Genomic DNA, 264,737 nt, shown 5'->3' with positions numbered 1-264,737 from the left:
ACTATACAATCGACAGCTCGAGTAAAAGCGAATAATGTCAAGTCTAGAGTTCTCCCTGCAAAGCGAGTAGGTCGTGATTCGATTCCATTTTTGGTTTCGTATGGTAAGTCTTCAGTGAAGGTTTTACTTGGACGGGATTGAAGTAATTTGAGACTGAAGTAAGCTGATATGAAGGTTGAAAGATAGCGAGTGAGCCTAGATAATCTTACATCAGCTTGGAGATTCGAGTATGGATGTCACTGCCACAACGATCTAGATTGGAGGTGGAAATGGAGAGGATATCATGTATAGCATTCAATGCTGAGCCCATTCTTCCTCTCACTTCAAGTTGGCGAAACCCATTTTACATTACAGAATCCAACAAACCTTAGCTGGGTGATCACAGATAGATTTCCCAATGGCCTCTCAAATAATTCCCGTAGAGGAATCTAGACCGGCAGTCAGCATCATCCTCGTCGCTCACCATGACCAACTCTCACGTGCCTGTAATAAAGTACTACCTCCAACCAGCGCCGCACAAAATGTTGGGAATCTTTGTATTTCTAAACCTCCTTTCAAAATCCCGACTAATGAAGTCCAGAAATAACCTTCACCATCGGGTCTTGGGTCAATATTTTTGCGATGTCGACTCAAATGAACCAGAAAAAGGGTCAACAGTCTTGGTCCTGCGCTTGATGCATAACCTAAGATGTAAGCTCGAAATAGCGGCCGTAGTATTATCGGAGTTGCTGTATCCAGACTTTGATATGGCTTCCCCAATGGTAATTTTTGCATTTTGTAGTCAATGGTCTTTGGGCATCAAAATCTCTACCTGTGTAACTGTCCAAGATCAGCATTCCTGTCCCAAGAAGCAGACACTAAATCTGCAATCGCTGCAGAGGAATGAATTATATCGTCATATGATGTAAACAAGGTTCAGCGAGAGCACAAATTAGAAGACATATGGTTAGCCTTGCGATGTCTCGTCAAAAGAGGTATTTACCGACATGACAAGGTGACATTATAACTGCATGTTACTTGTATGCAGATGGGCCGACTCGATAATAATACATATGTAGAGGGGCTCGAGGGGGGGAAATCATACCTAGCTCAATTGAATGAATTAACCCTGTTGAGGGGGGCGTATATCCGTTTTAGGTATTTACCCCCGGAATGATGATTTGATGAAAATGCGGAGGAAGATGGAGAAGGTAAAATCCCCGTGCCGCAGATATTTTGACCTCGGCGCGAAAAGATTCAGGGAATTTGATGAAGGAACAACGAAAGACAAAGGTACAAAGGAAGTAAAAATCAAGGTTGCACAACTATGGTGAAGATTGGATGACTGATTGACACGTTAAATCGTGGTGATGATAAGATGTTGGGATATCTTGATTGTTTCACTGCAGGACTGAATGAAGTATGCAATTTGATGCATTCGTTGACTTGCTTGCCGGCTTCCTTGGTACCGAATGTGAAAGCCAGGATGAAGAACGCCACGGTGAGAAATATGCAACGTTTATGTGCAGAAACAGTATTGATACCGAGATTGGAATTTGGGAAGCCGACACGGCTCAATACTTGACACCGGCTCGGAAATGGCAAAGATGGAGATTGAAGTGGACCTAGGTATAAGTTTTCGTTCAAGGGGGAGGGAGGAGGTGAGGTTAGGATTCAATTCCTGCAAGTAATGATGATCAATTCGCAAACAGAGTCATGTTTGTTGTACAAAAAGAAGGCGAATGGGGGGAGGGGTCATTGATGCAGGTACGTATACGATGATGGGAAAAGTGGTGATGGATTATCGATGCTGGTGGGTAGAGGTAGGGGGAGTACTGGGAATGTGCGATATGCAATGGGTGATGGGTGATGGGTGATGGGTGATGTGAGATGTGAGATGTGAGATGTGAGACGAGGTACTTTGTAGAGTCGTCGACTGATGGTGATGAATAGGTTAGTGCTGCGTGTATAAGATTCGTAGGCTCGTGAGTACTAGTGAAGTATGTTGAAGTAGTACTGGTGGTGCACTGTAAGATAAGATGATACGTTCTCTCTTCCTTTGTCGATTCAGTATGTAAATAGTAGTACTAGGTCAGTATCAGGTCAGTATCAGGTCAATACTAGGTCAATACTAGGTAGGTGTTAATGAGAATGTCTCATACTCTCTCTCTCTAGCTTCTCACATCTACAGTCACGCGTCTTTTTCATTGATTCATAGGTCCGGGATGTCTTGTTATTTTCATCACACTTCACTTCCACTTCACATCTCACTTATATTTCACACCTCACACCTCACACCTCACACCTCACACCTCACACCTCACACCTCACACCTCACACCTCACACCTCACACCTCACTCACATTTTACCTTAATTCGACTGGGCCCCCGATTGCTTGCCTTCATCATTGGTGTGGACGGCATATCCCGATACCCATTACCACCACACGCACTGCCTACCTAGGTACACAATCCATATGTATATGTATCATGTACTGAGTAATGAACGAGATAAATAAAGAATCTTTCATCACATCACATCACATCACACCACATATTAACCAGAGGCTTGCGAGCGTGCCTCGAGCGTGCCCAGGTAAAACGGCCCCACACCATATTAGTGTACGTTGAAAAAAGACCGAGCGTAGGTGGGAAAGGAAGGAAGAAGAGAAAAGAGTAGAAAAGAGTAATCCGAGTGTGAAATAAATTGACATGTGATTGTTCCATGACCCTTCTCTCCAATCACGCGTCAAGAGTTAAGACTCTGTACAATAATCCCATCATGATCCGACCTACAGTAGCTCTAGTGAAGTGTAATCCCATGAACATCCAAATGAAATGATCATCAACGCTAAGGAGAACTAAGAAATTCAATTACATGATACAGAGCAAGTCGAGCCTCGAATGGCTAGCTAGTAGCTACCGAGGGAGGATACGATAGTAGCAGCTATACGTACACTGTACACAGGAACATTCGTAGAATACTCGTTCAAGTAGTCCTAAATCTTCCGAAGGGTCAAGCCTCACTTGTCTTGTCTATTTACCTTACCATGCATGCCCTGCTAGCTAGCTACCTATGTCTTTATTACTATGCCTTGCCGTGTCATCCTACCCGTTGCTCATTCTCTCTTTGGCTTGGTTTGACCTGACCTGACCTGACTTGACTTGACTTGACTTGACTTGACTTGACCTGACTTGACCTGACTTGACTTGACTTGACTTCACTTCACTTCAACGGTAACAATCCCCTCACATTGAATCCGCGTGGCCCACATGGAAAGTCTCGGAAACAAGATTCTACTCCAAGAAGGATATCTCTCCTCTCTCCTCTCTCCTCTCTCCCAAGGAAATTCAAGCCGAGAATGCGAGATCTCTTTCGTGGACCCTTTCTTTTCCTTACCCCAAAGAGAAACCTTGAAAGGATTAGCCCCCCCGGAGCCCCCCTCATACGTACCTAGTACATGCCTCCATACCTCCATACCTACACCTACCTACTAGGTACCTAAGCTTGCCATCAAAAAATTGATTATTGGTCGCTTCCCCACCACAAGGCCAATGAGGAAAGCTTTCCCAACACTCTTACTTACTTACTTACTTACTCACTTACTTACTCTCTCTCACTCTCACTCACACTCTCTTCAAATATCTTTCTTTGATTCGAGATAATACATACATTCATTCGTTCATTCAATTTAATGTTCCTCAAAACATTTACTCCTTCTTCCTTTCGAATAAGGATCATGGAGGAGTAAGAAAAGTCTTCGACCTTTGTTAACCCACGTATATTATTTTTTTCCGATCTCTCTCAAACAACTTGCATCCTATCTACGAATAGTACCTGTCTGGAGGAGGTAAATAAATAAATAAATACTAGGTATCACATCACACGGAATACATGATTGTGCTATCGCTCACACAGCTATCTAATAACGCCGAATCGCAAAAAAATCCATCATTTTGTACATACGTATTTGATGCTTGAATCCTCGATACTCAATGGTCAATATTCTATATCCTCAATCAATTCCCTTGGGATCCCTTCTCACGAATCTTCTTCTTCGATTAATTTCTTTTGGCACTCATGCTTGCGATTCAACGTCTTAATATGGGTTCGTCGAAGCCACCCGATCTTGATATGCCATTTGGCTGTAAGTATCTCTTTATATTCCTCAATATTTACCTTGGTACAAAACACACGTACTAATATAATGCATCAGACGCATTTGATTCAAATTCCACTTTTCCTTTCCCTTCACCTACCGCTCCAGCACCAGGTCCTCCCTTACTCGATGACAGCGAATCCAACCTTCTCGATACTTTCTTCGACGGAGTAAGCTCTGATCATTTTAATTACGACTTCTTCCCAAATACACAAGATGGAGGGGAGCTGGGAGGAGGGTGGGAAGAATTACCCCCGGCATTTATGGGAACGAGGGTTACTTTTGATCAACAACCTCAACTTTCGAATTCAATGTCCTTGAATTTCGGCGATAGGAATACCGGAATGCACCCACCACTATCTCAAGCACCTTTGTCACATTTGCCACCTTCGACTGAATCCGCAGATGTCCTAGCAGCTGCTACCGTGTTACAAAATGGGTCAAGTGCTCGATCGCATAGTTTAAGCAGTGAAACTCTATTTGGAAATCATGGCTTACCATCCCATCCGGGAAATCATCACATCAGACCACAATCCATGTCGCATTATCCTACCCCAATATCAGGACTCGATAGACCTCGAGATGGATTCATGCGCGATACGTTATATACCGAAATGATGTTTGGACCGAATCATGCCGGCCCGGATCTTATGAGAAGACCAAAACCCGTTCCTCAAAAAGTCGACATAAGATGGGGTTCTGATGCAGGATTTGGATCACCACAAGGATTTGTTCCACCACCAAATGCAGCAAAAGCCGAGGAAGCGGAACGACAAAGATTACAGGCATTCGATGGATTTATTGGGGCAGCTCTATGTGCGGAAAGTAGTGCGGAAAACACGAGACCGAACAGTCCGACAATGCAAAAGAGTATACCACCGCAACGACGGCAAAGCGCGGGAGTTGTCAAGGAAGAAGACACGGAGCCACCAAAGAAGCGACGGAAGAGTAAATTTAGTCCCGTTGAAGATGTGGGAGAAGACGATGAGGAACCACAGCCTAAATTGGACGGTAGGAAAAAGCGGAAATCCGTAGTGAAACTTAGTGGAAGTTCTCCAGGACCATCGGAAGCAGGTCACAAACGACGAAAATCTACTTCGGCTGCGGCGAAATCTACCCGAGAGAATTTAACAGAAGATCAAAAGAGAGAGAATCATATCAAGAGTGAACAAAAACGAAGGACTTTAATTCGAGAAGGATTTGAGGACTTAGGGGAACTGGTACCAGGGCTCAGAGGTGGTGGGTTCAGTAAGAGTGCGATCTTGGTAATGACGGCCGATTGGTTAGAGGAGTTAATGCAAGGAAATGAAGCTCTTCGGAATAAGATCGATGCTGCGAAAGGTAGATGAGATTGAAGGACAAGTTATTGATCACTGTTCTTGCGCATGATCATTCCCACAATAAAATCCTGGAAAGGGGCCATCAAATTTCGGCAGAAAACTGGTGCGAATACCTGGAGTGAAAATGGGAGAGGGCATGAAGTGTCCATGGAGTTTGGCGCTTGGTTCTATGGGCGGAATTCAGAGACCGTACGCAAGAGTACCTCCAAGTCTCTCTAGCATATAGGGTCTGAGGCTCAATAAAGATACCACGTGGAAATGATGAAAATATCATACCAGATCTGCAATCATCTTGTGGAAAAGGAAATGAATGTAATTGGTGGTAAGGACTACCTGGCTGGTTATCAATGAGGGAATAAGTACATACTGCACTGTAGCAGTATAGCAATGAATTATAAAATTTTAGACCAGACTAGATTGAAGTTTAAACGAATACACTCCCATTGATCATACTCTATAAGGAGACTCGAATTAAGCAGAGTCCGCCTCATCTGTTTAAAAATTCTGAGATTTTCGAGCTTACCTGCAGTATGTTCTATTAATTGAACCTTGAATCGCACTACACCAACTCGAGCCTTTCTCTCGCCAAAAGATCTCTCGCTCCCACTTGTCAAAATCCAATTTCCTGCTATCACGTTAATCCAAGTATCTATCCTCTTTCAATCTCAGCTCGTCGTCATGATCTTCTCTGTGGCATTTACATACGGATAGTAAACTATCGAGATACACCTAAAATCCTGCATGGATGGATTTTCCTCCTATATGGATATCTCGGGAGATATATCAGATGGTATCTGTGGTGGAAGAATAATCTTGTTTTTTGTATGATTGATGGAGATGAAGATCATGTGGGTGTTTTTTGATTTCGATTTTGATTTCGATGTTGGTCTGGATATTGGTCTGAATGGACTCTTTACTCTTTGTACTGGATGGGTTGGTGTGGATTGATATTGGATAGTTATGGGGTTGGGAGATGGGAGGTGATGGGGGATGGGGTGAGCTGGGGGATGGATGGTGTGATGGATACCTACGTGAAGGTTGTGTATGGAGATTGATATCCTAATACATCTGATGAGATCTTATGGTAGATACTGTATCGTATCAGTTCCTTATATGCGTCGAATATCGTTGAGCAAGATTTTCACCGGAGGGAGACGTTGATGATGGATTTTTGTATGTATGTTTGTATAGATAGATAGTAGACTATCTATGATTGATATTCTTCATGGTCTGCACGATGCTGGGGGGGAGGGGTGAAAGGTAAACAAGAAGGGATGGATGATTTTTGTTTGTGGATTTTCTGTCTTGTTATATTTTCCCGAAAGAAGGTATGCAATGTCTTTCTTACTGTATCTAAGAGCTTGTTCTGTTACTCCCTTTCCCCTGATATGTCTCCCTCTGGGTGATGGTTCCGCGGCGGATCTTCTTAATGTACATACTCACTTTCAATGTGAGATTTTCTCTGTGACATTGCGATTACCATAGCTTGATATATATCCACAGATCATAGTTATCCGTCCGTTTCAGTCGCAGATGCAGATACAGTACTAATCCCAAAGATTGCAACAGCAACGGCAAAGAAAGTTTGTCTTTTTGCTGCCTTGACCGGGAAGTTAACAAATATCAAGACCTTCCTTTCACAGTGAGTTCCTCGAATTAGGGGACTCTCAAGAAATTCAATTGATAGTTCCTCGGGCTCCCTTGCGGAAAGTTGAATGTGATGAAATCGTTCGACGCCAAAATGCGTCTCGGCATGAATATTATTTTGAACCTTTGGTTGAAGGAGTAGACACATGATAATAGCAATAGCGATAGCAATAGCGATACGAATAGCAATGACATCATATCCGCTAAATCGATGTTTCTCATCCTCTTCTTCTGAGTCCTCACTATCTCCAGGAATGGAAGCTACAAACCCCTGAGTTCTTCTGCCTTCTATCTTCCATCTCTTTATTTCCTTTCCCTTCTAAATCTTCACCTTGAATAGCATCTTTCTCTCCATCTCTCTCTCTCTCTCTCTCTACTCATACGTCTAGATTACCCGCATCCTGCGGAATGTTCATGATCTTAATCTTGCTAGCATGCGAACAAACGACTCATCGAATGCGCACACTCGACTAGAGGTTCCGTCGACCTTGCAACTTCTGTAATGTTCAATTGATGCATCATGGTATTTAGCAATTGACGACTGACTTTGTGGAGGATCGTGAACTCTGTCACTATTCATCAGTCTTATAGGTTTCAATCCCCAGTATCCGAGCAAATGATATTACAGATCTTCCAGTTAAGGGTTTTAAGGAAACATCGCATGGGTTCAATGGCAAGTAGATGTATCGATCAGTATTGAAAATCCAGATAATTCGACTAGAAGCGAGTTGCAATTTTTCTGGTTGAGGATCGGAGTTCGGTCAACTTATTCGGATCTCTTGTTTACTGCAGAAGCAAGTAATGAGATGGGTCTGGTTAAGATTTGAGGATTGTGATGTAGGAATGTAGGAGTAGGGTATGTGTCGCGGATCATCAAGCCTGCAGTGATGGAAGCAGCGGCGGAAACCCCCAAGGGTTATTCACATGTATGCTATCACCAAATTGACAGTGAGAATATTGACAGACAATTTTCCATTCGGCCCATAACACGATCGAGCTATCTTCCCAATTATAGCTATCTAAATGATCTCATGCGATCTCTTCGGTACGCAATGAGTAATTCGCCTAACCTTACGAGTACGTATCATACAAAATCAATAAACGTCACATCACCACAATTATTTACCATACTCCACTTTATTCCCCTTACTAATCTTCCCACATCAACCAATCATATTCGAGGCTCTCCACCAACCCCTCCGAATGGCCGACTTATCAATATCAATATCCATATCCCGAAATACACTCCTACCTCCAAAACTTTCCTTCTTCCTCGCCTTCAAAGTTTATATTTGAATTGAATTGCAATCCCTCCCAAGCCGCAACAATGGTTCTAGTCCACATCGTTCTCTTTGAATTCAAACCCAACACTCACAAAGATCAAATCGACGAAGTATGATAATTTCCTCCTTCCCTTCCCTTCCCTTCCCTTCCTGATGCGCCTACCCTACCCTACCCTACCCAAGTAACATGGTCACACATCCCATCTCCTCTCCTCATAATATCAACTCACTAACGAAACAAAAAACAAAAGCTATGCAAACACATGCTCTCTCTCTCAACTCTCTGCATACATCCGGAATCCCGTAAACCATATATCCTAGAAGCGTCTGGGGGGAGGGATAATTCGCCAGAGGGCCATCAAGTAGTGTTACACCCTGCTTCTTATATCATCCCATCTCGTTCCATCTTCCCCATCGTCATAATCACCATTATATACCTACAATTCCGCCCTTCTTCCTAACATCCTTTGTCTCCCTCGTCTAACGTTATAATTTCCTACTCTATCTCCTCCCCTCTCCTTTCCTTTCCTTTCCTTTCCCTTCCCTTCCTTTCCTTCTTCATCTCACTCCGCATTCCCAATTATCATCAAAGTACCACACAACTAACTTATAATACTCTTCCCTCAAGGGCGGTTTCTCTCACGGCTTTGTGTTTCATTTCGCATCCACTGCCGATCGAGATTACTATGTGAATGAAGATCCAGCACATCAAGAATTTGTCAAGAAAGCGGGAGGGATAGTGCAGAATGTTAGAGTTGTTGATTATGAGATGGGTGCTTTCTAGAGAGCAGAGTTGGGGTTGTGGAAGTTGAGTGATAGATTGTGTAGGATCGGGGGTCTAGGGATGATGGTAATGAAAACGTGACATGAATACCAATAATTTAAATGGAAAAAACGAGACGCTGGAGATTAACAGTGCTAAGGCTATTAAAAGCGAGAAACATGTGACAGACTAAAATTCATTACTGTCATGAAACTTTGTTTGCATTAAGTATCGGTATGCTGTACAACTATATGCAAAGTCTATCCTGCCTGTGAGGTATCGCTGTCCCTAATTGCCAATCCGAAAAAGTATGCCACCGGAGCGTGCTTATATGCAGGCCGGTTCCCTACAACGCCAACTAAACGCCATCCAATGCATGTCCATGCTTATGCTCATTATATCCCAAATTCTAATACTGTCGTATCTATCGTATCATCAATTATAAACCCTTGGAAGCTTTCTTTTCTGCTTCTCGTGCTGCTGATTCGTCTTTTGTCATAAATGATTCACCGCATCCACAGGATTTGTCTGTGCATTGTTAGTCGGTATACTCAAGAGATGAGATGACATTGAATGAAAGGTGTAGTGAAACTTACCGATATTTGGATTGTCGAAAACGAACTTTGCGCTTAGCCTATCCTCGACCCAATCCATTGTGCTACCAATAATCTTGAGCTGTGCGGTTGGATCAATGAGAACTTTAACACCATCCTGCTCATGGACGATATCGCTGAGAGCACCTTTCTCAACATATTTCAGGTCGTATGCCGAACCACTACATCCACGGGCTGCGACACTGATCTTGATAAGTTTGGCTTCAGGTTGGTTGCTCAGATCGCGCAAAACTTCGACGGCTCGTGGGGTGAGAGTGATGGTTTTCTTGAGAGGAACAAAGTTGAACTGTCGCCTCTTCTTTACAGGCTTTGACTTTTGGGCTTCCGCTTCGGTGACAGCGATCGAAGGTGGTCGAGTATCGTGAACTTGTGGAATGCCTCCGGTGATGGATGTTTCCGGAAGAGTGGCTTCGCGGGCTGGTGGTGGTGGCGGAGGGGTAGAGAGAGTATATGTTTGCCAGGTACTGGTTTGCATCTTGCGTTTTGCCTCAGCGCCTGTGACTCGAGAAGATGAGAATTGACGAATGATGTGTGAACATTGTCGAAGAGGGGCCGATGGTTGTGATGAGGCAAATCTGAAGATGATGGGCGCTGATGATGTCAGAGGAGCAACCGCTCTTTGAAAAGACATCTTGAAGGAAGATTTGAATATCGAGGTATTGAAGTCAAAGTATTAGGTTGAAGAATGATATATTAAAGGTTTTGAGATGTTATGTTATGGGTTGTTAATCACATTTGTAGTATTCTTAGAATCCTTCAAGTTCCTACCTAGCTTGTTCTTAGAAATCATGGGCTCACACAAAGTTCAGTTCGGCTCAGGTCGGGTCGGATCATAATTTTACCGAACCAATGGTATTGGATCTATTGTAAGCAATTCAAAGACAGTACAGATGAATCACAAATGATACACATTCATGTGGAATGACAAAGATTCACTGAAGCTGACAAACACAAGAACATTGTGAGGTATTGGGAGGAAAATTCGACTTCTACCAGCACATCTAATGAATCTACGATGTAAAGGAAGGGTCCTTCACTCAAAAACCAGGTCTTCCCAAAGAAAGTCTAAACGTCCAATCACAAACCACAAAGTTTATCGGAAGTACGCTATACCTCTTTACGATTAGTGCTGTACACTTATCGGCCGCCGGCTAAGGAAGCTACCACATAACCCATAACCCATTCCTAAATCTGGGGCTTTATGACTACGTAAGGAGGTAAGGCCAGAGCACATCCATAATAAATTTAATTAAAGATATTCCATCATTTGCGACATAAGGAAAAATCACCTCGAACCATTCATATTCTACAGTCTCTCCTTTTCTCCCCTTTGAATTGAGGATATATCAATTGCTGCCATGAAGTATGGAGCCATCTCCTCTTACTCAACAAGCTCGTCCTAAAGTATTCCAACAAAAGATTGTAGAGTTGTACGAGGCTCTATTCAAGGTGGGTTCGGACTGATGTTCCGCATTTCATATAGTGCTGTGTCGCATGATGCTTATACTGATGAACAAGTAGGATGAAGACGACCCTGACAAATCGGAAGGGTTTTGGAAGGAATTCTTCTTGTTGCGACCGAATAAAGCCACCTTGCAAACTATTCTAAATCAATTTAGTGCCGACGATTTGCTGCATCTTCAGGTATGAGGCAAGTCGGGGAAGTACATATAAGCTAATACTGACTATGGTAGCTACAAACTCGACAACTGTTTTCAAGGGCAGTAGGATGTATAAAGGCAGGAATTCATCCAGCAGATGCACATGCGCTTGATGTATGATAATGTCCCTTGGTTTGTTTGACAAGGCTGACAATCTTAGACCATTACAGCCTTCTTAGCAGCCGTCTTGTCAAAGAAATACACAAACCCAAGTTCGGATATAATAAGTGTTCTTGCAGGCTTAGATCATGTAGATGCAATATTTACAGATTTTGTTGCAGCATTAGATGTCACAATTCGAACGGGGAGGAATTGTAGGTACACCATTCAGAAGCAGAGAGAACATCACTGACGATCGTTACCCAGTGGATATACGTCGCAAAGCTATTGAAGCAGCATTATCAGTGACTTCAGGCGCATATCAAACCAGTTTACTTTCTTATTTCACGCATCGAGATCTTTTCCCTTCTCTTATGAAAGTATGATATCCCTTTCCGCGCAGCCTAATCAAACTGACGTCTGTAGTTTATTCAAGATTCAGATACCACTTCACTCACATTCGAACCATTTACTCTCCTAGGACTTTTAGTTAATTACAACAAATTCGAATTTCAAAACCCTTACAGATTACGACTTGATGATTTTGTTAATGAAGGAACTATACAAAAGATAATTCGCTCGGTGGGCCATACTTGCACGACATCCAGGGCTAAATATATTGCGATTCAAGATGATATACCGGAAGTATGGTCAATTGGGAGTACTTTGAGTATGATAGGGTTGGGAGCAATTGCTCCAGGTTCTAAACCAGCGACCCCAGCACTTGATCCAGATGCTGCAAAGGAAATGTTCTCGAAATTGTAGGTTATGGCGGAGCTTGTGTTAAATCATACTAATAGTTTCATAGACCTGGCAGCGAAGCAGCTGTTTTATTAGCTACGTACGACTTTGCGCACGCGAACAAGCTATTTTGCTTTAATTTGGTATCAATACCCGTGGAGAAAGGAGTCGAACACCCCCTTAGTGCCTATCTATCATATACCTCATACATACTTCAACATGCGCATCTATCCTCTCGAACCGGATTTTATGCGCGCACCAACCTCATCGTTCTCCGAATATTGATTGAAGATCAAGTACTATGCAAAAAGATATGCAGCGAGGAAAGTAAAATGCCAGTCCGATTATGTCGACAAAGACAGCCATTTCTACCTTTGGTTCGCGCTGATAGAATATTTGCTGCCTATATGCTGGATGTCGCGATTGATGGTATAAATCACAACCTCCGAAAGAGACTAGATGTGGATCTCTATATTCTATGTGTGGGAATTATCTTACGAATAATCTCACACCTTTCACGATCTCGGACACGCCTCACGTACCACTGGTCTGAGCTGTTCCGATCCCTACTTGCACTTGTGAGATTCCTTACCACTTATACAACGGACTTAAAGAATCTTCTAAACATTGAAATACTTCTTGATGACGTGGTCAACCTCATTGCATTATCATTATCCGCCGGAGAAGCATTCCTGCCCAGTCCTGCTGCATACGACGACCTGTTTTATAAATTGGTAGAAACTGGGGAGGTACTGGTAAAATTTCGAGATAACTACAATCTTGGGAAACGACCGAAGAGTTCGATAGATACATTGATCAGTGTCACTACGCACTATAATCAATTACTTACGGATGGATCAACTGGAAAGAGGAAACATCTTACGAGTGTACAAGTTGCGGGGGTAATCAAGCAAGGATATGAAACGTTGAGTATTCAAGCCAAAGAGGGACTGGATGGGTGGGAAAGATATAGAGAAGCGGATGAGAAGACCTTCTTGAAGAAGATGGCTAGGACTGCCGTGGCAGATGTCAAAGTTCTTGTTAGTGAAATTTAATCTCGAGGAAAGATACCACGGATTGTATATTAATTCAACGATTTACCATGTGTATACCCATGTACTTTTAATTCTAAAAACCTTGGTGGAATGATACCTTCAATTAAACTTTCTGACCACCCAAACTCAGACCTGCCCCATAACAGGCATGCATATGTATAACATGCAAAGTAGCTGACTGCATCTTTTCATGATCCTTCTAGACGCCCAATGCCGTGGTGGATAGTATGAATAGGTCAAACCAATCCACAATTTATGGCACAGCGCTAAACGAGGGGGCACTTCAAACCAATGAGATCTGATGTTGAGGTTCAAAGATGGAAACATGGTGAATTGATTGGTTAATTTGACTTTTGAGGGTTTCTTGCATCGGTACTCGTATTCATGGTAAATTGAAATATCCGACGTCTATTACTACCTGCTAGGAAGCATACTCTGCTTAGTTGTGTAACAATCAAGTGGTTGGATGTTGCTGGGCTTGACTACCGGTGGGGTTTCATGCAATATTGTTCTAGCGTCTCCAGGCTAAAAGTAAAGGGTCACGAGTTCTGATTTGTCGCTTTGGACAACCCCTCCTCTTATCTTTTTTGTCTTCACTGGATATCGTTGCATCCTCTGAAAATTTGAAGACTCAACTAAATATATTCATCATATGCATTGTATGAAGAGGTTTGAGGATACGAAAGATACGAAAGAGAGAGGCCTTTGTTGTGGTCTAAGATCTTCCCTGAATGATGTCTCTGATTTCCTTTGGACTTCAGGTTAATATGGTCGGTCTTTCGGTGGCGGAGTTTCTGGTTTGCAAAGTCGTGACTTCACACGATAAATGATGGATTACAGCAAGAGATTTCGAGAGGGAACACCGTGGGTATCTGTATTGATATTACTGGTATAGTATTTTACGAATGGAGAAGGAACATTCTGCCATCAGAGGGGTAACTTTTTAATAAGAAAAATGGCTTCAAAGTATGCACCGCTTCTCACCATTTTTGTTCATCACAGCATAGACAACTCCATTCTATTGAGATATATGATCAAGATCCATCATTTTGGAATTCGAGAATATCCATACGCTACAAATCAATAACACCAGTATCAACCTTCATCAACAATAACGAAACCGAAGCTTTACGGGGAAAGAAGAAGATCTGGGCAGTCAACAGATACCAATCCTTTTGAAGTATCACAAGAACTGGAACAAACATCTCACCATAACTGTATCCACCAGAGTTAATTTGGAATCTATTATTCTTACCTAATTTCTTCTTCCAAATCTTCACTGTTGAATCAGTCATACAGCGAACTATCAATCTACTGGTCATTAGACGTTTGACGAGGAGAGGCGCCTAATTCACCCCATTCAACCCCCCTCATTTAGGATCACGCTTCTACCAAGGAAAACACAACCACGGAGGACGAACCAGATATCAAACATCACTCTTCGAAATCTTCAGCGGATCAACGAATGACCATAATAACTAATCTTATTGTGAATCTGAAACAAAGTATTATTCGTCGTTGTTCTTTGTTTCAACTTCTTGATTCTCAAGATAGTTTGTTTGGTTAATACTCGTGGTACTCGTGAGTTGTATGCTTTCTTTGTGTCTTCTTGTGTTAAGTATACGTTCTCGCCAAATTGCTCATTCTTCCCCTCCTTACTCTCTCCCCTTTGCCCAGATCAAAGATTATTCACTTTACATTTTCCTTCTTCTCTCTTGTCATTACAATAATAAAATTAATTTCTCGCTTCGGACATCTTCGGAATTCAACAATAGAAACAATAGAGCAAGGTTCTCTATTGTGACTCTTCAATACATTCATTAATTATTCACAATATCATTCTTCACCACAACCTCAAGGTTCTGTAGTCTAGTCGACTTTCGTACTTCCTACAACATATTCAAACGCTCCCAAGAGACTTTATACTTTCTTTTTAACATCTCGAACTCTACTTTTACTCAAACATCAACTCAACCATCAGCCTACATAGATTGCATAGACTACACTACACCACTACAAACTCCTAATACGAACTTTTACCCTGGAGGTAAATTGATACAAGATAGATAGCTAAAGATGGATGCTTTTAAAGGCTACATAGCTTCTCAGAAGATCCAACATTCTCACGCCCCTTCCAACGATTCTTCCATAAACAGCGGCCACGAGATGCACCCTTACGGTGTCAATCGAAATATAAATGCTGCACCTGCCGATGACTACTATACACCATACCTCGGTCTTCGAGCACGCTTATCACAGATATGGATCAATAGATGGACAATTCTTTTACTACTCATTATCGTCCGGCTCCTCATCTCTTTAGGGGGTATCAAAGGAGATATCGCATCAGCCAAGACAGAAGCTTTATCAGCCTGTAGTAGTGTTGAGAATGTCGGAAGTGCTATGGCTTCTATGCCACATTATCTCTCTCAAGGTGTTAATAGTATGGCTGCTGCTGGTATCACAAAAGCTGTTAATGGTATGATGCAAATGCTCTACATGAGCCTCACTGGTGTCGAAGAAATCGTTCTATTCGTCATTCATATGATGACCTCAACATACATGTGTCTCATCACCTTGGCTATCAATGGTAGTCTCCAAGTCGCTATGCAAATGATTGAAGATGTTGGTGCTTTCATGAACAAGTCTATCGATACCATCACCGGCGATATGTCATCTGGGCTCAAATCATTCGAAGATGATTTAAATGCCTTCTTATCAAAGATTAATATCGGTGGTGTCTTTGGAAGCAGTACTTCACCGCCAACAATCGACTTGAGTAGTGAGATCAGCAAACTCAACTCCATTCAAATTGATCCTACGACTATGGATGCCGATCTCGTCAAACTCAACGCGTCCCTTCCAACATTCGAACAAGTCCAAAACTTCACCGATAACATTATCAAACTTCCATTCGAAGAGGTGAAGAGACTCGTGAATGAATCAATGATTGCTTATAAGTTTGATGATTCAGTCTTTCCAGTTCCTCAAAAAAAAGTCCTGACATTTTGCTCCGACAACACGGCCATCCAAGACTTTTTTATCGGTCTTGTCAAAACCCTTGAGAACGTCAAGAAAATTATGCTTATTGTTCTTATTATCGCTGCTGTTCTCGTCTGTATTCTCATGGCCTTCCGCGAAATCTGGGGTTGGCGCATTATGCAAAGACAAGCCGCCTTGCTCAAAATTCGAAACTATACCAATGACTTAGATGTTCTCTACCAGACTCAGCGTCCTTATACTTCACAGTTCGGTCTCAAACTTTCAACAAGATTCAAGAGCGAAAAGAATAAAATCTTGGCAAGATGGTTCATCGCATATGCTACATCTCTCCCAGCACTTTTCGTTTTGGCTCTTGGATTAGCGGGCCTTTTTACGTGCCTCTGTCAATTTCTTATCTTGAAAACCCTCGAGAGAGAAATTCCGGCACTCGCAGCAGAAGTTGGAGACTTTGCGGAACATGTCGTCAAAGCTTTGAACAACGCGTCGGAATCTTGGGCTTTAGGGGCCAACTCTGTCATCAATAATACCAACACAGAGATCAATAAAGATATTTTTGGATGGGTCAATACAACAACAGGAGCTATCAATGAGACCTTGAATGTTTTCACTGATGAGATGACCAATGCTCTCAATGTCACATTTGGTGGTACTATCCTCTATAAACCTATCATGGGTGTCTTTGAATGTTTGGTTGGACTTAAAATTGCGGGTATTGAGAAGGGTCTTACATGGGTTAGTGACCACGCTCATGTAGAATTCCCCGAATTCCAACCAGACGTCTTTTCACTCGGTGCAGCTGCCTCTCTCACAAATTCAACGGCAGACGACAATTTCCTCGCCAACCCTGCTACGAGCACCACAGATGAAATTACAGACGCAGTGATCAAGGTGGGAAAGAAATTGGAAGCGGTTATAAGAAAAGAAGCTCTCATTTCTACCGCACTCGTTGTTCTCTATTTAACCATCGTTCTCATCGGGTTAATCCGTGTGATAATTGGCATGTGTGGAAGAGATAAATCGCGCGCGGAAGGTGGCTCAGCACCAACTTCACTCTATCGCAATACCGATGTCGAAGCTCCTAACCAACATCTGCCGGAGATCTCACGGGAGAAGTTCGGTGCCAGTGGAAACGATGGTTGGCATCAAGAACATATGAGGGCAGGTGGGGATTCGATAACGCGAATGCCGTTTGGAGGAGGTGATGGTGCTTCGGATGATCTTCCGTATAATGGTGCCCCGGCGCCAACATACGAAGCATCAATTGCGCCGACAGAGCGATTGGGAGTGGTTCCTGCAGGAAGAGTTAATACGAATCGCGGACCATGGGTCAGAGATGAGAAGTCTCGAGAATTGTGGGAGGCTGATGATGTGCAGATGAGAGCTACAAGTAGTTATGGGCATTTGGAAGGGGGAGATGAGAAATCATCCGGATGGGGGGTCCCGCCGAGAAGAATCTGAAAGCTGGGTCTTTCTTTCGAGTGGGAAACGACTTTATGATTGATTGATAGATAGGTATGATTATTACATACATAAGCACATAGGCATAGCATGTGGATTTAATGGACACAAATTAGAGAAACGATGGGTTTATTCAATAGGAAAGGAAGGCATGGCGAAATAACACGTTTAGAGATTTGTATAGAGTAATTTTAATTTCGCCGGATATTACACATCCATACATAGATGTATTTTAATTGAGAAATTCTTTTGTGATACTTAATCTCTGAGGAAAGCTGGGAAGTAATCAGGTACAGTATGTATATGTTATATCATTCGACGATTTACTCTCATGCCCCCCAAAATCCATGTTCTATTACAAAATCTATTCATTCAAGAATAGATTCTATGAAAAAAGGGTAGGATCTATAGTAGGAGGATAAATTTTAGCTCCTTTAGACTAGATTCTATAATAAGAGAATAGATTCTATAGGTATCCTACGTCTTTTCCTTGAAATATTCTTTTTGTAATGAAATAGAATCTATCTATAATCTATACTATAGAATCGAGGGGGACGTAAAAATAAATAACCTCTCGATTTTAGGGCGTGAGAATACTGTATTGTATATTAGGTTATCTCACGTATCTCAATTTTGGGGAGGGGGGGGGGATGTTGATTTTAAGTCGTCGTCGTTGTTGTACTGTAGTCGTATCGGAGAAATATGTGTTATTCTAGGAAATGTATTTTCTTCTGCGATATTATATATATACATCGCCGCCATCCATGACACAAACACAATTGTTGATGGAGTAGAGTAGATCTCTTTCACACCACTTAAACGGTCATTCATTCCACGAATTCTTGCTTCGTAGATCGATTGATCGATCGATGAATAAATAAACATAGCTAGGTACCTAGATACTCACATACATATTCCATTTCTTTCTCCTTTCTCCTATACAATCCGAAGCACAGCGAAAAAACCTTACGCATCACTAGGTAGATTTTGCGGATTTTCTATATGATATATACATCTGTGTTTCATTTTTCGAGACCCAAGACTCGAGAATCGAGAACCGAGAATCGGATTTGTATATCCGTAGGTATGTTATATTTTCCTAAGCTTAATTATATCAGATAATATCAAGAAAAGAATTGAGAAAAAAGAGAAGATTAAAAGGAGAAAAGAAGCTTCATTCCTAGTCTTTCAGTTCTAAAGTCTTATTAGAGATTCAATTTAGTGATGTTGAAACTATCTCACATGTTTCGAAACACTGGCGAGTTCTCTCATGTCGAAGTTTAGTATTGGGTAATGTTTATTTGTTTATACATTTATTCATGTATTCATGGAGATGTAGGGTATGCATTGAATTGTACAACTGCAATTGTAATTGTAATTGCAACGATTATGATTATGATTGTGATTATGATGATGATTATAATCCAATTTGATTAGGTAGTTTATCTAACAGGCAAAACCAAACATTTCTATCAATCAGAAGTTCATCTTTACCTTCGGTCCTCTCTATCACGAAATATCGAAAAAGACGGGAAAAACAATCATGTCCAAAAACTTTCGCATACAATTCTATAACATAAGATATGATGATTGAATGAATCTAAAATGAATAAATAAACAAACAAATGAAATGGTATCGCTAATAATACTCTAACACTCTAATGTAACTGCAATCTATGATACTAGTACATACATACATACGTATATATATGTTGAACAAGAGTATGCATCTACCGTGGCAAATGCTCTCGAACTCCTGTTGCCGTCATTCCATCTGTAGAACTCCCTAAAAGGTAGATATGTATGAAAGTCTGCCTTTACCCAAAGGAAAATCGTGAACCCAAGGACAAAAGAAATGGTATCATGTTTATGATTTGTCAAGTCTCTCCATCAACTCATCCACCCTCTCACTCCCTCGTAAAGACCTTCCCACTCTCCATTTCAATATCACTTCCATTGCTCACCCTCTTCAATTGTTCCATTCCTTCGTGCTTACTTCTGAACTTAAAGTTTGCTTCGGACCACGCTCCTTTCATGGCAACTCCCGGATGTAATATCGTCAGTGCCGCAACGGCAAGAGTAATCATCACACCTTCCAAGATCATGAATTCGACCTCATGTCCAATGAAGAGAGGGCCATTGAAACCGCCCGATAATTCTATACATCGGTAGATGGAACGAATGAGGATAGTGATTGTCGCGATGCAAAGTCCGCCGAGGAAAGATTTAAAGAAAGTGGAAGAAACGAGATCGATGTAGCGAGGATTCCAAGATCCATGTGAGCGGCGAACTCTCCATGCGAACTCAGTGCCGAGGATGGCGAAGAGAATAAGAGAAAAGACTTGGAAAACGAGACCTGCTAACATGATATTTTTGCCTAAATCTTTATCGTCGAGTGTATCGGCAGTTGAAGCGATGGCGCCACCAGCGGCTTGGAGCACGAGGGAGATGAGATCACAGGTACAGAAGATAATGGTGTATGTTGCTGGTCTGAAGCGAGAGATTTCTTGGCCGTAAATAATAACGATTCGAGACAGACAGAGGTAGACTCCTGCGGTGAGGAAGGCAGGGGCGATGGTTAGACAGATGAGATACATTAGGAAGTAATCGTGTTCGAAAGGATAGTTATAAATGAGAACTCTGGCAATATAACCGAGGATTTCGGTGACCTAATGGACGAGAAAGTTAGTCTCATAATCTTAAACTTCGTTTGCATTCATATTCACTCCTGATTAAACCGTGGGGTGGAAATTGAGAGGGTAGAACATACCAATCCGAGAATGATAGCAACCATATACCCCCATGTTTTGAATTTGATCCCTAGAGCCAACTGTCCAATAGCGAATACCGCGAATAAAGCGGCGTATATGGTATTTCCAACTACGGTTGGCCGATACTCGAAAGCTGACAAGGAAAGATCACAAGTTTCAAGTGTACACAAACTTGGATCCATGAGTAAAGTCGCATTGCCGTAACCACCATTATGTCCATCCGAATGAGTTAAATTTGACATCCGAGTTAAATTCGACATTTGAGTTGAATTTGAAATATAAGTTAAATTCGACATTTTGATGTCGGTTGTGAAGCGAGGACTAAGGAAGGGAGAGAAGCAATAATAGTTACTTTGAACTGGAGAACCAATGAGAATGGAAAGAGAGGAGAGTGTTTAGAGAGATGATTGCAGCTTGACATGTTGAACTTGAGAGGCATCCAGTGACCTTTAATATTTCCAACACCAGGCAGTGCAAATTTGTAGATAATGTAGATGTCGGCATTGCGGAGTATTTTGAGTGCGAGGTATACGACAACAACACGGACATGCCAATGATATCAGCAAAGAGGCTTATGTCAGCTATGAGGTAAGCAAATTGATAACTGCGATTGGCTCAATCGTAGAATTGATTACAGACTATACGACTTGGCTCTCCAAGATCCATTTTTTTAAGGTTAAATCCTTTATGAAGCTATTTCGTTTCTTCATGTCAACGAAGATAGATAGATCGTAGGGTATGATTGGTAGGGATCGTATAATGCAAGGCTGAATTGATACACTTGCAGGAAGATTTGGAACAATGTGAAGCGCCATCAGGAACGATGATAAAATTGCTACCAAGATGTTATATTTAGAATGGAAGAATCGAATTTGAAAATCAAAAGCACTTGCTTTTTGTTTTGCTATCTGACTTGGCCTTATCATTGATAGATAACCTTGCTGCCGCGGAAGCCACTCGTAACTGGACCCAACTCTGGACATTACGTCAAAAGGATCCCTGGTGTGTTGTGGTTGTGGTTGTGCTTACACACAACACAGGAACACAGGCAACACAGGCCTCTTCCAAAGAGCGAAAGGGCGAATTGCATCAATTTTGGTCATTTCTTTCTGTATTGCTGACCAAGCAAAACTAATCGCTAGTGCCATAAATGCAGATGCTTTTCACCAGGTCGCTCCGCATAGTTCGGACGAGGCAATGCCATGAAAATGTAAATGCGTTTCTAAACGACCTCTCCTCATAGTTCGGACGAGGCAATGCCATGAAAATGTAAATGCGTTTCTAAACGACCTCTCCTCATACTTCGGACGAGGCAATGCCATGAAAATGTAAATGCGTTTCTAAACGACCTCTCCTCATAGTTCGGACGAGGCAATGCCATGAAAATGTAAATGCGTTTCTAAACGACCTCTCCTCATACTTCGGACGAGGCAAAACAAATTTCCAGGCAGCAATTGTATGTCAAACACAGCAGACGATCATGGGTTTGAAAGAGTCCAAATTCAAACATATATCTTGCCTCTCCGTCAAATGAAATCGGGTGTGGGAGTCAAGAGATTACCGCTGCTCGCGCATGCCATGAATATTGATTGACACAGATACAATTAAAACGGTTGGTTATCTCCTCATCTCTTGTGTACCCTATCTGAAATGGATTGTGGGAGATCCAACGAGATATCAATTGACGTTAAATCTGGAACGGGAAGAGCAACAAATTCTTGGAGAAAGAAAGATCGACGCTCATTAAGTCGAATTCAGTTTGAGGTGTGGTTGGTCGCAAAAGATAGGCGAACGAGAGGTGAGTCGGCCGCCATTAGGTGTGTACAGTTTTGGCTGGCTGAGACGATAATTATCATTGACTCGTCCTGTGGTGGAAGTTTCCAATATGGATGATGGCGGCCTGTTAACACGATGAACTACCTGCACTTTGGTCTGTCACTCCAAGAGAGCACTGTCTAATGAATTGGGATAGCGCAAGCTGCCATCAACTGGAAACTAGGTCCCAATAAATTGTTACTACCAATCACGGCCTCCAATGATTTCCTGTTGAGGCACAGAGCTAGGAAGAAGAGTGTTGTGCAGTGTGAGCAGTCAAAAAAGGAGAAGAGGAGGCAGGACGATATATATTTATTATTGTTGCCATCAGTACCTAGGTAGGTAGTGTACAGAAATGCAATGCAACGAATGTAATGTGATATAATATGGAAAGAGCTTTCTAGTCGACGATAAGGTAAAGACTGTACTACACCTAGCTTCATATAGCTACCTAGTAAGCTTCACTTCATACAGCAGTCAAGCAATCAAGCAATGAAGTGGCAGACTTTAAACATTGTTGAGGCATTCAAAAGGGATTCAGATCAGAGCATTCAAGCATTCAAGCATTCAAGCATTCATTCACACATTCACACATTCACCGACTTCACCGACTTTCCCAATACAATCAAGATTAAGGTAATGCAACGACATGATTAAGAAAATGGTTAAAGCTTATCGCACGTGATGATAATCAACCCTTACTAACAAGTGAAAATCTAGTGGTCCGATTTCGCTCTTCACAACAGGTGGAGTGTAAAAACTGTAGCATCTTTTATGCATCTTTTATGCATTATGTATGTTGTGTATCTGCATAACCCCACACACCTCCCAATTCACTAACAAAAAAGAAAAAGAAGAGCGTCAGAGTCAGAGTCATACCTCCTCATTCGAAAGATTTTCCTTGGAAAACATAAATACCTTCTTGTTCATGAGAAATTTTCTTTCTTCTCTCTCTTGTTTGAATCAATTCACTCTGTTATCACATCAATTGAACATTATCAATCTTGGTTTTTCATCTACACATAATTCTTCTATTGTCTAACCATATTCTATCCATCTTAAGAAGAAGAAGAAGAAGAAGAAGAATTCAATTCCTTTGAAAGAACCAACAACAAACACAATTCTACAGTTTTTTCTTTCCTCACCAACCTCAATCAATCGCCACAAAAACTCCTCAACAACGTCACAATGTGTCCTTCCTGTGAGCCAGAGCAGGCTTTAGAAACTATTGCCGCTCATGCTAATGGCAATGGCACTACTACTTCTAATGGATCAAACGGTAGTGCGCATACCTCTCAGTCTCCAATGTCGATGCCAACACTAACTTATCAATTCTAGCTCACCCAGGATACACAGCCATTGAGACCAAGAAGAACCCACATCCAGCCAAGAGAGATAACCCATATCAACCCGTCGGCGATTTCCTCAGCAATATCTCGAGTTTCAAGATCATCGAAAGTACTCTAAGAGAAGGTGAACAATTCGCCAACGCTTTCTTTGATACCGAGAAGAAGATCGAGATTGCCAAGGCATTGGATGATTTCGGTGTCGACTACGTGAGTCAACTGTCATTTATAAAATTCTCTTGAGTATACTATACTAACACAAAATTCGCAGATCGAATTGACTTCACCAGCTGCTTCAGAACAATCGAGAGCTGATTGTGAAGCTATTTGCAAGTTGGGATTGAAGGCTAAGGTTGGTACTAGTCTCTGCACACTGAAATTCATACTAACTCTCATAGATTCTTACTCACATCAGATGTCATATGGATGATGCAAGAATCGCAGTACAAACTGGTGTTGATGGAGTGTAAGTTTGATTATTCCCCCGCAGAATTATCACCTCTAACATGTCTCAGTGATGTCGTTATCGGTACCTCTTCGTATCTTATGGAACACTCCCACGGAAAGGATATGACCTACATCAAGAACACCGCTATTGAAGTTATCGAATTCGTCAAGTCACACGGCATTGAAATCAGATTCTCTTCCGAAGATTCTTTCCGATCCAACCTCGTCGATCTCCTATCAATTTACTCCACTGTTGACAAGATTGGTGTTAACCGTGTTGGTATTGCTGATACCGTTGGATGCGCTTCACCAAGACAAGTTTACGATTTGATCAGAACCCTTCGTGGTGTCGTTAGCTGTGATATCGAAACACATTTCCACAATGATACTGGTTGCGCTATCGCAAACGCATACTGCGCTTTGGAGGCTGGTGCTACTCACATCGATACCTCCGTTTTGGGTATCGGTGAGAGAAACGGTATCACCCCTCTCGGTGGATTGATGGCTCGTATGATTGTCGCAGACCGTGAATATGTCATGGGCAAGTACAAGCTCCACAAGCTCAAGGATATTGAAGATTTGGTCGCACAAGCTGTTGAGGTTAACATTCCGTTCAACAACTACATCACTGGTTTCAGTGCTTTCACCCACAAGGCTGGTATTCACGCCAAGGCTATCCTCAACAACCCATCTACCTACGAAATCATCAACCCAGCCGATTTCGGTATGACCAGATATGTTCACTTCGCATCCAGACTTACTGGATGGAACGCTATCAAGTCTCGTGCCAACCAATTGAACATCGAGATGTCTGATGAGCAATACAAGGAGTGTACCGCCAAGATCAAGGCCCTTGCCGATATCCGATCTATCGCAGTTGATGATGCCGATTCTATTATTCGTGCTTTCCACAGACAAACCAAGACTGGTAAGGCTGTTGAGCTTTTGCCAAATATGACTGAAGAGGAGAAGGTTTTGTTGGCCAAGAAGGAAGCTGAGATTGCTGGTGTTCCCGAGAAGCGCAAGTTGGATGAGGTCGCCGAAAGTCAAGCTAAGAAGGCTAGAAATGACGTTTCCGCATAAATGAAGAGAGGATAAGATGACATCTAATTTGAACCACATCTAGTCTGTTAGGGGGTAGCTGAATTCTTCCCAGACAAGATGGATCTAAAGGAAAGTAGTTGAAATCTTCCTAGATCTCGGTCCAAAGATGATTGAAATCTTCCTCATGGACACTTCATTTATCGAAACAAAATGGCGGGCTGAAAAGTTGCTTGTGCTATTTGATATTTCTTTCCTTTTTTAAGTTGATGATTTGGACGGCCTTTGAAAAGACTCCGCGGGATACACAATCTTTGCGATCTTTGCTTTGGGTTTGATGGATATTCAGTTGTAGTATTACATCATACAGTTGGTATGAATTGAGGAAGGCACATTGCTTTCTTCGATAGTTGGCGGAAAATACAATTCTATGGAATTACATGGATTTTGATGAAATTGTGACTGAGTTATCATGGTGATTATTTCTTTGTGACATGATGTGAAGTGCGAAATCAAGTAAGCAGCTGAAAGATTAGATCTTGAGGTCACCATCGTGTTGCGCGTTTGATGGCCCAGAAACCATTTCCTGCATATTCGAGCGGTATCAAGACTGTAATCATCTCTATCAAGTCTGGAAAGATTTCATTGAAAAATTAATCCATTCATTCATTGGTTTCAATTATTAGCCACCCTAAAACATGATCACCCCATTTCATCACATCGTAGCAAAGTTTCATACCCGATCCGTCCAATTCTTCCGTCCCCACAAATTATTCTTGTTGTTCGATATAAACCCTTCAGCCCCTACAAGACAGCAACGACACCCAAAACCGCACCCATCAATCCTCCCACCATCTGAACACCCATAGTAGGCGCCGCATTTGTTGTAACCGAAGCGGGTGAACTTGTAGATGAAGATGCGGATGCAGATGCCGAGCTTCGTGCTGAAGAAACAGCTGCACTGGCCGAGCTGGACGCCGAAGAGATGACTGAACTGACTGAGCTCGATGCGGAAGAAATCGCTGAACTGATTGCTCCTCCGGGATTCGACGACTTTAATGCAGTACCGGTCGCGCTTGCAGTAGACGATACGCTGGTGTTGGTGAGAATGCTCACAACGCCACCTGGATTGCTAGAGCTTAATGCACTTCCTGTCGCGCTTACATCTGCCGTTGTGGAGCTTGCGAGACCGCCCGGATTCTCAGATGTGATGGCTTGGGTGGTAACGCTTCCCGTGATTGCGGTAGCAGGGGCGCTGAATGATGAGCATAGAGCGAAGCCTACGCTCGCGGCAGACGCGAGTTCGTCGACGTTACACGCGGAGATGAGACAGGGTGTTACGGCGGTTTGGATGGCGGCTTGCGCGGTGCCGCATTGGCAGGCTTGGTCGGTGGCGCCACAGCCGGCGACGGAGATGGCGCTTTGGAGACAGGAGACCTGGTGGGTGGGTTAATGTGGAGGGAAATATATCTATGGAGGGGGGGATGGAAAGTGTAGAGGGAGAGGGAGCGAAAGGAGAGAAGATAGAATAGATGATGAGTAGTGAATTTGGATGGAGAGGGGAGAGGCGTAGCAAATGAAACTTACAGCGCAAGCAGGTTCAGCACCGAAATTCTGTGCAGAGACAGCGATGAAAGTACCTGCGATGGAGAAAGCGGCCGAGAATTTCATCTTGATAATAATCTTATTGTACTGAAATTTCGATCGTTCTTTCGATAGTTCTTTTTGTTATCTTGTGATAGATTGTTTATTGGGATATCTCTTCAATCAATCGATCTCGAAGAATCCAACCTGTTGCGTTACCTCTCAAATCAATGACTTGATCCAAACAACAGTGAATGAATAGATATCGAAACGCGCAAACGACAATCAAGAAATAATCACAAAGACCAAATTGAACATTTCCCACAAGACGATAGCGATAGGGACCTTTTTAACTGTCCAAACACGAAAGCTACCCTAGCCTAGCACGCCTCACTGCGGGGAAAGGTGATGAACAGGGAAGCACTTGCCGTTCCATCATCATGCAGGTTTTATATATAGATTGACGATGTTCTTGGATGGAATAGGAAGCTCGAATTAGGTTTTGTGGTTGGAGGTCCGGCTATTGTTTCTAGGGTATGTATTTTTGAGGGGTTTTTTATTTGATAGGTTGGGATGGGTTGGGCTAGGAAGGTTAGGTAGTTGGGTATTGGATTTTGGGAGGACTGTGCGATTGGGAGATGGAGTGTTATTAGTGATTTATCGGGAATAGGTACTTACGAAGTTATTTTGTGGAAAGCCACGAGTATTCTGGATTGTTGGGATGGGTATTGAAGAGGGATTGATTCGTTACTGTGAGGTACGAGGAAGCTACGAGAAAGGTACGATCGATGTCTTTTGATATTGATATTGATATTGATATCTTGGCAATCTTTCCCGGAGAATCCACTCATAAACCAGCGGAATTCATTAACACACGTGACACGATACAGTACGAGTACAGTACGGTACGGTAGGTACATCGATGCCCCGCCCCAGAGATCCCCATCCAGTCACAGCAAGTAAATAGATACCTGGGTATTTCAGCGCAGGACCCATCACGATCAACATGATCTCTCCAGTAACCTTATCAAGCACGCGTTTTCTTGATCCGATTCCTCTACTACGTGTCTCCTATTCCATTCAACCTTCCTCTCTTGAAATGGCTCCCATCAATAAAGAAGAAAAACTTGAAACCTTAAAACATGCACCTCCTCAAGATGGTAATTCGGGCCAGCTATCTTGGCGGAGTCTGTGATTCACACGTGGCGTTGTTCGGTGTGCACCCAGCCATCTTTTGGTGTTGGCAATCTTACACTATCGTGTTTGCTTGCGATGGTATGGTATGCAGAGATGGTGAGGAAAGATGGTGAAATGGTGGCAGGTGAGGGGGGTTTTAATTCGTCGTTCGTGTTTGCGTTCCGGATGATGATTGGTGGGTATGGGTAGATCCTTGGATATTCTACTGGTAGGTATAAATCAATTTCTTAAATGCTCTGAATTCACAAGTAGTTATTTGCTGAAACTTGGAAAGTGCAAGAAAGTGTAAAATAATGAGGTGATGTGGATACATATATATGAATGCGACAAGTTGTCGTGAGATTTAGAGATTACGATATTTCAATCAGATTCAATTGCTCAAATGACACCGAATAACTTCAATATTTCAGAACTTTGGGTGGTCAGATTCAATTCAGATTGTTAGACGCAATCCAAGAAAAGATCCGGCTAGAATACCACCGCTATGAGGTGGACAATAGTGCGGATTCGATTTTGTCCATTCTAACGATCTAAGTTAATGTAACTAATAAATCGTCGCTTTCCATCAAATCTATTTTCGGGACCTTAGCAATCGAGTAGTACTCATCCTAATATCAACATCAACCAGTACTGCCCTGCATCATCATGTGATGTTAATGGAGAGCACAGCCTCCCTAAGCACATCTGACCTCTTGACGTCGTAAGCAGATGTTGTTGGTGATTTCTGCGCAGCTTTGTTCTTTCTTGGCATCTAGCTCCGTGGCTATCTCTGGCTCTTGCTTCTATGATATCGCTGCTTTCTTCCTCGACAACATGTCTCTCATCCTTCCCGCTCTGAAGCTCAACGACCGGTACGCATTCTTCTGACTCTTTTCTTCCGTGTATTCATCCCCATCAAGTTCGATAGAAGGAATAGGAATATCTGGATCTAACACCATCTATCCCAAGTTCATAGTATCTTCTTCGCCTGGACCAATATTCATTCCTGGCGAGCAAGTCTCCTCATCAGTCTCAATAGAGGCAATAGCAATATCTGGATCACTTATTTCCTCACCACACCCAACTCCACACCCCTTTCCTTTCTTACACTCATACCCACTCTCAAGCAACAAAACTCCCCAGATTCCTCCCCTTCGACATATAAACACCCCCTCCCTCTGGCTCTCCAAACATTCACATCCCACCAAACATCGAAAATTACATCCACACTGCTCACATCCCCCACACACTTCCCCTGCACAAACCCTCCGTCTATACCAAAGCCCCTATACCTCCCAGGAAATCTCATCCTTTCCGCAAACGCAAAACCATATGCTCGTCTCATATCTTCATAAGCACAAAGACGTATGTATTAGCTATAATTTCCCTCTACACTTTGAAATCATACAAGTAACAGTAATGGGTACACATACTTTCGCGCCATAGAGATTTATCTGCGACGTACATTAAGAATGCTCCGTACGCAGCCGCACCAGCATAGTGTCTCGCAAGGTGAGTGTGTCTGGAGTTCCACATCTTGTTATATTGATGCGTTGCTATGCTTTGGCTTTGGGATTCCAAGGTCCAGTGAGGACGCCAGTTGTATTGTGGATGGTAGTGAAGGGTTTGGGTTCGCTTTTTGAGGGGTTGGGTTTAGGGTTTTTGGATATGGTGTGTGATAGTTGCTTTGCTTTATAGGCTTGTGATGTTTGTTGTTCCGTTTTTGAGAGAGGAGAGCTGGTGAGATTTATTTATCTTTTATTCTATACGCGTTAAAGTCTTGATATCTCGAGGAAACAAACGAAAAGGTCAGAAGTTTTGGATGAGGATACCCTTTATATCTTCAATTTCCGAATACCTGTTTGATGTTGCAAGAGGTTATCGGTGAATGTTTCCGAGCTCGAGTTTCTAACTTCAATTCACTTGGTCCAGTTGTCCATATATATTCTCTCGATCCGAGATGAATGCCCCCAAAGAACTCACACGCTCCGAATGATTCATCTTGCATGATAGCTGGATAAAAATTCCAGTGAAAGTGAGATCTGTCGTTCAGAAGATTCTTTTCTGGAACCATCGCTTTATGCGTCAAGGTGTCTGTAGCAAACTTTTCACTACCGTAAGCCACGTTTCAACAGCATAATATCGGTGAAAATTATCCAAGAACTAGTACCTCTTCCTTTCATATTTGTTGTCAATCTGGATACAAACAAAGTCGGTCAAAAATTGATGACATGCGTCTTTTTGTCTATATATACTTTTGTAGAGACCAGACAAATACTTGAATAATCTTGCAGACGAAGGAATATTATTAGTGATAGAGCTATTTAAAGTGATTAATTAACAAGACTTCTCAACGCTTGTTTATGACAGCGATATTACCACTTTCCTAGCAGAAACCCCTTTCCTTTGTACTTCTATTCCCTTTTCTACAGATTCCAAACCATTCCCAACAACCATAGCCTCAGGAGCGGCAGCAAAAACACCTTTCTCCAACGCTTTCGAAAGAAAATCCCCAAAAATTGCCTTGCCTATGTCATTCATTGCCACAGTTGAGCCTTCAACGAATGCGCTGTCAATTCCTCTGACAATCTTCTTAATTTGGTTAGTAATTATCCAAGGAACGAATGTACAGATAACTTTCGGAAGTATGAATCTTTTTGGTAGTGGAAATGGTACGGGATAAGTCATCATAGAAAGGAACTTCCTCCCTTTACACTTATTGAGAATATCCATGCATGCATCGGCAGATCCTTGTCCTATGGAAATTGCACCGGCGGTAGTCTTGCCGTTAAATGCATTTATAATATCAGCAATGGCAGTCTTGCTGTTGTAATCAAAGACTTGACTTGCACCAAGTTTCTTTAAAAGGTCGAAGTTTCTGGGAGATGATGTAGAAAAGACATCGTAACCTGCTGCGACGGCTAATCTAAGGCTTATTGTTAATATGATATCATTAAGGGAATGAGGGGGATAACAAAGGCAGGATTGAAACTTACTGTATAGCGTTGACGCCAACACTGGTTGAACCACCCCAAATAAGTACAGTCTCTCCCGTTGATTTTGGCGACAAAGATGGCAATCCTAGCGCCAACTGGTCCTTTTGGAAAAGCCCTGCAGCTGCGGTAGAAAGTGCCAAAGGTATTACACAAGCTTGTTCATAAGATAGTGTATGAGGAATGTGCGAAGTCATATTATCCAAAAGGACAGTATAGAGTTGAAAACCACTTTGCGTCAGGACATTGGATGATTCCGTGAGACCCATTGCCATACCTGCAACACGATCTCCAACCTTAAATCGTGTAACTTCGGGGCCAATTTCAACCACTTCTCCCGACACATCATATCCAGGAATGCATGGATATTTCACCCACGGAAATATAAAGCTGCCCATATCTTGCTTAATCCAATCTACCGGGTTCACGGCAACAGCTCCGTTTTTCACGACAATTTCATTCTTCAAAGGTCGAGTATAAGGCGCAGGTCTCACCTCCAGCTTGCCAGACAGTTCCAACCATAATGCGGAATTTGAGGGGGGATTCATTGAGGAAGACATGCTAGTGGGACGTCTGAGCGAGGAGAGGACCTAAAGTTTCTGGATGTGATGGATGCCGATTTTGACGGAGATGATGGGTATAAATCTGCGACTGAGTACCTAGTATCAAGGGCTGATTGATTTGAGAAAGAGATGTGCTAAGAACTGATTGCCTATCCTCAAAACAAGCATACAATGAAAGATACTTATACCCATTCTTTACCATCGCTGCGGACTCCCAACCATCAACATGAGTGGAGAATTCCATTCCATTTTGTCCGATTCTCCACCCAAATTACAACTTCTGTGTGAAATCCTTCAGACATCGTTGGCAGATAATGTTATCATTCTATCACAAAGCGAGATGAAGTTAGTATGTGTAGAAAGCGAGAGCGAAATGCGAAGAACGTGTGTGGGGACATTTTAAAGTTTTAGTGGAACTAGATTGAGGGCTGGATTACTATGATTTGATTGGTTCAATGGCCAAAATAGCTTAGGGTAGAATTGTAATTGCGAATGAAGGTTAGCGTCCCATGACTTATCCGAAGCTTACTAGGTATTTGTTTATCCGACTCCGAAGAATGCATATGGGAGACCGCCAGACTGGGAAAAACGTGAGAGAATCCACCTTCGACTTCAAGATCTTCTGGTACCTTGTCGAGCTTTTTTATATGTTATGCAGATCTGGAATTTATCGAATATTATTGAAATTCGATGCTGGTCGTAGAATACCATTACGGCTTGCCTGGTTGACGATTGACCTAATATGAACTTTAACCCCTTTCATTCCCTTATCACCGTGTGACTCGTCCAAACAAGCTACTATCTCGCAGGATATCCATAGGCAGCATATCGCGAACAGCCCATGCTCCTCCTTCTCTTTCCAGAACTTACACTGTCTCTTGGGTCATTCAATAGAGTCTCTATCTTTCAGGGCCTTACGCTTGATAAATCTTCAATTACTCTAGAGCCATGACAATACCCTCCTCAATCTCCGGAAAAGTCACGCACCGGAAGATAAGACCACATAAAAAATCACGTAGTGGTTGTGGAAACTGTAAGTTGAGAAAAGTCAAGGTATGTCCAAATTCTTGTCCCATCTCAAGGGAATATGTTTAACTGGTCGCCTGCAGTGCGATGAGGATAGACCCAAGTGTAAACGGTGTACAGAATTTAATGTTCTCTGCAATTACGACAACCAAACTTCAGCACTTCAACTACTTGAGAAGTCTTTTACCTTCGAGACTCTCCAGCACAGACTTCCCTATTCATTAAATCAAACAGTCCCAAGCTTTATTAGTTCGCGGCTGAAGACTCCCGGAAAGATTGACGTATACGATTTGAGCGACCAAGAACATTTGGAGTTATTGAACAAATTTCAAACGAGAACTGTTTACTCTATAACAACGAGTAGGAACCTTCAAATATATCAAAATGAGTTTATCAAGCTATCGTGTCTGGTGTGTTGAAACATAAAATTTCCACTGATCTTCTGCTGACCCACTACAGCATCCATACTTGATGCACGCTCTACTCACATTTACGCTAATGCATGACCGACACATCTCTATTGAGCACAGTATAAGAATGTCTTCTCGGGAATCTTTTCATTGGTGTCAAAGTGTATCATTATTCAGCAAAAAATTGGCATCCGGATCAATCGAATCTTCATCAGAACGCGATGCTTTATGGGCAACTTCCGTTCTTCTTGGTATAATTGCATTTTGCAATATTGAAGCAGCGAGTCCAGAAGAAGCTTGGCCTTTGAAACCACCTTCATCTCTAGATCTGAATTGGTTAACGATGAGCTATGGGAAGTCTGAAATTTGGAAATTGGGTCTGGACCAAAATGCGAGCGCATTTAAGACATTGATGGCGCCGTCTTTTGAAACGATATCACAATCCTCGCACATTCGTCTTGAGACATTGCCCCAAGCTTTCGTCATCCTTTTGAATTTGCATCCCAGTTCCGGATCACATGATAACCCCTATCATCTTGCTGCAACTTTATTATCGGATATCATCGATCTTGATGATCCCATTACCGTAATTCTGAAGTTTTGGACCTTTATCAGCAGTATGCATCCGCAATACAAAAGATTACTCTTACAAAAAGAACCTCGCGCTCTCTTGTTGCAAGCTTATTGGTTTGGGAAAGTTTGTCAATTTCCACATTGGTGGATTTGGAGGCGTGTATCACTGGAATGTCAGGCTATCTGCATATATTTGGAAACTTTCCACAGATATGAGTCGGATATTCAGACACTGCTGGTCTACCCAAAGATGATGTCTGGGCTGAATTATTACTGAATTATGAGTTGAGGTGGCTTCACTAATCTATTTTTAGAGATTCTGAGAGTCATCCTGACTGTGTTTGTGACGCATAGATGTCGATGGTCATGTGCTAACTATTAATTAATATTCTTCAAACACCACGATAGCATTTCATCAACTTCACTGTCTTTCCCATCGTGACTGTCTTTTCTCTTCCTCCAACAAAATTTTGCAATTCCCTCTTCACAATATTGTCTGCAAGTCAGGGCGCATCCGAAACCACTCGATTTTGAATGCTGTTTTTCTTCTCGATCTACTTGAAGACTACCAAGTGAGGCTTTATGGATATTTTGTGTCTAGGGAAACTTGCTATCTCGGAAATTCCTTTGCCCATAATTTTGAGATTGGATATCAACGAATTATCTTCAATTCGCATTTTTATATCGATAACTACTTAATAACGGCGAAGCGCAAAACCAGAAGGAGGCAGAGTATTCTAGAGCGGCCTTATTGCTCATCGAACTCCATTACCTTCTAGCAATTTTCCTTCGATTCATACAACCAGTCGTCAGTCATTCGAAATAGAGTCACTTGTCCTTGTTTCCCCCATGCGCTTTTCATGATGAAGGCCGATATCTTTTATCTTCGCTAAGTGTAAGGGGGCCAAAGTCGATCTCTTGGGACAACACCTCTATCATTTTTCTTTTCGAGGCACCTTGCTCTCTTTCTGTTGTTTCCTATTCTCTCTGACGTTTCGTTGTTTCTCCTTGTTCCCTCTTTGTCCTCTTATCTTTGACCCTTTAAAGTCTTACCCTCGACTAAAGTTAATATCATCACCAACATCACGCCATCACACCTGAAGACGCCAAAGCCCAAGCTGTTAATACGAATATTCTGCATCCACATTCAATTCGAGATCTTAGAAAACCTTGTCCACAACAATGTGTTTCAATCCAGGCAAAGCTTCAAAAGGCAGCTGCAATAATTCAGTCACTTCTAACCCAACTCCTGTTCTTCGACATGAAATTAGTGGCTGGGTGTGTTGTTGTTGTGGCCTAGATAACGGAGGAGATTGTGTTTGGTGTGCGAGATGTACTCATTATACAGTCAATTGTGTTTCTTGCTTTTCCTATTAAGTAACCCTCAGTATTGGGTGCTTGAAATGGAGAGTTCGAGGTAACAACGACTGACAGTTTTAGTGCAGGATCACTAATCAGTTGGTCTAATGAAATTTCAGTTTAAATCAATTTAATAAACTTTAAAATACTTATGAGTTCTCGAACGATATAACGTGTTTTATCATTATGTGGGCCATATCATTATGTGAGCCATTTTCACCTTAATTATTATCTCTTTATTTTAATATATGATTTATTAATAATTTATTATGAAAACGATTAATAAAGAAGCACAAATCATTTTAGTTATTAAAACTATTTAAAAAAACAAAAAATTAAGCATTCAAAAAACTACTAAACTATATAATATTCCACATACAATAATTCAATATAGAATAGATGGTTTTATTTCTTATATAGAATATTAACACAAAATCTATAAAATTACAAAATTGAAAAAAGAAAATGATTATTTAATATATAATTGATATAGATAATAAAGAGTTTCTATCTAAATTTAAAAATATAAAAAATATAATAAATCATATTCTCAAATCGAAAAATACAAAATATATTGAAAAGCTTTAAATATATCAATTTGTAAAATATTAAATCGAATTAAAAATACATTTTAATTGTATTTATAATTTTCAAAAAGTTTTTTACAAAAATTCTAAGTTTATTAAAAAATGATTTTGATTAATTTCGAATATATAAGCAAAATATAATATTCTCGACTATAATTTCTATAATTTTAATAAAACAAACTTTATAATAAATATAATATACCCCGAAATAATAGTAATTAATACTAAACGGAATGATAAAAGCAAGGTAATATAATTAGATAATAAAGAATGAGCTACAGTAATTATATATAGTAATAAAAAAAATGAAATTATATCTCCATTTTTAATAATTTAAGAATAGATTTATTTTTCTAATTAGTATATCAAAACTGATTTTTCTATGGATTAGGTTATTAAACCTATATCTAATAGATAAACAAATAATAAAATAGATTTAGAATAATTGAAATATTTTAATAAATATATTAAAAATCGAAAAAAGAGTAAATATCGAATATTAATATTAAATAAATATAAAAACTATAAATTAAGAGTTTTTCAATGTCACGGCGCCAACTATATGTTCTGTAGTTGCCTTCGTGCCTCAGGCATAGACCACTAGCATGCCCTATCTCTTATAAGTAGAAACTTACTTTTCCATAGCTCTTCTATCCTTATATATAATATAAATCTTTACCTATATTCTAATAATTTATATCATTTTTATAAAACTATTATAGCTTTATTTTAATTAAATTCCTATCAAAATCATAATTCAATTATATTAATCATATTTATTACTAATCTATTGTATATTCTAGTTATTATTATTCAGAAATTCTATAAGATTATTTTATAATTACAAAAGTATTCTGAAGATAGCTGATTAAATATTTATATTTGATCTATTTTCTATAGTTTCTTTTTTAAATTATATTCTCAATTCTATTAAAACTAATATCTTTTTATTTATAAATTTATTTAAAGATTATTGAATTAAAGAATATAATTAAAATATTGAAAATTATTATTTATAATAATTTATAAGTTTTATTTTATTAAAAATATTTTATTATTTTTAAAAAGTTTAGTAATAATAAATAAGATATTACAAAATATTAAAATTAATATATAATATTCTATAGTATAATTAATTATTATTTAATTATAAATTACAAAAATAATTGAAATTCTAAAAGATTATATTCCTTATCAATTTATTTTTTGACTTTATTTATACAAATAATCAGATATATTTCAATATAATTACTAATAACCTTATATAATTCCAATCTTTAGTTTCTAAATAATATATTATAATAAGCATTTAATATGAATTAATAAATAATATCAAACTCTTAATCTTTAGATAAGATCCTATAGATTATAATAAATATAAAATGAAAAAAATTCTATTTAATAATTTTATTACTAAATTCAAAATAGCTTACTATTAAATACAAGAAAACCATTAAATAATAAGTTATTAATCTCAAGTTTAAGATTTCATAAGAATTAATTGATATTTTGATTAATTATTTCAATAAACTCTTTTATTATATTGATTTATAAATAATTTAATAATAAAGTATTTATAATAATTTAAAAGAAAGATTTATCTTAATAATTAATAAAAGAATTAAGATATTAATTTTAATTATAAATAACCAAAATCTTATAATAGAAAGTAGACTATTATTATATTTTTTTTTATATCTGATTTCTTTAATAATCTTATGTAATTAAATACTATTTAATAAAATCAATATCCCCTATTTTATTATATTTAAGAATAATATATTAATCTTAGTCTCTATCTTTATTATAAGAAGTCTAATTATATTAAAAGTAATTATAAGAAAAAAGAATTAATAATATAAAATATAATATTAATATAAAATATACTTCTTATATTAATTATTTCTTAATAATTAATTAATATCAAAGCCCCAAATTCTATTATAATACTATTATTCTCTTATACCAGAATTCGTTTCTATCTATTAATCACTTTTTAGTTATATTATTATATTATATCTTTTCGATTCCCTTTAATCTTATTAAAAGATTAATCTAAAAGAATATATTAAGGAATTTATTTATTTGGAAAAGAATAAAAACTTAATTCTTTAATTAAATATATTAAAAGATTAATCTTAATTTATAATTACAAATCAAGGTTTTTTTATGGGAAATTTATCTTTAAAAATTAAAAGATATTAATCTAAGGGATTTTTATTATTTAGATTAATAATATAATAAATTCTTCTAAAAATCTTAATAAAAAATCTTCTTAATTTAAATAATTTTTTCCTTTATTATTATAGCAGTAATAGAGTTATAAGTATAGTTATTAATAAAAAAGTTTTTCGAAGCTTTAATATACTATAAATTATTTTCCCTATACGTTTTATTACGTTATTTCTAATTAATAAAAAACTTTTTATATTTTAGTTTTTAATATATATTTCTACTATATAAATTAATAATTATAAAGAAATTATTTATTCTATATTATTATGTTATTTAATTATAAAGTTCTATAATCTTAATGTTCTATAGCTTTTAATAGTATAATTTCTATTATTAATAATTAGTGATAATATTCAAATTTTATATTTATATATTGCTTAAGGTAATACTATTCTCTTAATTCTATAGTAATTATTATTTTTAATATAATTAATAATCAAAAGATAACTTTATTAAAAAATAATAAAATTATATTAATTAATTTTAAATCATTTTTATAAAAACTTATTTCAAAATTAGTTTTTATAAAGAAAATTATTAATAAAAGCTTTGAAAACACTTTGTTATTACTTTGAAATTAATCCACAATTCTTAAATCTATTAAGATTCCAAATATTCAAAAAAACTTTAATATTATTAATCTCAAAGTATTATTGAATTAAATCTATATTATATTTGTTATATTAATAGCAAAGCAAATATTTAGATTAAAATAATCCTAAATTAATTAATTTTAAAACCAATTTTAACTTAAATAATTACTAATTTTAGAATATATAGAAAATTATTATAAAACCAAAATATTCTATTTCTATTATATATATTAATATTACTAAATTCTTTAAACAAATTATTTAATATTCTATAAAATATTCAATTTAAAATGTAGAATATAAAGTTCTTTATAACTAATAGTTTTATATAATTCTGTAAGAATTAAAATACTTATATTATAAAAATATTCTAAAATAAATTAAATAGAATTTGTAAACTATATTATATAGTTATAAAAAATACTATTTAATATATTATAATTTAATAAATAATAATATCAATAAATTTATAAAAAAAACAAATTAATCTATTCCTTTTATAATAAAGATTTAAGATAAACTATTTTCTTAGCTTTATAATCTATATTCAGAATTTCTATTTTTTTTTATTAATAAACTTTTATTATATATTTCTAGAATTATAAGATTGAAATTATATTAAATAAAGAATTATTATATAATAAAGACTATTCAATATTCCTAATTAAATTTTAAATTATTTATAAATAATTAATAATAATTTAAATAAGGAATTTATTTAGAAATCTTATTCTCAATTAATTATTTTATTTCTTTTAATAATTAAATCTGAAGGAAGTATTTGAATTTATTAAAATTATTAAAAACTAAATAATATTATTATTAAAAACTAAGTATTTTTTATTAGTAATTAAAAAAACTCTTAATATTCTTTATTATATTAAAATCTATATTAAACTTGATATTATTACTATCTTCAATAAATTATGAATTATAAAAAATTATAAATAGAAAATTACTTTTATTATTTATTTTAATTTATTCCAATTATTAATAATATCTTTTTAAATTTTATAATATACTATCTTATTCCGAATTATATCAATTATATCCTTTTTGATTTTTTTAAATAAGAGTTACATAATATATTTGAATAATATTCTTATTTATTCTAAAAATATTATAAAGTTACAAAAAAATATATTTATAAAATAATTTAATAATTAATTAATATTAAATTATAAATTGATATTAATAAATATAAATTTGAAATAAAAAAAATTAAGTATTTCAATTTGATTATTATTTTAGGAAATATAAAAATAAATCCGGAAAAAATTAATATTATATTCAATTAGAAATTACTAATTAAGCTTAAAGATTTTTAATATTTCTTTAGTTTTATTAATTTTTATTAATATTTCATTCATAATTTTTCTAAGATTATAGAATCCTTTAATTATTTTTAAAAAAGAAAAAGATATAGAATTAAATCTTTAATTAAAAAGATATCTTTAAAATATTGAAAATTGTTTTCTTTTTTATTTTAATTCTATTATATGTTGATTATATTATTATATAATTATAAAAATTGATATTTTTAATCAAATTATAAAAGATATTCTTTTATAATATAATAATACAAAAATACCTATATTTGATAATATATTTCTTATCAAAATATAATATTATTAAATATAATTATAAAATTTATAATAAAAACTCTTAATTATTATAAAATCATTAAAAAAATAGAAACTGGAATTATATTGAAATTCAAAGCTATTCGAAATTATGATTAATTATAAGAATCTTAAATACTTTATATTAATAAAATATTAAATTAATAATAAATTAAATAAACTAAATTTTTATTTAGATTTAATTTTTATATTATATATCGATTTAATTATAAAGTTATTTATTTCAATATTTTAAATTATAAAATAGAAAATTGCTTAATATATATCAATTCTAATAATAATTGAATTAAAAACTGCTTATAAATAATCCTTTTAGAAAAGTATTTGATACTATTATATTCAAAGATATTATTTAATAAATAAATAATGATTTAGATCTAATTATAATCCTAATAAAGATAATTATTCTTAATACTAATAAGCCAATTAATAACCTTATTAACAAAATATATGAATTATCTAAATTGATTATTATTATATATATAATACTTAGAAATCTCTTTATTTATTATTAATTATTAAGAATTCGAAAAGATTTTTAAATAATCTTATAAAATTATAAATTAATAAATAATAAGATCTTTTATTATAATTATCTTTTTATTCCCTCTTTCATTAAACTTTATATATAGATTATATACTGAATATATATACAATTAAATTAACTAAATATTCTAATTATATCAAAACTATTAATCTTATTTCCTATATATATTAATAACTTAATATATCAAGAAAAATTAAAATATTTATATAAGTTTATTAATTCTATTTTCAAATAAAAGCTTTTTATTTCATTATACTCAGATTCTTTAAATTATTATTAATATTATTTTATTCCTAATCTGATATCTCTATTAATTATATTATACTGTTATTAATTAGTAAATATTATAAAAAAAAATATTAATATATTATTATAATTATCTATTATTTAATCAAAATGCAATACTTTATATTAATTATAAAACTATTTATAAAAAAGTTTATAGATTGATTTATTAAAAAGATCTATTACTTACATAATATATTCAATAATATTATATTCAATAAAAACTTATAATTTATTTCTGAATTTTGGAAATATTTATTTAAATATTTATTAATTACTTTAAAATAATCTTCCTTATTCTACCCCAAATCTGATAATTAAATAAAAAGAATTAATGTTATAATTAAATAATATCTTTATATCTTTATAAACTTTTATTAGAATAATTAGTTTGATTAATTTCTATTCATAGAATTTGTATTAAATAATATTATATCAAAAACTATCAATATATTCTATTCTTTATTAATTATAATTTCCACCCATATTTTAATATTAAACTATCCATATCTATTCTATTAAATCTATTATATTAAAGAAAATAAAAGTTTCTTAAAATTAATAAGATTACAAATCGATTTAATCTCATTTTAATTAAATTAAAAGTATTTATAGTTTAATTAATTCAAAAATATAAAAATTATATTAATAAATTTATATTATTATTTTTTTATATAAAAAAAAATAATAAAATATAAATAAATATAAAAAATATAAAAACTAATTATTTAATAAAAAAAAAATAATAACAAATAAAATAGTTTTTATAAAATTCTTAAAATTTGTAAATATACCTATCTATTCAATTTTTAATTAGTTTTAAGATCTTTTTATATTTTATATTTATTATTCAATTACTTTATAATTTATTAGAATTATTAGATTAGGATATTATTAATATTATTAAATTATATAAAAATCAAGGTCAAATTCTTAAAAAGAATAATAAAATATATAAAGAAATTGAATAATAAGAATTCAAAGAAATTCTCAATTATTATAATAAAAATAGATTTTATTATTAAATCAAATAAAAATACTATTTAATATTTTAATAATTTATTAAAAATCTTTATAATTAGGAAAATATAATTATTGTCTTTTATTTAATAAATCCAAATAAATTAGAATTATTAATTTAAATAGATTTCAAAAAATCTATTATTTCTAATTTTATTAATTCTTTATTAATATTTATATTAAATATATTAAATATATTCTTGAAATAAAATTGAAATAGATCTAAAAAACTTTATTAATTAATTATTGTTTTTAAAAAGATTTATTTTAATTTAATAATAGAAATTAGAGTATTTTGATTATAATTATAAATTGATTATTTTGAGTAAAAAGTATTATTATAATACTAACTATATATTCTATAATTATCTTTATACCTTAAGTATAGATTATTAGCGTACTCTATCTCTTATAAGTAGGGCCTCACTCTTTCATAGCTCTTCTATCCTTATAGTACAATATAAGTCTTTACTCGTACCCTGACATTCAAATATATTATAAAAAAAACGATATTGTATATTTATGTTTATTAATATATTCAAATCATTTAATTCAATTATTTAATATAAATTATTTTAATATTTTAAAATGTTTATATAATATTTAAATTGATAGATTTATTAAAATATATATTAATTATATTTCAAAGGTTGAATTCTTTATAGCTTTTAAAACTATATATAAAGAATTAATTATTTTTTAGAATATAAAATTAGGATTTCGAGAAATAGATTTAATTCTATTTAATTTTGAAATTGTATTTTCGAAATTAGATATTCGAATTCGTATACCCATTCCCCATTTCCTCTCTTTTAATCTAAATCAATAGATCTTTCAAATCTTTTGTAATCCAATTAAAGTTTTTTTTTAATTAATATTAATAAAATCTCGAATAATTCATCATTAATCAAGTTTCTTTATATTTATATTTGAGATTATATTAGTTTTAATTAAAGGTATAAAGAGATTAGCTTATAAGAATATATTTTTGAATATAGAGATTTGTATATTTCAAATAACAAATAAAATATTAAATAAACATTAATACATAAAAAAACTTAATTATATTAAGGAGAAGTGTTTATTGAATAAAAGACTTTTGATATATTATTTTAATAAAAGATTAATATTCAAATTCGATATAATAAGTATTAAAAAAAAGGAATTTTAATAGAAAAGTATTTTTTAGTTGATGTTATAGTAAATATGGAAAGCTAGATTATAATTTAAGAATCTATTAAAATGATATAATAAATCCTAGATTATAAGATTCTTAATAGTTTTAATTAATTAATTCAATTGTTATTGAATAATATAGATTTAAAGATATGAATTGGGGTGAAAATGGTTTACATAATGATATGGCCCACATGATGATAAAACACGTTATACTAATCTTCGTCTTCTTTTTGTCATATGCCAATACCCCACACTTTTTCCTACCCACTCTCGAGCTACTTATTAGTAGGAACCCCCGCTATTTTGTACACAAATAAATAATCCAAGCCCAATACCTATCCATAATTCCTTGCTAACTCCCAACTTCAAGGTTGGAGCGAACATTTGCATGGCTGGACCGAAGTGGAACCTAAAGTCATGCCATGCATTTTGAGGTCCGGCCGACGATTTGTTTCTTTGACTCTGACATTAGCTTGCTCCGCCCGGCAACGAACGAACTGCATTTCTACTTCTCATACGATCAATCGAACAAATATACCGAGAATTGTACCGATTCGTTTCTTCGGGACAGTATACGAATCCAGCTACAGTCAGCTTTGCATATGTTCAGACTTGGTCGGTTAAGCATGAGCGAATCAAGATGACTGCTCAGTCTTTGATCACGTGTGGATACTTGGATACCTTGTCCCTATGTTGTACCATGTGAAGTGTACAGTCACGTCAAGGCGATGACGATAATGCGGCGTAGCTTGATCTCGGCGTTTTTGAACACACAAATTAGATCTCACATTCTTCATCTTCGATCGTTCGATAAGCCTTACCGCCACTTTTGATTCTTTTGGATTAGATCAAATAACATGGAATCGCTGGAATAAATTCCCCACAACGGCGACAAAATACAAGCGAAGAGATGAAGGATTATTCTGGTGAGATGAAGTGACAGGTGACATAGACGTCGTACGGTGAGCCATGTTTGAACACAAATGGCAATTTTGCTGGGGTATGGAGAAAATATGTGGAGATCTTGGAGAAATTGGAGAAGTTGGTTGGGGTTTTGACCTCCATGGGGTAGACAGAAAGACATGGATTGGATGTGACGATCTCTACCTCATTGAGTCGTTTAACATGAAGTAGTTTCGCGATTCGGTGAAGGATTCTTCCGCCACCGGTTCTTCGAAATATCATCACGCACACACACGCAAACGGGAACGGCGTCGTAGCCTCGTAGCATTGTTCATCGCACAGCAGTGGAATACTAGAACACATGCCGATCATCTTGACAAATTATTGTTTCCGCCCGAAAACTTTTTAGAATCAAAACTTTCCCTCCACATCCCCAGATTATATGTCCTAGTTCAAGCCCTCGTTACTTGAGAGTCAATACGAGTCTTGGTCTTCGAGTTTTTTGGAATGATATGTTGATCTATTTCCTGAAATTTTGGCCAAGGAAGGCAATTTTCCTCGCGCTCACGTATGATCCTTGTATACACATGTATCTTGTACCGTGGGGTTGCGGTAAGCTTCTGGGGGCTGACGGGCGGGGCGCGCGCCAAATCTATGTGAAATCGCCCTAGCTCAGCCTAGTCAATGTAACATATTCCTTCATTGGCTCGTTGCATGCCGCTTTCCCCATTTCCTTGAAACCTACCTTGAAATCCCAAGCCCGATAGACTGAATAACTAAGGTACTTTTCAAAGTCTTCTGCTCGGTCGTCCCGACCCTGGCTTGATGATCCTGTGCAAGGTCTTGTAACTAGCTGGTCGATTAGTCGACTGGAACATCTTTCTACCTAGTTCGAGCCTAGCATCATATGTCTATGGTGCATTCGCATATCCATGCGCATCTGTAGTGAAGTATTTCTCCACAATAGCATGCGACAAGGGTGTAACCTGGGTACAGGTAGCTACAACTCTGAGATGGAGGGGAAAGTTGGATGATCCTAAATCCAACGGGCAGTGAGATTATAAGGCTTATGATTTCCACCGTTTCTTGGATTTTTCTTCTTCTTGCTTTTTTACTTCGCCCAGCTTTCTCCAAGTCTTTCTAATTGTCTTCTTCGTTTTCATCTTGCAAGATGGCGTCAACGAAGAACCAAATTGATAATGTCGACACTGTCGAGCATGCTCATCCATCTACTCATGTCGATTTGAATAATAATATTACTGCCAAGTAAGTTGTTATTTATCTTTGCTGAACTCTTGTGAGAGTATAACTCTTACTAATTCCCTATCTATAGAATCCAAAATCCTTTAGCAGGTTTATCAGAAGCTACCATCATTCGAGATGTAGGAGAATTTGCCCAAACCAACAACCTCAACCATATCCTTCCTTTACTAGAGAAAGGTGCTTTGATAGCATCCGATCCAGAAAACTTTGAAAACGTAGGGAGATTGAATGAGGATGAGAAAGTGGCTTTAAGATATGAAGCGGCGCATAGATGGAGCCATCCAACGACGCTTTACTTGACAATTATTACCTGTTCTATTGGTGCAGCTGTTCAAGGTTGGGATCAAACGGGTAGTAATGGAGCAAATCTTTCATTTCCACTAGAATTCGGGATTGGCCAAGGAGATAACCCAGATTCTCCAAATCATGATCGTGATAATTGGCTTGTTGGTTTGGTTAATGCAGCTCCATATATTGGATCTGCTTTCTTGTGAGTCGAGATTAGTTTTCGGTACAATGAATGATTATAACTGACGATTTATACAGTGGTTGTTGGATGAGTGATCCATTTAATGCTTGGTTCGGACGTCGCGGTACCATTTTCATCGCGGCTATCATTTGTATTTTTACTCCCATCGGAGGAGCTTTCGCCAAGTCTTGGGAAACACTTTTTGCCAGTCGTATAATTTTGGGACTTGGAATGGGTCTAAAGGGAAGCACAGTGCCAATCTTCGCTGCGGAGAACAGTCCAGCTATGATTCGAGGTGCATTGGTCATGTCATGGCAAATGTGGACTGCTTTTGGTATTTTCTTAGGATTTGTTGCAGTGAGTATTGATTGTTTCTTCAATAAAGTATCATCAGCTGACATTCATTCAGAACTTGGTCGTCATTGATACAGGCAAGATCGCATGGAGACTTCAGATTGGATCTGCATTCATTCCAGCTCTGCCTCTTGCAGTCTTAATCTATTTTTGCCCCGGTAAGTAAATGCAGTTCATGAATCTGCTCAATTAGCTAACGATTAATCTAGAATCTCCAAGATGGTTGATGAAACGAGGAGAATACCAGAAGGCCTACAAGTCCCTTTGCCGACTCCGCAAACACGATCTTTTCGCGGCTCGTGATCTCTACTTCATCGACTGTCAACTCAAAATCGAAGCAGCAATCGTTGGTAAAACCAACTACGTCAGTAGATTCGTTCAGTTATTCACCATTCCGCGTGTACGAAGAGCGACTCTTGCATCTTTCACCGTTATGATTGCTCAACAAATGTGTGGTATCAACATCATTGCATTCTATTCTTCGACCATTTTCAGACAGGCAGGTGCTTCCGAAAAGAATGCGTTGATTGCTAGTTTTGGATTCGGATTGGTGAATTTCGTATTTGCGTAAGTCCTTTCTCTTCCCTAATTCCATTGAGTGTTTTGCCCAATTTTTGAACAACCACATCAAGGTACTAATATCATTTATCTAGCTGGCCAGCCATTTGGACCATCGACACCTTTGGTCGACGTTCTCTACTTCTGTTCACCTTCCCACAAATGGCATAGTCTCTCCTCGTCGCTGGTCTATGCTTCCTCATCCCCGAAGGTTCCAAAGCGCATCTTGGACTCATCGCTACATTTATCTACATATTTGCTGCCTTTTATTCACCAGGAGAAGGACCCGTTCCTTTCACCTACTCAGCCGAGGTGTTCCCCTTATCACACAGAGAAGTTGGAATGGGCTGGGCAGTTGCAACATGTTTATTCTGGGCCGCCGTTCTATCGATTTCTTTCCCCAAGATCTTGGAAAGCTTCCATCCCGTCGGAGCATTTTCCTTTTACGCGTAAGTTTCCCACCCTCTTCACTCAAACTACACAATCCACTAACACCCAAAACAGCGGACTCAACGTCCTCGCGTTCTTCATGATCTTCCTCTTCGTCCCCGAAACCAAACAACGCACACTCGAAGAACTCGACTACATTTTCGCCATCCCCACGCGTACATTCATGAAATATCAAATCACCAAAACCCTCCCCTACTGGATTCAACGATATGTATTTTTCAACAAGAACGCAGTGCTAGAGCCCCTTTATCGTTTCGACGAGACGGCGGATTATAGAGCGCCCGACACGAAACTTACAGGACACCCAGAACAGATTGAGAAGGTGGAGAGGAGTAGTGAGGGAGAGAGCGCGGAGATCACATCGAGTGAGAAAAATTAATGATGTTAATGGGGAAAGGGAATGAAGGGCTATGATTGGTCGATAGCGTGTCTTCTATAGAAATAGAAAGATAGATAATGGAGGATAGAGATTCATAAATACATAAAGCTGGATCTATGAAACCTGTTCACTGCCCGCCTGCTTGATTCTGTGATGTGTATACTGCAAAGTGAATGTTTCAGCTCATCTTAATCGACGAAGTAATATTCATTCGAAAAGAGTCTGCAATTGCTTTCTATTACATCATTTCCTCATCAGCAAACAAACCATGTTTCCTGTCTCTACCACCTCTCCCCCTACTGACCGAGACATTTTATCGACAAATCCAACATCGAATTAACACGCCATTTCATGAGATCGCTCTGTATACAGGTAGGTACACTGACACATTGTTGAAATATTTCCTTCATTACTGCTACCAGAGCAACTAACTAATTCGCGTTGTTTCGTTTTCATAACCGCATAATGCATCTGTCGTATGCTTAATTATTCATTTGTTTGCCAACTCTCCCAAAAGACATCACAACTCAAACGCCCATATGTACCGCCAAAATGCATATCAACCGCCCAAAAGGGAAAAAAAACATGTGATGAACCATTTTTTCCGCAGCCAAACCATGTCCTGCAACAAATAAACATTGATCCTGAACCCTCTTCAGCCAGTCTCAGTCTCAACATCTGGTTGTCTACCACTCAAACTCGTCTTATTCTTCATTCTCCTTGCCACAAACTTCATCTCGTCCTTTGCGAAAACCAAATTCCTCATTGGCTTCCACTGCATAAGTCCCCTCTGCTTTCTATGCAAACCTTTTGAATTCTCCTTATAATTCTGATACTGTTTGATCGGATTACTGGAATGGCTCGATCCGTTGTTTCCCTCCGTCCCGCCGTTCTCAGTTGTTGATCTAGTCGTGGCATCATTCAAGCCTAAATCTGATTCCGCATCCGAGTCTGAGTCCGAAGATGTAGACGAAGTATTCGTATCTTCGCTCATATTTTCATTCAGGTTCGCTTCAACACAACCACCCTCTCCTCGTGGTCTTCGTACCATGCTAGCCTCATAATCAGCATCCTGATACTTCTGTCCGAAACCACCTTTATTGACGTACTGTGCAGGATCCTGACCAAAGGCTCCACTCCAATCTGTTCCATCCTGATCTAACCACTTAGCCTTTTCATCTTCATCGGCTTGACTAAGAACATCTCTTCCTTGAGTCAAAGACTGATCATGAAGTTGTTGAACAACTGGTGGAATCTCTTTCGTTACAACATCACCACGTACACCTTCGGAATGACATGCTTCCCAAGTTTCTTGAGTTTCTCGGGAATCATTGTCGGTGACAAATTTTTCGTGATCTTGATCCATACCAGCTTTAAATCTCCCCGAAAATCTGAGGCGGCCAATTTCCTCAATTTCCATGTCTGGAATTTCACGGAAGTTTTCCTCTGTGATGTAATTCTGGGTAAGTCTCATGCCCTTATCAGTTTTCCAGATCGGAATATCAATTTCTTCCGCCTTGTTGTCCTCCAATTTGTGGAGCCAGACTACTGCATAGGCATCTGCTCCACGCTTACCAGTGACGTGGAATTCGAAGACTACTGGTGAACGATAACGATACTTGACTGGAAGTCGAATGTTATTTTTCCCATCTTTCTTAGCAAGATCCCAGTATACACTATCACCTTCTTCAGTCTTTCGGCATTGAGTACGGTTAATCTTTCCTACACTCCCTCCAGTTCGAAGCTTCAGTTTGGAGTTGTTGGCATAGCCAGTAGCCGAAATCCTATCAGATGTGAATTCAAATGTTCCTACATCCCAGCCCAATTGTTGTGGTGGTAATCTGGTCTCGACACTCCTGAAAAGAACGGAGATTCTGACGCGACCGAAACCAATTCCACCATCCAGAGGATACCATCTTGTAACTTGAGAACTTGTTTGTAGAAGATCCGATAACTTCAAAGGGACAACTCCAAGAATTGGATCGTGTTGTCTCATACGTTGATCCCGAACTGTAATAGTAACAATTGCTGATCTCCAATCACGGATGAAACGTTCAGTACCTGCATTGAAGATAGGTTTTGAGCTAACAACTTTGGAACGTGTACGATATACCTTGTAGAGGTTAGTTATAATAAACCATAGCGGAAAACAATACATACCAACTCGTCATTATATAAAATCGTACAGTAACTGCTTGGCAACTTCTTATTTTCCTCTTCCTTGTTCTCACCTGCGTCCACTGCTGGTTCGAATTCCCTACCCTTGCGTTTGCCATCACTACCTTTGACGTTTTGTAATTCAAGGTTAACAATCTGATGAACGATGACACTGCACACACCACTTGGCCACAATGGATCGGGAGGAGTATGAACCGCAGCATCTTCTTCAGGAGTATCAAGACTTCCTTTTGGATCTTGTAATTCTTCCTTGTCTTGCAATTCCTTGGGAAGATTAACATCTTTTCCGTGGCTTCTCATTGCTGGTCTGAATTGTGGTTTGCCAAAATATCCAACTTCCCAATGAAGTTCACCAGGCATGGAACTATCAGAATCCATACCACGGAGTTTAGAAACTTGTGGATACATCTTTCCTGGGTGTTGAATCATTTTTTGCATGGAAAGTTCAACTTTACCAACAACATCATCAGAAGTTGATCGATCAGAATCCCAAAGTTCCATCGAAAGTTGCTCATCAGCTTTGATGAGATCAGGAGTGACGAGTAAGGCACACGTCTCTTCCCATATTGGGTTGAGATCATCCTGAATGACTCGAGTGCAGTACATTGGCTTTCCGTACTTGGAGAAGCTGACAGTGATGTAAGGATCACTGCCACCACCATCACTTCCACGTCTATCCTGTTTACTAAGGCCAGTAGCTTTATGAATTCGGATCCAGAGAACCCCGAGTGCTTCAACATCCTTTTGGATATCGTCACCTTTCAGTAATTTAGCCATATCTAAAGTCATAGATTTCGGAGCGACATATTCATTAGCGGCAGCACCAATGGCGTAATTGACAAAATTGGAGATAAGAGGAAGATTAAGGATGTTAATGCCAGTTTCAATCATTGGCACACATCCAGCTTGAACCTTTGGAAGTCCCATCAACGTGAATGTTAGTGCCTTCAAGAAGGGAGGCTCTGGTGAAAGTTGGAGACGTAATCGAACGGTTCCGACAAGACCTTGCAATTCAACAAAAATTGGGAGAGGACTGAATTGATTAGTAATATCATTTTATGGGAAGGAAATAACAACTTACACCCCGAAAAGTCCTTTCATACCAAGATAGAATACCAGTTGCATGTGCATATTTTTCGCCTTTCCGGAAGTTCCTCCTCCTGAAGGTTGAGCATGATATGCGAAAGAGCATTCCAAATTGTAATAATCTCCACCTTCTTCATCAGCAGCCAATTCTTGAGGATCTTTGTTCTTCTCGTTTTGTCGATGGATATCATCCTTCATTTCTTGAACATGACCATCAGGTAGGGCTCGCAAACTAAGAATTCGGAAAGGGTTTGTTCCCTGGTTGATTTCTGCGACTCTGACATTTTCAATGATACCAGGTACTGAAGCTTGCATAACATCTTCAAGGGTATCTGCAACAGACGCAAATAGATCGGGGTCAATCAGTCCCCACATAACGCCCAAAAGAGAATTCATCCATTCCACGGATTCCGGAATCAAATTTGCAGTTGCCTGAGAATATTAGCTCAAAGACTCAATTGTGAGAGGGTTATACCAACCATTTGACCCCTTTGTCTTTCACTCTCCCATTCCATAGCTCGGCCAGATCTTATGACCTCTTTTACCCAAAGAAATACACCCGATGCAACACATGCTCCTAAAGGAATAAGACCATATAGAGCCCCCCCAAATAGTTTCCCTAAAACCACAATACCCAAGAATATTCCTACGACAAGTAGCGTTGACCGTTTCTCCAAAGATTCATACATTGGTTCATAGCTGACCGAGGGTGTAGGGTGGAATAAGATATTTGTCTTTTCTCCATGGATTGGAACATCGGAAGTGCTTCCAGGTTCTACTGGATCTGGTGGCGCGGTGATATCCTGATTCTTTCTATATTCTTCACCGGATTGAGTAGCTTCTGTCTTGACTGGTGTGGATTTGTTAAGATTTGCATTTGGAACGGAAAGCTGTTGCCACAATTGTTAGTTACATATAAAAATCAATAAAGCTGATGGATGTAGCATACCTGTGGATTATCAACCGACTTCATGAAATCCGCATTAACATCCTCAATTTCCACATCTTTTCCAGTCGTTGGGTCGGTAACGATCTTCCTCGTCCCTTCAACTCCATGTGGTTGTCCTTGTGTGTGATCTGTCGCATCTCCTTGAACGCGTGATTGCAATTGTTCATTTATTTTTGCATCTCTATCTCTCTTATCCGAATCTAAGCTCTCCACGAATCGTTGAATGTTCGGAATTGGGTTGGAGCCGGAGTAATGTGCCCCGGGACCTTTCTTATGATCGTTCGACATCTTGATGAAGATGGAGGATTATTATTATTGAATTGAGTTCGAATGTTAAAGGCGGGAGGGAAAGCGGGGAAAGTATCTGCGGGACGAGTTCCTGATCGACCAAAATAGCAAACCACACTGCCGTTTCTGATCAACAAGAACTGCAATTGAAGATGTTCTTACTGCCTTCTTACTGCCTTGACAGTAAATTTGTTATGTTAGATTGTAAAAGAGAGAATTGGGTATTGACTATGAGTGTGAAGGATCATGAGAAAAGGAATGAAGAAGACAACAGAAGCTTAGAAGTCATTACCTGCCTAGCCATAGTAAAAATAATTGTTTTGAATTGATGTGGAATTGCATAACAAGGAAAAATGGCTAGGTCGGTAGGAAGTGATGTCATATTAAGGTAGCTTGAGAGCTTCACTGGAGACATTCTTCAGCCAAGCGTCAGCCACGCAATCACAAAGCGGCATTGTGTTATGTACATGTACAAAATTCTTGATTTTCTCTCTGGAATGAGCAGATATCATGAAACACGGCCGGTTGCTCTCTATGTTGTTGAAATTGATTGAGGCTCATAATTGCGACGATGATGCTCGAGAATTCTTGTGGTCGGGGAAAGTTCTCCGAACTGATGATCTACCTAGAGGCTGTCAGCTTACCTAAGCACATACTCTTACTTGACAGGGCCAAGATGAGGGGCACAACCTGTCTTGATACAGGGGATATACACAAAGCATACTCACCATGCGTAGGTAGGTGTCGATACCATGTAGCTATGTGGAGGTAGCTTCGACCTATAAATCTCTACCCAGTCACTATACTTTTCCCTGGTTGGTCTGCTGTCGGTCTGATCATTTGTGACCAATGGAGTATCTTGGAAGTTGGCTATCTATCTCTGGAGACATTCATTATATATGGACATTGTCCCTGATTGTGTCCTAGTATAGAATATCGGCATCAATATCAAAATCGACATCAGTTGTAAGGTTACAATACAACGACCTCCATTACTTCTTACGACACATTTATCAATCGCTTGATATGGGGCATACTCGTTTCATCAATTGCTGGAAATGTTCCCACGGCAACCTAGATAACTCTCCTCTCAATATCAATGAAGATGGTATGATAATTGACAACCAATCTTGTGACGCTGGTGCGGAAGTGGTGGACCTTAAAGACAGTATCATCGCTCCTGGCTTTATTGAATTGCAAATCAATGGTGCTTTGGGTTTCCATTTTGCAAATTATCTCGATCCTACCAGTTATCATGATGGTGTACAAAAGTTATCGCAATATCTCCCAAGCACAGGAGTGACTGCGTTCTACCCCACAGTACCTACCGTCCAACCTGATGTTTTTCATAACGTCCTACCATTTCTGAGACCATCCAATTCATCTACCGGGGCCAGCGTATTGGGTGCACACGTTGAAGGACCCTTCCTCACTCCGAGTAAGAAGGGTGCCCACAATGCCGGAAATCTGCTCATTCCCGAAACTTCGACTCTTGAAGATGTCTATGAAAGAAACAATCTCTTAAATGCGATTCGAATTGTGACAATGGCTCCAGAGCTACCAGGGGCATTGGAGCATATCCAAAAACTGAGAGAGGAATACACAATTTCAGTGAGTATGGGACATAGTGCGGCCACCTATGAGCAGGGGTTGAAGGGTATGGACGCCGGTGCATCTCTCTTGACTCACACCTTTAATGCTATGAATCCTTTGCATCATAGGGAGCCAGGCCTAGTTGGTAAGCTAAACTAAAGTTCGAGGGGTTTCCAACAGTCCGGCGTGCAGTCGAACGATCAGAAGCTCTCAATGTTTGGCAGCAATATAATTTCCAAAATGGATCTGTCGTTTTCAATTATTTGAAACCCCCAACTGGATCCAGACATTGAGAATCTTTGATTGTTAGGCTACAGCTGAGACTGAAGTATACCCTGGACTGAATTGGGCTGAAAACCGAGCTAAGCGTTCATAGGTCTAATATCTAGTCCAAAAGCTGGAGACCGATGGAAACCGTCTTTCTCATTAATTGCCGACTCTATTCAGTGAGTAAACTATTCAGCTCACATGCATTTGAACCTGAATCGAGATATGTGGTAGTTCAAATCTGTCGTCTTCAAACTCACTTTATTGCGTCAAATTTTTACTTCTCCATGGGGATAGTGGCAGCAAGATTTACGGCCAGGCTTTAAAATGCTAGATTATCCCGCCCTGCTCCTCGTCCTATCACATTTTTCTTTCTTTTCTTCCATCATCCCAATCATTTTTCTTTTTTCCTCCTGTGGCCTGCCTTCATGCTGACAACCAAAAGCCTTCATCCATCAATAGTATCCATGGCCTATCACGCCTCTCCAAAAAAGGCTATCTTAGTAACCGATTCCATCGAGCTTTCCGGTCTTCCAGATGGTATTTATCCTGGCCATTCCCAGATCCCGCATCCACAGCTCAAAGTAGGGAACAAAGTGACTATAGCTGGAACTGAAACCCTTGTTGGTACTTGTATTCCACTGGATCAGTGCGTCAGAAATCTGATGGAATGGGCAAACATACCAATCGAGAAGGCCGTGATGACAGTCACTGAAAACGTAGCAGCTCCGATGGGGTTGGTGGATAGAGGTGGCCTAGAATCCGGCTGCAGAGGGGATTTTGTGGTGATGGATAAACAAGGGTATGTAAAAGAGACTTGGGTGCTAGGAAAGAAGGTATGGAGCAGCAGTTGAAAACTCACAGCTCGAATGTTCAATACACGTAGAACCCAGGGTACTTTCGAAGTACTCATACAAATCCCTTCTTTCCCGTTGACAATTTTTATGATTTCTTTAACCATCTTCTAAGCCAATACTTTCTCTCAATAGCAAGTGTCAACCAACGGATTTCGTAGCATTTGCAAGTAAACTTTGATGGCTGGTGAATGATTAATTTCACTACGTCTACCACAATTATTCTAATTCTCGATTTAAACATTATCCTGAAGATAACAATTATCTTAAAAGTCTTGCTTGTTTGTGGAAATGGTTTCGTTTGTGATAGTAATCCTTAAGCTTCAACAGCCTATATCTTACGGATGACTCAGCATAATGGCACTAATCACACCCTTTGCAGCCCACTTGTCAAGGAAACATCAGACAGGGAAAAAGAATGAAAACATGAACCTTAATTCGGCCTTCAAGACTCAACAGTACCATTAACCAGCGCAACAACGAACCCGATCTAGACACATTGATCTGAAAGCCCACAAATACTCACTGTACCTTTTTCGACTCAAGCAATTAACCGTGTATTCTCGAAAGATTTTGCGGGTTCCAAACTTCCAAACACCCACTTCTTCCGCGAACAGACATCTTGTCAAAATTAATGCGATGAAATTCCAGGGGGTTCTTATTATCCGAAGATATCAGCCACTTATATTCTTGTGGAATGTCACTCATTTTGAATCGAGCTAGGTTTATTGAGAAATACATGTGCATTGTCATGTATCGAGAGCACTGCCAATTTTCTTCCAGATATGAAACGTTTTGCTCGCGACGTCCTTATCAAAATCAAGAAGATTCGTGTTGCACTGGGAGAATGTCATTCTTGCGCCCTCAGTCAATTTTGTCAGAATGATATAATGTCGATATAAGGTTAAGTATCGAAAGAGGTAGCCGAGTCCTCTCTCATAACGGCAAGGAGAAGTCTGAGATTCTTTAGTGGAGCATCCCACCAGCCCATGTGGATTCCGGCAATTCATAGGGATGACGAGTCCGATCGCTTGGCAATTAAGGGCATGCGACGACAACCCCGCTCTCCTCCAATGATACTTCAGAGTTTTGGGGGTTTATGCTTAAATGTTTAAGAGAGAAGCGAAACTAGATTTGTTCTACAACGTTGGCCTGTGGAATTGCATATGGAAATTTGTAAAAGCATACGACGCATTGGATGGTAAATTTACTTTACGTTGGATCTGCTTCGTGGATACAAGGGATTGTAGGGGCTAGAACTAGTGTTCCCTTGCGATTTGATCATCAGTATTGCAAAGAGTAAGACTTGGATTGATTAAGCCTCATTCATGATTCGAGTTCTACGACCTTGTTGTGGCATTCGTCTGATGGTATTTTTGGTACAGAATATTGCAAGTTGCTCATTTGCTTCATGGAAGAGGCCGGAAGCTGGATTGGATTTTGACTAAATTTTGAACAATAGATACCTTAGAGTACTCAAAGCATTGTTGACCCTCTTCCCTAGTCAGCTTTAGGACGGCAAATCGTAGTGGTACTTTACAAGCTTATAGTTAAGTCTCTTCCTACGGAGAATACTTGCGCGTCCTACCGTTATGACCAGGCTAGGGACCAAGGATTGATATTTGTTATACAGTCATATTCATTGGTTCTCCAGTGAGTTGCACTCCATTATGAAACCTTACGACATTTTTGATGGGGAATTCTCCATATCATAGTCCGTAATGAGTAAGAAGAACACTGTGAACGGTGCACGTTATTGGAAGTGGTTTGGGCCAATAATGAATGAGATGTTTCGAAACAAATGGATTGACTTCAACTGAAGCTTACGAAGTTCATTGCGAAGACAGCAGGGGCCTTATATTTGCCAAGACTGAATCTACCACTGACCTTGCTGGTGATGGTGGATGTCAGTGACATTCATGGTGACGACTTGCTAACACGATGGCGGTGTTGGTGAACGGAGAATACATTGTAGGGAGTATAGTTTCAAAATAAACAACTAATACTTTCAGGAACACAAATAGGTTCTCTACGTCTCTCTTTCTCATCACCATCATCCTCTTCATCTTCACTTCCACTTCACTCTTTAAATCTGAACTCAAAGCACTCTTTTGGATTTCCATTCTTAAACAGTCAAGATGGTTCAAATCTCCATACTAGCCATTGCTCTTTCGGCAGCTTGCCTTGCACCTGTTATTGCCCATCCTGGAGAACACCATGATCACCATGCTATCAAGCGAGAAATCATTGCTCGTGACCAAATGGCTTCCGCTGCCAAAAGATCTCTCGATTCTTGCTCTGGATCCTTGAAGCATCGTCAACTTAACGCACGATCCGTTGCTCGTCGCGCAGAAGCTGCTCGTTCTCTCCGTGCCAAGCGCGATATCAAGACCTGTAAGTAGCACCTACTAATTCCTAGGACTTTGATTCCATACGAAAAACTATACCATGCGACATCTTTACAGAAATATCAATACTAATATAATTCTACAGTGCCCAAGAAGTTCTGTCGTGACCTTGCCACCCTTGAAGTCTACGAAGCTATCAACCACAATCAAACCGGTGTTCTCGACTACAGCGTCAATACCCCAGAATCCACCATCTTTGCTGCTAACACCTCTTGCATTTTGACTCCTGCCAATACTGATGGTCCTTACTACGTTCTTGGCGAAACTATCCGACAAGACGTTACTGAAGGACAAGCTGGTGTCCCTCTCCATCTTGAGGTTCAATACATCGACATCACAACATGCGAGCCCGTTCCCGAGGTCTACGTCGATATTTGGAACGCTAACGCCACTGGTGTCTATGGTGGTATCAATGTCACCGGAAATGTCGCCGATGATGGCTACGATTCTACCTTCTTGAGAGGTATCCAAGCTACCGACTCTGATGGAGTCGCAACCTTCGATACTATCTTCCCAGGTCATTATGATGGACGTGCTACACATACCCATCTCCTCGCTCACTCCAACGTTACCGTCCTTGCAAACAACACTATCCAAGGAGGCGCCGTTACCCACATCGGCCAACTTTTCTGGAACGAAGTTCTCCGCAGCGCAGTCGAAGCCACATACCCATACAATACAAACACTCAAGCCGTTACTTCCAATGCTGACGATATGTGGTCCATCGTCCAAGCCGAGAACGACTTCGATCCTTTCCCAGAATTCATGTATTTGAGTGACGATATCACCGATGGATTATTGGCCTGGATTCAAATCGGTATCAACACCACTGCAGATTGGTCTGATGATGATTTTTATAGCGTCGCAGCCACCATCCAAGCTGATGGCGGACATGCTAGCACTTCCAGCTTCTCCGGCGGTGGAGGTGAGGGTGGTGAAGGTGGTAACGGTACAGCTCCAGGAAATGGAACGGCCCCACCTTCTCAAGGAATTAGCAGGTTTTAAGTTTACTGTTAAGTCGACCACCCTACTTTCAGGCCACCCCTGTTTTGGGTCACTCTTTTACACCAAAAGTCACTTTTTTGATTTATCAATATCTCTATCAATATTGAATATAATCTAATAAAAATTTATTTTTATATAATTTAAATCATTCTAAACTCATATTAAAATTTTTAGAATTTTAGGAATTTTTCTGGATTGAGATTTAGAGTTTCAAAATATCAATTTTTGAATTTGTATATGTCAAGATATAGATAAAGACTTATATTATATCATAAGAGTAGAAGAGCTATGGAAGAGTGAGGCCCTACTTATAAGAAGTAGGGCACGCTAGTGGTCTATGCCTGAGGCACGAAGGCAACTATAGAACATGTAGTTGGCGTCGTGATAATATGCTTTGTTTTATTATTGTTAGAGTGGGTACAAGATGACAACTAGTATGAATATAGGTATAGACCTAGAATAAGACTTTTCATTAATCTCCTTAAAACCTCTTTTGAAATTATATATATATAAAAATTCGTTAATATTGAAATAATATTAATTTAATATCAATTCTATATTGATATTTATAATAAAGCTCTTTTTCTTAAGATTTTATTTTAAAAACTTTTTAAAATTATTTAATAATCAATTATTATTATATTACTATATTTTCGAATATTATTAAATTCTATAGTAAAAGTTAATTATATAATATTTATATTCTTATTTTATAAGATTTAGTTTTTTTATTTTTTTTCAAAAAGAGTTATATTGTAATATAAAAGTATTAGAAATAATTTAATTTATAATTCGAAATTTGAAATTCTTGAAATTATAAATCGATTTTTGAAAATAATATACTTAAATTTATTTTTCTTTTTTTAATTTTTATTATTATTAGATTATTATTATTTTAATTTTATTATAATATTAAATAATTCTTTTTTTATTTTTTATTTCTTCTTTTCAAATTAATGACCTTTTATTTTTTGAAATAATTCAAAAACTCAGATTTGTATATAAATTATTAATATAAAAAAGTAAAAGATAATAAAATTATAAAATAGTTTTTTGTATATATTATTGAAAAGCTATTATAATATAATGTTATTTTTTTAAAAGAAAGAAAAGCTTTATATAATATTTTATAAAATATATTAAAAATTGAATGAGAATTGATTATTATTTTTAAATTATTAAAAAAACAATTGTAAATATTATTATAGGAAACAGATTATGTAACATATAAGACTTTATTATAATAAATAAAATATAGAATTATTATTATTATTAGAATTTAATAAAAAATATATATTTTGAAAAATATTTCAGTTAATAGATATTCTTTTTTTAATTCAAGATAAACTTTATTTAGTTCTGAAATTGATAATCTTATATAAATTTACAAATCAATTTCATTTTACTACTAATTTAATATTAAAAACTTATATAAACATTAATATGATTAATTAATTTTAATAATTTAAATTTATTAAGATGAAAAAAAAGAATAATTAAATATAATTCTTTAAAAGGCTCTTGTGTATCCTATTTTACTACTTAATTAGATTCTCTGATTCTAATAAATTAGACTGTGTTATTAATACATTATTTGCTTGATTTTCAAATAAAAAGACTAATTATAATAAAAATTAAGTTCTTAATTTTTAAAAAATAAATACAGATTTTATTTATTATTAAATTAAATATTAGGTTTTTATATAATAAATAAAGAAGTTTTGAAATATTAAACAAAAGTTACAAATTAATTCTATTATATAGAATCTTCAATTATAAATAAAATATGGAGTTTTTTGATATAAAAATTAAATTAATAAAAAATAAAATAAAAGGATTTGGCTTTATTAATTATATTAGTTTTTTATTAAGTAATAAAAAAAAGACTTAAAAAATAAAATTAGAGTAGAATCTTTAAGAAGATAAATAATTATATTATATAATAATTAATATTAAAAGAGAATTAAAAACATAACTCGAAAGAAAATTAGATAGTTTTAATAAAATATAATTATAATAAAAAGAAAAAGAATATTGAATTTTAACAGTTTAATTTATCATTAAATTTTAATTAAAATATAGTAAGTATATCTGATTGATTTACTTCTCATTTAACTTTTAAATTTTGAATTTGATTTATTATTTGAATTAATTAAATTTTGTAAAATCTAATTATAAAAAACAACATCTAAAAATCAAGATGAATTTTATAATAAATAAATTATTAAATTATATTTTAATATATTAATTAGATTATTTTTCCACTTTTCTAATAACTCTCATTTCAATAGAATTTTTTATTGAATAATTACTAAAGATATAGAATATTATATAATATGTTTAAGTGAATCTGATAATAGCAATTAAAGTAATTCCCTAATCGAGGGGAGAGGGAAGTATTCGACTCTGTAGTATAGATGTATCGCAGCCCTAGCTTTTAGAACCTCAAGTGATATTACAATAGTGTGAACTATAGTACTATATTATTGTCTTCACCATCCCCATGGTGATAGTGTTAATTTTTGGGAAACTCTCCCATTGCTTTCCTTTAATATGGCTAAATATGAAATGGACTAGATCAAGAAAATATGAAACTGCGTTCGGTGACTCATATGTAGCAGCGCTTCGGGAAGTTCATATTGAAGTACATAGCATTTGCTCTCCCTAACCTTTTCAGTCCACCATTAGCATCCCCCTTTCTTTATTTCCCCTCTCCCAGACCATGCTTTCCTCTTGCCCCTTATCCACTTCGATAATCACAGTCTCTGATTTCTCCTGCCACGCCTTCCTCATTCCACTGTCACAGCATACTATAGATCTAGATTATAAGACCAGGTTTATCATGTTCTTTACACAGCTCACATCCTCTTCAAATTTCTATGATTATCTTTCTTCTTTCTCGGCCGTATATGCGAATATCAAGTATGAAATCCTGATCCTCTTTTCGAATGAATACAAGTAGTGAATATGTGATTCAATAGAAAATTGCATTTGATCCAAACTTCCAGTAGTATGTATAGGTATAGATATTGAATGATTCTGGTAATGGAGTATGAAAAAAAAAATGTGGCAGAAAAAGATAAAAGTGTATGGTACCTAGGTAATAGTTTGAGTCTGATTGATTGTTTTTTAAAGAATCTTTACTGAGAAATAATTGGAATGAATCTGTTGAGCCACAGTCCTAAGTGGTTGTATAGCTTTCGGAAAACAAGTCACAGGACAAAGCACCTTGCCCTTGTCAAATCTCTCGGTTAATTTCTCGGTAACGAGAGTAGACAGTAGTAGGTATCTATATAGTTTCATGAAACGACCTACAACTCGACTCGAATTTACAACTCGCAACATCTTTCATCCAACTCTCTATTCCAACTTGCCTATCCAACCTTTGGAAATTTTGCAGAATTCACCATGACATCGACCAAAATTATTTTGTGGACAGGTATGCTGTTCGCTACCGCATTTGCTACAGCTACCATCTATAGCTTTCTCAGCAACTCCCACTATAAGATTCTCAGATATCTCCGATTCCCTACAACTTTTCTCTTTCCTGCAATACTTTACTTCAACATGGACTTCAACAATCAAGCCCTAATGGAATTCATGAAGAATATCTGGACTTTCTATCAAAATAATTCCCAATACTTTGATATTAAGAGAGTTGTGGAATTTTTGAAAGAATTACCTTTGTCATTTTGGATTATCGCAACATTTATGACTTGGGGTTGGATGTTCTCTAGCATGTTAACCACTCTCTCCAACGTGTATTTTCAACAAAACGATTGCGCTGTCCAGAGTACCTCTGCGATCCTCCATACTGTTAATCAAATCGTCACCAGCTTCCAAGCAGCCTTCCAGATAGTCTTCACCAGCCTCCAAGCAGCCTTCCAGATATTCTTCGCGGGCGTTACCGTTACTGTCTCTTCGCACTTCCCAATAATATGCTTATGTATATTGTTTTCTATGGGTATTGCTCTGTTAATTGCTAGTCTCTTGTTTTCGAAAGGCAAACAACAATGGGCTTTTGCATTAATCGCTGTTATCCTCGCCGCCCCAGTAAGTAGTTTGTTTTTATTTATTACTAAAATTGAGTCTGTGCTAATTTATTTGATGAACAGGGTTACATATATTTGGTCTATTGGATAATCAAGTCTCCAAAAGTTTGATAAGATTCAAGTCGAATATCTAAAACTTTCCTCGCGGTATTCCAACTCATATTTCGGTGTCGATAAGGTGTTGGTGGATTTAGGTATAAGTAAAGTAGTTTACTTGTTTGGTTGGGATGTAGAAAGTCATGGGTGAAAGATGGGTGGATGGCGCTGAATGTTTCTTCCAGAGGGATAATGAGATCTAGAGGAATTGTCCACAGTGGCGGAGTTACATACTTTAGTGAAGAGACATGATTGGGATCAGTACAGTATTCTGCATACTAGCTAGCACTCAAATACTACTTCCTCTTTCTTAGGGTACTATATCATCTCTACCAATCCTTTATGAACTTCTGCAAACTAAGTGAACTGGAGATACCATTGCATACCTACTACGACCTAAGGTAAATTCCCTCAAGGCTCTTCTCTATCATCTTCTCCATCCATTCTGATGCTAAAGGAGATAGAATATCACATGTCTTATCTAATGCCTACTAGGTTCTATCTACTTGTACCGTGATAGTATATTCTATCTTATTAAACTTCCCGCTTCTATTGTCGCAATTTGCCCTTGATAGGAAAAGAAAAAAATCAACATCTACTTTCGCCGACCGGTGGGCTTCAAGGGAAGACGCCTTTTTTGTGTATTCCTCGTTCTTGTATTTGTCTTTGTTTGTCAAGATTCCTATCCCGGCATCATTTTTTGTCTTCGTTACCTGTATTACGTTCCATATGGCTAATACAACTGCCGCTCCTGGGGAGGGAGACTCCGGCTCGTTCCGCCGAAGCTATTCGTGCAACTATTCAAAACCTTTTTAATCAATGGCAATGACTCGCGAGCGAGCTTGCTAGTATTCCAGATAACGGGCTAAAAGATTCTACTGTACTCGCAAAAATTATAACAGAAAAACAGGATTGCATCAACCACATCTGCGACGTTGCTAAAGCTGTAATCGAGAATCTTTATAGCACTATTATAGCACTCGAACTCCCTCGAGGGACAAATAGATACCCAACGCCGAGTAAACGAGTTCTTGGATATATAGAACCTGATTGTTGGAGGTGGCAGCAGTTCCCGTCGTCAAACCTCGAGGAACCCAGAATCCTTCAAGGGAGAAAAAATATCATCGATGATATGATAAGAATAGTATTGTGTCTGGAAGCAGGGACTGCAGCTCTGTTGGACAGTTGACTCACAAAGAAAGAAGTGTTTGCATTTGTCCTCCTTGATTGAAGGCTATGCGCAGATCGAAAGAATGAAAGATATTGACGATATTATTCAGGAAACATCAACCCGTACCATCACCAACTATTTCCTTAAGAAATTCGGCGACTTCCATATTTCCATCGACATCGAACGAGAGGCTGCCATCAAATTTGATAAGCTCAAGATGGTTAATACCCAATCCTTCTCCTTCCTTACACAGTTGGAGCATCTTGGTGCTGTTATCACTAAATTAGCCGGGAGATGGTAACGGCAATGAAACAAAAAATTCACACCCGAATTGCGTAGTTTTGTGCTCGGAGACTCAAACCCATGTGCTCTTGATGATCCAGAGGGTTGGAAGAAGAAGTTCTCTGCTTGGAATTAGAACATGCGAGAAAACGAACATCTAGCAGGATTATCTAAGATGACCAACGCTCACAATCAGACTCAGGCCTCTACACCGACCACCTCTACCCCAACACATTCAGGTCCTATGGATCTCGACGCTATCAAAATGCGAGAACAGCAATGGGAGGAGGAACGTCGTCTTGGCCTCTGCCACTACTGCAAGAAGGCGGGAAACTCGGTTTAAGAGTGCAGGGCCAAGAAAAATGCCGATGAACAGAGGGCTGCTAGAGTTTCCGGTCCTCAAGGCCGTGGTGCCGGTTGAGGTGCATTTGCCGGCCGTGGCTTACTGGCCACGGCCGGCGGATCCTAGACTCAGAATGAATTTCAAGAACGTGGCTCAGAGGGTATTACAACAACAACAACAACAACAACAACAACAACAACAACAACAACAACAACAACAACAGTCAGAATTACTAGTATTATCCCCACCAACAGTTGAATAGGTTTCAAGGTTATATCGAGAACGAGTCTCCTGTACCTTCCAACAACGCGTCAAACATCTCTTCCCACGCAGCATCAACGTCTCCAGTCAATGTAATGAGAACTCATGATGCGATATACAGTCTGATTACCTTAATAAAATGCTGTTGAACATCCTACTATTCCATAAACCGCATTCACTCTCTATAGCAGTCACTCTGACTCTCTTCAAGATACACCATGATAGGGTGTCAGACTTTTTAAAGCTTGTATTTTTGACTACAAGATCTTTACTTTTGATCCCAATATCCAGACAAACTGACAAAGAAATTTGGATTGAAAATACTTCAAACAATTGATTCCTTATAAACTAGTTGGTACATAGAGTCAAAGCTAGTACTAGCATACTACAGCCATCTTGGTCCACTTGACAATGATGGGCATGATGTGCAGAATATCCGCATAGTTTCCTCAGCAATTTTGTTAAGACATTCAGTCACCATGTTTCTCTAATCATTCATTAATGTGTTCCAAAATTAATATTAATAAAAAAAAGTAAAAAGAAAAATGTGCAAACTCCTCAAATTCTCCGAATCATTATCATAAGATATACTACCTTTTGCCCTAACTCTATCTTGTCTCCGTAATGATCAATGTGATACCTGGCTTCCGATTGCGAGCGATGCCGAATGAATGTTAAGACTAGGATTATTTAAGTCTGAGATCCGAGTATTTTGAGGTGCTCGATCAATTATTCGAGTCATTTGAACCATCTTTTCGTGAAGGCATTTCCGTTCCTTGGTATCCATTGCTTCCAAAACTATTGAAAATTGATCTTTCCATCCTTCCACAGAAGACTGATATTCATTAAATGAAGATTGATCAATTTTAGTTAAAGAATGTGAGGACGGGGTGATCTCATAACTCTAACGGAGATGAGGATCGAGAGGAGGGAGTGATATTGATGGGTGGCTCTGAGGGAGATGAGGAAGGATTTATCTTCGTGCATGGCTCTGAGGGGGATGAGGATTGAGATGATGATTGGCTTTTCACTGCTATAAATAATCAGTATAAATATAGTCCTGGAAGGAGAGAGAAATTACCATTTTTATTGTGTAATGTAAAGAGGGAACCCCTATTGACAAATTTACAATTGGTACAAGCTCCGGAGAATCTACCTGGCATAACAACACAGTTTTTAAATGTCCCCCTATCTTCCCTCCTACAATAAGAACAAGGCTCGATTGCCTCATCCCCACGCTCGTAAGCCAATGAAGCTGCCGTATGATGTTCACCATATTGCAGTTTGAGATAAGCAGCGCTTGATCGTAAAACGATTATACGCTGTATCTCTTTTTGCCGAAGTTTTCGTATTCCAGATGGTTCACGGGAGGGAGTACGCAAAAGCTCATGCCATCCTTCCTTTGTATATTCTTCGACTCTTCTCTGATGGAAATCTGCTGATCTTTCTGAACTAGATACTGGGAGTGTAGTTGGTAAGTTTGCGGAAGATGATGATATGCTCTTTGATGATGGTGAGGTTTCGAGATTATCCTTTTCAAATTGTTAATTCAAATCAAAAGAGTCATGTCATATGAGGTCACTATACCTGAACTTGCGACAGGTACGAGTAATCAATGGGCTCATTGATAATACCCACACTTTCTACCGTATTAGGCCATAGTACATCGTCCGGAGAACAACTGAGATTGAATGAAGCTTCTCGATTGCCTTGTGGGTGGGGTCAAATGCCACGGTTATCCTCATTAACATAGTCCTCAATACCCAATATCGGTATTTCAGGGAGACAGCAATCTTCTGAAGAATCGTATAACATAATCCAATTGAATTTGGATGGAACATGAAGAGACCAAGAGTGTGGGGGAAAGATTACCAGGTAATTGTAATTGTGAGAAATCTGTCTCCCTGTGTTTGCTTTGCTAAAGTTTATTGAAATACATAACTACCAATTCTCCTTCATTCTGTATTCTGGACCGTGCTTTTGTGCTTTAATAAGCGATCTAAAAGCTGTTCCTGTTTTCTCTCACGATAATCTAAAATCTCTACTCAAGAGAAGTTATCGAATTACTAGCTTGAGTTCTGACAAAATGAGCACCAGAGAATTCTTACTCGAAGACCCTGTAACAATACGCGGTCATCAGAAAGCCAGTGCCGGAATTGATGTCAGAAGTAAGCATAGCTTTGGTGTCTTCAATACATATTTCCAATTCTAACAACACACAGCCGATTATCACTACCCTTATGATGCTGCGATCCACACTCTCAATACTAATCAAATCTTCAATGTTATTCATAGTCCATAATACATTCCTATCGATGCTAACGATCCCGTATCGGCACATTCTCTTATCCTCCAATTACAGCAAGAGCCGGACTCTCTTTCGATGGAGGCAACGGAAACAAACTTGCCAGTCTCATCCGCTTTTACACATTCGATCACACCACGCCTTGCCTACTACGTCTCAACAGAATACAATAAACTACTTCAATAGCACTTAAAACAAAACCGAGAAATTTCATATCGTCTAATGAACCAGCAATATCGCAATAAGCAAACAAAAAAGATATACATTGGGGGGGGGGGTTGGAACCAGATTGTATCGAGCAGAGTGGTGGAATGATCTGTTAGCGAAGTAGAGTGATGACTTGAGGTATGGGGTAGTCCACTAAGTCTTGCTGTAGGACTCGGAGATGCATGATTATATTGGATAGAGGGGTAGGCTTGGTGGGGTATCCCAAATCGTATGGATACTTGTGTGGAGAAGGAGAAGGTTGGGGGTGAAGGGGACTGTTTTTAGGTAAGATTGGTCTATTCGGAATGTAGAGCTTTCCAGTTTGAGCTATCTCCATGACGAGTTTTATGAATCGGAATTGGGCTTGTAGGTAATAAGCAGTCAATTGAATAAAGAGAATAGGTAGAATTAAATTCTGTTGCAAATGAATTGTGATATTTCGTGAATAATGGAAGAATAAATATTGCTTGTGTAGTGAATCCATCCCTTTTGTCATCAAAATTAGGTGTAATCGGATCCGCTTTTCCCCAAATACCTTCAACCAATTACATCAAAAGGTAACAAAATCTACGTACCTTACCAATCAACCCTTCATTTCTGTTTGAGATCCCACATATGATCTATCAGTTAATTGTTCGTTCTTTACCAAAGCTACGGCTCCTTGATTGTCTCCACTCATATCAACAGTGGATCCGTTTTCTGCAACAAATTGTTTATCCCCAAGTATTTGAGCTAACCACTGGTCTTGTTTTGCTGCAATAGATTGGGCTATGTATTTTGACTCAGTTGTTGATATCGATACTGAGTTTTGCTTTCGACTCATCCAGAATACTGATCCCCCTCCCAAAATTGCATCTACTCCTGACGTGCTTTTTCTGTTGATTATATTGCTAGCATAATCCGCATCAGAATAAACTATTAGATTTCGAACTCCCACTGGTTCGAAACGTCATGTACAACTAATCGTCCTTCGTAAGTACTGTATGACTTTTCGCAATTGATGTATATGAAACCCCGCTGGTTCCTTTATATATTGGCTGAGCTTACTCAAGCCAAAGGATATGTCTAGCCTTGAGTATACCATTGTATAAATCAATTCTCCAATCATGCAATTATAATTGATAGGATCTGCTCACCTGTCATTCTCTTTGGCTGGTCGAAGCACCTCATAGCCACCCATTGGCGTTGATATAGGTCTGGAAGTTTCCTTCGTGAAGCCATGGCTGCTCAACACGTTCTCCAGATATTTTTCGTGATCGATGTACAGACTCCTGGTTCTTCTGTCTCTTATGATTCTCATGCCTAGAAGTTTCGAATTCTCAATCTCCCCCAGGTTCTTGGTGTTAAAGACAGAAGTGAACTGTTTGCTAAAGCACAGAATGTCATCTAGATTATGTGCTGCGCTCGGAAGGTCGTCAACGTACAATAATCCCATAATCCCACGCTCGGAGTGAGTAAATAAGCATGGATCCGCTAGGCTTTGTGCAGAACCCCATTTGATGAGCCATTTCTTTATAAGATCGCTCCAATCGCGTGCAGCTTGTTTCAACCTATATAAACTTCGAAGAACTTCGAGTATATGTCCCGGTTTCAAATTGACACCTCGTGGTGGAGAGACAAGGATTTTTTCTTTAAGCTCCGTCTCGGTGGGCGCATTCTTTATATCAAAATGATGTACTTCGAGGTCATGAGATGCCACTAGAGATAGAAATCGTCGAACAGTGGCCGATTGCGCTGTGGGTGCGAAGGTGTCGAAAAAATCCACACCGTATTTTTGCGTGAAGCCTCTTGCAATCAACCTGGCCTTGGAGCGTTCTAGTGACCCATCTATTTCCAGCTTCGTCGTGAATACCCATCCGTACTGACTAACCCATTTGTTCCATCGCTGTAGATTTGCCGCCATGTCTTGTTCTTTTCAAATATCTCGATCTCCCGTCTGATAGCAACCTGCTATTGTTCTCCTTAAATTGGACCGTTAATAGCTTTTTCGTAAGTCTTCGGCATCGGTAAATCTTTTGCTATTAGATTTGTGATGATTGTGTCTGAGATGAACGCATCATTGTCGCTCTGTTAATGTGTGAAGAACTGTTGGTCCAGTGCTAGATCTGTCATGATGGGGAGGGTTGCGCGCAAACGCTTGGCGTCCTGTGAATCCGATCCATTATCCTGCTCTCTCGACCTCTTTCCCGTCATTTCTCCAGTGTATTCTCCAAGTTCCATCGCACCTGTCGTAGCGTCCATTGGTTTGACATCAAGCGGTAGTAGTGTCATGTGTAAGATAACTACTTGTGGCGTGATTGCTGGCCGAGATGGCGTGGGCAGCTTCGGTGCTGACCCTTCATTATCTTCGGCGAGAATTGGTTCGGCTTCTGGTTCAACGGTTTCAATGGGCATTACATCCGTGGCCACATCGGGAGTCCTCCAGGGTCTTTCCACCGGTAGTCGATCTGCACCCCATATCCTTCCACAAAATCTCCCCTTGAGATAATGGAGCGCAGTTTCAAGTCAATCTTACCTCCTGGTGATCCTTCAAAGAACGTGCAATTGCTTATCTCTATCACCGCATATCTGTCAGGAGCGTATGACCACAATTGTTTGGTTATATAATCATTTTATCCAACAAATACGCTCATTCTTGGGCGACCCACCGGTTTATCTCGACGAGTACCACTAAAATAAGACACTGGGTCAACATGAGAGTAGCATTTTGATCCTCACATTTTGATATGCGCAATCGATGGTATTGTTCCAGTCTATGCTTCATGTGGTGATACCTGCTTCTTCTTTGCTTGTCTGTTCATATCTCGCCATTGATCATCCGGCACCTCTCCGCGTCTCTGTTTAACCTCGAACACATCCACCCAGGGTCCTATGCTTAAACTATTCCTCGTGTATGCATCTGCTTCTGCTGCATAGTCTCAGAATTCGACAGGCATAGCTGAGTCCTTAAGCATTGCTCGAATGTTTGATTGGGTGGTCTGAATTGCTCGTTCCGCTGTATCATTCTGATTCGAGGTATATATGTACGTGGACTGTCGCTGCGTGCCCAGTTTGTCCTACCACTCTTGTAATATCTTTTCGATCTCTGGAGGATTATCGGTCCGCGCCACGAATTTTGCCAAGGTGTACTAGGTACTTCTCCCTTCACTTCTCCAAACTTTCATTCTCTTCAATATAATACAATCAATTAATAGAATCTATTTTCCCCTATTTCTACATATCTCTACCCTTCAATGAATTTCCTTAAATTATAAACAAATTTCAATTAAATATCTTTTCTTTATTTCTATAACCCTTTAATTTTAATTTTGTTTTTATTTCTTTTAAATATTTCCTTATCTTATTTTTCTTTATATTTATTTTCATATTATCTTTTTTTTCTGTTCTTTCTGTTCTTTCTTTTCCTTTAATTTCGAATATTTTATTATTTTTTATTATTTTATTATTCTTATATTTAATCTTTAGTTCTTTTTTTATTATTAATTCTTTTAAAACCTTTTTATTTATTTTTATAATTGCATTCTATATTTTTATATCCTTTTATATTAATTTTCAATTTTTCTTGTAAATTCTCTTAAATTAAAAATATTTATAATGTTTTCTATTAGAATTTCAAGATTATTTTCGAAATTATTAAATTAGTATTAGAATTTATATCTTCATTAGATTTTCTAAAAAGAAAAAAGGGAGAGGTTTGAGGAAAAAACTCATTCTTCCAATTCCGTCGCTCTTTTCTATCTTTCCTCCTCTATGTAAAATCCTCCTCTGTTGCTTATCTTTTTCATTCGCTCTCTCCTTTATATTCATTTCTTTTCTTTTTATCATCATTCTTATTGTTTTAATACTTTTTTTATCTATCTATTAATATTTTTTAATAAAAATAAAATCATTTTTGATTTTTATATATAATATATATTAATAATTTGAAATAGATAATATATAAAATGTAATATTTGAATATTTGAGAATAGATGAAATGGGCTAATAATTTAAATATACAATAACTTTCTCTTATACCCTATTTATAGAAATAAGAATAAAAAAAGGTGTCTTTTCTCTTAATAATAATCTCAGATTCGATTTTGCAGATGTATTTTTCAATTACATAACCCTATTTAAAAAAAATTCTATTTTCTTTTTAATTTTTCTATTTTTTTTTAACTATATTTATAAAATTTATAATCACATATATTAATTCTTTTGCCTAAGAATTATAATAATAATAATATTTTTCTTAAAGCTAATTAATTTTATTGAAAATTATTTCAAAAGTAATGAATATATAAATAATATATATAAAAACTGGTTAATATGAGAGTTTTACTTATAAAATCAATTTGAAATTTGATTTTTAAATTAAAAATACCTTTTATTATTAAATTTAATTATTTGAATTATATTTTATAAATAATTTTATTTTAGGAAATAAAAATTAATAGAATAAAGATTTAGAGTATATTTGTTCTTCTTTTTAAATAAATAAGCTTTTAATATTATAAAATAATTTATTATATACAATTCTAAGTTTAATATATTTATAATTATTTATAGTATATATTTAGTTATAAAATAAATATAAATAAAGAAAGTTATAAAAAAAGATTAATAAGAAAATATATTAAAAAATAAGAGATATATACTATTTTTCAAATAATTTATAAGAAGTTTATAAGGTTTATATATGGAATAGAAGATCTAGAATTAGAATGATATCAAGGGTCAAGATATTAGCCCGGGATTAGCTAATTTAGTAATTATATGTAACAAAAGTATAACAAATATTGTAAATAAAAAATACTTTATTTTAAAACAAAAGTATATTTAGTTTTTATATTCTTCTTTAAATTTATATATAATTAATCCTCAAAAATTCTAAATAGTTTCTATTTGAAATTTTTCTATTTAATATTTATTTATTTTATTCTATTTCTTTTTCTAAGAAATAAATTAGATATTCAATCATTTTTTTTTTCTTTTTTATATTATTTTCTTTTATATAGAATTGTTAGAGTGGGTGCAAGGTGACGACTAGTATGAATATAGGTATAGCCTAGAATAAGACTTTTCATTAATCTTTTTAAAATCTCTTTTTTGAAACTATATATATATAAAAATTCTTTAATATTAAAATAATATTAATCTAATACTAGTTTTATATCAATATTTATAATAAAACTCTTTTCCCTAACTTTCATTCTTAAAAGCTTTTTAAAGCTATTTAATAATCAATTACTATTATATCGATATATTTTTAAAATATTATTAAATTCTATAATAAGAGTTAATTATATAATATTTATATTCTTATTTTATAAAATTTAACTTTTTTATAATTCTCAAAAAGAATTATATTATAATATAAAAATACTAAAAATAATTCAATTTATAATTTAAAACTTAAAACTCTAGAAAATTTTGAAAAATTCAAAAAAAAAAGAAATCAATTTGATAAAACAATAATTTATATTTAATAAAATTTTATTTCCCTTTTTTTAATCTTTCAATCTTAAAAGTTTGTTTATTTGAAAAATATATAAAATCTATAAAATCTATAATATTAAAATTTCAATAATATTTTATTATTATATAATATTTAAAATCCTGAAAATTCTTAAAATAATAAAGATTCGAAATATTAAAAAGAATTTGAAAATCTAGAAAATCCAGAAAATCTTGAAATAATAAAACTTTACTAACTTTTTATTAGATTTCCAAAAATATATATAATTTATAAAATTAGAATTCAATAATTATTTATTAATATATAGTATTCAAAAATCTAAGAATCCTAAAAAATAATAGAATTCTATAAACTTATTAAATAAATACTTTTAAAATCTGAAATTCTGAAAATTCTAAAAATAATTGAAAAATATAGAACTTTATTAGTTTTTTATTGAATTCTTGAAATCTAAAGGAAATTCTAAAAATAATTTAAAAATACAAAGTTTTATTAATTTTCCACCAAATTCTTGAAATCTAAGAGAAATCCTAAAAATAATCTGAAAATAATCTAAAATCCTGGAAATAGTTTATTTACATTTATTATAAGGTAAATAGCTTTAATAAATACTATTTTGTTTTTGATTAGATATAAACTATTTAATATAATATCAATTATTTACAATTAATTACAATTAGTAAATCTAATTATTCATAAAATAACTAATTAAATCCTTTTTTATATAAAAGATTTTTAAAGTATTATAAAGAAACTCTATCTTTTTAACAAGATTTATAAAATAATAAAAGTATTACTAATATCTCATAAATAATGTTTAGAATAGAATTTATTTTTTCAAAAGAACTTTTTTATTTTTTTCAATATTCTTTTTCTCTATTCAATTATTCTATTTTATTTCGAAATAGTATTGAAAATATATTATGGAGATATTTTATAAACATTTTAAAGGATTTATATTAAAGATTTTTCTTTTTTAGCTTTTAATTCAATTTAGTTTTAATAAATGAAATGGGATTATTTTAATATAAATAATATTAATTGTATACCAATAGTATATTTTAAGTATATTATAAATATATTGTGATCTTAATTAAAATAAGATCTCCAAAAGGATTATTTTCAAAGTTTTTTGAAGCTATTCCCAAAATCTAATTGCTAATTTATTCTAAAAAGATTGAATAAAAAGAATTGTTAGAATAAGTACAAAATAACAATTAATATAAATATAGATATAGCCTAGAATAAGACTTTTTATTAATCTCTTTAAAATCTCTTTTTTGAAGCTATATATATATATAAATTCTTCAGCATCAGAATAATATCTGCCCGATGCCGGTTCCATATCGATGCCCGTAACAAGAATTCGCTTTGGAATTAATTTTAGGGTTTATAGAATCCCTTATACAAAAGAGTAATAATAGGGATTCTGTATAGAATCTAGTATGGGTTTAAAATGTATAATATTAATAACTGGATATATTCTCATAAATTTGATGTCACGGAATTCACCGTCTTGTGCAACAACACGTGATTGAGCATGGCACTCCTATGAAGTGCTTATTCCTATAATCACCATATAGTCTTCTATTCATTTTATATATAAACCCTAATATCTAATTAAACGATTTTGTTACTCGATCAGGGTATATAAGATAGATATAATCCTTATAATTATATTACAAGTCAATCTAGTTTATTATTATTATATATATTTATTATATAATTAGAATAATCAATTGATATAACTATCCCTTTATAATAATTATAAGCTTAATTAATATTTAAACTATATATATATATATATATTTATATATATTTTTTGGCTTATTTGAAATTATTTATATATTTTTATATTTAATTTTACAAAACTTATTATATTTAAATTCAATTTCTTAAAGATTATCTATTTAATTATTCAAAGATATTAATCGAAATAATTTTTATATTTATAATATTTCTATATATCAAAAGGTATTTAAAAGGATATTAAATTATTTAATAATAAAATTATTTTGATTATTTTAATCAATTCTAAAGAATCCTTAAAAGATAGCAAAGATTTTTATTAAATAATTTCGATTTATAAGAAAAACTAATTTATCAAGAATTTATTCGAATTTATTGAAATCATGGATTTTATAAGAAAATATAATTTGAATAATAATACAAAATATATTAATAATCTCATTATGTATTAGAATTATTATAAACAGAATTTATAAGAAAATACTCTAATACCTTCTATATTTTCAAAAGTATTAATTACAAAATTGATTAAACCTATATTATATATTTTTCAAAATATATTAATAGAATATTTAGTTTTATAGAAAGAATATTATAACAAAAGAGATAAATATAATATTATATATAAATTATATTAGAATATTTATAAATAAATCAATAAAATAATAAATATATTTTATCTTATAGAAATTATTATTAAATATAAAAACTCCAAAGCATTATTATTCAAAATAATTATTCAAAAACTTTAGAATAAATTTATATCAATAATTATTATAATAAAATCTATTATCACTTAAAAATATTGAAATATTTTTTAATAAATAATTTTAAATTGAATTAATTCTATTAAATAATATAATAAATAAATTAAAGTTTATATAAATATAAAATCATATTATATTAAAGTTGAAAATAATTTAATAATTATTAATTTTCTATAAATTATAAATACATAAATACTCTCTATATAAATTAATATTATATTTATTTAAATTAAAACTAATAATTAACTTGAAATCCCTAATTACTTTTTAAAATAATTTAAGAATATATTTGATAATTTAATTTATTAAGATTATTAGTATCAAAAGAAAAGAATATTTTTTCTATAATAAATTCTCAATTGAAATCAATTCTATATAACTCATAAAAAAAATAAAAGAATAATTTAAAAAAGAATTATTTTAAAAAAAATAATAATTAATACTATTATTTTTATAAATCAAAGTCTAATTAAAAAAATAAAAAAACTAATTTTAAATATTATTTTAAAATATATTAATTAAAAAAGTTTATATTTATTAGAAAATATAACTCTAGAAACTTATTTTTATTAATAAAAAAGAAATATAATAATATATAAAAAAAAATCAAAAACAATTGATAATCAAATCTTTAAAAAATCTAACAATAAAAAAAATAAATCAATTCAAAAAATAGAATTTTTCAATTATTTAATTCTAAAAATCCAAAATCAAAAATAATAATCTATATTATTCAAGATCAATCTAATTATAGAATATATAATATATTTTCAGAATTATTTCATTTATTTTTTAATAATACCATATTTGATAATAATAATATTATATATTTAATTAATAATATCAATTTTTTTAATAAAAATAAATATTCATCTTTACTACTTTCTAATTATATTAAAACCAGAATTATAAAATTTCAAATTATTAAATAAAATATTCAAATAATCAAGAATATTTTATAAAAATTTTAGAATTCAAAAAATAATCTAATTCTATTTAATATTATTTATATTCCCGAATTTTATATCAATATTATTTTGAAAATAAGATTTATAGGAATAAAAATATAGTTTTTAAAAATAAATTCAATTTTATAAAAAAATAATTTTAAGAATAATTATATTATTATTTAATATATTTATAAAAAATAATTTCTTATTTTTAAAATATAAATCTCTTTTCTTTTATTCATTTTCTTTAAATTCTATATCTATTAATTTATATATTTTAATATATTCTATTCCTAATATAAAGATTAAAAGATTATTTTGCAAATCAAAGAATCTATTTAAATTATAGAAGAATTTTATAGAATTATAATATAAAAAATTAGAATATTTAAAAAAAGAAACTCTTAAATATCTTATCTTTATAATAAAAAATATAAAAATAAAAGGAATTATTAGAATTGAATATATAAATTATATTTATATTTATATAAAATAAATAATATTATAAGTTTCTAATAAATATCAATTATCTTATTTTTTATAAAATATAATAAGATTTATTCAACTTTTTATATATATATATCAAAATATTCTAACTCTTAATAATCAAAGATATATATAACAAAAAAATCTTTAGTTTTTTATTATATCAAAAAATATATTTTGAGATTTTTTAGATTATATAGTACTTTTTTATTTAAATATTTCGAAAATATAATCTTTTAATAATCTATATTAAATAAAATAATAATATCTTAATTATTAATATTATAAGAAATATTATATTTGAAAATTAAATAAATATAGAAAGTATAAAATTAAAGTTATTATTATCTAATATACATAAGTCAAATAATAAATTAAAATAAATGAAATAAAGATAATTATTAAATAGATTAAGATATGGATATTCTTGGGGATATTGGATTTATTATAAATGGAAATAATATAAGTTATAATTTATTTATATAATATCAATCCTCTTAAAACTCGATTATTTAAATTATTAAATAAAAATATAGAATATTTGATTTTATAAATATTTTCAATTATTTATTTTTTTAATTATAAATTATTTAATTATTAATTTATATTCAATTAAAATAGTATTTATTAATATAAATATAGAGTATATTTACTAATAAAAAACAAGAATTAAATATAAATAAAAAAATATATAAAACTAATTTTAAAGTAAAATATTGGATATTTTATAAAATATATATTCAAATTCAGTAATCTATTATATTTAAATTCCTAATCTAAATAAAATTATTATTATTTGAAATATTATTTTTTTTTAAAAAAAAACTTATAAAATAGATTTCTTAAATAAAATTATTAATATTTATATAAATTAAGAGTTATATAATTTATATTAGTTTTCGATATTCAGTAAATATTAATATTAACAGAATTATTATTAATTAAAAGAATAATATGATAATTTATAATATCTTATTATTCAAACTAATAATATTATTATATATATTATAAATATATCTCAAAAAGAATAAAATTTAAAAATATATTTAGAAAATAAAAACATATTAATAAATTTCAAAAATAATAGTATAACGTGGTTTATCAGCATGCGGGCCATATCATCATGTGGGCCACTTCGAAAATGCACCAAAATCGAGGTTTTTTTAATATTTATATTTTAATAACTAGTCATTATTTTTGAAAGGAAAAATCATGAAAAATCATAATAAAAATAGAATATTTATAATATTTAAGTTTCTTTTTTAAATAATTCATTTTAGCTCGTAATTATCACACTTTGCGTTACAAACTCTCTTTTTCTTTAATAACTTTGATAAAAATTGGAATTTTGGAAAAAAAATTAGATTTCTGAAATATTTGAAGAATAAGGTTTTATATGATAAATTTTTGAAAAATTCTATTGGCTAATAAAGAAAGTGCACGGTTACGCACAGACGAATTTTGTATACAAAATGAAGTGGCCCATATGATGATATGGCCCGCATGCTGATAAACCACGTTATATAAGATTTTATATTCTAAAAAAACCCTAAAAACAAAAGACCGAATTTCAACTCAAAAATGTATTAATCAAACAAAAAAGTTTATATATTCTACTCCAATAATATAGAATAATTATAATAATTAATTAGATAGTATAAAATATAAATATATTAATAATACTATTCAAATTATATACAAAAAATACAAAAGCAATTTAAATATTTATTTTATTAATATTATAAACTTATATACAATTGAGAAAATAATATTATTGGAAAGATTATCTTTTTTAATATATATAATCAATTAATTTAAAAAAAAATAAATCTTATTTCTTTTTAATTGAATATATAAAAAATAAAGAATAATAAAAATTAAGATTCTTTATTCAACTTCAATCTATTTAAATATTAATTTTTTAATTTTAATTAAATAATTTCTAATATCAACACATATATAAATTATTAATATTACACTTAATAATAAAAAAGATTAAAGAATAATTTGTTAAAATATAATTAGATATTTATTAATATATTTATTATAAATTTATCACAAAAAAATGATTTTTGTATTAAAAACTTTTATATTATATTTTAATTTAATTATTCAAATATGAATAAATAAAAGAAACAGTATTTATTTGTTATTATATATAATATAATTACTTTTATTATATAAATAAAAACTAGTTCATTTAATAATTTGAAAAAAGATTATTTGAAGAAATTATTAAAACTATATCTTTTAGAATTATTCAAATTATTATAATATTATTATTATTTTAAGGATTATTTTCTAAAAAAATAATTTAAATATAAATATAAAATTAAAATAAATAATCTAAAGAATTATAAAACCTAATATAAAATAAATATAGAAAATATATTAATTACTCCTATTCCATTATAATAAATATTTATATATAAATATAATAAACAAGGATTTTTTACAAAATATAAAATTAAATTAATTATTTATAATAATTTTCAAATTAAAGATATAATCGAATTAATATATATAGTTATATTTACAAAAAGATTATTTAGAATTATAATAATATTTATAATAAAATATAATTTGAAAACAAAATAATTTAATATTATAAATATATTTATTAATATTTACTAAAATCTATTAAATATATTTGTAATATACTACTTATTTAATAGATTCAAAAAATCAAATAAATATATAATATTTGATTATATATTATATAATCTCCAAAATTCCTTTATTATATAATTTAAAGATTTTAATAATATATTTAAGATCTAAATCTAAATTAATATAAGGAGGAATTTTATCTTTTTATTAATTCAAATTAAATTATTTTAATATTATTCTTTATCAATAATATACAAATTATATATTATTATAAGAATATTTTTATAATTAATAATATTATTTTTGATATTAAAACTATTTATAAATTGAAAATTCTAGATAATATAGAATAGTTTTTGAGTATTTGAATTATTTATAATTAAAAATTAGGAAAATTATAATTAATATATAATATATATATTAAAAAGATTATTAAAAAATTTAATTTCAATAATAATAATATATATATTTTATTATTAATTATAGAATTTATAAAACTTCATAAATAAACAATTATTATATTTATATAAATATATTAAAAAAAGATAGAATTAATACTATATACAACCATTATAATTAAAATAAATATAACATTTATAATATTATAATTTAATTATTTTTTAATTAATTTATTTCTGGATTATATAAAAGTAATTAATTATTATATAAAATATTTTTAGAATATAAAATATTATATAATTAAATATTATAAAGAATAGATTTTATAGCTTTTATTATTTTTAGATATCTTATTTATTAATAATAAGGAATCAAAAAAATCATTTCAAAAATTTGTAATCTCCTTGTTCAAAGAATTTATAATATAGAAGACTTTAAAATAAGATATAGTTATTATATTTATAATTAAAACTAAATTATTAGATATTAAGTATATATCAAAAAAAATATTAGTAATATTTTGATTTCTTAAAAAAATTAATTTTATAATTAAATAATTAGTTATAATCTTTTATAATAATTAATAAATAATTAAATTAATAATAAATAAGAATAAGAAAATTATTATTAAGTTAAAATATATTAATATATAGCATATATAATTATATTAGAAATATTTAAAAGATAGTTTTTATTTTATATATTTGTTTATAATAGAAATAATAATAAATGAATTAATAAAGAATTTATTATATTAAAAGTTTAATTATTTTATATTTTTATTTAATTTATAAAATATAAATATTAGAATTAATAAGATTATTTAATATATTTCTTTTTAAGATTTTTTCTTTTTATAGTAATTTCAAATTCAAATTGAAATAATTCAAGTTTTTGTTTTTTTTTATTAAATTTATTATTAAGATTATTATTATTATTTATATTAAATATAATCCTTTTCTTTTTATTCTTCAAAGTAATATAAATAAATTAAAATTTAATTTTAGGGTTTATAATAGGAATTCTTATATCAATCTTTATATATTTAATTATAGGAAATTAAGGGATAGAAGGAAATCTTTGTTTTTTAATTGGAGAGGGAGGTAATAACTTTTTTATTAAAGAAGAATATATAGATAATTGTAATAATCAAATATTGGGAGAAGAAAAAAGAAATACTTTATATTAATAATAGAAGAAAATCAAAATCGAAAAATTTACTATCCTTTTTTTTTATTATTAATATAATTAATATTGTAATATAAGTAGATTTTTTATTTGGAATAAACTTTTAAATATAATATTAATAGATTATAATAAAACAAAAAGTTTATTAATATAAGATATTTATTTATTTAAGTTATATAACAAAATCAGGATTTCAAAGCTTTATTAATTAAATAACTAAAGATTTCAAAAAAATTAGAAAAGATATATATAAATATATAATATATTTCTAATATTATAAAAAAAAGATTTATTTCTATTTAAAATATTTACCAGAATTCTTATAATAATCAAATAAAAGAGAGTAAATATATTTTATATATAATATTATATTCTGAATATTCTTATTTCTTAAATTATATCTAATAATTTTATATATATATTTATATTATATATTATAATTAAATGCTTATTTAATAATCGATTTAGGAATAGGTATAAAGTAATTAGAAGAAAAAGAAGGTGGAATTGATGAAGGGTTATTTTAATTATTATATAAAAGATTAGAAAGATTATTATTAATAAATTGATTATTATAATCTATAGAAATAATTATTGTACAATCTTTCTCATTATTAGACCAATAAGGTTCAATATATTTAATATATTTAATTCTTTTTAATAAATTATTATTATTTTTATATATATCAAAAGATAATTTTTATTTAAAAATCTGTTTTTTAAAATAAAATAATCAAATTCGAATAGGAGAATATAATTTACCCAAATCACATTAAAAACTGAATATATTATAATATATGCTATCTTTAAATAATATTTAAAACAATTTATTAATAATAGTTCTAAAAGATTTAAAGTTATAAAAGGATTTGATAGTATTATTTATATATATTAATCAAAAAATATAAAAGTATTTGATAATATAATGAAAATTTATATATTAAAAAAAAAGTTATTCTTTTTAAAAAACTTTCTAAAATAGAAGAAAATATAATAAAAGATTAAATAAAAATAAATTATTATAAATTTAAAAAATAGGAAATTATTCCTCTTTTATATCTAAAATCAATTTATCTTTATAATTAAAAACTTTTTATATTTATTAAATTCTATATAATTTTATTATTGCTATAAAACATTATATATATTTATTATTTGAATTAAAGATTATAAATATTCAATTAATATTATAATATATATAATTCTATATATAAGAAATTAATGAATTAAATTACTTATTTGAGGATCAATATTTATTTTATAATTATTTATATTTATATGATAATTTTTTTTATTTTTTTATAAAAACTTATATATTTTTATATATTTTTTATTCCTTTATTAAATAATATATTTATTAAATAAATAAAAAGTATAGTAATTATTTGGAAAAAGTATTTATTAATATTTATAATATATATTATTTATTAATTTTCCTTTATTTATTATATAGATTATTTAATATAATTATTATAATACCAATCGATTTGGGGAATATATTATGGAATTTATTGTTTTATATAATAATATATAATTAAATATAATATTTTTATAAAATGCTTATTTCTATAATTACTATATAGTTTTTTATTTATTTTATATATAAACTCTAATATTTAATTAAGCAATTTTATTGTTTGATTAGGGTATATAAGATAGATATAATCCTTATAATTATATTATAAGTCAATCTAGTTTATTATTATTATATATACCTATTATATAATTAGAGTAACCAATCGACATAGCTATCCCTTCGTGATATTTGAATAATTCAATTCAATAAGCTAAATATTCAATTCTTTCTAATATTTTAAATAAACTTATAAATTGCTATTTGATTTTTATATTTCTATTTATAATACCAGGTATATTATATTCTTGATATAATCTTAAAGAAATATAATCCCTAATTTTAAAAAGTATAGGTTTATATTATTAATTGAAATAGTATTTTATAAATATAATTATAAATTTAATAGTATTGATTATTTCAATTATCATTGACTTATAATTAGTATTATTAGTAAACTCTATTAGATATATTTCAACTATTTGTTCAATTATAAATTCGAATCTAGTTTTTTAAAATGATATTTCTAATAATTCTATAACTACTTTTATTATAATATTAAGAGGCTTTTTAATCCTAGATTTATATATTACTATAATAATAATAATATCTATAACGTGATTTATCATCGAGTGAATCATATCATCGAGTGGGCCATCATTTTTATATACAAAATTCGTTTGTGTGTAACTATGCATTTTCTTTATTTATTGATAAAAAATTTTAAAAATTAAAATTATAAAATTCAACTATATAAATACTACAAAAATCTCATTATTTATTAGAAATTCGAATTAATATAAGAATTATTATTAGGAATATTTTTTTGTAACGAAAATCGTAACAATTTTCACTTTTTTTAATATAAAATGGAAATATTTATATAAAAACTAGATTTTTAAAAAACTTATCTTTTATTATTATTTAATCTTTTTTTCTTTTTCTAAAATAATGATTAGTTATTAAAATACAAATATTCAAAAAGCCTTAATTTTGATGTATTTTGAAGTGGCCCACTCGATGATATAGTCTACTCGATGATAAATCACGTTATCTTAAAATATTGAATTTAATAATACTATAAATAAATGAGATAGAGTTATTAATTATTATAAAATATTATTTAGAATATTAAAATAATATGAGAATATAATCTTAATAATCTAATTAATTTGTTTATTATTCCTATCTATTTAAGGATATTAAATTGTATTGAATAATAACTTAATATTTCAATAAATCTATAAGTCGATCACCCTACTTTCAGGCCACCCTGTTACGGGAGCTGCCTCTAGGGTCACGTGGAAGTGTCTAGAGATCTCTCGAAATGATTTAGACTAGACTTCAAATAGGAATTCAATAAGATTATAACTATTTGCAATTCTTATAACTATAATATAAAACTAATAATTATCTTAAATACAAAGCTTTACATTGTAATAAACCCATTCCCTTATATAAATCTTCATTTCTTAAAATCGATCGATAAATTGATTGACTTGATAAATCGATTGGCTTTCAATTATATAACATTTATCCTGTGATTCCTAATAAGGCTATTGTTTATTTAACCTATATCTACTAACTAACCTATACTTATTAAATAAATGGCGATTGCTATCCAACCTATGCTTACTAAATAATCTGTAACTATTGAATATTTTATACCTACTATAAAGTAAATGCCAACAAAAGATAGATAACGTGGTTTATCAGCATATGGCTCATATCAGTATGTGGCCCACCCCTTTTTACATACAAAATTCGTTTATATATAACCATGCACTTTCTTTATTTAATAATAAAATTTTATAAAATTATAAAATTTGAATATTTGATTATATAAATATTGTAATAATTAAATCATTTATTGGAAATTAGAATTATTATAATAGTTATTATAAGAATAATATTTTTGTAACGGATATCATAACAATTTCCACTTTTTTTGAAATATAATAGAAATTTTTATATTAAAATTGAATTATTAAGAGACTGCTTTTTTATAATTATTTAATACTCTTTTTATCTTCCAAAATAATAATTGATTATTAAAATAAGAATATTGAAAAAGGTCTAATTTTGGTGTGTTTTCAAATAGCCCACATGCTGATATGGGCCACATGCTGATAAACTACGTTACCTATCTTTTAATTACTAATAACTTATCTAATTACTACTATCTCTAATCACCCTCTAATCCTTCTATCCCTACAGTACTGTTTTCGTAGGTTCTGATACTAAGGCCTGAGGTTTATCTTATAATCCATGTTGCGGTGCGGGTACCTCCGTAACACACCCCTGTTTTGGGTCACTCTTTTATACCAAAAGTCACTTTTTTGATTTATCAATATCTCTATCAATATTGAATATAATCTAATAAAAACTTATTTTTATATAATTTAAATCATTTTAAACTTATATTAGAATTTTTAGAATTTTAGGATTTTTCTGGATTGAGATTTAGAGTTTCAAGATATCGATTTTCGAATTTATATGGAAATCACATACAAATTTAAAACTTTTATATAATCATTAATAACTTTTTAATAACAATAATTAAAAGAAAATTGTATATATTTCTGAAGATTCAAAATCTGAACCTATATAGAAATTCAATTTTTTTTAAAAAAAATGAATAGATATAAAGATATAATATACAGTGAGTTTAGAATAGTATAAATAATCCCTGCAATTTTGAGGGTACTCTTTTAAATATTTATTTATAAGGAATTTTCTATTTTTTCAGAATTTTTCAAAGTAAGCATATTATAAATATATTATAAAACTTTACAATTTATTTTTATTTATTTTTTCTTAAAAGTTATTATAGATTTTATAGAATTTCAAATTTGTATGTGATTTTTATATAAATTGAAAATCGATATTTTGAAATTCTAAATCTCAATATAGAAAAATCCCAAACATTTGAAATTTTCAAAATAGATTTGGAATAGCTTGAATTTTATAAGTTTAAATTTTTATTAAATTATATTGTATATTAATAAAGATATTAATAAAGATATTAATAAAGATATTAATAAAGATATTAATAAAGATATTAATAAAGATATTAATAAAGATATTAATAAAGATATTAATAAAGATATTAATAAAGATATTAATAAAGATATTAATAAAGATATTAATAAAGATATTAATAAAGATATTAATAAATCAAAAAAGTGATTTTTGGTATAAAAGAGTGACCCAAAAAAGGGGTGGCTCAAAAAAGGGGTGGCCTAAAAAAGGGGTGGCCCAAAAAAGAGGTGGCCCAAAAAAGGGGTAGCCCAAAAGTGGGGTGTTCGACTTACTGTTTGTGTAAATAAGTTCAAGTAACTGCAGAGCTACTGCTGTTGGCTCACCGCATGTTAGATTATTCGTTTCGAATATACCTTTTTGGCCTACCTTGGCATCTATCAAGAACGGATAATTATATGTTTTAAAAGTGATGATTTGGTGATGATTATGGTAAATACTGAAGCGGCTACTAATCTAAATGCCAAGATTGAGCCCCTTCGTGATGATTATTTTGGCGAGGCCACGAAACACTCATTTGATCATACAACTTCGTATTTGTTTCGAAGTTTCATTCAAAGTACTGTTTTTTCAATAAATTAAGGTGACGCTTGTCTTTTTCTTCGAGGTAAATAATAATTACGATTGAATCTTCATTTTTCCTGTTGTCAATTTATTGAAAATGGTGGAAAAGCACCTGACATTTATTTTAAATCATTTTTCAATCCTATGAATATCTCATGTTTATACTCTGTCTCGCCATATATATACAATAATTGAATGAGTAAGTTATATAAAACGCTAATTGATCTTACATATAGCTGGGATATCAAAATAAATAGATTTAATTAATTGATTTAGTTTGTTTTAATATTGTTTTTAAAACCCTATTTCAAATTAATTTTAGAAAATATCTTTAAAAATTATTATAAAAAAGCTCGTTTTTTATATTTTCTTTAAAATAAATATACTAAAAAAATATAATATTCAAATTTATTAAAGTAAAAGAAGTTAGTTTATTATTATTTATTTTATTATTAATATCCTTAAATACTAAATCTATATTATTATTTATTATATTATTATTACTTTTTATATCTAAATATTAAAAAATGATTCAAAATTAATAAAAAAAGAGTATTATAAGATAATAATTATAGCAAATAAAATATATATAAGATTTTAATATAATTAAATACACTCAGATATTTCTTTATAATATTTTGGTATACTAGAGTTTACTATATTAATTTTAAAAGAGTATAATGTTTTTATTGATTAGAGCTCTTGTATATGAGGAAAAGTACAGTCGCTTTTTGATGTGTTTTATAATACTTAACATGGTTTATTAGTGAGTGGATTATATCAGTAAACAAATCATTTCGAAAATTATTTAAATTAAGCTTTTTAAAATATTAATATTTTAATAACTAATTATTATTTTCTTAAATAAAAGATTTTAAAAAATAATTAAAATCTAGATTTTTTATTAATTTAATTTTTATAAAATAATTTTATTATATCCTAAAAAGAAAAGGAAATTATTACAATTTTCATTACAAAAAATCTATTTTTATAATAACAACTTTATAAATTCAAATTTCTTAAAACTAATAAGATTTTTAATATTCTTATATATTGAAATATTTTATATTAAATTTTCAGAAAATTATATCTATAAATAAAGAAAGTGTATAATTATATACAAACGAATTTTATATATAAAATAAGTGATCCATTTATTGATATAAATCATTCACTGATAAACCACGTTATCCATTCAACCATCGTACTTGAGTGATATTTTCCGTTTCTTTGCTTCGAAAGGTTCGATGTCTTACTATTTGCTGCTGATCAATTCCATGGATTGTGTTATACTTTTATCACGTGTACTTACTAAACTAGCTTAGCTTAGATTAGCTAATCCTGAGCCAATATCTTGGCCCTTGGCACCATTCTAATTCTACATCTTTTCCACACTTAAACCTCACAGATTGCCTTCTAAACCGATCTTCATTGTTTACATGCGCCGATCTTTATTTCACTGTGGCTGCATTTTAACCATCATCTTGAACAAAACTTCAAACAATTAACATTAATCGTCTTCAAAAAGAAACCTCATAAGCTTGAAAGTTATCATGAAACTCACTAGCGCATACCAAGCTCTTTTCCTCGCGACGTCTTCCCTTTCGGCTCTCACCACCGCCACATCCACAACCCCCGCCGACCCAGCATCGACATGCTACACCTCTCCACTCCCTACCCTCTGTCCCTCGCTCTCTAATACCACGCGCTCTATCCCCTGGGGCACCCCTTCATTCCTCCTTCCAAACGGCACACTCTGCTGCGATTCTCTTACCCAAATACGCGCCGGTATTGATGACATAGACACGCAGCTCCTCAGCCTTCTAGCTCAAAGAGCGGCATATGTAAGAGAAGCGACGAGATTCAAAGCGACATTGGATACGGTGGATGTGCCGAGTAGAGATCAAGAAGTTATTGAAGGTGCCGTTGCCAAGGCTAATGAGACGGTACCGAGGTTGCCGGAGGTGATTGCGAGAAGTGTTTTTGAGGCGATTATTAATGGGAGTGTGCCGTTTGAGGAATGTGTTTGGGGGAGTTTTGAAGGGCTGGTGTAGAAGTGGTTTTGGTATGTGTGTGGTAGTGAATGTGGGTGTGGATGTCAAATTGGACAGAGATTAGAATGGAGACGAATCTAGGCTCACGAAGTTCGAATCCGTGGACCAACTACTTTGACATACCAATTTTTGCATGGGATTTACGCGGAGGGGTTAGGATATTTGTGATCTGAAGTTTTGGCAACTAGACGCTAGGATCTTTAAAGGAGATGAGCTGTAGGATTCAGCAGGTTGTAAGGGGCTGGGGGGTGTGGACATCCGTGGATTGTAGATTTCCAATATCAATTACCTCGCGCTATTAATCAAAAGTTCCATCAAAAATGAAGTATTCTTGAGAGGTTGAATGATAGCAAGAGAATTATAAAATGTTGGGTGAACAGACGCTAAAATTTAATGGCTTGGACCTCGATATATACGGTCATCATCTCCACTATCTACAAGCCTCTAAAGCCCATACTTCCTCATATGTACCCAAAAACATATTTGTAACACTAATCTTGGGTTTAGAAACTTCTACAAAATACAACTTCATCGAGCTCAAGAACATTATGGCATGTACTTTGTCAAACAGATGCAAGATGGAATAGACCCAATGCAAGCATATACTACCAGCATATGCTAGAGACCCAAGACCTATATCAAAGATCATGTCCATCATCTCAAGGACTGCCCCGTCATCGGGCCGTCGATTCGATCCTAAACAATGGTTTCTATTGTGTACAAGAAAACCATAGGACAAGTTTATGATTAAGAGAAGCTCATCGAATCACGTGGTGGATTCGAATCTTAAGTTTGTGGCTACAGCATTCATATTTTTGAACGACACGATGCTTGAGAACATCTAAAAGATCTGTGTCTTCAATCCGACTACGAAGCCAAATAGTATAACTTTACTAGAATCGTGATATCAGAGCAGATACCTTGCTGAGCACTGATGAATGCCTGGGGCTTCTGCTCAATGGCTATCAACAAGCGCTCTGTCTAACTTCAGTGATACGGCGGTATGATATGGTGTCTTGGCTTGGACCTTCTCCCTACTCTCCAGTAAGTATTAAAGAAATAAGCTCTGATTTTGCCCTCCAATCTAGGCAAGACAAGGCTGCTTAGTTTTCATAACCATGTATAGTAGGTTACATCGCTTAAAACATCAGGGATTCAAAAATACATGTATAACACAAACTTTCATGCATGAGCTTCGATGCTGGGGATGTTCTCAGAAAGTGTGAAACACTTTCCTGTAACACACAATGCTACTATGGCCATTGAGTTTGGAGTTCAATGTAGCTATGATAGTAATCTTGCGGAATTTTGTGCCTAGACCTTCGGCTATCTTCGGTTGACAGTCAGGAACAGATGGAAGAAATTCACTGGAGATAGCTTCGATGCGCATGTTTCAAGAGAATCAAGCAAAATATCCAAATGAATTTTTGGGCCAACACCTTTACTGATCTTTACTGGACTCTCAGAATGGGTATCGCCCGGAAGAAAAAGAAGGATTTTTTTACTTGGGTATTTTTTTGTACACAAAGCTCATAGTGCTTGGATAAATTTATCTTTTTTCAGGCTAGTCATTGGATTTTGAGCGATAGTCTATTGATGGATTATAAGGAAAATTCACGGAGGCTTAGTTCAATACTTCAGAAGACTTCTCTGGTATTTCTGTATGCCTTTGCTTTCTAATTACTATACCAAGAACTTTTCACTGAGTGCAATCCCAGACAGACCATTTATCAGCTTTAATATGCTTATTTTAGGTTGATTGGTGTATTGAGTACCGGAATCACTTGTACTCATGCATTTTTAATCTGAATAAAGTCGTTGCATCACTAGAGCAGCTCAACCAACAATCATCGCCCTACTTGGTGGCTGTCACATTGGCAGGCTTGCTATACAGATCAACACATAATTAATCGCAACTAATATGCAAACATGTTTCTTTTTAAAGGCTGACTAGGAAAAGATAAATAGTAAACCCATAACGTGACCAAAATAAGTCACAACATAAATGTATAACTTTGGGAAATGAAACCTAACAGAAGTGTGCCCTTTTTGTAGGACATGCTCACACATAAATGAACCACAGCCTGAATTACACAATTATAGGAAACACAAGTCAGTAGAAATCAACCACATGTTGTGAAGTTCAATCCAGACAGAATGATACAGCCATGGAAAATGAATTCTCACCGAGATCTAGTGATCATCGTCAAAAGAAGGAGCACCAAACTTCACAAAGCATCTTTGAAAGATCAAGGATGCTTGGATTAGATTATGAGCGTAAGTACGCCTCATATTTGGAATATGCCTTTCAAGGAGGATACTTCTCTTGAAGGAGCTAGCCTTAACATAGTAAAGAGTGCATGGGTACCTACCACTTGAATGCAGTGTAAGCAATAGTATTTCCCGTATTCCGTATACGGGTTAATTTAGTGGTATGTATCGAATTTTTTCGAAATACGTACGTATGTGGTACAGAATTCAATACCACTGAAAGTATTCAATATCATTTAATTATTCAATATCATTAGTAATATACTGAAATACTGAAATCCAATATAAAATATACATTCCTATTTGTATTAGGTGATAAGTTTCCATTTCTTATTTCAAATTGAATGAGAATCCCTTATTTCTAATCTAATTTGGATAGGAATGTATATTTTATATTGAATTCTAGTATTTCAGTATATTATTAGTATTCTTTAGTATATGAATATGTACAAGAGTAATATAACCTCCTTTCTATACATACTAGCTGCAATATCAATATGCTAATACGCGCTACAATTTCACTGTAGTATACTATTGCCTACACTGCTTGAATGACGCAAAAATTTAAGAAAAGGGTTGATACTCACCACGTCTTTCATCTTTCAAAGTCACATTCATTATATTTTTGGTATTCAATTGTATTAAATTGATCTGTTTGGGTTTTCTGTATTTCCCACTAGTCTTTCCTAAGATACATTGCTACTTTCAAGTACTTCTTTTACTTCATAATCTCCTGAACATGTTGTGCGAGATTCGGTGTTAAGAGTAACATGGTACTTCGTAATTGTTCGAGATTTTCATACAGTGGATTTCATTCGATATTATTGGCTATGTGAAGCTGACGATATGATATAAAAACCTTGATTCTCAAAGAGAACAGCCCTGTTGATTCAGCTAGCCACTGCTTAATTCTCAGTATCATAGTCGCTGTTCTCGTCCGTGATACTCTCATCTTCCTCAGGTTCCTCATCTTCATCCTCCTCGCTGGTCTCTTCGTCGACATTTTTGCTGTGCGCGTAGCCACATTCCCTATCATCGTTACCGTCATCGCTGTCCGATGATTCGTTACCCAGATACTTTTCTTGGCGATCAAGGGTGCCAGCTTCAACCATGATCTGCAACTTCAGACCCTCCCATTCCTCCTTATTCTGGTACAACCAGATTGGAAGATTGCGGACTTTCCTTGCTATATAATCCTCAAGTTTCGCTTTAGCATCTGCAACGCTTTGGTCTGCGTATGCTTCCGAGATCTTCTTAAAGGTTGGCAGAGCCTTGTAATTAGTCTGGATTCTGCGGCGTTTCTCCTGCAACATGTCCAACTTGGTATTTCCTTCTTTCCATTCAACGAGCTTGAGTTGGCGGTTCTCATTGATATCGCTCTTGGTTGTATAAATGGCAGTTTCTCTGAAACTCAAGCTCCAATTATAGATGTTGCTGAGTCTGTAGTAGGCCGGCCCAAGGACTGTAGATGGCGGGTTCGTGCGAACAGTCACTCACTGCAATTCTGACAACTTTAGCGGCTTGCATGACGTTGCACATGGTAATGAAAGCCTCATCGCTTCAATCCCCCTCGAGGATAGGGTAAATGCGATCAGCCAGTGGATCGAACCAAAGATTCTTGAGTGGTTTCAGTGGTCCTACATAGCCTCCGATTTGCGCAAGGGAAGCTACGTTGCGTCGCTCGTTGCGATATTGGTCCTTGAACCACTGTCTAGATTGTCGGCAAACGCGCAATTCTATGGAATATGGCTCATTACTCCATAGTTCAAAGCTTTCTCCAACCTTCTTACATGTGACTGTAACGTTTCGTGGTTCTACAACATCTGTATAGCTCCACATGAGATCCAATATTTCGTTCGGAAGATGAATAGGTGCTTTCCTAAAGATATCGGAGGCAGAATGTGGCGCAGATTGATTGTTGACCTGATATGGCGCATCCATATTTGTGATTTCCCTGTCAATTCCACCGGATGAATCCACCTGTTTATTGATTGATGATCTTGGGTTCTCCATTGTCGCGTTAGGTATTGTCACTTCGAAATTAAGCTTGAATCTAAAGTTAATGGTAGAAAGGATGGTTTGAAAACTTTGTAGTTGTAGAACTTTATCAGAATAGTATTGCGAGATAAGATTTATTAATTGAAGTCTTGAAAGTGTCCAGAATGATATTTTGGCAGAAGGGATAATCTAGCCTTTATAGAAAACTACCAGTGATTCATAGAATTGCCTGAATCATCTGCTCAACAGCGCGACAGCGCGAACTGTTCACGCTATCGCGCTATTAGTGAGGACCACAAGGTGTAAAACGCCGTACATACAGATATCTTGGTATTATCCTTATTATATACAGTATAAGCAAAGCTCTTTCTTTGTTCTTTCCCTGGTCACGAAGGGTCCACGTTCTCTTGTACTGCTATGCTTAGCTTTTGAATTCATTTGGTCACTTAGCATTTATGCTAACTGAGTTCCTTTTTAAGAGGAGATAAGGAATAGTGGTTTTGGCTGCGTGTTTAGGGGTGAGGATAGCGAAGATAGAGGAATTTCGTTGAATAGTTGATTTTTATGACCAGAAAAAGTTTCATTCTTGTATTATGGCGAGATTGATTTCAAATTCCATGTCTCACGTTTTTGATATTATAGCAATTTTACTTTACCCTGTACTCTTAGCGCTTATCTGTGAGCTTTTCAGAAATATTAAATGAGCTAGCTGTTCGAAATTACAATACATCTCCTGAGCTCATACATAGCAGAGAATGTATCTCAGCCCAACAAATAGTTTCTTGGTCGCACCTATATAAGAGAAGGTCTATGCATATCAAAATCTGGCCTCACAATGAGTAGTTTATCGATCAAGTTTCTAACAGATCCTGTTATTCAATTTTGTGTATTTCACGTCATCACACCTTGCTCTACGCTTTTCCCGGCTTATATAGCTAGGCATGGTGCATTTGACCAAGTCGCGTAATGTAATTTAGCTTCAGCCTTATTCATAAATCGAGGATGAACTGAAAGCTATAGAGAATTCTCTGTACGTGTATTGAATCGCCACCAACAATCATCTATAGATGGCCTTTGAATTTGATGCGCTATAGGAAATTTGTGATAATCGATGTGCCAATAAGCCTCAAAGCCCGAAAATTCCATTTTGACTGCAATGAGCGATGCAATGAATTCAAGATATTTATTATATGGATTTGTGTTACTATTCTACCTCGATTACCTAACCGGCGAAGTAGCTATCAATGTTTTAATCTTCGATGCCCTCGTCTGGCTCTGGCTCCTCGTCTTCATCCTCGCCACTGTCTCCATCATTCTCGTCGCCACTATTGCCATCTCCACCACCTTCATCTTGTGCGGCACCGGGCTGCTCATTCTCCCTACTCTTGGGATAGGTGTCGGCATTAGTCTGGAAAGCGGCTCTCTCGTTAATTTTGCGGGATTGTCATCACCATTCGCAAAAAATCAATTCGCAGGATCGAGCGAGCCCACTTTGACCATCGGTATCAAGTTAAAGTCACGTCTAATGCGCCCAGGTTCGAATAACCAGGTGGGTACCCCATCCTGCTTTGTTCTCGGGAGCCCTTCGCATTTTGCAACATCGTTTGCCGCATTTTACTTCTTCTCTGCGACCTGAAGTTTTCGGGTTGCAAGTCGAGCCTTCAATCTCTGGCCTTCGCGAGTTCTCTTTTCGCGATGACCCAGAGTGATCGCAGCTCCATTCCAATAGACAAATTTTATTCCTTGATGCACGTCAAGATCAATCTTTGTCGTGTACATCAATGTTTCTGTGAAAGTTAAGCTCCAGTTGTCGATACTAGACCACCAGTAGAAGGAAGCCCAAGGTCCTCGAGCATTGGTGTCTATGCCAAGCGTATGAGAGCAATCACTAACAGCGATGCGCTCGACTCCGATGGCTTTCACAGCCCAGTAGAAAAACTCAACGGCTTCTCTTGACCATTGTGACTCGTTGATTGGGCAGATTCGGTCACGTCTAGGATCAAGATAGAGCGATTTGACCTGAGTGTGAGGTCCCCTGTGCCCGCCTTTCTGCAAAAGCCTTGCTACGTTGTTTTCTGTGTTGACCCATTGTCTTGATCGCCGATGGATGCCCAATGCTGTGATATTGGATCTTGCTTCTGTACTAAAGATCTCGAAGCTGTTACCAACAAGTCTGCAGCTAACAGGGACGTCCCGACTCAATCCAGTATCTGCCATCTCCCAGATCCTTTCGAACAACTCTTGTGGGATATTTTCCATAGTAGTTCGATTAACTCTCATTTTTCCTTGAGATGTAGAAGACATAGAAACAATTTGAGTTGAGTTTTGAGACATGGCGGTCGATATTGATGTTGATTCTTGTTGCTGATTGATGGAAGGAAGGTGATCGATAGGAGGAAGATTCAATATTTAGGTGATCTGAGAAGGAAAATTAGTCTAATTGATTGCTACCACTGATAGATATCGAATTTTTTTATCAATATTTCGTGGAAGATTCAAGTAACAGTAAGATCTAAAGGAGAAGATGTTTTGGGAAGAGAATCTCAGCATTTCTGAAAACTACTTAAGCACTTTTCGCCCATCAAGACCGCGACCGCGCGAACATGCAAATAAATAAATGTTAATATCACGCCGTATTATAAGGTGATACGAAGTTATATTCATTACATACTTGCGCCAGATTGAGAATTCCGACTCCTGAGAATTAAGCGAGACGTTTCCTCAACCTGCGCAATTCGTTTCCCCGCATCAAATCTCACCGTGATGTGTAGTGCTACCTAATAACTTCATCTTTTACAAACAGAATTTACTGAGTGATACGAATCTTAACCGTTAATTTGAGCCTGTAGAATGAATACACATTTCTGATACAGTGACATACCTTTGAAAGTTCTGTTGGGGCCTAAGCTAGAAATAATGGACTGGTGCAGTCGCCAATTTTTACCGTCTATACCGCTTAGTAAGATGTGGTGCTACAGTATTAATTATTCACTTCTAAAGAAATTGATTGTGTGTAAATACGCTCGACCGTATTTCATGTGGCATAAATATGTTTATTTTTTCAAAATCAAATTGTTAACATTTTTTCAATACACAAATTCCTTCGAAAAACACATTTGTTATTGAAAATTTCGTTTCTCAATAATACCTCCTTTTGAAAAAATGACAAACCGAAGAAACCCCATTAAACGTTTACGACGAGCAGGACCAAGTGTTCAACACCCTCTACCAGATGTTATATCTAATGCGACACCAGCCCTTGAAGCTTCTACAAATTTGATGCAAGCAACTCCTAGTTCGACACAGAATGTTGGATACAATAGTTTACCAAATGCCACTGAGCAAATGTTGAGCGCTAATCTCCCGGCCCAATCTTCATCAATTCCGCCATATGGCCACGTCTTAGCCCCCGTCTCCTCTCGACGAGTAGTGCTAGATAAATGCACATCTTTCAGAACCCTTCCAAGAGAGGCCCAGCTCATGATTTGGGAAAAAGCCGTCGATCTAAGTCCGCGGAATGTTCCAGTTGGAATTATGCCACAATTAGGCCCAGGAGGATTCAAGTTTCGAACCGATATTCCAATTCCAGAGGGCTTCATGGCGTGTAAAGATTATTACGAGGCGGCCAGAAAACGCTACTGTCTATTGGATAACCGCCTGAAGGCTAACGACATGTTCACGGTGCAACATCTTTCACCTAACTTCTGGTTCGATCCCGCGATCGATAGATTTTGTCCCGTTCAGGAGTGGAACACTCACAACTTTAAAGTTGGTCTCAAACTTTTCTTCCAAATCCTTCAAGTTTCGAGGATTGCAATTAATGATTACGCGACCGATGATGCACACCATAATGGCGAGACATGGCAGAAATTTTTCCATAAGGAAGGAATCTCAAATTGGAGCCCATATGTCAAGGATATATTTTACTACATCACATATCAACGTTTGAATACAGATGTAGAACTCTCCTTCGTACCTAACGATGGAACTTCAGACGAGCAATGGGGATTCCATTTCCACAGATCCCATCAATTACACAAGCATTGGGACCAGATACTCGATGCTAAAAGAGGATACAGAAGGCTGGCCCGACTTCAGGCAGACCAGAAGTGGCAAGATAAATCGATAGAAAGAGAGGGTAAAGCAAGAGTCAAGCTCACTGATGTTCCTCAATGGCTTTTTGATGTTGAGAGCGATTGGTCAGTTGCACAACCCAGATTGATGATCGAGACACGTGCCTCTGAAACTCGCTTTCTCTCAGTTCTCAGCATGCCTATGCCACAATGGTAATAGTTACCAGCACAATAGCTTTGGTTGGACCTTTTTGATGTTGGTACTGTTGGATAATTTGAATCGGTATTACATGATTGATTCATATTCTGGAGATTGTGTTTCTCATACGCGGCTGGCTATACATAAGACCTGGTCGTTAAGCTCCATTACCATACAACTCTGTTTCCTCTAATCTTGGGTTTACTTGAGCTGAATATTGAGGATAGGATATTTTCAGAGCTTTTGAATGAGATTCTGCGAGTCCATCGAGACGGATATGGTATGGGAATATTTGGTTGGGGAATATAGCAGCGCATTACTCATGATATGGGAATTCATGCGGGAAAGTCCCAAGAAGGGAGTACTTCTGATTTAGTGTTGAAAAATTACAATGATAAAGACTCATTCAAGGCTTTTCTAGATTGAGAGTTACATAAGTGAAAAATTCGTCCGAGCAAATCGTACGAATATTGGTAATCGAAAACTGAAAATTCCGATCATACTGTGAAAATAACCTGGGTCTGTATCTGTTAAAGTTCAATATAGACTATAATAAGTATGGCGCGGTTAAGGTTGGCTTATTTCTTAGATTGTCTTACGGCGATTAGATGACTATGAACAGAGTACTTATAAGGGACATGCTTGAATCTTATTTTTAGTCTATAGAGCTATATATTCATATAATCTTCTTTTTAGACAAAGTAAATGTGCATCTCAACTGTTAAAAGTAAAGGCAAAACATCTCGTAACAAAAATGTGTTGAATAAGATATACTGGAAAGGGGTTATCAATAGCGATCAACTACTTCAATGAGGAGAAGCAGTGTAGGCAATAGTATACTACAGTAAAACTATGATATATATTAATATATTGATATTACAGCTAATATATTTAAAAAAAAAGGTTATATCATTTTTATATATATTTATATATCTAAAGAATACTAATGATATACTGATATATTGGGATTCAATATAAATTATTTATTTCATACCAAATTAGACTAGAAATAAGGGATCTTAATTCGATTTGAAATAAGGAATAGAGTTTTATTACTTAATATAAATAGAAATACATATTTTACATTGAATTTCAATATTTTAGTATATTACTAATAATATCGAAAGTTTAAATAATATTGAATATCTTTAGTAATATTGAATTTAATATTATATATAACGTGGTTTATTAGTTAGCGGATTATATTAGTAAATAAATCACTTATTTTATATACAAAATTCGTTTGTGCGTAATTGTATACTTTCTTTATTTATAAATATAATTTTCTGAAAATTTATTATAAAATATTTGAATATAAAATAATTTTAAAAATCTAATTGATTTTAAGAAATTAGAATTTATAAAATTGTTATTATAAAAATAGTTTTTTTGTAACAAAAATCGTAACAATTTCCTTTCTTTTTTAGAAAATAATGAAACTATTTTATAAAAATTAGATTAATAGAAAATCTATATTTTAAAAAGCTTGATTCAGATGGTTTTCGAAATAACCCGTTCATTGATATGATCTGCTCACTGATAAACCATGTTATATATATTTCGAAAAAAATCGATACGCACCACTAAACTAGCCCATATATGAAATACGGGAAATACTATTGCCTACACTGAGGAGAAGTCATGAAACTCCTCAGTTAAGAGACATGAGTTGCAAAATGGGTGTTATTTCCCCCACTTATAATAATTCTGTGCAATTGCAACTACACATTCCACACAAGCAAGTTTACACGTGAACTTTTGTATGAGTGACACAATACCCACATGTGATTGATGTCTGAGTCTATTCTGTTTTACATCAACATGAATGCAGAAAGCGCAAACTCTACCACACAGTTATTTTTGGAGATTTACGGATTGTCTTGATCACCAGGCTTTGATTTGGGATTATTGGATAAAAATAAGACTTGGTTTGCCCGTTTTCATCAGTCACATTAGTTCTTATATTAGTGGGTCGTCACTGCTTGTTGTATTTAGTCATACTTTTATTGAATAAATCACTATTAATCATTTGAAATTGATGTTATCTCTTTATGAAAATTCATGATAAGTTTACAAAATCACTTATTAATATCTTACTAATTAAGAGATATCTTGATGATTGATATGATTTTATTACGTATTTGAAAAGACAGTATCCGCATCTAAACGCTTGTCATTTCAAGTAGACAAACGCTTATAGACGACCTTGTCTTATCGGATAGATGGATTTTATATTATAAAATTATATTATTATATAATTATATAACGTGCTTTATCATCGAGTGGATCATATCATCGAGTGGGCCACTTCAAAATACGCTAAAAGTAATGCTTTTTTAATATTTTTATTTTAATAATCAATTATTATTTTGAAGAAAAAAAAGAATAAAAAATAATTAAAAAAAATAAGCTTTTTACAAATCTAATATTTATATAAGAATTCCTATTATTTTATATATAAAAAATGGAATTTGTTACGATTTTCGTTACAAAAGAAATATTTCTATAATAACTATTATAATAATTTGAATTTTTAATAAATAATTAGATTTTTATATTATTTATATAATTAAAATTAAAATTTTTAATTTTTAGAAAATTCTATCAATAAATAAAGAAAGTGTATGGTTATATACAAACGAATTTTATATATAAAAATGATGATTCACTCGATGATATAGTCCACTCGATGATAAACCACGTTAATAATATCTCTTATTAAATTGATTTATAATAAAATAGAATGAAATAAAATCAAATGAAAATATATATAAAAATTATTATTAAATTAATTAAAATTGATTAATTGTATTTTCTTTTTGTTATATAAAATGATTTTACAAGATTCAATTTAAATCGATTTTATTTATAAGTATAGAAAATACTAGAATTTCATTACAAACTATATAAACCTAGGCTATTCTTTAAAGAAAATCTATCAAAAGCAAGCAATTTCATTTCAATTCAACCTAGCTCTTATGAATTGATTTCAATTTAATTTTTATTATATATATTCGATTTATCTCTAAACCTAAACTAATTAGATCTTCCACTATTATTATGATAATAATTATTCTTATTATTATAAACTATAACCTCCAATACTCTTGATTGCCTTAAAAAAAACCAGAAATGCGTGGGACCTTAAAGATTCCACAGATTTGACTGTTCTTCACCCCTCACTTAGTATTACATTCTGACATTAACAGTATCAAATCACTGAGCTACCCCTTCATTACCATGTTTCCCAACCTCAGATACTCTCGAAGTCTCTATATTCACGATGATTAATTTCTAAAAAGGATAATTTACTTGTTTGCTAATAAATTCAAGAGCTCAATATGCATTGTGCTATACTTAGTCTCGAACGGAAAGAATTGTTACACACGTCACTCGGCCATTTCTCGAGAGATGAGTAAACTTTTCAGAAAGCGTGCCAAAATTCTCAGCTAATCATAGAGAGTACTATTCACTATGAAATTTCTTATTGTGTCAATTTGCTAGGTACCTAGCGATGAATCATTCGTCACAAAACTTCCCTTGTGTGATCCCTCATTTTCGCTAATTCGACAAATCAACGCGAGTCACAAACTTCCCCCGCACTGGCACATTATGAATTACTGGCATACAGACATGTTATGTTAAGATAAATATTTTATTTACTGATGATGTATCATGATAGAATTGCTAAAATAATACATTTCCGATGTTTCCCACCCCCAAACCCAAAGCCTAGGATTTCCCGAAATGATTTCCCGTCAATCCTCCAGCCCATCCTCTCCGCAAACAATCTATCTCCCAAAATTCGTGACAGAATTGGCAGGATTTACAACCATATCTCTTTGCTCTGGTCTAGTCCATTCTCCACGGCAGTCGAACAACCACTGTGGGCAAGCAGCAAGCTTGGCGCACTCAAGTCCGTACTTCTTGCTCTTCTCATCTTCAAGAAGCTGTTGCTTCAAGATCTTTTGAAGATTCCCAAAAGATGTGTTTTGTCGACGGGAAATCTCCATCTTCGACTTCATCATCTTGGGAGGAAATGCAGCCTTACGATCGAACTTAGTCAACTCAATGTCGTCATCAGGTTGAACCAAATATCGGGAGGTGTAGATTGTGACCTCTCTGATATTCTCGTGCATCCAAAAAGGAATCGTTAGGGTCGAGAATGAGCCCCATTTATCGCAAGGAATCGATGCGGATCTCTGGAATGCACAATCATTCAAAGCAATGCGTTCAACCTTCACATCAGACATCTTCTCGGCCAAAGCGTCGCACTGGTCATTGGTCATGGATGTCATAGGACAGATGAGATCAGTTGATGGGTTGATCCAGATTGATGAGACTGTTCCAGTACCCAATGTAGTAACAAGTGGGAATTCTGTTCGAGTGTCAAAGACGGGTAAATAGAACTTCATGGCAATAAATCTGGATTCGCTGTTTGCGTGAAGGACCCCCGGGATTGAATTGCGACTTCTGAAGGTGTAGAATGGTAAGTTGCCATGACCTTGAGAGAATTTTGCGTCCAAAACCCTATCTCTTGAGAAAACGGTGACAGTGCGCTCATCTCGGCAAGCTTCTTCCCAGATCATCAGTCGCAGTTCTTTTGGCAAGCGGGCAAATGGATGAAAGGTGCTCAAGTGTTGTTCCAAGAAGCCGAGAGACTTCTGTTGCGAGCTATTGAAGCCCTGTGAGGTTGTTCTAAACATGGTTCTATCTTGAAAGGTTGAAAGCTGTGGTTTTCTGATACGATGATGTGCGTTCGTAGCAAAGCTCGTGGACTTCGGATCTCAGGAATCTGGTTGGAAGATGAGGTTTGTGTGTGAAATCGAGTTTTATTTGAAGTGGATTTGATGTTCTTCTGGAAGTTGCGTTTGACTGATGTTGTAAAGAAGAGGGAGATAAAAATCAGAAATTGGAACGGGAAATTAAAAGGCTTTTAAGGGAATAGGGAGAAGCCAGACACAACCGAGCTAAGCGACTAAGACCGTAGCAAGAGAGCGCGGGTTATTGAACGTTGTATTGATAATCAGATGAGTCAAAAATACCGTAAATGAGTTGTTACATACTGGGTATGACAGCTCGCTTATCATTACGGTGCAACAGCGCTAGGAAGTCTGTAGAGGTGTAATTGTATGAATCTTTGAGTGTAGCTGATGCGCGAGTTTAAGGGGATCTAGGCATCCAGGCTAGTACTAGCGTAAGACGTGTTTTAAGAAAAATACCGAGTTTCGCCAAATCACATACAGATAACAATGTAGATTATTGGAATCTATCACAAAGTTGCAGATATAATTCATTAAGACCTAGGTACTTGAAGGTAGAAGATCTAGAGAGAAGAGTGATAACATCAATAATACAGTACTTACTAAAGTACATCTAACCTGGAGGTCTTAAAAGCTGCCCATGGCTCACCAAAAATTGCAGCCCCTAGATACCCTTTCCTTTCTCCCAGAAACCAAATAGAATTCTCGTGACCACTTGGATACCACGCATCCTTATTCCATTCCCACAAGACAATCCTCCGAACTTGCTTGTGAATCAGAATCAACCACAATGACCACTAAACAATTTTGATAGAAAATCATTGAGAACTCTGAGACTTTCCTATAATCCATGATTCTTGAACATAAACTTAGATTGAAACATGCGAGGATGTCCTCATTCTCGATTAAACAAGGCTGAAAAAGTGTCATTCATAAAAGACTCCCCCTCCAGAATTTCCAAACTCCTTACTAGATTTAATGCCATTGAAGCAAGAGCCTGCTCCTAGGTCTCTGCCAGTTGCTTGATTTTTCGAAGAGTTGTTCTGGAAATTCAAGTAACCTCTGTGCCTGGGTTCCTTCATTTCCCTTATCGTGATCCTTTCTGACTTGTAGTGAATGAGTTGCGGCGAGTCTCCTAGCCAAATTATTGGTACGTTTCATTGCATCACAGCAGTAAAATAATGCAACTTGTGACGAGCCATAGAATACGCTTATATCTGTCCCATGAAAACGCGCTATAGGTTGATCATGAAGCCAAAGACTTGTAGGCCCATTATCTCCATTGACCCAGTCAGCTTTATGGGAATCATTTCTTGGGCAGATGGCATAATTGAAATGCCCTCTGAAAATATTGAGAGGAGGTAAGATATCCATGGCAACCTTCCCTACCTTCAAATCTTTCAAGCATTCCACAAAATAACGATACAGTTTACCTACCGGGCAAACAATATCAGAGGTTGAATTTAGATAGATGCGATGGTTCTCTATCTCTGGTGAGTCAACCTTGTTGAAATCCCCCTGGATGGCGAAACCAGCTTTGTAATGACGTAAAGCTATCTCTCGAGCATTTGCATTGACGTGCATGATAGCTGGAACAGGTTCATTACTTCGAAAGCGAGAAGACCGCCTGAATTTTGAGGATCCGCTATCGGTTGCGACAGTATACCACGACTCGCCTATCCATACAAAACGTTTGTTATAACAGGCTCCCTCAAATATCATTGACTCAATATCTGCTGGGAATCGCCGACTGAAGCGAATATCCATATTGGTTGGGGTATCGTAGATTTTGAAAATCCCGTTGTTGGCAGACATATTGACAACGTTTGTAGATTTTTCCTTGGAGCTCATTGAATGCGCCTTTCGTCTCAACAGACCTGACCGAGATAGATAGATTGAATGTTGAAAATTTGAAGATCGATCCCAATTTTGATATCAAAAGAGTTCTATTTAAAAGAAAGTCAGTCAGTAGCAGCAAAGCGTTACAAACGGATTCAGGTGTGAATTATCAGTGGCAAGGAATTTGACTCACTTTATCACGTGTTTGAAATTTTATAGAAAGCTGGTGTGTTACCAATCAATGTGATCTTAATGGAGTCAAATAATTATCATCGAGTATGCGTCTTAATATTCATAAGATTTGCTATGAAAAACGAATTCAATCTTGTCATGATCTTTGTCGAGTTTATTTGAGGTAGAGATACAGTGATCTTTAAATAGCAAAATGACTTCATTTCGCTTGTATATAATGACGCTAGTGTCTCGCTAGTCTATTAACGATGTTTTGAATAGTACTTGGTGAATTTATATATTCAATAGGTAGGTAGCTGAACAAAACAAGTGGCTGTAATATATTCCACGTGATTCTCTAATCGACTTGAATTATTGATAGGAAGATTTGCTTCATGTGCCATTGTAGAACGCCAAGTTCTCGGTATCAGCAAGTCTCAATAATCAGCAACGTGATTATAAAATCTACTCAAATTTCGCAGCTACATATGTAATCGTTGCAATATGAGTGATTGTGCACGCATGAGCGCGCACTAGGGCACGAATTTATTGCATAGAGGTAGCTCTCGTAGCTCTGAACCTAGAATAGAACACGCCAAGACCTATTTTGAAGACTTCATAGTCAGTAATAACAAGATAATCATGCTTAAAAGCCTTAAATCCTAGCACTTTGAACATTCTCAATTTCATAGAGCTTCATATATTTTAATAAATGATAACATTCCTATGACAAACATAGGGGCTCATGATCTGACATTTCTATACTTTGTATCTGTGACGCGCACTAAAAATGTAACATCTGCAGGAGCTGATGAATTTAAGTCAAGGGATACCGTTAGGACTTAGGGTCATAAGATTATAGTATAATTAGTCAGTTATAATTACCACTGAAGTTGTCACTTTAATTTGTCTGTAAAGATTGAATGGTTCATTTATACGTTGATCACAAAGCATATTGTCACGGGATACATAAGGCACAAGATCCATGATGAATTAATTGGTACGATTCTATTGGAAGTCATCAGAATTAATGCAAAATTTATCTAGCTAAAATAATGTGAAATAAAAAGTAAACCCAGCGAAGAACAGAAAGTCTTCCTGCGATCAACCAAAGAACTAGGAGAATACTGAAACGATATCCATCACCCAGATTCCTACGCCCATGCACCTTTTCGTGAGATCTCAGAAATTGTATTGGAAGACCCTCATTTAGTATTGGAAAGAAGCGGCCACATCCCACAGAGTGCGCTTTTGCGACAACTCATAAAATTAGCCAGCAGTACCTACATCCCCCAGCGAGTACATTGTATCGCTCAGCAGTGTACTGACAGAACCAATATACAACATCCGCCCCAAAAGTCCTTCGTATCTCAAGCCTACAAGGCCGCACAGCGCATGAGCTCCGGTTGAGTCCATGTTTTCCGATTCTTATAGAGCCAGCTAGGCATGTGAACCAATCTTTCACCCGTCGTCTTATCCAACTCATTCTGAGCTCTTTGGAAAGAACTAAGATTCCCCATCAAATCTTCCAGTTCCTCGAATCTGCTATCCGCCTCCATAGAATGCATCATGACTTCCTCGGAGTCTTGTTCAAGATTGAGCTTGGTAGAATTGACGATTCTGAGGGGCTGACGATGGATATCGATGGGATGCAATGGGCTGTAAGCCATAATCTGGCGAAGATTATGATTCATCCACTTTGGAATGACGACAAACGTGTGCAAGTTGTCTGTTAGCTGGGAGCATTGAAACTCAAAAGCATCAATACATAAGCGTTCGATGTTGAAGCAGTTTATCATCTGGCTGAATTTCAAGAACTGGAAAACGGTCCAGATGGCATTGCCGTTGCGTACAGGGCAGATGATATCGATACTAGGCTTCAACCAGATACGTGGGAGTGGAGATGGAGTATCGGATGTTCGTGCATAGATGTCAAGCTTTTGTGATTCTCTTCGAGCTTCGTGACAGACTTGCATGATGGCAGGAGTCTCGGATGCAAATCGGAATTCGACGTTTTCGTTTTTTCGGTCGGTAGAGATGGGCCAAATGGGAACTGCTCTTGGTTCCAGAGATGAAAATTCATATATCTTGATTCGAAGTTCCAGTGGAAGGTCCTTGAACTTATGGAATGTATCTAGATGAGGTTTACGTGATTGCTCTTCGAGATCAATGGTTGAGGGGACGATTGAGTAGTTTGGTCGGGGAGGTAGAGGTGACTGCAGACATTCTTTCTTTGCCGGGGACTCTTGGGTGATGGGTGAATCAGGGAAGTCTTCTTGCAGCTCTTTTAGGAACGAAGAGATATCAGGGCCAGTGGCCGATGGTATTAAGCTTCTCTTGTGAGTTATAGCGCCTGCAGAGTGATTGAAGAACGAGTAAGACATATTTTGTGATGATGTTACTAGGGTTCGATAAGTGTAAGATTTAATGGTGAAACTGTTGTATTTCGATGGTGGAGAGATAAATAGTAAGTTGGTGTCAGTCGACTTTGATTTTGACAGAATGAGAATATGAAGTTGATTGGGGAGGGGGGGAAGCTCCCTTTAAGTAAGTGACCCAAAGCATTGAATACTTTTACTTACGGTCATGATTTGTCAGATTTACTTACGGTATCGCGAACTTCGAACGCGATGAGTTTATTTTGCATACTCATACAGCCATACGGCTTCTTAAGAACATGTATGCTTACCGTGAACATGTATCTAGGCACTAACAATTCTCGATCTGATTAAGATTGCTAAGCGAAGAGGCAACGGTGATTTTCAAGGTTCGCGTCATCTACGCGGTACTGTCTCTCCAAACTTGATCTTGTACGCAACCATATCTGCGGTCCTTTCCCGAGGAACGGCGAGCCACGCTAGAATATATATACAATACAGCCATATTCTTATAACAACCGTAAGTGTGAAGTAGAAAAAGGTATCTTGTGGAATAACGTAGCATTGAGAAGACTAGTCAATGATCGGAAATGCAAATTTAAGGAGTTTGTCGATTATGAAGGATTAAGCATCGCAATCTTTCTCGCCCAGCGAGATTATAATTGAGCATACATATTACCCCCGAAAGACTATCAAGACTTGCGTAGCCACAGCATTCATCGTCACATCTTTCGCCTACATAAGTCCTTTTCGGTCCGCTGACTCATCGAGACGTTTGCTCACAACAGAACAAGTAAAATAAAAAGCTTCATACCACGTTTCAATTTCTCCATGTGAATTTGTCATTTAAATAGCCTCACAAACGTTACGTCTTCTTCTTTAAATCGTGTAGATGGTCCTTCTAGCAGTGCCAACTATGCTGTCAAGAAGTGTTAGTATTATCGACTAGCTATCTGACTAACGAAGGACTATCTTGAAATAGACTAGGCCTAGAATATATCCAAACTTTCTCAAAACCCATCCAGCAGTCCCAATCATCCTAACTAACTTGCCTATAAACTTGCTCTCAATTAGAGAATAGTCATATCGAATCAGGAATATCATTTTTTTTTGGTTGTCCAGTCACAGTCCTTGTCCATATTTTGCTCTCAATTTTCTATCTTCCATAGTATGTAACCCGCTTGAACTTCCTAATATCTTTACATTCCAATTGTAGGCTGTCCAAAATTCAAAATGGTGGATGAGGCACTCGAGTTTCCAACCCTTGATTATGAATTGAAAACTCAGGACAGAACCTTTCGTATGAGTGGTAACATCTCTTGACCTAGTCGCAAATTATTTCGTGCACGTGTCAACTGAACTCAATGGAGCCCAGCCGGCATGAGTCCATATTTCGTTCTCGCTACTAGGATCACTCATCCTTCCATATGTTACCATCCGCCCCAGTTTCACTGTCGGCCTTTTCCAAGATCCAACAATGTGATTTTTGAATCTCTCAGGTACCGGTTTGTCTTCTACCAAAGCTCGTGTAACTTCATCATCATACCGTCTTTCGTCCTCCTCAATATCTGCAATATGTGCATCCAACGCCTGTTTCTCTTTATTACAAATTAAATCAACCCCAGTAATTGGCTCAAATTCAGTCGTTATATTCCTCGATTTGAGTCTATCGTAGAACACAAAAGGATCGTAAAAAATCAATATTTCATCGAAACGACGCCCTAGAGATTTTGATAATCCGGGGTCATAGTGATCAGCACGAAGGGCAACTTTATGCAACTTTGTGCCACATGGACGTTCTTCTGCATTAATCATGTTGCTGAAGGCACCATATCCATGTTGATTTGTCTGCAAAGCAACAATTCTGTCTCTATCCCAATTGACATATATTCTCGGCTCACTTGTAATGTTCATTCCATAATATGTTGGCATTTTGACTCCGAAATCCAATTTATAGAATTTGAGGCCGATGGTACGAGATTCTCGAGATACATGCAGAATTGAAGGTATGGCACTAAGAGTTACCCAGCGCGTCACCTGACAGGCGAACTGTCCACGTTCCTCTTCAAAATATCCGAGACGTCGGTACCAAATGTCAAGATTGCGTGGTTGATTGGCAACGAGTTCCCAGATTTGATTGCGTATTTCAATGGGTAGTTTGAGGAATCCAATGAAATTGATAGCGACGGGCTTAGGAACAGACGGAGTTTTAATGGCTTGATCCATAGTAAATTGAATATTGATAGATGTCTGATGTATAAGGCTAGCGGATCAAATGTGATTCCAAGGATTTGAATATAATGCGACGTTTCAAGAACACGATGTGTTTCGAGTCGATCCAGATATATAAAGCGCTCTACTACAAAACTGCAGCTTCAACTATTGAGAAGCCTGATCGACGTAAAATCGAATGAGAGTCTTAGATGATGTCGGCCCCCTGATGCATTGAAGGGCCCTTAGACAAGTGCGACCGAACGAAGTACTATCCTCCCACTTGCTTTGGTTATATGTCGAGTAAAAGAATGATCCTGTCAATTTCATAGTTTAGAGAAGAACGGTGCGTTCTCAAGCAGAAAACTAGGTAGCAGTGCCGAGAGGTGATGTCAAGATAGATATCGATAGCCGGGCTGACATACACACTTGACCAATCGGAGGTTCGGACGACGTAGAACCACTCATCGCTGACCCCACATTCACAACCTCCACTCTACAGCATCAAAGCCAACCAGTCTCGCCAATTCTTCATATAAACATGTTCCAGAACCCAAGCTAAGTCCTTCATTCTCAGCGCCTCTTATTCCTGATCGTCATTCATTCTCTTCCTATGGTATAAGACTCTCCCCTCATCTTCCTCAATTCTCAACTCCACCCATCCATGCAAGATCCCTCCCCCACCGAAAATCCATCATTTATCACCTCCTCATCTCTTCAAGCACTCTATCTCTCTCCCCAGATAAAAGCCAGAAAATCAACAAGAACGGGGTCCACTTCAACTCAGGATAAGCATCATCAATCTTCATCCCAAGAAAAATAAACACAGGCATCCAAACCACACCCCAAAGAAACGTCTTGAAAAGAAACATCCACCCCGAGAAGAAAAACGCAAAGATCGGCGACATCCAAACAAGCATCGGTGACATCCAAAGAAGCATTGTGTATAAGATGTGAAGCATCAGCAATATTATACATATAAACGTAAGGGGGCCCGTGGAATCAGAAAGCAGGGACATGATGGATAGTTGATGAGTGTATATTGATCGTGAAGTTGATGGGCAGGATGAGGTTGCAAAGTGGTGTTGATTAGATGAATGGGGGACACCAGTGACAAAATAATTTCTTTCAAGATTGTTGTTTTGCTGTGCCACAGAGATGCGTATGCATATATGCAGTACTACACTATTCACGTGATACCTCTCAGAATACCCTCTATCACCCTTGAAGCAGATCAAGTTGTAGATATCCAAGCATGCTGGTAATACAGTATGCGTAAATAATATGGCAAGATGTACAATACGTAAAAATACTTGAAAATTAATATTCATCTCTGGTTAACAGTTCCACAGACTGAAATATTTTCATAATGATATGTGTTAAGTTATTAATCTATCTACCCCCGCCCCCCATCCTCCAAAGCCAAAGCTAACCGGCAAAGGTCTTCGCCTAATCCCTCGTACTCTCCCTACCAAACTAAATGACCCGAGTAAATATTTCACTTCCACCTCTACCCCTATCCTCACCCCCAGCTTCCTTCCCCCTCCCCCTCCCTCCCCCTTTTTCCCCATCCAAAAAACACACCCTCACTCCACACTCTCCATCCACGTACAATTCTGACACCCCCCAACCCCACAATCCCAAACCTCAAACGGATCCTTCGAATACATAATCCCACTAAGCGAGTTCGGAATCGCATACATCAACAAGCTCAACCTGGGAGGCGTCCACAATTCCAAAACCTGCGTCTCGAGATGATGAAAAACCGGCAATCTAGCCAACAATGGATGAGTAGGCGGATCCATAAGACCCTTTTCAACATCATGGCGATCCTTCACCATTTTCGGAATGAGGTCTCGATATCTCATGATCGATCGATGGAGATCTGTAACTGCAACGCCGAGTGCGCATTGATCTGTCTTTTGGATGATATCCCAATCCACGGACGAGATGGTGTGGGGAAAGCCTCGAGATCCATCTGTGTATGGGGTTTCGTATTTTGCTCCTGAGTAGAGAGTGATTGATTTCAAGGCGTGAGGAGGACGCACGATGCTGGTTAGCCATTGATCGAAATAGGCTGGTCCGTTGATCTCAGTGAATAGCCCACCCCATTGTGGTTCGTCGAGTGCGATGCTCTGACACTGGACTTTGTGCATCGCGGCTACGAGCATAACTGTGATATCCCCGAAGAAGTCGCCGGCGGGACAAATGACATCGCAGTGGGGATTGATATAGAATCGGGGGACGAGACTGATGGAAAAGAATCTGAAGTTGTGTTCGGCTACGAGGGCTCTCTTGTAGTATCTCTTGGCTTCTAGTCTCGAGTCTCGGCAAACACTAAATAGTGTAGGAATGGGAGTATCGGATCGAAATCTGACAAGTTGTTTAGTTCCATCTTCTCCGGTGACTTGCTTGCTGAGAGAATGACATCCCTTTGCAGCCACGGGTATGTGGCGACGTTCAAAAGAAGCGAACTTCCACACCAAGCGTTGAAGCTCAAGGGGTAGTTCAGGAAATTTCGTGAAGGATTTGGGACCGCTGCGTGAAGATAACATGATATTGTTGATTGGTGTTTTGATGATGAGTATCGACAATGTGTTGGATTTCCGAAGTGGAAAAGATGACAAATTTATTCAAGTAGCTATTTCGTAGGAATTTTGTAGGTATTGCTTTGATTGTTTTGTATCGAACTGTGTTTCGATAGGGGACTAGAATTCCACGGAGGACTGTAGAACTTATATTAGCTAACTCATCAGTCGTCCATACAGCCAAGATGCCGTAAAACCTTTAACACGGCAGGGAAAAGCGAATCTCTGCTGTGTTAGCATCATCAAAACCGAATCATTTCATCCCACTTCATTCAAAGAAGGAGTTGCTGCCAGAATTGCCGTACACTGTGTCCAATTTGAAAAATACAACCCTAGAAATCCGAACCAAACTTCTCATCCATTTCCACCATATCGTACTAGAATCATCGCCATCGCCGTACCTCTATCAGTCTGTTGAAAATAGTTCCTGAGGAAGTTTTCGAGTACGGCGCCATCTACCACAAACAACACACCAAATCATGCCCCTAAAATCCAAACCCAAAGCCCGCGTTCCCATTACCCGTACCCCCCATTCCAACACCCCCAATCCAATCCCCCGCATTCAACCAATCAACTTGTCCCCACATCTCTTCCATGCCTATCCCTTCCAGTGATTCTAATCCCGTATTGAAATCTAAATTTGCCGTAAACTCATCACCAAAAACCGTCTGCCCGATGTGCGCAGGCTGCGGTATGAAATCAACACCTGCGTTGTCCCATACTTGTGATCCCTCAGCTCTTGTTCCATTTTCAATCCCTATGTTATTTGTAAATTCTTGAGTCTGAACTTGTGTTGGATCAATTGTTTTTTGAGCCATCTTGGAAAGATCTTCTTGGCTAGAGTTGCTTTTCTCCTTCTCCCTTTCCATTTCCCTATCAAAATCTCCCCCATCAAGAACCCACTTCAAAACGCGTCCTACCACCCCCCTCACCCTTCTCAACAATGCATAATTCCCATCCGTATCTCTCACCCAATCCAGAAACGCGCCAAAGAGTGTCAATTTCTGAATCGCTACACTTTTGGAAAACCTCGCCATTGTCTTCTCTTGAGTTCCCATCTTCCTTGTTTCAGAGCCAGAAGCAGAGGTGGAATTTCCACTCATTCTTTTTAGCAACTCCACACAGATTACACCTGCCGCTGGGATTCCATAGCTCGTAATAAACCAATCGAAACAAAATTCAAATCCAACCAACACATCCCTCTTCTCCCACATCATAATGACCTTTTCCAACATTTCCATTGCTGTATCTAGTACCCCCTGGAAATAATTCCCTTCTAGGTGATTTGCTACTGCAAGTCTATGTAATAAAAAAGTGTTTTGCAGCGCCTCAAATGACATGATTAATTGTACAAATAGTAATCTCCCTGTCGATCTTGGATTAAATTGAAACTGCGGTGGTCGATTCAGAGATAGGGAGGCATTACGAGAAAGAAGAGAATCTATGCGTTCACGACTAACCTCCACATCCACACCTAGAGCTCCCTCTAATATCTCTTCTTTGATCATGTAGAGTTGTAATTGAGCTCTATAGCAAGTACTACAATAAATTTCACCTTTCCGATTCCATCCTTGCTCATCGCATGCAGCTATTGCTTGTTGCATTTGGGCACGGGGAAGGAAAAGTTCTGTTTCCGAAAGATCGGAAGGCATTTGGAGACGGCAATAGAGGCGAGAAATACCAGGCGGTGTGCCGTTGAGAGCCGAGGAACATTTGTCCATGTAGTAAACTGTAGCGAATAATCGACGCTTGTATTCGGCGGCTGTAGTTAGGAGGTGTGGAGGGATATGGGGGAGACGGTGGAGTCCAATAGCACACGCTGATGTTACCATACTTCCATGTCGGTTGAGATTACTGTAACCTTAATGTTTAAGTGTTATGTTAGCTCATCTTCTGAAAAGGGTATGATCCTGATTGAGTACTTCGAATCGAAGAGAAAAGTAACGTACTCTCATCCCCCACCACTGCACTCTCCAACACATAAATAGACACCCGAAATGCAACCACAATCTCATTTACCGTATCCGTGCAATCACACATTTTCCCCATAACATCCGCACACTCGTTCATTCTCCAACTTGTTTGTCTTCTATTCCTTCCATGATTTTCCTCTTCTAGAAACAATGGATTCCCATCCACCAGACTCTGATATGCTCTTCCTATGAAGCAGAACAAAAGCCCCATAGATTCAAATCGAACTTTGGGCCCACAAAAGGTATCGAGCCATGCGATACCATCGTCCGGGGATGAGGGTAGCGGTGTTTCTTCATTTCTGAGCAATGTTTCGACGAAGGGTACAAACTTCTCCTTGCTACGAGGTTCAGCTAGGATTGAGCCAAATGTATCATAGATACTCGAAATTAAATACTTGATCATGAATTCGGGCAGGACTGAGAATTCGAGAAGATCGTGATACCGCTCTAGGAGTTTATTACAGCTCGAAAGTGACGGTATGTTCCAAAGTGCTTTGGTGATCATTTCACAACGAATTGTGTAAGACGTCGGTCTATTCCTTCCTAGCTTTGAGAAGGTTAAATTTCCAGAAGCAGAAATGAGACGATATATGGGGACTCACAAGCGGCGGACCAAAAGGCCACGAACTAGGATTTTTCCTTCCATCCTCTCCAATATCCAGCATTCCTTCTATTCCACCTACTAACGTATCCCTACTCATCCCACTCTGATCGCTTTCTTCACTCCCTCTTTCCGCGTCCAATTCCTTCCCTTCTCCATTCCCATCACCATTCCTAAAGACAGCCCCAAAACTTGTGGGCCCCCAGAACCGCCTACTCCTCTTGTAACTAGCCCCGTTCCAATTATTTTGCATCGATGGTTTTCCAGGCATTGAATTCATAGAGTTTGGAAACGAAGATTTATGTGATTGACGATTTGGGGTTGCCGACCTACATCCGCGTGAAGAAAGGTAGACATTGTTTGTGGGTTTTGTGACTTGAGGGGCCACCTCGGTTGTGAGTATACCAAGAGAATTGTTCTGGGGAGTGGTTGACTTGTAGATGTTGTGGGAGTGACTTGGATTTGTCGAGGGAGCTTCTATGCTCTCCCCGCCGCATTCTTCTCTCTCTACATCTCTCATGACCGCAGCATAGGCCAAACTATCCAACCCCCCTCTTTCCCTTTCTCCATTTCCATCAACGCGCTCCTCTCCACTCTCACCTCTCTCCTTAACTCGCTCTCCAACTCGCCTGCGTTTGACGTTTCCCCCATCTCCACTTTCTTCCCCGCCTTCCTCAGTTCTTCCTCTCTCCCCATCTACCCTCCCGCGACTCATAGGCGCGGGATGATACCAACACCTTCCCTCTAATCCCCTCTTCACACATCTTCCGCAATATGGCTGTTCATGCCCACAAGCCAATTTCCCAATCCTACACGGTTCACACGAAGGACGCTTGCCGTTTCTGCGCAGATTAGGTGCTGAAGACATATTCTTGTCTCTTATCGAGCAAAAAAGTCGAGTTCGTTAGAGAGATGTATCCCGGAGTATTATAAAACCGTAAATTCTTATCTCTCCGAATTCCGTCTCCATGCTCGTTGACCAAACCAATTCCAATAACAACGCGTGTGGATAAATCGTGTTTCCGCAAACCAGTAACTACACTGTGGTGGCTAATTCCTTTACTCTCACAACTCAATTCAATTCAATTCAATTCAATTCAATTCACAAAACAACCATACCGTCACAAAGTGCCAAGTTGAGTTGATTGAGTATGAAACACTCAATGGTGAAAACAGGGATTGAAAATCAAAGTAAGCTACATTCTCGGATGTTGCCTGCGTACGTGCACGTGCCAACACCATCCCAAATAGATTTGACCCTTGCGAGACGAGCCAGTCTACTGGGTTCATTGATACCAAGCAGTGGATGTTCAAGTAAACGTGCCAAAAAGAGTCAGTGATATGAAAAAGGAAGGCAGTGATAGAAAGCAGATTGTAGAAGGAATGAATATTGCAAGTTGACCGTAGTCAAGGGTCACCACATCACATCAGATCGTATCACAGTCATGTAATTACCCGTTTATTTTCGTATAATAATTTTTTATTGAGATTGGTATGATCAAACTACCTATGACTTCTCACTCACTCCGCATGGAGAAGTGGGTGAATAGATGGGTATTCATGTTTCCCCAATCATCCTTTCATTTTTACTTGATTCGCTGATCTGATGTTTCGTTTAATGACTCCTCTCCTAGCATTCATCTGATCAGATTTGATTTCCTTCGCTCGCCTGACCACTTGCATTCTTCACCAAATAACTCATTTCTTGCTTGCACATTCGCAAAACGAAACTATCCACCCCATCTCTGATATCATACAATTCATCCCAATCACCCCCCTCAATTATGATTTCCTTCCACCACCCCTTCCATCACTCGCCATAACAATGAATCAAAGTGCGCGAGGTAATCAAGCAGCTAAATCAAGGTCATCCTACCAAAAAAAAAAAAAGAGTAAATTGACCAACGATCGATCAAGTTTCATTATCAGCACGCATGAAAGCGGTACTAGCAGCATGTGTAAATCAAAAAGTAAAACTCAATTACTATCCTCCAATCCTTTCTCTCATCTCAAATTTTCCCCTAATTCCCGATGTCATGAATACTTTGAAGAATGCAGAAAGCATGTGCTCCATCGACTGATCCTATTTGAGTTTTCGAGGAAGTTCAAATACCAGATTCTCAAAGGTGGAAAACTCGAATAAAAATTATCAGTCGATGAATGAAAGGCATGATCTCAAACGGGATGTCAATGAGTTTGTGAAAATTTTGGTATTGTACAACGTGCCCGTAAGTGTGTAGGGGAAAGATAATGTACATGTGGAAAGGCCATTTTCTTAAGAGTTGTCGCAACAAATCCTGATATTTGGCAGTGAAGTACGAGCTCCCAAGTTCGCAACCAGGATGGAGGTCCATTCAAGATAAGATTACTCTTCTTCAGAATCTGAAGACTCATCACCACTTGATTCGTCTTGTGTATGTTGCTCGACGCTCTCAATGGGTTCTTGAGAAGCTGATCCTGGACCTTTCTTGAAATCTTGAACCTTTTCTCTGAGCAATGCAATTTTTCGTTCTTGCTCAGTTTTTGTCATAGGCTTATTCTTTTTCCTTGGAACAGGTTTTGTAATCGCACGAGGCTCTTCCTTTTTATCCTGATACTGCGCTTTAACATTGACGACAGTTTCTGGTGAATGGATGGCGACGCTATCATAAATCTTCCAGAGAAGATGTACTCGGAGTGATTCAATCTCCATTTCAATAGTACCATCTTCCTCAACCTAAATAACAAGGTTAGCCAATCTATAATTATTGAACATATAAATGTGTTACTTACCACCATCTCTGGATGAGCTTCTTTGACCAATTCCATGATTTCCGCAGTAATGTTATCAGGTAACTGGCCAATCCCTTGGGAAATCACTTCCTTCTCGAGAACTCCCAGGGATCGTTCTTTGCGAACTCCTCCAGATTTCTTTGGGGGACCAGTAGTGCTCTTTTTCGTTGGGTTGGCCTTTTTAGATGGTTTAGAGGGCTTTGATTTCTTGCTAGGTTTTTTGGCAATTGCCGCCGCCTTTTCTTTTTCGACAGTTTCTTGAATGAAAGTAAGAATTTTTCTCTGCAAGGCAATGGCATCTGGGGATTCCGGTTTGGATAGCATATCAATAAGCTTGGCTTGTTCGAAAAGCAGTCGGGCCGTAGCAGCACCCTGTAATGCTTCTTGCACGGGCTCTGGCTCATCTTCACTCTCCTCTTCCTCCTCGCTCTCTTCATCCCTATCGGGAGTCACAGCAACGGGTTGATGATCAGCGATCCATCGATCCTTCCTAGCTAGTAATCCATTGAATACCTCCTCAAACTGCTGACCCATGACACGGACGGGATTGCCTTCTGGATTGAACTTGTAACAATTGTGAAAAATGAGTTTCACGTCTTGTTCAAACTCCTTCGCTCTTGTGTAGGCGCCGTTTTGGAGCTTTTCAGAGACAGTGGAGATATCCATGGGCGATTTAATAACAGTAAAGTAATTGGGGATTTGCAATGCGACGGGGTCAACAGGATCCATGAAAGCATTAGAAAACGCCAAGTATTTTGGCTTCTTCAGCTCATTCAGCGTCTCTTCACACCACTTGAGCTCGACAGAATATTTCTTGCTCTTAGGTCTTGCGGAAGAGTAAGGTAAATCTTTGTTCTTTGGTGGATGGATTTCACGCTTTGGCCTGCCATCTTTTGTTGAGTCACGACGGATCAATGGTGTGCTGGTGACTGGATCAAGAGCAAACGTTGGGGCTGGAGCACTCATGGGCACAGCAGCGCCAGTAGATCCGCGAGATGGTCTTCTAGCAGTGGGAGTACGAGCAGCAGTATCAAGAGAAGGCGTTGGTCGCTTGGGTTTCTTGACTTGAGCTTTGGCAACATGGGCTGGTGGCTCTGGTGGTAGACTTCCCAGTTTAGTGATAATCGATGTCTTCACATCATTGGCAGCGGCCGTGATGGGATTATCAAGACCGTTGAAAGCAATGGCGTTTTCGTAGAGAAGCACGGCATCATCCTTGATAGCTTGAATCGAAGGGTATCCGCCACTTTTGATCTTCTTCTCCATGGTACTCAGATCAACCTCATTCTTGACTTTTTGTGCATAAGCATCTGCGAAGCCAGGCCAAAGAATTGCAACTGGAGCTCTGAAATTCTTTCCAGCAGCAGTCTTGATTACATTTTTGATGATTTTAATGATCTCTTTGGTCTCATGTTGCGTGATTGAGCGTGACATATTGCCATTAGAAGACGAAACACCATTTGTAGTTACTCCGTTCTGCGCAGGAGCTGGGGTCCCGACGTGCGAAGGGATTCGAGGCTCTTCACTTTCCTCAGTCTTGGTGCGTTTGGCCGATGGTTCTTCTTCGCCATCATCCTCTCGCTCACGAGCAACCTTTGTAACCTGTGGTTGTGCAGGCGCATCTGTCATATCAACATCACTTGTACCAAGGTTGGCAGCCGCGGATTCTTGAGTGGAGTTCGCAGTTGCTTGCTCCGGCTTTGGAGAGAGATCCATGTCAACAGAAGGTGGGGCATTGTTGGGAGATGATGGGGGTAGATCGGGTCGGGGCGCATCGAAGCTAAGGTTCATGCCGTCAACACTTTCGGCTTTCGTCTCTTGAGCTGGTGCAGAAGTCTTTCGTTCCAAACTCAATGACTCTGCCTTGTTCTCTGAAGCTGGCAATGAGGGTTGTCGTGTGGTTTCCGGTACTTGAGTAAGTGGAGATACTTCATCCCGCATATCGGACACAGGAGCGTCGACAATAGGTGGAACTGCGGTAGGTGCGAAAGTATCGTTTGCAGCCTCGGGCACTGAATCAGCTGGTGTAGGTAGATCGGATACAGTACGGTCTAGTTCATCGATTGCTTTTGGAGGTTCGTCGGAAACAGTTGTTGTATCCGAATCTTGAAGTTGAGATACGTTTTGACTCTCGGGAGAATCTTGCGCATGCGATTCAGCTACAGTGGACTGAGGAATGGAGTTGTTTATGGCATGCGATTCTACATTCAAGTCCCCATCTGACTTTAACGTAGAGGTGATTTCAGCAGATTCAGAATTGGTGACTTCGGGCGCGGGAGATTTTTTCAATTCAAGATCAGAGGTTGTTTGTTGTTCTTCAGTTTTGGTATCATCTCGAGTAGAAGATCTATAATTTTTCATTGATAAACATAAGTGTACAAAAAGATGAGAAAGAAAAAAAAGGAAACTGAATGAGGAAATTATGGTAGAGAAGACTTACCCGTTGATATTAAGATCCAAAGCCATCGTATCAGATGATGGAACGGGTATTGCCTTTTGCTCCAAAGCTACATCTTCTGAATGCTGGGTGGTCATGACGGCCATCAACAAACAGAGATCCTCTATTCACAGAGGTATTGCTTGCGACAAAATTGATGGAAAGATAGCTCTGGGCTAGTAATTGAAGTTGGAGAGACTGAAAGAAAAGCAATGCGACAAGATCGAATTTGTCGGTCTTTAAAATTGAAATGAATTCCGATAGTCTTAAGTTTTAGTTGTAAGATGGATGGATTTGTTGCGACAAGAGGGATTATTTAAGTTGGTTGAGGAAGACTGTTGAGTAAATCAGTTAGATTGCGCCCGAAAGACCACGCGACTTGAGGGTAGTGAATGAGCGAAAAAAGAAAAGTGTATTGACTTCAAAACTGAAGTGTACCCAGCAACAAAATAATATGGAATAATGTATGAAGCTATTCAGGTAAGGTGGCGGGATATGTGAATGGTCTCCCTAGACCTGCCTTTATTTTAATCCTCGGCGCAGCCTCGTCGATATGCGACAAAGAATCTGAATTGCAGCCTTGCGATTTCAAAGGTAAGGAAGGCTCAAAGGTTCAAGCAATATTTGGCCACTTGCACTCTTGGTTGATTTCCACCCCAAACAAAATGAATTGAATCTGTTGTTTGGAAAAGTACAATGGCGAAATGGGAATTATTTTGTCTTGTTGATGTGTGGGTGGGTAGGAAGCTGGAAGTTGTAGTTGCGAGCTCTCTCTTTTTGTGCTATTGTTTTGATAGACGACACGCGACTTTCATATGGAATTCAGAATTCCCTTTTTCTTTTGTTCGTTGAATTTCAATTGAAAGTATGGTGAAAGCAGTGAATCGTCAATTGTGATATGAATTGATTGATGATTGCGACGTAGAGATTGAAATTAGGTATATTGTAATCAATCCCGTTGTTGGAATGGGAATCGCATCAAATCGCACTGAGAGAGAGATTGAGAGAGTGGATGAGATGGAGCGCGACGCGATTTATCGTGAAAAGGTGCAACTAGCGAAAGAGACCTCCCCCCCAAAATCGAGATTGTAAACAAGGCCGACCTAGCGTGAACTAGTGGGTGTATGTAACTTCAAATACAGGTTATTGATAATTAAACCCCTGACCCGATGTAATAGTGCCGTATCGTATTGTGTGAGAGTTTTGATACGAATCTCTTCACTATCCAAAACGGTGTTGATGAATTGAATATTCGAAATGAATGAATGGATGGAACGATTAATAAGAGAAATGAATTCGTTTTCGTCGTTCCAAGTTAATCCGATGCGCGCAACCAACCACAAAGGATTAATGAAAATGGAATTTGATTACCCCCGGTCCTTCTCGGCAATAACGTTCTTCCTTTCCTTTTCCTTTCCTTTCCTTTCCTTTGCTTCACTCACTTCACGCCACAAAAAGAAAGTAAAGGGGAAAACGAGGAGGGAGGAGGGAGGAGGGAGGAGGGAGGAGGGAGGAGAGAGGAGAGAGGGGCGAAGAGAGAGCAGAGAGGGGCGAAGAGAGAGGAGAGAGGGGCGAAGAGAGAAGAGAAAAGAGAGAAGAGAGAATTATTAACCTTTTGCGATCGCTTTTATCCTTTTCTATGGTCGAAAAGAATATCAAGAAGTATATCCTCAAAATGTAAAATCAAACTTGGTAGTAAACAAAGAGGCGGGAGAAACGATTAAAATATGACAGAGTAAAACAATATAAAATAAAACACTCAAATCACAATAATACAAGTGAAGAATGAATTTATTTTTGGAGGTTAGTCGTGAGTGGGAGTGGATTGCGTTGTGTTCGTGGGTATGGAATCGATAAGGAAAATCGTTATCGTCTTTCTTCTTTCCTTCTTATTTTGATGATATAAGAATGGTCGCGATGAAGGTCATGTGTCGTAGTGAGCTGAGGTGTATTTTGAGTGAGGTTTTGGCTGATGATCGGGGGTGGTCGGTGCTCTCCAGTACTTTGGACGAATGAGAAGGCTGTCGCAAAATCAACCTTTAAAAAATTTGGTTGCAAGACGAGAACTTTCGGGGGGACATACGATTAACATATTTAAACGATAGCAAGTGATGACCATGAAACTAAACCTAATGCACCATTAGTAAACTTATTAACACCTTGTGCTTAATCTGCAGGCTGCCTCATACTACCCAATCACATCGTTTCATCAACTCCCTCAGCCCCACATGAAGTAAGGAAAGGGAAGGCTCGGCAAGGATGGTCAAAGGTTAAAATGGATCAATACACAAGAAGGATATTTATTGAACCAATCATCGTAACGTCAACAACAGGATTAAGCCACATTTCCATTCTCGGATCCACCTTATCTGGCCCGCATCAACACTTTTGGTGCTCAAGATAGCCACTCCACGTGATCAAGATTTATTTTTTCTATCTTGGGTAAAAAAAAATGTTTCTTGAAGTTTTGGTTTGATAGCTTCAATGGTAGAGATTATACCTCAACTCATTCAGCACCACCACCATTAGAAACTATATTGTATTGATTTCGTATAATCTCAATTGGGTCATCACGTCCAATTCACATTTGTCCTTTTCAATTAATCCTCTTTCGGAAGCTTGTTCATTGGTTGTCCGCCAATTCCTCAATTCGAAATAACCTACCTAGTTTTCGTCATATTCAAATTTCCACCCTCTTTCTTACATCGCACAACCAACAATCAAACAAAATGTCAACCAAGAGAAAGCTCCCGACCAAGCTTGGTCAACCAATGGTGAAGCAAGGTGTCAAATCGTTTGGAACTGGTCACCTGGATGAATCGAAAACCGTGGTATCAGGTGGAGGAGCTGCAAGCACGGTGAAGACGAATGGAGCGAAGAAGAACGAAGTGGTTGAAATATCCAGCGACGAGGAGGAACAAAGTGACGATGATATGGAGGAAGTCGAGGAGGATGGAAGTGATATCGAAGAAGATGGCAATGTCAACGCAGATGTGACAATGGGAGAGGAAGGAGCTGAGGCTGCCGAGGAAGATGGAGAACCAACATTCGGAGATCTTGTTCGAGCAAACGCCTTGGAACCTATCGATGTTGCTGCCGCTTTCGTAGATTCCAAATCTCAAACCCTTTCATACCCTCAAAATTCAATCCAGGCTCCTTCCGGCGCATCCCTCGGAACAGTTCTTACTCAAGCACTCAAGACAAACGATGTCGCCTTGTTGGAGTCCTGCTTGCATACTACGGATCTGAGTACGATTAGAGCTACCATTCAAAGACTCGATTCTCCTCTGGCCGCAATCCTACTACAAAAGTTGGCAGAAAGATTACACAGAAGACCTGGTAGAGCTGGTAGTCTTATGGTTTGGGTTCAATGGTCAATGATTACACATGGTGGTTACTTGGCAACTCAAAGAGGTCTCATCAAGAAGTTGTCCGAGGTAAATCGAGTTCTCGATGAGAGATCAAAGGCTTTACAACATCTTTTATCTTTGAAGGGCAAATTGGATATGTTGGACGCACAAATCGAATTACGAAGAGGCATGCAAAACCGATCAGGATTGGATAGCGAGGATAACGATGAGGGTGTCATTTACGTTGAGGGTCAAAGTGATGACGAGGAGGAAGTGATCGTGAATGGATTACCTCAAAGACTTGCCAAGAACGGAGACCTCGAAGATATCTCGGATTCTGAGATTGAAGAGGAAATGCTTAATGGTATGGTGGCAGAATCTGATGAAGAGGAAGAAGACAGCGAGGATGATTTAATAGATGATGAGGCTGAGGAAACCGATGCGGATTCTGGAGATGAGGATGAAGTTGATCACGATGATATTGACGAGCAAGGAGAAGATGATGAAAGTGATGATGCTGAACAAGGACCACCCCGATCCAAGATGCAAAAATTAACCGGCAATCGTTTCCAAAATAGAAGATAATCAAGAGAGTTTTGAATGTTCAATGCATCTTGGGCGTTTGCATGGTTTGGAGTTCTTTTACATGCTTTCTTTTTCTTTTTCTTAGGTGTGGTGTAGGGGATCTCAAAAAAGAAGACTTTTTTTTTGTTTTGTAGGAGGATATTCCCGTTTTTTTCATGGTATTGTATCTAACGGCTATGGATACGAGCATATAATATCTTGATTATATATGCTTTTTTCTTCGTAGGCGAATCGATAGATATTTGACTGAGCTTTGAGCTTGGATACATAGTAAGTACCTATCAATAGGAACAGATATCTATATGATGTGATAGAATTTGCATTTTGTAGTATTACCTAGCTAGTTTGGCTTTCCTTGTGAGTGAGCATGTAGATATGCTTTTGTGAGATTCAAGTTATTCGGATGTGTGTTGAAATGCTGCTGGTTTTCGTGCTTGTAGATATGAATACTAGGTATGTATATAGGTATTTATCACTTTTTCTTTGCACGATTATGTAGAATACAACACAGAGGAGGTTTACTCATACACTCACTATTTAGATAAATATATCACAGTACATCAGTGGGGTGCATGGACTGACAGGACCCTTTCCAATTTTAAATATTTTTTATATAAATTCATTCTTCAATTGTTTGAAACCAGAATTTGTATTTTGATTATTTTATCTCTATTCAAGAACCATAACGATTTTTGAAATGAATGATTCAATATATCAAAAGATATTTAAAAGTTCATTTTTGTACTGTCCCGTGAGTCCGTACACCCACTGGTGGTGTAGATACCCTATTGTAATGATAATTGTGATTTCTTCACGTGATGTAGCTTGGTTTATTAGTGTTGAATATCGAATATTTGGATATTGATTTGGAAATTGAGTCTTTATATTGAGTCTATATATTGAGTCTTTATGTTAAGTCTTGAAGTTGAGTCTGTGATACCTAAGTCAAGTCCTTAACTTAAGTCAAGTCTCACAATCGCGAATTAAATGCACGACACAAGTACCCACCTAGAGAGGGCAGGAAATAATTTTGATAGATCACATCACATGACCCAGATGAGAAGCACTACCTATTAAAACGAAACCTAGAATGCAGATCCAGAGCTGATGGGTTGGGATGGGATGGCATAGCATAGCATGGCATTTGGAACATGATGGGTTTCAACTTTTATCAGATTTTTACGAAGTAGTCGACTTGATGTGATTTGGTGTGATTTAGATACGCGCGGGAGGGGAGGAGGGGATGGCATGGCGTTTAGAAGGGTAGGGTAGGGTAGAGGGGAGGAGGATGGATGGATGTGTATTGGTTTATTTTTTGCATGCTTGTTTATATGTGCAGTGCAGTGCAGTGTAGTGTGGTTGGATATTTCTGTTCCATGTGTGTGCTTAGGTAGTCGCCGGTGAGGCTGTCAAGTTATTTATATCATGTTTCTCACACTTGATATGCTTCGTACTGTTAATGTTGGGGTACGGAAATCTACGGTCAAACAAAACGTACTTCTGAGCTGTACTTACTTTTATTATCATTATCATTGTCATATCACCAGCCATCGGGGTTTTCGGATGATTTCCAAGGTTTTATCATCCATCCATCAATCATGCCTTGCCATGCATCCGAACATTCAATTCCAGGTTTATTGTAGCAAACTTGCATATGTATTACCTAGTAGGAATTCAACTGAGTCAGTACTATGGAGTTGGTACCAGTAGGTATGTCCATGTTATTTATGTTCATTTCATTGCATCTCATCTCATACCTAGGTATTCATATTTATTTATTCATGGGCAAAGTACTGCCTACTCAACATAATGAGATATTCAACGACTATCACTCAATCAATCCATTCATTCTTTATTATCCATGGACTCAATCCCTCATTCCATTCCCTCCCTCACCCATGAATCGAGACCTTCCCTCGACCTTCCATCCCATCCATGCTTCATCTAATGATTATCCCTCTCCCACGCTGATTATTTTTAACTTTTGACCTTTTCCTTCCCACCACCACTAAACAAGGGGCAACATGATGAGGATCCGCTTAACCGTTGCACCAAGAGGAAAAAGCTTACGAGTCCTGGTTGCGTGTCGATGCAAGCTCATGGGCTATGCAGTCTCGCAGAGACACTCTCATTCTCGATTACGACCATGTCCCCCATACTTACTTTACTGTGCAAGAGGTGGTAGGGCTACAGAATTAAACTGGACTGGGAAGGAAGTGCTAAGATCTTACATTATCTTATGATTATGATTATTTCATTCCCCAGTCGCCAGGTCCCGCTGATTCGTACTTTGATCTCTCTTTGATTATCTTTTCTACTTTCGACTTTCTTTTTATATTGCTCTGCTCAATTTATTCTTTCTCTTTTCCTGTCAACGTCTCGTATCTTGAGGTCATAAGCAAGTTTTGTTCTTCGTATTTGTGGCTGCAATCTGTACTTTGCGATTATCATATACTCACTCATTCTTTTGGGGACACCGTTTACGATTGATGTTTCTTCATTCTTTTATTTATATTCAACGAAAAGAGAGAGAGCCTCTGAAAGTATATTTATTTATACACTTTGTTCATTGAACATTTAACAAAAAAGAGAAGGTGATAACACATCCGCTCTTGGCGTACGCAACGCCAGCATTCTTGGCAGCATCATAATCCTACCATTTTCAGGAACAAAGTTAACAAGGCTGAATTCTATCAGAAATACGAAAACTTTGTGTATTTACGAGTACTTGATTTCAGCCTTTTTGTATTTACTTTGGTTGCGATTGCGGTTGAAGGGGAAGGGAGGAGATTATTGAATTGACCCGGGTTTTTGGTGGTTTGACTCGCGACAATGCGCGCCTTTACGAGATTGGGTGCGTCGGTGTTTGCGATGGTTCTATCGTTAATGACCATCTTGGCTTTATTACCTCAATCGAGATACACCGAACACTTGAGGAAGATTGAGATAGGTGGGACGAGTATTAATGATGTGACGGATGGATTATGGGATTGGGCAAGTGGAGATGATGATGGAGGGGATGGAGAGGAAGGAGGTGTGAGATTGGTGGTTTTTGGAGATAGTTGGGTGGATGATACGATGGAAGAGAATGGGGATGGGAAGGGTAGAAGTTGGACGGAAGTTCTTTGTGAAGAGGTACGTTTTTTATTTTCTCTTTCTTCTGACTGTTGATTCATGGGTTTGACCGATTGAGGTTTGAGAATTGGCACATTTACTAATTGATTATTTTCAGCTCTCGTGTACTTCGAAAATCAATCTAGCAGTCTCTCAACCCGCATCTTCATACCCATCATCACCACCCACGGGTGCCTTTTCATCCAACAAAGTCTACCTTTCTTCCATCAAAAATACCGCAGGTCAAAATAATAATGAAACGAAAATAACCCACGAATCTATGCTCCCTGATCTTGAAGCTCAGGTAAAATCCTTTATCGCTCTGCCTCTGCCAAAAAAGAAACTTCGGGAAACAATCTTCGTCGTCTCATTCGGCACATGGGATGTATGGCACTACGCATCTCTCGATTATACCAAAGCTCAAGAGGCTCAAAAAAAAGCTGTCACAGAAATGTTCGCACAACTCGATAATTTATACGCACATCATAGGGAAATTTTGGGTGCTACTCATCTTGTCGAAATCCCACATAATAAATCGCATGTTGTGCCCAAACCACAATTCAGAATTGTCATCCAAAAGCTTTTCGATCCTACAATGTTGCCTGGTTGGATAAGTCAAAGACCTATTCCATTGAGACCTAGTTCTGTGGCGGAACACCAGAAGAATGCCGTTTCATTGGTGAGAGATTGGGATAATAGTGTGGAAAACTCTATCAAACCTTGGTTTGCTAGTACACCAGAAGCCACCACCACTTCTGAATGGGCTGAACCAGCACCAGCACCAGAAGAACCAGGATCTGGAGATGCGGTTCCAGAAACATTCGACCAGAACGAGGGACAGCAATCACAATCACAAGAAAAGCGAGAGTCGAAAGGCGTTGTTGAGGAAGAAGATAAACCGGAAATTCCTCCACCACAGAAAGACATCTATTACTATGATCTGAATAGATTTCTTACGGAAATCATTATTGAACATCAATTGGAAGATGAAGGATTATCTGATGCGAGTGGACTCGGCACAAAAGAAAGTCCATATGTTTCCGTATATGATCCTTGTGTACGAGCAGGAGATAACGGGGCAAGCAAGAAAAGAGCACCTGGGGAGAAGCGAAAGTCGGGGAAAATCAAAAATGGAAGTGAGAAGAGAGGAGAAATGAAAAACACAAAAACATTGCCAGATATTAATGGATTACTCGTCTGTGAACAACCGGATGAGTATCTTTTCTGGGATGATTTTAATATGGGAGGGCAGGCGAAGGAGACCGTGGGGAAGGAAATTGCAAAGATGGTTAGAGAGGGGAAGACGTTGAGGAGGAGTTGGGGAGATGGGACTGTGCCGGGGGTGTGAGTGAGCGTGACGTTGTGAGAAGGAAGAGGGGGAAGTTATATTTACGAATAAAGCATTTCTGGGGTTTGAAGTGGAAAGAAGCGTGCATTGCATAGCATGGCATGGGATGGAATGGCGTTTGGGTTTAGGTTTGTGATTGCAAAGGATACTGCGGAGTGGGTTTTATATTTGTACATACCTTTTTTGGGTCTTTGAATGTCGGGGCGTGGAGGGAGAGGGAAAGGGTGAGGGGCGGAGGTGGGTTCGGTTATATAGTCTTATGGGATCTATCTATACATACCCACGCGATTTTCTTTTGTGGATATAATGAATGTGGAGGGGGGCAGGAAATGATGTATATACCTGGGCATAGTTGGAAAGCGGGAATTAGAAATTAGAATTTTAGTTATGGTTATGTGTAAATGTCTGTGTGCTTGCTTGGTGCTGATGGTGATGGTGATATGGAATAATGAAAATTTGTGGTGGAATTTGTGGTGGAATTTGGGGGGAAATTTAGGCTAGATGGAGTGAAGGGTGTGAGAGAGGGTGTGAGAGAAAGAGTGAAAGTGAGATTGAGAATGAGATTAGGAAATTGTATTGTATGGATCTATTTGGGGGAGAATGGGGGGAGGTGGATGAGTGAGTGAGTGAGTGAGTGATGAATAGGGATGAAAATTAGAAGAGAGGGGTGGGTATCGTTGTGAGGACTCGGAAGTTAAAACTTGAAAGAGAAAGAGTGAAGGGAGAAAAGAGGAAGCATGATGGGTTGAAATAGAAAGATTGGGGACTGAAAGAAAGAATGAATGAATAAATGAATGAATAGATGTGCGATGGTTCTTGGGGAGTGTCGAGGGGTGAAGGATGACAAGATATAGGAGATGGTTATGGTTATGAGGAGGGGGATTGAGATATTGTGGGTGTGTTGGAGTGGGTATGTTGTATCTTGTGTCACTTGAGGATTGGAAATGGGGGGGGGAGTTGAGGATTGCATGTGTAGAAGAAGAATTGTATGGATGGGGATAGTTAGGGTTGTGTACTGGCATTGGTGTGATTCTTGAGTGTGAGGTGGGTCTCTGTGGTTGCGGTGGTGGGTTGAGAATTTGTTGGGTTTGATTTGAAGTGATTTGTGTTTGTGAGTGTTGTTTGGTTTTGTTGAATTGTTGTGAATTGGGTTGGTTGAGTCGAGCTGAGTCTTTTTTGCTTAATTTGAGTCGGGTTGGATTGATCCATTTTGTGGTGTGTCATGGGAGCGTTGAGGGAGAACTTGAGGGTTGAGGTAAAATCGCCTGCGAGAACAGAAGGAGGCGAAGGAAGAGGTGAGTATAGATAACTGAGGTTGTCTATTAGCTTAAGTTTGAACTAAGAATGAGTGGACAGTGGGTAGGTAGTTTGATAGGGGGTGAGGTAGAACGGTGAGATGAGAGGCCAGGAGATAGTACATAGGTGGACAGGAAAGTAGAGCTAACTTTCAAGTAGTGGAGAATAGAATTTGGAAGTAAAGAGCGTGTATTTGGTGTGTGTGCATTTGTCATTTGTAGAGAATGAAAGGTGAAGATTAGAAAGTTGAGATGCAGTGGAAGGAGTCAAGGAATTAGAAAGGAGGGAATGATTTAGAACTTGGGGAGTGAGAGGCATGAGGGATACTCATCGGCTATCTAGCAACCGTTGACTCACATATATCAATTTTGATGATTTTGATGTTGATTTTGTAATTTGTGTCAAGCGGGGATCTGTCTGTGCGGACGTAAGGCAAAAATTAGGGGAGTAAAGTTGAAGTGTAGGTTGCAATGAGAATTGAGAGGTAACAAGTACATGTAGATTCTTTATTGGGAATTGAAGAGTACTTTAGGATAGAAACTTCAAAGGAGATGAGCCAGATTGAGTGAGTGGAGGTGTAGGATGTATTTTGTTGTTCGTTTCCTAGAGTTAACTGATATTAGGTGCGTGATTTCGATGTTAATATATATGTTCGGGAATCGACGGGATTGAGACTTTATAATATTGACTGCCTGGTTATGAATATGTCCTGGAAATCGGTCGAGGGGTACTCAGTACTAGTATTCTTGGAATATGGAAGATCATGAGTGAAAATGTGTTTTTCGATCTCCTGGCATCGAAGTGGATCAGCCTGTATGGTAGAAATAAAGCATTAGAGTTGGATATCTACTTCTCCATAAAAATGCGAAAGACAGAGAGCATGGAAGTAAACCGGTTCAAGTGCGTCTCTAAAAAAGTTAGTTCTGGCTGGGTGGTCGAATAAAAAATACCTTTTGGAAAAGGGTGCGAGTTCAGGCTCGAGATTGATGATGATTCCTTTTGAGTTGCTTGGGGCCGCGAAATACTTTTCTTTGGAGGTGCATGAAACCAGTAAATTGAAAGTATATTGGAAGAAAAGAGAGTATCGCATGAATGATGCAATATGTATGCAAGTAACCGATGAGCTAGTTGCGTGGCGGTGTTGAATGCAGCTGCCCGTCAACATTATCAAATCAATGCATCTTTATCGTTCATTGACCATGTAATTATTATTCGTTTGTAACGGTATGATGCGGGGAAAATGGAAATGGAGTGACTGAGATGGCGATGTGAAGATATTATCACGTCTTGATATGTTCTTGATACTAAATTGGATAGGCTCACATCGCACGAATAACCTTATTATGTGATCTCTTCGTAGCATTTTTGTCGAGAAACAAGTGCTATGAGTTATAGTGAGAACCGAGACTGGATGTTACTGAATGAACTTGGGTTCCAATGGAGAAAGGCAATGTTTCACCCTCCAACCTGATCGTTTGCTCGCGGTCACAGAGCCTCTCAAGTCCCAAAACCTTCATCTTTACTGGATGTTGTGCAACATTTATATTTTCTAAGCCCCCGTTCAACTGGGGGCTGACGCTGTGAGAGGGTTGTCAACATAGCCTTGTCTGATGGCGATTGAAAAGCACGAGAACCTTTCTAGTCAAAATGCAACTTCTCGCATCTTGGAAAGATCTCGAAACATCAAGAACTCTCATTTAACCACAATACCATTTCGGCCATCATTATGGACCCTTTATCATTAGCGCGAGTATCTCTGGGCTGATAAGTGTCGTCAAGGATCTATCTGGAACTACTTATAAATATGTCAAAACTGCAAAAGGAGCCTCTGAGGAGATCAAGCAGCTTGCCGAACAGATGACAGTTCTGTTTGGTATTCTAAATAGCTTGAGCTTAGCGGCTTCACGATTCGATGACGAACCAAGGACTGCAACCATGCAACTCCAGCATCTCAGTGTCTGCCAACAACTTCTTAACAAGATACAAGTTCGGTTGGATAAGGCAAATCCAAATAACATTGATCAGACTAAAGACTAGGTCCGGTCAAAAAGCTTAAAAATTGAAAAAATCTCTCACGTGGCCATTCACTACAAGCGAAACAAAAGATCTCATCACCTTGATGGCAACTCAGAAATTGGCGTTGACTTTAGCATTGCAAGCGGACGGCATGAACGCATTACCTGATGCTCTTGGCAATCAAAGAACGCAAATGTCAAGATTGGACGATATAGATGCCAATATCTTAGCTATGCAAAAAGAACAGACGCTGAGAGCATTGAGTATGTGCACAGATTCCTCGGGCGTGTTCTTAATGGAGTTGTTCTTTGATAAGCTGATTGGCAATAAAGATAAACAGCAGAAGAAGATAATTCAGTGGATATCACCCCATGATCCAAGTCAAAGATATCACGAAGTTGCTGTGAAGCTTCGTCACCCTGAGAGCGGCCAAGTCAGTTACCCACATTCCATGTCAAAATTCATTCTTGAATGCTAAATATTAATAGTGGTTTTTTACTTGTCAGCCATTCAAAGAATGGATGGCATCAAAAGGTTTTAAACTGTGGCTCCATGGGATTCGTAAGTTGTCCTCTATATTCGTAGTATCGAGTGATTGTTCTCCCAATCTTGACTCTGAATAGCGGGAGCTGAAGAAACAGTGTTATCGTAAGTAGATCAAAACTGTTGTTGTATGAAAGATTGTTCTGAACTTAAATTAGAAGGTCCATTGTCACTTCCATCGCCACTAAGCTACACGGGCTCCGAGGTGACGAGTGTAAGATATCTCACAGATTTCTGGCCCCTTACAAGGAAGTAAAGCTGACAACGCACAGGCCTAGCATTCTTCTATTGTGACTATAATGACTCTAGGACTCATGATCCCTTGATTATGCTCGGCTCTTTGATCAAACAGCTCTCTCTCCAATCATCGTTGCCTCCTTAAACTCCAAAGTTTCTGGAAGCAACAATGTTCAGAAAAGTTTGGAGGGCAGGATGCTTTGAATTCAAACACCCCAGAACAGCTCTGCGATCTCATTAGAGATATGTCGAGCTGTGTTGACAATATCAACATAATCGTTGATGCTCTGGATGAATGCGGTGATGGACGATCGAAGGTTGTGGAGTTCCTGGTACAACTAGCCACCGACGAATATAACAATATCAGAGTCAATCTTACATTAAGAGAAGAATTCGATATCGAATGTTACCTGATTGATTTCAAAAAAGTGTCCGTTGCCGCAGATAAAAGCAATTTGAGGCTTTATGTTCACGCGGAATTGACAAGTCGCTTGAAAGATGAGAGCTTGATTGTTATAAGTGAGTCTCTTAGACAAGAAATTGCACATCGATTAGTAAATGATGCTGAAGGAATGTGTAAGTATCAATCATTCAAGCTTTCATTAGGAGATAATAAAGTGCTAATTTTTCTCTAGTCCGATGGGTAGTGTGCCAGTTTGATCACTTATGTGGACTGACCAACGATAAAGCAATCCGAGAAGCTTTGCAATCTCTACCTCCAACTCTATTCGAGACTTATGAGCGAATTCTCGACCGCGCTAATAGCAAAAGTGGCTATATCAAAAGGCTGTTGCGCCGTGTACTAGCATGGACAGTCTGCAGTCCTTACCCTTTATCTACAGAAGAGCTTCTAGAAGCTATAGCCATCAACCTGAACGATAAGACTCCGAGTCAAGATTCTATGGCTATTGAAATACATATACTAAAATGGTGTAGTAGCCTTTTTAGGAGTACCGGACAACCTGGCGAGACACAGATTGAATTAGCACATTTTACTGTGAAGGAGTTCCTTCTAGTAAAGGTCAAACCACAATCTGATGACGTTTGTGCTGAATATCGTATCTTCAAAGAATGGCATTATTCTCATCTCGCAAAAATCTGTTTAACCTAGCTTCTGTTTGACGATTTTAAAAAGCTTGGGATTTGCAACACACAGGAGGCGGTGGATGACGGGGATGAAAAACATCCGTTTTATTGCTATGCTTCGGAGCATTTTTATAAATATGCTATTGCTCATTAGAATGATGAGAGCTTGCTTCATTTACTCAAAGTCCTTTTCGACCCTACCAAAACGAATAACCTTCTTTGTTGGAGCCAAAAACTGATGTCCGGTCAAAAATTTGAGAATGAGAAAATTGAGTATATCTGGGATACGACACCATTGCATTTCACTGCTCTATTATCCTTGGATAAAGTGTGTCTTTGGCTGGTTGAAAATCCGGCATTTCGGGTGAAGGTTAATAGATTCAGCGGTATCGGTACCCCCCTCGCCTGCACACAGAGCTTATGCTTGATCGCGACCACTCGCTTTACATTGATCATCCTCGAGTTAATGACAACAAATACAAAGTTTTGGAATGTTTGCTGAAGTCGGGCTTGGTTGTTAACAATGTTCGAATCGATCCCAGGTGGGACTGGTCACCTCTAGCAATGGCTGTTCATGTCGATTGTGGCTGGGATTTGCTACTCAAGGAAGGGGTTATAATTGATGATACTTGCATGGAGCGTCTCGAGAATATTTGTCATGAAGAAGGGAACTTGGTACGCAGATTCATTGATGCAGCAACAGAAAATAATATATCAATAGACATAAAGCCAAGGTGAGTTTACTCTTTAATTTTGTTGGTTGCTCAGAGTGAGATCCGCCGCTGATCTCTCAGGTTTATCAAATTAGTACTCAGACAAGAAGGAACAAGTCACCGAGGATTGGAATTGCTTTCAGAATCAAATGATATGGATGACCTACCTCGTCGAGAAGTCGCATTGCAAAAAGCTTCCCTTTTTGGTCAGACCCAGATCGTGAAAGACATTCTTTCAGAGGAGGACCTTGACGTAAATTTCTGCGCTCCCGAAACCGATTATCTTACTACCATTAACAGTGCATCTACGAATGGTCACATAGATGTTGTGCGTATCCTGATAGATCACGGTGCTGCCTTGGAAGTCCATGATTCTAGATCAAATCCCAAAGGCATTCATCAGCTAGCCACTTTTATGATTGCATTAGTCAAAGGGCATATGGAAGTTGCAATGCTTCTTGAAGCAGCAGGAGCGGATATCAATAAACTAGTTGATTGTGGGACCTCAGCTCTTCATTATACGGCAATGTGCAGTGTTACAATGGTTGAGTATATACTTAATTCGCCTAAATTCCATCAAACCGTCTCCGTACGTTCCCTTGATAATTTTACGGTTCCCATAGCCGCAGTCATGCTTGGCGACATGGATAATATAAAATACGTTTTGAAAAGGTCGAATCTCTCTGATATACTTGCAAGATGTACAAACTCAGAACGTTCTGGCTATACCGCTCTTCATTTTGCAGTTTCTTACAACTTGCCACGAATTTTAATAGAAACCCTTATTCAATCTGGATTTGAGGTGAGCTTGGAGACTGATTCTAGATTCACACCTCTACACATAGCAGCAGCTTGCGATAACATTGAATTATTTCGAGCTATGATGTGGTTTACGGAACGAGAATTGTTACTAAACCCGTCTAGTGCTCGAAATCTTTTCCAATATACCTCAATTGTTAACCACGCTGCCTGTATACAGGATACTGTAAGCAAATGGTCTTCGCCTTCAATCCATCCATTAGACCACCCGACTGAGCCACGCCTATCAGTTTTACTATATATCATACACGAGCGCTGGAGTTACCCGCAACAGATGTTCCAGGCGCTTCAAATGTTTCTTTCTAGGCCTGGTATAAATTTAGAACCGAAAGATGCTGAAGGAAGATCCCCATTGGTTATTCTCTGTCAAGAGTTGGCGAAATCGGATAAACCCGATCAATGGGATAACTGGACTACCCTACACAACTCGATTAATCTCTTGATACGCCGTGGAGCAGATGTTTTGAGCCAAGATGCCAGAGGAAACACTGCACTTCACTATATGTGTGAAGTGGCATTTCTCCCGCATCACTTTGGGGCACTTCTCATTCTTCTGTATGAACCCACACCAATCTTACTATGTTTCAAACCAAACAACCATTCCATTGAATCATATAGATATAAAATACTGAACGCCAAGCTATAAGAAAGTTCTCCTTCTTTATCAACTCTGAGTAACGAGTTCATTTTACCGCTTGAACTACGGAAACGTCAAAGTTCCGGAAAACTTTCCAATCCGGCCTTGTTAAGCATTATTAATGATAATAATAAAACGGCACTACATATACTTTTCGACCGGTTGGATGATGACCTATACTCCCCTTCTATTGAAACCTTTTCTCTAGAGTTGTTGAGATTAGCCACCAAAGAAGACGTGAATAGCGCTCTACCTGATGGCCGGTCTCTTTTAAACATAAGTTTCGACAACGGATATGATGCACTAAGTCAGAAGTTTGTTGATATGGACATAGACGTCAGAGCTTGTGGAAAAATCTATGGAGTAGATCAATCTCCTCTTGAATTGCTTTGCATAGATTCATCAGAAAATCAAGAGCTGATTCGATCCATAATTTCTTGCCGAAGACCTGAGGGATTGTATGAATGCACAGACGACTCCTTGCTACATTTGGCCTGCTTATATGGGTCGATCGCTGTAACAGAAGAATTACTCTCTGCAGGATGGAGTACTGAAACAACAAATGAGAACAGATATACGCCTATTATTTTAGCTATTGTAGGAGGAGAAGAGAGTACTGTGGAGCTTTTTCTAGCATATGGAGCTCACCTTTCAAATGAGATGTATAGATTTGGAGACCTTGACCTACCATACCATCCACTCGAATTTGCTAAAAACGGCAACTATGTGCCGATTGGGCGATTCTAAAGGCTTGAGCGACTGGCTTCCAGAGGCCATTGAACACAGGGAGAAACGTTTTGAGGGAGGTTGGGTATCAGGTGTCACTTCTGATCCCAATGAACAAAGTTCTTATTCTGGCATATGGGACTCAAAGCCAATTCTCGGTACCAGCGTATTACATGTAGCAGCATACAGAGGCAATATTGAAGCTTTAGAATTTGGAATAGTTGAAAAACATCTCAAGGTTAATGCACGAGTTAGCCTTGGTCTAATACCACATTCTTTGCTATATTTGGCGACCAAGAGAGCGTAGTGAAGATGCTCCTTCAACATGGAGCTGATGCCAATGAATGCTACGGTCCAGTCAAAGTAATGCCATTACACGTTGCTGTAGCTGCGGAGAATGTTTCTGTTATTGAGATGCTCATGTCTCATGGAGCCGATCCCCATTTAGCCGATGCGGATGGATAGACTCCATATATGGTTGCATGGTTGAATTATGAAGATGATAGCATGGTTCAAGCGCTAGAGAACTCACTATCATCAGCTGGTAAGTGCTTTCAATATATAATCTGATTCAAGAGTTACATCTATGGCTCAAAGCTATTGTTAAGTAGCAAAAACTTGGCATTAATTCTTGCTGAACTCTAGTTAGCTCCCCTCCAGAGAGTTGTTGAAGAAAGTGAAGATATTATTGGCACAGATAATCGCATCCACATTGCTTCGGAGAGATTTATACTGTGTGACGATATTGATTATGTCAAAGCACTGTCCAAGAATGGATGGAACCCGGGAAGCACATGTAGTTGCGGGTGCACAATTCTTTTAGCGGTCCTCCATGACAGGCTCGTCGAACTTGCAGATCATTTCGTTGATGCTGGTGTAACAGTTAAAGGCGCTATAATGGAATCTTGCACCGCAACAACTATCACAGAGCTTTTACCTCCAGGGCTCCCACGACGAGGCAGTATAGTCGTTGAAACTCTTAAATCCCGACAATCTCTGGAAGGTTCCACATCTCTTGATCTTGCCACCGGTTTTGGAGACTCAAAACTTGTACAAAAGATCTTGAATAGAAGTCAACCCTCCAGTCCACAAATATTACGTGCATTGCATACGGCGGTATTGAATAGCCATGCAGGATGTGTTAGAATCCTTCTTCATCGGCTAGCTGTCCAAAGTCGTAACAAGAATTGCCTCGAGGCCGAGCATAGAGTGATCACTCACCCTGAGTATCTCTCGGCACCATTACTTTTTGCAGAGCACAATGGCAGTCTCAGACTTAGGCACGAGCCTCTAGCTACTGCACTAAACTTAGCGGCAAACTGTTCAAATGACTCCTTTCGGGTCATAAACGAGCTTCTCTCACATGGTACAAATCTAGAAGCTCGTGATCAATATGGAGACACAGCGCTTCATCATGCTTTGCTCAATGGAAATTTAAGAGTAGCTATGGCATTGATGTTTGCTGGCGCAAGCGTCAACTCTTTAAGCGGCGGAAAGCAAAGTCCAATCCAATTGGCCGTGACGCATTGTGCGCCAAATACAGTTGTCCTTTTGCACAAGTTTGGAGCAAGCCTAGAGACTGATCTGTACAACAGAGAAGATCTACTGTCAGTTGCTATTCAAAGATCTAGCCCTGAAATGGTACATACTTTGATGGGATTGGGTATGAATTTGAACATGGAAGACCATGCAGGAGTAACAGTCTTATTTACAGCTTTGAAGTATCTCGAAAAAGACTTCATTCTCGAACGTTTACCGGAAAGTGATGTTATTCGACATCCAAGGCTGGGCACGACGCTAAGCCAGGCGTCAGCCCAAAGCTTTTCAAAAATAGTCTCTGTGTATGTTTCTTGTTCTTATCAGTTATTGACAGTTACATTTGGCCCAGCGTTAAAGAACTAACAGTGAACTTTTAGTCTGCCCAGCCGCGAATTCAAGATTTCAGGAGACGTAGAACAATACGTGAACCACGCTGGAGAAGATGGCGCGCCGCTCTATTTAGCAGCAATGGGAAAGAAAATCAATTCAAGGGTGGAGTGTATGGAGCTTCTAATCCGCCATGGTGCTAAGATTAATCTTGTCAGTGAACCTCAGGGAACCCCCCTCATGGCCGCATGCTATTATGGTGCGTATGATTCCGTGGTGTGTTTATTGAAGCATGGGGCAAGTACCACATGTAAGAAGCTCAACGGAATCGAAAGCACTGCCATGCAGTCAACATACTTGCACAAGGATATAATGATATTGCTGCAAAACTTCAAAGATAACGGGACAAAGGCTTTAGAGGAGCCAAGAACAGTCATGAATGCAAATATTCCAATGCTTGAGTTGTGTATGTTGAGATTGGAGAATGATGAGAAGGAAGCGGAACGAGAAAATCACTTAAGTCTGTTTAAGGAGGCTTCCTCTCAGCCTTGGTGGACCGAAGATGTAGATACAGATGAGGACTAGGGATAAACTATCACATAGTTGATGTACTGAAGTTCTGTCACTTGTCGCTTTAAGACTTTTAATGTCATAACACTTATTCACCTGAGGAGAAGTTTTCTGGTCTTAGCTAGAATGCATTCTTCTATTTCAATCTCTTTCTGGAGTCATTATGTATTTAGAATCTATAGCATCATGTATCTAAATCTAGTCGATGACTTACCAAAAAGCCATCTTATCTATAAGAGCTCTGTGGCTTACTGACAACCTTCTGGCCGTCGACTGAATTCTTTTGATCAGCCGAAGATGAAGCGTTAAATTGATTGGCTGATTACTTCGATCATATACGGAAGATTAAAGCTTTGTATTTTGGTTTTGATGGAGTTTAAAAGAGAATTTCGAGGTCTATAATTAGTATTTGGCTAATTTTTGAAGATGATTGAATTGTAGGATGAGAGACTGTAGGTATGTAGTATAGTACTTCATGGTACTTCATGGTACTTCATGGTACTTCATACGGCTTTTTTAACTCAAAATGTTTTTCGAATCTTAAAATCACTAATCGATCTTTTGATATGGTGGGTTTATAACGAAAGGAGTGTAATTGAAAAAAAAAATTTATGTGAAAAGTGATGATCAATAAGAATCTAGAAGAAAATTAACAATAAATGATTTGATTTATATAGAAAAGAAAAATAAAAATAAAATTATAAAGAAATTAATTAAAATTAGTAATTAAGATACTTAATTAGAATAATCAATCAAAATAATCAACTAAAAGAATTATAAGATTAAAAAGATCGATGAAAAAAAGGGATTAGAATGACTAGAATGACTAGAATGACTAGAATGACTAGAATGACTAGAATGACTAGAATGACTAGAATGACTAGAATGACTAGAATGACTAGAATGACTAGAATGACTAGAATGACTAGAATTAAAAGAATTAAAAGAATTGTCATGTGGCAAGGACTAATTTGATCTTAATCTTTCTAGAATTCTATTGGTAAATTCTCATGTGACTCAGTCAGATACCGACTATGTGCAACATGTGTATTACTTTGATCGCTTCATGACTAGCGTAACAACAAGATAGTAAGGCTTGCGTACAGGGTTGACCTTGGCATCACGTCCCCAACCTTTTTTTTGTAACTACCTATGACTTGTCTTACCGTGATTGTTGTAGACGAGAATGCTTTTTCTCATGGGTTCTACAAAATGAATATAGAGGTTGGTATTACATCAACTTCCAGCTCATGATTCTAAATAGAGTACTTGGGAACCTATCCGACTTCGGTTCCTTGTGCAACCGAGTTTTCGGGCTCTTCCTCTGCGCCATTACAAATCTTGGAGCTTCACCGATAAACAACTCACTTTTGATTTTTATGCATGTCTTACTTAGATATGTAGTGCCACACCGGTTTTCTCCTTCTGGTAAAACCAACCGTTGGTATATCTTGAGTTTACTAAAGAAGATTGCTGAGCCTCAGCTATGACCATCGAGATTCTATCGCATCATGTTACTCCCCATCTTAATCTTGATGGGAACGGTGATTGTCATTTGATTGATACTCGATTTGTTAGCGGAGCTTCCCAGATGTTCTTGGTTCATAATTGAGGGCTATTGATTGTCAGTGATAACTGATAAATTGGTTGCCAGTCTAGCCGGATACCTACTGCGACATCTTTCACGAGTGGAACGACCAATTGCTATTGTAATTTTATTAAGCGAAGAAAGTCTTTCTATGATTCTTTTCCTTCCTAATTGCCGTTAAGAAAGCTTGTTCTTCACACTCAACTCTATTATATCTGCTGCAGAGCCGAAGGAAAATAGCAAACGCTCGTCGATAAACTTATCAGCTTACTACAAGGCGTTCACTTTCCACATTCTCTGGTTTGGATCTGTACAACGTCATAAAGCGGAGCTTCACGGGATCAATCAATGGACGAGAAATCGAGCCCAGGTAGTTCAAGTGTCTTTGATGTTCCTCTTTCCCCTCCTTTGACTCGAGCTCCTGATATCAGTCGCCGTCAAGGAGGCCAGGGCCGCGTTAGTTGTGGATACTACTATGGAGATTCCCAATCTCCTCTGTATATGGGAACAGACTCAACCTGTACAACTGCATATCCTCTGGGAATTGGGGGTTCCTGTATCTATAGTAGCAACATTCCAGTTTGTTCGCTTTATGGTGCTTGTGTAGACGACACTGGATGCACTGATGGGTGTACGCCCAGTGTAGGCAATAGTATTTCCCGTATTTCGTATACGGGCTAGTTTAGTAGTGCATATCGATTTTTTTTCGAAATATATACATACGTGATATTGAATTCGATATTATTAAAGATATTCAATATTATTTAAACTTTTGATATTGTTAGTAATATACTAAAATATTAGAATTCAATATATATCAATATTTTAATACGCGCCACAGTTTTATTGTAATATACTATTGCCTACACTGTGTACGCCCAATGTCAATTCTAATGTAAATGCTATCACAGTATCATTATCTTGGTAGGTTCTTTCACTGTTTGAAGTGGACGAAAGGGACTAATAGCTACATAGTTCCACAGACCACTGCCAAAGCTACTTGCTGTCTGATCAATCAAGCCCCAGTCTTGGCACTCAGACTTCATATACCTGCAACAGTACCTCGCAAACAGCACCAGTACTCATTTTTGCATCAGCACTAGACACTCCGATGAGCGTGCTAGCCAGAACGACATCAGTTTCCGACATATTGGTTACCTCATCGTTGAAATCTGGATTTATTGCAGCTTCAATATTTTCTGGTCCACGATCAACTTCAAGTCCTTCTACTTCATTGACTACCTCCTCATCAAGCTCTCGCTCCAATTCAACGCAAAGTACATCCCAACAAACAACAAACGTAGCGTCAAACCAAGTCAATTCTTCTCATAACAATACTGGCACAATAGTAGGCGGTACTATCGGAGGCCTTGCCGTAATAATTCTCACAATCTGGCTCTTCCGTAGACATAGAAAAAGACACGCTGTACTGTCAGAAACTGAACCGCGTTTTGATGTGAGAGATCCTAGTGATCACATGCACGAGTTAATGGAGAAGAGCGGAAATAGACCTGAGATCGGAGGAGAAATGCTCAGAGCGGAGATGGAAAGTCCAAGAATGAATATGGAACCGCCTGAGATAGAAAGTCCTACACTAAATAGAGAAAGGTTTGAGATGGGGGCGCAAGGATTATGATTGAAGGGTGGAGTAGGAAGATGAAACTATGCTTTTGCACAGGTGTACAGAGACAAGCCTCGTATCGTGTACCATTTTTGCCTCGAAGTTTGCGCTCATCACACTACTACTAGCACATCAGAAATTGAGATCCGCAAATCAAACATTGAATATTTGTGAGCAATCATTCAATAGATGCAAGGTCTGAAGTTCCTCATTTAGTCTAGTTTAACGGTAGCAAATGACTAAAAGGATTCTGGGGAGAATCGCCCCCGATCGTGTCATGTGGGAATACTGACAAGCTTTTAGAGAAACTTTGGCGACTGAGCATGCTGTGAACCTCGACTTGGAACTCTAGAACATGCAGGATGAAATTTTTGTGAAATTGCGATAGAATTGATGAACTAGAAAATATTTCAAATCCACTCTAGAGCCTTTTTGTCTCAATCAATTCTTCACACACACGTCCTTAGCTTGAGAGCTGCCATTTTACGGTATATTTATTTCACATCTCCATACTACTTTCATCGAACTAAAATTTACCATGTCGGAAAAAACCTCTACGGGGACCAGTATAGTCCAGACAATAGCGACTGCAACTTTGCATGAGCCATCGTACACTACTGTGACGTCAGTTAGCACCGTGATAGCCTCGAGCTATGTTTCATACATAAGCGCTGAAAGCGCATCTTCAATATATCTCTACATAAATGTCAGCAAGACAATAATTGCAGCATCCGACTCATCGTTTATCGAGCCACCTTTGTTAACGGCAATTGCCTCTCGTTCATTAATGCAAGAGACAGTAGCTATACCTTCATCGACTCAGAAATTCAATGATACGTCAGTTTCTCAGTCGTTGGTTCGAGAGACAGTGTCCATTCCATCACCAACTCAATCATCTATCGAAACCACTCATAAAAACACAACGGCAATTGTCGCAGGTGATTTGCGGGGGTTTATCTTTGTGGGTATGCTTCTCGCAGGTTACTACTTCCTTCGTGGTTATCAATTGAGACACCGAATCGCAACTAAAGCTAGAAATGACCAATTAATACTTCCTGAGAAAGATGACGGAAAGGATCCTGTTCATGAGATAACAGGAGAGGGAAAACTTGGGTATCCTCGCCAGGATATTGAGGGGAATAGTCTTTCTGGACTCGAACAAGGAGGTAGCGGAGAGCATCAGGAGCCAGTTGAGCTTTTAATTTCTTTCCCTCGCATCGGTACAAGCAACTGGTTGTGAAATCCTCTACGTCAAATTTGACTCGGTAAAAATGATTCTCATGTCCTCTATAAAGTTTTGCTTTATCCGACATTTCTGGGGCATCAAATTGCCATACTGCAAGCCCTCAGGGTCCCGCAACTATTCTGGTAGATGAATCCAGTTTATCCTTCAGATATTCCTACCTCCTTTCGGCTTTGCTACTCCATTTCAATTTATCTCATAGAACTTGACTCACTCTGTTTTACATTAAGCGTACGGTCTTGCTTACTATTCGGTGTCTCGTGTAGCATTCTATTGGATAAATAGATGTCTCCTTAAGCTCGAATGTGCGGTATCCACTTCATCTCGAGTCACATCAACAACACTGTACTTCCACTCGCCCTGCCAGCTAGCCTAGTATACTTTGCTTCTCAAGGAATCGTCTTCAGGGGGTTTTTTATTCGCATGCCATTTTGTCTGCTTTAGATCTCGACAACGATACCCCTCGCCTCCAACTAGAATAGATAATAAGTTTTGATTGCCAGGGTTAGACGATGAGAAACAATTTACTAGAGAGTTGACGCGAGGGATGGGATGAGCAATGGTAGACATTAGATTGACGGGTATCTATGTGCAGAATCTGCGGCGTAGAAGATGAGAAAGACTTCAAGTTTTGGTAGGCTTGTGTGATGATTTGAAGTTCATTTGCTACTGCTATTTACAACTAAATCTAAAAGACTTATAGACTTTCCTTCTAAGTGGGTTCGCTGTTCATGTAAAGGATCCGTGTCGATGGATGGATTGCACGCAGGTCACTAGCAATGATACATTACGTCAAACTATTAACAGATTTTAGCCGAACGGACTGATGAGACAATATTCTTAATAGAAGTTGATCACTCGAACTAAACTTTGTAGAACTGATAAGGAGACGTGGATCCCTACTTGTCTGTTCGATTTTGCCTTTTGAGAAAGATTCAAAGCATATTAAGAGATCAAGCTTAGGAATTCCAGTACCAGGTCATTGGATTTCGAGCCAAAGAATGCGCAGGAAGAGTGGGTTCTGCGCCAGCACTGCGGTTTTCTCTGCATTCGATACAGTAGAATTATCTTAGGCAATATCTTGAGAATGCTGAATGGTGAATTTCACTACTTTTCTATCCGTCGTATGATATGGAGCAGCGCTCTCAGACAACTTTCACTTGAATAGAGCGGCGAGGCTAAAAAGCTGTTCGCTTCGTCTTAGAAACCGAGTATTAGATCAAGCAAGATCAGACGATTGTTGATACTCAGTGACTGATTTTGATATCCAACAAATTGGTGAATTATTTAGATCAGAGTTTTCACTAAGCGGAACTTGAGTTTGCGGTTCAAGAATTTTTTTTGGCTCTTAACTCTCCCTGTATCCATCTTCAAACTTCTTGAAAGGTTAGCCCTGCGAAATGTTCTAGGAGGTTTTTGGCCAGTCTAGCTAACTGTTACAGATGGCGATTCGTTACTTATTCAGAAAGGCTTTTACTAGTACGGATCCTGATGGTGAAAGATTGTCTGATGGTCAGGATGCCAGTTCTGGGTATACATCTGTACCAGAGATTCCAACAGATATATTTGACCCAAACCAGTGCGGAATCAAACCATTAAGAAGACTCATCACAGTCACCCACACCTCAACAATTATCGTCCCCTCCTCAACGCTGGGTGTTGTACCGACGAAAACACCTATGAGATCAACGGTAACTCATATCGTATCATCTACCACTAGAACCTTGACTTCCATCGCACAACCCACAATACCACCCAGTGGAATAACTGCAATTGCTCTTAGTGAGATCTCTATTTGGAACTCAATTGCCGTAACCGCGACAGATCCAATATTGAAGGGTGCATTGAAATCGGCCATTAGCCAAGAGAGTCGCGCTGCCAACTTAACTCCCGGTGCTTACACTGCTGTTATCACAATCTCACCCGCGGAACAAACCGCTATAGACAAGGCAGATAAAGACAGCGCTCGTCATCTACATAACACCACTATAATCTTGAGTGTTTGTGCTGTTGTGCTATTCCTATTATGTATCTACATGCTCGGCTGGTACTTTCTGCGAAAGCATCGTCGACGAAGAGGAAGAAGAATGCCACCACTTACCGAATATATTCCTCCCAACTTGGGTTCTTTGGGCGGTCTAATGGCCGAGATGGGCCGGGAAAATGTTGTTGAGCGAGAGGTACACGACAGTAGAGCTGATGGGATTCATAGGGTTCCAAGGACTCCGAAGCCTCCAAGAGTTCATAGTACTTTGCAAGAACTAGAGATTCCAGAAGGGTTTGCAGAGCTACCTGGCTCTGTTCCAGAGATAGAATCAGTAAGACGTACGGGACTACAGCATGAAGGCGAGGGTGTAGCAAATTCAGAGAAGATTCTCTATGAAGTTTGAGAGAAAGATCCTAGTGATGGCTTTCAAACTTGATATTCGGATATTTTGGGGCTGAGGGTATAGAAGTTGCACTCAGGGATGTTGCAAATGTTATCTCATTTACTTTTGATACACTTTTGGTCTAGATATAGATCTTGAAAATACTCTAGGGATATGTAGACTCTGATGGGAGGTTAATTCAGATGAAATTTTTGCATTTCTCAACTAGGATAACAATTTTCTCAACCCTTTACACCTTTTTATGTGCATATATGATAATTTATATCAGTCATGACAGTTGCGGATGTGAAATGAGAGTCGTCAATAGATAAAGCTTAAAGATACATGTGCATGGTCTAATAAAGACTCCGTTTACTTCACTAACAGATCATACCTACTTACGGGATGCCTACATAACTTTTAAATTCAAGACTTCATTAAGTTCATCTTAGTGACGTGGAAACATCTTTGAAACCTCACCTTTGTAAACAAAATCGATAAGGTCGTCGAAACACATCCTATCACGATTGTAATGCAAACAGTGGGATTGAATTGATTGATAACGTACAGCTTAAAGTATCTTTTTTCCACCCACCTTCAACCCACCAAGGAAAGCATAGGCGTCCTTTTTATTCTCTACCATGCAAAGAGCAAGCCAAAGCTTGACAGTTGAGCCCAAAGCTTGATAGTTGAGCCCAAACCATCTAGTCTAAATACCTACCATCTTGCATGCAGCTTGCTCTTTAGCAAGGCTCTAGCAGACCTTCGTGATTGACAACAATTTTTCCTAGGATACTGACGATATTCATACTCTAGAGACGAATTCCCGATAGAGAGCTTCCATCGCTCGCGCACACTCATGGGGTATCTCAAATTCGTACACCGTTTGTCGTCAATCCAACGATTCTGACTCTTGGACCTCCAAGACGTCCTATTTTAGCCTTGCTCGCACCTTCGTCACGATGGAGCTTTTGGTATCGGATATCTGCCGCGTCGCAAAGTTCGATGAACTCTCCTAAACATCTCTCATAGCAGACACGATTTTCGTCTTTGTTTAGTTCCATCAATTCCCAGTGCTCATAAGATGTGCATTCTGTCGGACCACGGTTGATTCTAACGACGAATAGGACTTCTTCGATGGCGTCACATTCCCTAATCAAATCGTAGATAAATGCAAAGCGTTCCCACGAGTTCGCATCAGTTGCATCAAAAGCAATGCTGTGCGCAGGCTTAAAGATATCTCTCATGTTTCCAATGGCAGACATGAAACTGTAAGTTCCACCCGTTCTGGAACTCCGCATAATATACCATCTGTCATAATAGATCGTGTCTGCTCGGAGATTTGCATGGATGAGGAGCTCACCAATAGTAGGATCTTTTTTATTGTAAGTTCCTTGTATTGTATGAAAGTATTTTTGGGCTCCAAAAGAATGCCTGTAATATTTCAAAGCCTCTGTACGAGATTCATGATTAATTTGCAGCACACTGGCAACCGTGTTTATCGTTCGTAGATATAATTTTTCCTCGCCGTTTGAATCTAAAACAAACTCTTCTTGCAAGGCAACAACATGAGACATAAAGGCCATAGTTCTCCAGATTTTCAAGCGCAATTCTGCAGTGAGACGCGGAAAACAAGTAAATGTATCAAGTTTTTTGCCATTACCAACATTCAAAGAACCAGAAGACTTTTTTTGACTTGCAGACATCAAGCAACTATTGGTGGATGGTGCACGGTCGAAGAAGTCGCCCGCCGTCATCGCATATTCTGCCTCGTCGTGCAATGACAGATCAGCAATCTGATGTTCTCTTGTATATTTTTCGGGCCAGCTACAGATTCTTTCCAATTCAGAATCATCGGTGTAACGGACAGGCTTGGCTCGTTTCAACCTATCCCGAGAAGTTCGATAAAGAGGTATGTATATGCTTGACTAGACTCGTGAATGATTCGCATTGTAATTGCGGATTATGCCGTCGTTATCCATTGTATTGAAAGTAAAGGTTGATGATCGGAAAGAATGATGTGAACCAGGTGTGCAGGTTGCAGGTCGGGAAGCTGAGTTAAAGTCATGGGCTAAATAGCAGAGATTAAGTGGAACAAAAATGAAACTTTGGAGTGAATTTTCAATTGAAACTGAGTATCTATTAGACGAATCCATACTCTCATATTTGATTTCTATCTGTGAGAAACCGAATTTATATCATTAAATACATCTCAAAACATAATGGTAACATCATCTTGAGATTGGCAGAACAAGTATCATTAAAGAGTGAAGTCCATTTCATGATCCTGTTTTTTCTTACATACAAGATAATTTCTGTCATCTGGCTTTGTGATATCTAGTTTCTCTTTAAGGAACTGATCATTTCTCCACTGCATTAGTGTAGAAAAGCGACGAACAGTATTGTCGACATGTTGGTTCAAGGCTTCAGTATTAACCACAGCACACTTATTATCAGATTTTACCTCAAGTTATTCTCTCATTGCACAAAAGACCCCTCACTAACTATGATTCTCAGCTTCAGTCCTAGACCTGCTCCACACTGAAGGAAGATCACTTCGACTTGGGTAGAGACTATTCATACTTGGATAAAGCATCAACGTTGAATATAAGTACAAAGAATCTATATGATAAGCCAGGCATGGGAGACAGATTTTATAAAACTTAAGACAAGCGCCAACTCTGAACATAATGTGACACTTGTATCCGTTAACGTTTTTGGCTTTATGACCTTGGAAGTTCGTGCCACACAACCACTCATATTATTTCTATCCCGGAGAACCCCAGACCTTTTCTCTTTCCTCCTTCGGACCTATTTCCAACAAAAGCCCAATTATTTCACCCAGTGCGAATCTCTCAAGTACGATGACTCATAACATCCTGACTGCCCAGCCTGCCTTTTCTCCATGACAGATATCCAATAATGGTATGAAATATCTCTTCGCATGAACGGCCTGTGACTATAACGTTAATATTATAGGTTCCCCAAAAAGGCATCGCATAATAATCCTGGCTGTAATAAAAACTGTAAAATAGACTGTAAAATAGACTGTAACTGCTCTTCCAAAACCTATTTGGGTAGATAATTCTGCCCATCTTGCATAGCCATCGGTCGGGATACAAGTAGCGCCAAAAAACTCCTCGCATACATGATGTATATTTCGATCGATGAATGATTGTCGGTAGTTCGAGTAGACTAGATAAAAAATATTGAATACCGAGAACAATGCAAGCGGAAGACGCCTCCGCATGGAGTGAACAGTAAATTCACTGTCTGATTCCGACTTGGGGATGGAAGAGGCCGGACTATCATTGACTGAACCTGCGTTAAGGAATGGGAGTCTGATATATCTTCTAATTATCTTGTAGATGATAATTAATATAAGATTTACAGGAATGCCAACAAAAACGCTTACAATTAAGCTCCATGTCGCGGAAGGCACTTTTAGTCTATTTTGTCCAGGATATGCGGAGTCAAGGATACAGATTGAGCTCGTCTGAGTCCTGAAGATCTATCGAGTAAACTTATCTATGCAGTTCATCATAGATGTAAAAGAGACATCAATGGGAAATGGGTTGGTGAAGTTCATCGTAACGTTCGTTTGAGGCACTGGGATGACATTCAGTGTACGACAAGGCGATGATCGTGAAATCGAGGTATTGAGGTATTGGATGTCTTATAGATGAGTGAAGCAAAATTTTCAGAGTTCCTTTGATCATTTCCTACGGTGAGCATTTGTGCGAACGCTAATTTGTTGGTTTGGCTTGGTTTCCAAACTATGCACCTTCTTTGACTAAGCATGACTTCTAGTCAAAAGTCCGATTTACGAGCCACGTATCTGTTCGAGAATGTTTTATTGACTTGGGAACTATCCTGTTTAATTATGACCGGGAGCATCTTCGAGTCACACTATTGATGTCCACTGTCGTCGTCTTCGCTTAGTTATCTCATCCTCAGACCACACGGTGATTACATAATTTTTGGCCTTAATTTCGAGGCAGAGGCCTCCCGAAGGTTTATCACCGTAGGGTCTAAAACAATTTGGTTCCAGCTTTGATGAGAAAACCAATAATTCGTTATTTTTCGATTTTTTAATTAAAGATTATAAATCACTCGATAATTGTATCACTTTAGTATAGTTTCAATATATACAAATAGATTTTCTTATTATTTTGATATATTTTTTATTATAATAGTTTTATTCAATTATATATATATATATCGAAAATATATATTTTTGAAAACTAATATTTTGTAACAATAATTATTTCCTCTTTTTAATCTACCATTTCTATTTATTAATTTATATAACCATATATATCCTAAGAATCCTTTTGATTCTAGCAATCTCATTATATTATTTATATTTTCATTAGTATTATTTTTATTAAGAAATAAATGATTGAATGCTATTTTTTAATAATAATAATAGTATAATAATCCTTTGTTTTTATATAATATATTAAAATCGCTTTTGAATGTAAATAAAGTTTACTATATAAATTGTAAATAAATTGAAATAAAATTAAAATAAAAGTGAAATGTATATTCAATTATTAGTTTATAAAAAAAAAATTCTATTATATTCATTCTTATTAATTCCTAAAAACTTTTATTACTTCCTATTAGCTTCTATTTAACTTATTATTGAATTATATTATATTCTATAAACATTTATCAATTCATAAGGTTTCCTACAAACTTCTGTTATCTTCTATAGATTTCTATTATCTTCTAAAACCTTTTGCTATATCTTGGGAATTCCTGTCACTATATCTCCAAAACGGAGGAAAGGTAATGGACATTCTAAATAAGCTAAAGCTAAAAAGCTGAAGAATGATTATGAGATTGTATTAATTGTATCCAGTATGCTAACGGTATTGATAATTGAATTAGATAAATATATAAAACGAATTTATGAGGTTGAGTTGAAGAATATGTCTATAATAATTAAAGAAGGAGGAATAAAGAAATATATTGAAAAATAAGAAAAGTTTATTGAATTATATCTTAAAAGAATCCTTTGATTTCTAGATCCTATTGTTATTCGAAAACCTAAGTTTATACAAATTCGGATTTTGTATTATTTAATTTATAGGAAAAGTAATACTTTTTGTATTATTAAGATTAGATTTAGAAAGAGTTTGATATTTTATTTATACTCTATTTTGATAGAAAAGATTATTCTTTAAATAGTTCTATTAATAAAGCTTAAAAAGGAGTAATTTGAGAATATTAAAAAACTTTTTGGAATATTATTTTATTTTCTGAATTTTGAGTTATTAAAAAAGAAAGCTGAAATAATCAATCAAATTTGTTAATTAAAATATATATATATTCTTTTAAATTCTAAATAAGTAGTTTTATTTAAATTTAGGGATACATTTGTATCTCCTAAATTGCAGTTTAATATTAAACTTATAGTTATAGATAAATACCATTTTATCTTGTAATAAAAGGATTTTCGATCCAAGTTCATTATATTAAAATAATTATAATATCTTTTATCTCAAGAAATTATATGGTTTGAATATACTACTATTTTGAATACAAAAAGCTAAAAGGTAGTCTTAGATAATAAAGGATTTCAAAGATTAGACTCTCAATTATATCAAATATATATTATTTATATATCTATTAATCATTCAAATATTTTATTAATAATAATCTCTATTTTTTATAAATAAACTAAATCTTTAAAGTTTCTATATTATTTTTTAAATAATATTATAAATAAAAATAGAAATCCAATTCTAAAGAAAATTTCTAAGATTATAATATTCATAAACTTTAGGAATAAAATTAATATAATAAAAAACTATTTTCAAAACATTTTTTTAAAAAAAACGAAAGGCAAAATTATATTATATTTTATTGAAATAAAAAATAAAAGTTTTAATATTATAAATATTATTATTTCATTTTATTCGAAGATTAATATAAAGGATTAAACAATAAGATATAACAAATTTATAAAGATAATATTAATTATCTATATCACTATTATTATTATTATTCTTATTATAAGTATTAATATCTATAATATAGATCTGATTGTTTTTTAGAATATAAGAAAATAATTAATTATAAAAATATAATAAAAAATAGATTAAAAGAAAAGAGAATTAAAATATATCAATATAGTATATATATTCATTCTATATTATTATTTTGATTCCAATGGATTCTATCCTATAATACTAAAAGAATCTAATATTAATATAAATAAAACTCCTATTTCAATATAGAAAATAACAAAAAGACATTTTTTATTATCTTATCAAAAAGCGAAATAGTTTCAAGCTTTGCAAATTTTGAAAAATCAAATAGAAAATAAAGATTTAATAAATGAAAAAGAAATTAATATAAAAATTAATATTAAAAATGATATTATTAATAATAATATAATAAATTCCATTTTAAAGGGTAAGTATATTTAAACAAAAATTGAGATAATTTAAAGAGCTAATATTCTTCCTATTTGATTAATTATTTATAACAGTTTATATTATAGAAAAATATTCCTCAATTATTTTAAAGAAAATCTTTTATTAATAAAAGAGAAAAAAGAAATTGTTTTATCAAAAAAATATTATAATAAATATAATCCAAATCTTCTATCTATTCTATTTAAGTTATTGAATAAGGTTATATCAATATTCAAATCCTAAAAGAATATTTTGAGTATATTTATATTAAAAATATTAGAAAAATAGTATAAAATTAAAATATCAAAAGTAGTAATTAATTAATAATAATTTGTATTATCAAATAATTATTTTATAAAGAAAACTATATATTAGAAAATAATGAATTTATATTATTAATAATTATATATTGAATTATTTAATTAATAGAATAAATTGATTTTAGATTAATTATATAAAAAAGTCTTTAATTTTAAAATATAATAATATTTTAATAAATATAAAAATAAATTAATATTTCTATTTCAAGATTTCTATTTTGAAATTGAATATTTATATATAATATATAGGTAAATATTAATTGAAATAAAGAAAACAAGAGAAAAAATCAAATAATAAAAAAATACTTTAAAGAAAATATTAGGAGTAGTAATACTAACTTCAATGTGAGAATAATTGAATATAATCCATATAACTTTGGATAACACTCTTGTATACTAGATGCTCTAATAAAGCTAATTTAGGAAAAGAAATGAATCTAATATTTAATCTCAAGTTCAAATAATTCAATTAGATAATTCTTTAATATTAAATATAAGTATTAATACTCCTTATATTGAAAATAATTAACTTAAGATATCAATTATTCAATCTAAAGTAATAATATCTTTAATATCTATTTAAAATATAATATTCATATGAAATATAATGTTTATAAAAAGTATATTAAAATAAAAATAAGTATTAATATTATTACTATTTATATTCAAAGATTGAATTACTATATCAAATCTATTCTTATCTATTAACAAATTTGACTCTTTGATTTTCATATCTTTTTTGTTTAATAAATTTGGATCTATTCTTCCCACTTTTCTTTTATTTAGTTTATTTAATTCTTCTGGAAGTGTTAATCAAAATATAAATGATTTCTTAACTCAATTTTAGTAAAGATATAGATTTCCAATTTATTAAATAAAGGAATCTTAATCTAATAAAATAATACTAGAAATATAGCTAAATAATAAAATAATATTAGAAATATAATACTATAATAATAATAATAATAATAATAAAGTAATATTAGAAATACAAATTAAATTATAACCATTTTTGATATAATTTATTGAACTTTTGTTAACTCCTATCAACTCCTGTTAAATCATAAGCGAATAATAATTTAGTATTTTTTTGACAATAAACAAATGGAAAAAGCAATCAAAATAAATCAATCTTACACTATTATCCTATCTTAACCTATATAAAGCTATTAACTCTTATTAAATAAATACTAATTTATTTTATATATTATATAGAATATTGTATATTTGAAACCTAATTTATATACAAAATGTTGAATATAATAAAGAGGTTATTATAGCTATTACTGCTCAACTGGTAAAAGACTAAATATATAATAAATTTATTCATTCTCTATATTTGTATATCATCTCTCCTTCTTTTCCTATATTTATTTATTTGTTGAATACTGATATAGAAATATTGTAATTTATATATTCCTTGAATAATCAATAATATTATAATTATAACTAGAAATCCATCTTTTATATAATCATTTAGCTCTAATAAAACTTTATTAATTATTTTAAGTCAATAAAACTCTATTACATTATTTTCTATTAATAATTTATTATTCCATATACTAATTACTTTCTATATAATCACTCCTATATTATTAAATATATCCTCTGAATATTTTAATAATAGATTTGAATATAAAAGTGAAGATAATAAAAAATCTAATATTGAAAACGAAGAAAATAATGATTTATATATTTATAATATTAATGTTGTAAGTAATATTACTACTTAATACATATTAGATACTACTAATATTAGTAATAATATTATTACCGTATACCTATCAGAAGGAGCCGAAATGAAGTATATTTCTAAAAAGGCTTTTAAGAAAATATAGAAAAGCTATATAGTATATTATCTATGATCTTAAAGTAATATTAAATTCAAAGAACTATATTCATTAATATAATAATATAAATAATGGTATATAAATAATAATAATTAAAATAAAGCTATTTTGAATAAATAAAAAGATTTTAATTATATTACTTAGATTATAAAATTGGAAATTGAAAAGTAATTGCTAAAAAAGGAAAGATATGTTTTCTATTATGATTATGAATTTAAATGCTAGATTTATTTTAATCAAAATCTATAATAAATAATTTGCTCTAATTCAACCTATGCTCGTTATCACTAGGTTGCTTATAGAGGGGGATATAGCCTATCCACTTGTATATAGTACAAAAAAAATGCGGCTATCTTTTTTATATATACAAAATCGGTTGCTGCAGTTGAGCATAGTTTATAAAACTAATTGGTTTTGTGGAATAATATTAGTAGTTTTTTCCTTTTTTGAATATCAAAATAAAAATATTGATACTTAGTTATAATAATCTTTATTTACATTTAACTTACATCTATTATGATTATATAAATCATTATAATAATTTTCATTAATTATTTGATATAAAAAAATATTTCAATGAAAATATAACTATAGAATAGGATTAATTAAATAATATATTTTTATATTATATATTTTATAATTTAATATTTATTTTTTAAAAGATTTGATAGGAGCTAATAGGAATTGATAGGAGTTGATAGGAATTAATAAGAGTTAATATAAATTAATAGGAGGAGATAGAAGATAATAGGAGTTAATAAATTATCAAAAATTGAATTGATTAAGTATCAAATCAAATCAATAATAATAAATTTATATTAAATTATTTTAAAATTCTATATATATTATTATCAATTATATATTCAAGTATTTAAATAGAGTTTATTATAATATCTAAAAGTTCTAATGATATATGTAAAGTTTAAGCTAACTTTTTTATATTCTTAATAGGAATATTCTGAAGTCTTTTTTTCTTAATTATATATTGTTTATTGAATAATCTTATTTTTGTTTTCAGTATATTTTCTTTATTTTCCCAAATATCTTTAAATAAATAAATCCTTTTTTCGAAATCTACAAGCTTGAAATCGATTCTATTATTTTGAGCTAACCTTATAATTAAAGAAAGAATATTCTTTATAATACTATAGATTGTATATACTTTAAATATAGTTTTTCCGAATATATCCTCAATCTTTTTTTTAAGAATATATTAAAAGATGTTTATTAAATAAATATAATCAAATATCTTATTTATATTATAAATTAAATTTCTATAATATTGTATATCAATTTGATAATTAAGATTTATATACTTCTATATAAAATCAATAGCTTTATATATCCATAACTTTTTTAATCAATTAATAAAAAATGAAGTAAATATTCCATACTATAATTCGGGAGAATATACCTTTAGTATAAATAATTATTTATAATAAAGTATTTTTCTTTTATATTTAATTTAACTAATTCCTTAGAATAGAAGTATAAACAGATCTACCATTTAATGTATAATACTAATATTACCATATTTGATAGTTTTATTGATTATCATATATCTCTATTTCCTAAAATAAATAATATATAATAATAAAATTTGAATTAATTTCTTTACCTTTATTCTAATCTTTTTAAATAAAAGCTTTTTACTAAATCATTTTTATTACCTTAAAGAATTTAATTGATATTATATATTAAATAATTTCTTTAATAAATTCAATTATCTCTTTTATTTGATATATATTATTAATTATTCCAAAGCATTCCTATAATATATAATAAAATAATAATATAACTTTTATACTAAATATTTAAGATAATAAAGAATATATTTAATAATATTTGAGTAAATCTCTTTTCTATTTCTTTTATTTTAAATTTAGAAAATTAGCTTATATATAATAAAAACTAATTTCACTAAAAAAAAGCTTAAAATAAATATAAATTATAGTATCCTGAATTATTATAAATATATAAAATCATAAAATTAATTCAAACATTTATTCTCTATATTTATAAAGATTAATAAACTTGGATTACTAGACTTTAATAGCTTATATATAGACTATTATAAATTAATTACCATATACTAACTTGAAATTGATAGTATAATCAAATAATATGGATTCACTAAGTTCTAAAGGAGCTAATTATATTTTGAAGATATTATTATAAACTTCGTAAATCCTATCTATAGTTCCCTCATTTGTATAAATATTACTAAGCTATTAATACTTTATTTTATTAATAGGAATATATTTTATATAAAATATTTTAAGGTATAGATTAGTTTTCTGAAATATTAATTAAATAGTATTTTCTAATATATATTTAAATGTATTATATATAAAATAAATACTTATTTAATAAAAAAATAAATCTATTATAAGATCAATAGAATTAAGAATATTTCAAAAGTTTATAGGAATTATGGGATTGTGTATAGCTTATTTGAACCCTAAAGATGAAAGCTTTGAACAAAGAACAAATATAGTTATAATCAAATTCTTTATATCTTTGATATAACTAAAACTTTTATTTCTTTTAATCTCCTTAAAGTTAAAATTATCATAAATAATCATTATTTATAAGTAATTTCTTTATACTTTGATTTCCTTTTTAACTACAAAAACTATATATTTCATTTGATTATTATAATAATTATAACTATTACAAATTCCAAGACCAAAAAATACTTAAATATAACAATATTTGACTCCACAATTCATTAAATAGAAATTAAGTATATTATATAAATAATTTAATTAATATTTGAATCAAATATATGCTACTATACTAATAATTATATAGATTTATTGACCTTAGTTTTCCGTATTTGGTTCACTTAGATAATTAGAATAATAAAAATATTCGTTAATAATAAAAGTTGTAAGAATAAAAGACTAAATTAAAGCTTTTTTTTCTATTAATTAATTAATATTAAAAAGATTAATATTACAAAATTTATTTAAAAGAATATTTATATCAAAAGTTTGAAGTTTTGATTTAATAAGAAAAACAATGAATTCTTATTTTAATATATTTTTAAGATATTTTATGAAGATATTCTTATATATTGTACTTTCAATAAATATATAATTTAAAGCCTTTTTAAGCTTTAATTATTATATTTCAAAAATACCATTAATTTTATTATATATATTATTAAAAGCTCAACTTATTATAAACTTATTAAATAATATTTCCTTCTAGTTTATTATATTTAAAATATATTGAAATTTGAATTGAGATATTCTATTAATAGAAGTATTAGAAGTTTCAGGCTCAGAAACAATAGTTGAAAACCTAGGTGATGGACTAGATAGCCATAATGATGGTGGGCTGGATGGTAGTAATATACTAAATAGGCTTATTAGAGTATCAATTATCAAAATATTAATTATCTTAATTATTGTAAAAAAAGGTATAAACACTTACAAATTAATAAAAGATAATAGAAGTTAATAGAAATTAAAAAGAATTAAAAGAAATTAATAGAAATTATTAGAAAAAAGTAGAAAGAGATAGGAATTGATAAGAGTTAATAAGAATTAATAGAAGATATCTATTTCGAAATTTATTATAACTTTTTCTATTATATTTTAATAATAATAATCCAAATATTATTAATAATATTTAAATTTAGTTAATTAATATATTATTACTATACAGTTTTATAAAATACTAGAAAATCAAGGTTTTCAAATCATATATTTACTTTTTAAATAAATTGAATTTAAAGGATACAAATATACTTTTAAAGTTCTTTTATTAAAGGTTTCCAGTTCCTTATTAAAAATACAACTAAATATTCTCAAACTTTCAAAGAGATAAATGTTCCCCCCGATCCCTGATTGACTGAAAAAAATTCGATTATTAATAAGCCACAATATCATTATGAAAAGGATCAAGATATTATTTAGAATTCTAATTAAAAACGTTTTATCGACGAAGAGATTCTGAATATTGAGATAATCGCTTAGATAATTCCGAAAAGGAGAGCCTGGTTCACATGATACTACAGTGTCACATGATGTGGCTTTTCCGGATTATCTCTCAACCGAAAATGTAATTTCATGTGTTCCACCAATTCAAGAATAACACACAGCAGCCATCAGTATCATTAGCCACCATGTTGTGATAGGGTGATAGGCGCTCTTGTAGCACATCACGGAATTGAAAAGTTTGCATCTCCACATCTTTTGAACACGTCCATATGCTTGGGCGTACCGCTCTCGAGATATCATTCCAGGAAACGGGACAAACTTCTATCGAAAGATCATTCTTCATACCATCCAATGTATTCCATATCATGTGAATCAGAATTGACGGGTCTGGGAAGGAATTTTCGTTGGCGTTTCACGGTGTCCAAACCTGACACATCGATTTCTGTCATTTTATTTGCGCTATTTGTCGTCATTGCTATCTTGTTTATCATAGGGAAGCTTTGAAAGTTTGAAGTTTTATCAAGAATTCATTGTTTGTAATTATAGATCGACCAGCCAGGGGTTCGATTGAATGTTTCGAAGTTACATGTCCGTGATGAATTTATCAATCTCCGCCCGAAATACTCGGGACATTCATGTCTTTACTATCTTCTTTGTTCTTGTGACTATTTCCTTGAAAAATTTTACTCATTCCATCGGCCATCGTTGTCATAATGACAGGATCCCTTTTGTATCAAGTCTGCCAGTTCACATACTCGTTACTCGTCGTTAGGATCCTGATGCCGCCGTTATCAATTCCTCGACATCCTCCAGCTGTCAACTTCAACTAGGCCTAAACAGCAGAACTCACTGGGAACCTCGCGATACCATCTTCATGAAACCTGTCTGCTCCAAAAGCTCTAGTAAGCCTCTTGGGAGAAATCATACACGACTGCAACAGACCCCCACAAAATCTTGACTACTCTCAAGACACTATCCTAACGCGAAGATCTCTTCTAGCTGAGATTTGTCTCTAAAACAACGAATTCTATCTATATTAGACTGCGGATGGTGTGCGAAAGATTCTGTCATACGAATTTCTGGATGAATTCTGGAGACATAGCAAAATGGAAGATCTCACATAGATCTTGGCTTGATTTGTCCAATCCGACTACTACTGGTTCAACAAGTAATTACTTCCTAGAATACCTCCTTTAAAGTCGTATGTCTGACTATTTCGGATGCAGAAACGACTTCTTCAAAACCTGGCTAGACGTTAAGGGGAACATCACAATGAGAAGTGATACGAGGTGGACACAGAGCTTCCGAACTGACCCCTTAACTCGAACACCTCACGCCTCTCTTTTCCCCCGACAACATTATTTCAACAAGCAGAATTGACATACCTTCCAGCCTAGCTTCAAACTCAAAGCCTACAAATATTTAACCCTGTTTTCAACATCATAACCATCAACATACCTCACAAAAGCGCCGCATTCTTCTACTGCTCCTACGCTTTATCCTGTCAAAACACGACTAACTCTCTTCCCACGGCTTCTCGAGGCTCTCAGAACATATCCACAGAAGCTGGCATTCATTCATTCCAGGAGCAATTGCCAATAGAACAGCATCTGCGAAGCATTCCACGATATCATTGTCCCCGTCTTCTACCAAGTAGATCCATGCTTCACATGCAAACACATGTGAAGAAACGTAGTTATTGTTCCGCAGGGCGGATGCAGCGATAAGTCTACAGCCGGATATAGTGTTATATTACAGGGGCACGGTAACCTTGACACGACTATAAACAAGACTGGATCAATGGAGCACAATACGCATGGCACGCTTGGAGCGCGACTTGAAGGAGTAAAAAGAGATTCGATGAACAAATCGAGGATTTGGCAGTGGAATACCGCACGACGCACCTGGAACTCAAGACACAAGACTATCATGTTTCTAGGATAGCGCTACCATCAATCATCACGCCTTCGGCAATGCTACTATTTTAGAAGCCCTGAATCTCAATTATACGAATCCACAGACTGGAGATTTGTTCTCTCTAGGTATCTTACCTTCATACCATGCTTTCCCAATATATTCGCTTGATTCCTGTGATTTTCACTCATGAGTTTGATCGTCATTCTCTACTTGGGGTTTTGTTTCGCGTGTATGCTTCACCAGCAGTAAACATTTGCTCGGAGTGGTTTAGGTACATACGATGAAAAATAAATAGCGGGATTATTAAACTTAAATTCTTTCTCGTTCGTAGACAGTTGATTAGCGAGAGTTCAATTAGCTACCTAAGGAGTTAGATCACCATGAGCACCCAGTCAAACATAACCTGCCACTCATTCTTCGACGCTTTTTGTGTCTGTCTGTTTGTCTATCTATGCATAAGCTTTTCATTAATTTCCTCACCGAGGACGATATATATAGACATAGGATTTTAAATCCCGTGAGAAAGATAGCAACGCCCAACGCCACGCTCAAACACAAACCCGAACCCATGATTCCCGTTTCCATGTATGCAAGCTTCCCACCACAGTGCACAGTCGTACAGGTTTCCCATTCTGATAAACACACTCCACACCCATAAACATAACCACAACCACAACTAAACCTACTTAACTCTTGCCATGATCGTCTCCCCCCCTCTCTCCAAGTCTCCCATAACATTCCCCCACCTCTCCTTCACACCCTTAAGCATACTCCTATCAAAATCGTCTCTCGCTCTCAACACCGCCTCCACCCAGCCAAGCTGCAAATCCCAATATTCTCTCTTGAACCCCTCCACCACATCCTGCACCGCTCCCTTCTCACACTCTAGAATCTCGAGGAAACTTTGCGTTACCGCCCATTTACCTACGATGATATTCCTTACGTCTTCCGTGAGATATGTATTACTGTTGAAGAATTCAAAGGCTGTTGAGACATCATTGAAGATTTTGTCTTTGAATGGATCCGCCCTCTTGAACTTTGCACCTTTATTGCGGACGCAGCCGAGGTATTGAATGAGGAGTTCGATGGCGAGTTCTTCGATAAAGATATCTAGTAGGGACTGATGAAGGACATTCTTATAATCATTGATATATTCTTCAAATGTGACAATCATTTGCTTCATAGCTGTATTTGTATACCATTTTGGTGTGAAGAAATCCGGCATGACGGTTTTGAAATCGACGGCGAAGATCAAGGTTGCGAATTTAGATATGCAATGGGTACTTAGATCAACATATCCATCGTTTAGACTAGTAATCTCGACGTCTACTCGTTCGAGGTATGTAGTCGAAACGAGCGGTTCGAATTTTTGTCTAAAGCTTGTAAGGTATCCGAATCGTCCCTCATCTTCATTATCATCAATACAAGCGATTTGATCGTTAGCAGTAGCAACAAGCCAATCCTGTAAAGCTTGGAAACCCTCCAGTTCAGTAGTTGCATTGAAGTATTTCGCGGCTTCAATATCGAGCATCTCTTGCCATGTTTGTTGACGAGTCTTCAAACGCACGATCATGATATCAACCACCCCTTCAACGATATCCATTCTTTGACTAGCACCCGCAGCATCGATTTGTTCACGTAACATACGCCACATATCGACCAAGTTCTTCGTTCGAAAGTATCCATATTCATCCTGATCCAAATTCGAACCATCCACGTTCCTCCCATCGAAATCTTTCTTTTCTGTTGCGAAAATCCGATCAAGCCATTCATCCAAGTACTTGATAATGATCTGTTCGAAATTCCTGATCATTTCCTGTTCTCTTCCGTCTATAACATGCGGCTTCAATTCGTCCTTCTTAAACCCCAGCTTATTCATTTTCGTATAGTACTTTTCCGGCCAGTTCAATATCGCCAAATTATTCGCCTGGGTCGTCTCTTTATCGTCGATCATATCAATGAGAAAATCATGCATCAACTGATGGTAAATATTCCCGTATGTCTTGAGGATTTTCCATTTCTTGGGCATCAATGGTACCATTCCCTGTTTGACCGCATTCAAATCGTTGAAGAACCATCTCAAACCCTTCTCCAATTTCGAGGGGTCCTCCAGAAATGTCTGTTTGGTTCCTTCAATGTCCGCTTCGGCCTTAAGCTTAATAGCCATCAAAAACTTCTCTTTATACCCTCTCGTACTCTTCGCCCCATCCGTGATACTCTTAAATCTCGCCGCCATCTCCTTATGATCCTTCAACGCCTCCTGCAGTGCCATAACCCTCTTGTCACTCTTCTCCTCAGCCTCAATAACCACCGCCAATCTCACCACTAAGCTGCTATTTCCCTGCACAACCACTTCTATCAGATTCATAGCCACCTTCCCAATATGTTCGTCAAACCAATCAATCGTATCATCCAGCCTCGCAAAGTAATCCTCCAACGTGCCCTGCAATCCCGCATCATCAGCCCTCAATATCTGCTCCATAGCATCATCCCTAATATTCCTCAACTGCGTCAATTCATAATGAATCGCGAGCAAATTCCCCATATTATCTTCATCCGCATCATCCTCTCTCAAAAGCCCCTCCACCTTCGTTAACCTCTCATTGAAATCCACCAAATTCCTACGCATTGTTTCTACCGCCATGAAATTCCTATGCGTCTGGCTCACCAGATTAATGTTTGGAAAATCCTTAATCATATTCTGCGCCTCGGCGCATAGCTTATCAATCTTCATCATCTCATCTTTGATCAACTGAACCGTTCGTTGGCCATCGGTAATCCCATGCATACCCGCCTGAGTAACTTCGAGTTGTTCTTTCAGACCAGAACGCAGTTGCGAATCGACAGCGGATTTCTTGCGCGTGTATTCGAGCTTTAGGGCAGGAATTTTGTCGAGGTCGTCGGGATGGTGGAGGAGATCGGAGAGCTTGATGGAGGAGACATCCATGGTCATTTTTGCGGTGGTTTGGGAGCTACAGGAGCTCGAGAAAGAGGGGAGTAGGGGTTATGCGCGCAGATCTTATTCGAGGCCAGGTAGAAAAGTATAGCTCTCGCAGAGCTTTATTAGCAATTTTAAATTCCCAGGAAATGATTCATAGAGATCGAATCAAAAATATGTGAAATCAAAAGATAGTTCAATGGTGTATGAGGCATTACGTGCATAATCCCAAAACGAGGACTAGCGTGGCATGTAACGGTGGAAAGAATTCCCGACTCCCGAGAATCCTGGTTTGATATTTACGATTTATTTCTCTCAATTGAACTTTCGATGTACTGGCAACGGCGACATTTATAGTGCGGGACAAGCCATTGAATTCTGTGCTGATATTTACAAGGTGTGTTATCTAATTTAGTTCTTGATGCTTTTATGCGCACTACGATTTACAATTTCTACTCCTCGCTTTCACTTCCTTTCCCTCATTTCAGAACAACCCCTCTAACCTCTTTCACAGACACCCAAAACAACCACAACTACATACCCACCACCCACAATGTCCACCACTACCGCGGCCCCTCTCGCCCGCGCCATCCGTTCATCCAAACCTCTCCCCTCTACTCTCCACCAAATCAGCAAAAATGCACCCAAAGCCATCTCCCAAACCTCTCCATCTACCACTCCCTCCTCTTCATCCCCAACCAAAGTCTTCCACCAAAAGCCCTGGCAGAAATCTCCTCCTCCCAAACCAACATCCTATTTCCGCATTACTCTCACCCGATCTGCTATTGGACTCCCGAAGAAATCCTCGCGTGTATTGAAGTTCTTGGGATTGCATAAAAGAACGAGTAGTGTGTATCATCCTGTTTCTTCCGATATTGCAGGACAGATTATGAAGGTCAAAGAATTGGTTGAGGTAGAGGAGACAAAGGAGAGGAGGAGTAAGAGGCAAGAGAGGGAGAGCAGGAGGCCGGAGAGTGGGTTTGTTGTTGAGAAGGAGTTGGAAACGAGTGCGGTTTGAGGGGTTAGGGCAGAGGGAGGAGGGATGGAGTGCATGGGACTAGGAGTAGAGATAGCATGAAAGAGAATACAAAGGTAGATTAGAATGGAGGGCTGGGTGGAGACACTGGGAATCAATAGGGCGATACCATGTATAAATCTGTACATTCGATTTGGGGATGGGACATAGGTGGTCTGCATTATATGTGCGATTAAGTTTGGAATAATTTCCAATGCGTACGAGCAACCAGGGAGACTTTCAATGCAGAATAGATACGCATTACTCGCGATGACAAGCAGTCAAACTCAGCCCCGTCCACTCTCTCCCTTCTACGATAGACAGCTACATCAATCGTCCTCCACCCTCTACCCTCCACCTTTTCCCTCCCTGTAACTGACCTCACATTACCTGCCCAGTATCACCCTCACACACTTCGCTCAAGCCGCTCTCACATAGCTGGAGTTCTGGGTCTTTCTGTACACAAGACATACGCATGTACTATAAAAGCATATTTAGCTATTTGCCAAACAAAAAGCATATAAGGGTGGTGAGGATGTGAAATCGCACCTAAAATCTGAGAACTTCAATTCCAATATCAGTATCCTACAAATTTCAGATGAAATTCTCACATGTACCCTGGAATTGTGGACCGCTTTGTCTTCATCTTGAGTAAATTCGACATGCATATCACTGAGAGGATTTGCATGCACTGATTGATGTCCATACATCTGCAGGGCAAGTTCAAACACAACTAAAAAAGGCTGAGATGAGAAGTCATGTAATCTGTAATCCGTCATCGCAATGCTAAACTACCAGCTCAAGACCAAAGCCAAGGGTTGAACCCAACATAATCGAATATCTGCCATGCCAACAATACCGCCCATTAGAATCTACCATGATCCATCCATCAATCCATTTAAATCAGATTCCTTCACATGCTGCTCTCTTAATCTATCTAACTGTCCTGCCGCGCCAGATGCCGGTTCGTCAAAAACTTCCCTTCCCATTGCTATTGCAGAAACAAATAGCAGTGAAAGCAGAAACCTGCTAAACAATTTCCTTTCCTTCCCCAGATGCAACTTTCGATTGAATCTTCCCTTGATTCACTGTAACACAAGATTTATTTCTTCCCCTGAAAACAAAAGCCAGAAAAACAGCAAGCGCCATTCTCCATTCCATGCTATTATACATCTCCATATCCACCTATCCATTCACTTTTGCATGTTTGCACCTTTCCATCTCCCATGCTAAACATTACTCTCTAATTGGGGTTTCGAGCCTTGTCAACATATTCTGCGCCAGGTGTCTCGTATTCAGTGACAAAGTAATCTTTAGCATTCTTGCCGATCCAGTTGGTCAACTTGCTAAGTTCCTCTCGAAGACGATTAACAGATTGTAAATCCATATTGGTTTGAGCAATGAGTTCAGGCAGAGTGACTATATATCATCAGTGATGTATTTTTAAGGAATGAATGTCAGTCTTACCCAAAAGACGGCATAAGTGCTCAGCACCATAGGTATCACATGCAGAGCTATGTGGATATGAGTCATCATCCCATAATTCACGGAAGTCCATGTGCTGTTGACGTTCAAATCTATGTGTAATCGGTTAGAGACAAGTAGAGGTATCCTCAGAATGAACATACCTGTACAGAAGAATGCGAGGAAGGCATCTCTCGAAATACTCCTTCAAACCAGCGACAATCTCTTCCAGGATGTCCGCCTGGGCACTGCCAACAGGTCTTTTTGGTTTCTCAAATTCGAGCCAATCATTCAAGATTTGATCGACAGATTTATGGTGGGGTAATGGTACAAGTTGTTGATTCTTAGTGACATTCTCCCAGTCATCAACAAGAATTGCTTTGATATGATCGGGGATGACGAGGTTGATGGATGGTCGATTATGAAAGTTTTCCTCCTGTATATAGTTAAAATCACGTCTTTCCATGACAATATTTGAGTTCAAAATGCGTGGTAACATCTTGGTGGTTTTGATAAGACGTTCTCCTCTGACTTCAGAGGCACTTTTCGTTTCTTTTTCAAATTTCACTTTCTTCTCAATTTCTGCGCTAGCAGCTGTGCCATTGTTTTCTGGAGAAGCCTTTTGAGCGGTCTTTGAGACAGCCTTTCCAGCAGTCTTCTTCAGAGCAGATTTATCTAATCCATTATTAAGAATGAGCCTAGATTTCTTTGGGGGAGGCTTCATGATCTCTTCTATACGCTCTTCGCTGTATGATAGAGGAAAAAGTCTCTTTCGTTTTAGTTGTGGGGGAGGTAATTGATTTTCATCAAATAATCGACCAGCGATAGGATTGATTTGACCAGGCTCGTAATCTGCATACCACTGCCGCAAAGGTTTGGTGTCGGTACCCTTTTTGATGTGAGCTTGAAGCTTAGGATGAACTGGAGCCGCTTTCTCTTTTGGTTTGTAGACGTAGTTAGATTTATCTGGTCGATATGTTTCAGAATTTCGAATGGAGTTGTTGGAGATGAATTGGAAATCTTTGGGTGGTCTTGCATCCAGATTTGTTTTTGGGACCATGGAGTCGTTTTTGAGAAATTTATCAACATTCCAATGCTCGCTCTTAGGATTGGCCCAATCTGGGTTCTTTCCATTCATTATTGGCTTTGGTTTGGTAACCATTAAGTTGCCAGAATCAATGACTGAGCAATCATATGGTTGTGCTGGACATTTTTCTCTCGCACTTCTCCGTACATTAACTGGTGGTGCAGCCAAATTATTGACTGCCTTTACAACTGCCTTTGCGACCGCCTTGACCCTGGTCTTTGCCTGGGTCTTCTCTTTTACCTAAACAGTCATGAGTGATTGAATTATTGAAGGAGTGGAGGGCGACTTACATTGGTCACTTGCGGCTTCTGGATTTTATTTTGAGAGGATGAGATGCCGATTTTCTTCGCAAGACGAGTCGCACGAGCTTTAATAGCTGGTAGTATAGGAGGACCCATCTTTAAAGAGTTCTCGAGAGAGGTTTGAAGTAATATTTGAAGGATGATCTTGATGACTTTGTTGTTGTGATTGATTGAAGTTTGAGAAATTGAATATTTTGAAAGTGTGATTCAAAACGGCGCAGTAACAGAATTTTGTCAAATATTGGTAGCGATCGAAAGCAAAAGAAAAGCTTTGAATGCCCAGCAATCTGATATTTCTCTTATTGCGTTGTATTGAGGTCCTGAAATGATTGTATTGATGAGGAATCAATTTATATTGTTGTTTGGCGACAACTTTGACAATAAGAAGAAGAGAGAAGATGTTACGATTTTCCAAATTTGGCAAGCGAGAACCCAAAATTTGAGAGAAGGTCAAACTAACCATTCTGGAAATACTTCTCGTATCTCTTATACCACCTCTTGAGGTAAATTGATGCAATCATTGAACCCTCCAAAACCACCGTGAACATAAGGAAAAATGAATAAAACGATATGGGAGGAATGGAGGATGTCAGGATTTCAGAATCATAATATCAGTGTATCAGGAATCAAAGGAATTAATAGAAATGAATCAAACTTACTTGTTCCAAATCATAATCACGATTTCTTCTTGGACCACCTCTTCCACCTCCTTGAGCTGCCACACTGGCATGTCGTTCTTCACTACCACGACCTGAACCAAAGTCCGATCCATTTGTTCGTCCACCAATTTTCTTACCACCTGCTGAAGTTGCGGACTTAGGCTTCTGGCTCATTTTCTTCATCTCTTGATGAAGTTGAGCGGCGAGCTCTTTATTATCGTCATTAAACTTCATTACTCGATCTTGAGGTACCCAATCATCCCAGCTATTTTGGTTATCATGGTTAGATTCTGCTTGATTTCTTGTTCTGGGCAAATTGCCATCCAATTCTTTCAAAGTACGAATACGAGGTCGAAGTGATCGTGATGGCTTTGGAGGGGAAGTTTGGGACATGTTGATACAGAGAATGAAATTTGGGGGAAAGGGGGGGAATTGAGATCGAGTTGAATTTGGAAATGATTTTAGTTGTCTGAACTGTACGATACGATATGATATAATACGATATCATACGACACGATACAATAAAATACCATATCATACGATAGAACTCAACAAAGTATATCGTTATCAGTATCGGGAATGAAAGTTTTGAAGGTTGAATATGTTCCAAGACTTCTGCACTGGGGTTACAAGGAAGGTAGAAGGAGGTATACTCAACTGTTCAACTATCTCGCTACATATCATCCAGCTTTGGAAAGTAGCCCGAAGACGAGTAGAAGTGCGTTCTTTCTCTTTCTTCTCTCCAATCGTCTTTTTTCATCGAGATAATGAAACAGATGACCCAGGAGATTCCAAAAATTCTAATGAATTCAGATTTAAATTTAACTTACGTTGCTTTCCATCTATTTAGAAAAGATTATGTTAACACGTTTTCTCCTTACAAAAAGCTAATAGTATATAGGTACATATGTACATATATACCTAGGTAGCTATATATCGAGATTTAGAGAGAGTTTCTTACCCCTTATAATGAATCTTGCATTGCCAGCTAGAGCCATCTTCTGTTGGTCTCGTGTCTAAAACCTTGGCTTCATACAACAAATCATGATGAAAGCAAAGAACTTTTTCATCTTTCGCATAAGGAGCGACAGGTGGTCCAGATTTTGATGGTGCCATGATTTCCGGTCCGATCTAATAAAGGATTTTGATGAATGTAAAAAAGTATTAGATAAAGTGATTGGGTTGTAATGCTAATGAGGTATAAGATTTGACAGCAAAGCTATGTCTAAATACTACCAAAGTTTGGAAGTGAAGTTATTGGGGATTAGAAGATTGTCGTATGCAAATGATGATTATGTTGTTGAAGAAAGGGAGTTGGATAAGATTAGAAAATCCGTTTCCATTTCTGTCTGCATCTTAAGACAACCGAGAAGTAGCAAAGCAAGCGCGTCTTTGACAAAAAAGTACGTGTCACGCGTGTTTTTAATTTATGTACCCCAGGTTTATGTGATGTGTCAAGGTTCAATAATTCATCCATGTTCCTAAGTGACATCTTCCAGAAGAGTTTAGTTTTCTGAGGGCTTGAGTCTTTGAGTATAACCTCATTTTCGACTGTTTGCTTTCCCAATCCCGAGCTCTCTGGCCATTTTCATTGCAACAATACATCAATGCTTCTTACCCCTTGCCCCTCAATTGTATTCTACCAAAGTCCAGATCAACTCTCTACAATCTGCCACTAGAAACAAAATACTTCAACTCTCCTCAATTTCCCAATCATCGCAATGCCACCCACCGAACAAAAAATCCTCACCACCTTCCTCCTCCCTCCGTCCTCCCTCCCTCAGATCATCTCCCTCGCCTCCTTCACTCTCCTCTTCCCGCGCGCTGTCCAATCATCCCCTGCTATCCGAACTCTCTACCGGGACCTCCAGCATCAGCGCGCACAAATAATTGATAATGTCTCCACAGCAATCGAGCAAGAAGTACGAAGAGGAAGCGCGATGGAGAGAGCTGTTGTGAGGAGGAGGAGAGGAGATGAGAGAGTTATAGAGGATGATGAGGTGGGGGTGGAACGAGCTGTTAGTCATTTTATTTTCTCTTCTCTGCCTCTTCAGTGATTGCCATCCCCTCTACCTACCCATCTGCCTCCCATCCAAACACAACTAACGCCCCTAACACAACTTCAGCTTTCCAACTCGGTTCAAATATCCAACCTCCCATCTTCCCATCCTCACTCCCTCCATTCCATCCTCCCTCCTCTCGAAGCAGCAATCGAAGACCTCGAAGACGAAATCGCGCGACTAGATGCGGAAACCGAAGAATTATTAAACGAGATGAAGAATACAGTGGGGGGGTTGAGTGATCTTAGGTATGGACGGCTCGCGAATCCGGGGATAAGGGGACAAGTTTTGGAAGGTTTGGAGAGAGTCGAGGAGGCTGCTGCTGCGATAGCAGGTGGAAAGTGATTGGCATAAATGGGACATGGATTAATATTACCAGTGAAAAGTTCTGGAGGAGAAAGACAAGGCGATATAGTCAATGAGGGTAATGAAAGTCCGCAGCGTTTTAGGACGACCAGCGACGAGACACAAGGCTCGCGCATTGGGTATTGAGGATTCGGCATCAAACAGCCAAGTGCGTTCACACAGGCGCAAAGGTCGCAGTGATGCATCACTACCAAGAGTGAAGATGTACAGGTGGACACACGTTGGACGTTGCGATCTGTTTTCCCCTTCCTTAGAGTCTGCCTCCACGGCAGTGGCTCCCAGAGGGTCAGCGGAGCGTCATTCACAGGCACAGTAGACATGGAAAGGATTTAGCCAGGCGTAAGGTTTGACAATTATGATACCCATTTCTCCATTCATTAAATTTGCTTAGATAAGCTACGTAAATTGCATTTCGGCCACCCGTCGCTTTGAAAACATGCATAGTATATGAGAATTAGATCCCCCACTGCAGTCTTCCCCAAATTTATAATCATGACAAACATCTCTTAGTAGGTAACTCCATCTCCAGCTGGAGCAGCGCGTGGGCGAGCTCCAGCTGCTGCTGCAGGTCCTTGTGGACCGAGGGTTCGCTTGCTCCTAGAATTGTTATTAGCGAGCTGCGTAGAATCCAAAAGTGAGAGGGAACTTACATGATGGTTCTGCTAAAGAAAGAAATACCAATCATGAACATCCAACTGGGAACGACTCCGAAGAACCAAATTACGTATCCAACTGGAACTGCGGCACGGTATTGCGCAAGTTCACCATCAAAAGGGTGGAACCAACCCTCATAAGGTGCCTTCTTCTTGTACGATTTACTAGAGTGCAAATCCGTGAATGTAGTGACGGTTGTAGAAGTGGTGTTCAATGGAACTGTGATGATAGGAACTGGGGATCCTGGAGCTCCAACTTCCATAGTCCACAAGTGTGGTGGTCCTGCGCCCCACGAATTGCAAAGAACAGGTTGTTCGTCGCAATTCAACATTGCCATGTGAGGAGCTGTGGGGTCGACAGCGAAAAGGGCAGCGGATTCATTGAAGCCCTTTTCGATTTTGCCGCAAAGACCAAAACAGGTTTTGTTTCCGCCAGTAGCTAGAACCCACCATTCTTGTGGGAGCGACGACTCGGGAGTGACGCTTCCGCGGATAGTTTCTTGCCAGGTATCGAGGGTAAGATGGTGGATTTTTGCTTCGCCCACTTTAGCAGTTGCGGCTTCGAGGGGAGATTCGGAGGCTGGAGAGGGGATGTAGGATTGAAGTTTGCCGAACCAGTATTGAGCTTGAGCTTTAGCTTGGTCGAGAGGAGATTCTTGGGCCACAACCAGGAGGGGGAGGGCAAGGACGGAAACGGTAGGAATGCGCATTTTGACGATCTGTTATGGAATGAATGATTGAGGAGGGGTGAAAGCTGTCAGAATTGAGGGGGGTCAAGAGACTATATAAGCAGGTTTCTGATTAGGAAGCTTTCTGCGATTAGGCTGGAGATCTGCGCTGATTGGCAATAGCTGATTGAATGCGCCGCGATAACACTTTTCGCGAGTGAGCTGATCAATTTAAAGGTTGAATTTGAGGAAAGGAAAGATGAGATATATATGATGATATGAAATGGTGAATTTACAAAGATCTTAAATAAATATAACAGAATTTATGAATTTGCGGGATGATGAGGCCAGATGGTTTTTAATGGAAATATTAATATTAATGGATACCCTCGAGGTACCTGGAAGTACCCTTTCACTCAAAAGAAGCTCCACTGCATCTTCTCGAGGGGGATGGGACGGATGTGAAGGGGGGAAGAACCAATCAACAATTGGAATGACCCCAGCTTTGCTTACTTCGCTTACGACTAAACTCTTTCAGTATTAGTTCCTTTTAAAGTGGATGACATCTCTATCTCTATCGCTATTCGCTAGTTACGGTAAGCCTTACACTTTTGGTCTGATCGCTATCGATTATCAGAAACTTTTTTTTTATCAGAAGCCTTTTTTGATTTTTTATTGCGGCAGTGAAGGCGCAAAGAGTAATTAAGAAAGGTTTTTCACAATGTCTTTACAGGAAAAGCTCGACAAGATACGCTCGCCGAAGCTTCAAAATCAAAAGCAGGTATGTCTAAAGAATTGCGATTCTGGAAATGCCTCTGATGATATAGTCAAGTTTACTAACTGATATCAACGTCTAGACTGCAATTGTATTGTCTGCGGTTGAAGATACACTTAAAGATCAAAAAACAGAGGCCACTCCAACTGGATATTTCGCCGCATTATTGGCACTCTTAAGACAGGCTTGTCCTCAAGATGGAGAAGTTAATAAAGATTTAACAACTTCTGTTGTATATTTACTCGATATTATTACACCTTTTGCCCCGCAACCACTCCTCCGATCCAAGTTTACACAAATTCTCACAAATCTCGGTCCCGCCCTTATATTACCAGAAGCAGATGCTCCTCTTCTCAGACCTTCGATAGGATGTCTCGAATCATTATTACTCGCACAAGATTCTACGGCATGGGAATTGGAAGTCATGGCAATTGGGCCCAGAAGGGCGATTGCTGGATTATTAAATTTCGCTGTGGATCACAGACCTAAGATTCGAAAGCGTGCGCAAGAAGCATTGGCAAATGTTCTGAAGAATCCTCCACCCAGTCCTTCTCTCGATCATCCTGCGGCGGATATGTGTGCGGAAACTGCTTTGAGAAGTTTAAGTGATTTGGCGGCCCAATCGCATCAAGCTAGGAAACAGAGAAAGACCAGCGCAACTGCAGAACATGAACCTGCTTTGATTCACGCATTACAATTAGTTAAGACTGTTGCAGGAGCATCTGGAGGATGGCCAAGCAAGAAGATTGAGGCATTGTGCGAGGTCTTGTTGAATATTTCGAAATCGAGCAATGAATATTTGGCGATGACTTCGTTCGAAGTATTCGAGATGATATTTGAGGGTATGGCAAACGAAACCGCGACCTCGAAGTTACCTCGACTCTTAGAAGTGATCTCTGAATTAAGACCTTCTCAAAACGATTCTCAACTCTTACCTCCTTGGATTGCTGTGTTATCACGGGGTTATGATGTTTCTGCTCAATTGGAGCCAGAGGAGACTTTCGCAAAATTACCCGAACTTTTCACAATGATCTCTGGATTTATGTCATCTTCATCACACAGCATTCGCGTATCTGCATCTGAATGTTTGATTTCGTTAATGGCAAATTGTGTCCCAGATTCAGTTATTGCAGAGCCTTCGATTTTTGATGAGAAAGTCCTCGAGAAATTGGCAAAGTGTGCAATTGATCTCTTGAGTGTTAAGTATCAAGCTGCTTGGATGGAAACTTTCAATGTCATGGGTTCCATGTTTGACGCTTTGAGATGGAGAGCAGACCCAATTTTATCCGAAGTCGTTCGCGCAATTGGCGAGCTCAGAGGTAGCGAGTCTTTCGCTGGCAAAAAGGAAGCGGATGAAATCCTTGGAAAAGCTATCAGAGCTATGGGACCAGAGAGAGTTCTTAGCATTTTACCTCTTAACCTCATCAAACCAGTAGCTGGACAACCTGGACGCGCCTGGATGTTGCCCATTCTACGAGACTATGTCAGTAACACGAATCTTCAACATTTCCGAACCGAACTCGAGCCATTGAGCCAAGCAATGCTACAAAGAGTTAGCGATCACGGAGCTGTTGAAAAGACAATGGATATCAAGATCTTCGAAACTATTGTCAAACAGATCTGGGCCATTCTTCCTGGTTATTGCGATTTGCCATTGGATCTTACTGAAGCTTTTGATATCAAATTCGCGGAAATACTCGTCAACATTTTATATGGACAAGTTGATCTACGTTCAGATATTTGCAGAGCTCTCCAAACTTTGATTGAGTCTAACCAAGCAGTTATCGCCATCGAAGGAGAGGAAGACTTACTCCTGCAGAGCCGTGTTTCAAAGGCCGTTGCGCAAAAGAACATTGAGCACTTAGCTACTTTCGCCAGCAATATGCTTTCTGTTTTGTTCAACGTCTACAATGAAACATTACCACAATATAGAGGTTTCATTTTGCAATGTATCAACGCATTTCTTAGCATCACCCCTACCCAAGAACTTATTGAGACATTCGAACGGGTCAGTCAGGCATTAGGAACATCGCTCGCTGAAGCTGGTGCTCAAACTCAAGCAGAGAAGCAAAAGCAAAGACAGCAAAATGCGGCTAACAAGATGCCACCCACGAGTCACAGTCTTATGGATTTGGTTATTACAATCTCCATCTACTTACCAAGAGATAGTTTCAGCACTCTTTTCAATATGGCAGCTCTTATCATTGTCAAGGATGACGACCCTCAACTTCAGAAGAAGGCTTATAAGCTCATTCCTCGTCTTGCTGAGTCGGAAACTGGAAAGGCCGCTTTACAAGAACGTAGCACTGATCTTCAGGAACTCCTTTTGAACAGTTCCGAGAAGGTATCCACACCAGCAAAGCGTGATCGCCTTGCTGCTATTTCCGTCCTAATTCCTTTCCTCCCTACCGACTCTCTTCACTTTATCCCAGCTATCTTATCCGAGGTCGTCATCTCATGCAAGGAGACAAATGAGCGTGCTCGAACTACAGCCTTTGATCTCCTCATTCTGATGGGAGAGAAGATTGCTTCATCTTCCGGCGCCATTATCGACAATAGCAAGGTATCTCACATGCCCGACGATGCACCATCTGTAACTGCAACCCTCGAGGAATACTTCACCATGGTCAGCGCCGGTCTTGCCGGTAGCACACCTCACATGGTATCTGCGTCTATCACTGCTCTCACCCGTATCCTTTACAACTTCCGTGAATCTCTATCCCCTGAAACTGTTAGCGATCTCGTCCAAACTATGGACCTTTTCCTCACATCAAACAATCGTGAAATTGTCCGCAGTGTCCTTGGCTTTGTCAAAGTCTGTGTCATTTCTCTGCCTTCTTCTCTCGTGCTTCCACGTCTTGAAAGTCTCATTCCTAATCTCATGGTCTGGAGTCATGAGCATAAAGCTCATTTCAAGGCGAAGGTTAAGCACATTCTCGAACGTATGATTCGTCGTTTTGGTGTTGAGATTGTCAACAAGTATTGTCCGGAAGAAGACAAGAAGCTCATTACCAATATCCGCAAGACTCGTGAGAGAAGAAAGAGAAATAAGGATGCCGCCAAGGAAGCGGGCGAAGACAGTGACGAGGAGGAAACTGGTGGAAAGAGAAGAAACAGATTCGAGAATGAATATGATGAGGCTCTTCACGGAAGTGATTCGGAATCTTCTGGCTCTGATGTTTCAGATGATGAAGTCCTCGGCAAATCAAGAAAGAAGGGTGGTAAGAAGGCTGCTGGCGGTAACCAATATATCGTGGAAGATGATGATGAGCCACTTGATTTGCTTGACCGCAAAGCACTTGGTAGCATCTCAACCACCAAACCTGTAAAAGCGCGAACAATCACGAGAACAAAGGCAAAAGTGGACTTGGACGGAAAGTTATTGCTCGGAGGTAATGATAGCGATGATGATGATCAAATGGTTATCGATACTCCGGCAGAGGAAGATGGTGGTGTGGGCGCTTATGTTCATGCATTGAAGGGTAGAGATGCGCCGAAGAAGGGTAGAGGTGGAAGACTTAAGTTCAGTAACAGAAAGGGACAGGATGAGGATGATGAGATGGACGTTGATGAGGATGAGGTGAAGGCTGTTAAGAAGAGCATTGGTGGGGATAGGGAGAGGGGCAAGGGCGGAAGAGGAGGTGATAGAGGACGGGGTGGCAGGGGTGGTGGCAGAGGAGGCTTCAATGCTGGGAGGAGAGGTTTGGGTGAAGAGAAGAGATCGGGTGGGGGTGGTGGAGATCGTAGTGGAAGGGTTATGAAGAGTCCTAGGGGCAGAGGAAGGGGAAATGGTCATCCAAGGAGATAAACGGATCTTGAGTAGCATGATCAAGATAGGGAGATGAGGAAGAGTAATGACTTATAAAATAGCATTTGTTTGGAGTTATGGATATGGGATGAATCAAAATGGTCTTTATATACTCACGTGTTCAGTCAATAATTATGACTGCTTCCCTAAGTGTTGTTTGATAAGTTATTGTGAAAAAATCTACATTCGATACATTCAATGTGAAGGAGAACACAAAATCAAGCAGAACAAAACAGATAGTGAATAGCGAATCGACACGTCCCATGCTACCCCTATATAAACCTCTTGACCAGACTCGATCGTGTGAACGAATGCCTCGTCATATTCACTTTCTTCCACACTCGATGTCACGTCCAACAAGGTTAAAAATCCTCAGATCATCCGTGCCCTTTTATGTACGCGATTTAGTGTCTCGACGCGATTTTGCCTGTGTTCAATCGAAAATGCCTCGAAGAATTGACAACCCAATTCTCGGTCAAAATCTCCGGGACAATTTTTTGCAAGATCGTGCAATCTTCCTCTTTCGATTTCTGGTCTAAAAACTGTAGATCTGCAGAAAGCCCCATGTCTGTTTGTGTAACCAGACGTGCAACAAGAGGTTTTTGGAGTGCGAAGAAGCGAGGTGATTGGTTCGCAGAGCTGCATGGGTTGAGGGGAATGGAAAGTTGAAGGGCGGAGAACACCACGACCACAGCACAACAATAACACGTTACGGTTACGATATCAATATGGCAGAAGAAGGAAAGCGTAGGAGGACGAGGCCATCGAATTGGTGGGAGGTTCAGGATAATGAAAATGATAATGGGAATGGCGAAGTGGGTGTTAGCAGTCAAAGTACGCCAAACGCGCAAAGTCAAAGTCCAAATATAAATACAGTGGGTGGAGGAATTGCAAAGAAGAAGGCAAGACCTTGGGTTCCGGCGGGAACGAGTGTGTCTAGTGAGAAGAAGAGAGGAAGGTCTTCTTTAGGAACGGGTTCTGGGATTGCGAAACAAAACGCGGAGAACGATGAGGAGGAACAGGGTAATATTGAGTTCGAGGCTGAAGATGACAATTCAAGGACAAGAAGAGGAAGAAAAAATACGAATAATACAGGAGGAATGTTGAGTGGCCATAGCAATACTGATGTTGTTGAAACGGTAACTGCGGTCAGTTCCCTGGCGCCGCAGAAGAAGAGGGGTAGACCTGCTGTGGGAGTTGTTGATCGTGCAGCGAGTAATGGACCATCAAAAACCGCGGCGGCGGGAAGCCAAACAAAGGGTGAATCGAAGGTGTCTGAATCGAAGGCGTCGCATACGGGTGTAGAGGAAAGAAAGCGTGGAAGACCAGCGAATGGAAATATGGGTACTACAAACAATAGAGAGAGAGAGAGTAATGGGGATCATATTGAGCCCGAAAAGAGCAAGTCATCGCGATCACAAAAGCGCCATCAGGCAGAGCCAGGATCATCGGCACCAGGACGTACAATGAAGAAGGCCTCTAAGAATATCGAAGAAACGTCTGAGAAGCAATCGAAGCTATCGAAGTCGAAGAAGCATGTTAGAATATCAGATGTATCACAAACCAATGAACCGGAAGCTGGAAAGCCAAAACCCAAGAAAGCTGGACCTCCAGATAATTCCGAGTTCACAAGGAAGCGAAAGGATCCGAATACTGATGAACAGCAACCACAACAACAAACTAAACGTCGCCGTGTGGAAGATTCACAAGATAATCGGGCCGAGCAAGAACAGCCAGAGCCGCCTTCGTATCAACATCTAGCAGCTGTTACTCGGCGTGTGACGCACGAAACTATCAAGACGAAATGGGAACCTCTACGACCGGGATGCTTGAACAAAATTTCTGATATATTGATCGATGTACAAAGACCAGTCGTCTTACAGATTCGCGATGAACGTAAGAAGACTCAAGCCAGTACAGCGATACAAATGATAAGCCGTCGACTTTTGAATAGAGTTCGAAAGGGCATGCCATTTCCTAAAGGGACAAGAACCAATCCAGAAGACGATTTTGATTTTGAAAAGATACTGGATTACAATCGAGTTTTAGAGAATAAACTCACACCGATTTTGCATTCAAATGACCTTTTGGAGGCCGAATTGAGGAAAGAGGAAATATTACTTGAGAGTGAGGAGAGATATCTTGCAGAACTGGAGGCAAATGCAAAGGATGAAGCAACAAGTAGAAGACAAGCCGCTCGAAAATCTCACCCATTGCTTCAATTCGAGATTGATAGCACTCAAAAGGTGCTCAATGATAATATTGGTATAGATGAGAACGTAGCTACTTCCTCGATAACTCTCAACGTAAGTTTCTATTGTTTTTAAATCTCATACACAGCTAATATCTTTTCCAGGCCTCGAAATATGAAGATCTTGGAGGCATTGTTAAGAGTATAGATGGTCACGTGGACAGTATTAAGGGCAATTTACAACAGATTGACGGTATCACCGATGCTATGGCTAAGAGTAAAGCTTCTGTACAAGCTGCTCTCTTCACTCATCTCGATCTCGAACAGTACAATGACGTTGTTCTGGGTTAAAGACATAAAAACGGTTATTGATGCAAGACACAACGGTTTTGGTGGAAGGAAAGTGGGATTACATGTTTAAGTTTGGGAGGAACCTTCCACAAGAATATTTTTGTGTTGTGCGGCTTTTGATTTTATAGTTATTGTATTAGATACCCAAAATTCGCTCCTTCATCATTGATATGTAGGTAGTTATGATGATCTACAATTTATTTATTCTTTGTACCAAAGTATCTTTTAGACCTAGACCACCCTTGATCAACCTCGCTTCACGATGAAATTTGCAGCAGCTGCCGTCGCCCCGCGTTCTACACGTCAATTCAATAATCCCATTAACCCGAATCTTGCAACGCAAATTAACCCAAAATTTCAAATAAGTAATTTATTGCTATAACAATCAATTAATGCAAGGTAAATTGTGGACTCTTGTGTGATGGGTAGTGAATTGAGCTGACAAGCTGAAAGGATCCTTCTAATTCATAAATTTACCAACTGTCAAAAGCTTCGTTCACCCCTTCAATAACGACCAGCGCAACGTCGCAATCCAATGGAACCCTATGAAACTTAGGCTCTGATGCCATGGAACAAAATGGAGCCAACAATGGGCAGGATGCGAAGCCACCGGCATCATCTGCAGCTGCTGGCGCAAACAAGAGCCCGAAGAAGAGGCGTAAAGTAAATCATGGTATGCAGAAGTTTCCCAAGGGAACCAACGACTTCCAAATTTGAATTACATGATCTGAAACATTGGCTAATTGTAGAACGTCTTGTGCAGCTTGTGTATACTGTCGGCGATCTGTGAGTACTCGATTGGGTTATACTACCAGGGGGGTTGGACGGGTGTTTGCATACCGTTATGCGTGACATTGAAATGTCAGTGGCCAACAGCTAATTCGGTATTGTCCCTGAGCAGCACATGACATGCGATTTAGTACGACCTTGCGCGAGGTGTACAAAGCGTGGAATTGGACATCTCTGTCATGATGAGCCCCGCGAACCGGAGTCGTCCACGAAGAAGGCAGCGGCGAAAAGTCAGCAGCATCACCATAACAACAACGCTACAGCAGGAACAGCGGAGGAGCTGGGAGGGACACCGCCAGGTCTTAAGCTCGAGAATTCTCTTGACAATAGTCTAAATAACTCGTTCGTCACGGCAGAACAACAACAAGGTCAAGATCAAGTTCAGGAAAACAAATTGAGTCTTGGAGCACCAGCAATATCCCGCGGTGTCCCTCTTCAGTTGGTCCAGCCTACGCCGGTTTCTGGGATACAAGCGAATGCTCTCGATAGTAGCAGCAACAATCAATGTATGATGCTTTATATTCTCCTAGTTTTCCTTCTCATGTCTCCGAGATTACTCTGAAATATTGGGCACGTATTAATCCTTTTTCGTTATAGTTCTTGGGTATCCGAATGACTGGCTTGGGTCGCAAAACCAATTTCAAGATATGCATAACTACCATCCATCGTACATGTTCAACGCACCGGAAGTCACCAACGAGTACAATCTTCTAAACGATTTCCTCAATAATAGTCTTCTAGACGACGGAGCTCTAGGTACAGAAGACACATCAAATTTTTATCCTGATCAAGCTGGTTCAATGTTGTCAGGAGGCAATTCTAACACGCTCACATCAGGAGCGCAACAAGCTTCAAGTAGCGGTCCATCAACAGGACTGAATCCACCAGGAAATTCGATTACTAGACCAGCGAGCGTCATACCAATTGATAAAGCCCGCGAGTACTACCTTCAAGCGGCTGATCCCACTGGTAATGATGTCCCCGAGGTTAGAATGCAACTATTGTTAAGGGCAAAGTACGACGCCGGAATGCTGAAGCCTTTCAATTATGTTAAGGGGTATGCGAGACTTTCGGCTTATATGGATGGACATATGCAACCAGCTTCAAAGCAAAAAATACTCCGGCAATTGGATCGTTTTCGACCGAAATTCAGGGAAAAGGTGCAAGCATTGACAGATATTGAACTCATCTACGTGGAAATGTGGTTTGAAAGGAGTTTGATGGAATATGATCGAGTTTTTGCAAGTATGGCCATTCCAGCTTGTTGTTGGAGGAGAACGGGAGAGATTTTCAGGGGAAATAAGGAAATGGCCGAGTTAATACATGTTCCTATTGAGAAATTACGGGATGTAAGTTACTTTGAAGATTTTCATTCTCGTCCACACTCGCACTCAAACGTTCTTGGCAAAGACAAATATGGAAGATGCTGCAACTGTGGCTGGTTCTATCTTCCGAGTCCTATCCATTGTTCAAACGGCTGATAATTTTCTATGGATAGGGAAAAATAGCGCTCCACGAAATCCTGACGGAGGAATCGCTAGTCAATTATTGGGAGAAATTCGGAGCTATAGCTTTTGATTTGAATCAGAAAGCACTTTTGACGAGTTGTTCGTTAAAGAATCCGGACGATAAGAGTAAAGACCCAACGATTAAATGTTGCTTTTCGTTTAATGTGAGAAGGGATGATCATAAGATGTGAGTTTGGTTCTTTTTCTTCTTTGGGGGCCCTTGAGGTGGAGGGTAGAGGGGATAGGGATGTCAGCAAAAAGAAAATGTGGTTGAGATGGACAGTATTTCCAAGACCAAGGACTAACAATAAATTCAAACAGCCCATCTCTAATTGTTGGAAACTTCTTACCTCAAGATCCTATCAAGCGGTGATATAACTAAGTTATGTTATGGCAACATGAATGAAAGACGGAGAGTAAAGAAGTGGAAATGAAGATATTTCAACACTATTTGGTATTTATTAGATGAGAACGTACATAAGATGCATAACGTAGAGATTGGAATTGGAAATGCTATTTTGGAGAATGGGATAGGATTGGAACTGGAGGTACTTATTCTGGGAAATGGGAAGGACGTGAAGGGAAAGGGGGTGGGGATAGCAACGCAGAGGTTTCGTGGATTGATGGTTGATGGTTGGATCAAATGGACTTGATAAGCGGGCGGCGGGGAGTTCTGGAGGTGGGAATGTTCGGGTAAATAGTAGGTATGGTAAATTACCACCTACTATTGAGTACCTACCTAGAATGGATGTAAATCCACAGAGCAGAGCAAAGAAAAGCATTAAAAAGCTTCACCTTTCAACTTTTTATGAACAACTTTTTCTTAAAACAAACAAAATTATGTCATTAAGAGTGTCTCGAAATCGGAAAAGAATGCTGCCAAGTAGCGGTGCGGATGAATGACTGTACTGTTTTCTTTTCTACTTTTAATGAGGGAAGAGGATTGGTGATGTCTTTCTTCTCTTTTTGATTCTTTAGGTCTTTAAACAAATAAGGTGCTGTGGAGAGCAGTCCATCTAAGATTCCTCGAATAACATTCAAGAAATTTGAGACATTAAGAGAAGTCAGGAGAAGACGAAAACGAATAACCAGGGATTAAGAAGGCGGTACGAGAAGGGAGCACGAGAAGATATGATGGGTATGGCGGCAGATAAGAGGGCTGGGGCTGGTGTTGCACGGCAGGAGGGGGGCACTGGAGGGAATGGGAAAGGGATGGGGAAGGGGGGTAGTGAGGTGGATGGGATGGGGATCGAGAAGGTCAAGGTGAAGGACAAAAGGTTGAGGGGGTTATTTGGTGAGTTTTGTGTGCTTTTCTTTTATTCATTTTTGTTTTGCTCTGTTTGTGGATGGGGTGGAACTCAAGAAACTGGAGAGTTGAAAGGCTGAGGGGTGAGTATTAGGGTATGAAGATATTGAAATGGCCATTTTTTTCGATCGCAGCAAGCTATGGGGGTCTGGGGGCTTGCCTCCTAGAGAGGATTGATCTTCCTGATTATGTTAAGACGACGCTACGGAGGCTTCAGCGTCTGTGGGTGAAGGAGGTGGCGGCAGATTTTATACCTTTCGATTGATAGACGCTCCGCTGGCCCTCGGGGGGCCACTGCTGTGGGTGCAGTCTATTTGGAAGGAACACTCTCTTGCTTTTCTTTAATTTCAATTCTGACACACTAAACTCTAACTCACAGTATTCGTACAAAGACTCGAAAACGATCTCAATTCCTTAGATACAAGCCTCAGTCGGGATGTATTCAACTTCACGTTTACAACTATTGATGGAAATGGCACATTCAAAGAATTGGAGAACAGTATTGCTACATTTCCAACGAAATTAAATGCGAGTGCGAAGGATAAAGCACAGGAATTGGATGAGAAGGCGACGGGTATTTGGAATGTTGCGACGAGATTGAAGAGGAGTCTTCCTGCGGAGAATAATACAGATGAGGATGGAGGATCGAAGACTTGTGATAAAAGGAATGAGCTCAGAGCTGTGCTTGTTATGGTTAGAATGTTCGCTTTCCTGGTATTGGATTGTGCTAATGAGTGTGGGAATTCTGTCGCTCACATACAGGCTGGTGCTGATGGGGATAAAGAGAAAGAGGAAGGGGAGAAGTTCAGGGGAAACTTGTTAAGGTTGATGAGAGTGGGAATCAAGACGGGGAGAGACTGCTTGAGTATGTATGCCTGCCTTTGTTGATCTTCGAGGGAAAGAGCCAGACTGCGGATTATTGCTAATAAGTGCGAAATAGATGATCAGAAAATCGATTATGCCGTCAAAGTCTTGGAGAAACTTGCAGGTTATACGGGATATGGTGAAGAACTTCTACGTACATACGAATCATCTGGTATATCAGAAGAAAGGGCAGCCTGCGCAAGATTCACTGCTGAGTATTTTGTTCTTAGAACTTTATTGGTAAGATCATACAACTTCTGCATATCATCTGCTAACATATTGGATAGGCATGGCGACAGGATGATATGCAACTCGCTGAACATATGTTTAATAAATCTATGTCCTCCAAAGAACTTTTTGATCATGCTACCACCGAAAGTCTCTCAGATACTTTATATGAGATGGGAAAGGCACTATTTGAGAAGAAACAGCATGCGTTGTCTGTCAAATGGCTGGAGCGTGCTTATGAAGTTCTAAGTGGTGATGAGTTGGACAAATTGAGCGCCGATGCCACAGAATTGCGAATATCCATTATTCAAACACTGATCAAGGCACTCTTGGAGACTAAAACAACAGAATCGATACGACGTGCACGGGACTTGATTGACCTTCTCGAGTGCGAACTTGGAGATAAATTGGTAGTTCTGTTATTAAAACTAGAACTTCTGGTGGGAATTCCACACGAAACTTTTGATGGTTTGACATATAGTGCTATTCTCAATAAGATGATTCGAACTCTTGTTTTCAATCCGGCGAATTTGCGGTTGTTCATGTTTCATGTTAGAAAACTTCATGAAAAGGCGCCGAGTTTGGCATGTGGAGTTCTGGATGAGATGATTAGATTACGAGTTAAAGAGTTAGTAACTATGACAGAATGGTTAGAGAAGGCTCTTCTTACGAGAATCTGGATGGGAGTTAGTGGGAGAGAAATTGAAGAATTGTTTGTTGCTATTGATGGGTTTCTTACCATGATTGCGAAGAACATTGAGAAGTCGATCGGTGTCGAGGCTACTATGGCTGCTCATACGGTTTGTGACCTTATGGCCATTGAACAGACAAAGGACTAATTTGATATAGTTAATCTGGAAGAAGATAGAAGCGAACTATGGTCTAAAGCAGTATGAAGTAACTGAGAAATGGTGTCGTCTTGCAACTCATGGACTGTTTAAGATACCTGGAGAGGCCAACATGGCTAAGATATCTCGGTTTGTTCCCATTCTCTAATGAGTGTTCACATCTAATATATAGATAGGAAGCTTCTTCTCTGCTCTCTAAATCGAGGGGACATCAATTCCGCCCGCACTATCTTCGCCGCTATGTCCGATTCAGCAAAAGAAGAGCCTTTGACACGCTTTCTTATGTACAAAATAGCAATCAGAAGTGAGGAGGTCGAAATAGCAGCAGAATGTCTTGAAAAGGTTGCTTCGTGTTCCGAAGATACCTCCCTGCTTTTCGCTTGCGTTCTTGATGCACAGCAAGTTGGCAATAAGAATCATGTTCTAGATGCTCTTTGGTTGGTACTAGACAAGTGTGGATATGGTGCACAAGAGAGTGTGCGTCTTCCGTCGATTATTAGGATGATTATTGTTCTGCTTATTGGTATGATTGATTCCGAGAATACACCAAGTAGTTACGCCAGGGAGAACATTGAGAAATTGTGTACAATGTTCGAAAAAGGTAACATTTCTGCGCAAGACCTTTCAAAACGCTGTGCTGACCATGGAATCACAGCACTCAACGCCATTCAAAAATCCCTCAATCGAGATACATGGACAATCCTCGAACTCGAATGGTTTTCCCGAAACTCCTACAACCTATCCCTCAAATATCTTTCCGTTTGGGAACCCCAACAATCTCTTAGAATACTTGCTTGCTGTATCGGTTTTATTGATCGATATCCTCCTGATATCGGCGAAGATGCTCATGAAGACGTTACACTTCGAAAAATGTTCTGCAACTTCTGCGCTGCGACTATTTTCGTTTCTGTCGCAAGAGCCGAACAGAATGTTGAATCACAACTACAGTTCTATCTTAATTTGAGGAAACATGTAGCGAGTTTTGATCTCATTTTACAGGGAAAGCTGGAGAATTTGGAAGTGGAGATTACCGAGGATTTGTTGAAGAAATTGTCTGTTCTACTTTCGTTTGATTTTGAGGCCGCGTGTAGATTGAAAGATTGGGACGGACTTGGAGAGATTATATTCAAGGCAGATATTTGCAAGAGTATGAGTGTCTATGAATTGATGGCGGATTGTATCTTGTGTTGTGAGGCTCCTACTCAAGGTTCGTCCTTCTCGCTTCATTGTTATCTCCCCTTGCCCTCTGTTTCCCTTGCCGCTTTTTCTCCTATATTCAGCGGTATTTCTCTATAAATAAAACGCATATACTAACATATGTTTCTTTTTAATCACAGTCCTAATCATGACCCTCAAAAAAATCACCAACAAAACTTGGGAAATGGAAGAATTCGATACCATCAAACTGTCAAAATACATGCGTTGTTTATTCCAAGCAGCTATGGGATCGGACGATAAGATTGCAGAAGGACTTATCGATCAGGTTTGCATGCTTGCTGCTGATGCTGCCGAGGTACGTCTTTGAATTACTCCCTCTTCCCTTCTTCTCCTTCTTCACTCTGTGTCCTTTTCTCTTCCTGTTCTCTGCAGTCATCCAAACATCTTCTGTCACTTGCAACTCCCGTCTTGGGGTAGGAACCAACAAGTTAACCTCCACCCCAAACTCAGACACAAATCCCTTACCCGACCCAAGAACTCGATTGGCTAGCAACTAAATCCTTCAACCATGCCATCGATCTTTTCAGCACAGATCAAGATGAAGCGTGTAAACGATGGGCTAATAAATCAATACTAATTGCGGGATATTGCAATGATGCTGGAAGCTTGAAGAGGCATTTGATCCAGAAATTTGGGGGATTGAGTTTCGATTGTTAGTGTTTGCGTGGGTGATGCGATGGAGACAGCGTGGTTGTGCGATATGTTAGGTTGGCTCTATATAAGGTGCTGGAAGATCGATTATTGCACGGATGAAAGGTATTTCTTATGCTTTGCTAGGCATTTCGCTGTATATAGATCGATCACCTGCAGATTATCTGCTTACAAAACAGATTATTAGGAAATTCAAATAAGTAAGCTACAGACTGTTTGCAGATGATCTGCCTACCTGTTGGTTAACAAATAGTTGGCAGATTATCTGTAAAATGTTTATAGGTAATCTGTGAATAAATAAATAATCCGAAAGAATACCTACCTTTTTCTTCGAAATCTGAAGCTATTCCCGAAGTATAATGTGATTTAGCTTTGGTATTATAGATTAATGCTGGAATTATATTATATAAATATATAATATTAATGCATATAGATCATTTTAGAGGCCTCACAGATAGTGTGCAGTGTGAGTAGGACTTTCTGGATCTGCTGTAGAGTAAACTATCTGCAGATAATCTTCAGGTACGGATAATATCTGCGTAGACTATGTATACATACATACACAGAGAGAGAGATGCATACCTTATTCCGAGCCCGAATTAAATCGATGAAATTATTTTTTCTTGTAGTAATCAATTTCCCAACACGTAAGAGTACATATATAACTCGAAAGTCTTGCATGTGAGCAATTCTTCACCTCTCAAAAACTTCTTTGGACTTGTTGCTGGGAAGAAGCTACAATTATTTGAACAAATATATATGGTATACGAGTCACAGAAATTGGACGAACGATCACTGGATTGAGGAGAGAAAGAGTAGTAGAACAAGATAGGACGAGAAGTGACCAGCACATATAATAATTTCAAGTAGCTTCTTATGCCAGCCTCAAGAGAAATAAATAAAGGAGCGTCAAAATAGTTGACCTCCCAGCAGTCAACTTAGAATGCCCTCTACACCAGCTTTTAAGTTCCAAGATAAGCTCTACTTATCCTTGTCCCATCATCCACAATAACCCTTTTACAATCCGCGGAAACCCTTGATGGGGAATCTAAAGTTGACGTGATGACTTTCCGCGCCACTGAGTACCACAACCTTACTCTCTTTCGCCTTCTCGCTCGCTTCTAAACTTTCCCATCCCACGGCGGCTACGAAGACTTTTCCCTTTCCGTCAACATCATCTTTGGAAAGACCAGATGCAACTCCGGTACAGCCGTCTAGATCCTTGAACTTGGTGACTTGAGCGCGGAGATCGTCTTCGGAGGAGGCGCCTTGCTCAATGGTGAGCATTTGGACGAAGTGCGCGTCGATTACTTCTTTGGGAGCGTAAGGTTTGAATTCGATGATGATGAGGTTTGGGGGGGCGGTGAGGTTTGGTTTTACTTGGGCGAGCATTTCTTGGAAAGCGGGGGTTGCTGTTGTAGACAGTTAGATGGATTTTCATGGTTGAAATAAGTACCTAGTAAGAGTAGAACAATTGGGGAAAGTTACTTTGAAATTTAGTGAAAGCTTCAACAGATTCCCAACCGATAAGAAGTTCGAGTTTTTGTTGATCTTCGCTGTGGGGTCCCCAGCTTTTGTGCTTGTTAGAGATGCCTCATGAATGAATGGTGAAGAGAGGAGCATACCGAGTGCGAAGATAACCATCTTGAGTCTTCAATGTTTGAAGCATGAATTTGAGACCATCCTTCCATTCTTCAACTCCTCCGCTAACAGATAAGATAACTCTTTCAGTGATAGCCATTTTGAGATTTGCGGTTGTATGTGCTGATAATTATGAATTGAGAATTCTTTTAGAATTATGAATTGTTGAGATTGTGCCGGACAATTGTTTTGAGAGATGAGCTGAATGTGATGATATGATATTGTAAACCAGGTGGCTATTCGTCGTCCTTATATATTGTCTGCTGTCAACATACATGGATGTAAAATTTGAGCAAGCTCCATGAGCCCATGACAGAAATTCAACTAAAGGAGACGTTCGCAACTCATTGTTACAGCTAATTGATTTACAACATTGAAGCATTAAAGTGCAACCATATCCGAAAGTACTCACAGCACATCCGGCACGTGATTATAATCTTGCGAACGGTACACTGGAGCTTTTATTTACTCTTCCCATTGGCCAGCTCATACGGTAGGAATTTGAATAACGCCTCTAGATCAGCTATTGTAGGGAAGCTTGAATTGGAAAGGCTGTTTCATGAGATGCACGCTCGGGGTTCGGATACCATCGCTACTCGAAACAAAGATGTTTGCACTGATCGCGAGTGGGGCATTGCGATGCGATGTGACAGGTGGCAGATGTCAACCCTTTCAAGAGTTACTTCAGACGATCCTGTTGCTCTGAGTTCGCATCCTTTAAGCAAAACAGATTTGTGCGCACGGTATACGAGTCTGTAATGCGGTTCGCATCGCGCATGGATTATGCATTGAAAGTGGCTAACTTTGAGTCCGAAAGCTGAACGGCTGAGAGGTTTGAAATCATATTCCGGACATCCAGGGCACTATCGAAGTATCAAACACTCCGTTAGAGTTGCACTTGCATGTTTCTAGATTCACCAAAAGAATCGTACACCTCAATCATGACAACTTGACAAGGATGATAGCTATGTGAATATCAAAAGCCAACAGCTAAGCAAGTGATCAAGAAAAGTGTTCAAGTAAGAAAGCATAAGTATTTGTGGTAGTCCGTAAGCTTATTAAGATGGGGAAATACAGTTGAGATCATATAAGAAATGACTTCGAACTGAAAAATTTCTTGAAAATGCACACAATCACAACACGAAAGAACTACCCAGTATTGCAATGATGGGAATTGAATTGCCGATGTCGAGAATGTTATTTGAAGTATCTTATGATAACCGTCGACAGCAGCTTAACTGCTTAAAATGTGGTTGATAGTCACTGCTTGTTGAAGGAGAAAGATACAGTTGGAGGTTGGTTTTTCCTAGCCCCTGCATTCGAACGAGATGGAAATCACAAATGCCATAGCTGGAATTATGATTGTTAATGATCTCGTGTGATGATGGTCCAACATACAAGAAAGCGACATCTGTAAAATACAAGAATTCAACAAGCATAGATGTTGAATGATAGGTAAGTGCAGTGTTGATATTGCTGTCGTCGACGAAGTAAGGAAAAGATACCAAGTTTGAACCAATTGCATATGAGATTATGTAATAAACCATGACTAAGCACCTATCTCCAGGCGATATCCGAAGTTTGATGTTTTGGCTAAGCTTCAACCTCCGAGTGTTCAACCCCACTATCCACCGAAAGTTACTAAAGCATCCTCGCATATCAAGATTGAGTTACCCAACGAATGAAGGTAATGAGATGGTAAGCATCATTCGGGGTGATTCACTTACCTGCCAATTTTGGGGGAACAAGTCCTAATCCTGACATATTTATTGGGAACATCTTAGACAATGAATACTTGTACATAGGTGTACTTGCTTGGGAGATATTGCCACTTCATATCAATTCAACCCCGCCTTTACTCACTTGCTGAAACGTCCATAAGATTGGTCTAGAGTGTTAGTCTGATATCCCATCGGAGACCTCCATCGGCCTAAGTTGCAAGATAAGAAGCAAGCCCAATATATTATTATTTCCCTCTTGAAGAAAGATACATTCTTTGAATATTCTGTTCTTTTCCTTTTTGTTTTCTCCTTCCAATTATCTCACCTATTTAAGAGAACTAACTTTCAAGAAGCACTGAAAGATCCTTGTGGCAGGAAACATATCTTGAAAGGGGCGTTGGCGACCTATACTTCTAGATAATTAACCTTCGAGAGGTATCACTCTCACAACTCACAATGGCACCCATTGCTGTTTCCCCGAATTCCTCGCCGGAACCTGCAGTGTCTCTTGCCTCCAGACACTCCCTCTCTTCCGTAACAACCTCTTACGATGATACCCTTCGCTTCTATCTCAATGGCACACGAGTTGTCCTCGATAATATGGATCCCGAGATAACTCTTCTTGAATATCTTCGTGGAATCGGCCTCACAGGCACAAAGCTAGGATGTGCAGAAGGAGGATGTGGAGCTTGCACAGTTGTTGTTTCTCAATACAATCCAACCACTAAGAAAATATATCATGCAAGCGTGAACGCATGCTTAGCGCCACTGGTCAGTGTTGACGGAAAGCATGTTATAACAATAGAGGGAATTGGAAATACAAAGAGGCCGCATGCTACGCAAGAAAGAATTGCTAAAGGAAATGGTAGTCAGTGTGGATTCTGCACCCCAGGTATAGTTATGAGCTTGTATGCACTTTTACGGAATGATTCGAACCCTTCGGAGCATGATGTTGAAGAAGCCTTCGATGGAAACCTTTGTAGGTGTACGGGGTATCGTCCAATTCTGGATGCAGCTCAAACTTTCAGTTCTGGAGCTGCATGTGGGAAGTCTAAATCAAATGACGGAGGTGGATGTTGCATGGACAATGGCGGAGGTAGTGGTGGTTGCTGTAAGAACGAATTAAAGGATGATCAACCTATCAAACGCTTTACACCTCCTGGATTTATCGAATATAACCCGGACACTGAGCTCATATTTCCTCCATCACTTATGAGGCATGAATTCAAACCCCTAGCTTTTGGAAACAAGAAGAAGAAGTGGTATCGTCCTGTGACTATGGAACAGTTATTAGAGATAAAGAGCGTTTATCCATCGGCAAAAATTATTGGTGGAAGTACAGAAACGCAAATCGAGATTAAATTCAAGGCTATGCAATACACAGCTTCGGTTTTCGTCGGAGACATTCCTGAATTAAGACAATTTTCATTCAAGGATGACCATTTGGAGATCGGTGGTAATGTTATCCTCACGGATTTGGAGTCGATTGTCCAACAGGCAGAGAAACATTACGGACCCGAAAAGGGCCAAGTTTTCAAGTCAGTAGATCTATTTTTCTCAGAATTCTTCATATCTTTGTCTTTGATGCTTTCAAGTCCATCGTTGAATCTTCTTATATTTTTCTTTCGGGTGACGTGAGGATACACAAGCCTCAAACAACAAAACCAAGGTTGCATTTAGCAATTTTCTAAACTAACAATATCTACAGAGCCATCCATAAGCAGTTGAAATATTTCGCAGGCCGACAGATTAGAAATGTCGGTACCCCAGCAGGAAATTTAGCTACTGCTTCTCCTATCTCCGATCTCAATCCTGTATTTGTTGCATCAAACGCTATTCTAGTCGCAAGATCTCTGGATAAGGAGACAGAAATCCCCATGTCTGAATTCTTCAAAGGTTACAGATTGACCGCACTCGCTCCTGATGCAATTATTGCTAGCATTCGTATCCCAGTGACTCAAAAGGGAGAGTACTTAAGAGCATACAAGCAGTCGAAACGTAAGGATGATGATATTGCCATCGTCAATGCAGCTCTTAGGGTTGCCATCGACGATTCGCATATTGTGACTAGTGCAAGTCTAGTATACGGAGGAATGGCTCCGACCACAATCGCGGCTAGAAAGGCTGGTGCTTATTTGTTAGGCAAAAAGTTTTCAGATCCCGCGACTTTGGAAGGCACCATGAATGCTTTGGAAGAGGACTTCAATCTTAGTTTCAGCGTTCCTGGAGGAATGGCGACTTACCGCAAATCGCTTGCATTCGGCTTCTTCTATCGCTTCTACCATGAAATTTTATCCAGCTTCGAAATTAAAGATTTGGAAGTAGATGCAGAAGTTGTACCCGAGATTGAACGTATAATATCTTTCGGTAAAGAAGATAGAGAAGCCACTGTTGCCTACCAACAGAATGTTCTCGGGAAAGCAAGTCCACACGTAGCGGCCCTCAAGCAAACATGCGGAGAAGCACAATATACCGATGACATACCAGTCCAGAAGAACGAGTTATATGGATGCTTAGTTTTGTCAACGAAGGCACATGCTAAGATCATAAGCGTCAATTCAGATCCTGCAATGGATTTACCAGGTGTGGTTGACTATGTTGACCATACAGATATGCCAAGTCCAGAAGCCAACTTTTGGGGAGCACCAGTTTGTGATGAACCATTCTTTGCTGTTGATGAAGTATTTACAACAGGCCAACCGATTGGTATAGTTCTTGCTGATAGCGCAGCACATGCAAGTGCAGGAGCACGAGCTGTCAAAGTCGAGTATGAAGAGTTACCAGCAATTTTCACAATGGAAGAAGCCATCGAAAAGGAAAGTTTCTTTGATCATTACAGGTATATAAAGAAAGGAGAACCAGAGAAAGCATTTGAAGAGGCAGATCATGTCTTTACCGGTGTGTCTAGAATGGGTGGACAAGAGCACTTCTACCTGGAAACCAATGCCTGTGTGGCAATACCTAAAATCGAGGATGGAGAAATGGAAATCTGGTCTGGAACTCAAAATCCAACAGAAACGTAAGTAAAATCGGGATGCAGTAATATTCTTCAGCTAACAATCCATCAGCCAAACTTATGTAGCGCAAGTATGTGACGTTGCTGCAAATAAAGTTGTGAGTAAGGTCAAGAGACTTGGAGGTGGTTTTGGTGGAAAAGAGACTCGTTCCATACAATTGTGTGGCATTGTAGCTCTTGCAGCCAAAAAGACTGGTAAACCAGTCCGTTGCATGCTCAATCGTGATGAAGATATGATCACATCTGGCCAAAGACATCCTTTCTTATCTAGATGGAAAGTTGCGATCAATAAAGACGGCAAAATTCAAGCACTCGATTTGGATATGTTCTGCAATGGAGGGTGGACGCAAGATCTTTCTGGTGCTGTATTGGATCGATCATTATCACATTCTGATAACTGCTACATGATCCCCAATATTCATGTCCGAGGTCGTGTTTGCAAGACGAATACCATGTCAAATACTGCATTCCGAGGATTTGGTGGACCTCAAGGCTTATATATGGCGGAGTCATATATCGAAGAAGTCGCAGACCGTCTCGGTATGCCTGCAGAGAAGCTTAGAGAGATTAATTTCTACAAGGCAAACGAGCAAACTCATTTCAACCAAGCTCTTAAAGATTGGCATGTGCCATTGATGTATAAGCAGGTTCAGGAAGAATCGAATTATGCCGCAAGGCGAGAGGCAATCACCAAATTCAACGCAGAGCACAAGTGGAAAAAGAGAGGACTCGCGATTGTACCTACAAAGTTTGGTATCTCTTTCACAGCACTTTTCCTCAATCAAGCTGGGGCATTGGTTCATATCTATCACGACGGATCTGTTCTTGTGGCTCATGGTGGTACCGAAATGGGTCAAGGTCTTCATACGAAAATGATGATGGTTGCAGCTGAAGCACTTGGCGTCCCCTTGGATAATGTATTCATCTCGGAGACTGCCACTAATACGGTAGCTAATACCTCTTCTACTGCTGCATCAGCTTCTTCGGATCTGAATGGATATGCTATCTTTAATGCCTGCGCTCAAATCAATGAAAGACTTGCTCCATACAGAGAGAAGTTTGGCCCTGATGCCACAATGAAACAGCTAGCACATGCCGCCTACTTCGATCGTGTCAATCTTTCTGCGAATGGATTCTACAAGACTCCAGATATTGGTTATACATGGGGGCCTAATATCGGACAAATGTTCTTCTACTTCACCCAAGGAGTCACAGCCTCTGAAGTCGAGATTGATACTTTAACCGGTGATTGGACATGTCTACGTTCTGATATCAAAATGGATGTTGGTCGTTCTATTAATCCATCAATTGATTATGGACAAATTGAAGGTGCTTTCGTACAAGGAATGGGATTATTTACTACGGAAGAATCTCTCTGGTTCCGTGCAGGACCAATGGCTGGACAGCTTGCTACTCGTGGGCCGGGCGCATATAAAATCCCTGGATTTAGAGATATTCCTCAAGAGTTCAATGTGTCTCTGCTCAAAGGCGTAGAATGGGAAGATCTCAAAACTATTCAGAGGAGTAGAGGAGTGGGCGAACCACCACTTTTCATGGGAAGTGCAGTATTCTTTGCAATTAGAGATGCGTTGAAGGCTGCTAGGAAGGAATATGGTGTCGAGGCTGAAATTGAAGAGGATGTTAAGGGTGGCGGATTACTGGTATTGGAAAGTCCCGCAACACCAGAAAGGATTAGGGTTAGCTGTGCGGATCCGATTTTGAAGAGAGCGGAGGTGAAACCAAGAGAGGGAGAGAAGAGTTTCTTTATGAGTATTTAGTATGATATGATGATGGTCAAACAATCAGGATTACAGCAAAATTGGCTCTTGGTAGGAGTTTTGGGATTGTGCGATGATTTCTTGAATATATGCGGAGCATTTTTGTGGTTTAGCATGGTTGGGATATCAAATGTACAAATTCTAACTAACTTCTTTTTTTTGAGATATTTTTTATTTTTGCACATGAGAGAGAAATGCGAATTTAAAGAGTACAGGAATTATTCTCGTGCAGTTATGGACAATGGATTTTCCTCGCCTCCTCTGATATACGATCTATACCTGCCTGCTGAGAATTATAATTCAATTGTACCCCGTCATAAATAAAACTTTAGAACTGCTATCGAACGAACTGCAATAAGATGAACAATATTTCTTTGTTGGGTACAGAGATACCATCGAAGATATTTACAAAATAAAAATAGAGATGGCAAACAGTAAGGAATAAACCAAACAAGGTAGATAGGATGTCGATGTCTTCCGAATATGATGAGACAACACAAGTCCTTCAAGTACCTAGGTAGGTATGTATTTTTGGATATGTATGCATGATTTGGTAACCAATCAATTGATTTTATGCTCTTGTGACTACCTATCAGATAGGTAGATAGGTAGGTAGGTAGATCTAATTAATGATTGTTTGTTTGATATCAACAATTCGATCTACATCTTTGTATAGGTATGTACCTATGTATACACATGAATTGAGAATTGCTTTTTCTACGGCATAAAGTATATTTGTATTCGAATTGACAGAGAAGAGAAGAGTAGAGTAGAGTAGAGCAGGGGTGAATGAATACTTATAGATATCGTGTCTTGCCTTGCCTCGTCTCGTCTTACCTTGTTATGTTAATTCTCTCTCCTCTCTTCCTCCCTTCTTTTCTTCCTTCTTTTCTTCCTTTCTTCCTCTGTTCTTCTCGCATTCTTCCTTTATTCTTATTCTCATTCGCTTTTTCCCACCCTACACCTACCCAAACATCCTCATATCCAATTCAATTTCGACTCCACAATCGAAGGAATGGAATCCCCGTCACCCACTCATACACACGTCTTTCGAAATGATGACTTGTCAAGTATGGCATCCACAAGTTTGGTATCCACAAGTTCCCCGGGTGATCATTGATCTTCCGGTTCCCTCCATCATGGAAGGTATTTATTAGTTAGTATGTCAAAAGACCTATTTGGCTTCTAGAAGTTGGGTGGTTGGGGGTTCCAGGAGAAATAAATTGTTTGTCTGTGCGAGGTGAGACAAGATAGGATAGGACAGGCAGCATGTATACTAGACATGTACGTAGATATTTATAGGATGCGATATGCGGGTACCTAGATACTTCTGGGGAGTAAAATTTGTGTACAGTGGTTATTTATTATGGTGCGCTAGCTATAGCTACCTATGGGGTATACGGTGAGATGAGATGGGTATCTTGTTCTAGCTTTCAAGTTATCTATGGCATTCCACTCTCCCGGGTCCGTTTCCTCTTTATTCCTCCCTGCGTATGCCCACTCCTGCTCATACATAGTAATGATGGTAATGACAAGTCATCAATTCATTCCAAATGGTCCCACATCAGGATTGATACTTTCAATCCCCCTCCCAGTTGTGAAAGCGTTCATGAGCTGGCATTGCGAAAGCGGGCATCATCGCACCACATACATTACATATTTCCCGATGATCCATTTCCTCCTCCTCATCCTCTACATTCCAAAAATCTAGTTCGTCCACCGTATCTTGCGACCGAACTATATCTTCTGAGCCCATAGTATACTCTGTCTCAACGCGATCACTGGAAGGATGCTTCTTTGCAGGAAGCTGATTCCTATCTGCCACGAAATCAGGTGGGGTGTCTCTATCCTGCACCTTCCACTCTTTAAGCCTCGCTTCTTGTCCCTTGAACATGCTGCCTATATTTCTACCCACGCCGCCTGAAGATCCGTCTTCACTAGCTGCTTCGATCATATTCGTGACTCCGATATTGACCAGACTCAGGTTCCAATCCGCTTTCTGGGGATGTAATTTTCGAAACATGGGTATCAAAGATTCTTGGATGAGTCTTTCGACAATGCTATCTTTACCATCTTTTAAATTGAAAACGAAATTGGGTAGGGGTCCGGACCTGTAGATTCGATTGAAACTTCGGGCTCTGGTGCCATCCGCGTTCAAGGGTGGACGGGGACGGGTCGACAAACGGAGTGTTTTTGGATAAGCTATCCATCGTTTTGATGGTGTGTCAGATTTTTCATCGTCTTCAAGTAAGTCTTGATGCATTCTATTCAAGAGACTTGTTGCAAGCATTCGAAGCTCTCTTATTAGTTGTGGCATAGTATCAAGCTTGATATATGAGTCCTCGATTGAAATTTGGGATGGTACCTTTCGGATATCCTTCACATCCGAATCATCGCGACCATTGATCAGTGCCCAAGCCTTACCTCCGATACCTCTCTCTGCCCCAGATCCTCCAAGCACCTTTTCAAGTACCTCAGGACCAATTCCGGGGAAGAGACGAACATCACGGACTATGACAGATTCTTTGGTGCCTCCATAAATTAACCCACTTTCAAAATCGGCTGGACGCGAAAGAACATGGTTCCGAATACGTTGAGACATTTTGAACCCAATTCCAGGTATTTTGCCAATATCATGGCTATCAATGAATAACGTGACATTACTTTGTAGTCCATCATCACTGGGTAACACTTCATAAGGTGGGAGAAGAGTTGTTTGACCCTTTGGTTTGTGAAGGTTGCCTACCAATTTACTCAAAAGTTTGTTCGTGGATATACCAACTGTTGAAGTGTAGCCTTTTTCTTCTTCCAGGCTTAATCTTAGATGCTGGGCAAGATGTGAACCCAAAATCAACCGAGTAAGTAGTCCGATATCATTATTCGGCGACCCCGAATTCAGTGTATATTGAGGGGATGCTTCGCCGCACGGCTGCAAATCGGGATAGCCATGACCAGCAATCTTCGTCGCATCAAAGGCAAACCCCACGGTAGGATCATTACGGTCCATTTGAAGGAAGGAGTGGATCAAATCATTTGGATTGAGAAGTTTCTGATTATAGTCGACAATATCTGTGACGTCCATGAATACTTCATCAAATCCTAACCGTTCGACTTTTCCCGACCAACTGAACTTTTCCAAATTTTTATGTAACATTTTGGAGGCATCACGGAATCGACCCAGCTCTTCTCCCAAGACAATAACAACATCCGGACAGATTTTCTTGGCTTCGTGGATTAATTGTAATTTGCTCAAACCACGACGTCGAGCTTCATAATTGCATGTGACGATGATTTGTTTCTAAAGTGTTCACTTAGAACTCAGATATACATAGGTCTGTAGAGTTTGTACTATTTTGAGTTGGATATGGCAATCAGAGAAAGTCTTACCTGTTGTACAGCCTACTTATTACATCAGCCATGTCTCATAGATCAGAGGAAGGCAGAGAGAGAGAGAGGAAGTCAGATGTAAATATTTACCAAAGGCACTGATTTTAGAGCGGGATTCTCATTTTCAAAGACAGACGCGTAGAAACAGTCATAATCCTATAAACTCCGATTATCAGAATAGATACTTTTTGGAAGTGACGTGTTTGTTTACGAAATAGTGATGAATATAGAAATCCTAATGGGGCTGACTAACAAAATGTATGATTATCCTATGATCCTTTCTTGCCATTATGATTTATTATTAGCTCAGTGATATTTTGAGTTTGCTGGCGACGATGAGACAGGTGGATGTGAAGATTTTGGTCCCATTTTTTCTTTTGAAGTCAAATTATCGTATTGTATCGTATCGTATGGTATCGTATGGTATCGTGATATTGAACCTTACCTAGGTCCACGGGTAGTCTTTGTCTTGGTCCGAGTGAATAGAGTCTCATCCGAAAGAAGAATCTGGGAGGAAGAGAAGGTGCCAAGTTTGACAGCAAAGAGAAGGATTTGGATTGTTGTCAATGATACTCTACCTAGGTAGATCCATCCGTTTGGATATCAGGATGTATGGGTGTATAGTGTAAGTCGACGTCAAACACATCAAGTTATCATCGGATATACCTTTGCTTTGATCTAAAAATGTAAGACGGAGTGGAGCTTGTCGATAAGCAATAGTCAGTAGTCAGTACCTATGTATACCTTTAGTCGATAAGATTGACCCAGAGAGCCAGACTGCCAGAATCATAAGATGCCATTCTTAGAACTTTGTGCGGAAATTTGTTTCTAAGACACGTTCACACTGCACATGTCTAATCATATCTAAACATATCTAATGGTGGACTCAGAGTGGAGTTTGGAGATCATCTTGCTTTTCCAGAATTCTATTTTGAGATACATCTAAAAAGTCAGGCGTTTGATGTGGAGAGTTACCAAGAAAATACTTTCCACTGTAGGCGTACTCAGTGGGTACAGTACGAGTACGAAGTAAACTTTGCAGTATTATCGCCATCGCCGTCGCCATCGCCCCTTTTGCCTTCGTAACCCCTTCATCGCCCTCGCCACCAGAAAGTGGTTCTCGGAATTCTAAACTCAATACTTTCGAATACGATCAACCAGGGCAAATTAAAACATAGTTAATTTTATGTAACAATTGAATTGTATTCAAGTCAATAATGTGCTGAACCCAAGATTTTACCCCATAGATCTCATCCATTATTTGTTTCCAATCGTGTTGTTTCCTTGTCATTATCACCCATTCAATAAGCGATACTAACGCCAAAGAGCGTCTCAGCTATCGGTCTCTCAACAACAGATAAAGTTATTATTTCACAGGGCTACAAGGCTATTGTATTCTATTGATCTATCATGAAATATTGGTTGAAATAACATAAATAGCATATGGGATCAGTTACTTAAGGAGGACTAAAGGGGCGAAATCAATTATGAGAAGTCACGGTTGATATTGCAAGAATTCCTATAATAAGATCAAGCCACCACACTTACTGGTCCCATTCCCCTTGAAACAGCCAATCGTCTTGAATTGTCTTGATCTTCCAAGTCAAAAATCTATTCGCTCAAGCGGTGTGATATTCAAAAAGAACCCTTGCATAGGCGCCACTCACCCATGGACCCATCCACTCCGATAGTCCGAGATCCTAGATTCAGCCCAAATCTGCTACTCCATCTCCGTTCACTACTCCAATTTGCTAATCCAACCACTGCTACTACCTTGACTATCATAGAAACGTCCTACTCGAGTATTGCTGACCATCGCTCCGTAAACCAAGCTAAGGTAACTAGCTTCTCATACTTGTATTATTCAACCTCTCGGGAAATCCTTCCACGGCGCTTCAAGGAGCCACAACAACCATTGAATCCTTATATGGGTCTATGAGATGAGCCTAGTATGGTGGTTTGATGACCATCCCGAATGCTTGACAACCTGTAGTGCGTGGAAATCAATGAAATATTTCTATTTGCTTGGTTCAATTGTTCGAACCTGCACTGCAAGCCCCTCGTCACATCATTTCTATAAACATCGCGCCTATTCCCATACCTCACAAGCATAAGCATTTCAAACTTAATTAGCAGATGCATGACAGGTGATAAGACTGTGCTTAAACTCTAAACTCTCCCATCAGAACTTCTCCCCAGTTTTATTTTATTCATCTAATTCTTGGCCTAGGCAAAGGTCGATGGTGATATACATATAGCTGCGGCACGGTCACTGTTGGTTTCACCTGAGGGGCAGTTATTCATATCTTTTTTTTCTCTCTTCCTACTCATTTGTCTTACGCCTTACGAAATTACGAAATCATTTGACGAACTTTACGACTACGCCTTGTTATCGGTACATTAGATACATTATATCTAAGATACCTAGACCACCTGCGACTTTTTTGTGACCCAAATCATTGTCTCGACTCTTAAGACGAACACTCAACATTCAAATATATACTCTCGTACCACGGACCAGAATACAGTCAAGGAAGACTTTATTAAGAATCCTACCAAATCTCCGATTATGATGCTGGCACCTGTTCAAGAGTGCTCCTCTATAGTTATGTCTTTCCCTCCTCGGCATTCGTCACCACCAAAGAGACCGAAGTTGTCTTTACAGATCAAGACCCCATCTGCTCCACAAACCATTGGAAAATCCTCCACAGCGTTAAAATCAGACATCAATCCATCATCACCCACTGCATTTAATACACTTTCGAATGCATACGCAACAGCAATTGAAAATGCCTCGCCGCAAATATCAAAACCGGCAAGCCTTGAAGCTAGGCCTTCCTTGAGAATTCAACCCATGCCTTCACGACTTCAGACGACACGACTTCAAACAAATATAAAAGCAGAGGATGGATATATACATCCATCAGAGCGCACTGCGACTCCTGGGCCATTTGCGATATCATATCCTGATACCCCAACTTCGGCTCACCCTGATTCAGCTCACCCCAAAGATTCCCTAAACTTCACATTTACCCCGCCGCATTCAGCTGGCTCATCCGATAAAAAGATATTCACCTTTGCATCGCAAGCTTTTAATAGTGCATCGCCGCGAAGTATGAGACGACTTACGCCATATACACATCCCAAATCTCTTCATAGTATCCTTCGGAACTCACCACTTCCACCTCCAAGCGCCGTCGCACCTGCAACACCAAATACTGCAAGTCGACTCGCAACGCGATTGGCAAATAAAGGCACGAAGAAAGTAGAATACGATGACCCTTTGACTCAAACCATCACCACTAATAAATATGTAAAATCGCACATCGATCTTCTATCCGAAGACTCTCCTCATCCCGCCACAGATCCCGAATTCGCAACTTTAGACACCCTCGACACAACCATGCAATACACTGGCGATGAAACACGCGATGGAGGACAGACCCCGGGACCATTTGAAGAAATGCGAAGAAGAATGGCAGAGAGTGGATTAGAAACTCCCGGGTTACGAAAACGTAAGCGCAAGGACAAGAAGAGAAAGTGGAGATGGACAATAGGAGATGGAGAGGAAAGTGATGCGCAAACAACTCCTACGACTGCGTTGGAGAGAACTCCGATCACATCGATTTGGATGGGTGGAGAAACGACAAATGGGGATTCAACAATGTTTGGGAATGGAAATGAGAATGGGAACATTGAACAAGATACTGTTTCGAAAGATAGAAATAATATTTCATCGGATGAAACGATTAGGATGAGTCGAAAGAGAATTTCTTTGGGGAATTTTGAAGGAGGCAGAATAGATGAGGGTAATGATGATCGTGATAGGCGAACACAGTCCGTGGAACTATTTACCGATTCGGACATGTCAGAAGAGGGTAGTGAAAGACCTGGTACATCACATTCTCTCTAGTTTATAGTTATACGATAAATGATTTTATCACCTACAAAGGTTATTTTATAAGCATTCAGTATAAGCTCACCTGTCTTGATACATCAGACTGGTTACATGTACAGAGTATGAAGAAGTCGTATTGTTTGATATGACTTGGTAGATGACTCGACTATTCGACTCTACACATATGGACCGATGAGATAGAATAAGACGAGGTATAATTTCTAATTATATCAATTTATATCTAGTATTCTCTCATATTTATTAAATATATGGTTGATATTTGATAGAATAAGTTGTAAATACAAGCAAAATAATCACACACAATAAATGAATAAATAGTTGGTGTTTCTCAGACTCTTATCTGAAATACTTTTGGGTCGTACATCCATCAAGCACACTTTCTTACCACATTTTGCTTCAAATACCTACGTGAAATGAAAACAGGGAACAAAAAAGCCTTGCTAGTTACATATATCTTTCCATCTATCTCAATTCAATAGGTAACATCCCAACTTGGTCCATCCGACCTTGCTGGATGGTGGAATCGATATATACCTAGTCAGGTATTTATTACAATGTAAGGTTAACGCTTTCTATCTACTACCTGCTGAAATACTCGTTAATCTAGTTCTAAAGAATATTGATTTACAAGACACGATTTCAACCAACAATCTCTTTTTGCTCCTCTCTCTTAGCATTCTCCTAACTTAACGTTGTGATATTGCAATCCCATCGGTCGGTAGATCATAGGACAAGTGCTCACGAGATCAAGAAGTCATCTTGATCACTTCCGACCAATGAGGAAGAGCGATAATCACAAAACACGAGAGGAAACTTTTTTATAAACTTTGAGAGGTACTGTCGTTTGTCGTGAATATTTCTGGGAAAGAGAGAGAGTTTCCAGAGAGTTGCTTCGTGATGTTGGTGGGTGGGAGAGAGGATGAAGAGGAAAGGGTCATTTGGTGCTACATCTCAGGCGGGGAGGAGGATGTGAAAATATAAAGGGGGAGAGATGAGACGTTTCGTTTGGAGAAATCATTATCGCAGAGTTCTTGAGTATCCTCAAAGTTTTGGATTCTGGGAGATTCTCATCCTATTTGCCTTTTCGTTTTTGCTTCTGTTTTTCTTCTGCCTTCGTTTCTTCAATCTCTAGATGCTTGTGCACAAGCAAAATTCTCATAAGATCATTTATACTCTATCCTTAAGATCGATCACGTAGTCTTTTCGTACCCTATCATCATGTCCTACGATATAGAAGACGGTGCTCCCACCACCCTTAGCCTCTCCTCAATAAACAGCACCAGCACCAGCACCAGCACCAGCACCTCTCCCTCTCAATTCCTCGTCCCTAGTTCAGTCTCCCGCCACGCCAACTTCTCAACAAGCACCCATCAGTACCCCGACTCACCTACCCTTGGACCTGTCCCCGCCGTCATCAAATCCACCAATGGGAATCTCTTCTGGGCCGACGAATCCTGTGCTCGTCGCGTGGGACTCACTTGCGACGAAGCTCGTCTCTTCCTGCAATTGCAATCTGGTAATTACACTTACTCGGAGTATTCTCCCATGTTTCATGCTTTTGGAGAGGAGAAGAAGAATCTCCAGCGCAAACTCAGGGAATTGAAATGGTGGCAGGTGGAACGGAGAAAGGAGTGGGAGCAGAGAGTAGAGTGGTTGAGCAAGATGGAAGAACCGAGACTTTGGTTGCTTTATTTGATGGCGAGAAAAAGGAGAATTTTGTGGGTAGCTTGTAGAAGGGTTCTGGATAGATTGAGGTATAAGAGGGAGGAAAGGGAGGAAAGAAAGAGGAATTCTCAAATAGGAATTGAGGCTTTGAAAGAATCTACTACGGGGGAGAATTCAAGTTCATTGGATTCCGAAAACACGCAATCGGGTGATAGCGAGCAATCGGTAACTGAATTGACTACAGGTACACTCACTCAACTGGTTACCGCCCATCAGTCTAGCTCTCACCCAGCAAGCACACATTCTCATGAATCCTCCACACACTCTCATTCTCATTCCTGCTTACACAAACTCACCAGCAGAATGAGACAACCCGAGAAATCCCACCCCGACCCATCCTCCAATTCCTGTCCAATCTTCAGTCGTCCCTTATCCGCCACCACCTCCTCTCTCCAAGCCCTCACCACTCTCCTCCTTCCCCCTCAATCCCCCTACCTAGTCCTCGGCTACTTCCCCACCTCCTCTCTCGATCCCCACGAAACCTACATCTCCCTCTCCGACCCCGCTACTCTCTTCTCCTCTCTTCACCACGCAGAACGCTCTCTCCGGGGCGCTCGCCGCTTTTTCTCCCTCAAATCGCTCGCGGGGTTTGGTCTGTATAAATGCGATATTGAGCGCGGTGCGCATATGAAGATTGGGTTGCGGGAAGAGGAGAAAATGGTGTTGAGGAAGTTTTATGCGGCGTATAAGGTGAAGAGGAGGAGTATCCCGTGGTTTGGGAGGGGAGAGTGGGATGAGGATGTTGAGAGGGCGTGGTTGGGCTGGGTGGAGAAGAGTTTGAATGAAGGGAGTCAGAGGAAGGATGGGAAGGGGGATAGTGCAGAGAGGGCTAAAGGACCGTTGGAGGGGAGGTGGAGTTTGGAGTTGGTATATGATTGGTTAGTTGAGTCCTTTTTTCCTTCTTTGGTCTCTGCTTTTGATGGAAATCAAGATGAACATTATGATGTGATAAATACTAATATATGAGCAAATAAACAGGTGTCCATATCGACTCAGCGCTGTAGTCATCACTCCGCTCCTTCTCAGTCTCATAGTAGGAACCTGGTTTATGGCAGTAACCGGTGATGTGATCACAGCTTGGACATTGGCTTTGTACATTGTGACGGCGGCTGCGGCTATCGTTGCACTATTGGGTATTATTGGGAGTTTGAAGGATGTTTGAATTTTGATTTATACTGCGGGGATATCAATCTGATGTATATGTAATACATAACCTACTTTTTGGTTCTTGGATTGTTGTAATGGGAAACTTACATGGCTGGGGTTTGTATGGGGAGTATTTCATTTGGGAGATTTGTACTCGTAGACTCTAGAGTAATTATAATTAAGCATGCTTCCTCTCGCAGAATGGAATCCCCTCAACCTCATCTCAGAAGTTCAAAATGACATTCAAACACTTCCAAATCCTCACATACAATGAACCGAACACTTACCCAGATCCCACTCCAAATTGAGTTCCGAAACACAGCTTCTCTCGCACACATTCATCCACTTGGTGAATCCCATCATTTTCTCGAATCCATGTGGATTTAGAAATACCTAGTATTGTATTATAAAATAATAGTTGATACTCCACTGCTAAGAGGTTATACTCAATATCCTCTCCTCAACTTCTCTAACATCACCATCCCTCGAAAAGGCTATCGAAATCGTCGATATTACTCACCAGACTCCATGAGATTCCTCACAAATATGCAGATTCGAGAAGATAAATCGCCTTCGGTTAATAAGATTGTATACAATTCCCTAAGGATTATCAACCGAAAAAAGGAAAAGAAAAACTTGGAGATGATAATAACGATTAATTCTACCCTTTTCACGGAATAAGTTTTCATTCATTTCACTGCACTACACTCTCTCCCATGTTCGTTTTTCCTGTGTACTTCCCCCTCCCTTCACTCCAACCATGCCCTCGAATTTTTTAGAAAATCGAAATTAAAATCAAAAAATTATGTAACATCTCGCTTTCCTTCCAAAAGGAAAGGCATCTTATTGACTCTCCACCCAATTCTTCTTTCCCACATGGGGAAAAAGGTGCCGAAAATAAATTTCAAGTTACACTTAGCAAGTCCCAGTTTCGATCTGGGGACCTCCGGGTTATGAGCCCGGCGCGCTTCCACTGCGCCAACTTGCTTATTTGTGTTGCTTGATTTGATGAACGAGCATTAATTATTTCTGTATATAAATATTTTTTGTTGTGTGGGTGGAAAAGAGGAGTGGAGTGGGGTGGATGTTAGTCATAGATGCAGAGGCGGGACCGAGAGGAGGGGCATTTTCATTAGACGACTTTGGAATTAGATGAATGATTATTATGTAGATATTTGAGGGTTGGTGTAAATCTATAAGAGGGAAGAAGACTTTCCAGATGAATCTAAAAAGTGTTGAAATAAGGTAAGGAATCACAATACCAAATATAGCTTATTCAGAATTCATTTCTTTTACATCTATCATTCGCAACGACTGAGATATATCTCGTTATTACCACGCAAATCTCCCATCAACACTAACCTCACAATTCATACCTCATTTCCTTCCTACTCTAATCATACTTCCCACTCAACTTTACCAATCCCTCTTTCTCATTCTCCTCCTTACTCTTCCTTGACCAAGCCGGAGCTTCATCCTTTCCTTCATCTTCCTCTTTATCACCTTGCTCCTTCGTTTCATGCACCGTAGTTGGCGCATGTTCTGCCGGCGAATAAATCGTGTACAGAATCAATGGTTCTTTCCCTGTGTTTACAAATTGATGTTGAGTACCCGCTGGTACGACCATTAAATCTCCTTTTCGAACCTCTTGGTTTTTACCGTTGATGGTAGCGAGACCAGTGCCGGAAGTAAAGGTGAGAGCTTGGTCGACTGTGTGGACTTCGTCACCTATGTCACCGCCGACGGGGATGGTCATGAGCACGACTTGAGAGTAGAGGCCTGTGAACTTGGGAGCGTTAGTCTAGGGTTTGACGAGGCGATGATAGGGAGAGGATGAGGGAGAGAGTAAAAGGAGAGGAGCAGTATATTGCATTGAGATGGACGGCATATAGTTAGATGAAGCAATGTTATGGGAAAGAAGGAAATTCTGATGCACATACAAGTACTCTACGAAATTCATGGGAGGAAGCTGGAAGATCCGAGGTCATTTGAGGGAAATAGACCATATCATGAGAAGGGGGCGATGAATTGGGTTTCTTAGACGCCATGTTGCGACTTTGTGTACTTAACGGAGTTGGATTCTTGAATGAGGTTGATTTTCTATACGTGGAGAGTAGACGGGGAGTATATTTGGCGTTTTGACTTACTTTACCAAGTAAATTGCGGATGGTTGGTGAAAGCATGATGAATTAGAATAAGGGACTGAGATGAGGAGTTTTATATTGATCTTTGGAGGCAAATGGGTGATTTCTTTATGATGAAATTTGTAACCCTTGAGTTTGTCTGGATTCATCTCTGTGCTCGGTCTTGATGTCATTGAATGATATTAGTTCAACTGCCAGGTGGTTCACCCCTCTTTCCTTTGTAATCAACCTGCAGAGGAAGGGGGATATTCCTCATTTGACAGTATCGAATATAATGACATGATATGTTTGATACCAATAATCGGTGGTAAATCGGATATTTTCAGAAATTGAATCGTAAGGATAGATTTCATGCCTTAATCATTATTGTCTCAATATCCTAAGAGGATAGATACCTTGCTGTATTGCTGTACATCATGATGATGTCGTACATAGTAAACACATCCCGAGTGATACCGAATAATTTCCCCAGATTTCGGGCCCGGATTATCTTCCTCATTCAAATCCCGATCATGATCCGATCCTAGTCGATAATCTTTCTCACTCATTGATTCGATTTCATATCTACAGACAACTTTCCAATCACATAATGAATTCTATACCACGGATATCGAGAGCTCTGAGTAGCAAAAATGCTAATGGGATATGTACATCATGTGCGAAACCAAAACGAACAAACGCACCATTTTTCAAAACTTCAATAAGCAGAAGTATTTCCAATAATTCAACCCCTCGAGGAAATGTAGCACCAACGATGGAACAATTGAGAGCGCCATTCTCACAGAAGAATAGTTCGACTATGTACTATACCCTCAGTATCATTCTAGGAACTGTAGCCTTCTCATATGGTTCTGTGCCAATGTATAAAATGGTACATTTCATTACACGCCACTTTACTACTATCTAGCTAATGTATACTTCTTCAGATCTGCCAGACTACAGGATGGGGAGGGCAACCGATCAAAGCACCCGGACATGGCGGCAGTGGTGTAGAGGGAGAAGATCCATCGGAAAGACTCAGACCCGTCACTTCTGCAAAACGTATACGAGTAACCTTTAATGGCTCTGTTTCGGATGTTCTACCATGGAAGTTCACACCACAGCAGAGAGAAGTTCGGGTTTTACCAGGAGAAACGGCATTGGCATTTTATACTGCTACGAATAAATCTGATGAGGATATAATTGGGGTGGCAACTTATAGTGTGACGCCTGGACAAGTGGCTCCATATTTTAGCAAGATTCAATGTTTTTGTTTCGAGGAGCAAAGGTTGAATGCTGGGGAAACGGTTGATATGCCAGTATTCTTCTACATCGATCCAGATTTTGTTAATGATCCGAATATGAGAGGTATTGAGCAGGTTACTCTGAGTTATACATTTTTCAGTAAGTTATTTTCTAATTCAAATATGAGGGTTAGAAAGATATTAATATATCCAACAGAGGCTAGATATGATAAGAATGGGCACTTGAAAGCTATGCCTGTTGGTATGTAAAAGACGTATGGGATGTATTATATTTATTTGCATTGAGAGGAGTTAAAAGCTTTAGAGGTATATGGATTCGGGTTGTTTGTATTACTACGGTTTAAGTAGGTATTTGCTGTAGTTTTGACTACTTGGATATCTATTCAGCTGTTCTACGATGTATTACTATAGTACAAGTATCTACTATAGTTTAACTGTCTATTATCACCAACACTTCTCTCTTTCCTGCCTTTCTAATTCAGTTTGACATTCTGTTTCTCATCGTCCTTCCCCCTTCTAACTGATATTCTAGAACTACAGGTTGCCTCTTGCAATATATGTGATGAGCAGTGGCTGACCATACGTGATAATGAATTAGAGAAGCTTCGTGGAACAACGGATATCTAAATATAAATATGAAAGTAAATGTATCTCGATGATCCAGGTAGGTAGGTAGGTAGGTAGGTAGGTACTTATTACTGATCCATTCAAGATAGAATTGTACCTAATAAGTACTACCTACTCGGTACACAAGTAGTTGAAGAATGAAGAGATTCATTCACTAATTTATAAGCAGATTTATTAACCAGTTAAACACATTTAAACAACAAATCAAGCTTTGATTGAACCTCCACCACTACTCCCTACTAGCTACTTTATTAGCTCGCCCTTTCCTCGATTATATTGACTACAGTAACCTTAACCTTTCTACAATTTACTAACAAGCTGTTTGTTTATTTACTTTGGGGTTCGAGAAAGTATTCTTCTCTTCCTCAATATTGAAATTGATAACAGCAGCATCACTCTTCATATCCCGCTATCAGAATTCGTCTTCGATTTGGGATTCATTCTTCATTCTCAAGTAGGTCAGAAATTCCTATGTCTGCCTAGTTTCCGGGTGATTCAAGGCCTACGCTCACTCTCCACACAGCCAAGTAATCTTACCTTACCATTCACATAACGGTCACCTGATTATTGTCACTCAAAATTGTCATCCAAACGATGGCCACGAAAAAGGCTGGTGAGGCTGGTGCAAACATCCGTCTTGATGATGATGATGATGATGATCAGAAAACACATATTCCTCACATAACTCCTGCGCTATCTCGCTGTTCTTCTTCCTCTTCGAATACATCTTATAACATGGCTCACGCTCCAATTAGTGTGATTCAGGAAGCTGGTTCAGATCTATTCGAGGAGCGAAGTCATGTAGAATATTTGAAACCATTTGAGGAAGAGATTCTTAAAATGGTCTTTCCATTTGCAATCACCCCTGCAGTATCACCTATATCTCCGCCTTACAGCGACGAGGACTCATCCATTTTGAAGGATAGACTAGATTTGGTAGAGAAGAAGCATAAACCATTCATTACTACACCTCCAGAGATTATCATGGGAATTTTCAAGTATCTTAATCCTATCGATGCAGTTTGCTTCAGTCTCATGAAGTTTGTACTACCCAAAACTCATCGTATGATCATTCATTAACTGCTTTATATAGTAAATACATTCGCAATGTCTATCTGTCACATGGTCGTCATCAAATTCTTGATTTCAACCCACCTCTTGCGATGGGTCGACCGGAGAGTACATTTCCAGTCATACCTGGACCCCAACGTTCATGTCGTCACTGTTGTCCTGTCGCTTTCTTCCCAGCACATTGCGAATTGCATTTTCATCTCACAAGTTTCATGCCATCACATCTTACCTTTTGCGCTGGACAATGTCAAATGTTCACGGAGCGTGAAGAATCGGATCTGAATTATTGTGGAAGCTGTGGGAGAAATTACAGGAAACAGTTTGAGAGAGGCAGGAGAATGATCGATGTAAAGAGAGGAGATGGCCATACTTTTAAATGGTATGAGCAGCCAAGATTCGATCGGGAGAGTCGGGCGAGACAGGAACGTTGAGCAGCAAGAAGAGCGCAACAAGTACCTGCCTCTAACTCCTCGTAGAGTTAAAGCGACATTCGCCCTATAAACATAAAGAGAAACGCAACCTAGAGAAATGTAACGCACGCCAGATAATATTCTTACTCATATCGCCATTTCGTCGTTGTCTCAAGTCGATGTGGCGGATTGAAAGATTGGATTCGAATAGCTGGGTGATAGTACGCCGTGAGAATGTTACAACCGGATAGATTTTATTTACGAATACACGTATGACTATTATTTCGATGGAGTTTTGAGATGGTAAAATAGGATACAGTACTATACCATTCGAGTTCATGAGACGCATTTGAATTTTTACGGATTGGGATAACAGGTAAACAAACGGGATAGGGTAGGATATGACAGGATTCACGATACTTGCTTAAGGGTCCACGGAACGAATTTGCTTCATGGATGGAGTCCCGAGATGAGATGAGATGCAAAATGGGATTTTATGGTAGCGGGAAGTAAATGTTTTGAGGGATTTCGTTTGTAATTGGATGGTATTGCCTAGGTATGGATGGATTATGGTTATAGGTATGGTTGTGGACTTTTTTTTTTTTTTTATGGACATGATGGGATGGGATATTATGGTATGGCGTTGAAATGAAGTGTTGGTGAAGTGGAATGAAATGCTCGGGAGGTGGTGAAAAATTACCTAGGTCGGATTGTTGATGAACGTATGAATATTGGCTTGAGGTTACTTGATGAGATATTTATATAGAGTAAGGGAGAGTAAGGGTTTGAGGATAGAGAGGTCCTGACCTGGCTCTTGTTACCTAGTAGGATAGGTAGGTAGTTGAATGTTAATTTGATATTTGAATCGTAGGTGGATGATGAGATATTACAAGGATGTGTTTGTGTTTGTGTTTGTGTTTGTGTTTGTAGGGAGGAGAGGAGGAGAGGAGGGGAATTGCTTACTTGTAAGTGAGTGAGTGAGTGACTTACTAGGTGAGATTTGGGTGTTTTAAAAGTTTATTAGGGAGGATGGGATTTAGTGACGGGTGTAGGTATGGTGAATGTATGGTTTATGATTTTAGGGAAGAAGAGGAGAACGATGAAAGGGAAGGGCAAGGGGAGGATGTAGATTAAAGATTGTAGGTAAATATCTATCCTTTCTTCTTTCATCTGAATATTCCTATAAAAAAAGAATCGAATGAATATCCTCGCTATCATGATTAAAATAGATAGATGCGTGAGTAAAAGCATATATATCACAAAGCAAGAGCGAGTACAAAAGAGTTACTAATATGGGATAATATAATATTGAGTCCTCTTTGGGAGTACATGATCATTTTGTTGTGTGGAGATTATATATGCTATGCTATGCTACTATATGACTATGTTACTATTCCAACAGAAACGATACTCGCATACCGTTTCTGGATCCTTGAACAATATAGTATTAATGTAATGTAAATACATATCTTGGAGCATCGCTATGAACCTAACAATAGTGCTTTTCCCAATACTCCATACTCCTCATAAGCATCACGCATATACAATTTTTCCTTTATTCTCTCAGGTCATCGAATCCTTTTCGATTCTTGATAGCCTACTCATCCATAGCAACTCAAACAAATTTCTTCCTTTTGATATCCACTTGAGATTTACTTCTCTCAATAAAAAGGACTCTCTCCAGTACATTAACCACGAACCATTGAATAGCCAAAATGAAAATCCTCAAGATCAAATCACTCAATCCAAGTACAGGACGTTTACCTCGACTAAAGGTACTATCTTTGAACTCGAACGGAAGAGTAGCACCTAGATGATCCATTGCTACCTTGATTCCACTACTAAAGCCATCTTCGTGAAATCCGTATTTGGTCCATGCTCCACAGTAAGATATGTTTCTTGTGTTTTGAATTTCCGGAAGTTGGGATTGAGAGGTTATGGCACGTGTATTATAGAGTGGATGACGATACGTATATGTACTGTGAGTGAGTTCTGGTTTTGGTGGAAATAAAGGATTAAGTGTGACGAGGACATCGCCAAATTTGGAGGTCGGGATATGCTGCAGAATATTCATATTGTATGTTAGACAAACTTGGTCAACATTTCTAGATTTCGAGGTCGAAGAAGTAGAAGAAGCAGTAATATAATTCCAAGCGGACCAAGCCTCCCTACTTTGAGGCATGAGAGAAAGATCAGAGTGAAGGACAGCTGTATTTTTTGAGGTTTGAAATCCAGTAAGAATGCGACGTTCGGTGGATGTGGAAGAGGATCGGACTAAATTATATGCAACATCTCCATGAGTAGCGATTATGACGTGATCGAATATCTCCTCCTTGCCATTCTCGAGACATAAGCGTATACGATTATCATCATCATTGCGTATTGATTCGACGGGTGTAGAAAGGAAGATGTGATTTGGCGGAAAGCCTTTCATCACGGCATCGACGTAGGACTTCGCCCCATTCTTTACCGTTAACCAGTCAGGGCGAGCAGCAACGGTACTTAATAGATGATGATTCCACCTAAATTTGTTAGTAATGTTCAAATAAACTATGCCCTTAATTTCGACCTACATGAATCGGACCAAAGTGACGGCTGGGAATTCTAGAGAACACTTATCCGGACTTGTACTCCACACAGCTGCAGTCATTGGTATAAGATAATCATCTCGAAATGCATCCGAATATCCTTCCCTATCCAGATATTGACCTATGGTTTCTTGTTTCTCTGCATGATGAATGTTCTTTGAATTTCCATTTCCATTTCCATTCACATACCCGTTCACGTATTCCTCACTCTTCTCTTCCTCTTTCAATAAGTCCAAAGCAAATTGGTTGAAACGGATGATATCGAATATCATTCTCCACATCCTTAATGAAAAGAGATTCTTTCGTTGTGCGAATACTGATGACAGTGAGGTTCCTGACCATTCGAATAATCCCTTATCTCGAGAGACTCCAAAGGTCATTTCAGTACGTACGGTAGGAACATTGAGGGTATTCAGAAACGCTATGAAATTCGCTATAAAATGTTTGTCAGCCTATATGCTCTTGAATGTTATATGGCCATGGTTGTTTGATAGTTCGGACTGCAGTCCAACAATCAGATGCTTCCAAAGTCTCAATTTAATCAAGAGATCCAATTGATATGAAACACTGAGTCTATTCCGAATATTGTTGGCTTGCTTTCTGGCATTGAAAACTTGCATCCAATCTGCCAGTCAGGACTGTTTGTAAATCCTGCGTGTGGCGCGGGATTGGGCCAGTGAATAACTTACGATAAGTAGCAGTATTCAGGACTATAAACCCTGTATCGACAGGAGTTGTTTTGCCATTATGGGGATACTGGACGGTATTTGTATGACCTCCTAATCGATCCGCAGCTTCGTAAATGTATACATCGTGGTGCGTTCGATTTAAAGCCCAAAGAGCCCCAATTCCAGCACAACCACTTCCGATGATCGCGACTTTCTTTCTAGGAAATCGATCAGTTAGGCCGGCGGACATGATTATGAAGGAAGATACAAGATGGACACAGAAAGGAAAGAGATGGAGGGAAAAAATAGTCAACAATTAAAAAGATGTGAAAGAATGGAATATTCACATGTCAGTACTGAGCGGCTTCTCTTGGGTGGTGGCGGGGGTAGCTGCAGCTGAAGCAGTAGTGGTATTGGTATTGGAAATAGTGTGCTCGTAGCTTGGAGAACTAGTTGATGATGGCATCGTTTGAATGATTTCTTTTGTGAGTGTTCAATTGGGTGTTCAATTGACTTTTTGGTTGAAGTTTACGACACGAGTACGGAGTACTATTTGAGTGGTCTATGATAAGGTTCGATATGTAGAGAGAGAGATATAGATAGATAGATGTAGATATAGATGTAGATGTAGATGTAGATATAGATATAAACATAGACAGAGGGTTTAGGAAGGGAGAAGTAGAAGAATGATTTGTGATGGAACTTTGATGAAAAGACAAGTTGTTGTTAGTAGGGTAGATAGTCAAGTTTTTCTTTCCTTCCCTTTCTTCCTCTTCCTCTTCATCATTTTCAATCTTCTCTTCTAAGTTCTCTCTTCTCTCAAGCTAGTCCCCCTTCCTTCATCTGTGCTCAAGCTTCAGTTCATACGATTACGATGCTGAAACTTGGTGGGGATGGATGTGAAGATCAGAAAAATGTAGCAGGGGCTAAGGTTAAGCCAGGTACAAGGACGAGGGACGAGGGCAGATACGGAATAGCTCGATACTAGATCGAGACTATCTGAGATAGATAGTTAGGCACGTGATAGGTAGGCTTTTATCACTTGTAGCTTCGAAGGGCGAACCTCGGATGATCGGACTTTATTGACGCCGACGAGGGAACAGGAACAAGTAACAATTTTCAAGTACTGGTATGTATGTATCCCGTCGGAACTACCGGTATAAAATATCGTCGAGAACATCCCGATGGAACAAGGTTGACTATGACATATGGCACATGCATTGTATCACATGATCCCTGAGCCACATCTTCTTATCTGAGCCACAACTAAACTCCCCAAGGCTGACATTTATTAACCTGTGAACCTGGTAATGATGTTTTAAGACGTCCGCAACTTCCAGTTTCCCATTCCTTTCCCCTTCCTTGAATTGTCAATGCATTAGCAACAATAATCAAAACACAACTGTACATTATACATTATTCAAAAGACAAACTGTTGACCTATCATCTATCATAATTCCCCCCTCTCTATCCCATGGTTTTGTGATACATACATACTCTCATACTCTCATACTCTTTGACTTTGAACCGGGGAAGGAAGGAAGGAAGTATTGCGTTGCTTGCTCGGTGTTACATTACTGCATTACGACGCCATCAGAAGGCACCGATCATCAATAATTATTCTTTGAAATAATCCATATCTCCTTTTCAATACCCATCACATTCATACCCATTGATTCTATCACCTGCCGTTTTCAATCATGTCAAATCCTCTCGATACCGATGCAGGCTCGGAGCTCTTCAGCAGTTATGAAGCAGAGCTCAAACTCGTTCAAGCCGATTTAAATCAAAAGTTGGACCAAATCCCCGACCTTACTGGAGAACCTCGTAAAGCTGCCATAAGTCAAGCTGAGAGAGCATTAGAAGAGGCAAATGAATTGGTAGGCTCAAGAACAAAACGCTTGTTATCTAGTACTTACTCTTATCTAGCTTGATCAAATGCGACTCGAGAAACAAAATATCCCTTCTGCAACTCGTACCAAAGTTAACCAACGATTTCGAAATCATGAATCAGATGTGGATGTATCAAAGAGGAAACTGAAGACTTTACAAAACGACCGATCAGCTCTATTTGGCTCACGCTATTCCGATAATCCAAACGATGTCCAACTCGAACAAAGACAACAACTTCTATCAGGAACAGACAGATTAGACCGAAGCTCGCAGAGACTAAAGGCCAGTCAAGCATTAGCCAATGAGACGGAGGCTATTGGTGCTAGTACGCTCGCAGATTTACACAGACAGAGAGAGACCATTCAACATACACATGACACATTGATACAGAGCGAGGGGTTTGTTGATAGAAGCGTAAAAACGTTGAGGGGGATGTCTCGTAGGTAAATCGTCCCTTGCTCCACTCATAACTGCCGAGGATGTCACGCTGACCACCCTCCTTTAGGATGGCTACCAACCGGATAATCACCGTGGCCATTATAACAGTCTTAGTTCTTCTTATCATTGCTGTTATTGTTAGCAAGTTCAGATAGACTTCTTGCATTTGGACGGGGGCGTTCTTTGTTGCTTGGTTCTCAATTACACTTTGCCATAGGCTGATTTCTAATATAACTTTGTACTATTGGTTTACATAAAATGGTTCCAAATAGCAATTCGTGCAAGGGTAGGTTGATTGATTTTAGCCAGGTTTCCGATGAGGAATTCCTAGTGCAGTTCGGTAGCGGTCCGAGATACAATATCAATCGCGTGGTTCGGGCAAGTGCATGGCATGTAGTGAACCTCGCACCGGCGCGTTATGATGATACCTTCTTTGGCCACTTCCCAATCCATTCTTGCCAACTCATTTGCACATTGCTGCAGTCAGCGAGTTTGCCCTCTCTGTGCACATTCTTTCTACATATTATGCTGAGTCTCTATCATTGCCGGGTGAGGTGAATGCCGATGCAAATCTCCTCTGCATATCACGAGTCACAAACATATGATCTAATGAATACTGTGCAGTTAAGCATGTGCGGGCATCCATCCCAACTGTTCTGGGTGGTAACCAAATATCTGAGGATGAGAAACCATGGCACCACAGCTACATATGTATCCTTGTTTCATGTGGTCTATCTTACAAATTGGTATTGACAAAATGTCTTTACCCGTCAAATTTTGCTTGCTACCGGTGGTGTGTTGCACAGACAGGTCCCAAAGAAGCACCGATAAGACTCCTCGCAACCATCCATGCATTCATGAGTACTACACACTTACCAGCCAAGTACTTAGCCTACGCAAGTCACTTTAACTTCTTATGATGCTAGATTGACGTCGGAATACAACACGCCCTGTAAGCTACAACATTTACGCAAATTCCAATTGGGCTGCTCGTGGTAAAACGTGGAGATCTGTAAGTCATTTGGAAGCCCCGCTCTCTCTCCAAAAAAGGAAGGCCGCTAGCCCTTCGACAGGGGAAAATGTCGATGCTTCAATTTGTTGAGGCTGCTGTCCTCCATATAATGGTGACGATGCTTGAACATAGTGTACAATATGGTGTGCAATCATGGCTTTATATCTCCTCCGTTGCCATCACTCCGCATTCCCCAATTTTTCTGCATTGCCATGCTCAGATTTTGATCGTTTGTCATTGATTCAATCCTTCTTTGAACATGCTGTCCTCTGATATCAGTCGGTTTGACGTGGTAGCTATTCTTGGAACTTCGATTCTTATTTACTGCATCTTGGGCATTATATATCGTCTTTACTTCCACCCGTTATCCAAATTTCCGGGTCCTATATTGCCTGCAGTCACCCTCTGGTCGGAATTTTATCATGAATGTATCCAACCAGGCCAGTATTTCCTTAAGATTGCACAATGGCACGAAAAATATGGTATGTCAATTGGACAGTCGATACTTCAAAAGACCAAGTAACATCATATTTAATACTCTCCTTAGGTCCAATTATCCGGATCGGGCCAAATGAAATTCATATCAATGATCCCGATTACTACAATACCCTATTCTCTTATAGTGGCGTGAGAAACAAAGATCCATTTTACACAGCCCAGTTCAATACGCCAGATACTGAATTCGGAGCCGAGGATCACTATATACATCAAATGAGAAGGTCTGCACTCAATCCATTCTTCTCAAAAGCTTCGATTGAACGCCTTTCCCCTATGTTAACTTCTATGGTAAGCCTGCTCTCCACTAGAACTGTCGAATCTTGAGCATTCATCTCCTCCCAGTGGCTTTTTATATGATCTCATCTCACACCAATATTAAGTGCTCCGGATTAGTCTTAACATCTATATCTCTCTATAGGTCGAGAAGCTCTCATCACGCCTCGAAGAGTTCCGTAACACGAATCAACCGCTCATTATTCGCCTTCCCTTTCAATGCTACACGGCCGATATTGTTACACTTTACGCAACCAACCGTTGTTGGAAACATCTCGATGTACATCTCACCCTTCTCGTTTGGAAACACTTCTAATAGAATTCTGCAGAGTCCAGATTTCAATCCCTCATGGGCACAAACCTTTGTTGCTCTATCTGTCATATCAAAATGGGCCAAATTCCTTCCAAGTATTTATACCTTGATGGAACATACCCCGCGCTGGATACTGAACAAATTTGCTCCGAGCGTCATTCTCATGCTTGATCATAACAACGTACTTTCGTCTTTCCTCTATCTTTACTTCTGGCCCTCTCTCCTCGCTAAGTTGCAGCTAACACAAATCCTCTCAGAAAATTCGCACCCAAATCAGCGAAATCCTTTCTGGCACCATCCTCCCGGTCGATGCCCCAATCGATGGCTTCCCACGTACCATATTTCATAATTTTCTCTCCTCTTCTTTACCGGAAAGCGAAAAGAAGTTCTCTAATATGAGTCAGGAGGCTACCAATATCATTGGGGCGGGTACGGATACGACGGCTCATACGTTGATGATTTTGATATATTATCTAGCTAGTGACGCGGTGAGGTGTGAGAAGTTGAGGGAAGAATTGAGGGGTGCGGGATTGGAGAGGAGAGAGAATGGGGAGCCAAAGAACGTGGAACTGGGGATGGTGGAGAGATTGGTTTATCTGGTGAGTGTATTTGGGATCATGAATGAGAGACGTACGGGACTGACTCGAGATCTAGAATGCTTGTGCTCTTGAAGGATTACGGTGAGTTTGATTTCATACGCAACCTGAAGACGACTCGATAATAATGAATAAAAGTCTTTCTTACGGCGTCTCGAGTCGACTAGCTCGCATCGCACCCAACGAGAACTTACGATATGGGAAATGGGAAATCCCCGCCGGTGTAAGTTCTTATTTCTAACCTTCCTCCACTCTCTAACTTCTATCTAATACAACCCTCCTAACAGACACCCATCGGAATGAGCACAATGCTCCAACACCACAACGAACACATCTTCTCTTCCTCTCATCACTTTATCCCCGAACGATGGATTTTAGAAAATGGGAGTATAAACCACGCTCTTGAAAAATATCTTGTTTCTTTTTCGCGAGGCTCAAGAAGTTGTATAGGCCAGGTGTATGTATATCTTCTCTTCTTTTGAATTTCCTCCATAACACAACCTAACACAACCTCACCCAACCTCTCTATCCACATCCCTCCCTCCCCTCATCAATCAGCAGCAGAAAACCCCACAGATATTCTATTGCTTTATCCCATCTTTTGGTCCACAACCACTCGCTAACAAGCCCCACCCACCGCCGCACAGTCTCGCAAAAGCGGAAATTCACCTCGCGCTCGCAGTCGTCATATCGCGCTTCGATATCCGTCTCTACGATACGGATTTCGAGAGAGATGTTAGGGTGAAGAGGGATTATTTTTTGCCCCAGCCGGGATTGGATAGTAGGGGCGTGAGGGTTTTGTTGAGTTGAGGTGAGGTTTTGGGGAGAAGTCTTTTGAGGATTGGGATTGGGATTGCGGGTGAAGTTGTGAAGTTATGAGGTTATCGAAGTGGGAGGAGAGATATTGAGATGGCGTGGAATTGGAACTGGAACTTGATAGCTGGAAGTTGATAGCAAGACTGATAAACCCTTTCTGGCTGTGGGTATTTATTGTTTCTGTGGACTATCTCCTAAATCTGATGGTGTAAAATTGACAAGAATATCTATCTATCTATCAAGAGTCTTTTTTTATGACTGAGGAATTAACGCAGTGCAAATATACAATGAGATGGATTTTCATAGATATCCTATCCTAGCCAGATTACTCTATAGGGATTATGAGATTGCATTAACTACCTAGCTAGATCCATATCTATATCATTTCATGAGGATCAAGCGAATTGATATCTCCTATCATTTAACTTTCATTTCGTTTCATTTCATTTCATTCCATTTCATTCCATTCTTCTTCACTTACTCACTCACTACACCACACTGCATTAAATTTACCACAGTAAATAAACTACGAAACTCTTAAAATCTCCACCCACCATCATCGTCCATTCTCCTAGGAACCATACTTTATCTTCTCATCTCCTAAGATTTTTCCCTCGTTGAGATTATAGAACTGTGCCAAGGTTTGTCATTCAATTCCAGTTTCCTTTCTTTATATCCTTACTTCATTTTCCATTTCCCCAGCGAAGTCATTTTCCACTTTTTCCCTTTCCCTTCCCCTTTCCCTTTCCCTTTCCCGTTGCAGTTGCACTTCCCAACACACTCCCACCCCCCTCCCCCTCCCCCACAACATCCAGACCCCTACTCTTCCCCATCCCCTTTCCCTGCGCCACCACATTATCCGCCGCTTCCTGAACCGCTACCGCGAGATCGCTTTCATCACTCTCTTGCTCCTCCATTTTCTCCCTGTCTACTATCTCTCTCGAATTCGTATTCCCCCCCTCTTTATTCTCCTCTTTCTTTTCATCCCCTCCCAATCTCATCTCTTTATCAGAGACAAAACCAGCACCAGTAGAAAGCACAGGTGCTCCTACCGCAGGCGCGATCGTTTCCTCGCCGCTACTGAGAGGTTTGCGTCCGTAGACGATATACATGTTGCACCAATTGTGGACGCGAGGGTCTTTGAATTCGTTGCGGACGCCGGCGGCGAGGACTTGGTATCTGAGTTTAGGGGGGTGGTTAATTTGGGATGAGGGATTGTTTTGGGAGTTGGGGGATGTATAGAGGGTGGGTCGTGGGTCAGGAGGAAGGAGGAGAGAGACAGGAGATGAGGGGATGAAGTTGGGGTAAGGGAAAGTTGAAAGCGGGGAATAAAGGGAGTGGGTGAGTGTGAAGGAGAAAACTCACTCTTCCGGACTCCATCCTAATATCCGTGTGAAATGCGCCATTCCATACGCAACAGTTGCGTCTAACATGTTTTGTTGCATATAAAGGCCAATTTCCTTGTTGCGACGATCTCGAGCCCAAGGTGCCATAGGGAGCTAGATGATGGTTAGCAGGATTCTATGATTGTTGAAGAAAATAGAATAATCGAGTTAATGTAGATGTGGAAAGGAAAAGAGAAAGAGAAAATATATGGGCGATTCTCCGAAACATGGAGTTCTAGAAGTGTAAGTCATTCCTAGGACTCGTCCGATACTCGAGGGAGATCCCATTTGCATCCATTCCTCTCCTACGAAATAGAGAATAAGACATACCCTCCAATGTCTCTCCACCACCGCTTCGAATCCAGCTTCTTCCAACCAATTTTTAAATTTCATGGCAACGTTCAAGTCTCGGCCGAATAATCTGGATGCTTCGTCAAGGCCCGCTTGCCATTTTTGGAACGATGGAGCTAGCTGTTGAGTGGTCAGTGGGTGTGGGTGTGAAAGATGCAACGTAGTCGGGCTTGAAAAAATGCATACCTCTCCTGTCCCATCATCTGAGTATCCGTGACTATGGTAGAAGTTTAGATTGGAATTGTTCAAGTGATGAGAGGCGCTATAGGACGAAGATTCAAATAAGAGGATAGAATGAAACTGAGACACACTATTCGAAATCCACAAGCTCGATAAAACCTCCCTCATTCAGATTATCACGAGCTTGATCGAGAAGATGAGGCCTGGGTGTGAATATTTAGCATTATTTATTGTCGTGATGGATTGTCCTGTTACAGGTAAAGTCATAAAACATACCAAGAAGCTATAGAACCGCCCAAGGAGCGAATGTGTATAAAATCGAATTTCTGACTATAACGCCAGGTATCTTCGACATCATCGATCTAATCATGGTCAGTGTTTCGATCTAGGAAGTCGATAGCACTAACCTACTTCAAATTCAAGATTTGGTGGAATCCTACGAGTGACTTAGCCAACATTTGCACAAGGATAAAATAAGATCATACCAGCCAGGTTGAATTGGAGATAAGTCGCAGCCTACAACATGCGATGAAGGATATTGACTGGAAGCGAAGTTAGGAATCTCTTCTCCTTTAAGCAGGTTTAAACATACTCGGCGAAATCGATTGCCCAAATCCCAGTACCAGTTCCAACATCAAGTACCCGTTGAGGGTTCTCAATCGGAGCCAAGTACAGCTTTCCATCTAAAACAAGATTGAAAACGTGATGAAGCTTTGGATATCTATCAGATTGGTTTACCAGAATTGGAATGTTCATGTACATACTAGATCCATGCGATCTTGCTCGTCATCATCGTTGGGCTTGGATTTTTAGTCCTGTTCTGTAGTGGTACGAATAATGTATCTTACCATTAGATATTTACCATCTCTATAAGCATGATATCTCCGACCATTCTAGAAGGTATAAATATATTTGATTACTTCAAGTATACAAAAGCCGAACCATACCTCTTCCCTAGAATAGCTCAATCAGCTTACGTACTTCTATCAAGAATCATAGAAGGACTCACCTATATCGAGTAATTCCAGACGTTAACGATGTCTTACTCGTATTGCTCCTATGCTGATATTAGTCTGCGTCTGAAAACTTTAGTTATCACCTACGCTGTAGGCCCACCGAATGCGGAATCATTCTCGAGTGCCTCGTTGTCCTTCACTAGTAAGCTTTAATTTTTAAATAGCTCTGGTAGGATCATTACATCAACTTCGATCGGGTTGGAAATCGTATCATCTTGTGTATCTTGACGGCTTGCGCCAGCTGCATTAAAAGCATCAATTGCTTCTTGCGATGTTGCCATATTGTCGTTTGAAGTACAACCACATTCATAGAATCACTAAAGTATGGAAGAAATGCAAATGTTCATACAGAAGAAAGAAACTTCTAATGAAATAAAAATGAGTAAAGAGAAAGTTATTCTTTTAAAAATCTATCCTCGTTCAACTGGTCATCTCCTCAACGCAATCTTTTGTAATACCACATCTCTCGTGTCTTGCATACCAGTACATGTTGCAGCTTATTCCGATAATCAAAAAAACCTCCAACAGTTTGGGTTTGACGACAGCGATGATTCCTGGCTATCTATGACTCGTCCCAAAGTGCCGGGCCCGTTTTGCTTGGACGGATGAACCAGATTCCGCCAAGGTGCTGCAAAATATGCAAGTAGCCGAAGGTATGCGAAAGGTAACTAACCATGATATATGGTCGGCGATCAAATATTGGCGCTATGGTGTTGCCATCACACACCTGTCATTGAATGTGGTGAATTTGAATGATAATGCAAAGAAATGAAAGTGTTGAAAAAGAAAGTAGAAGATTTGGTCATGCCACAATGGGAATGAGAAATTCAACGCTCGCTCAACGCACCCAATGCAAACAGATGATATTAATTGCTTAGTACAGCGGGTAAAGAAGCCGTGTCACAATACTCAGCTGGATAAAAGGGACAGGCGGCTTACGCAAAGTCCCCGAGGAACTTTCTGTGCATTTGATTAAGTTGAATGGCTGGGGAAATTACCTAGACACCAGTAAATAATGACTAGAAACATTCACGGCCTTAGAGGGTGGCCTGTTGTGACCACCAATTTGGCGTCATTTGAATGCACTGATGATCGTAAATATGTACGTCAACTTGACAGTTTCTCACCCGTTGAATAAAAAATAGTCCGAATTCGGGGAAAATGGCAAGCCAATAATCTCCAATGCTATGTTAATATGAATTAGATGAACGGGTATCATGTATAGCTTCCGTCGCTGTCACCACTTCTCCCAAAACGCCCCAGTAACTCCATCGGGAGCTCACTTATTTTCTCCTCCCTCCGGAGCAAGGAACATAAGATGTGAGCACCTGCTTTTACAATCGAGGCAAAATATCACCGCCATCTCTCTCAAAATGCCTCTACTACTCCAATGAAATCCCTCTCAGACTCTGGCACTCTCGTATCGACAGATGTGAAGTCATAAGATGACAGCCCCCCAGCAATTTCAAAAGCCAGCTCAACGATCTTAGCGTATCATGAGAGAACTTTTAGAAACCCAAATGTGATACTTAAGAGGAAGCCCGTGAAAACAGCAATTTGTCTTCTTGATGACAATATTCCAGGCTCTCTTAGTATCCATACAACACATCCAAGAGGCCATATAAATCCCATAATGTTGCCCCATAATAAGTCATCAAATCCACTACCCATACCATCATCCCCAAAGTCAAAGCCACCCTCAACTCTACCTGCGTCATTGCCTGCATTATTATCTATCCAAGAATCTTCCATCCGTAATAAGGTATCAGGGGACGGCATAGTATCTGGTGTATGTATGCTTGCTTGAATTGACTGGAATTGAAGTCGTAGTTGATTCACTTCAGCTGGGGAAAACCCAGCAGAGAGGAATCGGTTGAAGCCACGCGGTGCAACTGTTGTGCTTGAAGTTGGTATGCCGAGACTCGTAGAAGCTGTATCTGGTAATTTTTCCTTCTTTGCCTTATTGAGTGCGGTAGTAGCTGCTAAAGTTTCCGCTTCGAGCTCGGAAGGGCTTAGATCATCATCACTGAGTGAGCAGTTGATGTATACCCTGGGAGGTGGTAGTTCTACATCTTTTCCTTTTCCTTTTGCATCTACAGCCCGTGGAGGAGGTGTCGGAACTTTAAGTATAGCTGTTAGGAAATCATCATCCCGTATAAACTTTCCCCCATATATAAATCGAAATCGACGTTGTGATGCTGGAGGTTCAAGCTTTGAACGGACCAAATGTTTCAATCCTACACCAGTAACATTGTTCTGAGTGGGGATGTCCAAAAGCAGGTCCGGGATTGAATCTGCGAATCGAATGGTAAGATGCAATAGCTTTGACAGTGATGAAGTCGCAGAGCTTTGTTTTGGAGTCATTGTTGAATGAAGGATTGAGAAAGGCGAAGGTGGGCGGGGTTCAAGTTCTATCTCAAGCTCGAGGCCAAGCAGTCTTATTATCAATCTAGAATCATTGTATCGATACAAGGGCAGTCGATGAACTTTCTTGCAGTGATCTTGCGTTGATAATTGTGATGTTTTTCGGATGATAAACTCCAATACTACCTACCTACACTTCTCCTTCATCCCGACTCGTATCCCCATATTTTGATAAGATGGCCGCTAGTGTTAGAAGCTTCACGGGAGTTTCCACCTTCACCTTATCGTAATCCTTACGCCGAGTTATTGCGACATTGCGACACCGGCATCCGACTACCTAATCAGTAAATAAAGTAGAAGAACATGAGAAACCTAATCGTGAATAATATCAAAATCTTCAAGGGATTATTCATCATCGCTATCTTATCCCACCTTTCTTCCTTTCCATATCTCTTTCTCTTTCTCTTAAAGTACCGATGATATCAATGATAACTCGTAAATCTTCTTTTCTTTTGGCACCATCTTTGACAGGGCAATTTATCAAAACCTCTTCTATTACATCTCCCCGCTTCTTTCACCCCACGATGAGTAACAAATCTAAGCTTCAACCTGCTGCTCGGGTTGCTGCAAGAAAGCAAGATGTTTGGTATGTACAGTTTTGCCCTGTGCCTCATGGAAGTTTGTCAACATTCATTACAAGTCCGCAAGTGCAAGGCACGGGAACCTCTGAGCAATCACTCTAATGAGCCCATGGCTTTCTGCCAGTGTTATCACATCTCTAACATAATGCATTTCGCAGGACTATTGTCAATGAGGCTGCTGCCGCCTCTCCCAAGCAGCCTATTGTAAATATGGGCCAAGGTTTCTTCGGATATAATCCTCCTAAATTTATCCTCGATGCCGCCAAGGCAGCTCTCGATAAGGTCGAATGCAATCAATATTCGCCAACCAAGGGTCGTCCACGTCTCAAGCAAGCAATTGCAGATTCATACTCTCCCTTATGGGGGAGAAAGCTGAATCCCGACACGGAGATTACTATTACAACCGGTGCAAATGAAGGTTAGAGGATACCCACGAAGTTACGGAACATACGCTTACCAAGTGCAGGCATGCTAAGTGCCTTCATGGGATTCATCGAAGAAGGTGACGAGGTTATAATATTCGAGCCATTCTTTGACCAGTAAGACGATATATCGAATATGAATTCACAAATTCGATGCTGAATCTTCACAGATACATCAGCAACATAGAAATGCCAGGTGGAAAGATCCGCTACGTACCTTTACATCCACCCGAGAAGGGCGCAGCTCAGAATACTTCTGCGGGAGAATGGACAGTAAACTTCGCCGAGCTCGAGGCAGCGATTACACCCAAGACAAAGATGATCGTTCTTAACACGCCCCACAACCCGGTCGGCAAGGTCTTTTCAAAGGAGGAATTGCTCAAGATTGGAGAACTTTGCGTCAAGAACGAAATTATCATCCTTTCCGACGAAGTGTACGACCGATTGTATTATACACCATTCACAAGAATTGCAACCTTATCCCCAGAAATTGAGAGACTTACACTTACAGTTGGATCTGCTGGAAAGAACTTCTACGCGACTGGGTGGCGTGTTGGATGGTTGATCGGACCACCACACTTGATTCAATATGTTGCAGCAGCACATACAAGAATCTGTTATTCTTCTGTGTCACCCTTACAAGAAGCTGCGGCTGTTGGATTTGAAGAAGCCGATGCTAATGACTTCTGGAACTCAGCAGTAACTGAAATGAAGGGTAAAATGAATCTTTTCAACGAGATTTGGAAAGAACTGGACCTTCCATTCTCCGATCCTGAAGGTGGTTATTTTGTTTTGGTGAACATGAAGAAAGTCAAGATTCCAGCGGACTATCCATTTCCAGACCACGTTAAGGACCGCCCGAGAGACTTCAAGTTGAGTTGGTTTTTGATACAAGAGGTTGGCGTAGCTGCTATTCCTCCAACCGAGTTTTATACCGATGAGAATGCACATATTGGGGAAGACTGGTTACGATTTGCTGTATGCAAGGAAGATGAGGTACTTGAATCGGCGAAAGAGAGGTTACGAGGCCTTAAAAAGTACATTGAGGCATAAATGTAAGATGATAAACGGCGCTTTCAACATGCAGGGTCCATATGCAACTAGGGAGTACTAGCCAGTAAATAATTACCAATTGCGAAACCAAGATTCGTAGGGTTGTCTTACAATCAATGCTATTAAGCAGGAATTTTGTGTCTCACTGAGTATGTGATCCGGCTCCAATGAGAACCTTGGAGCTCACTGAGATAAGACGTGAATACTTATCATGCAAGTGCATATGTCGTAATGGTTTTTAACTAAGTGGCCCTCGGTATAGTTGACAACATGTACCCAATAGGTGTACCTAGTAGGTAAGACACAAAGTGATGGCATAGGGAGCTGATTCTTTTTTACCCCGCGGTATGATGTATGCCTCAACACTAGGACGTGGTGACATCATGACTATTAACTTCACCTACCTAGGTATATATAGATAGATCGAAGTTTTATACAACTTCCAAATCAACAGACATTTCTCATAAGTACCTACTAGTATCTAGTATATTAAATCGAATATTTCCCATCAAGGTTTTCTTTCTATATACAGATTCTCCTATCTCCAGTTTCGGAATCATGCAAGCAGTCAAGAACACAATTGCCGAAAACTTCGGTAGTGCGTATGTATCCATCATTCTCCCTAGATATTCGTTGTGTTAATTTTTTGTAGACACTCTCTTGCAAAACCAGAACACCAATTTTCCCTCGAGGATTGCCCTGATCAGAGTGGAAAGGTAGCAGTGATCACTGGTGGTAGCGAAGGTATTGGCTATGGTTGCGCACACACTCTGCTCAAAAACAACCTCGCCAAGCTATTCATTATTGCTGTATCCCAAGAAGTCTATGATGGTGCCGTAGAAGACATCTCAAAGACTATCTCACCCGAGGCAGCTCAAAAATGTACATTCCTTAAGTGTGATATGTCCGACTGGCCATCTGTATGCAAGGTTGCCCACACGATATCCGAAAGCACAGATAGAATTGATGTCTTATGCAATCTCGCTGCACGTGGAATCATGACCTATCAACTTACAGATTATGGTCTTGATAGACACATGGCTGTCAATCATTTCGGCCACGTTATTCTCACCAGTCACTTGATGCCAATCCTCAAGAAAACAGCAGAGGCGGGAAATACAGTTAGAATCGTTAACATGGCATCGAATGCTCATCAAGCCACCCCAAGTGATTGCAAATTCGCAAACCAGGAAGAGTTGAATACGGATTTAGGGCCAAATGGTCAATACGGACGATCAAAGTTGGCTGCTATGCTTTATTCTCGTTACTTAGCTCGTCATCTTACTCCCAAATATCCCAAAATCCTGGTCAATTCCGTGCATCCAGGATTTGTCGACACGAAGATGTCACAAGTTGATATTCATGAGCCATATCCAATACTCGGATATGGCATGTCTGTCTTGATGAAGCCGCTCAAGAAGGATCAATGGGACGGCTGTGTCAGTACCATTTACGCAAGTACTGCAGTGGAAGAAAGTGGATTATATATCTGTCCACCAGCAATCCCAGAGCCGGGAAGCTCTCTTTCACAGGATGAGGAGTTAGGCGAGCAATTGATGAAGTTGACAAAGGAAATCATTGTGGAGAAAATGCCCAAAAAGAGTGTCGACCAGGGATGTCCACTTGAGCTTTTCTAATTCGCAACGCGACATATTTAATCGAGTATGGTAATATATTAATGAATGATTATTTACTCTAATATTCTAACTCTGATATCTATGTTGTCATTTCGAATCTGCCTCTCCCCTCTTTCATGTGATTTCTTCTGCTTTGCTGAAACGCCTTTCACACCTTTCATACCCTCACTTCCCCAGAGCTCAAATTCTCTTTGCCTTTCACAATCACACACATTTCTTCTCCCCTTTTCGTCTTCATCTCCACAAGTATTACAGCACTTGACACCTTCACAGGCCTCGCAAATCACTAACACCAACTCACACCCTTCAATACCACATTTTCCCATTCTGTCTTCCTCCCTCTCGCAGCCATGACACTTTGCTACTTTCTTCCTTTCATTCTCATTACCTAAGCCCAATGATCCTCTTCCATCAAAAACATATTCCCTTCCCTTCCATAAACACTCATCTTCTTTCTTCTTCCCAGCGATCATCTCTTCCTCAAACCATGCCATATAAGCCGATATGCCTCCCTTCAAGGTGTAGATTCTATCTTGCGGGGCTTGATCTACATTCTCAGCAATCCACCTTGTAGCCTTTTCACAGCGAATACCACCTGTACAGTACGAGAAAATCGTTCTGCCGGCACTGACCTGCTCCTTTTCGCTCTCGGGTGAAGAACGAGAGGTGAAATCAATGTGTTTCTTCACAAACGCTGGAAACTGCGAAAATCTCCTAACCTGTGGCTTCACAGTCTGGATACTCGATTTCTCCGGTGCCTCAAAATAACCAATCCGCGATTCGTAATGATTTCGTATATCCAGTAATATTCTTTTCCCTTCGTCATCTGCCGTGGTTGTAACCATAGCATGAAACTCCGCAGGACTGAGATAAGAAACCGCGTTCCAATTTTTAGGCTCATAGTTTGTGATTCCTAACGGCGTGATTTCATCCGCAATGCGGGTATTCAAATTCTTGAAAACACATGCACAGCCTTTTGTAGGTTTGAAGAACTCCTTGATTCCCTTCTCATTGTTTAAAAATAGATCTAACCCAGCGAATGACCAATGAGATATACAAGATTCGATGTACGAATGTATGTCCGACGTCGTGCCGGCAACAGTGATATTGAAGCCTTCCCTCGCAACTCGAATTTTGCCAGTAAGACTCAGAGCTTCACATGTTGACTTCTGAAAGGTGTGCAAGTCTTTGAGAGTAGAAGGTGTGAGTGGATAATGTGGTGAAGGGAGTTGGGGTGATGAAGTAAAGTAGCGATAAAAGAGAAGCACAAGACCTGGCTGATTGCAGGTACAAGTGTAGGTAAGTGGATCTGAAGGCATCACTGTTCAGATACACAGTGATAGGTACGTGAAGAAAAGGCGCAACGAAATGTGACGAAAAAGATCACGTGCAAACTGGCTTCAATCTTCCCTCCCGGCAATAATTCCTGCCAAAGCATGAACGACTTTTTGACGGTGATGTTCACTTGACTCGAAACGGTGGATATTTGGAGAGTTTACGAAACTGCGTGGGTGCCAAACCTCTAATTTTTCAATCATGCTGTACCTAAGAAAATCATGATGAAAGGGATTTGATCGTACTTTGCTTAGTCATGCGGATTTCTCAAAAGTTTTATCTCGCTCATCTCAAATCCCTATTACATCAATATAACTTTTCGTAGTCACATACTTCATGTAGCATCGACGAAGTATTGTTGGAGCCGAATTCCATCAAGAAGTTTCGTCTATCCAGGAACTGTGGTCTATGAAATTGTTGAGACAATAAATCGATGTGATACGGCGTCGCCCATCGAATTCAATGCAGTGCAATCATGGGGTTGCAAATTCAGGGGTCCAGGGCAAAGATCTGCTGTTGTTAACGGCAACTTGACATATCAAGCGATGTGTTGATGTTCATTCTTTAAAATTGTCTTTTTCCTTATAGGTGCATTTTCAATCACTGCTAGATTGATGTATCATCATCCTCACACAAACATTCTGCAAGCTACACATCACTGATTGAGATTCTGGACTGTACACAACAGGACGGATGCGCAAAGCTGGGATAGCGATTCACCGTTTTGTTTTCGATGCCTGATAGATATGAATTCTAGGTCTAGTTTCCCTCGATTCAATTCTGAAGCGTTCGTCATTTCGTGGAACATGAATTAAATCGCATTTCTTGGAAGCTGGGCTGGGGCGGACTTCCCATTTCAAGCGAAAGATTTCAAAGGTCCATGGTCGGTGTGTACAATAAACCAATTGACATGACAAGATTATATAAGACACCTAATCTTGAGCGATACAGCTTGCCATTACTATGATAAATTAAAGATAATTAGAACGAAAGGATTTAGGAATTGATTGTCTTGCTTCCTATCATGGTTAGATATTCCGGACGGCACAGTGAAGGTAAGAGCAGAGAAGACGGCGAGAGCATTCCACAAAGGAGAGATGCTACACCTTCAAATTCTTCTCGTAAGATTAAAGACAACAATAGCTTTGGTAATAATCGCCCAGGAAAATACTGGGATGGAAAAGAATGGATACTTGATCCCAATCTCGTCAAGAGAATCGAGAATTTTATGATAACCTGGAGGCTGCCACCAAGAGTAAACTAGAATTGGAGGGATTTATGAGTTGCATCGAACCGCCACCAAACGATGACCTTGAAGTAGCAGCAGAAGTTTTTTGAGATTCTCAATTTTCATTGCCTCCTCTTTGATATCTTCTAAATACTCATTGACCAATCATTATGTTGATTTGATATCTCTATTGCACTCCACTAACCTTGATAATTTCAATAAATTCAGCTCAGTCATAAACCTGAATCCTTCATTTCCCTTATAATTTCCTCGATATCCTTTCTCATCCTCACTTCGAAGGTTCATTTCTTATATTATTCAAACAACTCTCCCTTATCTACTGAGTATTCTGCTACATATTCATTACATTATACTAAAATTCAGAAATCCCATTGTCTTCTAAAGAGTTTCGCAAAACTGCAAATCGAATTGGAAATCATTATGTTCAAAGAAACTATTGATTTCTTCAATTTTTCCTGTCTTTCGAGTATCTCTACATAGCTATGCTGAGTATAAGCTGAAGATATAGCATCTTTACAAAGCTTAATGAAGAAATACACACATATTCAATTGCGTAATGAATGAGAGAGCTTTTATCAGGCACTATATCACAGCACGATTTCTAGCTTTGCTTTCTTTCGAACACTTCTTATACCAACTAGCTACGTCATATCTAATTCAGAGTTGAATGGAATCGCTCATTCTCCTGTTCAGTTCAGCCGCCACAGCAGCTTACCGGAAGGCGGGTTGTAGTGTCTTTCGACAAAGAGTGACTGAGACTTTTCTTGCAAATTCTCACAAAAGTTGACTACATTGATTTGATTTTGAGTAGCGAATTCCCATTTTTTTTCCGGCGATATTGTGATGAAATCTGTTTTGGGGCTTACACACTGACTAGACCATTTTCGTATGTCATATCAACACCTCTATGGCTTTGTATTCTCAAGATACTATATACTAATTTTCATTATCGATACAGCAATATCAAGTGCATTTGTAGATGTAGTCTCTTGTGTACAGCCGATGATATAAAATGTTGTCTCGCTTAACTAGAATCAATAGTAGTATTCTGCATTATTATTAGTTTACCTATAAATAATGAGAAGAGAATCTTGATATCAGAGATTAGATGTTATAAGCTTTCGCGTATAGTGATCAAGTAAAGTCATAGATATAATACAAAATGGAGATATTTTAAGAGTTAAAATTTTACTTGTTATTTTTGGACGAAGCTAAGGAAATTACGAAGAGAAATGATTGTATTTATGAATTTGAAGTAAAAGAGATTATAGTGATTATGAGAATGGGGTGGCTAATCTACTGTTACAATGAAGAAAAGTTCCAAGGGGTCTAGGAGTGGGGCTTTAAGCGAATGACTTATCTTGACATAAATCTCTCACTCGAGAGAGTTGAATGCAAGACTTGTTTCTCGCTTGAGTCCGCAACAGAACATTTGAGAAAACTCGGCGCCAGCGCTTCGTCATCTCATACTCCAAAGCTCACTTCTCATCCTTCTCGTCCTTCTCAAACTTCGACATCAAGGCCTGCACACGTAGACCAACTTTTCTACGACGAGGATGAGCACGGATTCGATCTATGATTGCTTGAGCTTCGGTGATCTCATCGGCCTCAGCTTTCTCTTCTTGGTCTTCCTCGCGTTCTTTTCCTAGCTTCAGTTTATTGAGTCTCTTGGTAAGTTCATTGACCTCTGGTGATTGTGGTTCCTGCATCGTCGCCTCTGGCACATTGTACCCGGGGGTCATGGGCTTACTATAAATAGGCGGAGGCGAAGGCTCACTTGAGCTGTCTGAGACTTCAGACTTCTTCTGGGCCTCTTCGCTATCACTCTCGAGGGTGAGGGTTTCTAACTTCTCGGTCACCGCGTCAACCTGTGGTGGTTGAGGTTCTTGCATAGTTGCTTCTACATTGTTAGACATCTTGGTGAATGTTTTATGAAGATTATTATGCTGATATCTATTGAGTTAGGGAATATAAACTGAGGGATGTGAGTTGAGACTTGAATGAGAATGGGAAGATAGGGATCAGATCTTGAAGTACAGTCCTTGATATTCTAATAACCATGAGAAGTTGGAATTCTCAGGAGGAGCTGGGATCACTCTCGAAACTCGACTTGAAATGCAAGTGTTAAAGATCAAATTCGAGCATTGTAGGTAGGATCGACGAGCTGATCAAACTGATTCATGGACAGATAGATGCCTTACCTTATTACCGAGTGTTCATACTAAATAGGTACCTAAGTATCTATATAGAGTAATCGCATCATACGCTAACCTCACATGATCGAATAAATCACCCAATAATAGTCTTTGTATCAATGAGCAGCCAGGGGTCATTAGCTAGGACTTACTCAGACTGTCCTACAGCTAATAAAATGGATCAGTAATAGTCACCATTCTTTTCTCTCACTGTAGCATCGAATTAACTAGATTAAATGGACATATCACCATTCAATACCATCGCTAAAACTCAAATCTAAGTAACTTAGTACCATCATATAAGAACCATTGAAATGCAGTTCCAAGCTATACATATCACAGTTTCCCGGGATTTGAAATTCGTAAGTGAATGATTATTCACCCATTCACGGATATAATCCGACAGTGGCATGAAGCGTGCATATGAAGGATTTTCCGACAAGATACATAATAAATAATTGCAATAGTCGATTTGCAGCGAATGGCAAAATACGACATCCATATACGATTGAAGGATCGCGCCACAATATGAAGTGAATACTTGTGAGTACCAATCCGCAGTCAATATCTCAATATCAGCTCCCAATCACTCATTCACAGCTAACATTTGAAGGCGGGGCCTTTGTTTCAGCAGTTGCTAGTACATCAAGTGAATTATTGTTATTTCCTATTTGAAATTGCATTACACCACTTGCTTGTTAGCGAGGTACCTAGCATATATATAGCTCAACCTTTTGCTCTCCTCGGCCTGATATGTTTTACACATAGTACTTCTCCTCTTCAGCCTGAAAGTCTTTTCTAAAATATAATTTCCATTCGAAAGAAGCAATGGCATCCTCCTCAAAATTACAAAATGACATGCCTGATGGAACGTTCATAGAAGTAAGTTGCTGCCAAGTTTACCCTTCCACCCTTCACCTGAATATCTCCCTGCTTTAAGCTTCTGTGGAACAAATTCCCTGTGCTAGCATGGTAGATTACACTTGGGGTTGAGTTCCAAATTACTATCCCCATTATTCTCATCGAATCTCACATAGCATAAGCTGACTGTATGCTAGGAGAATATGAATGGTCTAGCTATTGATGAATTGACCATGTCCGACTCTGAATTGGCTTCAGCTGTTTGGAAGAGTGCGTCCAAGTGGCTTCCTCGTCGAAATGATGATTGCGACTTTTGGTGGCAGTCAACTGGTCCTCAACTTGGTGCCCTACTTTTTTATGCTGGATACAGTGTCACTCAACAGTATGAGGGCTTGCTCTTCCACTATCATGTTCTGTAAGTTCAATATTTTAGTCAAAATTCTGTTTTCAATACTCGCCTCTGTTCCCCAATGTTAATCTGAACCATTGTGTTTTCTAATGTACTCTCTCATCTTCCCCGCACAGTATCAGTACCTTATTTTGCCCACTTCTCTTCAGACTCTAGTTCTTGGTAGGTGAAGCTAACTCCTCAATCTTTCAGCGTACCACGCCTCGGTCCTCGCCCAGCACTTTCTTCTCTCTCTGGAGAATCACCATACAAATGGAAGTCCTTTATGCAAGACGACTTTAAGCCAATTGAATACAGTTGGAAATGGGACACTGGAAAATTGTTGTCGAATGGAAAAATGTCGAAGCCTGATCTCAGAATGGTCATTGAGGCTATTGGTCCGCTCACTGGAACAGCACAGGATCCTCTCAACCAGATCGCCACGGGAGAACTTCTTCGCGAACTAGACTCTGTAAACCCAAAAGTAGACTTGGCTTGGTTTCACCAAGTTTCTCGTGCTATATTTGGAGAAGTGGATGTTACTGAAGCCAAGAACCATATCCAAGCAGCAGATTTGGCTGATGTGGGCAGCTCATCAATGTTTCTCGCTTTTCAATTCCTCAAAGGCGACCCCAAGAGCGATTCTCCCATCAAGGCTTATCTCATGCCACCAGGATGGGCAAAGCCGCGAGGAACTGACAATAGAGCCTACGAAAAAACCATAGGAGCTATTCGAAGCCTTGGACAGAAAGATAAGCATGAATGGACCACGCTAGACCAATTGTTGTCGTTTTTCAGTGACAACGAGAATGGTAGACAATTATCTACTCCTTTCATAGTCTCAACTGATTGCATGATATCTTCAGAATGCCGACTAAAGATATATGTTCGCACGCCCAGGGCTAGCTTCGATTCTGTTGTAGATATTCTCAGCATGGGAGAAAAACGAGTAGGATTCGAGAAGAATTTCCAGGAACTCAAGGACCTCTGGCGCTTAACCTTTGAACTTCCAGAAGGCTTCTCAACCTCGGAGGATCTACCTCTAAGTGAGCATGGTACCAGTGGCATGTGCTATCATTTCGAAATCCACCAAGCAAATGCGCTTCCAGACGTCAAGCTGTACATACCAACCAAGCACTATGGACAGTCAGACATGAAAGTTGCTAAAGGACTCACCAAGTTCCTTGAACTTTATGGTAGAGGAACTTATGCAGCTGACTACATGAAAGCACTTAAGCAATTGGCACCTCTTCATCAGCTTGAGTCCTCATCTGGTGTTCAGTCATACATATCTTGTGCATTGGAGAAAGAAAGCTTAAGCCTCACGACCTACTTTAATCCTTGCATCCCCTTAGGAAATTAAAGATGTTTTGTTGGCAGATTGGTTATATGTAGAGTGGAAGGTTGGTCGATAATGACAGCATTTTATGACGAGCGGATTCTTGACAGAAGGGCCATGCGATATATGATATGGTCAAATGCGCTAGATTGTTAATTAGTCTACTTAGAGTAGAGGAATTATATAGATCCTTTAGATCAGAGCGTCCTTCACGAAGCTCAAGTTCATCTATTTCAGAATACTGATCGATGTCTGCTCCTTTTCCGGCTGATATATGTTCGTGATTGTATGATACCGTGATTGACGCCTTCGTTGCATGTTACATACCAAACAATGAAAATAATATTTGATGCATTAATTTGGATTAGATGATATGATATTTTGTTCAATATATAAGCACTATATAAGAGGAAACGAAATTACAAAGAGTATCAGGAGGCGCTTATGCTATCTACTCGGCTCAAAAACAAACCGGAGATATCATCTAAAGAACGAGACCAAGGAAGCATGCAGGCACGATTGATTACATACCCTTGTTCAGGGGAGATGAGGTATCAATGACCCTGTTGTATCTATCTATCGAGACCCTTGGGATGGTAGTGATGTATGTCGTTGTTTTGAAACACCTGTTTGTCATTTCTATGTACCGCTAGGTCGACCATCGTGGCGCCCAGTTCAACAATTCCGATCGACAAAGAGCTACCAAAAATGCACTGAAGTATGGTCGCACTTTTGGGTAGCACTCCTCCGGGCTTGACAAGATGAACCTTGAATGTACTCTGAATGCCATCCTCTGAAGTTTCCAAGACCCTTGCCTCTGCTGCACCTCTAATGCGCCGTCCACTGGAATAGTACCACAGAGACCGTTCTTTCTGACCTTCTTCTAGAGGTGATTCGGTGAAGGCCCCGCCAAGTTGAACATACCGAAATTGCGATGACCCAAGAGGCCGTGACTTTATGCAATTGATGAACGTGAGGGGAAATTCAATGTCGACTCTCTCATCGCCATTATATGTGCCCAAACACCAGATCGCAGCATCGGCAGTTCTCAATTCGTTGACGGTAGATTCGTCATACGAGGTGAAATCGTTGACAACAAGTACTTTGACTTTGGGGTTTTCGGCCAGGGCTTCGAGATTCCGACGAGTGAGAAGTATAATAGAGGTTATGGATGGATGATTAAGGCATTGGGAAAGAACTTCACCCCCAATGTAGCCTGTACTACCAGAAAGAACCACTTTCATCTTCAAGTTTAGAATTTATAGATGGTGATAGACCGGGATGGTGTCTTGGTAGCACGCGATGTGTTTTGCTGAAGGAACTCGTTATACTAGCTTTGGTTGCTACTTGATGAAATTAATGATGAAGAGGAAGTTGATCAAATTATACTTAAAAAAACATGGTAATCAAGTCAATATATAGGTTTGAGATTCGATTGCCGAGATTCAATCCTTAGTGATATTCGGTGGAAAATGGCGGTCGAAAGGCGTAGCCGAGAAATGAGACAACACCTACGTTGTTTGGACGCCTATATATTCTCAGCAGGCCCCTCCCCCACCCTTTGTATTTTCCAGGATTCCCTTCCTTTAGTGTTCATGATCCAACAGGAAGTCCTTGCTAATGAGAGAAAGATACATTTTCATGCAGATCACGTGAGAGGGACGTAGTATTTCCCTCCAATTTGGCCTTGAAGTAGCAATACTCATCTCTTCGCTCACACTGACTAACTGATATGTTGATTCAAAGGACTAGTAATGATTGGTACTGAAACTGCCGGCCTCAAAAGATAGAAATTCACGACTGGCCTGGCATCAATGTTTATGAAGATGCTTGAGAATGAAATCAAATTAGAATAACTGGAAGGTCGGAAGGACTGCCTTTCAGAATGAACCCAGGGTGGCATAGCAAGGCAATTTTGCAAAAACAGGCGTAGTCCGCGTCGAAATGTATTCCATCCATCGTAGGGTTGATACTTGTGAATATTATATTTATGCATTGTCTTTGTTACACAGATGCATCAAGAGTGATAGTCTGATTTATTCCCCCTCTGAAGTGAACAGTGCAACTTTAACCCCGTTGCGGCTCTCCGTGGTCATTCTGACCATCTCAACGTACTCCAAAACGGTATCTCTATTCTCAATCCTAGCAAATCTTCTTGTCATTCTGACGAGCAGATATACAGATTGTGTAAGTACCTGTTGTTGGGCAGGACAGATACGAGGACCACCCAGAAAGGGGGTAAACTCCCAGCCCATTCTTTTATCGTTAAATCTCTGTGGCTTAAATTTATCAACATCATCACCCCCTTTGTGTATTGGAATGTTAGTAGCTGTTTTTATTATAAATGGTCATAAGAAGCAATTGAATCTCCGATCAAATTGAGAAAAGATGACACATGCGTTGTTAACAAGCACAAAGATTAAGTAATACTTACAAATATCTTTATCATGATTAGGACCCCAGATATTTAAAGCAACCACATCTCCCTGCTCTACAAATATAGGGGATTTTCTGTCCGGGCCACCCCCTGCCGGAAGAATTGTGTTCTTGAGCGCTAGACGCTGTGAACGACCCGCAGGTCCTTGAAGACGAAGTGTTTCCTGAAGAACATTTCTAAAAAGACATAGTGATTTTAAGGACTCAAAGGTGAGAGGTTGGTCACCGAGCCCAATACTTTCAGCTCGAAGTTGGGTCCATATCTCTGGATTTCTTGCAAGATGGAATAAACAATTCGCTATGAGTACAGAAGTTGTGTCGGGTCCAGGCATGAATACATTCATAATCTGATAGCGGAGTTGAAGAGGATCCTTGATCTGCCGGGCCATTTCATTCAGGAGAATATGTCGACGAACTGCATTTCCACTACTAGTACTTTTCTCCTCCGCAGGTCCCTTATCAAGCACTCGTTTGACATGTGCATCAACATACGCGTAAACCGTCCCGGTATCTCTATTCCAGCTACTTTCGAAGGAATAGATAAATTGGAGCTTCCCAGCCAACCGCCTTTTTCCAACACCCGCAAGGGCGCCATTGAAGGCCTTCAGTAATTCTTTAGAATTATTTGGGTCATCGGGCAGTTGTGCATCGATCGATTGCCCAAATAGAAATTCTGTCGAGAGATCAAGAAACTGATTCATGACATGTTAACATTGTATTAATCAACTCGATATGTTCGTCCTTACCAAATTATGTAGTGGCTCTTGAAGATTGATTTCGCTTCCATCACTTGGGATGAGATCAAGAAATCTATCGGCATGGAAACCAAGGGTGTCCAAATCAAAGACTTCGGCTCTTGGGAATATATGCTTTACAATGTCCCTGGAGTGTTTCCACTAGTGAGTTTGATTAGCATCTACATGCAATGAGCATATTAGGTATAGGCAAACCTACCGCATTACCATCTAGAGAGAGGACTCCATCACCTAGAAATGCCTTGAAGAAGTTCTGAGTTGGCTTTCCATAATCCTCAAAAGAAAGAGCACAAACTCGCTATATATTGCGAACTTCTATTGTATTGATAACTCTGGTGCCAAAGAAATTTTCTTCGAAGGTTTTCCCGATCTCGTTGAAGTGTTTCATGAACAAGGCCATTTGACGACCTTCACTAACAGCCTTCATTCTCCTCTTCATCAAGTCGGTGCCCCATATTGAGTCCCAATGAGGGTATCTCGGCACCTTTTTACAGCCATGCTGCTTAGCAGCTGCTCTAAAAGCACGATAAGAGTCCCATCTTTGGCGAAAATATACAAGTAGACTGATACAAACAGTATATAGTAGAGCGCTTGTTACGGGATGCATGGCCATAAAACTTAAGAGGTATGAACGCAGATATGTTCAAGAGAAACAAGGAGAGAGAACTACTTTTCAAGACGAAAAAGTGGGAGATGATATAAAGCAAAATGTATAGTATTCCAACAATATAACATGATGTAGCATACTGCATAATCAGGATCAGTCGCCAACCCGGACTTGGAACATGTGTATTGTTAACTTTTGTTGGTCTCCGTGGCTAGGCAAGTTTCCACTCGGACAATCGATAATGACATTTAAGTATCAATGAACAAGTCAAATTGCTATAGAGACTTAAACGACTACAAAACTCAGATAGAATTAAGGAGGATGGAAGTAATTCATGAACAACCGACGCAATTGTGGTGTTGAAGTTGGAAATGCAAAATATTTGAGAATATGTTAGAAACAGATATACATTTTGATGTGCTGGTATTACTAGATGATTCCAACAGAGGTCCAACAACCATAACAATATGTGCCCCACAGATAACATATTTTGTGTGTGTGATTGTTGGTTTCCTTATAAAATCTTACAATCAGCTTTGGACGTTCTAAATGGATGAGTTGGTTTATGCATGTGTTGCAAAGGATGCAATGTATGAATATGCAAACGCTGGGAGGGAGAGAAAGGGCTTCGGCCGGAGTTCGCAATCCCAAGTCAATAAAAACCAAGCGAAAATCACAATCTATTTGTACTGACAATCTTGTATAATGGACTAGATCTCATTGCTATAGGAAATGATCTTGTTGATATTCTTGAGATCCAGAAGAAGTGTGGCACTGGTCAGCGTTGACCAAGCATGAACTGCCAAAATACTCATGTAAGTCTTACACTTTAGCGTCCTACATATGTAAACGTTCGGGTATAAACCGATTTGATGCAACAGAGATGGCAGGTGTGTAGCCAGTCGGATTGAACAAGTGGAAATACGTTACTGATACTTCAATGCGAAAGCGGGTGAGAGAGATCTCTAGTAGGCGTAGACTTGTAATATATGAACTCTTCATTTCCCTTACTTTTGGGAGTAATACGAGATGACGTGCGAATGTGGCATCACCCTTGACAAGGTTCATTTATACTACACTATGAGCAACACATGAAGAGAGAGGGGAGTAGGGATGGGGATGGAACCACTCGGAAAGTTGGGATGAGAGTATGATGTAAAAAAAGAACCAGAACTGTATATGAATTATATTTGATGCTAGCAACTGCAAGCAAACTGATTCTAACCATGCTTTGAGGGAGGCAACTATACCAGCATTTAGTATTTAGTTTCATGGCCACTCTTTGAATGAATGGAAGGAAGCAAGCCCATAGTTGAGTAGGAAATAATTAAGGGGATATACTACATTCGAAGCAGAACGTAGTGCACTTTGTCCTGCGCAGAGGGGATATTATATTTTACTAATTCCTAGTAGTACACAGAAGACCTATTTCCGGGGTTTTGTTTCATTCCATTCCATTTTGATCCCAATTGTCATAATCATCTCAACCCAAGCAAAAACTTTCCACCACCTTCTTTGCCACCCTCACCACCGCCGGGTAAGTAAGTGACATTAGGATTGCTTGCTAAGGTCTGTGCAATCTCCCTGCTAGCCTCGATTCTTCTAATCATAATCAGACCATCTCCTGCCTTCGCAACAGCCTTGCTAATAGTGTCTGCACTCTCTGCTTCACCCTCTGCACGGATGACGTTGGCCTGTCTTTCTTGCTCTGCCTTCTCGACAATAAATCTCGCTCTTTCGGCATCTTGTTGAGCAATCTGCTTTTGTTCGACGGCGCGAGTGAACTCTTTACCGAATGTCATATGGGTGATTGAGACATCTTCAAGTGCAATATTGAATTCTTGAGCACGCTTGAGGAGATCTGATCGAATGCGGTTGCTGACGGCTTCACGCTGGGTGATGAGTTCAGCAGCATCAAACTGGGCGACAATGGATTTAAGGACTTCATTTCCGATAGAGGGCAGAACTCTCTCATCATAATCTTGACCCAAGTTCTAGCGTGGATTAGTATGCCATCGGCTTAAAATGGGGAGAGGCGACAAACCTGGTAAATCTTGGGTAGCTGTTGGACCTCAGGTCTATGTAGAACTCTCAGTGTCAAGCTGACCATTTGCAAATCCTTACTTCCAGTGGTCGTTGAAATGTTTCTTGGTTTCGTGCGTACATCGTAGATGATGCTTCTTTGTAACCAAGGAATCAAAAAATGTGTACCCTCATTAACGACTGTCTCCTTGACTCCGGATAAACGATCGAAAATAACTGCTCGAGAGCCACCCTTAACATCGTATATAGAGGACTGAACGGCCGCAGTTGCAATTCCCAAAGGAACGATAAACTTGTAGAGGTTGTTTAGAGATTGCGCCATCGTGAATATGGTCTATGGGTGGTGGAAATGGAGATGTGCGGGAGATACTTTTCGAAGGCGGGATATCTAGAAGCTCAGTGCGGAGGGGAGGCTCACTGCAGCTTGACATTTTTGGAGGAATCTCGCGCTAGTGATGATTGGGTGGGCAAGGCAGGGGTGTCGGATGAATGCTTGGCGATTATAATCCGATTGCCCGACTTCTATTCAGAATATTAGAACTTCTGCTCTGACGAATAATACCTAACAATTGAATCTGTTGGCACTTCGCACATTATTCAAAATGAGACCTACTTCAATTCTTAGATCTGGCGGTGATGGAGAGGTTGGAAAGTACGGAAAGTGAGTAATTCCAACAAGATTCCCACTGCGAAGGAAGAAGAATCTTCACGGGTCTTCACGGGTGGCCAGACAATTACATGAGTGTGCGAGGGTTATGGTTTCCAAGATGTATGGCATGCTAATATTTATGTCACTTTACAGATATCTTGGTGGCTGGGGTAACTTGGGTGAGTTTGAAGAGCATTTTCTACCACTACTCGGCATTCTGGAATCACCGCACAAATCACTCGATACACACAAATCTCGCGAGATGCCGAAGGGGGGTGCAATGAGTAGAAGAGGATGAAGAGGGGATTACTCAAGCGCCGAAAATACGAGATTGATCAGACGGTATCGAGCAACGAGGAGGAACATTTGACTGATGTGGGATATACAGGCTCCCAACCCCAGAAGGGTGTCGCATCATATGCACTCAGTGCTAACCGACAACGTCCTCTCGCCGGCGCCTTGAACGCAGCTATCTTCAACACCTGGAGACGATTCCGTGGCCAAGTCCTTTATGTTGCACCACCATTTATTATCGCATACACTGCCATGGAATGGGCTATTGAGAGGTTTGTCCTACTGTCCATAATATCGCCAACGTTCATTGCGTTCTAATTGGTTTTGGTAGAAACGAGTACTTGAACTCCAAGCCAGGAAGATTGGAGTTTGGTGGCGAGGAATAGAGCTTGGAAAGTACATGGCCAGCACACTGAGCAGTATTTGGTGTTGGACCTTTTCTGGTCCTCCAAGCCGGAGAAGTTCGGTGGCTATGCGAGATTCGAAGAAGAAATTGGGGTGTAAAGTATTAGATTGGGATTTTGCAATGCATCATGGTTTCTAAAAGTGTTTCTACGCAAATCACTAGGGTGTGACTTTTGCTATTTGTGAAAGCATTATGATATGGTGATTTGGACATGAATGAAGCCGACAATAAAGGAGGACATGGTATTACTTAAAATTCACATATCCGTGAAATGTTTATATTGCCCAAAAAGTGTTATAACATCAATCTAGCCATACCATTCTACCAGGCGTGCCCAAGTTACAGCTTTTTGAGAGATTTGGAGAGTTTTTATAGCAACTCCCGATCTAGTTTAGTGCGAATTGACCCGCCGAACATTTTGTAAAAAAGTTCTGAACCTTCAAGCTCTGATTTCATCGCAAAACAACAAATTTGTCCATTTAACACCACCGACAATTTTGTATTGTACATTAAACATTCTTTCCAAAGCAAAAGTTTAGGATATTCAAAATGGGCAAAGATAAATCCGAGAAGCGCGACAAGAAGGAGAAGAAGGAGAAGAGAAGCGAAACCGATGGTGTTAAGAAATCTTCTAAGAAGGACAAGAAGGTCAAGCTCACTGAAGACAATGTCGCTGCTGCCATTGCCGAAGTTACCAAGGAGCCAGAGGACGCTGAGGTCATGGATATTGTAATTGAGGAGGATAAGGAAGGTGCAGCTGCCGAGATCAAACCAGTAGGAGCTTTAGTTCCGTTCGCAAACCCATTGGCCGATGAAAAGGTCGCAAAGAAGGTGCTCAAGAGTGTTAAGAAAGGTAAATCAATTCGCCCTTTCCTTTTTGCAATTGTTGTGTGGTCTTGATTGTGGACGCATTTTTGGGGATGAAAAATACTGACTGTCGTTCGTAGCTGCCAAAAACAAGACTCTTAAGCGTGGTGTTAAGGAAGTCGTCAAAGCTCTCCGCAAATCTCCTCAAGGTGCCAGCAATACCGTTTTCCCAGGTGTCGTTATCCTTGCTGCAGACATTTCGCCAATGGATGTCATTTCTCACATCCCAATCTTGTGCGAAGATCACAACGTACCATACATCTTCGTTACCAGCAGAGCCGAATTGGGAGCAGCAGGTAACACAAAGAGACCTACGAGTGTGGTGATGGTTACAGAGGCGAGATCGGGCGCAAAGAAGGCCGAGAAGATTGAGGGCGAGGAAGAATTCAAGGAAGTCTACAAGGATTTGGTCAAGGTTGTGGAGAAGGAGGCCAGGAATGTTAGAGTCTAAAAAGAGTGATGTTGGAGAAAAACAAAAAACTTTCTGCTTATGGGTTGGCTACAGATACACTTTTCGGCTGTATCATATTAAGAGCATATCTTACCGTGCTTGGACATTACAATGGCGTTTGTGAGTAAGGATAGGGCTAGGAATAAAGAAAACGTTCAATTTTAATTCAACCTTTGTGTAGAATGCATGTATGAAGAAACTTGTGTGCTGTCACCTGTTTGTTTTGCTAAAGTCCCGCAGCTTCATATTATCTACAGTACGTACTAACGCGCGATTCTCTGCACACTCGAAATCCTCAAATTTAGTTTCTCTATCTCTGTCTTTGCCCCCGATCAGTTACCAGTGGATGGCGAGAAGATGTTATGTTCTTCTGCTGTATAGTCTGCCTTGGTAGTTTCGCCTCAACTGACGGACTTGGACCGACGCCATCATAGCCACGAGTGTCTGAGCCAGTCACGCTGCCATCATTCCAATCTCCCAATGGCAATCGTCCGACTGCTTGGGCCAACGCGGGTTCCGTCACTTCGCCTGCATCTGTCTCCTCTTTTTCCCCATGCACACCTGTCTTAGCCTTTTGCTTCTCGTTCTCAATACTTTCTCCCTCTCCAAGCAACATTACAGAAGATTCTTCAACTGTCTGTGTATGCTCCTTTCCTTTCGATGATGATGAGTATCCCACACTTGTTTCCAATATTGCTTGCGTGTTATGCGTTTCCTCACTTTGCGATCCCTCCTCCCAATCTCCATCATAACCGCGGTCGATCTCCGCCTCGGCTTCCCGCAGGTCCTCTGTCCATCCTTGCATCTTCTCAGTCTCTTCTTCTATCGCATCAAGAAATATTCCCACCGCATCCATTTTCGAACCTATCGGTGTATCACTGTCTAGCTTATCTAGTAGAGTCTTCTTTATTCTCGCAGAATGTTGGAGTTCCTCTCTAAGTTGCGTGTCTCTTCTTGGTAAATCCAACAATAACTGTTCGGCTAAGCTTCGATTTTGTTGCTGTTTACTTTCTTCCGCTGCTCCCAGTTCTGCAGCGTCCAAAACCGCCAATCTTTTTCCTAGGTCAGCCAAATCAATATGAGTATATGGTCGATTATTGCTTGTAATGTAACCAGAGTTAGAGTCTTCTATATCTTCCTCCTTGATAGTCTCATCCTTAATGCCTAGAATTGTGTTACTACCGCGGTCAAACCCTCCAACTCTAGAAGTCGACTTATTTTCGTCCTCGGCCTTAGCTTGCGGAGAAGACGAAATAGGTGCTGTTACGCTAGCTTCAATGGCATGCGGTGTGTCAGACGACTTTCTTGCAGAATACCAGAATCTAGACTCTTCTAGTTCTCGAGGAACACTATCATGGCCGATTGGACGTGGTTCTCGACCCCAATACCATGTTGTAGATTTGCCTGGACGTACTAAAGTGGTATCTTCCCAGTCAGTAGCAAGCATGTTTGTCTTGACTCGAGGTGCGATATTTTCATGTGTCCGATTGTTAGAAGGCAGATCTGGAAGTCCTTGTTGTGCCGTGTCTTGTTCTACAAGAGTATTTCCAACTGATGTATGAGAAGTAATTTCTGAGCCTGTAGTAGTATCGCAATCAGTGGGACCTTGAGAAGTAACTTCCTGTTGATCAGAAATTCCGTTTATAAGTATTTGAGGAGCAGAATGCTGATCCAGCGTATCTTGTTCGGCCTGAGGGTTGCTTGGCTCTACATGAGAAGCAATGTCTGGGGCAGCAGCAACTTGGCATTGTCGCGAAATGCTATTCAAGAAAAGATCTGCACTGATTCGAATTTGCTCTGCTGCCACCTTCGAGATGCCTGGCTCCTGTGTTGAATAAACCCATTCTAGTTTGCCAGTCTGGGGCCAGAATATCAATCTTTCTGGTTCTCCGCCATCTGCGACACCTGCATCTCGCAACAAATTGACATATTGTAGATCACAGTCAAGATTCTGACCTGTCTCTATCAACTTCAACGTGATATTCGACTTCGCGTCCCAAAGATCCATCGTCAACTTCTCGATGACCCCTGTTCTCCAGATCTGTTCCAAATGTCCCCAACCGTCCTCATGCAAAACCCACTTCTTGGCTGTGCCCCAGCGCTGATCGAATTTAAGTTGCTCTTCGACGACTCGCAACCAATAATTCAACACTTCCGCGCACTTCTTTAATTTTCTGAGCCACTCCTCTGTTTTGCTCTGCTGAGCACGAAGTTGGTCATCTTGCATGTATACACTTCGTCCCGGTTGCGTTTCCAACAGTCCATCAACCACCTTCACAACATTCATACAGCTATCCACGAAAAATTTCCGTGTTGAATGTGATCCATATGCAATCAACAACCACCTCAAAGCCGTTGAAGAAGTTACCGTCTGATATTCCAACACTCTTCCGAGATGATATCCTTCCTGCTGACCAAAAATGGTAGTGATGTGGCTAGCAACGCTTAGTGAAGAAATAAGACCGCGCTCCAGTGCTTTATCAACATTGTATTTGAATTCTGGATAATCTGTATTGAGAAATAGCTCTTCGATTAATATGTGATTAAGCCATGTTGTGTTGAGAGACTCTCCTTCGACTGGACCTGTCAAAAATGTTACCAAAAGGGTTGGGAGACAGGGTTAAAATGCTTACCGAGCGTCGAAAAGGAGTTCTGATTTGTGGTAGGATTATTTTCCTCCATGACTACCAAGTTTCTGGAAGAAAAAGAAAAATTGTATGATAAGCTCAAGAGAACTTGCGATTTTGAAAGAGATCTGAAATGTGCTTTGTAAAGTGATTTGTGTGGATATTTGTAAAGTGTAGGAATGGTGTTGACAAAGAGAGAGTGGTTTAAATACTGCGACCAGATTGATAAATTTTCCAGTACACGTAAATGTGATTGTTCAATAAATTCAAGTTCACACAATATCATAATAATCATCATAGACTGTGGTTAAAGCTGTGAATAATTAATTATTTCGCTTGTAACAAACTCTCTCTTGAGTGAATGTTCGCTGTGTTAATTGACCATCTTCAAACAACTTTTAATGTCCGACAAATGATTTTGGTGCTTTAGTTTCTTTGAAATTACAATCCTTTCATCCACCACACCATGTTGGACCTGATAACCTCTGCTTTTCAGGTTCCCCATGAACAAGCCTCACAGATTTTTTTTCCTCTCCGCAGCCTCGTCGAAAAGTTGTTCTGTGAGTGGGCAATCAACAGGGTATGCACAACTTTCGGGGCATTTCTTCCCTGCTTCATGATTCCTAGCTACTTTACGTGAAAGTGGAGGCCACGATATGATCTCTATAGATACTGATTAGCAATCATGCCTCTAAAACTAATTGAACAGCGAGACAAATACTAACTTGTACCCTTACAAGTATGACGAACATTAAAATCATATGCCTCCATGTTTTCCAATAAATTTGGGGGGCCTTGGGATCCAGCAGCAGAAAGCTTAGGAGAATCTGGCGAAGGGACGCTCTCGTTATTAGGCTGTCCGTCGGTAAAAGCTATGGTCGCAGTCGATCAGGAGTCTTGTTGGACGAGAAATATCTAGGCGGCTGGATGCGTTCGAATATGTTTGAATACTGCGCAACGTGAGAGGAGGGGCTCAAAAATGAGGTAGTTAAGCAGACAGACAGATGCCAATAGAAAGGCTAGTGACAATACAAGCACGAATATTGGAAGGAGGTGAGGCCGGCGAGCCATTGAGGAATCGCTATATAGATCCAAAAAGATTATTAGATGTATATAAGCTATGCGCTGGTAATATGTGCTATATTGTAGATGATGTAGAGAGAAAGAAGAAAAAAGAGGAAGAGATCGCTTTTTAAACAAACGGATACACATCGTGGTTTCCTTCTCTCATGGAAATGGTTGATCGAATACTCTGGACGAGGCAGGAGCGGGTGTCGGAATCTGCATGAGAGAAGGGGAAAGAGACATAAGGTAAGAATGTGTCTGGACGGCATGTCCTTTCTTCATACTTCTCATAGAATTGTTCTGAGAATGGATGTTCGGGTCTGAATTAAAGTCCGTGGAAAGACCTTTCTCTGCTTGAATCCATTGAACATGTCAAAATTCCTCTGAATGATGAGTCCAGTTGAAATACTGGATTCGTTCAAAACATAAAATCATTTTGAAAACAGAAACTCACATCAAATCTTCTAACCCACGCAATTGATTACACTGATTGAGAAAGCACGTACAGTGATTAATTTTTCATTGACTATATTGTGAGGGGTATTTTAACATTGACGCCTGCTATACTCATCCCATATCTCTTAAGCCCCTGCTGCCCTCGCCCTAGCTTTCCTCGACTTCTCAAACCCTTTCATGCTGCGCCTTGGTCTAGCTTTAGTTTTCGTCTGCGGCTTCGCATTGAGCATCCATGCATTCATAGGTCTTCTAGCAGCGATGAATTTGCCCTCGGGAGTAAACACTTCTACTGACGGCCATGCTTTTTCGTCCGTTGCTTCCTCCTCATCTCCCCATCCCCATGTGTTATCGTTTGCGGTATTACTTTCGGCTGGGTGTGTCTTCATGAGACGTCTTTTGCTAACCTGGGCAACCAGCTCAACCCATCCACACCCCTCGATTAAGATATCTGTAGAAAGAATTTGAAATGGGAGTTCATCCACTTTGCCTTTATCAGTCAACACAGTGGAGCTTGACTTCAAACGCGCCTTCGTGACATCCCATTTTAGAGGGAAAATACCAGCCGAAGCGATCTTCTCTTCGCTTCCAGCAATTGTAATGTTATCAATAAATGGCTCTTTACCTTTACTTTGCATAAGGATGGCCTTCTCAGTAGACGTTAGATGAGCATCAGGTTTTATTGATGTGAAAGCATAAGCCATCATGATGATATCTGGATCTGTGGGTGTGATCCGAATGAGACCACCGCCTAATACTAATGACTGGCCGGGTTTCATCACTTTTTGCTCTGGCTTTATCCGAGATTTCATTACTAACAGATTTCGATATTCTGGCTGAACATGAAGCTCAAGTTCACCTCGTGATATTCCGGGAAGATCGATGAGTTCTCCCTTTCCATTGCCAAATGGAACTCGAATTGGTGATGCAGTGGTGCCAGGGAGAGATGACACGAGTGGCATTGATGGATACGGCGTTTCCTGTTGTGCTGGGGGAAGAAGAGACATCGTGTCATTCGATTCATCATCAGGCAGTTCATTCTCTGACAATGCCTTATCCGCCTTTTCTGTTTCTACCCCCATCGCTTTGAAGGTACCCATAGGTACATCAGCCTCACGAGTAATATTGTTATCAATATTTGTACCTATCGACGGAGATCCTCCGACAGTAGTTTGCTTCGCCTCTCTTCTATCTTCAAGGGCATCCACTGGAAGAGGTTCTCCAACAATGACCTCATTTCCTCCCCTTCCCTTCGGAAAGATCTCATGGAAAAGCCGACTCTTTCCCACATTAACCTTCCCAACCATCCAATTTCCCCCTCCCCTTTCAAAAACATCCTCCTTCAACTTCTTCGTCCACCACCCTCTTTCCGCACTAACACATCTAACATTCCCCAAGCGAACCCCCTTTCCCGCTCTCCCTAACGCATCCCTCAACACACTCGTTAAATAAGGCATCATCCCATCAACCAGCGTTTTCGTTGGAGCCAGAAGATCCGACCGGGTAATCACAAAATCGACTTCCATCTTCCTATCACCATAGAATCTTCCTGTTCTCGAACGACGGTTCTGGGATCGCTGGGGCGTTAGGTTCAATGTCTTGTTTAGGGCGGGTATGAAAGACATGGGGAAGTCGGCGGCATCTATAACATGATAGATATGATTGTATTTATATGGAGATTCGTCGATCGTCTGTTGAAGTGCTTGTACGGAAGGATGGTATATAGAAACGCCCGTTTGGTGATTTTTGAGATTGTGACATCGATCGCATACCGGCTGTTCTATGGATGTCGTCGCGGACGAAGGGGTTTCCATTCCCAAAGTCTCGAGAATCGTACTATCGACATTTTCCAGCGCCTTTTTGACTATCTCATCTTCTGCCGTGGTTTTTGTATGTCTCGCCAAGTGTGAAGTCCCCAGAAACTCCTTAACTGATCTCCTTGTCAACGAATAATAGCCCGCTTCATCCTCGACTGTCGTCTGTGATAATGCACCGCATCCGGCGCATTGTAAAGGTAGTCTTGCTACAGCTTGTGCTGAAGCAACTGAAGAAGATTCCGGTGTATCTTGGACCTGGGTTTGAGCTTGCGACTGGACATATCTTCGCTGTATCCTAACACTCTTTCGCGGTTGATTGTATACCAGCTTCGGGGATTGCAAATTTCGCGCAAGTAACGGGCAAAGAAAAGTAGGTATCTCAGCGACCGCACATTCCGCCTGCTTTGAGAATCTCAGGGCAAGTCTTCCATAATTAGAGAGTGGCATATCAATTATCGAACGGGCGCATTGTACTACTCTGAAAATGATCGCGAATTCGCTGGACATTCATCTCACCAAAAAATAAATTTAGTCGGAGGTCGGAACTTTTTATCGACAGGGGGTCAAAATCCTGGTCTCAAAACATCAGAAATATATTCACAAGTCAAGCTTCCCTCCAAACCTCACCCCACGATCTTACACAGTATATTTCATTTATTGTATTGACCTTCACATATTCAAGATGGTTAACTTACTAAAACGCATGGCCAAGCTTAACTCTGTAAGTAATCGTACATTTCTCTGGCAATGGTCTCAGATGCTAACAGAATTCGCAATATAGAAGGTAAAGATTTCCCAATAAACGGTATTCATTACTCGAAGATGTGAAATTGACTTTCCTGCTTCTGCGCAGTTACTCGGTATAAGACTAGGACCCGGCGCAGCGATTCTCCCACCAGAAGTTACCAGAATACACATGGACTTTGCTGTTGGATTGAATGGACATCTCGGACCAAAGTACATACCCCTCCCCCTCGATCTACTCCCCATCCGTCCCCCCACTCCCTTACCCCGTCTTCTAGATATCAACTGCAAAAGCTAATCCTCACTCTCCTCAGGAAATTCTGGCGCAACTGCCTTCCCCGCCTCAAGTACCACAACCCTGCCGTGCCCATGACTGTCAACCGCAGCCATGACACCTCCCTCCCTGCAACCCTAACCATCCACTTCACCGACGCCTCACACGCCTCCTCTCCACCCCCCATAAACAGCACCGCCTCCAATCCCGCTGCCCCTTCCACCCCAGGCGCTCCCACAGCCTACACAAAAACCATTGAATGCAAGCACCGCGACGACAACGCCATCCTCTTTGATCTCATGGAATTAACGAAGGCCAAGAAAGTCCTACCTACCGCAGCCGAGAAACAAATGCTGAAGGATTTGGCCGCGATGAAATTGAAGAGTCAACAGGATTCGCTGTTGAGTGCGGCTGTCAATGAAAAGATTCGGGCTGAGAAGGCGATTTTGGATCAGGCGAGAGGTGAGGTCGCTGCTGCTTCTGCCGATAATTAAAGAAGGGAGCGAGATAACGACGAAAGATGGTCACGGGGCGTGTAGAGAAAAACAGGGGAACTACGAAAACGAATGGACAATTTTTGTAGAATATGTTGTATATATACCAGGCGTTGAGGAGGAATACTCACATGATGGGAAAATTGAAAATGAAAATGACTAGAAACAAGCAAGGTATTTAATACATCACTGTATATGGGAAAATATGGTTACAGTAATAGTCACGCAGATAAGGGACGAGAGAAGTGATATATGAATGATCATTAACGAAGAGATATTGTCTCGTCTCATCTAATTTTGATGAATGGCTCTGCTTCTCATGTAAAAGGCATGCAATCTTTGCCGGGGTCCAAGTTCAGTCCAATTCCAAGACTCATGCAAATACCTACTCAATTGTCTAGTTCCTGAACGACAATCGAGTTACCAACGCCAATGCCGACACCAAAACCCTTGGGGCTCCATTGAATACAAAATAAAGACGCCCATCTCCACCCAACATTAGCATCACTAGCACTCTATCTAAAATGCTTTCCTTCTCTTCCTATTGTGATCGTTTCGCCACTCACATAAACTACTCCCTCCAACACCTATCCCTCACTACTTCAATCCAAATCCCTCACTCTCATGGACAGCCCTCCAAAGTTTGTCCTCCAACTTTTCCCTCGTCGCATACCTCCACAAACTCAACGCATTAAAGCACGTCCTTGCCACCGGGAATCTCTCACTGTCGTCCCCCAAACAATTCAATTTAATAACCAAACTAGCTGCACCCATTGCCGGAATACAAGAACTGCCTGTAATAAAGCTCAAAAGTTTTCTCTGATCCTTTGGATCCGCTTTTTGAAAGGATTCCCAAAACCATTGGATGACGGGTTCGCGCTCTGCTGCATCTTTTGGCCCCCAATTTTCACACACTGAGACGGCGCGGAGTGAATTTATGTCTAGAGGCTCATCGGAGCCTCTAATGAGGAGTTCAATTTCCTCGGGTCGGAAAAGTGATAAAGCATTTCCTCCACAAACGGTGAAGAATCCACGTTTGAAGGGTTCAAACTGTCGAGCTACTGCACTGTCTAAAAGATATCGCACGTAAAGATCCACGAATTCTCTTCGATTGGAGTTCGTCACCGGTTTCTTGTCGCCGTCAGGGCAGAGAGGTACTTGGACTGTTTGTCCATAGCGATCAATGTCTGCTACGAAATCGCGACAGAATGTTTCCTCAACGTCTCCATCAAACTCGAGGAGTTGTCTCAGCCCATGAGCCAGAGCAGGTCTAAACTCGGCCAAGTCCTCTAGAGAATATGTCATAGAAGGCTTCGCATGTGATGTTGCACCGGGTGCTGCAGCTGGGGCAGCGGCGAGCAATTTTCGGAAAGCGAAAGGAGGCAGCGCCACATCGAGAATAGTTGAATTGTAGATAGCCAAACCAAGTACAGCCCCAACAAGAAAGTATTGATCGGTTGTTTCAAAGCTATTAGGATTAAAGTAACAAAAGTGAGAGTCCTCATCGTATGAGAACATGCCTACATATTGTTAGTTTACCATCTTAATCACATCGGAGGAGATACATACCATGATCAGGGTTGAAAACTTCTCTAACAAGAAGAAGGAACCATTCTTTTCTCAAGCCACCAGCATCAATACCCTCTTCGCCCTTGAATTCTATCTTCAAACTCTTCTTAATCTCCTCACCACCAGTTCCCACAACCTCACTAACCCCTTTCAAGCTATCCTCCACCAAGCACTCTCGTCTGACTTGCAAAAGAAGATTCTGACTGACTAGTTTACGTGTCATGATGCTATTAAAGAACGCCTCTCTCGCCTTCACTTCCATTTGACGACGAGCATCATGCTCCATGATTTGAATTTTAGCCCAAATGCTAAGAAAGAATGGATATTGGCAAAAAGCAAACTTGCTACGCTTGTTTTCCCATGCCTCAAAATCAGCGACAAGATCGGAGTAATCGAGCAAGGTATTGTAAAAGTGGCTTGTCGGTAACATCTGCCCATGTGCGGCCAGAGCTCTAATCGGAGTTCCAATACTAGGTTCCGTACTTTTTGACAGATACTCGGCTGGCGATTGAACGCTACTGAGTAACTTGCCTTTTCTATGCAACCCACTATTGTTGGCCGAGAAAAGAAGTGCCATCACCCTAGCAGCCGCCCTGATCTGCCAATCATCACTATATACAACAGCTTTTTGTTTCGTCTCCTTTTTCTTATTAGTACTCTGCCCAGCTTGAAGAGCCGCGTGAAAAGCTGCAGCGTTATTATGGGATTCTCTAGAACTCATGTGAGGAACTAAGCCAGAAGTGGGGTCGGGTCGATCAGCCTCGCGAGGTTTTCCATGCTGTCTGGTAAGTCTATAAGTGACAAAGCTGCCGACCAACTCTGTGGTACGTTGGAAATGACCCTCTGGATATCTAGCGAACCACGAAACTATATGATGATGGCATTCATTTGGAGTATTGGAAAGCAGCCCCACAATACGTTTGATGATTCCTGAGTGTTGGCCGGACGCTCCTTTTGTAACATTCGGTGGTTGTTTAGAAAAAGACGAAGGTTGACCTCTAGTTTTAGTCACATTGAGATCACTGGTTTCCGGTCTCTGGTCATTCGGTGGCGCTCTCGGCCCTGGATTTCTTGAAGCCGTACCATTTCCAGGGTACAGAAGAGGATTGGCTAGAATTATCAAGAGAAATCGAAGATTATCAGGTTCCCGTAGAGGACGCCCGGGACGTTTCAATAGACTTTCTGTAGCCTTCAACAAAATTCTCTGAAGATGCGACTGAGCCTCTGTGATTGTATCCTCAATTTCGGCAAGCTCGCTATCAGTGGGCGCTTGAATGACCGGGCTGGATCGACGTGATATTAATTCATCCAGTTTGCGATGCCAAATTCTTCCCGGATGCGATACGACATGATACCATTCATTGAGATCAGGCCAGTCAATACGAGGTGATTTGACTGTAGTAAGGTCGCAATGAGGATTCGCGCGTATCGTTTCAACAGGTCGTTGCCCGCGAGTTTTTTCAGGGGTTTCTTTTTGGTTTCCAGTCCACCAAGAACCATTCTCTGCAATATCTCCCAACATCAACATTCGGGGATCAAGTTCTTCCAGAGGAGTCTCTGACTGCGGATCATTTTCGTCTGGAATAGTGGCCATAAAATTCTTCAAACCACTCTGACTTCCTGCCCTAGGATTGGGATGTTGTCGCATAGTACTAAACGAAGTATTGATACAATCGAACTGGCTAAATGATGCTGTAATATATTCTTCCAAGGGTCTAAAGAGGTTTCTGGTGATATTATCTTGTCTTCCGTGCATAGGTTCATCGAACTTTCCCGGCGGATGGGGAGGACTTCTACTTGGCGGTTGACTAGCCAATTCTTTAGAGTAAGTACCAGAGCCCATTCGATCACGTTTTTCCATATGGGCGCCAAGGAAACTGCCAGGGGATGAAGTTGAGTAGGGCATTGAACGCGAACCTGGCCGTCTTTGAGCGTCTATACTTGGGCGATCTCCAGAACTGTTTCCGCGTCCAGGAGGAGGGGGTCTAATGGGAAGTGCTTGTGAACCAGGTTGATTGAAATGTCTGGGATACTGATATTCTTGCGGGGATTCCGTCGTTTCAAATGTAGGTGACCTTGGCGGACTTGATAGTGTACTACAGGCATCGGTTCCGTCATGCTTTAGTCGATTGATCAGGTAGGTAGTTATACATCGTTCCGCAATTCTTCGAGTTTTCTCCACAGATAATGGCGCGACTATAAAGGTCAGATATGAGATCTATAACAGATTATTCCACTCATAGCATACCTCTAGAGAATTGGGGTTTACTCAACCCAGAGTAAGTCGTAGATTTACCACCTCCTGCCACTCTGAGTCCATCATTATGAGCTGGAGTGTATGGTTGAAGATCGTTCACTGTCATACAAACTTTGCATCGAAACGTGTGAAGTTCTTTCGGCCAACTCACGCTCGAATTGCAAGTCATACACTTTCCCGTCAAAAAATCCTTGTCTGGCACCCTCGAAGACCTAGCCCCTGTATTATGTTCCGGTGATATATCGTCGTCATCAAAAAACCCAATTCCAGGTGGTGTCGGCGCGGTCACCTTCTTCTTGCTATTAAACAGCGATGGGAAAGGGTGGCTCATAGATCTCCCATGGCTCGAAGTCGGTTTGGTGGAATTCGAGGAGTTCGAACCCGAGGGACCTGGCCGACCGACCGTGGTCAATGTCGGAATACCATAAGCATTATCCAAGATATCTGCCTCCGTAATCTTTGCTCTCCCTCTTATTTTCGTCGGCGAATCAGGTGCTGCTCCAACGGTAGCAATGCTCGAGCCAGAATCGATCCGTGCGCTCGAAGAAGCAAGTAGGCGGCTAGACCAAGGTGCCATTTTATTATTTTCAAACGATGTCTGCGAAGTGCAGGCGTTCTAGTTTGACCATCGGGTCCTCCAAAAGTATTTTGCGAGATCAATTGTAAATGTTGTGCGAGGGCAGTAGCTCAGTTCCCTTCTCGTGTGGTATATCCAAGCTATCTTTTGTTTTCGTAATCGAGAGTCCGTCCGTTCGTTCGTGCTTGAACTTTAGGGGCAAGTGGTCTCGGGCTCTTTCCTAAAAGTATTCTCATGAAATTAACATCTAAAATTACGAGTAGTGAATGTTGCATTAGATTTTGACCTTCGTGCCAAATCCTCAAAGGGGGATCTTCTCTCACAACAAACATGGATTGGTCATTTACCGTTATCGTATAAATTTATATTGTTAATCTTGCAGGTTTATCTCAGTACATATTGGGATGGATGTGGGCTAAGGTAGGTTTCCCCACAAGAAATGCCTGGATTTGATGTACGACCTAGTAGTGGTGGTAGTGTCAAGATAGTGTAGTAGTAGTTTATGCATAATTGGAATGGCTTGAAAACGGAAGTGTTATTCCTTTGCCAAGAAATGTGAAAATCTTCCCTGGTTGACAAGAAAAAATGGAGGAAGAATGAATACGAGACATGTTGAAACGACCTCGGAGTTTATCGAGAAGAAGTTAGGATTTGGAAGTGTGTTGTGTTACATTACATGTTCGTGATGAGATTTTAAAATTTGTTGTGAAATATATATGGGGAAGAGAAGAATGTGTAGGGAAATAACTTAATCATTTCTTGGCTTCCCGACAGAGCGAAATTGTATTAAAATTCATCCCATGTATTCACATTTTCATTGGTCACAGAACAAGATATCCAAAAATCCATGGTACTTTCACATAGTAGAAGATTCGTAAATTCATAAAAGTTTTGGGTATGATGGGAAAGCTATGCATTTTTGCATTAACTACCAGCGCGCCATGAGGCCATAAAATAATCCTTTCATTCCCTTGCCCAAGCAAGCAACAACACCTGACCAACCCCTGATTACATTTATCTGTATCTTTGCAACTTGAGGGTGTTGTGCTTCTTCCAGGTCTTTCTGCGGCCAGCGGTGGTCTTGTTGAATCCGTGACCCTTTCCGAGACCACGGGACTTCTTTCCGGTGGCGGTCAATCCACGAGATTCTCTGTGCTTGTGGACTGGGTTGACGATCCAGTTAATACGGGGGTCGCGACGGATGGCCTTGTGTTGAGGATCAACGAGGATGACCTCGAAGTATTTGTAGGTAGAGTCTTGGTTGATCCAGTAGGAGTTCAAAACTCTCAAGTTGGCGCAACGACGACCGACACGCTCCTCAGCGGTGGACTTGAGGGATCTTTGGTACTTGAGTTGGTTTACTCCCTGGTTGGTTGGCTTTCCTATAATGCGAAATTTGAGTTAGTAAATGCAGATTTTTGAAGAGAAAGCATCGATTCCTTCTGTCAAATAAAGGATAGAACGTACCGTAGGTGGCACCCTTTGGAACTGGGCGCTTGCGGCCACCACGACGAACACGGACACGGTAGATAACGTATCCTTGCTTGGCCTTGTAACCGAGACGGCGGGCCTTGTCTGGGCGGGATGGACGAGAAGCACGGTGAACGACGTTCAATTGTCGGAGCTATATTATGCACTCTCAGCTAAGTTCAACGAGTGTATAGCAGAGACATCAAAGATGTCCACAATATTCCAATTTGCTTGTCCGAAGACCAAATTTTCTAATAATTGAAGTCGATCGAGATCGTCTCTTGGGGTCGTTTTTATCTTACCTCCCAGCATCGGACACGGAGAAGGAATCGAAGCACATCAGATTGCTTCTTCTTCTGAATTTCCTCGAGATATTTAAGAGCACCCATCTGTTTGCGGAGAATTGAGGTTAGCAAAGTTCCATCTGAGAACCATCAAAATCTAATTTGTGGTAGAGCTGGGAAGAAAAATCGAAGAAATCCAATTCCGACGAGCATCTGCAATTCTAGAAGTATATTCCTCGTCGCAGATGATTTATCTGAAATCTGCATTCGAACGAACTTGATTTACTAACCTTGATTGATCTTGGGAGTTGTCGGCGGCGTCGATTGTCGTGTTGTCTAAAAGGAAAAAGTTCTTGAGAATCAATTTTGTGAAAATCAATGTGCGATTTTTTAGCGCGTTCGGGTAAATTTTCTTTTAAGCCTGAGGCAATATGTCAGAAGTTTCCCACTTCATTATCCACCAGCGGCCCCTCCACTCCAACGTCCGGTAGGACGAAAAACCCGTGATCCTAAAAATACATCCTCAACTTGGAATTCAAAGTCAAGTCAGACAGACAATCATTATCTTGAATTGAAACTTTTATGGATATATTCGGGAGCTTCTATTGTACGATAAATTGGACATTGCTAGCATGCAAATCTATACTGATTGCATCCGCACATTGAATCCAATTCCAATCTTCTCGCTCTACTCCAAACATTCCCTTCTCTCCATACATCTCGTTCTCATCTCCTCCTCCCCTCAGCTGGAAACCCACTACCCAGATTCCTCACAACTTCCTTCTTCCCTCCTCTTCTCTCCCCGTCTCCCCACCCCCACACAATAATCTCAATACTTCACTTAACCCCCTCACCTCCCCTCACCTCCCCTCAGCCTACCTCGCTACAAACAAATCAAGTCAACTAAACGTCTGTATACTATGCAGTCACCATCAGTATCAAAATCCAGATTAGCATCAACATCAATCACTCACATCAACTAAACCCACCACCTCACACCATGTAACCGGCCACAAAGTACTCTACTCATTCCCCCAGCCCCTATAAATCATTGCCTCCCTGTTTCTGAATCCTCATCTCCTTTTGCAACTCAATCTACCTCATCGTATCCTCCACCTCAAGCAACACATTCCTCGACGAGATCTCGCTTACACTTCTTCATTATCTCCGGGATATCACAAGGTCTGAAGTAGTATTCCCTACAGCCTACACCAGCCAAGTATTTAGCTCAATTCTCTTCATTCGCGACTATTTCATACTCGGCAAGGTTTGCCAGATAACACGTACCGTATTCATCTTAAGGCTACTAGATGATAATATCTCAAAGTCGACAGAAGACAATATAGTATACACACTATAATACAGCTACATGTCCCACAGCCAGAATAGCGAAGTTTGAAAATATGTTCAGCAAATTTTAGAACTCTCCCATCTCGTTCCATTCCCTGATCCTCCTCGTACCACAACTCAACTCCTGCTCTCAAAAGCCTTAAGCAATTTCTTATGAGCCCTCTCATGTTTCTTCGCCTCCTTTCCCCAGCCAGTACTGCTTCCCTCTTCAACAACCGGAAAGAATTTCTTCGAAACTTCAAGTGCATCCGTCTCTAAGATCTCCGGCTTTGAAGCATTCACAATACACTCGAATTTATTCAGCCCAACCATTTTCCCCAGTTCAAGCATCTTAGCAATCTCTTCATTCTCTTTGCTCCATTTGTTGCCAAACAATCCAGCCAACTCCTTTGCGATATCTTTCTTGGCCAAGTTATCAAATTGCGAAATCAACTCCAACGCCCGTGTAATCATGATTCGACCTCTTTTATGATTCAAAGAGAAATCAAAAGAAACAGTTTTGAATGGTGCCGACAAAGAATAAGCAGCATGAAAGCCTTCCAGAAAGTCCTTATTTTCAATTGAACTAGAATAGTTAGTCAGTCCGTAGTTCAAACTGTTAGCCAGGAAAGTTATACTCACACCTCTCTCTCCAATTCTGCCGCCGCTTCCTTGAAGTCCTTCACATCTCTCTCCACAGTCCCAATAAATTTCTCCATAAACTGCGCTTTCGCTCTCTCGGCGCTCTTCTTTTTCTTCCTCTCAAGATTGTCGAGCTCCAGAAAATCACTTTGTTAAATCAAGTCAGTACACACACTGCAACCAAATAACACTTCAAACGCTCCGCATACTTGCTAGCCTCTTGTCCCGAATCCTCGTCCCCATTATCTTCATCCTCATCCTCATCCTCATCCTCATCCTCATCCTCATCCTCATCCTCATCCTCATCCTCATCCTCATCCTCATCCTCATCCTCATCCTCATCCTCCCTCTCTCCCAACCCCCCTCCACCAATCCTCGCAGGCTCCGACACTCTTCCCTTTTTCCTCTCCTTCTTTTTCTCTTTCCCATCTCTCCTCAAACTCTTCTTATCAAACTGATCCGCAATACCACTCATATCCTTTTTCTCCCTCCCATCCCACCTCACCCCCTTCTTATCAACCCAATCCGCAACCGCACCAAACCCCTCCTCTCGCTCCTCCCCATCCAATCCACTTCTATCTCCACCACTCTTCCTCGTCTTCACCCTCCAATTCGGCAAATCTCCTTCACACGCGACAACATTTCAAGTTAGATACTTGCTTCCACATTTCATCCCCAAAGAAAATAAAAATAACAATGCCAGAACAAAAAAACCAAGCATACAGAAATCAACAGGCAACTCACCTTCAGACTTGCGTTTTGATTTGCGCACCATCTTTGTTATACATATATATATATATGGATAGGTATGTGTAAGAAATTCAATGGATGGCGTGTAAACGAATCCGAATCACAAGATTAAGAGCTTCAACAAGACTCAAGATAGAGAAACGAAAGATAAACTCCGACAGAAGACAATCAATATTGAGGGAGTATTCAAGCACACATCAATCGAATCTTCCCAAATATAAACATAAAGTTCGAATTGAATTCAAGATCAAAGTCAAAGGTAAAGATGAAAGTGAAAGTGAAAGGAGCACAAAGTGGGTCCATCCACCATCCATCATCCGCTTCCTCCCCGCTCGCGAAACCTTTCCCCTCAGTCCAAAGTTCCTTCCCCAGCAAGGTAGTAGAAAAATCCGAAATAAGAAGGACCTTTCAAGAAAACAAAATCTCTTTTGTTTTCTAATAAAAGAATTAACTTGCGCAACCATCTTACTGTATTGTATGTACCTATATAAAAACCCAAAATCTCTATCCGAAGATCAGACTAACAAAACCTTGCCGCCCCTTACTAGGGGCGGGAGGAGAAACCCCATGATGGCGGTTTTTTTAGAAGACCCGGTGTGACACTCCTAACCGCTACACCACGAGGTGCCGGTATGCTCTTCTCTTTCGATTTGGCGTGTTTGTCGACGAGAAGAGATGCGTATTTGGCTTTATACAAGAGAGAGGTTGTAAGTTTGAGGAATGGACAATAGGGATTATGCTGACTGCTTATATATTTTGGTTCAATCCGCTCATTTGTGCTGTGCTGTCATCGCAAGCATACAATATCATATCACATCACACATTGACCACTTCAATTCAAAATAAACAGCCCAGTGTATGAATTCCATTCTTGCTACCGATTCCCTTATCCATAACCGTAATGCCTCAAAACGTTTCCATTCCATCTCAGCGACGATTCGATTCCCCGCCTCCTTGAATCATAGAAGAACAAAAGACTACAAAAAAGGCAACAAATAAGGCCAGAAAAAGAATCAAAAACCACAAAGCAATGAAAAAACAAACATGCATCCATCCATTATCCTTTGCAAATTTACCCAATCTCTTTTTTTCCCACTTGACACCGCCGTGTTTTGAAAGATCTATCTATCAATGGAGTTCTTGAAAATTGTTGTTTTTTACTCGTTAAGTCGTGGTAAGGCGTCAGGGTCCCGAAGACGCAAAGGTGCAGTCCTCCTGACTAACTGTGGAACAAAAATGGTATCGACGAATTGAAGAAGTAGAATAGTATGTCCAGTGTGTTGTGTACGAATCCGATGCCTGTCTCCGATTATGTAGTAAATCCAGAAGTATCCCCATTCCGAATGAAACCTTCTCAATTAACCTCTATGATCAATTTGCAATAAAAGTGTAGTATTCCAGAAAACGTTGTTCCAGTACGTCTTCATAGTATTTAGTATCTCCCGACCCATAGAAACAATGTGCTACCTGGTGCAACGCAATGTGAAAATGAAATAAATGAATGTGTAGATAGTATGTTCATCTAGAACATGTAGAGATTAGGAAACAGGGCCGATGAGAAGGGCATCTGTGGTATATTACAACAGAAAAATGTATCTAGTCTCCAGTTCTGTAGGAGTGTGCCGATGATAACTCACCATCTGGAAATGAAAAAGGGTATCAAAACCAGAGGCAAGGGCTATGACTGTTATAGACTTGCTTATGATTTGCCAAAGTAAAGGGTCGAAAACGTGCGTATGTTCTAATAGAAACCCATTTTTAACGAGTTCCCATAGATAAGCCCTGGAAAGCTCCGATCCAAGCATCCGATTGACCAACGAGTCCAGTCTGTCGACCGTATTCGCTACCATCATGAGTTGGGGTAGTGCCATGAGAAGAGGGGAATCGTCCAGGTGCTTGATAATCCGCTGTGTTTGCAAATCCAGAATATGGGTCAAGCATTGAAGTACCATAAGCACTCGCAGCACCGACATTTCTGGTAGAACCAAATGGAGAATATCCATAAGTGTATCCTTGAGATTGAAAGCCAGGAGCAGCTGCAGAACTTCTGTCCATAGCTGGCTGAAATGGTTGTGCAAAGACACCTTGGTAACCTCGGCCTGCTTGCGTTGTGTTGTATGTTTGTGGCTGCTCGGCCTGTTGTGGTCGACGCTCACTTTGTGGAGTTCTGTTTACACCTACAGCTCCAGGTCCGATGCCGCTTGGTGCTTGCAAGCCAAGTGCGGGACTTGCGAAAGAAGCAGGGTTGATGGCGGACATCCAAATTCTCGTCTTGTATACTTTGAACAGGTCCGTAACGAGGGAATTGAAGTTGATATAGGCATCAGCGAAGTAATAAAACGTAAGCTTCTTCCAATCCCTAAATTTGAATGTAAGCTTATGTCATCGGAATAGCTGGCGTAATCATTAGTCGACTTACATCTGAAATTCGGCATCTAGAATCTCCATGTGGAGACCATGCTCTTTCACCTTCTGCGTACAAACACGCTTGGCCTTTGCTTCATTTCCTTCCTTATCACGCAAAGCTTGAATTTCATGATTTTGAGCAAGGCGCTTGATGATCTTGGGCTTGATCTCTCCTGGGTTAGGTTCCTGCATGCCGTGCTGACTTGGTGGACCCATACCGCCTACAGCACTTCCTTGCATACCATTCGCAGCAGCCATTAAACCAGCACCAGTTCCATCGGTATTACCTACAGCACCCTGAGAGTACATCATGAGCCACTTGTAGTGCTCTTCGGCATAATGCTCTTTGAGTTCCTTGGCAGTAGCCCAGTCCACGTTATCCTTAGCAACGGTGCCTAGATCGGTACCTCGATCAGCTTCAACAATCACAAGATCTCCAGGCTTGACAGAGAGACCAGTGCCTTCTTGAACATAAAATACATCTGCGCGGGAACACTTGAACAACACAATATACAGTAGTTGATTGTGTCGAGGTTGTGGAACGCCATACATGCTTCGATGAGGTGATGCAGGGCGGCCAGTAGAGTATTGATTGACATTTCCGTAAGGGTATGCAGAAGGATTGAAAGGGGATGGACCTGGTTGAGTAAGATTTCCGAAGTATGAAGCTGCTGCGTTGAGTTAGTATAAGGATGTCAATTCATGCCTGCCTACAGCTAAGGACATCTCAGGAATTTATGAATATTGCTTACCATGGTCATTAGTAGAGTAGCCATTGTTTTCATTATACCGACCCGCATTTGACGACAGGCTCTCGTGGATAGATGCATCGAGTTGTGACAACGACTCACCAACCGCCGAGCTGACAGAACCTTGTCGAGCAGGTATATCAGCGAAAGAGTGGCGCCTACTCTGCGGGATATCGGACATTCCGCCGAATCCGAGTGAGCTTTGCCAATAGGCCTTCTTCACATTCTCCAGCTTTCTGTTTTCAAGAGTGTACGGCGAGGCTCTCTGGGCGCCAGCAATACCATACTCGCTCATTCTTCGGCCTAACATCGCCTTGGATGGATCTTGTAAATCGTTGAGCTCGTCGAGTTCGTCAATTGCATAATCTGACTCTTCAGGTAGAGGTTCTTCCTGCAAGCCATAACCATTACCAAGGCCAAAAGGATTGGAGGTTGAAGATCGTGGTCGGAGGCGCAGATTCTGATATTGTTGCTGTTGTCGTAACATTGCATTTTCTTTAGCTAATAACTCTATAGTCTTGGCTTCTTGAGATTGAATTTGAACACCATGAGAAGAACTGTTAGTACTCTCATCATCATCATCCTCAACTTCCTTGACTTTTCCAAGACCGCCCTCGGTCATTTCGCTCAACATACTTGGCCGGGATGGTCGATGTTGCAATCCGGAATGTCCAATTCTATGTCCCCGACTAGAAGCCGCTGGAACAGCTGCTGGGGGTGGGCCAGCACTTGTATCTGGGTCGAGCTGACCGACGGAGTACGATTGGGATCGGTAGGTCTTAGGAGTGGGGTGGAGAGGGATTGCGAATGGGATGGGTTGATTCGCTGAAGGGTCTCGTTGACTCATCATTTCATTAGGAAAGTATCCATTTCCAGCTGAGCCCGGTGGATGCATAGAAGTTGGAGATGGTAGTACTTCAGTCAATCTAGAGGGTGGCTCTTTACGCGACTCGCTGTTCCAAATAGCACTACCCCATGGGAATGAGCTCGTACTTGTATGTCCACGACCTGCTGCTGCTTGGGCATGAGAACCCCAGAGGTTGGACTCAGTCGAGGGTGTACTGGGATGTGAAGCTGTTGGAGACATGCTACTACTTGCGAACGAGCCCTTTCGTGGCTGAGTTCCAGCTTGAGGTGCGTCGTTCAACCATGAGGCACGACGTGCAGGTGGTTTTTGAGGTGGATTGACTGGCTGTTGGATGTCCTGCCTGTCAGGTTCATCATCAGAACTTGCCAAAGCCTCCGAATCTGGTGTTGAGCGGCGCTCATTGAATTTGCCGAGGAGGAGAGAAGGATTACTTGATGTCATGGATGAAGGATTAGATTGGTTAGCCTTGCCACCGGCTCCGATCTTATTATTGCTTGAACTCATGGTGACTAACTAGAAACTGTTAGTTCTCTGTAGAAGGGAAAATAAGAAAGCTGCTCTAAATTGAGATCTAAAGTAAAGAATTGTATGTTATGTTGGACTTGTGCTATTGCAACTTGCAAAGGCTGAACTTAAATGTTCAAAGTTGGAAACCGTATACTCAAGTGAGCAGGGGAGTGAGCGAGTGAATTATATTGAAAAAGAGGGGTTATCACAACACGAAGAAAACCACAGGAAAGAATCCCAGCAGCTTCTCATGCAGTCAATGTAAGATTGAATATGCGCAATAGATAGCAACCAAAGCTGAAGACTATCGGATAGATCGAAGGACGAAAGAATAATATAGTGATAAGAACTTACCAAACCAATAAAGAGTCTTGCCTAGAATTATAATCGGGTCTCGTATTGAAGTAATTTTTGAGAATGACCAAACTACTTGATAGAGTCTGCTTGGCAAAAGGGGGGTCAAGTCGACAGTAAGCGAATTTGTAGAATTGGCCGAGAATAGGAAACCGGTCTGCTAGAAAACAGGGCGTGAATGTCTAGAAGTAAGACCTGAAAGAGGCTCAAGTTTAAATGTGAACGTGAGTGAATTCTGGTGTGCCCCGCAAGGAGGAGAAGCGGACCGACTTTCGATACTGACGCACAAGAAATAAATAACTGATACTGTGTGATATCTTTGTCAGTAAGCAATAAGAACAGTATGGAGAAAGAAAAAAATAAAGAACATTGGTTCTAGAATTGTTCAAGTCCGTGGCAATCGACAGAATCGAAAAACGTGTCAAGATCAGGTAGCATAATGTGACCAGGAATCAAGAAACCACAAGGCAGAAATTCATCTGTTCTGTGCCGTATATCGACTTTCCAAGTTCGGTTGCGTCGATAGCCGGTGAGTGAATTAGAAAGTTCTGCCTAGGTAGGTTTCTCATTTGGCCGAGAGAAATATATCGGTATTGTTGTGAAATCCAACCTCAAGCACGTTCTTCCAAACGTCGCAATATGGTTTTGGTTTACGAGACAAATGCCTCTTCGAATCCAGAATATCGTATACCACAAGAAACAACGTTCCTAGACGTTGATATTTGGTTGCGCCAACCCCGAACAATTGCTGTCGTCGTCGAATCCACACTTCGATCTGACCATTCGGATGCGAGAAGTACCCGGTCGGGTACCTCTGTTTCGATATAGAAAAAGTATAAACTCACCGGACGTGAGATGAACCCAACCAAAGAACCCAACTCTCAAAATACAATTATTATCTGTTTATCTAGTAGATTGAGATGTCAGCTCCAAATCTCGAGAGTCGCAATAGGAATGATTCTCCACCAGAGATCCCCGTCAAGGCTAGGGGTTGGAGGTGGAAGGATTTGGTATGGCAGGAACTCACCTACCTGCTTTAATGGCGGCTGTCGCATGAAATGATGAAACTCTTCTAATGCCACTCTCTCTTTTCTCAATTTATGAAACCCAAACTCAAATACCGTCTATTTCTCAATAATCGCTTGAACTAGCAGTTGTTGTAACAAACCGGAGATCGAATGTCAAAGCTTCGGCGCATATGCGTTCGGAATTTCGAATTCGTAAAGGCTTTGTGTCGCCCGGACTATGCGTAGCCCATTGTCGTGGGAAGGATAAAGGCACGAAAGGCCAAAGCTCTCTCTCTCTCTCTCTCTCTCTTCGAGTTCTCGAGATTGACCGATGAATCTCTGAGGGGGGAAGAATGGGATGAATATATATCTTGACGGTGCGAAAGTATTAGTTGTCAAGATAAATTTATTATGTCTGATATCGTAATTTCGAAAAAGGGTTGAAGGGGTAGAGGTTGCCTTTAAAAGAAGGTGGGAGGTTCTAAGAAAGTTTTGAAGTTCTTCTGCGGCAAAGTAGGCTTGTAAATAGTCTCGAGGGATCGAAGATGAGCGAGGCGCAACCTTGATGCGGGGAAAGCTACCTTATGGTGGACACGCGAGAGACACTCTTCAAAGAACAAGAACAGTGGTATCGCAAAAAATAGTTTAAAACAAAATGCTTGTACGTTTTCAATGTGCGACAATAGAGAACAAAATGATTGGTCTTTTTTTCCTCTCTTCTCTTTTATCGGGGAAAATGACGAAATTCAATAGAAATGGAAGTGGAAATCTCCGTTGAAGATATATTCCCAATGAATGATTCTTTTTTTCTTTTTCTCTTCTTGAAAGGGTAGAAGAAGTTGATGATGTGGATGATGGAGGACAATTAATTTAA

The 264,737-nt window shown here is 38.6% G+C and overlaps 84 protein-coding genes across 84 annotated transcripts; 45 read left to right on the top strand and 39 right to left on the bottom strand.

Annotated features, from left to right (window-relative positions):
* Positions 1 to 3,109: 3,109 nt before the first annotated feature.
* Positions 3,110 to 5,956, top strand: EAE97_004626 (uncharacterized protein). Its single transcript, XM_038875138.1, has 2 exons — positions 3,110 to 4,127; positions 4,197 to 5,956. Exons 1-2 carry the CDS (start codon positions 4,061 to 4,063, stop codon positions 5,486 to 5,488), a joined length of 1,359 nt encoding a protein of 452 aa, XP_038734582.1. The 5' UTR covers positions 3,110 to 4,060; the 3' UTR covers positions 5,489 to 5,956.
* A 521-nt stretch (positions 5,957 to 6,477) lies between these two features.
* On the top strand, positions 6,478 to 8,427 carry EAE97_004624 (uncharacterized protein; the record flags this gene model as incomplete). The annotated part of the gene is made up of 1 exon (XM_038875136.1): positions 6,478 to 8,427. The coding sequence occupies exon 1, from the start codon at positions 8,014 to 8,016 to the stop codon at positions 8,425 to 8,427; it is 414 nt and encodes a 137-aa protein (XP_038734580.1). The 5' UTR covers positions 6,478 to 8,013.
* Positions 6,990 to 7,542, bottom strand: EAE97_004625 (uncharacterized protein; the record flags this gene model as incomplete). The annotated part of the gene is made up of 2 exons (XM_038875137.1): positions 6,990 to 7,445; positions 7,510 to 7,542. The coding sequence occupies 2 exons, from the start codon at positions 7,540 to 7,542 to the stop codon at positions 6,990 to 6,992; spliced, it is 489 nt and encodes a 162-aa protein (XP_038734581.1).
* Positions 8,428 to 8,453: 26 nt separating the features above from the next.
* EAE97_004623 (uncharacterized protein) lies at positions 8,454 to 9,193 on the top strand (the record flags this gene model as incomplete). The annotated part of the gene is made up of 3 exons (XM_038875135.1): positions 8,454 to 8,519; positions 8,661 to 8,771; positions 9,038 to 9,193. The coding sequence occupies 3 exons, from the start codon at positions 8,454 to 8,456 to the stop codon at positions 9,191 to 9,193; spliced, it is 333 nt and encodes a 110-aa protein (XP_038734579.1).
* Positions 9,194 to 9,611: 418 nt separating this feature from the next.
* On the bottom strand, positions 9,612 to 10,417 carry EAE97_004622 (uncharacterized protein; the record flags this gene model as incomplete). Its single annotated transcript, XM_038875134.1, has 2 exons — positions 9,612 to 9,700; positions 9,769 to 10,417. The coding sequence occupies 2 exons, from the start codon at positions 10,415 to 10,417 to the stop codon at positions 9,612 to 9,614; spliced, it is 738 nt and encodes a 245-aa protein (XP_038734578.1).
* A 734-nt stretch (positions 10,418 to 11,151) lies between these two features.
* On the top strand, positions 11,152 to 13,342 carry EAE97_004621 (uncharacterized protein; the record flags this gene model as incomplete). Its single annotated transcript, XM_038875133.1, has 7 exons — positions 11,152 to 11,235; positions 11,308 to 11,430; positions 11,481 to 11,561; positions 11,608 to 11,761; positions 11,814 to 11,926; positions 11,973 to 12,307; positions 12,355 to 13,342. 7 exons carry the CDS (start codon positions 11,152 to 11,154, stop codon positions 13,340 to 13,342), a joined length of 1,878 nt encoding a protein of 625 aa, XP_038734577.1.
* A 2,076-nt stretch (positions 13,343 to 15,418) lies between these two features.
* EAE97_004620 (uncharacterized protein) lies at positions 15,419 to 17,803 on the top strand (the record flags this gene model as incomplete). The annotated part of the gene is made up of 1 exon (XM_038875132.1): positions 15,419 to 17,803. One exon carries the CDS (start codon positions 15,419 to 15,421, stop codon positions 17,801 to 17,803), a length of 2,385 nt encoding a protein of 794 aa, XP_038734576.1.
* A 1,907-nt stretch (positions 17,804 to 19,710) lies between these two features.
* On the bottom strand, positions 19,711 to 20,834 carry EAE97_004619 (uncharacterized protein; the record flags this gene model as incomplete). Its single annotated transcript, XM_038875131.1, has 2 exons — positions 19,711 to 20,472; positions 20,574 to 20,834. The coding sequence occupies 2 exons, from the start codon at positions 20,832 to 20,834 to the stop codon at positions 19,711 to 19,713; spliced, it is 1,023 nt and encodes a 340-aa protein (XP_038734575.1).
* A 2,743-nt stretch (positions 20,835 to 23,577) lies between these two features.
* On the top strand, positions 23,578 to 25,265 carry EAE97_004618 (uncharacterized protein; the record flags this gene model as incomplete). Its single annotated transcript, XM_038875130.1, has 5 exons — positions 23,578 to 23,671; positions 23,728 to 23,945; positions 24,007 to 24,087; positions 24,134 to 24,201; positions 24,251 to 25,265. The coding sequence occupies 5 exons, from the start codon at positions 23,578 to 23,580 to the stop codon at positions 25,263 to 25,265; spliced, it is 1,476 nt and encodes a 491-aa protein (XP_038734574.1).
* A 762-nt stretch (positions 25,266 to 26,027) lies between these two features.
* Positions 26,028 to 26,894, bottom strand: EAE97_004617 (uncharacterized protein; the record flags this gene model as incomplete). The annotated part of the gene is made up of 2 exons (XM_038875129.1): positions 26,028 to 26,660; positions 26,811 to 26,894. The coding sequence occupies 2 exons, from the start codon at positions 26,892 to 26,894 to the stop codon at positions 26,028 to 26,030; spliced, it is 717 nt and encodes a 238-aa protein (XP_038734573.1).
* Positions 26,895 to 28,337: 1,443 nt separating this feature from the next.
* On the top strand, positions 28,338 to 29,338 carry EAE97_004616 (uncharacterized protein; the record flags this gene model as incomplete). Its single annotated transcript, XM_038875128.1, has 2 exons — positions 28,338 to 28,855; positions 28,960 to 29,338. Exons 1-2 carry the CDS (start codon positions 28,713 to 28,715, stop codon positions 29,336 to 29,338), a joined length of 522 nt encoding a protein of 173 aa, XP_038734572.1. The 5' UTR covers positions 28,338 to 28,712.
* Positions 29,339 to 30,269: 931 nt separating this feature from the next.
* On the bottom strand, positions 30,270 to 31,893 carry EAE97_004615 (uncharacterized protein). Its single transcript, XM_038875127.1, has 2 exons — positions 30,980 to 31,893; positions 30,270 to 30,909 (listed from the first exon to the last, which is right to left on the bottom strand). Exons 1-2 carry the CDS (start codon positions 31,534 to 31,536, stop codon positions 30,345 to 30,347), a joined length of 1,122 nt encoding a protein of 373 aa, XP_038734571.1. The 5' UTR covers positions 31,537 to 31,893; the 3' UTR covers positions 30,270 to 30,344.
* A 594-nt stretch (positions 31,894 to 32,487) lies between these two features.
* Positions 32,488 to 33,825, top strand: EAE97_004614 (uncharacterized protein; the record flags this gene model as incomplete). The annotated part of the gene is made up of 3 exons (XM_038875126.1): positions 32,488 to 32,592; positions 32,649 to 32,975; positions 33,025 to 33,825. The coding sequence occupies 3 exons, from the start codon at positions 32,488 to 32,490 to the stop codon at positions 33,823 to 33,825; spliced, it is 1,233 nt and encodes a 410-aa protein (XP_038734570.1).
* Positions 33,826 to 45,070: 11,245 nt separating this feature from the next.
* Positions 45,071 to 47,372, top strand: EAE97_004613 (uncharacterized protein; the record flags this gene model as incomplete). The annotated part of the gene is made up of 8 exons (XM_038875125.1): positions 45,071 to 45,165; positions 45,233 to 45,652; positions 45,709 to 45,988; positions 46,041 to 46,143; positions 46,195 to 46,552; positions 46,639 to 46,676; positions 46,755 to 46,992; positions 47,048 to 47,372. 8 exons carry the CDS (start codon positions 45,071 to 45,073, stop codon positions 47,370 to 47,372), a joined length of 1,857 nt encoding a protein of 618 aa, XP_038734569.1.
* Positions 47,373 to 48,027: 655 nt separating this feature from the next.
* On the bottom strand, positions 48,028 to 51,873 carry EAE97_004612 (uncharacterized protein; the record flags this gene model as incomplete). The annotated part of the gene is made up of 5 exons (XM_038875124.1): positions 48,028 to 49,485; positions 49,533 to 50,583; positions 50,632 to 51,068; positions 51,116 to 51,526; positions 51,586 to 51,873. The coding sequence occupies 5 exons, from the start codon at positions 51,871 to 51,873 to the stop codon at positions 48,028 to 48,030; spliced, it is 3,645 nt and encodes a 1,214-aa protein (XP_038734568.1).
* Positions 51,874 to 52,439: 566 nt separating this feature from the next.
* Positions 52,440 to 54,862, top strand: EAE97_004611 (uncharacterized protein). The gene is made up of 3 exons (XM_038875123.1): positions 52,440 to 53,611; positions 53,843 to 53,912; positions 54,179 to 54,862. The coding sequence occupies exons 1-3, from the start codon at positions 52,900 to 52,902 to the stop codon at positions 54,585 to 54,587; spliced, it is 1,191 nt and encodes a 396-aa protein (XP_038734567.1). The 5' UTR covers positions 52,440 to 52,899; the 3' UTR covers positions 54,588 to 54,862.
* A 1,863-nt stretch (positions 54,863 to 56,725) lies between these two features.
* Positions 56,726 to 58,000, top strand: EAE97_004610 (uncharacterized protein; the record flags this gene model as incomplete). Its single annotated transcript, XM_038875122.1, has 2 exons — positions 56,726 to 56,981; positions 57,081 to 58,000. 2 exons carry the CDS (start codon positions 56,726 to 56,728, stop codon positions 57,998 to 58,000), a joined length of 1,176 nt encoding a protein of 391 aa, XP_038734566.1.
* A 3,567-nt stretch (positions 58,001 to 61,567) lies between these two features.
* On the top strand, positions 61,568 to 62,163 carry EAE97_004609 (uncharacterized protein; the record flags this gene model as incomplete). The annotated part of the gene is made up of 2 exons (XM_038875121.1): positions 61,568 to 62,053; positions 62,116 to 62,163. 2 exons carry the CDS (start codon positions 61,568 to 61,570, stop codon positions 62,161 to 62,163), a joined length of 534 nt encoding a protein of 177 aa, XP_038734565.1.
* Positions 62,164 to 63,290: 1,127 nt separating this feature from the next.
* Positions 63,291 to 63,737, top strand: EAE97_004608 (uncharacterized protein; the record flags this gene model as incomplete). Its single annotated transcript, XM_038875120.1, has 2 exons — positions 63,291 to 63,616; positions 63,659 to 63,737. The coding sequence occupies exons 1-2, from the start codon at positions 63,402 to 63,404 to the stop codon at positions 63,735 to 63,737; spliced, it is 294 nt and encodes a 97-aa protein (XP_038734564.1). The 5' UTR covers positions 63,291 to 63,401.
* A 3-nt stretch (positions 63,738 to 63,740) lies between these two features.
* Positions 63,741 to 63,944, top strand: EAE97_004607 (uncharacterized protein; the record flags this gene model as incomplete). Its single annotated transcript, XM_038875119.1, has 1 exon — positions 63,741 to 63,944. The coding sequence occupies one exon, from the start codon at positions 63,741 to 63,743 to the stop codon at positions 63,942 to 63,944; it is 204 nt and encodes a 67-aa protein (XP_038734563.1).
* Positions 63,945 to 65,101: 1,157 nt separating this feature from the next.
* EAE97_004606 (uncharacterized protein) lies at positions 65,102 to 66,020 on the bottom strand (the record flags this gene model as incomplete). Its single annotated transcript, XM_038875118.1, has 4 exons — positions 65,102 to 65,238; positions 65,287 to 65,737; positions 65,793 to 65,914; positions 65,969 to 66,020. The coding sequence occupies 4 exons, from the start codon at positions 66,018 to 66,020 to the stop codon at positions 65,102 to 65,104; spliced, it is 762 nt and encodes a 253-aa protein (XP_038734562.1).
* A 271-nt stretch (positions 66,021 to 66,291) lies between these two features.
* EAE97_004605 (uncharacterized protein) lies at positions 66,292 to 66,696 on the top strand (the record flags this gene model as incomplete). The annotated part of the gene is made up of 3 exons (XM_038875117.1): positions 66,292 to 66,373; positions 66,428 to 66,489; positions 66,568 to 66,696. The coding sequence occupies 3 exons, from the start codon at positions 66,292 to 66,294 to the stop codon at positions 66,694 to 66,696; spliced, it is 273 nt and encodes a 90-aa protein (XP_038734561.1).
* A 2,091-nt stretch (positions 66,697 to 68,787) lies between these two features.
* Positions 68,788 to 69,111, bottom strand: EAE97_004604 (uncharacterized protein; the record flags this gene model as incomplete). Its single annotated transcript, XM_038875116.1, has 1 exon — positions 68,788 to 69,111. The coding sequence occupies one exon, from the start codon at positions 69,109 to 69,111 to the stop codon at positions 68,788 to 68,790; it is 324 nt and encodes a 107-aa protein (XP_038734560.1).
* Positions 69,112 to 87,056: 17,945 nt separating this feature from the next.
* EAE97_004603 (uncharacterized protein) lies at positions 87,057 to 87,557 on the top strand (the record flags this gene model as incomplete). Its single annotated transcript, XM_038875115.1, has 1 exon — positions 87,057 to 87,557. One exon carries the CDS (start codon positions 87,057 to 87,059, stop codon positions 87,555 to 87,557), a length of 501 nt encoding a protein of 166 aa, XP_038734559.1.
* A 3,176-nt stretch (positions 87,558 to 90,733) lies between these two features.
* Positions 90,734 to 91,841, bottom strand: EAE97_004602 (uncharacterized protein; the record flags this gene model as incomplete). The annotated part of the gene is made up of 3 exons (XM_038875114.1): positions 90,734 to 91,207; positions 91,326 to 91,386; positions 91,438 to 91,841. The coding sequence occupies 3 exons, from the start codon at positions 91,839 to 91,841 to the stop codon at positions 90,734 to 90,736; spliced, it is 939 nt and encodes a 312-aa protein (XP_038734558.1).
* Positions 91,842 to 93,440: 1,599 nt separating this feature from the next.
* EAE97_004601 (uncharacterized protein) lies at positions 93,441 to 94,160 on the bottom strand (the record flags this gene model as incomplete). Its single annotated transcript, XM_038875113.1, has 1 exon — positions 93,441 to 94,160. The coding sequence occupies one exon, from the start codon at positions 94,158 to 94,160 to the stop codon at positions 93,441 to 93,443; it is 720 nt and encodes a 239-aa protein (XP_038734557.1).
* Positions 94,161 to 94,988: 828 nt separating this feature from the next.
* On the top strand, positions 94,989 to 96,116 carry EAE97_004600 (uncharacterized protein; the record flags this gene model as incomplete). The annotated part of the gene is made up of 1 exon (XM_038875112.1): positions 94,989 to 96,116. The coding sequence occupies one exon, from the start codon at positions 94,989 to 94,991 to the stop codon at positions 96,114 to 96,116; it is 1,128 nt and encodes a 375-aa protein (XP_038734556.1).
* A 3,773-nt stretch (positions 96,117 to 99,889) lies between these two features.
* EAE97_004599 (uncharacterized protein) lies at positions 99,890 to 100,804 on the bottom strand (the record flags this gene model as incomplete). Its single annotated transcript, XM_038875111.1, has 1 exon — positions 99,890 to 100,804. One exon carries the CDS (start codon positions 100,802 to 100,804, stop codon positions 99,890 to 99,892), a length of 915 nt encoding a protein of 304 aa, XP_038734555.1.
* A 1,032-nt stretch (positions 100,805 to 101,836) lies between these two features.
* On the bottom strand, positions 101,837 to 102,676 carry EAE97_004598 (uncharacterized protein; the record flags this gene model as incomplete). The annotated part of the gene is made up of 1 exon (XM_038875110.1): positions 101,837 to 102,676. The coding sequence occupies one exon, from the start codon at positions 102,674 to 102,676 to the stop codon at positions 101,837 to 101,839; it is 840 nt and encodes a 279-aa protein (XP_038734554.1).
* A 1,571-nt stretch (positions 102,677 to 104,247) lies between these two features.
* EAE97_004597 (uncharacterized protein) lies at positions 104,248 to 105,255 on the bottom strand (the record flags this gene model as incomplete). Its single annotated transcript, XM_038875109.1, has 1 exon — positions 104,248 to 105,255. One exon carries the CDS (start codon positions 105,253 to 105,255, stop codon positions 104,248 to 104,250), a length of 1,008 nt encoding a protein of 335 aa, XP_038734553.1.
* Positions 105,256 to 106,584: 1,329 nt separating this feature from the next.
* EAE97_004596 (uncharacterized protein) lies at positions 106,585 to 107,475 on the bottom strand (the record flags this gene model as incomplete). Its single annotated transcript, XM_038875108.1, has 1 exon — positions 106,585 to 107,475. The coding sequence occupies one exon, from the start codon at positions 107,473 to 107,475 to the stop codon at positions 106,585 to 106,587; it is 891 nt and encodes a 296-aa protein (XP_038734552.1).
* A 1,571-nt stretch (positions 107,476 to 109,046) lies between these two features.
* Positions 109,047 to 110,015, bottom strand: EAE97_004595 (uncharacterized protein; the record flags this gene model as incomplete). The annotated part of the gene is made up of 1 exon (XM_038875107.1): positions 109,047 to 110,015. The coding sequence occupies one exon, from the start codon at positions 110,013 to 110,015 to the stop codon at positions 109,047 to 109,049; it is 969 nt and encodes a 322-aa protein (XP_038734551.1).
* Positions 110,016 to 110,533: 518 nt separating this feature from the next.
* EAE97_004594 (uncharacterized protein) lies at positions 110,534 to 113,490 on the bottom strand (the record flags this gene model as incomplete). The annotated part of the gene is made up of 3 exons (XM_038875106.1): positions 110,534 to 111,909; positions 111,998 to 112,568; positions 112,624 to 113,490. The coding sequence occupies 3 exons, from the start codon at positions 113,488 to 113,490 to the stop codon at positions 110,534 to 110,536; spliced, it is 2,814 nt and encodes a 937-aa protein (XP_038734550.1).
* Positions 113,491 to 114,987: 1,497 nt separating this feature from the next.
* Positions 114,988 to 117,938, bottom strand: EAE97_004593 (uncharacterized protein; the record flags this gene model as incomplete). Its single annotated transcript, XM_038875105.1, has 3 exons — positions 114,988 to 115,338; positions 115,395 to 117,741; positions 117,835 to 117,938. 3 exons carry the CDS (start codon positions 117,936 to 117,938, stop codon positions 114,988 to 114,990), a joined length of 2,802 nt encoding a protein of 933 aa, XP_038734549.1.
* Positions 117,939 to 120,560: 2,622 nt separating this feature from the next.
* On the top strand, positions 120,561 to 121,766 carry EAE97_004592 (uncharacterized protein; the record flags this gene model as incomplete). The annotated part of the gene is made up of 1 exon (XM_038875104.1): positions 120,561 to 121,766. One exon carries the CDS (start codon positions 120,561 to 120,563, stop codon positions 121,764 to 121,766), a length of 1,206 nt encoding a protein of 401 aa, XP_038734548.1.
* Positions 121,767 to 123,457: 1,691 nt separating this feature from the next.
* On the top strand, positions 123,458 to 126,429 carry EAE97_004591 (uncharacterized protein). The gene is made up of 3 exons (XM_038875103.1): positions 123,458 to 123,476; positions 123,528 to 124,901; positions 124,999 to 126,429. Exons 2-3 carry the CDS (start codon positions 124,599 to 124,601, stop codon positions 126,226 to 126,228), a joined length of 1,533 nt encoding a protein of 510 aa, XP_038734547.1. The 5' UTR covers positions 123,458 to 123,476; positions 123,528 to 124,598; the 3' UTR covers positions 126,229 to 126,429.
* Positions 126,430 to 129,643: 3,214 nt separating this feature from the next.
* On the top strand, positions 129,644 to 131,431 carry EAE97_004590 (uncharacterized protein; the record flags this gene model as incomplete). The annotated part of the gene is made up of 5 exons (XM_038875102.1): positions 129,644 to 129,973; positions 130,029 to 130,101; positions 130,164 to 130,188; positions 130,436 to 130,896; positions 130,956 to 131,431. The coding sequence occupies 5 exons, from the start codon at positions 129,644 to 129,646 to the stop codon at positions 131,429 to 131,431; spliced, it is 1,365 nt and encodes a 454-aa protein (XP_038734546.1).
* Positions 131,432 to 131,826: 395 nt separating this feature from the next.
* EAE97_004589 (uncharacterized protein) lies at positions 131,827 to 133,584 on the top strand (the record flags this gene model as incomplete). The annotated part of the gene is made up of 2 exons (XM_038875101.1): positions 131,827 to 132,140; positions 132,201 to 133,584. 2 exons carry the CDS (start codon positions 131,827 to 131,829, stop codon positions 133,582 to 133,584), a joined length of 1,698 nt encoding a protein of 565 aa, XP_038734545.1.
* A 715-nt stretch (positions 133,585 to 134,299) lies between these two features.
* EAE97_004588 (uncharacterized protein) lies at positions 134,300 to 136,752 on the top strand (the record flags this gene model as incomplete). The annotated part of the gene is made up of 3 exons (XM_038875100.1): positions 134,300 to 134,539; positions 134,947 to 136,142; positions 136,218 to 136,752. 3 exons carry the CDS (start codon positions 134,300 to 134,302, stop codon positions 136,750 to 136,752), a joined length of 1,971 nt encoding a protein of 656 aa, XP_038734544.1.
* Positions 136,753 to 138,673: 1,921 nt separating this feature from the next.
* Positions 138,674 to 139,961, top strand: EAE97_004587 (uncharacterized protein; the record flags this gene model as incomplete). The annotated part of the gene is made up of 3 exons (XM_038875099.1): positions 138,674 to 138,967; positions 139,167 to 139,249; positions 139,301 to 139,961. The coding sequence occupies 3 exons, from the start codon at positions 138,674 to 138,676 to the stop codon at positions 139,959 to 139,961; spliced, it is 1,038 nt and encodes a 345-aa protein (XP_038734543.1).
* Positions 139,962 to 140,484: 523 nt separating this feature from the next.
* On the top strand, positions 140,485 to 141,186 carry EAE97_004586 (uncharacterized protein; the record flags this gene model as incomplete). Its single annotated transcript, XM_038875098.1, has 1 exon — positions 140,485 to 141,186. One exon carries the CDS (start codon positions 140,485 to 140,487, stop codon positions 141,184 to 141,186), a length of 702 nt encoding a protein of 233 aa, XP_038734542.1.
* Positions 141,187 to 142,631: 1,445 nt separating this feature from the next.
* On the top strand, positions 142,632 to 143,579 carry EAE97_004585 (uncharacterized protein; the record flags this gene model as incomplete). The annotated part of the gene is made up of 1 exon (XM_038875097.1): positions 142,632 to 143,579. One exon carries the CDS (start codon positions 142,632 to 142,634, stop codon positions 143,577 to 143,579), a length of 948 nt encoding a protein of 315 aa, XP_038734541.1.
* An 848-nt stretch (positions 143,580 to 144,427) lies between these two features.
* EAE97_004584 (uncharacterized protein) lies at positions 144,428 to 145,315 on the bottom strand (the record flags this gene model as incomplete). The annotated part of the gene is made up of 1 exon (XM_038875096.1): positions 144,428 to 145,315. One exon carries the CDS (start codon positions 145,313 to 145,315, stop codon positions 144,428 to 144,430), a length of 888 nt encoding a protein of 295 aa, XP_038734540.1.
* A 13,390-nt stretch (positions 145,316 to 158,705) lies between these two features.
* On the bottom strand, positions 158,706 to 160,976 carry EAE97_004583 (uncharacterized protein; the record flags this gene model as incomplete). Its single annotated transcript, XM_038875095.1, has 1 exon — positions 158,706 to 160,976. The coding sequence occupies one exon, from the start codon at positions 160,974 to 160,976 to the stop codon at positions 158,706 to 158,708; it is 2,271 nt and encodes a 756-aa protein (XP_038734539.1).
* Positions 160,977 to 161,514: 538 nt separating this feature from the next.
* On the top strand, positions 161,515 to 161,979 carry EAE97_004582 (uncharacterized protein; the record flags this gene model as incomplete). Its single annotated transcript, XM_038875094.1, has 1 exon — positions 161,515 to 161,979. The coding sequence occupies one exon, from the start codon at positions 161,515 to 161,517 to the stop codon at positions 161,977 to 161,979; it is 465 nt and encodes a 154-aa protein (XP_038734538.1).
* A 1,240-nt stretch (positions 161,980 to 163,219) lies between these two features.
* EAE97_004581 (uncharacterized protein) lies at positions 163,220 to 164,925 on the bottom strand (the record flags this gene model as incomplete). Its single annotated transcript, XM_038875093.1, has 4 exons — positions 163,220 to 163,395; positions 163,444 to 163,553; positions 163,605 to 164,767; positions 164,818 to 164,925. The coding sequence occupies 4 exons, from the start codon at positions 164,923 to 164,925 to the stop codon at positions 163,220 to 163,222; spliced, it is 1,557 nt and encodes a 518-aa protein (XP_038734537.1).
* A 539-nt stretch (positions 164,926 to 165,464) lies between these two features.
* Positions 165,465 to 165,881, bottom strand: EAE97_004580 (uncharacterized protein; the record flags this gene model as incomplete). Its single annotated transcript, XM_038875092.1, has 1 exon — positions 165,465 to 165,881. The coding sequence occupies one exon, from the start codon at positions 165,879 to 165,881 to the stop codon at positions 165,465 to 165,467; it is 417 nt and encodes a 138-aa protein (XP_038734536.1).
* A 1,102-nt stretch (positions 165,882 to 166,983) lies between these two features.
* On the top strand, positions 166,984 to 168,263 carry EAE97_004579 (uncharacterized protein). The gene is made up of 2 exons (XM_038875091.1): positions 166,984 to 167,506; positions 167,615 to 168,263. The coding sequence occupies exons 1-2, from the start codon at positions 167,210 to 167,212 to the stop codon at positions 167,891 to 167,893; spliced, it is 576 nt and encodes a 191-aa protein (XP_038734535.1). The 5' UTR covers positions 166,984 to 167,209; the 3' UTR covers positions 167,894 to 168,263.
* A 157-nt stretch (positions 168,264 to 168,420) lies between these two features.
* Positions 168,421 to 169,277, bottom strand: EAE97_004578 (uncharacterized protein; the record flags this gene model as incomplete). The annotated part of the gene is made up of 2 exons (XM_038875090.1): positions 168,421 to 168,511; positions 168,565 to 169,277. The coding sequence occupies 2 exons, from the start codon at positions 169,275 to 169,277 to the stop codon at positions 168,421 to 168,423; spliced, it is 804 nt and encodes a 267-aa protein (XP_038734534.1).
* A 645-nt stretch (positions 169,278 to 169,922) lies between these two features.
* EAE97_004577 (uncharacterized protein) lies at positions 169,923 to 173,818 on the top strand (the record flags this gene model as incomplete). Its single annotated transcript, XM_038875089.1, has 2 exons — positions 169,923 to 170,016; positions 170,093 to 173,818. Exons 1-2 carry the CDS (start codon positions 169,957 to 169,959, stop codon positions 173,816 to 173,818), a joined length of 3,786 nt encoding a protein of 1,261 aa, XP_038734533.1. The 5' UTR covers positions 169,923 to 169,956.
* A 728-nt stretch (positions 173,819 to 174,546) lies between these two features.
* Positions 174,547 to 176,360, top strand: EAE97_004576 (uncharacterized protein; the record flags this gene model as incomplete). The annotated part of the gene is made up of 2 exons (XM_038875088.1): positions 174,547 to 176,124; positions 176,175 to 176,360. 2 exons carry the CDS (start codon positions 174,547 to 174,549, stop codon positions 176,358 to 176,360), a joined length of 1,764 nt encoding a protein of 587 aa, XP_038734532.1.
* A 567-nt stretch (positions 176,361 to 176,927) lies between these two features.
* Positions 176,928 to 179,030, top strand: EAE97_004575 (uncharacterized protein; the record flags this gene model as incomplete). Its single annotated transcript, XM_038875087.1, has 6 exons — positions 176,928 to 177,033; positions 177,124 to 177,146; positions 177,262 to 177,655; positions 177,747 to 178,498; positions 178,648 to 178,844; positions 178,979 to 179,030. 6 exons carry the CDS (start codon positions 176,928 to 176,930, stop codon positions 179,028 to 179,030), a joined length of 1,524 nt encoding a protein of 507 aa, XP_038734531.1.
* A 758-nt stretch (positions 179,031 to 179,788) lies between these two features.
* Positions 179,789 to 183,778, top strand: EAE97_004574 (uncharacterized protein; the record flags this gene model as incomplete). Its single annotated transcript, XM_038875086.1, has 9 exons — positions 179,789 to 179,951; positions 180,343 to 180,828; positions 180,904 to 181,067; positions 181,115 to 181,855; positions 181,905 to 182,032; positions 182,080 to 182,504; positions 182,559 to 183,110; positions 183,241 to 183,416; positions 183,572 to 183,778. The coding sequence occupies 9 exons, from the start codon at positions 179,789 to 179,791 to the stop codon at positions 183,776 to 183,778; spliced, it is 3,042 nt and encodes a 1,013-aa protein (XP_038734530.1).
* Positions 183,779 to 184,789: 1,011 nt separating this feature from the next.
* EAE97_004573 (uncharacterized protein) lies at positions 184,790 to 185,513 on the bottom strand (the record flags this gene model as incomplete). Its single annotated transcript, XM_038875085.1, has 3 exons — positions 184,790 to 185,184; positions 185,261 to 185,343; positions 185,398 to 185,513. The coding sequence occupies 3 exons, from the start codon at positions 185,511 to 185,513 to the stop codon at positions 184,790 to 184,792; spliced, it is 594 nt and encodes a 197-aa protein (XP_038734529.1).
* A 1,573-nt stretch (positions 185,514 to 187,086) lies between these two features.
* On the top strand, positions 187,087 to 192,242 carry EAE97_004572 (uncharacterized protein). The gene is made up of 3 exons (XM_038875084.1): positions 187,087 to 188,672; positions 188,843 to 190,153; positions 190,203 to 192,242. The coding sequence occupies exons 1-3, from the start codon at positions 187,591 to 187,593 to the stop codon at positions 191,926 to 191,928; spliced, it is 4,119 nt and encodes a 1,372-aa protein (XP_038734528.1). The 5' UTR covers positions 187,087 to 187,590; the 3' UTR covers positions 191,929 to 192,242.
* A 1,265-nt stretch (positions 192,243 to 193,507) lies between these two features.
* EAE97_004571 (uncharacterized protein) lies at positions 193,508 to 195,604 on the bottom strand (the record flags this gene model as incomplete). The annotated part of the gene is made up of 4 exons (XM_038875083.1): positions 193,508 to 195,226; positions 195,316 to 195,327; positions 195,406 to 195,471; positions 195,569 to 195,604. 4 exons carry the CDS (start codon positions 195,602 to 195,604, stop codon positions 193,508 to 193,510), a joined length of 1,833 nt encoding a protein of 610 aa, XP_038734527.1.
* Positions 195,605 to 197,884: 2,280 nt separating this feature from the next.
* On the top strand, positions 197,885 to 199,228 carry EAE97_004570 (uncharacterized protein; the record flags this gene model as incomplete). Its single annotated transcript, XM_038875082.1, has 1 exon — positions 197,885 to 199,228. One exon carries the CDS (start codon positions 197,885 to 197,887, stop codon positions 199,226 to 199,228), a length of 1,344 nt encoding a protein of 447 aa, XP_038734526.1.
* A 1,224-nt stretch (positions 199,229 to 200,452) lies between these two features.
* EAE97_004569 (uncharacterized protein) lies at positions 200,453 to 202,121 on the top strand (the record flags this gene model as incomplete). Its single annotated transcript, XM_038875081.1, has 2 exons — positions 200,453 to 201,837; positions 201,938 to 202,121. 2 exons carry the CDS (start codon positions 200,453 to 200,455, stop codon positions 202,119 to 202,121), a joined length of 1,569 nt encoding a protein of 522 aa, XP_038734525.1.
* Positions 202,122 to 203,324: 1,203 nt separating this feature from the next.
* On the bottom strand, positions 203,325 to 204,809 carry EAE97_004568 (uncharacterized protein). Its single transcript, XM_038875080.1, has 2 exons — positions 204,046 to 204,809; positions 203,325 to 203,891 (listed from the first exon to the last, which is right to left on the bottom strand). The coding sequence occupies exons 1-2, from the start codon at positions 204,286 to 204,288 to the stop codon at positions 203,499 to 203,501; spliced, it is 636 nt and encodes a 211-aa protein (XP_038734524.1). The 5' UTR covers positions 204,289 to 204,809; the 3' UTR covers positions 203,325 to 203,498.
* Positions 204,810 to 204,838: 29 nt separating this feature from the next.
* Positions 204,839 to 205,962, top strand: EAE97_004567 (uncharacterized protein; the record flags this gene model as incomplete). The annotated part of the gene is made up of 3 exons (XM_038875079.1): positions 204,839 to 205,120; positions 205,176 to 205,632; positions 205,690 to 205,962. The coding sequence occupies 3 exons, from the start codon at positions 204,839 to 204,841 to the stop codon at positions 205,740 to 205,742; spliced, it is 792 nt and encodes a 263-aa protein (XP_038734523.1). The 3' UTR covers positions 205,743 to 205,962.
* Positions 205,963 to 206,714: 752 nt separating this feature from the next.
* Positions 206,715 to 207,622, top strand: EAE97_004566 (uncharacterized protein; the record flags this gene model as incomplete). Its single annotated transcript, XM_038875078.1, has 2 exons — positions 206,715 to 207,160; positions 207,214 to 207,622. 2 exons carry the CDS (start codon positions 206,715 to 206,717, stop codon positions 207,620 to 207,622), a joined length of 855 nt encoding a protein of 284 aa, XP_038734522.1.
* A 1,594-nt stretch (positions 207,623 to 209,216) lies between these two features.
* On the bottom strand, positions 209,217 to 211,323 carry EAE97_004565 (uncharacterized protein; the record flags this gene model as incomplete). The annotated part of the gene is made up of 4 exons (XM_038875077.1): positions 209,217 to 210,123; positions 210,175 to 210,610; positions 210,879 to 211,075; positions 211,205 to 211,323. The coding sequence occupies 4 exons, from the start codon at positions 211,321 to 211,323 to the stop codon at positions 209,217 to 209,219; spliced, it is 1,659 nt and encodes a 552-aa protein (XP_038734521.1).
* Positions 211,324 to 212,183: 860 nt separating this feature from the next.
* On the top strand, positions 212,184 to 213,463 carry EAE97_004564 (uncharacterized protein). Its single transcript, XM_038875076.1, has 3 exons — positions 212,184 to 212,737; positions 212,787 to 213,193; positions 213,256 to 213,463. The coding sequence occupies exons 1-3, from the start codon at positions 212,558 to 212,560 to the stop codon at positions 213,341 to 213,343; spliced, it is 675 nt and encodes a 224-aa protein (XP_038734520.1). The 5' UTR covers positions 212,184 to 212,557; the 3' UTR covers positions 213,344 to 213,463.
* On the top strand, positions 213,464 to 217,147 carry EAE97_004563 (uncharacterized protein). The gene is made up of 9 exons (XM_038875075.1): positions 213,464 to 214,682; positions 214,748 to 214,986; positions 215,117 to 215,251; positions 215,301 to 215,465; positions 215,542 to 215,883; positions 215,939 to 215,964; positions 216,019 to 216,103; positions 216,168 to 216,337; positions 216,528 to 217,147. The coding sequence occupies exons 1-9, from the start codon at positions 214,460 to 214,462 to the stop codon at positions 216,688 to 216,690; spliced, it is 1,548 nt and encodes a 515-aa protein (XP_038734519.1). The 5' UTR covers positions 213,464 to 214,459; the 3' UTR covers positions 216,691 to 217,147.
* Positions 217,148 to 217,403: 256 nt separating this feature from the next.
* Positions 217,404 to 219,909, bottom strand: EAE97_004562 (uncharacterized protein; the record flags this gene model as incomplete). The annotated part of the gene is made up of 15 exons (XM_038875074.1): positions 217,404 to 217,875; positions 218,062 to 218,195; positions 218,412 to 218,552; positions 218,619 to 218,649; positions 218,744 to 218,815; positions 218,889 to 218,974; positions 219,024 to 219,048; positions 219,098 to 219,154; positions 219,205 to 219,323; positions 219,377 to 219,412; positions 219,461 to 219,505; positions 219,560 to 219,566; positions 219,622 to 219,669; positions 219,716 to 219,762; positions 219,811 to 219,909. 15 exons carry the CDS (start codon positions 219,907 to 219,909, stop codon positions 217,404 to 217,406), a joined length of 1,419 nt encoding a protein of 472 aa, XP_038734518.1.
* Positions 219,910 to 221,122: 1,213 nt separating this feature from the next.
* EAE97_004561 (uncharacterized protein) lies at positions 221,123 to 221,992 on the bottom strand (the record flags this gene model as incomplete). The annotated part of the gene is made up of 1 exon (XM_038875073.1): positions 221,123 to 221,992. The coding sequence occupies one exon, from the start codon at positions 221,990 to 221,992 to the stop codon at positions 221,123 to 221,125; it is 870 nt and encodes a 289-aa protein (XP_038734517.1).
* A 354-nt stretch (positions 221,993 to 222,346) lies between these two features.
* Positions 222,347 to 224,296, top strand: EAE97_004560 (uncharacterized protein). Its single transcript, XM_038875072.1, has 4 exons — positions 222,347 to 222,638; positions 222,792 to 223,051; positions 223,100 to 223,172; positions 223,226 to 224,296. The coding sequence occupies exons 1-4, from the start codon at positions 222,469 to 222,471 to the stop codon at positions 224,106 to 224,108; spliced, it is 1,386 nt and encodes a 461-aa protein (XP_038734516.1). The 5' UTR covers positions 222,347 to 222,468; the 3' UTR covers positions 224,109 to 224,296.
* A 370-nt stretch (positions 224,297 to 224,666) lies between these two features.
* Positions 224,667 to 225,773, top strand: EAE97_004559 (uncharacterized protein; the record flags this gene model as incomplete). The annotated part of the gene is made up of 2 exons (XM_038875071.1): positions 224,667 to 224,710; positions 224,761 to 225,773. The coding sequence occupies 2 exons, from the start codon at positions 224,667 to 224,669 to the stop codon at positions 225,743 to 225,745; spliced, it is 1,029 nt and encodes a 342-aa protein (XP_038734515.1). The 3' UTR covers positions 225,746 to 225,773.
* Positions 225,774 to 225,798: 25 nt separating this feature from the next.
* EAE97_004558 (uncharacterized protein) lies at positions 225,799 to 227,064 on the bottom strand (the record flags this gene model as incomplete). Its single annotated transcript, XM_038875070.1, has 1 exon — positions 225,799 to 227,064. The coding sequence occupies one exon, from the start codon at positions 227,062 to 227,064 to the stop codon at positions 225,799 to 225,801; it is 1,266 nt and encodes a 421-aa protein (XP_038734514.1).
* A 1,040-nt stretch (positions 227,065 to 228,104) lies between these two features.
* Positions 228,105 to 228,344, top strand: EAE97_004557 (uncharacterized protein; the record flags this gene model as incomplete). Its single annotated transcript, XM_038875069.1, has 1 exon — positions 228,105 to 228,344. The coding sequence occupies one exon, from the start codon at positions 228,105 to 228,107 to the stop codon at positions 228,342 to 228,344; it is 240 nt and encodes a 79-aa protein (XP_038734513.1).
* Positions 228,345 to 229,807: 1,463 nt separating this feature from the next.
* On the bottom strand, positions 229,808 to 230,245 carry EAE97_004556 (uncharacterized protein; the record flags this gene model as incomplete). The annotated part of the gene is made up of 1 exon (XM_038875068.1): positions 229,808 to 230,245. One exon carries the CDS (start codon positions 230,243 to 230,245, stop codon positions 229,808 to 229,810), a length of 438 nt encoding a protein of 145 aa, XP_038734512.1.
* Positions 230,246 to 231,352: 1,107 nt separating this feature from the next.
* On the top strand, positions 231,353 to 233,136 carry EAE97_004555 (uncharacterized protein; the record flags this gene model as incomplete). The annotated part of the gene is made up of 3 exons (XM_038875067.1): positions 231,353 to 231,406; positions 231,583 to 231,800; positions 231,987 to 233,136. 3 exons carry the CDS (start codon positions 231,353 to 231,355, stop codon positions 233,134 to 233,136), a joined length of 1,422 nt encoding a protein of 473 aa, XP_038734511.1.
* A 548-nt stretch (positions 233,137 to 233,684) lies between these two features.
* On the bottom strand, positions 233,685 to 234,356 carry EAE97_004554 (uncharacterized protein; the record flags this gene model as incomplete). Its single annotated transcript, XM_038875066.1, has 1 exon — positions 233,685 to 234,356. The coding sequence occupies one exon, from the start codon at positions 234,354 to 234,356 to the stop codon at positions 233,685 to 233,687; it is 672 nt and encodes a 223-aa protein (XP_038734510.1).
* A 792-nt stretch (positions 234,357 to 235,148) lies between these two features.
* Positions 235,149 to 237,055, bottom strand: EAE97_004553 (uncharacterized protein; the record flags this gene model as incomplete). Its single annotated transcript, XM_038875065.1, is given in 6 exon segments — positions 235,149 to 235,417; positions 235,547 to 236,240; positions 236,295 to 236,444; positions 236,503 to 236,601; positions 236,617 to 236,920; positions 236,937 to 237,055. 6 exon segments carry the CDS (start codon positions 237,053 to 237,055, stop codon positions 235,149 to 235,151), a joined length of 1,635 nt encoding a protein of 544 aa, XP_038734509.1.
* A 1,333-nt stretch (positions 237,056 to 238,388) lies between these two features.
* Positions 238,389 to 239,275, bottom strand: EAE97_004552 (uncharacterized protein; the record flags this gene model as incomplete). The annotated part of the gene is made up of 2 exons (XM_038875064.1): positions 238,389 to 238,904; positions 238,955 to 239,275. The coding sequence occupies 2 exons, from the start codon at positions 239,273 to 239,275 to the stop codon at positions 238,389 to 238,391; spliced, it is 837 nt and encodes a 278-aa protein (XP_038734508.1).
* A 207-nt stretch (positions 239,276 to 239,482) lies between these two features.
* EAE97_004551 (uncharacterized protein) lies at positions 239,483 to 240,686 on the top strand. Its single transcript, XM_038875063.1, has 4 exons — positions 239,483 to 239,614; positions 239,756 to 239,781; positions 239,991 to 240,168; positions 240,228 to 240,686. The coding sequence occupies exons 1-4, from the start codon at positions 239,556 to 239,558 to the stop codon at positions 240,280 to 240,282; spliced, it is 318 nt and encodes a 105-aa protein (XP_038734507.1). The 5' UTR covers positions 239,483 to 239,555; the 3' UTR covers positions 240,283 to 240,686.
* Positions 240,687 to 240,768: 82 nt separating this feature from the next.
* On the top strand, positions 240,769 to 241,799 carry EAE97_004550 (uncharacterized protein). The gene is made up of 2 exons (XM_038875062.1): positions 240,769 to 241,155; positions 241,250 to 241,799. The coding sequence occupies exons 1-2, from the start codon at positions 240,852 to 240,854 to the stop codon at positions 241,618 to 241,620; spliced, it is 675 nt and encodes a 224-aa protein (XP_038734506.1). The 5' UTR covers positions 240,769 to 240,851; the 3' UTR covers positions 241,621 to 241,799.
* A 131-nt stretch (positions 241,800 to 241,930) lies between these two features.
* EAE97_004549 (uncharacterized protein) lies at positions 241,931 to 244,302 on the bottom strand (the record flags this gene model as incomplete). The annotated part of the gene is made up of 2 exons (XM_038875061.1): positions 241,931 to 244,203; positions 244,254 to 244,302. 2 exons carry the CDS (start codon positions 244,300 to 244,302, stop codon positions 241,931 to 241,933), a joined length of 2,322 nt encoding a protein of 773 aa, XP_038734505.1.
* A 1,591-nt stretch (positions 244,303 to 245,893) lies between these two features.
* EAE97_004548 (uncharacterized protein) lies at positions 245,894 to 248,029 on the bottom strand (the record flags this gene model as incomplete). The annotated part of the gene is made up of 1 exon (XM_038875060.1): positions 245,894 to 248,029. The coding sequence occupies one exon, from the start codon at positions 248,027 to 248,029 to the stop codon at positions 245,894 to 245,896; it is 2,136 nt and encodes a 711-aa protein (XP_038734504.1).
* A 235-nt stretch (positions 248,030 to 248,264) lies between these two features.
* EAE97_004547 (uncharacterized protein) lies at positions 248,265 to 249,094 on the top strand (the record flags this gene model as incomplete). The annotated part of the gene is made up of 3 exons (XM_038875059.1): positions 248,265 to 248,303; positions 248,436 to 248,539; positions 248,641 to 249,094. The coding sequence occupies 3 exons, from the start codon at positions 248,265 to 248,267 to the stop codon at positions 249,092 to 249,094; spliced, it is 597 nt and encodes a 198-aa protein (XP_038734503.1).
* A 597-nt stretch (positions 249,095 to 249,691) lies between these two features.
* Positions 249,692 to 253,497, bottom strand: EAE97_004546 (uncharacterized protein; the record flags this gene model as incomplete). Its single annotated transcript, XM_038875058.1, has 3 exons — positions 249,692 to 250,614; positions 250,664 to 252,859; positions 252,912 to 253,497. 3 exons carry the CDS (start codon positions 253,495 to 253,497, stop codon positions 249,692 to 249,694), a joined length of 3,705 nt encoding a protein of 1,234 aa, XP_038734502.1.
* Positions 253,498 to 254,296: 799 nt separating this feature from the next.
* On the bottom strand, positions 254,297 to 255,356 carry EAE97_004545 (uncharacterized protein; the record flags this gene model as incomplete). The annotated part of the gene is made up of 3 exons (XM_038875057.1): positions 254,297 to 254,879; positions 254,965 to 255,121; positions 255,270 to 255,356. The coding sequence occupies 3 exons, from the start codon at positions 255,354 to 255,356 to the stop codon at positions 254,512 to 254,514; spliced, it is 612 nt and encodes a 203-aa protein (XP_038734501.1). The 3' UTR covers positions 254,297 to 254,511.
* A 1,362-nt stretch (positions 255,357 to 256,718) lies between these two features.
* Positions 256,719 to 257,997, bottom strand: EAE97_004544 (uncharacterized protein; the record flags this gene model as incomplete). Its single annotated transcript, XM_038875056.1, has 4 exons — positions 256,719 to 257,166; positions 257,223 to 257,369; positions 257,432 to 257,846; positions 257,967 to 257,997. The coding sequence occupies 4 exons, from the start codon at positions 257,995 to 257,997 to the stop codon at positions 256,719 to 256,721; spliced, it is 1,041 nt and encodes a 346-aa protein (XP_038734500.1).
* Positions 257,998 to 259,730: 1,733 nt separating this feature from the next.
* EAE97_004543 (uncharacterized protein) lies at positions 259,731 to 262,499 on the bottom strand (the record flags this gene model as incomplete). Its single annotated transcript, XM_038875055.1, has 3 exons — positions 259,731 to 260,331; positions 260,392 to 261,049; positions 261,131 to 262,499. The coding sequence occupies 3 exons, from the start codon at positions 262,497 to 262,499 to the stop codon at positions 259,731 to 259,733; spliced, it is 2,628 nt and encodes an 875-aa protein (XP_038734499.1).
* Positions 262,500 to 264,737: the final 2,238 nt, after the last annotated feature.

The sequence above is a fragment of the Botrytis byssoidea genome, assembly GCF_014898295.1.
Source record: "Botrytis byssoidea strain MUCL 94 chromosome Unknown BBYS_007, whole genome shotgun sequence".
In the NCBI taxonomy this organism is placed as follows: Eukaryota; Fungi; Ascomycota; class Leotiomycetes; order Helotiales; family Sclerotiniaceae; genus Botrytis; species Botrytis byssoidea.
Note: the sequence above shows the minus strand (reverse complement) of the source record. Positions and strands in the feature narration are given on the sequence as shown.

Coding starts and splice junctions, on each gene's coding strand:
- EAE97_004626 (XM_038875138.1), top strand. CDS start 4,061: ATGCTTGCGATTCAACGTCTTAATATGGGTTCGTCGAAGCCACCCGAT. Junction 4,128..4,196: donor TCTTGATATGCCATTTGGCT/GTAAGTATCTCT, acceptor ATAATGCATCAG/ACGCATTTGATTCAAATTCC.
- EAE97_004615 (XM_038875127.1), bottom strand. CDS start 31,536: ATGTCTTCCTCAATGAATCCCCCCTCAAATTCCGCATTATGGTTGGAA. Junction 30,910..30,979: donor GTTGGCGTCAACGCTATACA/GTAAGTTTCAAT, acceptor AATAAGCCTTAG/ATTAGCCGTCGCAGCAGGTT.
- EAE97_004611 (XM_038875123.1), top strand. CDS start 52,900: ATGGGGCATACTCGTTTCATCAATTGCTGGAAATGTTCCCACGGCAAC. Junction 53,612..53,842: donor TAGGGAGCCAGGCCTAGTTG/GTAAGCTAAACT, acceptor AAGCGTTCATAG/GTCTAATATCTAGTCCAAAA. Junction 53,913..54,178: donor TTAATTGCCGACTCTATTCA/GTGAGTAAACTA, acceptor GACAACCAAAAG/CCTTCATCCATCAATAGTAT.
- EAE97_004591 (XM_038875103.1), top strand. CDS start 124,599: ATGCGCGCCTTTACGAGATTGGGTGCGTCGGTGTTTGCGATGGTTCTA. Junction 124,902..124,998: donor CGGAAGTTCTTTGTGAAGAG/GTACGTTTTTTA, acceptor GATTATTTTCAG/CTCTCGTGTACTTCGAAAAT.
- EAE97_004579 (XM_038875091.1), top strand. CDS start 167,210: ATGCCACCCACCGAACAAAAAATCCTCACCACCTTCCTCCTCCCTCCG. Junction 167,507..167,614: donor AGGTGGGGGTGGAACGAGCT/GTTAGTCATTTT, acceptor ACACAACTTCAG/CTTTCCAACTCGGTTCAAAT.
- EAE97_004572 (XM_038875084.1), top strand. CDS start 187,591: ATGGCACCCATTGCTGTTTCCCCGAATTCCTCGCCGGAACCTGCAGTG. Junction 188,673..188,842: donor GAAAAGGGCCAAGTTTTCAA/GTCAGTAGATCT, acceptor CAATATCTACAG/AGCCATCCATAAGCAGTTGA. Junction 190,154..190,202: donor ACTCAAAATCCAACAGAAAC/GTAAGTAAAATC, acceptor ACAATCCATCAG/CCAAACTTATGTAGCGCAAG.
- EAE97_004568 (XM_038875080.1), bottom strand. CDS start 204,288: ATGCTTTCACCAACCATCCGCAATTTACTTGGTAAAGTAAGTCAAAAC. Junction 203,892..204,045: donor ATGAATTTCGTAGAGTACTT/GTATGTGCATCA, acceptor AACGCTCCCAAG/TTCACAGGCCTCTACTCTCA.
- EAE97_004564 (XM_038875076.1), top strand. CDS start 212,558: ATGTCAAATCCTCTCGATACCGATGCAGGCTCGGAGCTCTTCAGCAGT. Junction 212,738..212,786: donor TAGAAGAGGCAAATGAATTG/GTAGGCTCAAGA, acceptor ACTCTTATCTAG/CTTGATCAAATGCGACTCGA. Junction 213,194..213,255: donor TTGAGGGGGATGTCTCGTAG/GTAAATCGTCCC, acceptor ACCCTCCTTTAG/GATGGCTACCAACCGGATAA.
- EAE97_004563 (XM_038875075.1), top strand. CDS start 214,460: ATGCTGTCCTCTGATATCAGTCGGTTTGACGTGGTAGCTATTCTTGGA. Junction 214,683..214,747: donor ACAATGGCACGAAAAATATG/GTATGTCAATTG, acceptor TACTCTCCTTAG/GTCCAATTATCCGGATCGGG. Junction 214,987..215,116: donor CCCCTATGTTAACTTCTATG/GTAAGCCTGCTC, acceptor ATCTCTCTATAG/GTCGAGAAGCTCTCATCACG.
- EAE97_004560 (XM_038875072.1), top strand. CDS start 222,469: ATGATATCAATGATAACTCGTAAATCTTCTTTTCTTTTGGCACCATCT. Junction 222,639..222,791: donor GCAAGAAAGCAAGATGTTTG/GTATGTACAGTT, acceptor TGCATTTCGCAG/GACTATTGTCAATGAGGCTG. Junction 223,052..223,099: donor TACAACCGGTGCAAATGAAG/GTTAGAGGATAC, acceptor TACCAAGTGCAG/GCATGCTAAGTGCCTTCATG.
- EAE97_004551 (XM_038875063.1), top strand. CDS start 239,556: ATGAGACCTACTTCAATTCTTAGATCTGGCGGTGATGGAGAGGTTGGA. Junction 239,782..239,990: donor TGGTGGCTGGGGTAACTTGG/GTGAGTTTGAAG, acceptor TGGGATATACAG/GCTCCCAACCCCAGAAGGGT. Junction 240,169..240,227: donor ATGGAATGGGCTATTGAGAG/GTTTGTCCTACT, acceptor TGGTTTTGGTAG/AAACGAGTACTTGAACTCCA.
- EAE97_004550 (XM_038875062.1), top strand. CDS start 240,852: ATGGGCAAAGATAAATCCGAGAAGCGCGACAAGAAGGAGAAGAAGGAG. Junction 241,156..241,249: donor GCTCAAGAGTGTTAAGAAAG/GTAAATCAATTC, acceptor TGTCGTTCGTAG/CTGCCAAAAACAAGACTCTT.